Consider the following 249053-nt stretch of genomic DNA (forward strand, 5'->3'; position numbering starts at 1 on the left):
AGTGCTGACCGTGTTCAGGGTCCGGGCCTAAATGCTTTTATGCCTGTTTATTTAACACATGTTGTGTCTTCCTGTCCCATTGCAGGACTGGAGTTGCTTAAGTGGGATTGCCGAATCCATGGGGTACGTTTGTCTTGCCAATCGGGGTCACCTCACAGGGTGACATGGTCCCCACGTCACACTTGGACATCTGTGGTATTTTCACCTTGAAGGCCCATGACAGGCTAGACCTTGTGGACTCTGGGTGCTCCCTCGTGTCTGCCAGGCCCCCTGCAGACAGGGGGACCACTGAGACCATGCTGGGGCCACCTCTGAGGCAGTCCACAGGTAAGACAAAAGCAAAAGTGTCCCCAAATGGGACATTTCTTAGAAATGCAGAGAAAGCTCTCATTTTCATCATTGTGATTTACATACAACTCAGATGCTCCAAATTTCCTAGGTGGCTAATCGAGCTGTTCTTCCCATTTGTTACTAATTTCTCAGAAATGCGAGATGCCATTATTCCAGCCAAACCCAATTTGAAGAAGCAAGCAGTAGTTTCTCTGGACCGAGTTGTCCGTCTTCTGTGGGAAGATCTAGTTGCTTTTCTTATTTTAAAATGTCTCCTTCATGCTGGGTGCGGTGGTGTGCGCCTGTAATCCCAGCGGCTTGGGAGACTGAGGCGGGAGGATCGTGAGTTCAAAGCCAGCCTCAGCAAATTAGCAAGGCACCGAGCAACTCAGTGAAACTTTGTCTCTAAATAAAATACAGAATGGGGCTGGGGATGTGGCTTAGTAGTTGAGTGCCCCTGAATTCAATCCCCAGTACAAAAAAAAAATTCCTTTATTACTTTTGATTAAATGAAAAATTCAAAACTTAGAGTAAGGTGGAAAAGGAAATAAAGTGAATATCCACAGATCCTCCACCTGGGCTTAATGAGTCTACTCATTGGGTCTATGATCCACATCTGCCACTGTCTCTACAGAGACCTTCTACTGGGCAGAGCAGTGCATACATCTGTAATCCCCAGCCACTCGGGAGGTTGAGGCAGGAGGATGGAAAGTTTGGAGGCCAGCCTCAGCAATTTAAATAAACATTAAAAAGGACTGAGGAGCAACTGTGTTTCATGTTCAGTTTTCATGTTGCTTAGTGGTAGAGTGCCCTCCATTCAATCCCCACATATGTACACACACACACAAAAGAAAATGAACATTTCCTTACATAGATTATCATTATCACACCCAAGACCGTCCACCATAATTCAATAACATCACCTGATATCTAGCCCAATATATAAATGTCTCCAATTGTCCTGAGTTTTCCTGCCTGCTTAGTTTTGAATCAGGATCCAACTGAGGGTCATGCATTACATTTTCTATTGTCTTTTTTTTTTAATCATTATTTTTAGTTGTAAAGGGATGTGGTATCTTTTTAGCTATTTATTTTTAGGTGGTGCTGAGGAATGAACCCAGGGCCTCACAGGTGTGAGGCAAGTGGTTGACCACTGAGCCCCAGCCCTCTCTTGTCTTCAAGGCACATGGAGTGGTTTTCTATTCTCTTCTGTTTTCCTTTAGACGCAAAAGCAAGCCGCCAACTGACCGTGGATCGAGACCTCTGAAACTGTGGGCCAAAACGAACCTTTCATTCTTTTAAAGTTGCTTCTCTTGGGTGCAGCGGTGTAATCCCGTAATCCCCAGAGGCTCGGAAGGCTGAGGGGTTGGAAAGGTGGTGACATGATTTGACCCTGACCTGACGAGGAACTGGGCCGTGGTCTTACAAAAAAGGTCCACGTCTGGTCTTTCTCTCTTCTCCTGGTGGTGCTGAGTTTGTTCCTCTGTCTTCTGAGCAATACCGGGGTGCACGGGGTCACCTTTCCCCATCCCGGGGATGCTTCATTGGATCATTGGTTAAGGTGGCAGTACCAGGAGCGTTTTGTAATTAGGGACACCAATTCTTGGGCACCTGGTCCACAACCTGGTAGCCCATTGAAAGGGTTGACAACTTTAGCACTGTTCATGGTCCTTGACTGAAACAAACGTCACACTGGCAAGCTGGTGACTTTTTAAACCTGTCATCCCTTCTACATTCTTGTTGTAGGGACAGACGAGGCAAGGCACCGAAGATAGCAGGGAACAGTTTTATTTGGCTGCAGCCAGGTGCAGAGGGCACAGCTTTTGCTGTAATCAATCAATCCCCTGAACCCCGAGTTCAGGGAGTTTCAGAGTTTTACACCCAGCATGTCAGGGGAGGGGTCAGAAGTTCACAGTCTGCAGAAGTTCACATAAAAGCAGCTTTTTCTTTCACTGTTCTGGGCATTTAACCCTTCAAGGACAACACCTGAGAAGGGGAGAGCTTCTTCTCCCCTTTCTTTCTCTACCCCTGAGCTACCCTGCCAGCCCTTATGCTATGCTTGTTTTAGATAAGTGTCCCCAAAGGTCCCCGTGTCAAAGGCTTGGTCCTCAGCCCATGGTGCCATGGGAGATGGTGGAACCTTTACGATGTGGGGTGTCCTTGAAGGGGATGGTTGGACTCTGGCCCCTTCCTTTCCCTTTCTGCTTTTGGGTACCAGGATGTGAGCACTCTGTTTGCCACTGAGCCCCAGAGCAAAGGGACCAGGTAGCCATGTACTGGAACCTCTGCTACCCTGAGTCATGTTTACTAAACCTTTCCTCTTTTTAAGTTGATGAGCTCAAGCAGGTTATTATAGTAATCCACAGCTAGTACATTTTTGTCTCTCCCCTTTGAAAACAAATGTGCAGAAAATGACTATGAGTAATATCCCAAACACCCAAACTTTCACCCCCCGAAATATGTGTTAAAATGTTGGCATATTCACCTTGGAAAATTTTTTAAGAAAGAGGACCGTGAATGCTCTGACATCACCCCCTCCCCTGCCCTTTCCCACCTCGTGCCCTCTGCTGAAGTAACTGGTGTCATAAATGTGGCACCTACTTCTAAGCCCATTTTAATATTTTTTATAAAAATGTCTTTTTCTATGAATAATACTAGAGATAGCATTATTTTGCTTGAGTTTTTTTGCCACTTTATTTATTTTTGCATTACAATTCATTTTTTTGATTTTTTAGTTTTGGGTGGACACAATATCTTTTATTTGCATGTGGTGCCGAGAATCAAACCCAGGGCCTCACACATGCCAGGCGAGCGCACTACCACTTGAGCCACATCCCCGGCCCCTGCATTACATTTTTTTTTTAAGGTGTAGATGGACACAACACAATGCCTTTATTTTTATTTTTTTATGTGGTGCTGAGGATCGAACCCGGGTCCCACCAGTGCTAGGCAAGAGCCCTACCACTGAGCCACAATCCCAGCCCCTACAATTCTAAATACACCATTATACCATAATTTGTCATACCTCTGATTAGATATAAGGTCTGTTCACACCAAATTCACACCTTCATACACGTATTTTGTACAGTGAGGGTCTCCTTCCACCATCCGTGCTACTCCCCTTCTCCTCCCTTTCCCTCCCACCTCTCTTCCCTATCTAGAGGTGGGTTTCTGGCCTCACATTCCCTGTGAGGCGGAGAAGGGCGAATCTCCTGTGGTTAGCAAACCAAAGCAACAGATGCATTTGAAATAAGGCAGATCGGGCTGGGGATGTGGCTCAAGCGGTAGCGCGCTCGCCTGGCATGCGTGCGGCCCGGGTTCCATCCTCAGCACCACATACCAACAAAGATGTTGTGTCCGCCGAGAACTGAAAATAAATATTAAAAATTCTTTCTCTCTCTCTCCTCTCTCACTCTCTCTTTAAAAAAAAAAAAAGAAAGAAAGAAAGAAGGTAGACCGGCAGCTCTCAGGTTGCAGAAGTTTTGGCTAAAAGAGAAATACCCACTTGTATGTTGCAGGATTTGAGCTTAATCACCTGCTACTATTGAAGGCTGATCTCCACTTTCCAGATAAATGGGAGATTGGCTCTATTACAGAAGGCTAAACCAGCTCTGGGGGCCCCTGAACTCCACAAATGGGCTGATCTGGTTGTCTGAGCTCTGGATCCAAAGTGGTAAAGGATGCTTTGTCCCAGGATAGAAACAGTGAAATCCTGTTCCAGGTGCCCACCAGGAACCAGCAACTTCACATTTTTTTTTTACTTGAATGTTGTATCACTCAGCTTACTGTTACTGTAACAAAATGCCTGAGGTGATCCGATTTTTTTAAAAAATGGTTTATTTGGGTTCACAGTTCTGGAGCATTCAGTGTTTGATAGGTTGAGCCTGTTGCTTTGGGCACAGTATATCATGGCCCGCATGCATGTTGGATGAAATCTGTTTACATCATGGTGGCTGGGAAACAGAGACAGAGGAAGGGGTTGGGGTCCCAATATCCCCTAAAAGGACACACCCCCACCAGTGACCTAACTTTCTTCTATTAGATGCCCCCAACCTTCTAAAGGTCTTGCCACCTCACAGTCAACTGCAGCTCGAATATATTAGATGGAAAATTCCAGAGGCCAACAATTCCTAAGTTTTATTTCTTTAAAAAAAACAAATTTGTTACTATTTATAACATAGCATCCAACTATTTATAACTATGATAACTATTTATCACATAGCTGGCCGACTCCTCTACCTACCACCCCTTTCCCATTGGGACTTTGAAACACACATTTAATGACAGATCCTTCCTGAGGTCCTTTCCTCTCTCTTCTTCCTATTAACTCAGTCTTTGAAGGAGGAACGGGGAAGAGAGACTAAAAACAAACCAATAGGCTCACAGAGAATTCAAAGTTACATTGTCTTGAGTTTTGAACCATCTTATAACTGAAAGATGTCTGGGAGATATTTAGAAAGACCTTTCTGGGCAGAGCCGAATTTAGATCATCTTCCAAATACCTTCTCAGGGTAATGACTTCATCTAAGGCACATGAAAATTACCCAGTTGCAATTCACCAAGCGACTATGAAATATCTACTCCACAGCCTGCAATAAGGAAGGAACCAATCCTTGTTTTTATAAAGGCATTAAGGGAATTAGTTGTTTGTAGCAATTAAGGCGCTTTTTTTGCACTTTGGGCTTTTATCTTTTTTTTTTTTTTTTTTAAAGAGAGAGAGAGAGAGAATTTATTAACATTTAGTTTTTAGTTCTCGGCGGACACAACATCTTTGTATGTGGTGCTGAGGATCGAACCCGGGCCGCAAGCATGCCAGGCAAGTGCGCTACCGCTTGAGCCACATCCCCAGCCCCTGGGCTTTTATCTTAAAAACACAATTCTAGCTGGGCGTTGTGGGGCACACCTGTAATCCCAGTCGCTGGGGAGGCTGAGGCAGGAGGATCGTGAATTCAGAGCCAGCCTCCACAAAAGCAAGTTTAACCCCTGAGCCACATCCCCAGCCTTTTTTTTTTTTTTTTTTTTTTTAATGTTTTATTCTGAGACAGGGCCTCACTAAGTTGCTGAGGCTGGCCTTGAACCTGAAATCCTTGTGCCTCAGCCTCCTGAGCCACTGGGATTATTACACAGACCTGGGCCACCGCGCCCGTCAGGCCTCTTGTTCAAATGTATCATTGGGTCCAAAGAACTAAGTAAGCTCCTTCATTTGAGGACGGTTCAATGTGAGAGTTGTTTTTCATTCTTCAATTTATCTTCTCCCTCTGAATCTCGAAGTTGAGGTTTTTCCGTGCAGTCCTCCAGGGAGTTCTGGAAGGGCATCCTGTAGACGTATTTGCATGGACCTCTATTTCCATTTTTTTGGTTCACCTTCTGGGAAATTTTCAATTTCTGTTTCTCGAACGGGCCCATCCTCTTTACCTTCCTGTAAGTTCAGTTCGACTTCTCTAGGGTGACTCAATATCACTTTCGTATAGGCCAGGAGGCACCAGCCCGAGCCACCCAGTCTTCTTTGATCAGAAAGCGATCACCTGCCGTTCATCTGGCGACCTCCAACCCATACGTTTTTCAATCAGGGGCCACATTCTGAGTAGTGCCCCGGGATCTCATGCCAGGCCACTTCATCCTGCCAGAGGCATGAATCACCGCTCTGCCCCTTACTCTGTAGCATCTCCCGTTGACAGCGGGACTTGCCAAGGTGTCACAGTGCCTGGGTTCAAGTCATTGTCACGCAGCAGCCTCAGGCGACCTCACAACCCCTGGTCCCTGACCTCACTTCGTCTCCTCATGTGGACCCTGGATCCTCTCACGAGCAGGGCGGACCGAGTCCAGGAAATTATTTTGAGAGAGAGGGGAACTGTATTCATATAACTTTTATGGCAGCATATGGTTACAATTATTCTATTTTTTTTTTTTTAGTTATTGTTAATTTCTTCCTGGGCTAATATATAAATGAAACTTTATCACAGGAAGGGTATGGTAGCTTTTCATGACGGTGGCCAAAGTATCTGATAAGAACAAATTAGAAGACAAAAGATGCGTGCACAGGGTCAGAGGACACCCCCAGTAGTTCAGTGGGCTATCAATGGACCGGGCATTCCACACACACTGGCCTTTGGGGAAACATTCAGATCCAAACCGTAACACTATGTACCTGTTAGAAAAAGAAACATAGTAAATGTGCGGGTCAGTAGTGTCTGTGGTTTGTGGCATTCCCTGGGGGGGGGTCTTGGAATGTGCCCCCTGGATGGGGGAGGGGCTCTCCTATAAATGACACCATCCTTTACTGAATGGCTGAAGCCAGAAATCTAGGGTTGACCCTCCATCCTTTCCTTTCCTTGCTCCCACATCTTACTCATCACCAATTGGCCTGTTCTGCCTTCCAAAACTCAGAACATACTCCACGTGGCTACATCTCTCGAATCCCCACTGTCGCATAGCTCCCTTTATCTCTGCTGAGTCACTAACTGGTCTGCAATCCCCCCTCACGCTCCCCCAGCAGCCCCAGGAGATCTCCAATGTAAACCTCGGTGTTGGCCCTCACAGGAAGCTCTCCGATGGCTTCTTAGGGTTCCTGCCTACTATATAAAACAATTTATATAATATATGTATATATATATATTTTTTTTTTTTCTCTTTATCTTCCAGTCCTTTGCATCTCCCTTCAGCTGTATCTAATCACTTATGAAACATATGTTGGCAGTTCTTAATTTCAATTACTGAATTGTTCAGGTCGACAATTTCCAATCAATGTCTCCACCTTTTGTGGGTCATTTATTTTCTTCCAGTATTTTACCTTCTTTTTTTTTTCTTTTTCAATAACAGACTTTGTTTTTTTTAGAGTACATTTGGCTTTGCAGCCCTCCTCCTTCACCCCTCCCTCCCTTCTAACCCCTGGTCATCTTAACTAATCTCTCTTGTGGCGTACCAGGGATTCAACCCAAGCGTGCTTCACCACTGAGCCACATCCCCAGCCCCCCTTTTATTGTTTTACTTTGAGACAGGGGAATCACTAAGTTGGCCTAGGGCCTCACTAAGTTGCTGAGGCTGGCTTTGAACTTGCGATCTTCCTGCCTCAGCCTCCCGAGCCACTGGGTTACAGGTGTGCACCACTGTGCCCTGCAATCACCGATCTTTTTATTGTCTCCATAGTTTTGCCTTTTCTAGAATATCAGGCGGTTGAAATTGTACAACGTATAGCCTTTTCATATTGGCTTCTTTCACTTAGCAAAAGGCATTTAAGGGGCTGGGATTGTGGCTCAGTGGTAAAGCGTTTGCCTAGCACGTATCAGGCACTGGCTTCCTTTCTGAGCACCATACATAAATAAATGAATAAAATAAAGGTCCATCAACATCTAAAAAAATTTTTTTTACAAAGGCATTTAAGTTTCCTCCATGTCTTTTTAATTTTGTCCAGCAATTCTATTGTTCTCAGCAGGAGGCATGGTCTCAAATAATCCAGCTTTCTTGTGCGGTTAGACAGCGTTCTGTTACTATAACAGAATGCCTGGAACAGTCGGCTTTACGGAGAAAAGGTGTATTTTGGCCCACAGTTTGGGTCCATGGTCAATTGGCCCCATACTGTTGGGCCTGTGGTGGTAGCAATCCTGGCAGAAGGAGGTGGTGGGACAGGCCGTGCACTTCAGGACTGGGCTGCAAAGAAGAGAAAGAAAAAGAGACCGAGGGTCCCATAATCTCTTTCAAGGGCACAGTCCGCCCCCCCCACCACCACTCCGCAAAATCTAAACCATCCCATTAGGCTCTACCTCTTAAAATTTCTCCCATGTCCTATTAGCACCATTCTGGGGGAAAAGCTTTTAACACATGGGCTTTTGCGGGGGGACATTCCAAATCCAACCTACAGCACTGCTGTGGCTGGAAACCTCCCATTGTCTTCAGAAGACAGGAAAACTTCCTGTCCTGCCAAATATTGCGGGATGGGTGATTTGGATAGTGCCTAGCCCTCCAGGTTCACACCACACTCCCCTTGGATCTCGGCGCTGCAGTAGGATGCTGGGCTTTTCCATGTACCTCGAATATGCCAAGCTCCTTCCTGCCCCAGGGACTTTGCATGTGCTCTCCCCCCACCCCACCCCCGCCTCCATCTGGAATGCTCTTTCTTTACCTCATCCTCTGGGTCTCAGTTTAGATGTTACTTCCTCCGAGTGACCTTTCCTGACTGGTCCAGTTTGAAGTGACCTCCAAAGGCTCATGCAACAATAAAGGACCATTAGAGAATCTTCTTGGTGGGCAGACGTGGTCTGATTTACATCTGAGATCCCTGCAGGTCTTGGGGGAAGGTGGGTGATGGTCATAGACACATTCATGATCCTGCAGAGATAATGGGTGCTAGAGGGACAGGGACAAGAGAGGGGACGGGAGAGAAAGAGCCACACTGAGTATGTTCAGGGTTATGACAATATACTGTAGTAAATGTTATATGAATACGGTCCCTCTCACAATGTCTTCCTGTCCTGTACTCACCCTTCTTGTGATAATGTGAAGGGACACAGAGTCCACATGAGGAGATGAAGTGACCAGGCATTGTGATGTAGTGTTAGGCCGTCACATAACAACGACTTGAACCCAAGCACCTCGGCAGTCAAGCTGGTAACCAGATGCTACAAAGTGACGAACGGGAGGGTAGCATACGCAGTGTGGAAACTCTGGACAGAGGGATGATTCATGCCCCAGGGCAGAATGAAGTGGGATGGCATGAAATTTTGTGGCACCCCTCGGAAGGACACACAAATTAAGACTCATAAACTGTTGACGTCTGGGATTTTCCATTCAATATATTTTTTTTTTAAGCTGCAATTGACAGTGGGTAACCAAAACCATAGAAGGAGAAGCCTCAGGTAAGGAGGAGCTAGCATGCTGAAATGAGAATGGGCTGGAAGGGGAATCAGCCTGGGATCTCTGTTATACTTTGTAGGTGATTCTTCTGAGTCACATTTTCCTCCTCTCTAGAGTGGGGTCCATACTTGTACCCAACCCATAGCTTTTGGGGGATAATTATATGTTAATGATTATAATTATAGCCATCAGCTATGGTTTGGATCTTGAATGTCCCTCAAAGACCTTAAATGCTAAAGACTTGGTTGCCAGTCTGTGGCACTCTTGGGAAGGGGTGGAATCCTTAGGAGTGAGGCCTACTGGGAGGAAGTTAGTCATTGGGGGTGTGTCTCAGTCCCTTCCTCTGTCCTTGATTCCCAGTCACCATGGGGTAAACAAGCATCCTCACCCACATGCATCCTCACCCACGCCTACCAAGATGCGCTGAGTTGCCACAGGGCCAAATAACCATGGACTACAGTCTCCGAAACTGTAAGCGAAAGTAAATCTTTCCTCTTTTAATTTCATTATCTCAGGCGTTTTGTTACAGTAACGGGAAGCTGACTCACACACTGACCTTGCCTTCTAAAGGAGGCACAGCCCTCACTGATGCCTTTGAGACCTGTGCTTTTCTCTACATCATATGCAATATGATGCACAAGAAGGTTTGGATTTGGGGAGCATCTCCGATTTCAGATTTGCACATTAGGATGTTTAACTGGTAAAGTCTATGCAAATATCAGGAAAAAACAAAACAACAAAACAACAACTCTTGACCATAATATTACCCTCACAGCTCATTTGGAAGAAATATTTAGAAAAAAAAAACATAATCTCTGCCCCCAAATGGTCCACAATCTGGTTAAAAAGACAAGACATCACTCTGCATGGAGCTGGATTAAAAAAGACTTCATCTGTCTGGGTAGGGTGCTGCCCACTTGTAACGGGCAGTCTCCAGAGTCTCAGGAGACCGGCAGGAGGATCGCAAGTTCAAGTCCAGCCTCAGCAACTTAGCGGAGACTGTCTGAAAAGTTTAAAAATTTAAAAAGTGGACTCTGGGGTAAAGCATCCCCTGGGTTCAATCCCCAGCGCCGAAACAAAAGCAAAAATCCAATAACAAAACCATATCTAGGGCTGGGGTCGTGGCTCGGGGATAGAGCGCTCTCCTAGCATGCATGAGGCACTGGGTTCGATCCTCAGCACCACATAAATGTAAAATAAAGATATTGTGTCCTCCTAAAAATTAAACACACACACACACACACACACATCTACGGAAACCAATTCAAGACAAAAACACTCAAACTGAGCCGTTGGTTGAGCTCAGCCTTGAGACATCAGGCGATGGGGTGGCCGTGGGATCCAAGTGTCACTCTGCAGCCCCATGGACTGGAAACTCACCCTTCAACACGTGGACCTGGGGGGACCCTTGTCCAGACCACACAGTGACAGTTCCTTGACTTTCTAAGTACCTCCGTTCCCCTCTTGGGCCCTGGTGCTCAGGATCTCAACGGACGTCTGCCTTATCCCCTCGCCCACTGATGGGACATGGATGGGGTTCCCCCAGGTGGGGCTACCGTGAACTGGGCTGCTGTGAGCACGGGTGTGCGTGAGTCACTGTCGCAGGCCGACTTGAATTCCTCAGGCTGAATACTGGAGAGGGGTGTAGCTGGGCCCTATGGTGGTGGGCCCCTGTGCACTCTCCCCCCCTCTCCGCCCCCTCCCCCCCGGGTCCTGCAGTTCTGGGGATGGAACCCAGGGCCCTGAGCCTCGTTCTGTCACCTTCTTCCTGGGCCGCCATGGGCCTCCTCTGAGATGACACGGAGCAGGGTGGCCAGCACACGACAGCCCTCAGATGGTCAGGGTCAGGTCTCCCTGGATGTGGCGGACAGTCCTGGCCTCTCCCTCCAGCCTGCAAGTTCAAAGCGGAGTGGGAAGAGACCCGCCCTGTGATAGGCTTTCTGGAAAGTTCCATCAGCTAATCTCTTGGGTCCTCTCTGGCAGCTTCACCTCCAGCCCTGTGGCCCCCGTGGTGTCCCCCCTCCCCGCCCCAGGTGAGCCCCGTGAGGGACAGGGGGTCCGTGGGGAGAGCAGAGAGGGTCTTCAAAGACAGAGCCGCGGAGCCTGGGCTTCATTTCCCTATGACCCGCGTGGAACTCCGCATCCGCAGAGCACAGAGGACTGGTCTGTTTTTCTCTCTCAGGAAGACAGCTTCCAGGACTTTCCCACGTGACTAGACCCACGCAATCTCAGCGCCCACGAGGAACACGGATCTCGGGCCCCATAGCAGGGTTCTGTTCCTTGCCCTTCCCACCAAGTCACCTCTGTCCCTGGAGATGACCTCTTGCCTGACCGTGAACTCCTTGAACCGTGCCACATCTGTTTGTTCGGGTCTGGATTCTTTCTCTCGACATCAAGCCTGTGAGATTCATCTGTGCTGTGTGCAGCAGTGCGCTTCATTTTCTTGGCTGTGTAGTATTCCATTCTGTGAGTACCCGCCGCCGTTCTTTCATCCACCCTCCTGTTAATGGATATTTGGGATGGTTACATTTGGGCGGGAAGTATGTGTTTGGCTTTAGGGAACGTTGCCACGTCGCTTAATGACTTTCCAACTTTCCGCAGTGTTTGTACCACTCCACCCTCCCACCAGCTGAGCCCAGGAGTCCTAACAAGGCCTTGGATCATTTCAAGACCTGGATTCAAGTCCTGTTCTGCCACTTAGCAGCTGGGACATTTGGGGCAAAACATATGATTTCTTGGAGCCTGGGTGTCCCCACCTGTAAGTGGGATGATGGTTCTTACCTTGCAGGGCTGTCTCGAGGACTGAGTGAGGGGAAAGCTCGGACCATGAGCTCTTCTTCCTTCCGCAGAATCAACAGGCAGATGCCTCCACGGCCCAATTCGATGTGAGACCCCAGGTCTCCCCTGTCCCTGGGGGAAAAGCCCTGTGCTATGCTGTGAAGTGTCCCCCAGGTTCATGTGTTAGAAACTTAATCCTCAGATTCACATGTTGGTGGCCTCTGGGACCTCATGAGGAAGCCAGGGGACCCCACCATTGTGTTAGTGCCTTTGTAGGAAGAGTTAGCCCCCACGCTCTGGCTCACCCTGTGCCCCGTAACCATGCACCAGTGGGACGCTCAGCAGATGCCAAGTAGCCAGCCCCGTGGACTTCCCAGCCACCAGGCCTGGGAGGTTAATAAATTTCTATTCCTTATAAATTACCCCGTGTGACATTTGCAGCTTATTTATGGCAGAGCCGTGGACTGGGAGGCCGAGAGATCAAGGAAGAGACCCAGAGAAGGAATATGGTGCCCATATAGTTCCTTGAGAAGTGTTTATGGGGGAGATCCAGTGGCAGCAGGCTGGACCCGAGTGCCTCTGCCCCTCAAAAGGGCTGCCTGGACCCGCACCTTCCTCCCCGAGGTTACTGAGCCATCCCAGTTACTACAGGGAGGGGGTTTATGGGTTTGCTTACAGAAGCCACGAATCATTGATTTGTTTAGTCTGTTTTCTTTCTCGTGTGACCGGCGTCCAGCTATCTGGGCATGTGGGCGAGAGAGCAGCTCACTACAGAGAGCAATGCATTGCTCTAATTCCCAGCATACTTTAGAGAAATCCAGGGTCCTTCTGGATAGTACGTGTCCAGGCAGGCCACCCTGGCCTGGCTCTCACAGTCCCCTGGGGCTTGTTAAATCCTTGTGAAAGCAACATATCAGGGACCTGGTACTACTGTCCCCTCTCTCTCTCTCTCTCTCTCTCTCTCTCTCTCTCTAAGAACACTATGCCTGATCTCAAGCATTTTGTTATAGCCACAGAAAACATGCATACATCCTGGATCTTTGCTTCCAGGAACAACCTCCTCTGAGATCAGGGTGGCTCTCAACTCTCAGAAGCTTGGGCTCCCATCCCCAACGGTGGCTGATCCTGCAGTGGGGGTAGGCTGTGCTATGCCAGCCTGACTCTGGGTAGCCACCTGCTCAACTCCCTCAGAGCCCAGCTAGGTCCCCAAGCACGGCAGTGAACACAGTCGGCCACTTCTTCAGACTCAGCGGTTCGCCTGTGCTGGCGTTCCCTAGAGAGCAGTGCAGCACCGCGGCTTCCTCAGCCCACCCATCTCTCCCCCACGTCTGGAAGGGAGTAGAGGTTCAGAGAGGAAGTCTTGGGTCTGGAGAGAGCGGTAGAGCTGGGGTGGGGGTAAAATGCATGCACTTGACCGAGGAGATTTGGAGATGGTGAGAGAACCAACTGCCTGAGGCCGTGGTGAGTGGCAGCTACTGTCACTGTCCTGGCCACAGCTTGTGTTTCCTGGGTAATCGCTGAGTGCCAGGCGCTGAGCTTGACTCTTCCCCCCGCTCCACCTCTACCCGCTCTGAACCTCAAGCGTGTGGCTCATGCTCCTACCTCAGGACCTTTGCACATGCCGTTAACCTCTTTCTGGAATGCTCTTTGTCCGGACATTTGCTTGGGCGACTCACCATCTTCTACAAATCTCACCTTGCCCATGAAGACCACTCTGACCGTCCTTCCATCAGTGTGTGTGGCTCAACAAGTACTATTGGGAAGGAAGAAGGGACAGAGGAGAGAGGCCATCTGTATTCTAGTAAAATCAGGTGACGTTGAGCACCCCAGAGGGATCCCGATGGCACAGAAAGAAAGATCAGAAAAGTCCCCGGAGGGAGGCAGGGCAGCTCTGCTCCTTTGCCCCATGCAGATTTTGAGGCTCCAGATGTGAGTGAGTCTCACGTCTGGGCAGCCCCCCTCCCAGTCCCTCCTTCTACCCGCAAACCACCCGGGGGTGACACGAGGAGTCCCCCCTCCCCCAGCCACGGCCCGGGAACAGTCGGGGTGAGGAAAGATGCTCAGTGACCCTCAGAAATGACTCCTGTCACTCCTGCTCCCAACGGGGGACCCTGTCACCCGAAGGAGACGAGGGGCGTTGGAATGACAGGGCCACCCTGGCCTCCTGGAGTGTCTTCTCCCACTGGATGGCCACCGCACCTGGGCAGATGGGGCCCCAGACCCAGGACCGTGTCACCTGCTGCAGCCCCCCTCACCACTGCCACCACTCTTTCCTCCCGGGAGGGACAGGTTTCACACGGCAGCCGAGGCCCATAAATAGCAGCTGGCCACTCGCAGGCCGACCCTCCCAGGCCCCAAAAAGGAAGTGAGAGAAAAGGCGGGCACTTCTGTCCTTCCTGCAGAAAGTACTGTTTCTGCAAGTGACCCCACAGGCCCTCCCCAGGGCTCCCCACCCTCTGGGCGGACCCCAAACCGGCTCAGGGCCTCTGGGGGGCAGGGTGAGCCTCAGGTGGGGCTCAGCTGCTGTGACAGGTAGGACCCAGAGACACGGCCCACCAGGGAGGGAGTGGAGCCTCACCAGGAATCTGTGCCCCGTATTGTCCTGTGAATGGCACCTGGTTCCATAAGGAGCCCCTGCTGACCCATGGAGGGGACCCAGGGCAGGGGGAGGTCCCTGGTGATGGGCTGGCTGGGCTCGGGGACCTCCCTTGGGAGGTGCACTCACTTGAAGATCAAAAGTCACCCCCCCCCCGGCTTCTTAGGCAAAACTAGATCTGGAGTAGCAGTATCTGGGGATGTCCCCAGCTGCTGCCCCACAGGTGGTCACCAAACGTGAGCGAAGACTTGAATCTCAGGTGAGCAAAGCTGGGGAGACACAGAATGCTGCTGTCCTTTGTCCGGTGGGCACCTCTCCAGAGGCCTTTCCTTCAGTTCTTCCCTGTGCACAGGCTCCATCTCTTCCTGCCCACACTTGGCCTGGCACAGCTGCGAGGATGAACCCTGATGCACCCTCAGGACAGGACACGGAATGGGCCGACCCACAGGCCTCTCGCAAACAGGCTGGGGGAGAAGGAGGGCCGGGGACCGTGTGTGGCTCCATGCATGTCAACTAGAACTCAGACCCAAGACAGCCCCAGTACCACCGTCAGCCCCCATGGAGGTAGGTGAAATTAAAAAAAATAAATAAAAATGAGCTGGAATCACAAACTCACCAGATTGCCAATACTGGTGACTTCAGGGGGCGGGGGCCGGGGGGCGGGGTGATGCAGCCGGTGAACTTGAACCGCATCTGCAATGCTTCAGGCTTTAAAAAGAAGAGAAAAAGAATAAACTCCACCCGCCTTTTAAAAAATATTTAATTTTTAGTTTTAGGTGGATACAATATCTTTATTTTATTTATTTTTTTAAGAGAGAGTGTGAGACAGAGAGAGGGAAAGAGAGAGATTTTTTTTTTTAATATTTATTTTTTAGTTCTCGGCGGACACAACATCTTTGTTGGTATGTGGTGCTGAGGATGGAACCTGGCCGCACGCATGCCAGGCGAGCGCGCTACCGCTTGAGCCACATCCCCAGCCCTTTATTTTATTTTTATGTGGTGCTCAGGATCCAACCCAGTGCCTCATGCATGCCAGGCAAGCGCTCCACCTCTGAGCCACAACCCCAGCCCTGGAACTCCACCAGTTTTAAACAAGGCCCTTTGTTAAATTATTATTATTATTATTATTAGTGCTGGGGATGGAACCCAGGGCCTTGTGCATGCAAGGCAAGCCCGCTACCCACTGAGCTACATCCCCAGCCCTAAATCATTTCTTGCACCATTCCAAGTGTGATTTTCTGCATTCAAATATTCGATTTCAACACATGCGTTTTCCCAGCTTCGTTATCTTTACCAGAAGGTGGGCTCTCTACAGCACAGGAGAAAACAGACCAAATACCCCTGTCCTGAAGGTGATGCGGAGACAGATGATAAACACGTGAATAAGGGTCCATGTGTGTGGGGTTGACCAGGTCAGCGCAGGAGGAAAAGGCAGGAAGGTGAGCTGGGTGTGACACATGCTTTATTTATTTATCTATTTTTTAAAAAAATTGTTCTTTCTAGGTCAACGTGACAGTAGAGGGTACTTTGACATATTCTACGTACATGGAGTGTCACCTACCCTCATCAGGATCCCATTCTCGAGGGTTGCATGACATGGAGTTCCACTGGCCGGGAGCACAGGAGAGCTCTGTCTGAGGCGTCCTCCTGTCTTTCCCACCCCCTGCCCCTCCCTTCCCTGGGGATGCCCTGTATTGCTAATGTTTTTGCAGTGCCAGGGGTGAAACCCAGGGCCTGATGCAGTCAAGGCAGGTGCTCTGCCACTAGCTACACCCCCAGCCCTATCCCTTTATTTGAGCCAGGATTTCTCTAGGTTGCCCAGGCTGGCCTCAAATTCCCAGGCGGAAGCAATCCTCCTGCCTCAGGTGGCTGAGACTACAGGTGCATGCCTCCCTAGCGCCTCGTTCCTCGTTATGGCTGAGTACCACCTTCTGGTAACACCCCATTTGGGTGGAGGATGGCAGTTGCTCGTTGATTGACATCTCAGCTGTTTCCGATGATCACAAATCCAGCTCTCATAACCACTGATGCACGTGCTGGTGTGAACATGTCCCTTCATTCTTTCCTAACGGTGGAATCGCTATCTCATCTTGGAGGGATGTTTAAAATTTAAGAACCTGCCAGATTATTTTCAAAAGGGATTTACTGTCTACATTCTGACCAGCCAAGAATGAGAGTCCAGTCGTTCCACCTTCTTGTCAACCCTGGGTACCGTCGGTCTTTTTCATTGTAGCCCAGGTGTGCAGTGGTACCTCGTTAAGGTTTTTATATTCCTCCGTAACGACACTGAGCATCTTTCTTGTGCTCATTTGCCATCCACAATAGGTTATTTGATGAAGAACCTGTTCAGAACTTTTGCCCATTTTTGAAAAAGTGGATTGTTTATATTCTTCTTATTGGATTTTGAGAGCTCTTTATATATTCTGGATGAAATCTATTTCAAACAATTAGAGCTTTATAGGTTTACCTATAAAGGGGTATATTTTGACATACCTGCATGGAACTTGATTTTAATCCCCATCCCCCTTCGACTTCCCTTCCCCTCCCTCTTCTCCTTCCTCTACTGATTATAAATGATTTTCAAATATGTCCTTCTGCTCTGGGGCTTGACTCTTCATCCTCTTAACAGCATCTATTGAAAAGCAAAAGTTTTTAATTTGAATGAAGTTAATTTATCTTTTTTAAAACTTTCTGGTTTATGCTTTCAGTGTTGTATCTAAGAAGTGTTTGCCTAACCAAGATTTTTTTTTTTTTATCAAATGTTTCCTTCTTAGAAATTTTGGCTTTGGGTTTTACATTTAGGTCTATGATCCTTTTGGGGGGTATATGGCATAGGATATGGACCCAAATTATCATTACAATTTTTTTTTTTTTGCACACAGATTTCAAATTGTTCCAGAGCCATTAGGTAATCTTTAGCTGGGCATGGGGGCACATGCCTTGTAATTCTAGCTACTCAGAAGGCTGAGAAGGAGGATCACAAGTTCAAGGCCAGCCTGGGCAATTTAGCAAACCCTGTCTCAAAAATGAAATTGAGCCGGGTGTGGTGGCCCACACCTGTAATCCCAGAGGCTCTGGAGGATGAGGCAGAGGAGGATCACGAGTTCAAAGCCAGCCTCAGCAACTTATCGAGACTTTGTCTCAAAATAAAAAACAATAGGGCTGAGGATGTGGCTCAGTGGTTAAGCACCCCTGAGTTCAATCCTCAGTACCAAAAAAAGGGAGGGAGGGAGGGAGGAAGGAAGGGAGGGAGGGAGGGAGGGAGGGAGGGAGGGGAAATTGAAAAAAGAAAAGAAAAAAATGATTCTTTATCAATTGCCTTTGCACCTTGTTGAAAATGACTTGTCCAGACTTTAGGTTCCATTTCTAGAGTCTTTATTCTGCCCCATACTAAAACCACACCCTTTTTTACATAATTATTTTTTTAGTTGTAGACGGACATAATACCTTTATTTTACTTATTTTTATGTGATGCTGAGAATCGAACCCAGGGCCTCACACGTGCTAGCGTTCTACCACTGAGCCACAGCCCCGGCCCAAACACACCCTCTTTTCTTTTTTTTTTTTTTTTTTTTTAAAGAGAGAGTGAGAGAGGAGAGAGAGTGAGAGAGAGAATTTTTTTTTTTTTAATATTTATTTTTTAGTTCTCGGCGGACACAACATCTTTGTTGGTATGTGGTGCTGAGGATCGAACCCGGGCCGCACGCATGCCAGACGAGCGCGCTACCGCTTGAGCCACATCCCCAGCCCATACACACCCTCTTTTCTAGTCTGGTTTTAAGGCTAGTTCTAAAGCAGGCAATGTGAGCCTCCAACAGCTCTTTGGCAACTTGATATTGAGATTTCTGATCTATAAGCATAGTCTATCTCTCCTTTTACTTAAGATTTTTATTTTTATTTATTTTTTTAATATTTATTTTTTAGGTATAGATGGACACACACAATGCCTTTATTCTTCTGTGGTGCTGAGGATCGAACCCGGGTCCCGCCCGTGCTAGGCGAGCGCTCTACCGCTGGGCCACAATCCCAGCCCAACTTAAGATTTCTTTAACTTATCTTAGCAATGCTTTTTTTTTTAAATTTTCATTATATAAGTCTTTCAAACCTTTTGTCAGATTTATTCCCTTTTCATATTTTTGAGAGCCCTGCAAATTATGAGAATTTCAATTTGTGGTTTGTTACTAATATTTAGAAAAATGCAATCAATATATGATATACAAAATCCACCCATGGTGTATATTGATCCCGTGTCCTGGGATCTTATTAAAGTCTCCTGTTAGTTCCAATAGCTTATATGTAAATCCCATGGAATTTTCTATATATAGGATTTTCCGTATAGCAATTATGTTTGTCTAAGAATAAAGATATATTTTTTTTCCTTTCAAACCTGAATGATTTCTATATCTCCTTCACTCCTTATTGCACTCTGGCAAAATGTGTTTATATATAATTGTGTATGTAGTTATATACGTTTGTTTATATTACTATGTACACACATGCGTATATGAATATATGTACATGTGCTCATTAGTAGAAAATGTGCATGTGTGTGTATTATGTACGGGGGGGTGCCTTCTCTCAGTATTTATGGGGGATCGGTTCCAGGAGTGAGCTGAGAGAGACTTCCTATACAACCAGGTTTCAGTTCTTGAGACTAAAAGGCTCAGGGGTCACTCTAGTTGAACTGGGCTGACTGGGCTGCGCAAAATAACCACACAAGAGACACAAATACCTTTTTCTTTGGGGTTGTGTGACGGCTCCTCTGACCTTAAGGGTCCACAGGAAGAGACAGAGTGAGAGCATGCGCTGACCCCTTTTATTGAGGAGAAGCTATTCAAATGAGTCAAGGGGTCAGGTTTCAGGGGGCTGAGTCTGTCTTCATGATGTCCACTGTCAGCAGGTTGACTGACACCTGGGTAGGCCACACCCCAGGGCACAGTAAGAAGAGGGGACACACACAAGGCACTTCCATGGAAGATTCTATCCTAAACAGGGCAAGGGGTTAGATTACAAAGGAACAGGTGAGCGTAGCTTCACCCATGGGGCTGTAGCAAGACACACCCATGCAGGAGACACCGACCCTCGCACCCAAGAAGGGTGGGGAGAGCTCTGCCACATTTCTGAGACTGAGCACCTCAGCACCCAGCCGGGGAGTGTGACTCAGTCACATGCAAGGTTGGTCTCCCACACCATACTAGTTTTCTGGGGATAAAAAAACAAAATACCACAAGCTTAAATGACAGAGGCTAGAAGTCTGACATCAGGATCTATTAGAAGTGTTGGTTTCAGCTTGTTCCTTGTGTGGGGGGGGGGATCTTACATGGTTGTCACTCTATTTCCCTCTCCTCATGAGGACACCAGACATCCTGGATGCAGGCCCCTTCTCAATACCTCCCTTAAATTTAATGTCCTCTTTCTAAGACTCCGTGCCCAAATACCATCACATTCTGAAGTATGGGGATTCGGACATCAACCTATCCACTGGGGGCAACACTGCTGAGTCCACATTATCCAGCCCACCAGTCTTTTCTTAAACCCATGTGCTTCTCACCTGTAAGATGCATCAAATTCTGGGTGGAGATCTCGGGAAATACAGTGAAGCACCAGAAATCTGTCTCCCCACCTAGACAAATATGAGCACAGAAAAATCTGGCTGTGCTAGTATTCTGGGATTCCAGAATCCCTTGAGAACTTTCAACTTCCAGGAGAAGGGTTGAATGCATGCTAGATTGCAGTCAGTGTTGATCAATTTGAGCTTTTAGCTCCATAGCAGTTGTCCATTTCCTACCCCCAGCCATGGGCAGGTGTTCCTGGAACAGTTTGTGCAAGAATATGCAGAAATCAGGAAGAGCAGTCTGCCATTATAGTTCAGTGGGAGAGCGCTTGCCTGGAATGGGTGAGGCACAGAGTTGGATCCCTGGCACCACATAAAAATAAAAACAAATAAAATAAAGGTATTGTGTCCATCTACAACTAAAAAAAAAAAAATTTTTTAAAGAAGAAACCACACTATCCTTCAAATATCAGGGATCTGTGTTTGGCTTCTTCTCTTTCTGTATCCAGCTGACATGAGCACAGCAGCTCTCCTCTGTTTGCTTTTCCACCGTAAGGTTCTGCCTGACTTCAGGCCCAGAACAATGGTCTCAGCCAACCATGAAACAGTGAATCCCTGAAACCGTGGTCCCAAATTAACTTTTCCTCCTCTAAAGTGGTTCTGCTCAGATTTTTTTGGTCACAATGATGAAGAGTTGACTAATAGACCTAATATCAGGAAAAAAAAATAGATTTAAATCAAAAAGGTTACAAGAGGCAAAAAAAAAAGGACATTATCTATTAATGAAAGATAATGAAAGTTTGAATCCAAGAAGAAAATATGACAACTATAAATATGTGTATACCCAAGGACAGACCATAGGAATATCTTAAGCAAAAAACAGACAGAATCGAAGGGAGGAACAGAGAGTTCTACAATAATGGTTAGAAGCTTCCGTACCCTACTCTCAGTAATGGATGGAACAACCAGACAGAAGATAAATAAATAGAGGACCTTAAGAATACGATAATAAACCAACTAGATATTACAGGTACCTACAGAAACGCTATGCCCAACAAATACAGCACACATTTCTATCAAGCCCAAAGGCAACACTTACAGAATAAACTACATGTTAGGCTACAAGTTAAGTCTCAATAGATTAAAGAAATAGATATCGTACCAAGTATCCTTTCCATCCAAAACGGCATCAAGTTAGACATCAATAACAAAAGTAAAACCGGAAAATTCACGAATATGTGGGGGAATTAGACATCATACTCTTACACAATCGATAGATCAAAGAAGAAATCAAAGAGTAAATTAGAAAATACTGTGAATGAAAGTGAAAATACAACAGACCAAAATATATGGGATGCAGGACTGAGAGGGAAAATTCACAGGCATCAATGCTTACATTAAAAGTACAAGAATGCGGGCTGGGGCTGGGGCTCAGTGGTAGCACATTTGCCTGGCATGTGTGAGGCCCTCTGGGTTCAATCCTCAGCACCGCATATAAATAAATAAATAAATAAATAAATAAATAAATAAATAAATAAATAAATAAAGTTCCATTGCCAGCTAAATAAATAAATGAATGAAATAAATGCTAACCACCTTAAGGAACTAGAAAAAAGAAGAAGAAACTAAACTCAAAGGTAGAAGAAGAAAGCCAGATGTGGTGGCCCACACCCGCCTCTCCGGGAGGTTGAGATGAGAGGTTCGAAAGTTCAAAGCCAGCCTCAGCAAAGGCGAGGCCCTAAGCAACTCAGTGAGACCCTGTCTCAAAATAAATAAAATATAAAAAAGGATGTGGCTCAGTAGTCGAGTGTACTTGAGTTTAATCCCTGGTACACGCCCCCACCTCCGGCCAAAAATAAAATATTTAAAAGAAAAATATAGAAGAAGGAAATCAGAAAGGTTAGAGCAGAAATCAACAAAATCAAGAATAGAAAATAAAAAGATGAAACCAAAAACTGGTTCTTTAAAAAGAGCAACAAAATTGAATAATCTTTAGCTAGTTAAACTAAGAAAAAGAGAGAAAACTCGAATTACTAAAAACAGATGTGGAATTGAGAACATTATTATGATAAAGGTATGGAAAGAATTAATTTTTAAAAAGCACAATGAACAATTGTCGGCCAGCAACTTGGATCACCTATATAAGAAGCAAAATTCTTAGAAAAAGGAAATCTACAAAGACTAAATTATGAAGAAATACAAAAATCTGAATAAACCTATCCCCAGTAAGGAGACTGAATCATTCATCAGAAACCTATCCACAAAGAAAAGTCCTGGACCTAATGTCATCAATGGTAGATCCTACCTAACACTTAACTAACACCATCCTTCTCAAACGTTTCCTGAAACCTACACAGGAGAGAAAGTGTCCTAACTCATTCGGTGAAGCCATCTTGACCCTAATTCCAAATCCAGATAAAGACACTAAAGAAAACTACAGACCCATATCCCTATGAATACTGGGTTCATGTAACTATACACCATGACCAAGTGGGATTTATCCCAGGAATGCAATGACGATTCAACACGCAAAACTCAATCAATGTCATACACAATTTTAACAGAGAGTAGGAAAAAAAAAATACATGATCATCCCAATTGATGCAGAAAAAGCCTTTGACATAATTCAGTATCCTCTCATGATAAACATACTCAACAAGCCAGAAGTAGAAGAAAAGTACCTCAAAGTAATAAAAGCCATATATATATATATTAAAAAAACCCTACAACATAATGCATGGTGAAAGCCCTTCTTTAAGATCAGAAATAAAGTTAGTATGTCCACTTTCACCACTTCCTATTGAACATAATATTGGAAGTTCTAGCCAGAGCAATTAGACAAGAAAAAGAAATAAAAAGAATCCAAATTGGAAAAGAAGTAAAATTATCTCTGTTTGCTGATCATCATCTTGTATGTAAAAATCATGATTCCATAAGATAAACTGTTAGAACTTATAAATGAATTCCTCAAGGTAGCAAGATACAAAAATCAACATGTGAGGGCTGGGGATGTGGCTCAAGCGGTAGCACGCTTGCCTGGCATGCGTGCGGCCCGGGTTCAATCCTCAGCACCACATACCAACAAAAATCAACATGTGAAAATCAGCTACATATTCATACACCAACAATAAACCATTTAAAAAGAAAATTACAAGTGGCATCAAACAGAATAAAATACTCAATTAACCAAGGAGGTTAAATGAAAGATTTGTATAATAAAACTACAAAACATGGCAGAAATAAATTAAATGAATGATGTTAAGGAAAACACGTCTCATATTCATGGATTGGAAGAGTTAATATCCATATGGAATTGTGGATTACCAAAAACCCTTGTAAGATTCCTGTTTAGACTAATATTCTGTTCATGATGATACACGTCTATTTCTAAGATGATTGCTATCATCTAAATATTTTTATCCACCCCCAAAATACATGTTGAAACCTAATCCCTGGTATGATAGTATTAAGATGTGAGACTTTGGGGATAATTAGGTCACGAGGCATGCCCTCTCATGAATAAGATCAGAAGTGGCCTTAGGAAGCATGTTCTTTCTCTCTACAATGTGAAAACTAATCAAGAAGGTACCATTTAGAAAACATAAAGTGAGGCCTGGCCAGATGCTCCATCCGCTGACACCTTGATCATTTCTTGACAAATTCATTCATTCATTAATAACCTAGGTCTTTTCTAACATGCAACTCAAAACTTTTCCAGCCTCTACCTATTACACGTTTCCAAAGCCACTGCCACGTTTTTGGGGGTATTTGTTATAACGGCATCCCACTTTGCAGTGCCCAAATCTGAGTTGGTTTGCTCCGGCGGTATCTCATTCTATTTTGTGCTACCATAACAGAATACTGCAGACCCAGCAATTGATAATGGACAGACATTTATTGGCTCATAGCTCTAGAGCCCAGAATTCTAAAATAGGAGGGTTGTATCTGATGAGATGAGAGAGAGAGAGAGAGAGAGAGAGAGAGAGAGAGAGAGAGAGAGAGAATTTTTTAATATTTATTTTTCAGTTTTCGGTGGACACAACATCTTTATTTTATTTTTATGTGGTGCTGAGGATCGAACCCAGCGCCCCCGCGCATGCCAGGCGAGCATGCTACCGCTTGAGCCACATCCCCAGCCCCCCATCTTTTTATAAGGAACATACTCTTGGGAGAAGGAACCTACTCCCATGATAACACCATTAATCCAGGTGTGAGGACAGAACCCTGGTGACCTAGTCACGTCTTGAAGTTCCCACCTCTTAACCCAGTTAAAAATGGCAACTAATTTTGATGTAAATTTGGGAGGGGACAGACGTTCAAAGGATATCAGGCTGCCATAACAAAAAGATTGGATGGCTGAAACAAGAGAAATTTATTCTCTCACAGTCCTGGAACTTAGAAGTTGAGCATAAAGGTGTTCGTAGAGTTGATTTCTTCCAAGGCTTTGTTCTTTGGCCTTGTCAGTGGCTACAAGGCCAAGTGGCTGTCCCTGCGTGCGCATCTGTGCCCCAATTCCCTCTTCTTAAAAGGACACAAGCCAGACAAGATTAGGGCCCACCTCCAACGACCCGATTGAACCCTAATTACCCCCTTAAAGACCTTATCTCCAGATATAACTACACACTGACGTCCTGCAGGTTAGAACTCCAGCGTAGGGATTTGGTAGGGCTACGGCTCAGCTCCTGACCCTCCATTCCTAAGCTCCGGATGGCTGAGGCTGGAGAGCTGAGGCTGGTAGCTCACTATTGGCCCTGAAAAGCTTCTGCTCCAAAATAATATGCTTGATTTCTGCTCTACTTCACCAGCCAAAGCCAGTCCCATGGCTATGCCTTCTCTTCAGAGGGATGGGGAAATGCTATTCTCATATGGTCCTTCGAGGAAGAGAAGTAGGACTTTATATAAAGCCCTAATGATCACCAGGGTCTAGCATGGAGCCCCGGTACCTCCCTTTGTAGGTGGTCTGCCAAGATGGCCACTGGTCATTCTCATCCTCTCTGGCACATTCCTTATCAAGAAATAGAGTCTATTCTCTTCCCTTGGAATTTGGATTGTCTTATAGCTTGCTTTATTCAACAGACTCTGCAGGAGTTAATGTTCTAGATCTTTCCACCCTCAGACTCCTGAGGTCTGATAACTTCTGCTTTTGCAGAAGGAAACCCATGTATGATGAAGACATCCTAGACGCACGAGGCAGCTCTCCGACACCAGGAAAAGACTGAACCCCAGCCAGCCCTGACAGCTCTTTGAGCCACCCAACGGAGGCACCCGACATGGGACCGCGGCCACCTTTATTCCTCCAGCCCTATGGAGTCAACCTCGCTCACACCAGGCAGAGCAGAGACTCACGTTGAAATTTACCTCATCCCCACGGTGAGGGATTAAGAGGTGAGACCCAGTGGATGCATGAAGAGGAAATTAGGTCATTTAATGGATTCATGCATGCATGGATTCATGGATGATTGCAGAAGTGGCTTTGTTATAAGAGTGAGTTTCCCCTGACACGGTTGCTGTGTCTTGCCATGTGATGTCCTTCGCAATGCCTTGACCCTGCAGGAAGGACCTCACCAGACACTGAGTAGATGCTAGCACACGCTCTTTTGACTTCCAGGACGGTGAGCTAACCTAACCCTTTTTTCTTTATAAATTACCCAGTCCTGTGGTCTTCAGTTTTAGCAACAAAATACTTGCCAAATCCTGCCTGAACTCCCGATGAACAATATCGGGAGCAATAAGACTTTAGTAGTGGTTTGTAATGCAACAAGAGATAACCAAGCCATTTTCCTGAACTCTTGCCCACACTGAAGGCTGTTCCCTTCCTCTCCTGAGACGTGGCAGAGGTCATCCTGATGGGAGAGGAGGTGGGACGAGGGAAGGCTAGAGGTGCTTTAGAGAAAGGACTCAGCTATTCCACCAGGAAAGAACCCCAGAGTGGAGCCGAAGGAGCTGGGCTCAAACTCTGGCTCATCTGTCCACTCGCTGCACAACTTCAAGAATCATGGCATGCTCCTCCAAAAAACAGGCTAATGATGTGGACCTTGTACAGAGTAAAGGTGCCAGTCCTGTGCCAAGGCTAGATCTTCCCGCTCTCCTTCCCTTCTCAAACTGTACAGTGTCTCCCAGTGCCTGGCATACAGCAGGTGCTCAATACATATTTATGGACCGAATTAATAGACTTATCTGTTGCCCATCACCAAAGCCCGGGTACCTGACCCTCAGAACAATAAATATATAAGAAACAATAAGCGAAGAATGTGGACGTGAGCCCTTCACCGAATTTACTCAAGTTCACTCTCTGCAAACCCAGAGGCAATGTCGTCTGCAGTCGTTGACGTGAGGGGCCTTAGACATCCCCTGTCCTTCTCATCCAAGTTCTCCACCAAGAACTGCCTCTTGGGGCTGAGGCTGGGGCTCAGCGGTAGCCTGGCATGTGGGAGGCACTGGGTTCGATTCTCAGCACCGCGCATAAATAAATAAAGGTCTAGCAACAACTAAAAAAAATTTAAAAAAAAAATATGAACATGGTCGGGGGACATGTGGCCATGTCAGGAGACAGTTTAGGATATCTCAATGCCCCAGGGGGTGGGGTGTGGTTGCTGGCATCAAGTGGATGGAGGCCTGGGAGGCTGGCAAACATCTCAGGAGGCACAAGACAGCTCCGTCTTCCTTCCCAACTGGACAGCCCCCACCTGGGGTCATTCTAAGGCTCTGCAAAAATCACCAGCCAAATGCATTTGTTTTAACAAGAATCACCCCATGATTCTTGTTAAAACAAATGGTCAGCCAATTTGCATTGCAGAAGTGTGATTTTTTTGAAAACGGAAATTACAGAATAAATACCCACGTGACCAACAACAGGCAGACAAAGACCCAGATTCCTGTGCCAACGGAAAAATAACGTTCTAGCACAAGTTCAAAGGCTCCACAGTGCCCCTGTGGCTAGGGGATGCACTCCCCAATATCTATACCTCCACCCATCTACACTCACACGACCCCACCTACATACAACTCCCCATGCAAATACACACGCTCCACGTACCCATGCTCCTGGCTAAGCCCCCGGTGATTTTTCTAAGCATTTTCCTGATGACTAATGATGCTGACCATCTTTTTTTTTTTTTTTTACATGCCTGTTGTATATCTTCTTAGGGAAAAAAAAAATTGTCCATTCAAGTCCTTGGCCCATCTTGAAGCCGGGTTGTTTAGTTTTGTTGCTGTGGAGTTACAGGAGTTCTTTATGTATGCTGGATACTAGGCCTTTTATGGGCGGTGATTCGTGGACAATTTCTCCCATTTGTGGGTTGTCATCTTACGCTCTTGACAGCATCTTTTGCTTCACCCAAGTTTTCAATCATCCCGGAAGGAGAGAGAGAAGGTGTGTGTGTGGGGGGGTAAGGCACCAGGGAGAAAATCCCCAAAACCATGCCCCCCAAAACCTACTTCCTCTAACCACACCCTTCTTGCTTACAATTACCACCCAGTCAATCCATCCGGATTATTAATCCACTGGATGGATTAATCCTGTGATCAGGTTGCAGCTCTCCAAATCTAATTATTTCACCTCTGAACATCCCTTATGTTTTTATGGTCCTATGTATGAAATATTGCTAAATCCAAGGCACTGAATATTTACCATTGTGTTTTCTTCTAGGACTATTACAACTTAAAGTTCTAATATTTACAACTTTGAACCATTTGGAGTAACTTCTCATATATGGGGTGAGGTAAAGGTTCAGCTTGTCTGTTGGGTGGATATCTAATCATACTAGACCTTTTGTCCCCCTCAGGACTGGGAATGGATCCCAGGGGCCACTCTACCACTGAGTTATACCCTCAGACCTTTTTATTTTTTATTTATTTATTTATTTATTTATTTATTTATTTATTTTAGTTGTCGATAGACCTTTATTTTATTCATTTATTTATATGTGGTGCTGAGAATCGAACCCAGTGCCTCACACATGTCAGGCAAGGGCTCTCCCACTGAGCTACAACCCCAGCCCCCCTTTTTTTAATCTTGAGATTGGGTCTCCCTAAATTGCCCAAGCTGGCCTCGAACTTTTGATTCTCCTGCCTCAGCCTCCCAAGGGATTATTATGTAATTCCTGAGATTAGAGGTAGGCACCAATGTGCCCAGTTTAGCACTATTTAAAAAAAAAAAAAAAAAGACTGGTCTTTCCTCTTCAAATGATCTTGATACTCCTGTTGAAAATAAATTAGCCATATGCATAAGAGACTCTTTCTGAACTGAGAGTCGACTCCAGTGATGTGAGTTTCTCACAAATGTCCTCTATCCTGCGCAGAAAGTTTCCTCTATTCCAAATTAGTTGAGCGTTTTTAATCACAAAATGTGGTGGGTTTTGTTCAATGCTTTTTTTCTGCATTGGCTGAAATCATACAGTTACTCTCGTGCCTGCTGGTGTTGAGTGTATCACATGGATTGGGCAGTTCTGATTTCCTAAGGTAGGCTGGAAATCTGAATTCCAGTGAGGAATCTTCTGACTTTTCTTTATTATTATTATTATTATTATTATTATTATTATTATTATCATCATTTCTTTTTGTGGTGCTGGAGATCAAACCCAGGGCCTGGTGCATGCTGAGTAGGATCTCCATCACTGAGCTACACCTCCAGCCCTCCTTTTTACTTTTAAATGTTGGTGTGCATTTATAAATTTGCTAAGGCCAAGGCCAGATCGACCCTGGGACCCCCCCAAGCTTGAAATTGCTGATTAAGAAATTTAAGCTGCGTGTGGTAAGCACACACCTGTAATCCCAGGGACTGGAGAGGCTGAGGCAGGAAGATCTCAAATTCAAGGCCAGTTTCAGCATTTATCGAGGCCCTAAGCAACTTAGCCAGACCCTGTCTCAAAATAAGAAATAAAAAAGGCCAGGGATGTGGCTCAGTGGTAAAGCACCCCCCGGGGTTCAATCCCCAGTACAGAAAGAAAGAAAAAAGAAAGAAAGAAAGAAAGAAAGAAAGAGAGAAAGAAAGAAAGAAAGAAAGAAAGAAATCCTTTTAGAAAGAAAAAAAGAAATTAAATGTCCTTTCTTCTTTGACTCAGGAATTCCATTTCTAGGAATTCACCCAGAAGAAGATAAAATCTTTAATGTAGGTACAATTTATTTATTTTAATAATAAGAAAACATTCATTATTGTTATTAACATTTTAGTATGGGGGATTGAACCCAGGAGTGCTCTACCACTGAGCTACATCTTTACTACTTTTTATGTTTTATTTTGAGACAGGATCTCACTCTCAGTGCCTGGCCTTTAACTTGCAATCCTCCTGCCTTAGCCTCCCAAGTCACTGGGATTACGGGCTTGGGTCATAGTGCCTGGCCATGGGTACAATTTTTTAAGTATCCCCAAGTATTACTTTTAAAAGCTCAAAACTGGCAAGTCTCTGCATACCCAGCAAATAGGGATCCCTCCCGGGTGTCATCTTGGGTCACAGCAGGGTGAGTATTTTGCAGTCACATAGGATGGTTCTCATGAAGACTGCGGAACGCCATCAACCGATGATATAATAGTAACAATCGTCGTTGAACATAACTGGAGTTGTGATATGCAGAATGTATATACCTTCCCTGATGACAACCAGAAGAGGGACTTCCCAAGCCCTTTCTATTAGTTTGGTTCGACAATAAGACATTTCTTACTGCTCCTTCCTCCTTTCCTCTTTTTTTTCCCCAAATTTAGCATAAGAAGCCGATACAACTTTTTATTTTGAGAAGGGGTCTGGCTAAGTTGCTTAGGGATCTTGCTAAATTGCCGAGGCTGGCCTCGAACTTGCCGTCCTCCTGCCTCAGCCTCCTGAGTCCCTGGAAATACAGGCATGTGCCACCGTGCCCAGCCCAGCCCTATATATTTTTATAAGCAACTTGAATCAAAACCACCGTGGGCATAGCTTCTGGTGTTGCTGGCTGCAAGGGAGCCATGTCTCTTCTTGAGTTGGACACCATGCACGGCAGTATTCACCGTGATGCTGTTGCCACATCTCATGTCAGGCAGGAGACCATCACTAAGAAGGAGGCCGTGCAGGGGCCATGGGGCACAGACAAAGGGTACCAAGCCCAGGCACAGCTTTTCAGAGCAGGTGGGTGCTGAGGAGTGGCTTTAGGAGAGAAGATGCTGCTCACCCAACGAGCCTGGCGCAGGGTGGAGGGGACCCTCTCCAGGGCTCCACATGCCCCGTTGGGGCTCAGAGGCCAGAAGACGGTCCAGGCAAGAGGTGAGATGACAGGGAAGAGAAAAAGGCAGCGTTGGAGCTGAGCCCCCAAACGGACTTCTGCGTCCCCCCCCCCAGAACCTGTGGTGAGACCCATCGGGGCTTCTCCGACTTCACCAGCAGGTGGCGCCCCCCGCTCACACGCGGGACCTCGCTCCTGGCCCGGGCGCTGGGTCAGGCTGCGGGGAGCCGGGAGGTGGCACCAGCCCTAGGCTTGTCACCTCTGGGGACAGGGTGCCAAGGGACCCCAGTTGGGGGGGACCGGCTTCAGTACCTTCCTGAGGAGGCCTCGCTCTTCTGCTTTGCCTCTGGAGGAGATGAGATGCATTTTATTCTCTCTGCACGGGACGAGTCCTTGTCATGAGAGGTAGGGAGGTGTCACAAGACCCAGGGCTCTGAGCCCTGCAGGGACAGGGCTCATCGCGCCCCTTCCCCGTCCAGGTCACCGTGGGAGGGGTGGGAATGGGCCCTCACTCTGGCCTGTCATGACCCCCTCGTTGACACCTGGAAAAGCCTCCCTTTGGGGACGGGCTGGGTGGCTTTTTTTTTTTTAACGTCAGTCTAGCAGGGGACAGGAATCACGGACCCGCCTGGCAGAGGGCAGGGCGCCATCTGCTGACCTGACCAGCCTGGGTCAAGGGCACCCGCAGCCTGAGAGCCTGGCTCCTCCTGCCCGAGGCGGGGACCTGGCTGGTGTCCCCAGGCTGCTGGACAGGCGCCAGGAGCCGACACCCTCTCCTCAGGACTCGTGGCTGGGTTTGTTCCCCGCCCAGACGCTTCCAGGACTCTGAAGGACAGTCCGCAGAGGGGGTTGATGGGCGGTGGAAGGGGGCAGTAGGGAGGTGCCCGTCATGTGAGTTGACCGTTTTAACCATTTCCAGAATTCTCTCCTCCCCAGACCAAAATCCCTTACTAAACACCAACGCCCCGCGTCCCTCCCCCAGCCCCTGGCAACCACCATCTACTTTCTGTCTCTATGACTCTGACGACCTTAGGTGCCTCTTTTTTTGGGGGGGGGTGACCTAGCAGGGATTGAACTCAGGGGCACTCGGCCACGGAGCCCCATCCCCAGCCCTATTTTGCATTTTATTTAGAGACAGGGTCTCACTGAGTTGCTCAGCGCCTGGCTTTTGCTGAGGCTGGCTTTGAACTCAAGATCCTCCTGCCTCAGCCTCCTGAGCCGCTGGGATCACAGGCCTGCACCACCGTGCCTGGCTCCCTAGGTACCTCTTAAGCGTGAAATCACACCGTATTTGTTCTCTTGTGACGGGCTTGTTTCACTCAACCGAATGTCAGAATTGCATTCCTTTTTATTGATGAATAGTGGCCCATCGTATGGATAAGCCACATTTTGTTTACCCGCTCACCTGTGGATGGACACCTTTGGTTACTGTGAATAGCACCTCTATGAACACAAGTATCTCCTTCAGAACCGGCTTTCAATTCTTTGGGGGCATATACCCCCAAAGCAGGATTCTGGATCCCATGGCAAATCTTTTCTAAAATTTCTGCAAACCCTCCATACTGTTTTCCATAGCCCATTCCCACCAACAGTACACCGGGGGGTCCCATTTCTCCACATCTATGCCAAGACTTGCTATTTTCTGTTTTGGGGGATTTTGGTTTTTTGTTTTGATAGGAGCCATTCTCACGTGAGATGGTGTCTCCAGGGGTTTGAGGCACCCAGGATTTCACACTGGTGTTGGGTACTTAGAAAATCATTGCAGGGCAAGAGGAGGGACACACCCAGGGCTGGACTTCTGCATGCCTCTGCCAAGCTGACCTGCCAAGGGAGCTGCCTCTCCACCTCACCAGCAGGTGGCAGTAGAGACACCACACGTCCACAGGGCTCAGGGGCGTGGCCTCTGCCCCAGCTGGGTACTGAGACCAGGGCTTTAGGAAATCCCAAATCCTGAGACCCAGTGGGAGGATGCAGCCCAGTCCCAAGCCGCAGGTGGTCCCATCCTCTCTCTGTCCCCAGGTGCTCACTGGTGGATGCTAACCCACATCCCGGATCGAGCTGCAAGGGATCCTGGTAGATGCAGCCTTTGCAGGTCAGGAAGGTTCGGAAGAAAGAGCCCAAATGAAGGGCCACACACCGGCATCCGATCAGCAAGTACCAAGGACACGGCGTGGTTTTAATATCTCCTAAATATAAAATGTCCCTTTCTTGCCAGATGCCGTGCGCTCCTGCCCAAATTCCACCAACTGGGGAGACCGAGGTGGGAGGTTTGCAAGTTTCAGCCCAACCTGGGCAAACTTAGCAAGACCCTGTCTCAAAATAAAAATTAAAAGAGCTGGGGAATGTAACTCTTAGTGGTAGAGCCTCCCCCCACACACACACCTGGTCTCCATTCCCAATACAAAGCTTTATTCATCGTCAGGACGACCCAAATATCTGTCAACAGAGCGCATCCACAGATGACGCAGTGTTTTCACGCCATGGAATATTATGCGGCAGAGAAAAACAAGCTGACTACCCCATGCACCAACATGCACAAATCTCCCAGATAAAACTGTTTGTCCAAAGAAGCCAGATACAAAGGAGCACATGGAGAGCTCAGAAAGAAGCAGAGTCCACGGATAGTTAAAAAGGGCGGGTGGGGAAATCTTGGCGGGCAGAGGGGACCCAGGAGCCTTGTGGAGGCTGAACAGGCTCCATAGTTTGGCCAGGAGGCGGGGGGTGGGTGTGCATGTGTGGAAAAGGGGATCAAGCTGTATATATTCCACTTTTTTTTTTATCTCTGGCCATGGGTTCTCAAGTATCTGCAGGAAGCGTGGGCGACCACCACCCCCCGGTGGAACAAACCCACTTCTAGAAAGTTCCACATGAGCCCGGGGCTTGCCATGTGAGTTCTAAAAGCAGAGCCAGGCGGAGAGTCATCAGATGCACACCCCCTGCCTCCTCTGGCCGCCCAGCTGAGCCGAGCAGCCCTTGTTGGAAGAGGCTTCTGCCACGGAGCCACCTACACCTGTCACTCTTCTTTCCCAAAATTCTACCCTGGGGTATTTTGTTTCTCCCCCCCCCCCAAAAAAAAAAGACAAAGATTTCTTTCACCTTGAAGCCTCAGCATTTTTAAAATCCTTAAAACCAGGCCCACGTCCCCTTTATGTAACTGTGTTTCATGTGACACATTGAAACGTTCCAAGGCTGCCTGGTGCGTGCCTTCGGGGGGCAGGGGGACATCTGTGCTTGGAGGTGGGGAGGAGAAAGAAGATCCTCAGGGGATATAGCTGGTGGGATACCCAGCATGACTTCCACGGCCACAGAGTAGCTGTGTGACCTCAGGCAAGTGCTAAGCCTCTCTGGGCCTCCTGGGTGAGAAAGCCTCCCTGTGAAGGAAGAGGGCCCAGGCTGGGCCTGTCCTGTGCTGAGCCTGCGTGCGGGAAGCCTGGGCGTCCACGGGGAAGTCCTGACACATCCCGCTTCCCAGCGGAGGAGGCTGAGACGAGTGTTCCACGCCACACAGAACCAGGGGCCAGAGGTGGGGACTCGGGGCCTCGGGGGCCCACGTTCGAAGTGTCCCCGGCTTTGGAAGGTGAGAAGAAAACAGGCTCACCAAGGGACAGGCGCCAGTCAGCCAGGCCCTGGGGCAAAACACCCAGTCATCCCAGCAACCGTGGAGGCCGAAGTCAGGAGGATCGCAAGTTCGAGGCCAGCCTCGGCAAGTTGGTGAAATCGTGTCTCGAAATAAAAACAAACTGGGAAGGTAGCTCGGTCGCTGACGGGCTCCTGAGGTCAGCTGCCGGCACCCAGCAGATAAACAAGGAGCCGGGGGCAGGTGCACACCTGCAATCCCAGCGACTCGGGAGGCCGAGGCAGGAGGATCCAAAGTCAGCCTCAGCAACTTTGCAAGATCCTGTCTCAAAATAAAAAAATAAATAGGGCTGAGGAATACGGCTCAGTGGTTAAGTGGCACGAGTGTTCCCGGATCCCCTACCAGACCCCTGCAGGGGCCTTCCCCAGCCCCCACCCCACTGCCTGCCCCCCACAGGGCACACAGGGCAGAGAGGACCAGAGAGCCACACCACACGATTCCCAGGCCCTGAGGCGGCTCCAGACATCGGGCCCGAGACACCAACTTGAAGGGGACACCAGTCCCCGTGACCATGGCCTTGGTGAGAAAGCAGTTCCTGAGCATGGTTTGGAGCCGAGGGCCAGCCTTGCCGTGAGCGCCCTCTACCCCGGCAGCTGGCCTCCGTTCTCTTACGTGGCAGGTGGCATCATGGTGGCACCCACCTCGTCGGGTGGGGTGGGGCTGAATGAGATGTCCCCCTCTCGTTTTAAAGACGAGCAGACCAAGGCCCAGAGAGGTTCGTTAACTTGCCCAAAGTTGCACAGCCGAGACAGGGTGAGATCCCAGAAACCTGGCATCTGGAAGGGCTCCAAGTCCTGTGTGCCCCGAAAAGCCTCCACTCGTTCCCCAAGTCCCCTCCCAGGGGCACCTTCTTAAACTCTAGGCTGTGCCAGTCCATGAGTCACCCTCCCTCCTGAGCCCTGGCTGGATGGACACCAGGGTCCAACCGCAGATGTCCCCAGCCCATCCCCTCCTCCCTCCCTCCCTCCCTCCCCAGGATCCTAAGAGGCCCCTGAGCTGACCCGACCAGCTATTTGGGTGACATGCACAGGGACAAAGGACCAGATGGCCCGAGCTGCCCCACCAGACGCCGACCCACAAGGGCATGACCTTGTGTCCGTCAGCCGGTTGGTTGACTCACAGGAGGGGACGGGAGTTGGCCATCCTTGGTTCTCGGGTGAGGATTCCCACTCTGCCACCGGAGCCCATGGCTTTCTTCCTTGGAGCCGTGCCCCGCCCTGCACCCCGACCTCTCAGAGGAGCCGTGGGTACCAATGAGGTACACCTCTGCTCCTCGACTTTCTTGGTGTTCCAGCCAATAAACCCCTCAGGAGTTCAAGATGAAGAAACCAAGGCCCACAGAGAGGTTGGTTAATTTGCCCAAAGTTGCACAGCCGAGAAAGGATCAAACAGGCATTCAATGAACCCACTGGGTGCCGGGCATGGTGGAGCATGCCTTTGATCCTAGAGGTGTCTGTGTGGGGGGCGGCTCTCCGGACCCTGAGGCGGGACACGGCAAGTTTGAGGCCAGCCTGGGCAATTCAGCAAGACCCCATCTTGGAAGTAAAATAAAAAGGTCTTGGGATGTGGCTCCGTGGTAGAGCAGCTCTGGGTTCAATTCCCAGTACCCACCCCTCCAAAAAAAAGAGGTAAATATCCAGCACAGCTGCCTGGCTCTGTTTCTCAGCCCACCTTGGACAAACTCGAGCCACAGAAAGCCTCTTTCGTCATGGAGTGGGGACTGTCTCAGGGAACGTGGTTCTGAACATCGTCTCTTGTGTGGGTGCAGCTTCTACACCATCATAAAGTGAAAAAAAAACCCCAAAAAACCCTAACTTGAGCCGCCCTGAGTTCAGGACTCTCTGTACATGACTCAGTGAAGGCTGGTGACGCTGCAGGGGACCTGGGACTCCCTGGGAGTCCGTCTCCTCCCTGGGCCCAGTGGACTTCCCAGCCTATTTTAACTGGTGATTCACACAGAAAGGGCTCTTGTGCCCCTTTCAAGGGGACATGGCACCTCTGTGGGGTGCAATGGGAGGTGACACCCTGATAAACCCACTGCGAACTGAAGAGAGGGTCAGTCGGAAGCACTCTACGGTGCTTTGCCTGGCTGTATAGTATTCTATCTATGAAGAACCAGGAACCAGGGAGCCAAGCCCTGAGGGAGGGTTTTTTTTTCTCTTTGAAAACCAGGTTTTGTTTGCTTTCAGCAATTGCTAACATCTGAGAATTCCTGGTCCCTAAATATCCCAAATCAGGTAAAAGAGGACCGGGAGTCGATGTTGAACAAGAGCTTGCTCCTGATTTGCCCGAGATCCATTATCTCCTTTCTTAGGAGCAGAACTGTGACTGCGTTCAAAGTGACCAGAAGATCCATTTCCCAGATTTCCCCAGCAACAAAGGTTCCCTGACCCACAAGCAGAAGCCTTTGGACAGGACTTTCAAGAAGGCTCCTCAAATGTTCTGGAATCTTCCTCCTGTCTGCAACGTTCCCACGAGGACAGGCCAGCCAGCGGCCACTCGGGGACCCTAGGGCGATGGCTCAGCCATCACTGTGGCAGGACAGAAAGACAGGTGGATGGTGGTTTCCTGGTGACGCCCCAGAAGGACCCCACCTTGCCAAGGGAGTCCCCGACCTGTGAGAATCACCTCCTCTTTTACGTGAGCCGTCATTTCCCAGGTCTCTGTGGGTGGCAGCTGGACACGACTCCTGACCGACAGGCATCATGGTCCCCGGCCCCTCTCCCCACCAGGCCACCTGGTCCCACTCAGACTCACCTGCCAGGCACCCATGGCCCCCCCTACATGGCTGAGAAAGCCATGCTGCTCTGGGGTTCAGGATTTCTCACCATATTTGGAGAATTTCCACCTTCTGGCAGGGGGGCCGTGGGGGACCGATGACCCCTGGTCCCCAGGACTGCATAGAATAGGGAGAACAGTGAAGCCTCTCGTCCAATCTCTCCCTCCCTGGTTCTAAAAAATCTCCAGCTAATAATGATTTCTTGAAAAGAATCAAAGCAATACTATTCCTAAGGGCAAAGCCACGGAAGCAATAAAACATCCAGGAATCGGGTGTCAATATATCGTGCTCTTGGGCTGTGTTCACTGGATGGAATACTATACAGCCATGCAAAGGTGTCACCGCCACACACAGCAACGCAGGCGGCTCTCATGGGTGGAGCCTCGGACAAAAGAAGTCAGATTCAAAAGGAAATCGATCCATACAGTCTACTTGCAAACACCAGGCAAAATCACCCTGTGGGTGGGATATGAGGATACCCAGGAGCTCAGGGTGCCGGGAACATTCTACCTGTGCTCTGGGGTCACCCAGGTGCGCTCACACTGTGAGACTGACTGAGCTGTGTCAGGAAGGTGTGTGCCCGTTTCTGCACGTCGGAAACTTCAATGAAATTGGCACTCAGGGACTCAATGGTGGGACCGATCAAGGGGACACGGCGTCAGAGGAGCCTGGTAGATTCTCCTCTACTTACGATGGGGGTGACACCCTGATAAACCCGCTGCACACTGAAAACTTGGTCAGTCGGAAGCACTCCACAGTGCTTTGCATGGCTGTATAGTATTCCATATAAGAATCCACCTCCCCTGCCCAACAGCAAAGCGTAGCAACATGGCACATGGCAGAGTGACAGTTGCTTTCCATCATGATCACGGACCGAGTGGAAAGACACACCACAAAACCCTAGCCCAGGGAAAAAACCCAAATCCTGAATTTGGGGGACAGTCATGCCTAATACAGCAGTTACACCTGGTAAAGTCAAAAAGGTTACAAGTGGACCAACCGTTCAGTAGGGGACCCTCAGGCTGTGCACCAGGCTCAAAGGGTAGGGTCAGGATGGATTCTGCAGGAGTAGGGGCTCCCCCGAGAAAACTCAGAAGTCGCTCATGCCAAGCAGACACAAATGCCCCACCCTGCCCCGCGTGACTGCGCCACATCCCCATGTGACAGATGAGGAGACCAAGGGTGTGTGTGTGCACACACGCTTTTAAAAGTGCTTCATAAATATTTTTCCTTTTTTGCAGTACTGGGGGATCAAACCAGAGCCTCCCACAAGCTAGGCACACACTCTACTACTGAATATTTTTCTTGCAAAAAATACTCAAAAATTACTGAAAAATCCCTCTCACATCCCTAACTTCCAACTCCTTGTCCCCTCCCCAGGACAGATAGTTGCTCCTGTAGTGCCTTTGGGAGAATCAGGAAAATCCCCCAACTCTGTGGATTCAGTCCCGTAGGCACCTGACTTGGAGAAATTAGCAAGGGTCAAAGAGATCCCACCCCCACCCCCGCCATGGCTGGACAGTTTTGGGCAGTTCACACTCTGACCAACTGTACCTGGAGGATTTGCCTCTCCTCCCCTGAATGACAGTAACAAACCTTGCCATTCTGATGGGTACTTTCACATCTTTTCCTTAATATTTATTTATTTTTTTAAAAATTCTTTTATTAGTTATTGATGGACCTTTATTCATTTATTTGTTTATATGTGGTGCTGAGGATCGAACCCAGTGCCTCACACATGCTAGGCAAGCGCTCTACCACTGAGCCACAACCCCAGCCCCTTTTCCTTAATATTTAGTTACTGCTCTATGAATCCATAGAAAATATATATAGAGAATTGTAATTAAAACAAATAAAGATAAAGTATATAGAATTGACTCCATAGAGAGTATATAGAATTGCAATTAAAACAAATAAAAATAAAGTACATAGAGTTGTTTTCAATTTTTTAAATACATAAAAAAATCATGCTTGTCTTAGGTGGTTTTGCGTTGCTATGGGAATATCTGAGACGGGAGAGTTTATGAACAACAGAAAATTTACTTCTTATAGGTTCTGGAGGTCAGGAAGTCCAAGACCCAGCAAGGGCCCACATTGCAGAAGGTGGAGGGTGCTGGAGAGAGACACAGAGAAGACCAAACTTGCTTTTTTTCATCAAACTTACTCTGTGAGAATAACACTAACCCATCAACCAGGGCAGAGCCCTCATGACCTGATCACCTCTTGTGGAGCACAGAGGTGCACACCTGTCATCCTAGAGACTTGGGAGGCCGAGGCAGGAGGATCGAAAGTTCGAGGCCAGCCTGGGGAACTTAGTGAAATCCTGTTTCCAAATAAAAAGGACTGGGTGTAGATCCGTCGTAGAGCATCCTGGGTTTAATCCCTAGTACCCAGAGAGGAGGAAGTGTCACCTGTCAACCTGCTGCTGTGGGGGTCCCCTTTAGGGGACACCTCCAAACCAGAACAAGGCTCCATTTATTCTTCTACCTCTTGACTTTTCTTTTCTTTTCTTTTAAATATGTATTTTTTAGTTGTAGTTGGTCACAATCACCTTTATTTTATTTATTCATTTTTATGTGGTGCTGAGGATCGAACCCAGGGCCTCACAGGTGCTAAGCAAGTATTCTACCACTGAGCCACAGCCCCAGCCCTGGCTCTTGCCTTTTTATCCTTCAAAACCCTTTTCCGTGAAGTTCGCCACACACTTGCCAGACGTAGCCACTGTGCGGGGTTTTTTTTTTTTTTTTCTTTTTCTTTTTCCATATCGTGAACATGCTGCCGTGAATCTCTTTTCGACAGGAAATTTGAATTCTTACCATTTTTTTTCACAATCACACACGAGGCTGAGATGAAAAAAAAAAAAAAAAAAAAACCCTGCTCACTTTTCTGCACTCCCTCTAGTAGGTCCATATTCCTGGGCACGGGCAGCTGTTCTGTCAGTTGGTAGATGGGGTCCCCTGGACGCTCTCGCCCACAGGACCCTTCCCCACACCCCTGGCAATTCTGGTGCCCACCTGGTGGGTACAGAGCAGTGTGCCTGGACATTTTGTATCCTGCTCCTTTCCTCCAAGACTTGGTGGATCCCATCTTTGATGATTAAGCAAGAAGCCCCCCCCCCCCCGCCCCCGGCAAGATGCAGGCCCCTCCACCCTAGATTTCCCAACCTCCGGGCCTAGAAGAAATCAATCTTTTTTTTTCTTTATAAAGTATCCAGCCTCAGGTGTTCTGTTATAGCCCATGAATCTGTCTAAGCACTGGTCCTTCTTAGGAGCCACCAGCTCACCTGCCTTTCAGCACTCTTGGCACAGCCTGGCCGGATCCCAGGGTCCGGGTACCGTCCAGTTAGTTATCCAGATAATTCTAGAGAGATCCAGAATCATCTGTGGCTTTCCTCCAGTTCTGTTCCTGTTGATATCTCCTTCCTGCCCTCTCAGACCAAACTCCCCCATGTCCGTCCGTCCCCCTGTGACCCCAGCCCACGGCAGCGTCCCAGTGGTCCATTCACTGCTCACTTCTGAGCCCTGGCAGCAGGACGTCCACCTGCAGGCCAGACTCAACACAAGCCACCAGGGCCCAGGGAGTCCAGAGAAGCATAGACTCAGCCGCAGGGGACCGTGTGGTTCTTTATAAACCTCAGGCTATTAGGAGAAAGCTCTCCTGGCCTCTGGGCTGGCCGCAGGGGACGCAGAGGGAGCGAATGGCCTCAAAAATTTTCCCCTCTACCCTCCAGTTGGCTCAAGTCTCCACGCCACCTGGGTGAATGCCCATGGGGGGGGGGGGAGGGAGTCTGCGGGAAGCATCTACTAGGTGTGGGGCACACTCATAGGTGGTGGGGAACGCAGCTCGGGCCAAAGGGACAGTTTGGAGACAGACGAGCTGGAGTTTAGAGAGATGCAAGGAATGAGCTGGGCGAAGTGTAATCCCGGCGACTCGGGGAGGCTGGGGTAGGAGGACCGCCGGTTCGAGGCCAGCCTCCGCGATTTATCAAGACCCTTTCTCAAAATAGTAAAAAGGACTGGGGGGGTGCAGCTCAGAGGTAGAGCACCCCTGGTGCAATCTGCAGTCCCACCAAAAATAAATAATAATGAGGATGATAATAAAAATAAGAAAGAAAAGGTAGGGGGCTGTCAAAGACTAAGAGGAGGTTGGAAAGTGGAACTGCTGGATCTTATGGTCATTCTACACAGTTCCTTCCTTCCTTCCCTCCCTCCCTCCCTCCCTCCCTCCCTCCCTCCCTCCTTTCTTTCTTTCTTTCTTTCTTTCTTTCTTTCTTTCTTTCTTTCTTTCTTTCTTTCTTTCTTTCTTTCTTTCTTTCTTATATACTCTTAGTTGCAGATGGACCCAAGACCTTTATTTCATCGAGTTAGTACTATGTATGAGCTGCAGATTGAACACAGCGTCTCACGCACACTAGGCAAGTGCTCTACCAGTGAGCCACCGTCCCAGCCCCTCTACACAGTAGCTCTTCAACTCATGGTCACCGTACCTTGACCCGATCCCTGAGAGAGCAGATTGAAAAGCCACTCGGGGAAGTCTGGGGAGCGCCAGGCCATTAGACCTTTATGGAGAAAGTATTTACTAGAGTCGGGATCTAAAATGTACCCCCCCACACCAAAGGGCCATGTGTTCAAGGTTCATTTCTCAGAGCAGCCTCCTGGGGAGGTGCCTGGAAGGGACAAGTGCCGCACAGGGTCAGTGTGTGTGTGTGGCTGACCCCGATGAGCTGCCCCAGGGCGGGACCAAAGCCAGGAGACCAACCCATCTTGGATCCGAGATGGACTGTTCCACCCTTGGCAGGTTGGATCGCAGGGACATTTGTAGGCAGCAGCTGAGGATCGAACCCAGGGCCTCAGGCAGGCCAGGCTAAGTCTCCACCTCTGAGCGACGACCCCTAACCCTGGCCACTGGTCACTTACCAGGTGCCTTCAGATCTGTTGATCCACGGAGGCACCTCCTCTGAGAATCTGCCGGGATTCTCCCCCCACCCGCCGCCCCCAGCTTGGAGGGATCCCACACCCCTTTGCGGTCGAGCCCGACCCAGTCTCCCTTCTGTCCTGACACAAGGTCCCTGGACCTGCAAGCCCCCACGAGGCCCTGTGGGTATGTGGAGAATGTGCATTCCAAGGCCCTGACCCAGGCCTCCTGACTCACCCGGACAGCGGTGTGGGCTTTACTGGTACAAACAGTCCTAGGTCCATGGAGGCACCCGGAGGCACCCGAGGGCTGGATGACATGCTGCTCATTCGCCTCCAGGAAAAGCCCCAGGACCAAGAGCCGTGTGGCCCAGTCTGGCCTTGACCTCCTGGGCTCCAGGGATCCTCTTTGCCTCCACTTACCAAGTACCCGGGGCTACAGGCACCTGCTACAGAATCTGGCTTCTTTCCTTTTATTTTTTTTTTAAATGGAGATAAAATTTACAACAAAGTACAATGAGGAAGCTGTAGAGCTCAATGTCTTTTTTTCCTAAATGAGCACCTCTCTGTAGCCACACCCCAGGGGAAGACAGAGAACATTTTCAGCACCGTGGAAAGCTCCCAGGGGGCTTCCTCCCACTCATCAGTCCTGCCTTGCTCCTCCACCTGGAGGCCACCATGACCCCGACTTCCACCTCCACAGATTAGTTTTGCCTGTATTTTAACTCCATGTAAATGGGAGTCCTGGAGTATTGTGCCATTCTGTGTCTGAATTATTTTACCCAACGTTGTCTTGGAGATCCACGGAAGAGATGGCGTGAAGGGATTGTCGCCTCTTTTTCCTGGCTGTATAGTATTCTGTGATGCGAATATACCTCAAATGTCGAGTTCTACCGTGGAAGAATATTTGTGTCTCCAGTTGGTAGAGAATGGTATAAGCCAGGCCTTTGTTGCTCTTGAATGTCTGACCCTTTTCCATGCTCTCTGCCCCCAACTTCTAAGTCTCTAAGTGGTGCAAGGCAGATCCCCGGCTGCACCCGCCCCCCCTCCCCAGCATGGTTTTTAAACATGGAAAGGGCTTCTACTAAGGAGGCGCGGCGGGTTGACGTTTGAAGCAGGGAAGCTGAGCTTGGTGAGAGGCAGTGGGTGGGGTTGTCTCGATGCCAAGAGCAGGCAGGCGGGTGACGCAGGGAACAGCAGAGGCAGACTCTGCTCTGGTCCCAAATTTGGGGGGGTGACTCACCCCAACTTAGACATCTACTGCTGGCTCCATTTGCTCCTGGCTCCTCCTCCTCACAGACCAGAGGGAGCAAAGCCCGGAGTCCAGAATTCAGGCCTGCAGGTGGCGGGGGGCAGGCAGAGAAGACGGGGTGAGGGGCACCCGGCCCTCCCCTGTTGAGTCACCGGAAAGGAATGGAAACAGGGTGTGGGCTGGGGCGGAGGGAGCCCAGCCTCACCCTCTCGGGGCCTCACCTGGGCTCTGGGGTGAGAGTCCCTCCTGCAAACCCTCAGAGGGCTCTCCTGGGGGGTGCAGTCCCTGCCTAGGTGTGAGGAGGGTGGAACGAAGCTGGGTCCGCAGGAAGGGAAGCGGTCAGCTCTCCAGAAGGACTTTCTGATCAGGTGTGGTGGCTCTCACCTGTGTGATCCCAGCTACTCGGGGAACTGAGGCAGGAGGAGAGGAGGTTAGGCAAGTGAGACCCTGAATCAAAATCAAGATCAAAAGGGCTGAGGATGTGGCGCAGCGGTGGAAAGATGGCCTCGCGGGTTCTTACCCCCAGCCCCACACACACTCACACACACAGTCCTTCCCGACTGGAAACTGGGCCACCCGGGAAGGCATTTCTCAAAGCAAGTTGCAAAATCCTCCTTGGGAAGAACTTGGAGTTTGGTCTGGAGCCAACCAGGCCTATCTTTGTGGCTCAGAGGATGTCCCGAGTGGTAGACACGTTCCTTTCCTGACATGGCTCAGGGAGTACACGCCGTGCTCTGGGCGCTGGTGTCTTGACCAGGGGCCTGGCTCTCCCCCCAGTCGGCCTTGCTGGAGGTGACGGTCACTTACCTTCTCACCTCCACCGGCTCCACCTCCGGCTAATGTCCGAATAACAGTAGTATCTACTGAGTACTTAGTCCTAAGTACTGTTCTAGGTACCTGTGTTAAGTCCTGTCGCCATCCCATGAGACAGGTCCCAGGGGATGCAAAGGGGGTACAGCCAGCACAGAGAAGAACTGGAATCCGAGGACCCAAGGGCTATGTGGCGCTGCAGGGGTGCAGGGCGCCCCTTCTGCCGGGTGCTGTAAACATAAACCCACATTCATCGTCACAACCCCATTAGGGCAAGTGACCCTGGGTCCTGTTGGTCACCGAGCTTCCTTTCTGAGTCTGAAATGGGTAAATCCAAGTGAAGGACAGACACGTGGGAGAATTTTTCATTCTTGCAGAAGAGAACATTTAAAAAAAAACCAACCCCTGCACATACCAGAGAGATCTCAGCAGCTCCAAGGGCATTCCCTAATGTCCGAATGACAGTGGTATCTGCTGAGTACTTAGTCCTAAGCACTGTTCTTAGTCCCTAAGTACTGTTCTAGGTACCTGTGTTAAGTCCTGTCACCATCCCATGGGACCTGTCTCATTTCTTTTTCTCCCCCACTCTTGGTGATCATCCATGCAATAATAATATATTACGTGCCATACATTATGTACGATTATGTCATAATTACACATAATCATATGACAGATCTACATGCATATAAAATCATTTCTTTCTGAGCCACTGGAGAGTAAATTGCAGACCTTTCCCCTCAATTAACTTCCGTGTGACCTTCTGGTTCAAGGGCATTCTCCTAATCACGGTATGATTTCAGAACAGCAAAAATGGGTCTAGAATACAGTCCAGTTGTGAACTCTGCTAGATGTCCCAATAATGTCCCTGTATAACAATTTTGTCTTCTGGTCCCTGATCCAAGCCGGGTCCCTGCGTGGCCTCTGGCCCCCACCTGTCTGGTCTTGCTCTACTCCGTGCTCTCTGCATAACGTCTCTTCTCTCTGGAACCATCCCTCGCCGTTCCTTTGTCCGTCATGATCTTGGTTTTTTCCCAGTGTAGATAGCCGTCCTGTGGAACGCCTCTCCCTTTGGGTTTGTCTGACATTTCTTCACCATCAGATTCATGCTCTGCATTTTTTGGATCGTCGCAGAAGTGAGGTTGAATCCTTTGTGCCTGTTATCAAGAGTCCCACACACTCAGTTTGTCCCCTCCTAGGGGACGTGGACTTTGGCCACTTGGCCGAGGTGCCCACTGTGTAGGTAAAGGTGTTCCCTTGTAAGGAATGATCTCTAAGTGGCCTCTCCCGGTCTTTTCCCCATCAAGTTCTTAAACTCAGTTTCGCATTCATTAAATGCCCCCAACCAATGATTACTTATGAGGGTTGCAGTGATGCATTGATCACTTTCAAGATTTAAACTTTTAAAATGGAAACTTCCTTTTAGAAAGGAAGTGGGTTTTTTCATTAAGAGAAATGATGGATGGATTGAGGTTGTGGCTCAGTGGTCGAGCCCTTGCCTCCCACATGTGAGAGGCTGGGTTTGATCCTCAGCACCACATATAAATAAACAAATAAAATAAAGATACTGTGTCCATCGATGACTAAAAAATATTTTTTTAAAAAAAAAGATAAAGCCAGGTACAGTGGCTCACACCTGTCATCCCAGTGGCTGGGGAGGCTGAGGCAGGAGGATCTCAGTTTAAAGCCAGCCTCAGCAAAAAACGAGGCACTAAGCAACTCAGTGAGACCCTGTCTCTAAATAAATTACAAAATAGGGCTGGGGTTGTGGCTCAGTGGCAGAGCGCTTGCCTCGCACCTGTGAGGCCCTGGGTTCGATCCTCAGCACCACATAAAAATAAATAAATAAAGGTATCGTGTCCAACTAAAGAATAAATATTAAAAAATAAAATAAAATAAAATGGTGGGGAGGGGCTGGGGTTGTGGCTCAGAGGCAGAGAGCGTGCCCAGCATGCATGAGGCCCTGGGTTCGATCCTCAGCACCCCATAAAGCAAAATAAAGACGTTGTGTCCACCTAGGACTAAAAATTCAATAAAAATTTAAAAAATGGTGGGGAGAAAGGGTCTCGGTGATGAGTCTTTCTCATCTTTCTGTGACCTTCTTCTGTGGTCTTAAAGCATCTATAAAGAGCACAAGTCACTTTATTGTCTATTTCCAATTGAGGCTTGGACACTTCAGGGGCCCTCTAAGGTGGCGGCCTTGGTGACCTGCAGGGGGATGGACAGGTGGCCTCTTGGTGGCTCTGAGGACAGCCCTGGGTCTGGGGAAGGCCGTTGCCCTCTGGGGTGTTGGGAACCGGCCTCCAGAGACATCAACACAGAAGATTCTTCAAGAACTGAGGACGGGCATCCCTTTGAAGACAAATGACTCCTTCCTCTCTCTCTCTGTCCCTTCCCCGAATGCCACGTCACTTTCCGGGCAGACAGACACACTCAGCTTGCAGGGAGCTGGGAGCCACGTTTGGGGGCACTCCCTCCTCCCTCCTGCTTCCTGTCTTTACAAAACAAATCCTGAGTCTGACCGTCCTGCGGGGTCACCACGCAGCCTCTCATTTCCTTGGGACCCTGGACAAGCGCAGTCTCCTTTCTGAGCCTTCGCTGCAGTTGAGAAAAGTGCTCCCCAGAGGTCCACCTGGCGAAGGCTCCGTCCCTGGCCCCCGGTGCTCTTGGGGGGTGAGGACGAGATGGAGGTCTTCTGGTCATTGTGGGTGTGTCCTTGAAGGAGCCGGTGGGACCTCAGCTGCTTCCTCTTCCTCTCTTTCATTTCCCTGCCAGAGGTGAGCAGTTTGGCTACCCCGGCACCCTCCCTACCATGATGCACTCCCTCACACCCCAGGCCCAAAGCACCAAAGGCCAAATGGCTCAAAACCGTGAGCCAGAATAAACCTTTTTCCTTTATAAGCTGATTGTTCTCAAGTGGTTTGTCATAGTGACAGCTGACCGACGCGTTCAGTTGAGCTCATTGGAAAACGAAACCAGATAATCCACACCAAAGATGATGCTTCCACGCAGGTCTCCACAAACAGTCCCTCTCCTCCATCCCTTGAGGTGACGACACTCTGGGAGGCCTGTCACATGCCAGGTGCTCATCCAGGTCGGGGAGGCGGAAGGGAATCAGACACAGTCCTTGCCCTTCTGCAGCTTGCGGTATTTATTATTGATAAAGTAGTCAACAACCTTGACTTCTCCCTTGGCCCTTGATGTAGCCGGTCCTAGTTTCTTGGGCTACGGAACCTTCTAGAATGCTGTTCCAATGAACGAAGGCTTCTTGGATTGATCCATCACCATGATCAGGTAGAAAGGGAAGACCAAGAAGCAAGAAAAAAAAAAAAACTGGGGTTGTATCGAAGACATGGTGGCCCCTTCCCCGGCAGGGGCTTCAATCCTCCCCCAGGTATCCTGCTCAGAGGCTGATTTCCCATGAAGCTGTTGGCACTGAAGCCTCAGGACCCCTTGGTTATTATCCAGGCCCCTTTAAAAATCCTGGAGCTGCCAAGACCTCGACCTCGTTCACCTGGTCATACACCTGGGTAAAACTGTACACCAGGCATCCACTTAGCCACCTGAGTGGAGGCCACGGACACTGGTCTGAAGGCCCCTCCATCGCCTTCCTCCTGGGTGGTGGGGGGTTCCCGTGGCCAGACACATTTGAAAGTCATAGGCTATGATGTGAGCGCGGGGCTCACGTTCAGGTGGCCCGAGTGGGCCCTCCTCAGATGATCCACAGGCGTATTTCCTTGTATAGTATGGTTGTTTCTAGCCACCCTCGTAGGGGATTGGATTCCAAGAATCCTCCTTCCTCCCTTGAGCCAACTCCCTGGCCCAAGGTATCAGGACACATCCTCAGAGGTCCAGGGGTGGACCTCCCGTGGGGAATGGAGGAGAACAGGACTGCACTGCACCGTCTGGTCTCTCTAGTGCAGTTTGCAGATGAGCCCGCCATCCACCCAATCCCGCTAGGTCTCTGGACGATCTGGATCCTGCAAGACCAAACGTCCCAGCAGTGGGCTTGGGATGCAGAGCTGGACAGGCGTTTCCCATAGCAGGGAAGAACCCAAACCAACAGCAGCCACTTCCCTTTTACCTCTGCAAAGATAACTGGTCTCAGGAGCTCTGTTTACCTGGGAGGTCCCACGTCTAGACCTAGGATTTGCACCTGAGAGTGGGAAGTGCGGTTTTATGAAGCGAAGACCCCCAAGGAGAGAATCTTGAGGGGAAAAAAATAATTTCCTACCTAAAATGCAGCTTTTCCTGGTTCTTTGAGTTTTCCCACTCCACCCACGCTGTTCTCCATAGAACAGTGGAAATAGGCTTGACTCGGGAGCCAGATTATCTGGCTTCGAAACCACTTGCCACTTGCTTACTAGAACCGAGCGAGGGAAAGTTATTTGTCTCTAGGAGACTCGGTGTAAAATGGGAATAAGCACAGTCGCTAGGTCATATCACACACCTGCCTACACTACCTTATGAGAAAGCATCTTGGGCCCATTTCCCAGAAGCTGACCCTGATTTATAGGGCAGCAGCTACCCAGGACATGTACCTAGAGGAAAGTGATAATAAGGGATCACTGTCCCTTGGTCACGCAAAGCTGTGACCCCAGGCAAAGTCTTACAGAGGTAGTGGTTTCAGGGGACCCTATGGTAACAGTCACATCTTGGTTTCCCAGCCTGAGCTAAGAACACTGGATTTTCATGCTCTCTCACCTGTTCGTCATCAATGAAGGGCCCCCCTGGGAAGGTACAGCACTCTCACCTCCACAGAAAGGGGCAACTGGGCTCCAGGAGGCTGGGCGATCCTCCTTGGAAAGAGTCACCTCTGTGGACAGTTGGAAGTTGAAGCACCTTCAGGCCAGTTAGCAGACAACAGAAGTCAATGGTGAGTCGTCTGAATTAAGAGACAAGAAACTTAAGGCTTTAACATGTATGCACGCATATTTAACCTTCTGTCCTTCAACCTTGCTCTTTTTGCTTAACAGTTGATTTAGATCACTCCTGGCTGAAGAATATAAACCTGCCTCATTTTTTTTCCCCCAACAGCTATGGAGTTTGTTCATTGAATATATTATTATGAAGCTCACAGCAGCCGCTTCCCTTTTACCTCTGCAAAGATAACTGGTCTCAGGAGCTCTGTTTACCTGGGAGGTCCTCTATGGTTGGCTATTTACATTTTTTTCCATTCTGTTGCTATTATAAGAAGATCATACTGGGATAAATATCCTTGCACTGATGGGCCATTGGCACACATGCAATGTTCACTTAGGATGAATTCTTAGGAGTAAGTTTTTAGGTGAAAAGGCATGTGCATTTAAAAAAAAAATTCCTGATAGCAGCTGTACCAGTTTACACTCCCACCAGTTTTGTTTGAGCGTGCTTGTCTCCCACGCCCACACCAAAACAGTGTTATCACAGTTTTGGATCATCGCCCATCTGATAGGTGAAAAATGGTCTTGGATGGTAGTTTCGATTTGCACTACTTCTGATCATAAATAAGACTAAACATCTTTTCATAAACGTAAGAGCCATTTTTTTTAATTTACTGTTCTCTCTGTATTCATCCTCATTTTTTTTGTTGTTGTTGACATTTATTTCTTATTGACTTGTAGGAACTCTTTACATATTAAGGAAATGGGAATCTGACGTGGAGTGACTTAAAAATGGAAACAGGAAATTCATCTCTCCCGAGGGCTAAATGTACCAGTTTGGTTACCTAAATCTCATGTCCTTTTCAACATCTGATTCTTCCTTTGCTTATTATTCTTTTGATCCTGTGTGCGAATCTATATCTTCCTCGCTTGTTTCATCTTGGCTGAACTCAAAGTTGACTTCAGAGGTCTCAAGAATCTCAGTGTCTCTGCCCTCCCTCACCAAGTCAAGGTTCTAAGGAGAAGGTTCTGAGTTGGGGTCTTCTTCTTCCACACACTTTCTTCTAGCCTCCCCTATTTCCTTATCCAGGGAGCCCATCATCTGACGAAGACCAGGTAAAAATGCAAACAACTGGACAAGGAGTATTCTAGGTAGGGGGAATGGCCTCCGAAAGGCCTTGCTGGTGCCCCCAGCTTTGGCCTGCTCCCTGATGCAGCCTGTCTCCCCTTCCCCATCTCACCTCCCCAACTCACTCAGAACTGTTTTCTGAATCTCTCTCCAAAAACCACCTGCACACAGATCCTCTAGGGGAACCGAAACTACAGCAGAACCCTCCCAGGATACCTAGGTATGTCTTCCACTCCCTTGCTCCAGCCTCTCAAGGTCAACTCCTAGTCTTGTAGGTGACCTTCACAAAAGGCTGGAAGCCGGTTCTTCCCACTTACTAGGGGACCCTCAGCCCAGGCAGAGCCTCTCCACCTGGTAAATAGATACCTGGTGTGAGTTGTTGGATAAATGGGGGACATTCGGGTGTGGTTTGTTTTTTTGCAGACAGAGCTAGGGAGAGGCTCAGCTAGACCTCAGAAGCCCAGAGCAGGCCTTGCACCAGGTAACCAGGCCACAGGTGTCAGGACAGGCCCATTCTGCAGCAGGGCTGAGCACTGTCCATAGCAATCCTGCCAAACTGGCTTTTGTGGAACCTGTCCAGCCAGTATAGAGCCACGGGGACCACAATCCTCGCTCAGGGGCAGATGGTGTCAGACAAGGGCCCTAGGGTGGTTTTTCCAACCCAGGGCCCCTTCCCTGGACAGGGCTCCTTCCAGATCTGCTCCAGGTCCCACTCTGGGGGGGGGCTCAGAGTCCCTGGGCTCTTGTAAGAATCCAAGCTGGATTCCAGAATTCATCTGGAGTCGCTGAATATGTGAGCACGCCCGATGCCAGGCTTGGGGTGCAGACCCGGGGTGGACAGTGGTCCCTGAGGAGGCTTCTGGCCTCGTGGTGGTGGGCGAAGGTGAGGAGCACATGAACAAGGGGGAGAAGGGCGGTCCAGGGCCCGAAGCACCGAGAAGAGAAAGACCAGACAACTCTGCAGGCCGGGGACGGAGCAGCAGGTGGGCAGAGAAGGTGGATCAGAGAGGAGGCCTGAGAAAACAAACTTGGATGGGGGTGTGGACAGGCCCACGGTAGGAAAGGAGGAGCATCTTGAACCCCCAAAAGAGACCAGCAGTAAAGAAAGATACGGCGGAGGTGGGCGGGGGGCGCGGGTGCTGGCCAGAGACCAAGCAGCTGTAAGGGACCACCTGAGTGTGGTTTGGGGTGTACCAAGGAGCCATGATGGGGAGCAAGATTAAGCTAGGAAGTGACCAGACAGCAGGTACCGTCAGGTCTCCCTTATCATCAGCAGGTTCTCTCCGTCCTTGGTTTCAATCAAGGTCAGAATGAAAATATTCCAAGAAAAAAAAATTTTTTGCATCTGTGCTGAACATGTATGAACTCTTTTTTTGCCATTATTTCCTAAACAATACAGTATCCCCACGATTTGCATAGCATTTCCATGGCAGTAGGTTTTAAAAGTGATCTAAAAGCTGGACATGGTGGTTGCAGGCCTGTGATCCCAGGGGACCCGGGAGGCTGAAGCCGGAGGATCACAACGTTGAGGCCAGCCTGGGCAATTTAGTGAGACTCTGTTTCAAAATACAAATGGGGACGTGCTTGGTGTGGAGAATGCCCTTGGGCTCAATCCCCAGGACCCAGGAACTAACACACACACACACACACACACACACACACACACCGAGTAAAGATGGCGTAAAGTCAAAGGGAGGACAGACATGGGTTTATAGGAAAATACCATGCCATTTTATATAATGGAACAGGTCCCCCATAGATACTGAGGGACCACTGTGTGCAGTCGTCTTACCTCGGAGTGTCTCTGACTCTAAGCATGAACCAATGACAGGGATTCACAAGCTCATGGAGGTGTGAGATCCACCCACTGAGCCTTCCTCTGCTGACCATCTCCTGTTGGCACCCACTCAGCCCGCCGTGATCTGACCTCTCCTCCTCCTCCTCCCCCCGACTTCCTTGATGGCTACCTGGACAACTTGTTTAATTGCTCCGGGTTCCTGAACAGGAATGAGAGGATCCGGGGTGTTCTTTCTGGCAAGCCTGGGCGAGCAGAGGCTTAATCCTGGGTCGGTGACTCCTTGCCCACCTCAAGCCGATGCCACAGGGACCAGGGTTTCCCAGGCTCAGGGTAGGGTGTGTGTGTGTCCTTTCCTAGGGACAGGGTTGAAGGCCAGTGTCCCAACCTGATGGTCCTCAGCCTGCACCTGGCCGACCGATATGCTTCTCTTGGCTGATACAATTTAATATATATTGCTAAGGTTTTCATTCATCACCCACATTTGAAAATCCGCGGTTTCCCCACAGGAAGGTGAATTTTGGCCTTCTCTGGAAAGTCAGAAGATCTTGCACGCTGCAGGGCCCCAGTGGCCAGGGCTGAGGAGCTCTGACTCTGGACAGATCGCTGCCTCCCCAATCCACCCTGTGTGCCCCATGCCCCACGCCTGGGCATCTGAGTGATGATCTAGAACTTTCTTCCCATTGTCCCGGGAGTCTGTGACGACAACAGAAATGGTAAGAGGTCCCCAGTAAGGGTCCAATTCACACTAACAAAAGAGTCACGACTTCAGGCAAGTCAGTCTCTCCCCCCCTGCGGCCCTCAGTGTCCCCTTTCAGCAAATTGGTGGAAGAGGATTCCGTCCGACAGATGGTGATCTGGGGGGGCAAAGATGCATTCCCAGAACCCCCTGGAGTCCCAAGAACGCCCACACCCTTTGTCCCAGCCACCCTGAGAAAGGCCAGGCTGATAAGGTCGTGGGTGGCCAGATGACAACATTCTTGGGTCTCAGATGGAAGTGGGAGGGGCCCACTCAGCGGCAGCACATAGCTCAGGGCCCTAGGGGTGCAGCCGGGTGGTGGGGGGGGGGGGCAGCTGCTCTGAGGTCACAGGTGGCAGGAGTGCCAGCCAACCCTTCCTGGAATCTCAACAATGCCACCGCACCGACCACAGCAGGGAAGCCACACCGCCTTCCTTGTTTCGAGGAAAGAATGCCGTCTTGTAGGAAGGGAGACTGGGTCTGCCCTGCTCTCCACCCCCCACATCTTGGTTCCTTCCTAATTTCCATCTTGAGAAGCACCATTGTGCCCTCTCTCTGGAGGAGTCCCCTTCCACCCCACCCGCTCCATGCCATGCAGATGGATGACAAGTTGCTTGGCTCAGCAGGGCCTTGTGGGGGGAGGTGGAGGACGAGGACGGAGCAAGCCCACTCCCCTTCCACCTCCTCACCTCCTCAATTTGCATTCAGCCACAGCTCCCCAAAACTCCATTACAATGCTATTTCTTGTGAGTTATGTCATCCTCTTAAGTAGTGACAAATGTAGATTTCCCTGCTTCGATTGCAAGTAAGACGACGTCCATAGGGCCTTAGGGAAACATAGACACCTTTGTGTTGATGCCTGGCCACACACACACACACACACACACACACACACACACACGAGCTTCTATAAACAAGAGGACCAATGGGCCCAGCTGGCTGGGGAGACCCACAGCTGCATTACCCCAGATGTACCCTTCGGTTTGCCTTCACGGATCAGGGAAGTGGGGCTCCACAGTCAGAGGAACTTGGACGCGTCCCTGTCCAAGACAAGCCACCTGGTCCCAGGCCTTGGGTCGACAGCTGGGTGATGTGAGTTAATGAGGAGGGTCTGAACACCTGTCAAATGAGCTCAGGTCCTGGCTGGGGGACCTCTGGACAGCACTTTGCTTCTCTGAGCCCCGCCTTCCCACAGGGGTGATTATAGTCCTCCTCTTGATACTGTGGGAGGAGGAAGCACAAGGTGAAGCTCAGAGCCGGTGCCAGGCCCAGGTCCGTGAGGAATCGGCAGCGCGGCTGGGTCAGACCACACCACAGTCCCTTCACCTGGGGTCATGCCACCCACGTGGGAGGTGATCCAGGCCACGGATGCCTGTGGGCAGCTGAGGGATGACGGTGTCAGGAGGGAGTGAACTCTTCAGGGATGCACGTAGCAGGTCTCCAGAGTCAGATTGGGGTGGTCCTGCAGGTGACCACGGAGCAGGTAGGGCCCGGGGAGCCTGGAGAGTCCCTTCCTACTCTTTGAAAAAAAAAATGTCCCGACACCTTCCCTGAGCACAGACCCTGGCAGGAAGGTAGCCAAAAAATGCAAAGACACAGACGGCAGCCTCATAGACTGAGACTCAAGTGGCACCCCTGTCCCCGCACGCTAGTCCCTAGGGGAACAGGAAGTTGGAAAAGGAGATTCCAAAGTCCTTTTTCTTTCTTTAATACTAGACCATCTTTTCCTTTGGTATGTCAGCAACTTATTATCTTCCTTTCATGGCTGGAGACTCATTCTCTATCTCCTTCAATAGATATTTTAAAAATATACTTATTAACATTGGGGCTGGGGTGGTGGCTCAAGCGGTAGAGCACTCGCCTAGCACGTGTGAGGCACTGGGTTCGATCCTCAGCACCACATAAAAATAAACAAAATAAAGGTCCATTTACAACGAAAAAAAATATTTTTTAAAGAAACATTAAACATTGTAGAAACTTCTACATGCATGGTGGCTTATGCCTGTGACCCCAGTGACTTGGGAGGCTGAGGCAGGAGTTTTGCAAGTTTGAGACCAGCCTCAGCAATTTCCTGAGGCCCTCAGCAATTTAGTGAAAGCCTGTCTCCAAAAAAAAAAAAAAAAAAAATCATATAAAAAGGACTGGTGGTGTAGCTCAGTGGCAAAGCATAAACCTCAGTAATACAAAAAAAAAAAAAGTGAAATATTTCAAGCACACAGAAAAGTGTAAAGAAATATCCACTTAACAAATATCCGTGTTCTCAGCGCTTAGATTCAACACATGTGGCTATTTGTCATGCTTCGAGTCCTCATTTTAAAATAAAATTACATGATGCAGCAACTGATGAATGGATCAAAAATGTGCTGTATCAATACAAGGGACCGTGACGCAGCCGTAAAAGGAATGGTGTCCTGACCTGCTACCTCGTGAATCAGCCTTGGAAACATGAACTGAAAGAACCAGACACAAAGGGCCACATGCTGTCTGACTCCATTGGTAGGAAATGTCCAGAAGAAGGGCCGGTCCACGCAGTCACAGAGCCCAGGAGTGTCAGCAGGAACCAGGGGTACAGGGGGGCGGGGCATGGCTCACTAATGACCCAGGATTTCCTTTTGGGGTGAAGAAACTGTAGATCCTGGTGATGGTGACACAATTAAATGATGAAAATCACGGGCTTGCAGATGATTTCACCGGAGAACCTTTTGGGACACGAATTGTTTCTCAAATACTTGTCCGTGAGGGCCACCACGGACAAAGTGGCACAGACTGGCCGGCTTCCACAACAGAAACTTATTGTCTCTCTTGCAGGCGGGAGGCTGGAAGTCCGACAGGGAGGTGTGGGCAGGGCTGGCACTTTCTGAGCCTGCGTGGGAAGGATCCGATCGGGCCTCTCCTTGCCTTGTAGGTGGCCGTCTCCCGGTCTCTTCACCTTGTCTTCCCTCTCTGTGTGACTCTGTGTCCCAACGACCCCTTCCATCCTGTTGAATTAGAACCCACCGTGGAGACCTCACCTGAACTGGATCTCTGTAAAAACGCCATCTCCAAATCAGGAGGCAGGGTCACTGTTTGTGTGGATGCAGGCCATCGAGGCACTTTGGAGGGTCGTGGGGAAGAAGAAGGGATTCGAGAGCATCCGTGGTCATTTTTTAATCCAGGCTGTTAACCTCTCCCTCTTTTCTCGGGGTGGGGGCTCTGAAACCCACCTCCCGGATGCCTGATTAGACTCAGCACTGTGCCCTCTGATTCCCCAGTGCCAACCCTCCAGAAAAAAAACATTTGAACCTTCAGTGGCCCTAAGAACAGAGCACCAGCCTCAATGCCCAATGTTGGAGACCTCAGAGAGAGCCACTCGGCTCAGGGCTTCAGCCTGCTGTCCAGAGGCAGGTTAGGAGGGGCTAGAGACCCGTGAGGGCACAGCTGCAAACCTGGGGTGCCCGTGGCACATAGGCAGCCGAGACGGCTGTGGCATTATCTTACCTTGGGGTCTCCTGACTCCATGCCCCCTGCACCATGAGCAGGTCTCATCCCCCTGACTAGCCCTCCTCCCCAAGGTGTAGCTCCCTGAGGGACTCAGGATTGGCAAGGGCAGCCTGGGGCATCCTGGAGAACCAGGGTACAGCTGAGACCACAGCAAGACCCCCCTGCTCAATTGCAGCACTGTCCTGAGACAGAGCAGGATTACAGGATTTCTGTCCAGCTATTCCCCAAGCTAGATCAAGAGCTGAGGTGCCCCCCTCAAAGCAGACTATACAACCGGCTATGGGGGCAAAGTGAGGTTTCAAAGGGGGGGGGCAGGTGGAATCATCCCAGGAAGCACCAGTGGGCTGTGAGGAATTCGACAGGGGAGGGAGGGAAACGAAACAATGTGCATTAGTGAGAGCCGGGGCGGATCCTAAAGGCATGGTAGAACACGCCTCTGTTGTCCCAGAGAGGCCCGGAACTCACATTCCTCCCTGATATTAACTCCCAGGACCTCCACTCTGCCCCTCTGGAGGTGACAGGCACAGGGAGCTACTGGTTAGGCAGGGAACTGTCCATAGGGACATTTGGCATGCCCCCAGGGGACAGACCAAGGGAAGGAAGAGCATCCACTCCATCCAAGGAGGAGCTTGGCTTGGGTCCCACCCGGGGCACTTATCAGCTGCGTAGCTGTGGACAAGTCACGTCTGTTGACTGAGCTAAAGTGTCAATTCCCCCTGGCAAAGGAGCCAGGTCTGCTTTATCTCCAGAGCCCATCCCAGTGTCTGGCATATGGAGTGCTTGGTAAATATTGGTGGAATAAGTGTTTCTCATGGCTTGAGATGTAAACCCTGCATTATTGATAAGAGCTACCAAGTGTCGGATACTTCCTGTGTGTGTCCGGCACTGCACTAGGTGCTAGATGCTCCGTTGGTCCTCTTGACAATCCCACTGTCATCCTAGTAGTGCTGTGATTTCCAAGTTCATGCCTGTCTGCACAGAGAAGCAGGATAACCAAGGTCTTCAGGATCAGAAGTAGCAGAATCGAGATTTCAATCGGATTCCAGAACCCATATTTGGTCTTCCTGGATTTATTTGTTTTTAACAATGATGCAACAATTCCATTGTGTAAAGAGCATCAATCTGCAGGGTGCAACTCAGTGAACTTGAAAACACACACACACACACACACACACCCCTACCACCCAGATGGAAATAAAACACGTCTGATATCCCAGTAGTCTCCTCCCCACACGGAATCCCCTTCCCAGAGAGGGTCACGATCCTGACCTTTAGCCCCAGATATTCTTTTTGTCTCTTTTTGGAAATATTCTTTTAAGTTTGTTTTTGTGGTATCAGGGATTGAACCCAGGGGTGCTCTACCACTAAGCTATATCCCCAGCTTTTTACTTTTTTTTTTTAATGTAGGAACAGGGGTCTCACTAAATTGCTCAGCCTGGCCTCAGATTTGCTCTCCTCCTGCCTCAGCCTCTCAAACACCTGGGATTCCAGGTGAGTAATCTCTCTTCTTGAAATTCTCATCCATAGACTGATACCATGTGTTCTCTTTCATGTCGGATTCCCTGCACTCCACACTAGGTCTCTAAGCTTCACCCCTGTTGAAGCAGTTAATTGGCCATTGTTTTTTCAATGCCGAGGTGAGTGTGTGTGAATGTATCACGTATAGTTTGTTCACCCACCCCTCTATTTCTGTTCTTATTACACATAAAGCGGCTGCAGTTTTGAAGGACTGTTTTTCTTTTAATATTTATTTTTTAGTTATAAGTGGACACAATATCTTTATTTTATATTTATGTGGTGCTGAGGATGGAACCCAGTGCCTCACGCATGCTAGGCGAGAGCTCTACCTCTGAGCCACATCCCCAGCCCCTGAATGACTGTTTTGGTGGCTACAGGCATTTGTCTCTGCTAGGGAAATGTTCAGGAGTGGAATGGCTATCACTGGATGTACCTCAATTTAGCTCCAGTAGACTCTGCCAAACAGTTTTCCAAGGTGTAAGGTATCTGTGCTTTTTGGCTACTACAGTGTGCTGTGTCATTTGGTTAATAAATGTATCCATATCTATCTATGCACATACACACACACATACATTTTTGTGTTTGTGGTGCTAGGGATTGAACCTGGGGCCTCATGCATGCTAGACAAGCACTCTAGCTCTGTACCACACCCCCAGCCCACTACAGATTTGGGGGAGCCAATTCTGATTAAGACCTGTGGAGAGGCAGGTAATTTTTATATGGCCTCTCATGTGCGAGGAAAGACTGGATCAGACACCATGTGAAACAGATCCTCAGTGTTAATGGTGCCCTACATGTACGCACAGCACTTTGAAGTTTATATCCAGGACTTCATCTTACTCTCTCTTTGATAAAAGCCCACTGCGGCTCTGGTGGGTATTATTACTCCTCCTTTTTACAGATGAGGAAACTGTGACTCACCCAAGGTCACAAGCAAGGGTAGAACAGAGCTGAAGCTTGACCTCCAAGCCCCGTGTTTGCTCGTCCCTACCCTATGGGTCCAGAGCATTGACAGTGTCCACCACCAATCTGAATGTGACTTGGTGTGTTGCTTAAGAGGGCACTGGGGTCCGTCCGTGCTGGGCGTGGATCCCCACCGGTTGGCTTTGTGTACGTGGGCAAGTGCACGGGCCTCAGTTTCCTCCTCTGCAATGTGGTTGGTGACACTGCTTCCCTGGCGGTGGTGAGTCACTGTGAGGATTCAACGAGTGAGTGCTTAGAATAACCTTGGATTGGGCAAGCGAGAGAGAAGTTATTTTTATAGTACATTTGTTTTTTCTCATTATAAAAATCACATGCATGAATGGCAGCGAGATTAGATGGTGACGAATACCTGGGTCCTTATTCCTGGAGCTGGTTAGACCATCCTAGGGCAGTGAGGGTCAGCTTGTCCCCAGCACCTCACCCAGTCTTGCTCTCAGCCTGGTCTGATGGCGCCTCTGGGTGGGGCCAGTTGGAAAGGAATCCCGGCCTTTTGCTAACAATGAGCTGTATTCTTCCTCTCCTCCGGAGGCGGCCCTAGTCCACCCAGCTGATGTAAGTCCAGGGAGCACCCAAGAGGGCAGGTCTGCCTGCCCAGTGGTGGGCGGAGCCACCAGCGTGCCCAGGGCTGGGCCCGCCCAGTTGAGGCCACCTGGCGATGACTTCCAGCTGTCCATCATTCTTTCAGGGTGTAGCTCTGGGCTGGAGGGCTGGTTACTGGGTGCCATGCCCTTGAGCAGTGACCTTGAGCAGTGATGGTACCTGAAGCCGGTGAGGAGGCTCCAGGTGGGGGCACCAGGGGAGCAGAGGCCTGTGCGTGAATGGAGAGCTGTCATGCAGAAAGGCAGTATGTCCACTGGCCCTTGCCTGACCTCTGTTTCTCCTGAGTCCCCTGCAGGCCTCTCCAAGCCAGGCTGCCACATCCTGCCTATGCAACCTCAGGCAAGTGACCTCACCTGTCCCAGCCTCAGGGTCCTTATCTCAGTGCCCCTCCTTCCAGAGCTGTTGGAGGGTACGAGGGAGAGCACGTGCGTAAGGCTGTGCCCAGCAGGCTCGGTACCAGGGGCAGCCACCTGTCCATCCCCACCTCGGTCATCCACTCCTTCCTCAAACCTCATGGGAGCCTCTAGCATGTGCCAGACACCGTCTCAGACGCAGGGGACAGAAGGACACGAGATAAACAACAGCCCTGTCCTTGTGGAGCGGACATTCTGTCACGGGACACAAGATGATTTCAGAGTGAGAAGGCCTGCTGGTACCTTCCCTGACCCCTCTGAGGAGGGCATTTTGGGGATCCCTGCTGCTGGTAATGTGTGGCTTAAGACATCAGATTTTTTTTTTTTAAACTAGGAAGTCCATTCTCCAATCAAACCCAGGTCCTTCCTTGGGGCTGGGGTTGGAGCTCAGTGGTTGGGTGCTCGCCTGGCATGCCTGAGGCACTGGGTTCGATCCTCAGCACCACATTAAAAAAAATAAAGATATTGTGTCCATGCACTGTCACGGGAACGGCTCCTTCTCAGCAGATCCCCTCAGATGATGTCACTGGCCTGAGCCTTCCTACCCCAGTCCTCTACTCGCTGTCTGGAATAATACCCTCCAGGAGGACTGTCTGCATGAACGTGCCCCCCCCCCCGTGCTTTCCCAGGTTGGCCTGTGTCCATCTCCTTTAAACAAGTGGCCCCTCTGCAAGTCTTTGTGGGCCATGATGAAGTGGTGGTGGGCTGCGGGGGCTGAGTCCTGGATCAACATTCCCTCCAGTGGGCCAAGGGCAAAGGGCCTCCAGAAGCCAGGTCAGGGTAGGCTGGTGGCTGCTGTGTTTGTGCACCAGGAGGTGTTCTGGGGGCCCTCGACACACCCTGCCCCTTCTCAGGCCCTTGAATGGGAATTGGGAGATAGCAGGGGGGTGGGGTGGGGTCAGGAGTGGGGGAGATGCTTGGACACTGCGTGCTTCTTTCTGGGGATTTGCTGGAACCAGGCACAAGGCATGGAGAAAGTGGGGCCCCAGCCTCACACTCACACATACACCCAGCCAGACACAATGCGGAGCCACGGACACAGACATCTGTGCATACAACAGTCACACACACACACACACACACACACACACACACACACACACGTGGGATGCACACACAGTGCATTGAGGCCAGATAGTGCAACTCTCACAAACACACTTTATACCACGGATACCCACGGACGGATGCATCCATGCCACCTATGCACACACTCACATATTCACAGATGTAGGCACAGACCCACGGAGAAGCACACCAATATGCAGGTGAGATGTAGAACACGGCGGTCATCCAGACACCCTCAGAGACAGCCAGACACCACCTGGACATGTAGGCATGAAAGCATAAGGAGATGCTTCATCACTAGTTCCTAAGTGTGTATGCACGCACACACAAAAATGCACACAGCTCCCACAGTTGACCAGGTGCACCAGAAGTATCGGATCCCAAGCATGTGGATGTGGAACAAACCTCCACCCTCCAGTCTGGCCATGCGCAGGGTCCCTGGCAGGAAAAGCACCGCTGTGCTGCTCTGACCCACTGACCGACCTCCATACAAAATATGGCATGAGACCCCTTAAAATATTATGAATACATTTCTATGCTAATAAATATCTGCATCCTGATTTTTTTAAATATATATACTTTTTGGTTTTGTTTTTATGAGTGCGTGGGATCAAGCCCAGAGCCTTGCACATCGTAGACAAGTGTTCTACTGCTAAGCTACATTCCCCAGCCCTAAAACAATTTTTTTATTTTTTGAATGATTTTAGATTTAGAGCAAAGTCGTCAAAGAGAACACAGCGTTCTGGTACCCTCCTTCCCCGAATGCTAACATCTTGTGTGACCATGGTAATGTGTCCAAACTGAAAAATTCGCATTAAACAGTATAAATTAAGCCACAGACTTTAGGAGGATTCCACCAGCTCTTCCATGAATGCCATTTTTTTCTAGCCCCGGATCCCATGAGGGATCCCCTATGGCATTTAGTCTGAGGCTCCTCTAGCCCCTGGCAATTTTCCGAAGATTTCCTTGTTTTTCATGGCTTTGACAGTTTGGAAGACAGCTCAGGTATCTTTTAGAAACATGGAACATGCTCAGATATTTTGTAGAATGCCCCTCGTCTGGGTTTGTCTGATGTTTCTCTCATGATGAGACCCACATTATGGGTTTGGGGGCACTAGACCAGAGGGTGTCCTCGACATTGTGCTATTATCAGGGGCACCTGAAACCACACGACTCGCCACTGGGAATGGGTAAGGAGTGTCAGCCAGGATTCCTCTTTCCACACTCCATGTTTTTGGGTGAGAAATCTAAATCTACCTACACTCAAGAGGAGACAGGATTAAGGTCCAATGCTCATGTGTGCAGGGATGGTATCTACCTGCGCTGTTAGAATATGATTTTAAAATTCCATTTAATGGATTTTCCATCTTTCACTGAGTTGGTACCCTAAGGTCAGACACTTTTGTTATTCTTGGTGTTTCCTTTTACAAACAAAGCTGCAAACGACGGTGCGGTAACTAAACTTCAACCAATGTTTTTCAAGCAACTTCTCTGTTACAGGCACTGCATCCTCTAGAGAAAAATATTTATGTTCCTCTTAGCTTTTTTTTTTTTCCCTTAGTATAAATTCATGGGTTGGGATTGCGGGGGCAAAGATAAGCACATTTTCAAAGGCTTTAGATAAGTATCACTCAACAATGCTCAGAGAAGTTGTACCTTTGACTTTTTTTCTTTTTTTCAAACTTTTTTTTCCTAGACAAAAATAATTCATGTTTTTATGAGATAACTGGAAATTACTTACTGAACATTTGATGATATTAAAGAATTATTTTTTTAGGTGTGATAATGGTATTGTGGCTTTTTGAAAAGAGTCCTTATCTTTTACAGACATTCACTGGACTATTTATGGAAGAAATTGTATGACTTGGGGATTTGCTTTAATAAAATATAGGAGGGGAGGTGCGACTGGGGTTATGTCTGAAGCAAGACCTGTCATGAGCCAGTGGTATTGAAGAGAAGCAATGGGACCCCACCTTCATTATATAATGAATCATTATATGATTCTCTCTAGATTAGCAAACAAAACAAGAAGCTTGTTGAAATATTTAAACATAATATAAACCTATAGCATAGGAAAGAGTACCAAGTACCAATCTTTTGCCTCCTGATTAATTACAATGAACTGTTTGGGGTAGGTGGGTATATGCACCCCCTGACATTCTCTATATAAATATTAACTATATACATTGCAAACACACACACACACACACACACACACACACACACACAAAACCCACATACCTATTTTTGGTATTGGGGATTGAATCCAGGGGTGCTTAACCATGGAGCCACATCCCAGCCCTTTTTCATATTTTATTTAGAGACAAGGTCTTGCTGGGTTGCTTAGGTCTCACTAAGTTGCTGAGGCTGGCTTTGAACTTGCAATCCTCCTGCCTCAGCCTCCTGAGCTGCTGGATTACAGGCATGTGCCACTGTGGCTGAAACAAACACATATATTCTTAAAAAATATGAATGAAAACCCATGAGACAGACCATTTTTTTGAAGCTGGATCCTGGGCTTAAGGGATCCTCCTGCCTTAGCCTTCTAAATACCTAAATAGCTGGAATTAAAGGCACATACCAAAAGACCTAGCTTGCCCAGGTTTTTTTTTTTTTTTTTTTTTTTTTTTGGAGTACTGGGGTTTGAACTCAGGGGCACTCTACCCGTGAGCCACATCCCCTGCCCTTCTTATTTTTTTTTTGTTTTGAGACAGGGTCTCTCCAAATTGCAGAGGCTGGGCCTCAAATTTGCAAGCTTCCTGCCTCAGCCTCCCGAGTTATTGGGATTCTAGGTGTGTACCTCCACACCCAGCTCTACTCGTTTTTTTTTTTAACTGCACAATATTTTGTAGACTGTTAGCCATTGAAACACCATCTTCTGTTTTCAACAAGCCTCATGGTCATCCCCTGTGTCAAAGAACCATCGTTTACTTATCTGATTTTTCTAATGGTGGTAATTAATTGGAGTGTCCCCAATTTTCTGCTATTAAGAACAAGGAAGCAGAGAACATCCTGGTCCATAATTTATTTTCGGGTACCTGCGAGAGAGCAATTTTATAACCCATCTTTCTAGAAGTGAGATCACTCAATCAAAAGGATGCATATTTAAAATATGTAATAGAATGGCTAACTTGCCCTTCTGATGGACTTTGTATGTCTAGCATTCGACATTCTCTCCTGATGCATGCCTGAAGACAGTTGTCACTTGGTGCTTGCTGTGGAAAAGCATCCCTGAGTCCTCACTGGAAGGAGCTTCTGAGATCTTTTGGTCTCACTTCCAGGGAAGCAACCTGAGACTTAGGGAAGGAGGTCCCCTGCCCCTCATCAGTACCTGTAATTCCAGTGGCTGAGGGTCATGCAGGGCAGAGCTTATAAACACACTGCCCACCTTGGAATCCAAACCTTACCTTTTACTGGTTGCATAACCTTGAATACGTTACTTGACCTCTCTGTGCCTCAGTTTATTTATTCATTTATCTATAAATGCTTCTATGTGACAATGGCTGAGCTGTGTAGCTGCAATAGAGGCCATATGGATTTAAAAAGTTTAAAATATTGTCTATCTGCCCTTTATGCAAAACTAAATGTTCAGTTCCTGGCATAGAGGTTAGAGGACAAAAATAAATGCTGATATTACTGAGAACTTACTGTGTTTGGGGACTGTTCTAAACTCGTCACATCAATCTGTTTAGTCCTCACGATCTTATGAAGTGGTTACTATTTCTGGCCCCAGCGACCCACATCTCTGGGGATTCACGCCTGTCAGCCCTTCCACCTTGAGCCCGGGGTGGCCTTGTGCCTTGTACTGACTGATGGAATGTGGTGGAGTCTCAGACCTTGCCTTTAAAAGGACTGGTAGCTTCTGCTTCCTGGAACCCTTTTGGGGACCCCTTGAGATGCGTAGAGCAGAAGGGGAGTCCACAGGGAAGGAGAGGCTCTTTGAGATTGTGCGGAAAGGGCAGGACCCAGTCAGCTACCGCCTCAAGATGATCCAGCCCCAGCTATCTTCCCACGGAACTTGCCTGAGGGACCCCCAGGTAAGAACAGCAGAACTTCCATGTGTTTGTGCTCGAGTAAGTGTGTGTGCAAGAATAAACGTGTGTTTTAAAATTTCCTGAGGGCCTATTAACGTACTAGTAGTGGTGAACACCTTGGAGTAGGAATTTTTAACGCCTGTCCCCAGGACTTGAGAACCATAGCTCCGTCGTCCACTGTATCCAAAACTTGACCTAAACATAAGAAATAGCCTGGCGCAGTGGCACACATCTGTAATCTCAGTGGTTCAGGAGGCTGAGGCAGGAGGCCCAAGAGTTCAAAGCCAGCCTCAGCAACTTAGTGAGGTCTTAAGCAACTTAGCAAGAAACTGTCTCAAAATAATAAATAAATAAAAAGGAATGGGGATGTGGCTTAGTGGTACCCCCTGGGTTCAATCCCTGGTACAAAAAAAATCCCATTATGCTTATTTTAAAAAAGAAATTCTTACATTCCAACATACAGACTACTTCCATGGGAAGGCCCTGGTAATCTGAAGTATTAATATGTTCTTCCCAGGGAATCTTATGATCATTTACTAGCAGAGAAGATATGAGAAGACAGCCCATCTCTCAGGTGTGAAGAATGGTATTGCAGGGGTGACCCCAACCTGGAAACATCCCCAGGGACCATTCCCAAGAGCACAGATACACTGTAGCACATCCACACAATGGGATCAAGGGCAGGATGATCTGCCAATACCTGCAGAGTCAGCGTGGACGGATGAATTTCACAGATGCGCTGTTGAGTGAGAAAAGCCAGACACAGGGTAGATTCAAGGACAGACAAGATTAATCTATGCTGATGACACCAAAATAGTGGTTCCTTCCGTGTGTGTGTGTGTGTGTGTGTGTGTGTGTGTGTGTGTGTGTAAGTTCTGTTCCCTCATGGGATGCCCGAAAGGCTTCAGGGTGGCCTTCAGGACCACAGAGCGATACTTACCTGAGACACTTCTTCTTTTTCGCTTGTCTGCTTTTTGGAGAAACATATTCTATATCGAGATGTACATAATACTAATGAATATTCACATTGGATATCAAAGCTGGTGCAGAGTACTATTCCAGGTGCCTAGAAAGGGAGCCCAAGGCTACAGGATCCAGACCTTGTCCATGAGATTTTGTAATCCGATCAGGGAGATACTTCAATCCAAAGTGGAAATGTAGATTTTTCTTTAATCCATTTGCTTACCATGGGGTGTTGATTGTGTACCAGGCATTGAACGAGGCCCAGGAATTGGAGTAGTAACCGAGAGCCAGCCCCATCCTCTTGGTGCCTTGGAGATTAGTCTAGTTTTTGTTTGTTTATTTGTTTTTGAGATAGGGTCTAGCTCTGTGGCTCAGCTGGCCCTGGTAGTCTCCACTCCCCAGGCAGCTCTAGTGACAAACGGTGTGGAGATGAACTGTGTGGAGCCCTCCCTGAAGCTACCTATGGTGCTGGGTACCCCCTAGGTCTTGGCCCCCCACAACTCTCTACATGGAGTGCCATCTGTTTGCCTCTTATTTTCAAATGTCTACATTACTTGAAAGTGAGCTCCTTCCAGGCAGGCAGTCTCTGGATTCCTGAATCAAACTTTTTTTTTTTTTTTTAAATATCCCTAGCTGCAGACCCCCAGCCCCTAGCCCTTGGGCACTGGATGTGTGTCCACTGACCTGAACACGCCAAGCATTTTTCTCAGTAGGGTGGCTTTTGTGTTGGCCCTGAGGCAAGGATCGGACTTTAAAATTTTATTTTAAAAGAAGTTGTACTTGCACATAACACCAAATCCGAAAGGGAACAAAAGGGCTTACAATGAAAATTAAAAGTAGGTCACCTCCCAACCACCCAGCTCCCCTCCCCAGAGGCCACACTTGGTATCACTTTCTTAGTATTCTGGGAAGGCAAGAATTGTAGGTCTTCTTTACCCATTTTCCTCGTCTCTTTTATTTTGAAAAAAAAAAAAAATTGAAACCAACAGAAGTTGCAAGAATAGGAAAATAAACACCACCCTTTGCCTAGATTCAATTAATGTTTTTTTCCACATTATGTGAAATATTTTACAAGCATTATATACTTCATGCTTGCATCATCATACAATCATGTCAATTTTGTACATGTGGTCACCGAGGCACAAGGCAGGGTAAAGGACTTGCCCAATGCTGCCTTGGAGCTGAGGGGTGGAGCCGGGCTATTCCCCCCTTAGGCTGCTGGAGGACTTTGATCTGCCTTTCTCTGATCCCCTTTGTAGAAAAGCATTTCTTACTCAAAGTGAAAATCCACCTCCCTGGGATAGTCACCAGAGGATCAGTGGAAAAGTACACAGCTCTGGAAGTACTTGCTACTTCTTCTCCTACAGCCTTCCCATCTTCTCAGCAACAGCTGCTGTCGCTGCTGCTGCCACATGCTCCAATGTCACCTCCCCTGTGAAGACCGAGTTAGCTCACCCAGTTTAAAAACTCAGGATGACTCCCTTCCGCCAGCAGGCTGACATTTACATGCCAGAGCCTGGAATCCGAAGCCCTGGGTGATCCGCCTTCCTCAAATCCTTTAGACTTCTTTTTTTTTTGCTCCTTCTTTCCCTGTCTCCACCACCGGCCCCAGGGAGCCTCAATCCACCCTGATGCTCCTGGAAGCCAATCTAATTCTCCTACAGGGTACCTTTCCCCCTTCCCTCTGAATCCTACACACCCTTCTGCCTGTGCCTTTCACAAGCGTCTCCAGGTTCTCTTGGCCAAGAGACTGGACAGTGGAGGGCCTGGAGTGACAGATCGGCCCCCCTTCCCTAGCAGAATGGCCCTGCACAAAATTACCCTTCATTTCCTCCAACCCATCACCAAGAAAAGAATGCCTAGCTCAGGACCTGGCAGAGAGTCAGCGTTCTCCCACAATAGAACTAACAGCTCCGGGAGGCTGGCTGACATCTTCTCTTAGTCATCCCTGGAAACATTACCTCCCTATGACTTAACTGCTCCCCGCGTCTCAGTTTTTCTCATCTGCAAAATGGGAGCGATCGAGGAGAGGTGGTGAAACTTGAAGGAGCCAAAGCCTTGGGAGTACTTGGAAACCAGTATCCGCTCCTGATGAATAATGCAAACTAGGACCCCACGACGTTTCCTAGGTGCTCCACGAATCCGCTCGCTCTGTCCCGTGGCGCACGCCGAGAGAAGGGCTGGACTGCAACTGAGGGGGGTTTGCGGAGAGAGCCAGCCAGAGGTCGGCCCCGCCTTCGGCTCCCCCCCATCCCCACCCCGCCTCTGCAGCTGTCAGGCCCGCTGGCCTCGGCGCCAGTCCACCAAACCTGAACGTCCCAGGCCGGCGCCCCCACCTTCCTCCTCGGCTGCACAAGTTACCTTGCGCTCGGGCGCTCTGGGCCCTGCCCCCCGACTGCTATTGGCCCAGGGGTTTCTTTGTTAGCGGGAGCGCACGGCCGCTATTGGCTAGCGGGGTTGCCGATCACTTCGGTGCGGGCCCCGCCCCGCGCGCCCGGCGCCCGCCCGCGCCGCCCGTCCGCCCGCCCGCCCGCCCGCCCCGCCCGGAGTGCGCGAGGCGCTCCGCTCCCGTTTGCAGCGGCCGCGGGCGCCCAAAGCAGCGGCAGCGGGGGTGACCAGCGGGGGCCGGTGGTGACCGGCGCCTGAGAGGCGGCCGCGGCGGCGGGAGGCAGAGGCCGGGGGCTGCGTCCATGGGCCCGAGGCGGCCGGGCGGCGGCAGTGCGGGCGGGCGCGGGGCGGCGCGCGCTCTGTGAGGCCCGGCGGCGGCGGCGGCGGCGGCGCGGCAGCCTCGGCGTGCGGCGAGCCGGGCCGCGGGAGAGGCAGGGCCGGGCCTGCGGCGGGGGCCGGCCGGGGATGCGGCGGCGGCTGCGCTGAGCCCCGACCCGCCGGGAGCGCGCGGGCCGGGCCTGCGGTGCCGCCGCCGCCGCCGCCGCCGCCGCCGCTGCCGCTGCCGCTGCGACGACCATGTCGGCGGCCAAGGAGAATCCGTGCAGGAAATTCCAGGCCAACATCTTCAACAAGAGCAAGTGTCAGAATTGCTTCAAGCCCCGAGAGTCGCATCTGCTCAACGACGAAGACCTGACGCAGGTGAGCGGCGCGGGGGGGTGGGGGGCGGGCGACCCTGGGGTCCTGGACCCCGGAGACCCGCGTCGCGCGCCCCTGAGGCGGGCCAGGGCCGGGGCGCCTGTGAAGGCCGTGGGGGAAAATAAAAATGGAGCAGAAAAAAAAAGAAAAATGTGTGCGTGAGTGCTGGGGGCTGGGGCTGCGGCTGGGGGGTGGGAGGAGGACGGATAGAGTCAGGACAAAGGGAAAATCCTCAAGTATGCCGAAAAATAACATCCTTTCCCGTTCCCACAACCCTGCCGTGTGATTCATGCTTTTTTTTTGGGTGACTCAAAAATGCCTGTTTTCTCCTCCTAGGAACAAAGCGCCTTGGGAATTGCTTGATGTTTGGCAGGGACCCCCCAACCCCCAACCCCTTTTCCACCCTGCACCCACAGACTCTTGTATTGGGAACTCAAGACTGTCCAGGGATTGGCTTGTCTGGGTGGACCCTGCCTGCATGGCCTTCTGCCTTGTGGGACCCATCCTAACCTAAGTCCTTGTCACCCTCAGGGACAGAAGAGAGGTGGAGGGTCTCCAACTCTGGGGAGGAGGCTCTTGCTTTTGAACTTCCATTGAAAGGGCATTTTGTTGTTGTTGTTGTTGTTGAAGGGAGAGCAAGGGCCTGCTCTCCCTGCCCCCCCCCCCCAATAGCCTTTCCAGTTCTTGGTCAAGGACTGGGAATGAGAAGACCTAGGGGTTCCAGCTAAGATGTGGTTCACTCCTCCAGGCTTATCTGTCAGTTGAAGGCTTTAGTAGCTCCCAAACTTGCTTCAGAGTCAAGACACCAAAAACACAGCGTTGGTTTAGGGACTGCAGTCCCTTGGGAACCCTTGGGAACCCCGGCACCGGTGGATTTCAGGCCTTGTTTGCCCCTCCTTGGTTTGGATCTGTGCACCCTTGCTCACCCTCTCACCCCCAGTCTCCATCCTCTTCAGAGCTTTCTCTCAACTCCCTGAATGAGGCCAGGGGAGCTCCCTTCACATTCCAGTCCGGTGTGACCTAGTTGTGGCCACTCCTTTTGCAAAAGAACCCCCTTTGACAGAAAACATGGCTTTGAAGTGCTCTGGCCTGTTTTTGATGCCACTTAAGTGCAAGCATGGTTTGACTTGTTTACAGGGCAGACCTCCCGGAGCAGGGTGGTAGGGGCAGGGGTTATGGCCCTGGATGCGGTGGCTTTCTCTGAGGTCAGGTTTCCACCAGCCAAAAGGCCAAGAAGCTTTACCCAAACTCAGGGCCTTAGCGGCAGGTCATCCTGGGAAGTGCAGTGCTCCAAAGGTGTTCTGGAGGGTAGGGGGGTGGCCTTTTAAGAGAGGAAAAACTTGATTTCCTCTTTTCATCCTGATGCTTTTTTTTTTCTTTCTGGGAAGCAGTTCCTATGGTGAAGAGGAGTGGGGAGACTTTGTTTCCAGTCTTGGCTGTCACTCTCAGTGGTGTGACCTTGAACAAGTTCTTTTAGCTCTGTATTATTTTAATTTCCTTATCTGTAAGTTGGTCAGTGGCTTACTTCCCTCATGGAACTGTTGTGAAAAGCAAGGAATGATATTTAATTCAACTTTTTTCCCCTCTAACAATTTAACAAACAAACAAAAAACTGGTCATAGAAGAGCCAACTTTAAGAAGTTTTGGGCTGTTTTGAGAGAGGCTTGAAAGTTGCCTGGTTATTCTAAGCACCTGCCCGAATTGATAAATTAGGTGTTTATACCATAGGTGGCTGTTTTTTTTTTTTTTTTTTTTTTTTTTTTGATTCTTAAGCTTGGATACACTAGAGTGGAATTTGCATGCTTGAGTAGAAGTTGTTAAATTTTTTTTTTTAAAAATCTGTTGATTATTAATTGGATTCAAGGGTAGAGGAAATTTGAAGTACTGTACTCTTTCAGTGTATTCAAAGTTGAATTGTGGATTTTGAAACAGGCCTGAGACCTCCAGGGCACAACTGGAATGATAGTTCCTGAAATAATGAGTGGGGTTATTTGTGCTGGGAGAGATTAGCCCAGCCTTCTACCTCCTGGGATCTTTCAGGAAGAACTGCTCTTGAAAAGAGAGGAGGGAAACTCGGGGCTGTTGCCAACAGCTTCACTGCTGCTCTGTGCATCCGGCCCTCCCCCAGCCTCTTGCTCTCTCTCATCCTTAAGGCTCCATTAGAAAACCTTAGCCAGTCAGTTCCCATTGGTCTCTCCCAAGCCCCTGCTTCCTTTTGCCCCTCCCTGCCCCGGGCTTATTTTAGACAGTCCAAGCTGGAAGATACATCAGCAACCACGGAGGCCACCCCCTCTTTAATAGGCCTGGACACTGAGCCCAGGGAGGAGGGACGGCTTTTGCTCTTGGGATGTCATCTTCCCATGGCAGACATTCCTCAGAACATCCTGATTTGAGCTGTATTTCCTCAGCTGTGGGTTTTGTTTGTTGGTTAGTTGGTTTTCCCCTAGAGAGGTACAAGAGCTCTTCCAGGGCCTGTATTCTGGCATCACACCTGGAAGGGACCTGGAGATCAGCTAATCTTACCACTTTCTCTTGCCGGTGAGAAGACTGAAACCTGGAGAAGAGAAACAACTTGCCTAGTGTAGGGAGAGAGCCAGGATCCTTAAGTCGTCGTTCTTTGTCCCACCGCTGTTCAGGGTCTACAGTGGCCATCCCATGAGCACATCCTGAGGGCACTAATGTCAAGGATGATTATGTTACAGAAGGTGCCTTGCCAGTGTAGATTTGGGACAGAGGAGTTCCTTGCCTTCTTCTCATCACTGGAATTCAGAGTGGTCTGGGTTAGGTACTCAGCCACAGTTAGTTGTTATTTGTCATCCTGTCCTGCAGTCCCCCTGCCCTCCTGTGCATTTCTCTGTGTACATATGAACACAGATATGCTTTTAAACCTGAATTGTGTTCATGTATTTCCAATTTCTTTTCCTGTTTAGGAATATCTCAGAGCTCTTTTCATGGTGTTACATATAAATATATCAATATTGTTTTGCCTGTTAGACCATTAAGGATGTGCTGTGATTTAACCCATTCCCTGATTGATGGACATCAAGGTTACTGATGAGTTTTGCTGTTATAATAGTGAATGTTTCAGCATACAGTGTTATAAATGTTTTTGGGCATGTGTGCGTGCGTGCGCAAATGCAAGTATTTCTCTGGGGGCAGATGCCTAAAAATAGAACGGCTGGGTTGACATCTAGTGTGTTAAATTTTTTTTTTTTTATTTTTTTACAGATACCACCAAATTGCTTTCCAAAAAAGGCTATGTCATAACATTTCCAGGGTTGGATATTATCAAATGATTTAATTCCTTAATAATTTCCCAAATTACGTGAGGTTAAGTCTCCTTATAATATTTGAGTGTTTTTGTTTCTCTTGTGGATTACTTGCTTGTTTGTCCATTTTTTCATTGATTTCGTTTTCCTCCTGTCCCCCATTGATTTGTGTATGCTTTAGGTCACTGGGGTCTGTGGATTTTTTTTTGTAAAAGGCCAGATACTAATATATTTTAACCTTTATGATCTCTGTGGCAACTTTGTGGTCATGGTACAAAATGAGCTGTAGACAATATATAAACTAATGTGTATGACTATGTTTCAATAAAACTTTATTTACAAAAAAAAAAAAAAACAGGCAGCTGGCAGGATTATGCCTGTGAGCCATGGTTGCCCACCCTCCTCTAGATAGAAATTTGTTGTTATATATGGCAAATATTTTTTCCGAGTGTCATTTGTCTCTTTATACATGGTTGTTTTTCTTATGAAACTGGGAATGTAGCTCAGTGATAAGGGTATGTGCTTGGGCATGTGCAAGGCCTTGGGTTCAGTCCTCAGCTTCAAAGTATAAAGTAAGATACAATGAACACAGTTAAATCTCTGTTATACTTTATAGCTTGCAGTTTTAATCTCATGTAGGAAGGCCTTCTTGCCAAGGTTTATTAAATAGTCACTAATATTTTCTTAGTTATTTTATAGTTATTTTTACACTTTTAAAATTTGTCAGATTTAGTCTTCAGGAAAGTCACTGTGGCTAGAGGCAGAAGTAGTGGAGCTCTGAAAGTAGTCCAGGCGGATTGCTATATATTCTCCAGACCATTGCTGGGAGGTGGTGACCTTGGGGATAAGGTCTTGATTCTCCAGACCAGTGATGGGAAAGGGTGACGTTGGGGATAAGGTGTTGTGGTGGAGTACAGGTGGGATTAAGGAAAGGGGTATGCAGAAACGCCTTCAACACAATATTGAGGATAACAGATTCAGAGTGGATGTGGGGGATGGGGGAAGGGCCTCAACTACTGTGGTATATTTGACCTTGTGGTAGTGAATGCCTATTATAGTACTTAGTGGAGTGACCCACTCAAAAAGTAGGAGATGATGGTTAGGGCTTTGGTGAGGGTGGGGGATAGGGTTGGCTATGTGAAGGTGGTTGCTGAAGTCCTAGGAGTGAGTGTGACCACTGGGGGGGGGGCAAGCTATGGGAATCCCCATGCGATGGGCCCACAGAAGAGAGGGAGGGCAGGGTAAGCTGGGAGGTGGATCAGAGATTGTTGGTGGTTAGTGGCAGAAGCAGGTTTGGAGTACAGAGTCCTCAGCCTCCAGCCTGGGTGTGGATCTTCTGGGTCCACAGTGGGTATGGGCCTGATGGGGCGTCTCATTCTCTTACTGTGGGAGGAGCCGTTGCATTTGGATTGCATTCCTGACCCATGCCTTTCCTTGTTTCATCATGGGGCGTGGCTGGATCTTTTCCTTCTTGAGGCCTCAGTTTCCCCATCTGGTAATGAAAGTGGGCTTGATCTTTCCCACGACTCTCAGTCTTCCTGGTTTGATACTGCCATGGCTGCCGGGATCCTTGACATAGATGGGTGGGCTAGGACCAAGTCTCAGTGGGGCATTTCTTCAGGGGTACCTTTACTCCTGTGATATTCTTAGAAGTTCCAGGGCACAGAACTTTTTTTATCTGACCTGGCATTTATTTCAATATATCATGCCCACACTTTCTAGAAGAAGTATAATTTATGGGTGGGTTGGCGCATTGTTTGGCAGGGATATGTCAAAATCTCAGACACACAAAATCCCAGGCACACAAAATCCCATTACAAATGGCCAACAAGCACATGAGAAGATGCTCACTGTCATCAAGAAAGTGCAAATCAAGACCACAATGAGATACCATTAAGATAGCTAGAATTCTAAAAACAGAATTTACCAAGTGTTGGTGATCATGGGAAGAAATTGGAACCCTTGTGAATTGCTGGTAGGAGTAAGATGGTGCAGCCGTTGTTTTGCTGCTCCTCAAGAAGTGAAACGGAATCATCATGAAGCTAGCAGTTCCACTCTGAGATACATGCTCAGAAGAATTAAAACCATGTATGTTCATATCAATACTTACATAGGAATGTTTCTGAGAGCACTGTTCAAAGTAGCCAAAAGGTGGCAACAATCTAAATGTCCATCAACAAATGGATGAGTGGGCAATTTGAGTATTTGTATAATGAAATGTCACTTGTTCTAAAAAGTCACAAAGTGCTAAGACATGCCACCACACGGATGAACCTAGAGAACATGATGCCAAGTAAAAGGACCACACATAAAAGGGCATATAGTGTATGATTCCGTTTAAATGAAATGTCCAGAATAGGTAAGTCCATAGAAACTGAAAGCAGATTAGTGGTTGCCAGAGGCTGAGGGAAGGGCCGCGAGGAGTGACTGCTAATGGGATTGGGGTTCTGTTTTGAGGGTGATGAAATGATTTGGAACTAGATGGAAGCACTGGTTGCACAACATTATGAAATATACTAAATGCCACTGAAAAGTTCATTTAAAATTGTTGATTTTATGTTCTGTGAATTTTATTTCAATTAAAAAAAAATGTGCAAGAATCACTCCACACCCACTACCGCTCCCCCAGTCTGTCCTCTGTTCCTTGTTTTACCTGAAGAGAATATCTGATTGTTTCTGGAATCTAGACTAGGGATTAGAATTTTTTCCTTAAAGGGCCAGGTAGTAAATACTTAAGGTTTTGCAGGCTAGCAGGCAAAGTTGAGGCATTTATGTAGGTACTTACACAACCATTTAAAAATATAAAAGCTATTCTTGGTTTTGAGCCTTAAAAAGCAGATGGCAGGCTAGATTTGGCATATGTGTGTAGCTTGCCAACCCCTAGCTTACACCAGTCCTGTCCAATAGAACTAAAGTGGAAGTCACAAATATAATTTAAAACTTTCTAGTTGCCTTGTTAAAAAATAAAAAGAAACAGGTGAAATAGATTTTTAGTTATATTTTATTTGACCTCGTATATCCAAAATAGTGTCATTTCAACACATAAAAAAGCTGTGTTTTGCCTTAGGGCACAGTTCAGGTGAGACCAGCCACCTTCCCAGTTGCCAGCAGCCATATGTGGCCTAGGCCTGCAGTCCTGACCCATTGCTGGGAAGGCTGTGCCAGACGCTCCTTCCTTTCTCCAGCTTCCTCTGTGGTGGTGTCCTGCAGATGGCCTAGGGTTGGAGGGTTACTGAGGTGCTGGTTCTCTTGGACCTGTCACTTCCGTTTGTTACCTGTCCCCATTTTGCCAACTTTTGAGTTTTTTTCCCTGTGAATATGGAATCTTCTTTGGTGACTCCTTTTGATGTGTTTGGAAATTCTCTTTGGGCTATGAGCCCTACCCCTGTTGAGGACCATGGTTTGAGGGCAAAACAGGAGCTTTCTAACCAGAAACCAGCAGGACTGTCCCCAGGACCACCCTGTGGGGGTGAGTTTGGGGGACAGGCTGCTAGTGTAGTAGTCTTCTATGGCTCCCTCTCAAACCCTGCATTCCTGGCCATGTGACTGCTGTCTTCCATGGCTCTTAGCTCTTCTGTGTCCCTCCAGTGTTTGATGGTTGCCTCCTAGTGTTACTAGCCTTTTACTTGACCTTTTCCTCATTTTCCTTGACTCACAGTAGACGGCAGTCCCAAGACCTGGATTCTCAGAGTACAGTGCAGGGTGACCCAGGAACGTGACTTAGGTGCCCACTTTCTGATCATAGGCAGAACATGGTGTGCCCACGGAACCCTGGAGTTCCTGAGCATCTCTGCTCTTGGCAATTTATACTGAGAGTGTGCTAGTATCTTCTGTGGGGAGGAGCCTTAGTTTGGGCCATCTTGTGACTCTTAGGACCTTCAACCTGTGTAGCTGAAATCAAAAAGTTTGATCTCAGTGTTTGTCTTTGAACTGTTCCCCAGTCTGCCATTTAGTCTTGAAGAGGGAGAGAGCCCTGCAGCCAGGCAGAGGGGAGCACATCCTGCTGCCCGTACCCCTTGCTCTGTGCCGGTGGAGCAGGGCCAGGTGCTGGAGCATTGATGCTAACTTGGAAGCTTTCGACCTAAGAAAACAGACCTTTCTTTTATCCTGGGAAACTTGTTCTCCAGGCTCTCCTTTCCCCTCTGAATGACACAGTTGGACCAGTTCAATGGCTTTCATTAACTTTGGAGCCTTTTACTGGTTCAGAAATCCTATGTATCTCACCGGAAAAGCAACAGGACTCTGGGTGATGGGTGAAGCCTGGAACTCTGCCTCGCCCCAGGGCACTTGGGTTGTGTGTATGTGTGTGTGTTGGGGGGGCTGTCAGTGGGGCATGTTTGAAAACTCTGCCCCAGGTTTTGTGCTTGTTCCAGTTTCAGCAGTTTCCGCAGCTGCCTTGGGATGGAGCTACCACTGTTTTTCTCCACCACTCCCATAGTATAATCCCTTTCTTTGGGGGTGAGGGAGCCTGGTGGGTTGATTTGCTGGCATTTTGTCTCTGGAGACTGGAACTGGAATCTTCCAAACCATTCATTGGTTTTCTCAGTCAAGGTCATCCTAGTTCACATGAAACCACAGCCTGGTGTTTTTTTTGTTTTGTTTTGTTTTGTTTTTAGCTGAAGTATTATTTTTTTATACCTTTATTTTATTTATTTTTAGGTGGTGCTGAGGATCGAACCCAGGGCCTCACAGGTGCTGGGCCGGCACTCTAACGCTGAGCCACAACCCCAGCCCCTGTAGCCTGGTTTTTGCCTGGAACCTGTAACCCTTCCAGCTCCTTCCTCTCCTGGGGCTCAGCTTGGGGGTTGCATGTTGCAGTGGACAGTGACCTTCTCTGATGTCAGGGCTGTTGCAATGGCAGTCTGCACAGGAATGGGCCTGTGGTATCCCTCTGAGCTTCCACATACTGAATCAAATGTTGGATCCCATGATCTCACACAGGCCTTAGGAGCCAACAGGGCTGGTGACAGCATGGTCCCTGGCAGAGAAGGGGTCACTGAATTTTGGAGAGTTTGTGTGACCCACTCAGAATCACCAAAGCTGCTCCATAATGGGGCTGTGATACAGAGCTTGCTTCCACAAGTCTCTTAGACCAGTCTTCACAACATATCTGAGCTTGCTTCCCTGCCATTGGGAGGGCCACTTTGACTTACAGACTTAGTACTGTTTTTGTGTGGCTGGGGCAGGTTGGTAGTAGAGCTGGTGTATTACGGAATAAATCGCAGCTGTTAGTTCCTAGCCCTGGGAGAAAGGGTCTGCTGTGTCCCCACCCATTCCCTCCATTAAGCAAGTGAGGGATTGTCTCTACTTAGCAGAGGGAGCAGCTGAGACTGGAGAGGTTCAGTGACCTGTCTAGGTCATAGGAAGGCCAACACGGGTTTTTCCAAAGTCCTGTTTGGCCTCTGTGTACCTGATAAGGCTAACCTTTGCTATCAGGAACAGGGCCTGGCCCTAACTTGGATTCCTGAGTTCTGGGGTGTGGGTCTGTGTGGGGTTGGTACAGGGCTGTGCACAGTTTATTACTCAGGCCTCACCTCTTCTCAGCCAAAGAGAGTCCCATGTCCCCCAGACAGGCTGTTGGCCTGTGGCAGTGACCACACCTTTGGTGTAGCCCTGAACAGGAAGCACTATTTTTTTTCCCTGAGAGAGGAATTCAGAATCCGGAAATAGCCACAGCCTCGATCTCCCACAAATCCTGAAACACGTTTTTTTGGGGGGTTACTGAGGTTTGTACTCGGGGGTACTCAACCACTGAGCCACATTCCCAAATCTGTCTTGGATTATATTTAGAGACAGGGACTTACTGAGTTGTTTAGCCCTTCATTTTTGCTGAGGCTGGCTTTGAACTCGTGATCCTCTTGCCTCAGCCTCCTAAACCACTGGGATTACAGGTGTGCGCCACCATGCCTGGCCTGAAGCACAGGTTAACAGACCTAGGAGGCTCTGGTGCACTTTCCACATGCAGTTTCTCACCTCTTTCTGGTCCTGCCCATAGCTGAAGTGGGAGCAGCTGAGCCAGAGAAAGGGACCTCATCTTCAGGGATCCTTGGCCCACACCCAGAGTCTCATTGTCAGTACTGGGTGAGCCGCTAGAGGTGCGGCTGCTTCAGAGCCCCATAGGGTCTAGGTGCGTGCATGGCTTATGCTTGGGATGTGCTCTGACCTACAACTCTGATAGCCCTACATTTCTTTCAGTGTGCCAGGTAAGAGAAGTGAAGTAGTGGGGAGCAGGGGCTTCCAACTCACTGCTGGGTCACGTCCAGCATTTTCCACGCTGATTGAACATTAGATAACCAGTGCCCTCATCTGAGAACCAGGAGTCATGATAACACCCCTCTTTGGATGCCAGTGAGGATTATGGAGGATGTGGGCAAGATTCTTGTGAACTTTAGGATGCATAGGAAGAGCTGAGTTCCTAAATACTAGGTCATAGAGTGGGTGCCCAGTAAATGGGGTACATTTTGTAAGCACTGACCATACAGCAAGATCCTCTCTGGGAATATGGGCCCTGCCCTTGGGTCACACTCAGTGTGTTGGTCTAACATTTGCTCTTGAAAGTCCACTCTGGCTAGGTCCTGGGCCAGCTGGGGCACATGCCATGCAGGGAGTGGCAGGTGTCCCTAGAGCTAAACAGAGGGACTTTGGGGGATCTTGAGTTCCCAACTGAAGCTACAATTGAGAAAATGGGCCCAGTTAGAGGACCTGCTACCATGATTTTGTGGCAGGGTTGGCTCTCAAACCTCTATTTCTGTCTACCCCCAGCCCACCAAACATAAGCCCCAAAGCCCAGCCGTCTCTGACCTATCTTCCCATAGCCTTTACCAATCACTGTTCTTGGAGGGAATGGAGCCTCTGCCAAGGAAACTTAAAGACAGTCCAAACAAGTAGAAGCCTCCCTTTTATAGAGCCTGGGAAGGTTTTCTCACAGACAGATAGATGTCACCTGGGCAGACAGAGCCTACTGCTTCCCAGCTGCACATCTGCCTTCCTGCCTGGAAGCCCGTGAGGACTTGGACTTCCTGGAGGGCTTGGCCGGCTCCCGTGGCCCTGCAGCCTCCTGTGGTGGAGGTTTTCCTGGACTGAACTCTAGGAGCTGTTGGCATGTTCTGGGATTATTTATTGTACTGGTGGTGTTACTCATAGCTAACAGAAATCACTCTGTGCCAGTTCACTGTTAACTCATTTACCTTCACAGCAGCCTGGTAGGTAGAGAGATAAGCAGACTGGGTGGGGAGAGGCAGTACACTTCAGTGGGAGAGCTGGGTGAGGCCTCTTTACTCTGTCCCACAGACTGAGAGGGCTCCGTAGGCCTTCTGGCCTAGTCTGACCTGCTGGGAGGGGTGGGGCTGCAGGCTGTGATTTGGACTGTCCTTGTTTAGACTTCCTGTCTCTCTTTCCTTCCTCATCCCACTCTCCTGCCCTACCTGTTTCTTAGTGGGAAGGGCAGCTTTTTGTGGAACAGGGCATGACTCTTCCCTGCAAAGCTGTTGCCCCATGAGTTTGTCCCCACGCATTCTCCAGCATTCCTCCTTTTGCCACGAATGGCGTCATGTTCCAAAAATCCCGCGGTCATGGGCGTGCTGTCAAGACCAAACAGGGAAGAGGCTTTTTAAAATGTCCCCCTGCCCCCCACTCCAGCTGCTGGAGTCCAGGGAGGAGCCCAGGCAGGGGTAGGGCTTGCAAGGCCTTGTGTGGGCAGAGGCGTGGAGGAGAGGATGAGCACGGCCAGCAGCCTCCAGCCTGCCCTCTGGGTACTCAGGGTGCTGAGGACTGCTGCGGGTTTTATTCTTGTTTGTGTTCTTTGGGGTGAAATTCATATGACATAAAATTAGCCATTTTAAAGTGTACAATTTGGTTGCATTTTAGTACATTTGCAGTGTTGTGAAACAGCCCCCCCACTCTAGCTGAAAACATTTTCTGTGCCCCAGAAGGACACTCATGATCACGAAGTCATTCCCTTCTCCTTCTCCTCAGGCCTCAGCTGCTATGACTCTGTTTTCTATCTCTGGATTTACCTATTCTGGAAATTTCCTTAAAATGGAATCATACAATGTGTGACCTTTGGTCTGGCTTCTTATACTCAACATGTTTTGGGGGTTCATTCTCCTAGTGGTACAGGTCAGAATTTTATGGCTGAATATTTTCCGTTGTGTGGATGTACCACATTTTGTTTATCATTTCTCAGTTGTTGGATATCTGGGTTGTTACTACCTTTTGGCAGATGGGAAGAAGCTGCTGTGTGCATTCATGTACAGGTGTTGTTTTTTTTTTTTTTTTTCCTTTGGTGCTAGGGATCAAACCCAGGGACTTATGGGTGCAAGATAAGCACTGTACCAACTGAGCTGCATCCCCAGCCCTCATGTACAGGTTTTTGTTTGTACATCTCTCAGCTGTTTTGGGTAGAGACCTGATCTTTTCCTAATGGTAGAGACTGGTCTGCAGCATTTCTGCCATTGAGCTTTGGTTGAATCAGCACAGCAGTTGGCCTGCAGCCCTTTGAGTGGGAGGATGGAGCTGGTGGTGGACCCTGCAGGAAGCTGTATAAAGCCCGATGCTCCTCACTTGGTGCATCTGGGATGGGAAACTGGGTCTGAGGGCACCCCTTTGGTTGTAAGCACTGGTATAGCTCGAAGATGCTGGTGCAGGAGGCTGTGTTGTGTGAAGGGTTGGCTCAACCACGTGGAGGTCTCTTCTTTCTTTTTGACTAGCCTGAAAACCCACTGAGCTGCAGAGATAAGTTGAGCCTTAAGAATTGTTGGGAGAAGGGCTGAAGGGGGTAGGCCTTAAAGGCAGGATAACTTAGGGAGATTTGGGTCCACTTCAGTGCAAGGGGCCCGAGAGTTGCTGGTGAGGGGCCCACAGAAGATCCTGGGGTTGGCTGGAGGGAGAGACCTTCAGTGTCCTGTTGGTTTTGGTGTGAACCACTTTTCTGACTTTCTTTGACAGCAGCACACCTCATCTCTTGAAACAAAGCATGAAACTCTCATGTATGACATATGGAAGCTTTGGTGTTGAAGACCGGGAGGAGGAATGACTCCGCCTGAGGCACCCCATCCTTGTCTCCCACCCCACAGCCTGCAGTGGCCCCTGAAGCATAGTCTCGGGGGGGGGGGGGGCTTCACAATCTCATAACCATTGATTGACTTCAGTGCCTTCAATAATAGTTTTAGTAGAATGAAATATGTACATAAAAAAAGGTAGATAGCATGTGTACCATCAGAGCATCCTTTGATGGTGTCTGGGATGCCATCTTTTCCCTCAGAGGTCCCCCTGAACTGTTACTGGAGGTGGCAGGTGAGGCTCAGGCCAGTGAGCCCCACATTATCCTTCTAGTGACAGTTGAGCAGTTCCAGGGAAGTGGGACAGGTACACGTTCCACAGGGTCCCCTGCATTTCTGTCTTGTAACCCTCCCATGGGACAGTGATCTCTGTGGCACAGTTGAGGTGCTTTGAACATGCAGTGTGTCAGTCCCCTGTAGGAGGTGGGACCCAGGGGGTGCTCCCTGACTGTGGGAGCAGGTTCTGCCTCCATTGGGCCTTCTCCCCGAGGCAGAGGCAGAAGCAGAGGCTGAGGCTGGCATCCTGGGGAGGAAGGTGGTTCTGTCTGCCTGTTGTGTGGGAGCCTGTTTGATTTCCACTTCGACTGTAGGTAACACAGCTACTGGAAGCAAGTCTGGGTTAAGATGTCGCCTTTTAAGGCAGTGCTGTCATGTGGAAAGGACTTTGAGTAGAAACCAGGAGGTGGTCATAAAAGCAAGTTTGTGTTTGGGCTGGCAGGAACCAGACAAGCGCAGTCAGAGAGGCAACTCTGGGTAACTAGCGGGTGGGTGATTGGGTAGGTCAGTGCTTCTCAGACTTTGGCTTCTGGACCCCTTTACACTCTTGATTATTGAGGCCATCAAAGTTGATGTGAATATGTTTTGTTTATGTGAATATGTCTCTTGGCACTTACTATATTAGAAATTAAAATGGAGACATTTTAAGATAACCTATGGCTCATTTAAAAATAACAAATCTGTTTACATGTTTATATAAGTAACGTGATTTTCTGAAAAATAACTTTTCTAAACTAAAAGCAGTCGGCTGAGAAGAGTCACATTATTCTACCTTTTTGGAAATTGCTTTCGCATCCATCTGATGAAAGGCAGCTGGATTCTCCTACCCTCTGCAGTCATCCTTTTGCAGTATCAGGTTGTGTGGTTTTGGGGCAGGCTCTGCTGTATGCTCGTGAACCAATAAGAGTGAAAAAGGCAGTGGTGCCTTAGCATTTTCATAAAAATAGTTTTGGCTCACGAATCCCCAAAAGGACATCAGAGACTCCTACACTTTGAGAACTGCTGGTCTGGCTCAGGCTGGACTGTATTCCTGAAGACCCCACACACCTGGCACACAGCCTCGCCCCTGCCAGCATGGATCTGATGAGGGTGCAGTGTGAATCGAGACCTGATTGAGGCATCAGGCCAGTGGGCATAGGGCTGGCAGAGGGGTGCAGGATACGGAGCACAGTGACTGTGGATGGGTGTCTCTTCTGGTGGCTGGCATGCTCTGGACTGGCCCATTCTTTCTTCCTGCCTTTAGGGGCTCCTGGGGAATTAGTGAAGTGCAGGTGAGGTACTGGCTCTCAGGAAGGGCTGAAGACAGAAGTCGCAGAAGTTCATGTGTCATATGACTCCACTTACATGCACTGTCCAGAATAGGCAAATCTGTAGAGAGAGCAGGACCGGAGTGGGAGAGATGGCAGGTTTAGGAAGTGATTACTAAAAAGCACATATTTCCTTTTTGTGGTGATAGAAATACTTCTAAAATTGCCTGTGGTGATGCTTGCACTATAAACTGTTAAATTGCAGATGGGTGAATTGTATGTGAAATGTATTTCCAAAAAAGTTATATATAAAAATACCCCAAGTAGTTACCACCCCATTTTTGGTTTGGGCTCATATTTATGTTTTGCCAAATCATCATAGGAGGACCCTAGTTTAGGGACAACCAGATCTATGATTTTTCAACTTTACATTCTTTGTAGGTGTTGGTGGTATGTTCAGCATTCCGTTTTTCACATTCAGTGCAGTATTCATTACATTCATGAGCTATTCAGTGCTTTATGATAAAGTAGCCTGTGATTTTGCCCAAATCTGTGGGCTAATGAAAGTGTTCTGAGCATGTTTACGGCAGACGAGGCCTAGCCCTGGTGTTTGGTGGGTCAGGTGTATTCAGTGAATTTTCAGCTTAGGGTATTTTCAGTTTATGATGGATTTATCAGGGTGTCACTTCATCATAAGTTCAGGAACATCTATATTTGACATGCCTTTATTTCGTGTCCTCCTGTCATTTTCTGTTTGACATTTGCAACTAATATATAGCTAAAGCTACTGATCCTATTTCCGTCACTTCGGGTTCCCAGGAATGTGGTGTATGGTCATGATGTTGGTCTGTCCCCCCATATGTGAGTTCATGTGACACACACACACACACACACACACACACACAGATTGAGTTCAGCTGTGTTGAGTGGTCAGCGTGGAGAAAACTCTGTGCTGAGCTGTAGTCATTGTCTTACTGACTGGCTAGGTAGGTGTCTTTACCTCCACTCTTGCTGCTCCTGACCTGGTGGAAGGGTTGGGGCTCTGTGGTAGCTCTGGGGGAGTGAGCCTCTTGGGATGTTCCCTTTCTTCCTCCACCCCCACCCCAGTGTTGCCTGAAGGAGTGAGCCCATCACCCTCTGCATACTGGCGTGGCTCCTTGTCGGTTTTCTGCAGGCTCATGTCCCTTAGCTTCATTTCTGAGGTGGTCCTTTGCTCACTCCCACAGAAGTCTCCTAAATGCCCCCTTTGCTTCTGGTGCCCAGTTCATGTCCCTGTACTCTACCTTATGCCTTTGTTTTGGCTCAGTGGCCTTAAGATCTTTGTATCTAGGAGCTTTGTCTTGGACTCCAGTGGCACATGTTGGCAAACTGTATTTTGGGGAGGTGAGCAACCTGCGTGCAGCCTGCAGGGACAGGGATGGGAACAGCCACTCTCCTGAGTTCTGGCACCAGAGATCCTAGGCCCTTTTCGTTCCCTGGAGCATCCCAGTTTGTGTGGTGTGTGACCTCAGTATGCTGTATATGAAGCTCTGAGGTAGACAGCTCATTGGTCTAATTCTCTCTGGAGCAGGGTGCAGGTGGTAGCAGGCGCTTAGGCTTCATGTCTTCATATAGATGGGGAAAGTTCCTTCCAAAGAAGAGCTCATGTTTCCTGTCAGCTTCCTGGACTACCAGGCTTGCTGGGTGGAGGCTGCCACCTTGGGAGGAGGTCTGGTTGGCTCATCCACAGGGCTGACTGCAGGGTTCCTTCTGTGTACTCTCCCTGGTGATGCACTTTGGGCCCATGAAAGCCCTGAACCCTGGCCTAAAGCTCCAGGGTTTGACCCCAGTTGCAAGGGAAGACCTATGCTGGTCAGGACAAGACCCCCTCCCCCGACCCCACGCCCAAGGATGTCTCACTTGGGTACAGGTCCCTGCAGGTACCAGTCTTTATCTTCCAGCCTTCACCTTGGGAGAGGCATGCAGAGGTCAGAGGTAGTCTGGTGGGTGAGGGACAGGCTGTGGTGCCCGGTGGCCTCTGTTCCCATTCTGCTTCTGCCACTTCTAGCTCTGTAGCCTTTGACAGGCCTCGTATTTCCCTTTTGTCCTTGATTTCCTTGGATGATGAGTGGAGGCAGTGATGGTACATACCTCATAGATTTATTATGAAGATTAAAAATACATGAATATAAAGTGGCTGGTACAGTGGCAGGACAACAGGGGGTAAGGAAGGAGGAGCAGCCCAGAGGCGACCAAGGAAGGAAACCACGGGCCTTTTAGCAGTGTCCCCCCTGTCCACTGAAGTGGAGGTGTGTCCTGCCTGCTGGTGTGCAGTGGTCTTTCTCACTTGGAAGTCAGGGCTTCCTCCTGGTCACAGGCCCAGTGTTCTGACGACGTTGAACCACTTGTAGAGACTGAAGTATGCTTCTGAACATCTCCACAGTGGCCCATCCTTCCCTACTGCCTTCATAGGCAGTTTGTAGGTTCTGGAAACTTGTGCTGGCAGGAGCTGATGGTGCTGTTTGGGTCCAGAATTACATGGCTATGAAGCCACACGGCATATTCTTTGGGGCTTAAGACCTTGTGAATGATGCTCAGATAGAAGTTCCAGTACATGGGTTGGTCCATGTAGCATTATGGGAACAAGCCTGTGGTCTCTCAAGGGGTCTGCAGTACTGGCCAGTGCTGGCCTGGCAGATTAGTGCTACAGGAGAAGCCCCTCTGGGCACTGTCTCTGAGTGTATGCTCACCCCACTGAGAGAGGCATTTGGGCCTACAGCTTTGCCGAGAATCATCCTTCCATGGGTTCATGAGTTTAGAGCCATCTGGTCCTCCCATTGTCCATCTGGGTGGCCACAGGACATAGTGAGGCCTTGGCAGGGTAGGACCTGAGCCCAGACCTTGCGGTTGCTCACATCTCTCATTGTCTTACTGACTTACATCTAAATGTCTTAGGAAGACAGGTGACCTTGAAATCCCCATGATTTACGAGCTGGCCAGACGGTTGCCACCCAGGCATCATTTCTCTTTTTGGAATTGAAGTGTAGAAAATATTAAACAGCTTGTTAGCTACTACAAGTATGGCAGTGTCCTCATAGAAACTTTTTCGGGGGGCGGGGAGGAGACAAAGAACTAAACTCAAGACCACGGAAGATATGTCAGCTGTAGTTCACAGATCCCCTACTTGCTCATCCATCTTTTGGTGACTATCTACCCCACCCTGCCCTAACTCTGAGCATTTTTTTGCCCCTGTTCTCTCAGAACTGAGATATTGGCCCCATCTGTATGGGGTAGGCTTTCCCTTGAAGAACTTTCATAGGGACCAGCACTCTGCTTGGAATCTGAGTGGAGTCTGTGGTGCAGGAGCCTGTGTGGGGTTTGTGTGCCCTGTCCCATTCTCAGAGTCAGGAGCCCTCGGGTCCTTTGGGCCTGACCAGCATACTGCTCAGAGGCTCTCCCTGGCTACCTGCACTGTAGGGCTCCCTTCCCAGAGCACTAATTTGGTTTCAGTGCCACCTGTGTGCTAGATGCTACCTATGCCCTAGGGTAGATGCTTCTGGCCTTGAGGCATTCTTGATTGTGTACTGACTTAAAATGTGTCTGAGGTGGGACTGTGTTTGATGTGATTTTGTATTAAAATGGTCTGGAAAGGATATATGTGTTTTTCTCTTATTGTAGATGATAAGACCAAGATTTACAGAAATACTATATTTAAATTTTTTTTTTAAGTTGTAGATGGACACAATACATTTACTTATTTATTTTTGGTACCTGGGATTGAACTCAGGGACACTCAACCACTGAACCACATCCCCAGCCCTATATTGTATTTTATTTAGAGACAGAGTCTCAATGAGTTGCTTAGCACCTTGCTTTTGCTGAGGCTGGCTTTGAACTCGAGATCTTCCTGCCTTAGCTTCCCCAGCCTCTGGGATGACAGGTGTGCATGGTGCAGAGGATCAAACCCAGTACCTCACATGTGCCAGGCAAATGCTCTACCACTGAGCTACAGCCCCAGCCTCCAGAAATACTGTCTTGCTGTGGGCCGTACAGTGGGTACCAGGACTTGAACTTGGGCCTCCTTAGTCCCAGGCCAGGATCTTTATACTAAGTATCCAGAGCTGTTTGATCATGTTGGCAGAGACGGAACTATAGAGGTTCCCTGCCTCTTGTTCTGCTAAGAATGCCCAGCATCTCCTCTTCCTGTTTGAAGCCATTCTGCCTGGTTATATCAGAAGCTGTGCATGTGCGGTCAGGCAGACATCTTCTCCTCTCCTTAAACAGCAGCTGGATAGTAACATTGCAAAGATGATAAAAAAACAAATCTGCTGGGTGTGGTGGCGCACATCTGTAATCCTGGTGGCTCGGGAGGCTGAGGCAGGAGGATCACGAGTTCAGTGTTCAGCAAAATCCAGGTGCTAAGCAACTCAGTGAGGCCCTGTCTCTAAATAAAATAAAAACAGGGCTGGGGATATGGCCCAGTGGTTGAGTGCCCCTGAGTTCTATCCCTGGTAAACAAACAAACGAACAAACCAACTAAAACACCTCTAACATTTGCCCATGTCCCCAACAGTCAATAGTTAGCTGTTTTCTCTTTGACTTCTGTGTTATCTTTTTTCTTCTTTAATTTTTTTTTTTAAGCTGTAGATGGACACAATGCCTTTCATTTTATTTATTTATTTTATGTGGTGCTGAGGATTGAACCTGGGCCCTGTACACACTATGTTTGTGCTTCACCACTGAGCCACAATCCAAGCCCCTGTGTTATCTTTTCATCACTATAACAAAGTACCGGAAATAGTTAATTTATAAAGAGAAAAGCTTATTTTGGCTTACAAGTTTGGAGGTTTCAGTCTGTGATGAGGTGGACCCATTGCTTTTGGGCCTGTGGCAAGATAGCACATCATGGCAGGAATGCATGGCAGAGCAAAACCACTTACCTTGTGGGAGGCAGAAAAGAGTGAAGAGGGGGCTGGCTTCCCACAATCCCCTTTACGAATGCCCTTCCCCAGGGACCCGAAGACCTCCCGCTAGGCACTACCTCTTAAAGGTTCTACCTGTTACAGTCCACCAAGACTTTAATGCATGGGCCCTTGGGGGAACATTCACATCTTAACTATCGCTGCTCCTGATCATAAGCCACCCTTACGTATTTTACAAACACCTTGACATCCTACCCACATGTCTGGTCTCCTTCTGGGTGCCCCTCAAGGGAGGATCTCTGTGTGCCTCATGTTTATACCTTCAACTTCAGAATGGCTGCTAGGGAGATCCTACTGAATACCTCCAGGGTTACTGCTCACCCAGGACCCAGAGCAGATGAAGCCATGAGGGTCTGTTCAGGAAGTGATGATTGGATGGGATTGTCTGGGTCATTGTAACAGGTGGCTTTGTGCTCCTGGAGGGAGTTATGTAGCAGCTTTCAAATGGCCTGCTTCTGTTGGACATTGGGCTCTTCCCACATCATGACTGGAACTTCTTGCTGTGCTCTGTCATTGCTTTAGGCTGAGTCTCTGGCTGCAGACTTACTGTACCAGGAGCACAGCATGTTGTGGTTCTTAATGCATGTGGCCATGTGCTGCCAAGAGTGCAGGATACCCACAGTGGCCTGGCCAGGGACTTGACATGTAGAGGAGGAAGGATTACAAGTTGAGGCTCAGCCCAGCTATACTGGCAGTCTACTTGCTCTTCAGGGCGCTGATTGTCCCCTCCGTGTTGGGCACTGGCCCATCCTGGTGATTGGCATCTTGTCAGGGAAGTCAGAGGTGCAGCCAGGCTCTCCAGGTCCTGGGTAGTACTCCCAATAAGACTGCAGAGCAGTTAGGTCCTGTGTGATGACCAGTAAGTGGAGTCAGCTACCTATTTATTTGATTATTTGTTCTCCAGAACCCAGCTTTATACTGGGAACTTAGCTAAACGAAGGCTGCATTCTTGTTTCCTGTTGGGATTGTGTTGTTATAAGAGAGGAGGCAGGAGGCAGGACCTTGGAGGAGAGCAGGAGCTTCTGCAGAGTGGGCTGAGGAACTGACCATGTAGAAATGCTGTGCAAAGCCCAGAGGCCTGAAGTGCATGCAAGAGGAGCCGAGCAGAAGGGTCTGTGGAGTGCCTGGGCTGAGCTGAGGGAATGGCAGAACAGCCCTAGCACATACCGCATAAGTGGCTGGCTTTGGGTCAGTTACTGATGCCTGAGGGCATGGAGTCTTGAACAGGCTGTGCGTGGCACTGTGAATCACCTTATCCTGTGAGAGATGTTGGTGTGGGAGGTAAGATTTAGGAGGTGAGGGGCACTGCACCGTGGAGGGCTTTCAGGGGGCAGGATATTATGGGGGCAGAAAGGGTGAGACCCACACTTCTTCACTGGTTGTTCTGGTGGTGCTGTGCCTGACTGCTTCTCTGCATGCCTGCTTCTCCTCCGAGGTTCCTGAGCCCAAGGGAACAGGAAATCTGGGTTAAACCATGGGTTAGAGATCCCGTCACTGATGGCTCTCTCCCTGTTCTTTGAGCCACAGACAGGCCACGTGGAGCCAAGATGAGAATGACCAGTTGAGTGCCTGGGGCTGCTTGTGATGGGTGACTGGGTCCAGAGGCCTGCTCGTGTCTGGGAAACATCCAGGTGGCAGCTTGACGGCACTGTGAAGCAGGCCAGGATGTTGGCTTCTGCCTCTGCCCCACCCGCTTGGCCTGAATTGAGACAGTTGACCTCTCCCTGACACAACCCAGATCTCCCTCAGGAGGGTGGTGAGGAACCTCATTGTGGTCAAGTAGGGGGCCTGAGGGAGGGAATGTCTGTGTGTGCATGTGTGCGTGCAAGTGCACATGTGCATGCGGTCTCCAGGAGAAGCCACTGACACAGCCAGTGGAATACAAGCCACACATCTCAGGGACTCTGCAGACGGACTTTGCTTGGGGAGGGTGCTGACAGACCTTCAAGGACTACCTGCAGGGGCTTTCGCAGCCCCAGTGCCTTGGGGCTTTGGCTGGTCCCCTTTCCAGGATTCTACACCTGTGTGTGGTTGGACTGGAGGGAAAATTTGGGAAGTAGCAGGTTTTTTTTTTTTTTAACATTTATTTTTTTTTAGTAGTATTTGAACACAGTATCTCCATTTTATTTATTTATATGGTGCTGAGGATCGAACCCAGGGCCTCTCACGTGCGAGGCGAGCACTCTACTGCTGAGCCACAACTCCAGCCCCATGTGTTTTTGTTTTTTTAAATAAATTTTTATAGCTGGTCACAGTGGTACATGCCTGTAATCTCAGCGACTCTGGAGGCTGTGGCAGGAAGATTACAAATTCAAGGCCAGCCTCAGCAATTTAGCAAGCCCCTAGCAAGTTACTGAGACCCTGTCTCAAATAAAAAGGGCTAGGTATGTGGTTTAGTGATTAAGCACCCCTGGATCCAATCCTGGTACACCCCCCCAAAAAAAAACAGAAAGCAAAAACAAAAACCTTATATTCAGATAATGGTAGATTCCCTTAAAGTGGTAAGATAACACAGAGTAATCCTTGTACTCTTCGACCAATTTCCCCAATGGTGACACCCTGCAGTGCAGGAGGTGCAAGTCACAGCCAGGGTGCTGACACTGCTGCAGTCAGGATTCATAGCATCTGTCCCCACAGGGTCCTCCCAGCCACTTCTCCTGTCCCACCAACTCTGCCTCGTCCCAGCAACTGAGAATCTGTTCTTTCCTGTACATTTCACATCTCAGGAATGAATGTTTTACAAGTGGAATCCTACAGCATGTAACTTTTTTGTTGGAGTTCCTTTTTCCACTCATCTGGGACATCCAAGTGGTCGTGTGTCAGTAGTTCATTCCTCTTAGTTGCTGACTAGTATTGCGTGGGATGGTGAGCCACAGTTTGTTCACCTGCTGAAGGATGTATGGGTTGTTTCCAGTTTTTGACTGTTGTGAATAAAGCTGATATCACCATTTGTATGTCGTTTTGTGTGAATGTATGTTTTCATTTCTCTGGAATAAATATCCAGTTCCTCGTCATACAATAATCCTATGGTTAGTTTTTAAGAAACTTCCAAATTGATTTTCATCAGCAGTGTATGGGTGATATACTTTCTTTATATCCTTGTCAGCCTTTGGTGGTGTTACCTTTTAAAAAGAATTTTAGCCATTGTGATAGAATATAGTATTATCTCCTGTGATTTTAATTTTAATTTCCCCAATAATGATGAATGTCTTCTCATGAGCATCTGTAAATTCTCTGTGAAATGTCTTTTGCTTGTGTCCTAATTGGGTCATTTATTTTATTTTTTACTATCGAGTTTTGAGAGAACTTTATATATTCTAGATACTAGTTTGTAGTCAAAAAGGTCATTTGCAAACATATTGTCCTATCCTGTCCTTTTTCTTCCACCATCTTGCTAGCAGGGCCTTTTACAGAACAGTCGACTTTTCATTTTAATGAAATCTGATTTCTCAATGTATGTTTGTGTTCCATTTGAGTTAAATTTTATATAAAGTTGATTTTTATATTAGTGTGAGCATTTTGTTTTGCTTTTCCTGTGCATGAACACTTGTTCCAGCATCATTTGTTGAAAGGCGGTCCTTCCTTAATTGCAATGCATCTGCACCTTTTTTAAAAAAATATTTAAATATTTTTTAAAAATATTTTTTAGCTGTTGATGGTCATTTATTTTATTCATTTATTTATATGTGGTGCTGAGAATCGAACCCAGTGCCTCACATACGTGAGGCAAGCGCTCTACCACTGAGCCACAACCCCAGCCCTGCACCTTTTTTTAGAAGTTAATTTGGCACATTCATGTGGGTTGATTACTGGGGTTGTCTGTTCTATTTCATTGATCAATGTTTCTGACCTTGCTCTGCTACCACAGACTCCTGATTACTGTGGATATGTAATAAGTCTTGTGATTGGATAGGTAGATGACTCCTTCTTTACTCTTTTATAATAAAAAACAACTATTCTAGTTTGTTTGCCTTTCATATGAATTTTAGAATAATCTTATTTGTATCTACAAGAATGGGATTTGAATAAGAATTACATTCACCTTTATATCAGTTTGGGGAGAATCAACATCTTAAGAATCTTATAGTCTGTAAACACAGTGTTATCTCTCCATTTATTTAGATCGTCTTTGATTTCTTTCTCCATTGTAGAATGTTCAGCATGTAAGTCTTGTACATGTTTTGTTGGATTTACACCTAAGTGTTTCATTTTTGTGAGATCAGTGGTGAATGGTATTTGCTGTATTTTTGATTTTGATATCCACATGTTCATGTTAGTATTAGAACTGATACTGATTTTCGCACCCTGATACGGTAACCTGCAATCTTAACTGAACCCACTAGTTCTGGGAGGTTTCTGGAGATTATGTGTGGTTTTCCACATAGACAGCTGTGTCATCTCTAAATGTTTTGTTTCTTATCAATCTGTGCCTTTTATTATCTTCTTGCACAGGCTAGAAATTCTCACAGTGTGTTGAATGAGAGTGAGAATAGACAGCATTGACTTGGTCCTGATCTTAGAAAGAAAATGTTCAGTCTTCCACCATTAATCGAAGGTTTTCATAAATGCTCTGTATCAAGATGAGGAAGCTTCCCTCGTCCTGCACTTCTGACAGGTTAATAAAATTGTGAGTGGATGTTGGATTTCGTTACATTTTCCCATATCAGTTGACACGACTTTGTGTTTTTTCTTCTTTAGCCTGCTAATGTGGTAGATTACATCAGCTGGTATTTGCTGTAATTAAACTAACATCCCTGAAATAAGCCCCACTTGGTTTTATTATATAATTCTATTTGCTCATAGTTTGTGGATTTTTGAGTCTGTGTTCGTAAGGGGTATTATGGTTTTGTATTCTGACTGGTTTTTGTATTGTGTTTTCCTGGTTCTGTCAGGGTACGACTAGTTTCCTAAAATGCATTGAAAGTGTCTCTTCTTCTGTTTTCTCAAAAAGATTATGTAGAGTTGGTGTTGATTCCTTAAACATTTGGTAGACTTTTCTGGTAAAACCATGTAGGCCTGAGACCTGTTTTGGGGGAGTTTTAAAATACATTATATATTTAGTTTCTTTAACAGTCATTCAGTCATTAAGATTGTGTTTTTTTCATGAAATTGGTCCATTTTATCTAAGTGGTTTAATGTTTGTGGACTTGTTCATGGTATAATACATTATGCTTCTGATTTCTCAAGAATCTATAGTGATAGCTCCTATTTCTTTTCTGATACTTTAATTTTTACATTCTTTGTTGACAGAAGCTTATCAGTTTTATCTGTTTTTTCAAAGAACTGATTTGTTTTTCAGTGTATTGATTCTGACCTTATTATTTCCTTCTTTTTTTCTTGCCTTGGGTATATCTTATACTTCTTTTTCTAGGTTATTGAGGTGGAATTTAGATTGAAACCTTTCCTCTTTTCTAAGGTAAGCATTTTAATGCTGTAATGTTCTCTCAGCATTCTTTAGCTATGTCCCACAAACTTTGATACATTTTATTTTACTTTTTTAAAGTAATTTTTTTTTTTGAGAAAAGAATTTCCCTTGATTTAATCTTTGACCCATAAAATTGTTTAAAAGTATATCATTTAGTTTCTGGGTGTTTGAAGATTTTCTTGTTGTCTTTCTCTTCTGGATGTCTGGTTCATTGGATTTCAATCATTTTAATCTGCTGAGTTTTGTTTCATGGCCCAGGATAGGCTCTGTTTGGGTATGTGTTCTATGGACCCTGAAAAAGAGTGTGTATTCTGCTGTTTGATGTACTGTTCTAGTGATGCCAGGTTCTGTTGGTTGATGGTTGTTCTTAATTTTTGTGTGTGTGTGTGCTGTTATAGCAGAAGACCTAAAACTGAGTAATTATAACTTTATTTTCTTGCCTGGGAAGACCAAGATCAAGACTCCGGCATCTGACTAGGGTCTGGCTAAATCGTCACAGGACAGAAGGTGTAGGTAGAAGGGCCTACAGACAGACGGGGCCAAAGTTGCCCTTTTATGTCGGCAGTAACACTGTCCATGAGGGGACCTGTTCACCTCTCAGAGGTCTCAACTCTGATCGCAATCAATTAAATTTCAACCTGATTTTGAAAGGAATAAACATTCAAACCATGATAATGGTGTTGCTTTCTTCTGTATCCTTGCTGATTTAAATATCTACTTATTCATCAGTTGTTACAGGATTGGAAGATTCTGAGGGGTGTTGAAGTCTTCAGTTACAATTGTGGATTTGCGTATCTTTCCTTTCGGTTCTATTAGTATTAACTTCATGTTATTTTGCAGCTGTTTGCTGCATGCACATTTAGGCTTGCTAGGTCTTGGTGAGTTCACCCTTTTATATAACATTCTTCTCAGTTTGGTGATTTTATTTGTGCTGAATATGCTTTATTTATTAACATAGCAATTCTGCTCTCCATTGATGAATAGTTACAAGATGTATCTTTACCACCCTTCCTGTAATCATTGTATTTGCAATAAATTACTTGTATATACTTGGGCCATTTAAAAAATTCAGTCTTCCAGTCTCTTGTGTTTTAATTAATACATTCAGCCTATTCATGTTTAATACCATTATTAGGCTATAATTTTTTCTGTTTCGTTTGGTCCCTCTGGTTTTTGTTTTCTTTTTCCTTCTTCCTGTGGGCTACTTGAACTTTTTTTTTTTAAGAGTTTTATTTTGATTGACCTATATTCAGTGTATCTTTTGGTATGAATATTTCAATGATTTCTTTAGACACTCTGTCATATACATATAATTTGTCATAATCTACTGGTTATATCGTTTAACTAGTTTAAGAGAATAGAGTACCTGGGTTACGTCTCTATCTTTCCCTGTGTAATTATCTTAAGCTTTTCCTTGTATATGTTTAAAACCACAAACAGTGTTAAAATTTTGGCTTTAGTTATCAGACATAATTCAGAAAACCCAAGTAAGGAAAGCCTAATTCTTTACCATGTTTGTTTGTTTGTTTGTTTGCTGTGTTCTTGGTTTCTTTTGGATGTTCCAAGATTCCATCTCAGATTCTGACTTCCCTTTTTGTTTGGAGAACTTTGGCCATTTGTTTTAGGGGTCAGGCCGTTAGCAGATTCCCTTAGTTGTCCTTCAGGAATATCTTGATTTCCTTTTTGTTCCTGAGGCCATCTCCACTAGGGCAGGATTCTGTTTCCTCTCAGTGCCTGAGGAGCCTTGTCCCTTCCTTCTGGCTGCCACAGTTCCTAATGCGAGGTCTTCTAGTCCTGTTCACAAGGTGTCATTGTTCTTTGGTTGCTTCCAGGATTTTTTTTTTGCCTTTAGTTTTCTTTGGTTTAATTACGATGTGTCTTGGGTGTGTCTTTTTTTGCTCTGTCGTTCAGAGCTCACTCAGCTTCCTGAATTTGTAAGTTGCCACTCTTGTTCAATCTGACAGTTTTTCCAGCCATTCTTTGAAGACTCTTACTGTCTTACCCTCCTCCTATCCTTGAGGGATTCTGATGACTTGATTGTCGTGTGTGTGTGTGTGTGTGTGTGTGTGTGTGTGTGTGTGCTGGGATTGAACCCAGGGCCTTGTGTATGCAAGGCAAGCACTCTACCACTGAGCTATGTCCCCAGCCCCATGATTGTCATCTTACAAGATGACAAGCGTCCGCTTTCCTGACACTGTTCAGGAGGGGACTGGGGGTCACATGTGCTCCACTTGTTGGATGGTTCATTACTGCCAAGTGGGGTGAGTTCATTACTCCTGGCAGTGGGCCTCCGTGGGGAGAGGTAGGGGCCCCCTTTTGGGGGGTTGGGGTGGGGAAATGAACACCTTGGCTCCCTACTTGGCGTTTTCTGACACAGCCTGGACAGGGTGTTGAGGTGTCTTGTGACAGCCGGCAGGGACTTGCTTGAGGGTGGGGTTGTAGTCTCTCTGAAAGGCTGGTCCTTTCTGGCTCTTTAGCTCAGGGAGCTCCTTCCTTCCTTCCTTCCTTCCTTCCTTCCTTCCTTCCTCAGTGCTAAAGACTGAACTCAGGGGCACTCTGTCTCCAGCCCTTTTTATTTTATTTTATTTTAATTTTTAGTTGTCAATGGACCTTTATTTTATTTATTTATATGTGGTGCTGAGGATCGAACCCAGTGCCTCACACATGCTAGGCAGACGCTTTACCACTGAGCCACCACTCCAGCCCCCTTTTTATTTTATTTTGAGACAGGGTCTATCTAAGTTTCTGAGGCTGGTCTTCAACTTGGGATCCTCCTGCCTCAGCCTCCCAAGTTGCTGGGATTATAGGTGTGCATCATGATGCCTGGCTGGGCTTTTTTTCTTCTTCTTCTATCTGTGTCCATTGGTATTTCCAGGTTGCCAGCCTCTCCAGTACCCAGTCCGGGATAATGAGACAAAAGGCAAGCCTAAGGAAATCAGCACTGTATTTTTTCTTGGTTGCTGAGGTCCCAAGCCTCTCTATCTTCTGCTACCCTCCTTTCAGGGTCTTATGTTTGTCTTACTCATGATGCCCAGGATTTCAGTTGTGTTTAGCAGGAGGAATAGGGAGAATTGTATCTTCCCCATCATCCAGGAGGCAGAAGTTTCAAGTCACCATTTTTAAAAGGGTTTAAAAGGACTTCCCCGCAGTCCTCCCAGAGAGCAGCCTGACGTGTAGCCTCTGGTTTGTGCAGGTGGTGTGGGAGGACAAGTAGCTCAGGTTTGGTGACTTCTCTGGGGATCTGGAGCTCTGTGCCTTCTCTGGAGGGCCTGTGCAGAAGGCCTGCTGTGCGGGGCTATGTGAAATGGATCTCAGGCCTCTCCCGTGGGTCCTGGCAGCCCATCTCCAGTTTCCAGTGTCAGCTGCAGACACTTGCTTCCCTGTGTCCTCCAAAGCCAGAGAAGAGCAAAACTGAGTGCACCGCTCAGTTCCACAGTGCACTCAGCTGACAGGCCAGCTTCCTTTTGGGCTCTCTCTTGCCTCTGTTTGTGGGCCTTCTGTCAGAGTTACTTCTGAACTTACAGACGTGGTGACTCCATGGTGATGGTGGGAGCATGTGGCATTTTTAGATACTGGCAGAATAGTCCTCTTCCTAGCAGTCCTTTCCATGCCTGGGGGACAAGGTCAGGGTGACTGAGTCAGGACCGTAGGTTCTCCAAGAAACAGGAAGCTTAGCGGGAGAGAGGGCAGTGAGTACCCAGCAGAACTGACCTGCAGGCACAGTTGACTGGCCCCTTGCCTGCCTTCCCTTCTTGTCCCTCTTAGGCCTGCCTTCAGATGGGGGACCTAGCTGGAGCGGGGCCTACCCCACCCAGTGTCCTGGAGTGAAGGTTCTAAGGTGAGGGGCAGACATGTTTGGGCAGTATGATTACGTGGAGAGATGACAGGCACACATTAATTCTGCAACGGGTCATTGTGGTAATGATGGAGGTGAGTCACTGGACGCTGACCTAGGAGGTCAGGACGGCCCCTGGAGGATGTAGAGCCCTGAGGGGTGATGGGGTTGCCAGGCAAGGGGCAGGGTGAGAGAGCTGGGGTGACACAGCAGACACTTGGGCCAGGCTGTGGGGAGAGGAGAGCGGCAGTGCGAGTGGGGGTCCTGTGGGGTGCTCTCTGGGATCGTAGCTGGTTGTAGTCTGGATGCTCTCAGTGGCAGGGTCTGAGGTTAAAGATGGCTGCTCACTGAGCCCAGACCACGGTGTGTGTGCGTGGGGTGAGGGTGCTGGGGGTGACCCACCCCGCTCTGTCCCTGGCCTTGGCTCACATGGCTGTGCAGGGAGGCTGTGGCCCTGAGCTGCGTGGTTCTAGTTGGCATTCAGCCGCACGGCCCTCTGGGAGCTCTCCCCTCCCACACCCTGCAGGCCTGCTCAGTGTACTCTGGGCCTCCTGTTCCCCTCTGCCTGGCTGGCCCTCGCCAGCTCCTTTCTACCAACTGGTGGTCTGCTTGTTGACTTGTGGCCTTTGTCCCTGTCTCTTTGAATGAAGCTTCTGAAATCTGACTGGGGCAGGCACCTGAAAACTTGATCCCTCCTTGGAAACTTGAGTCCTCCAGGTTGGGGAGAAGGGGAGGTAGCTGCCTGTAGTCTGGAGCTGATGAAGGAGGAGCCTTTGCTCCCCCACTGCTGGCAGTCCTTGGTAAATGTTTCTAAAACAGTTACAGTGAAGCCAGGCACAGGGTGCACCCCTGTGATCGCCACAGCTCAGGAGGCTGAGGCAGGAGGATGGTGAGTTCAAAGCCAGCCTCAGCGACTTAGTGAGGCCCTAGCAATTTAGCGAGACCCTGTCTCTAAATAAAATCAGAAAGGAGTGGGGATTTGGCTCAATCTCCAGTACAGAAAAAAAGCTTTATCGAGACAAAATTCATACCATACAAATGACCCATTAAAAATGTGTAATTCAATTATTTTTAGTGTATTCCCAGAGAGGTGCAGTCACCAACACAGTTAAGTTTTTGAAGATTTCATTGTCCCCAAAAGAAACCTGGCTCTCAACCCTCCTATCCCTACATCCCCAGGCAGCCACTAAGCTGCTTCTGTCTCTCTGGATTTGCCTTGGTGGATGCTTTCAGTGGGGCCATCTGCTTCCTGGCAGGTGCCTTCTTCTGGAACCTTTGTTTCTTGCTCTGGACACTCCGTTTGCCAGGCTTGCCTTCACTGTGATCTGGGTCATGATCTGTGATCTCTGGCTACACCTAGCTGGTGGGTGCCAGCAGAGTCCCTAGTGTGCAGCACACAGGGCCATGCATGTAGTAGGGCTGGCCAGATGGTCATTGAATGAATAATGATGCAAATAAGGATTTGGGTTGAGACCATGGTTAGCCTGGGTTCTGAGGGAACTTGTGCCAGTCCTGTAGATCCCCATTGTCCTCCCCCCCACCACCGCTTGGTACCAGGGATTGAACCCAGGGATGCTTAACCACCGAGTTACATCCCCAGCACCCCCCGCCCCCGCTTTTTTTTTTTTTTTTTTTTTTTTAATTTTGAGACAGGGTCTCACTAAGTTGCTTAGGGCCTCTCTAAGTTGCTAAGGCTGACTTTGAACTCATGATCCTCCTGTCTCAGCCTTCCAAGCCACTGGGATTACAGCTATATGCCACTGCGCCTGGCCTGACTGTCCTTTTTTGGGAAGTCCTGCTAGGTGTAGCTTACTGACGTGCTGCCACCCCAAAGCCCTGTAGCCAGAGGCCAGCAACCTGGCATATATTAAACCAGGTTGAGGTAGAGCAACAGCTTCGTGGTCTAGCCTGCTGACCTCCTAGGTGGGGGACCTGTGGGCCGGAGTCACTGGGTATTGGTACACACAGGGAGCTGTCTGACCTTCGACTGAGGCCTTGACTTTCCCATGCCTTAGGTGGGTTTGATGGGGTCCACTTGGAGTGCTCACCTAGAGCCACGTGGAGAGAGGCCTGGTGTGCGCACTCACCTGGGGACTGCAGGATGCTCCTGGTATTTTCAGAGAAAACAGACCTCTGTTTCCTTTGCTCATTTCATTTCATGGCCCTCTTGGCCTGGGAGGGTGGTGTCTGTAAGCCCAGCCCTCTGCCAGCATCCGCTCTGGTGTTTCTTCAGAATGAGTACCTCTTCTCCCTGCAGCCTGCCCCACCTCAGGCCTACAGCCCCTTTACGCACTCTGCTGGTGGGGTAAGTCAGTGTTCCCAGGGGGTCTCAGGTCTGCAGAAAGAAGCCGAGGAAAGAGAGGACTCCTGTCTCAGCCTGGGGGCTATGTGACCTGCCCTTTCTGAGTCACACATTAGATTCCACAGTGAAGGGAGGGGGTGTGAACCTCTCAGCATGGAAACGGTTTATAAGAGGGCTCCCAAGGCTTGTCCAGAGATTGTTGTGTGACCAAAAGTCGGGGGTCCGTTTTCCTTGGAGTTACTGCCCTCCGCAGGGTCATGGTTACGGGGCTGGGCTGTGCCTTTTCCCACCCCTCTTGCCAGCTGGGTGAAGAGGGAGAGGGATGGAGCCACAGTGTCTGTCTCTGTTCTCGTCACCTGAGTCGAGCTCCCACTGCCAGGGTCTTGGGGGTGGGGTACTCTTTGGACAGTGAAAATAATAGACGGTGCCTAACGTCTACTGAGAATTTACAGGCCAGACACCATGCTTAGTGTGGTTTTTCTTATGTTTTTATTGAGATCTAATTCACATACCACAAAATTCACCCTTTTAAAACGTACAATTCATCTGGTTTTAGCATATTCACAATGTTGTGCAACTAGCTCCACTATCTCATTCCCAAATATTTTTATTACCTCCATATTTTATTACCTTTTATTACCTATCAGCAGAAACTCCATCCCCTCTCCCCCTAATATTTCTGATCTATTGATTTGCCTGCAGTATGATGGGCCTTTGTGTCTGGCTTTTTTTTTTTTTTTTTTTTTTTTTTAAGTTTCTTACATGTTATAGCATGCATCAGTACTACTCTCTTTTTTTATGGCTAAGTAATGTTCCATGTATGGCTAGACCATATCTGTTCATTCATTTATCTGTGGACGGACATTTAAGTAGTTACCACCTTTTGGTGATTGTGGATGATGTTGTGAGGAACATTTGTGTACAGGTTTTTATTTCAGCACCTGTTTTCAGTTTTCGTGGGTGCATGTACATAGGAGTGGGTTTGCTGGGGCTTATGGTAACTCTTCAATGATCGTTTTGAGGAACTACCAGGCTGTGTTCCAAAGTGGCTGCACCATTTTACATCCTGATGCTGGATTCTACTTGCAGTATCTTATCAATCCCCCCATAAACTTGTGAGATATAGATACAAGTGTCAAAATTCTCCACCTCTAAAATGGGAGGCTTGAAGCTCAGAAGGTTCTTGTCTTCTGGCTACAGCCAGTGGGCGGTGACTCCTTGGATGGTATAGACTTGATCCTTGATCACTAGCAGAGTGTTTTTCCCCGGCCCTGCTTTTCATCTTCAGGATGAGGACTGGGGGCTGTATTGTTGACATATTTCTGATGCTACTACATGCCGGCACTCGCATTCTTATTGAATAAAATGCCACCCCCCCACCCCCCGATCTTAGTGTGTTGCTCAGGAACTTGAGGTAGCCTATGGTCTTTCAGTGTTTTCCAACTCCTGCCAGAATCTGCTTTCTCCACTCTGCCCTGGATGTTGTAGAATCCCCCTAACTTATTACTCTAGTGCATCTGCCTTGGAGAGTCTGTAGCTTGGGAGGGAAGGCATGTTCAGCTGAGCTGGGATGACTTTGTGTTTGTCAACTTGACCTGGTGTTTCTTGCTATGGTTCTAATGATCTTTCCTCCTTTTTCTCTTCTAGGCAAAACCCATTTATGGTGGCTGGCTGCTCCTGGCTCCAGATGGGACAGATTTTGACAACCCAGTGCATCGGTCTCGGGTAAGAGCACCAGAGTGAATTCTCAGGGTGGCGGGGACCAGAGAGAGCAGGGAGGCCCTCTGAGGGCACATTGGCAGAATGGAGGAGGAAGACAAGAATGGATGTCCTGGGATGGCAGGCCAACTGAGACCCTCATTTGGTGAACTCACAGGGCTCACAGAAAGTCTCAATTAGGCATATTTTTTTCAAAGTCTTCCCTTCAAAACAAGATGCTTTCGTGTGGGTGCCATCTGTTTTGTGGATCAGCGTGGCTCTTGATTCTGCCCAGTTAATTGGAAGCCAGAAGAGCAGCTGAGCACCTGTGCATTATACTGATATGGTTCTCGGTTCCAAGAGTGCCTCCTGCAGCTCCCTGGGAGCCGAGGCCCAGAACCAGGAGCATTGTTGGCAGGGGCAGGGCCAGAGTGCACCTTAAACACCACATTGCCCTCTCTCCTGGCCCCCAGCCAGGTCAGGTGCCTGCTGGAGTCCAGGTGGTCGACCAGCATCATCCTGCCTGATGGCTTGTTCTCGGCCAGGAAGCCCTTTTAGGTTGTCTTTAGGCAAAACACTGCCCTTTCATTTTTGTGCGCTCTCTTCTGGGTACCAACTGCTCCAGCTCTGCTGCTTCGCCTCCCTTGCGTTCTGGAACTCCCCTTCCCCTTCTTTGGGGTCTCTGCTGCTCATCCTTTCTCCGCCTGGGCCAGGGCCCCGGGAGTGCATATTTTTGTCCCACTGACCTTGCATTGTGTCTTTGGGCTTCCTTCTGCATTGGTTTTGATCTTAAAGACAACTTATAACCTTGAAAATGTTTCCTGGAAACATGTCCGGGCAGTCTCCCCTTGGACACCCAACCTGGATCACCCCCTGTAGATCCTCTTGCAAGGCCCTTCACATCCCTATTCCTGCTACCCAGGTGGGAGGGCTCAGTAGCAACAGGTCTAGACTACAGTTCCCAGGTCCCTTTCCTGGTTTCTATTAAGGTTGTACAGAGTTGCCATTTCCAGTTTCTAAAAGGAAAATCATTATTATTATAAATTGATAATTCTAGTCCACAGCAAAGAGACATAATATTGTAGTTAGTTCTGTGGCCTCATTGCTAGTAAAGATCTGGATATGGTTGAGTTTTTTGAAAGGTTAAGTGCAGGTCTTGGACCCTCCTGATGATCTTGAGGTTTGGGAGCTATGCCAATCAATCATGATTTATACCAAGAGCCTCAGTAGCAGACAAAACCCTTCTCCACACAGAAAGAAGGTGCCTCTGTAGTCCTTTCCATTCCAGGTCTTAGTGGCATTCTACCACTGTTGGTACCCCTGGTGACCTGACCTTTGGTTAGAAAGTGAGAGGGGGGTCCCTTTGCAGTTGACCACCACCCTGGATGAGGGTTGTTCACACTGTCTTGCTCCTCTTCCCTTTTGATTTTTGTTAGTTCTTTCCATCACTGCCTGGAGCCTAGCTGTCTTTATTTTTGGTCTCCCAGTAGATCATGTGCTTTTCTAGCAGTTTCCTGGATTTTTTTCAGAAGTGGTAAATCAGTGCCTTCTCATCCTTTGGTTATTCCAGATTGTGTCTGATCATTCATGCAAAAAATATTGACACACATCAGGTGATAGATCTGTGCCAGCTGCTGTAAGGAATTAGAAGTGTGACTACACATGACTTGCTCCCATGAGCTCCCAGATTTTAAAAAGCTTCTTGTTAAATCCCAATATTACTTGTGTGGAGCCCCAAGTCATGCATATGATTTGGGACTCCTCTCTGGGCCCCAGCCTGGCTAATGAATCACTGTGGTTATGCATTGGGTCTCTTTTCCTGCTGTCTGTCCCAGAAATTGAAGCCATGGAACCAGTATTTCTTAGATTTGGGTTTGACAGACACAGGGGCTCAGTTAGCTGAGACCTGGGGCCGGGACTTCCCTGATGACAGACTCTGTGCTCCATTGCAGAAATGGCAGCGGCGGTTCTTCATCCTCTATGAGCATGGCCTCCTGCGCTACGCCCTGGATGAGATGGTGAGTGTCCTCCTGCTGGCCCACTCGCTAGCTTCTGTTGGGGATTCTTTCTGGCACTGGGGATTGAAGCCAGGGGTACGTAACCACCAAGCCACATCCCCAGCCCTTTTCATATTTTATTTTGAGACAGGGTCTCACTAAGTTGCTTTGGGCCTTGCTAAGTTGCTGAGGTTGACTTTGAACTCGTGATCCTTCTGCCTCAGCCTCTCTGAGCCCTTGGGATCACAGGCATAAGCCACCATGCTCAGATGTTTGGGCTATTTTGAAGGACTTGTGGCATCCATTGGAGATGGCTGTGAAAACCTAGAACCCTGGGTTTGAGATGTCTTCTTCAGTGGTTGAGGGTGGGAGGAAGTAGTAAGACGGGAAGTCACTCCTGTTCAAGGCTAATAGGAGTTTGGACTTGGCATTGAGGAAATTGAGGGCAAAGTCCTGAGTCTCAGCAAGGACTTTCACAAGTTGTGGACCTGTAGGAGTGGGCAGGGGACAGATGGGTTCATGTGCTGTCATCCTAGGGCTGCCTCTAAGTTTCTGACTTTTAGTTTTGCTTATCCCATTCGATCTTGGGTCGATGTTTTCAGCTAATGTTAGAAGCCTCGTGGTCCTGAGTGACTGTCCTACGCTGGACGAACGTTTGCTGTTCTTGCTCCAGAGACCAAACACCCAGCCCAACCAAGTGGAATGTTCTGGCTTTTGTTTTTCCACTCATGTCAGCCCCTGCCTTTTTCTCTAAAGGAGATTTCTCTTCCATGTTTAAAGTATGACTACACCTATAAAGGGTTAAAGAGGGACGTTTTGACCACCTTTCCCAGTTGCTTTTGAATGGGTGAGTATGATGAGTGTGTGCGTGTCTACACTTGCATTTGGGCAATCTCTGAAAATTGGGATCATGCTAGAAAATCTAGTCATGCTGTGTCAAATAGGTTGGCCCACCTGTCCCATGCAGAGGTCATTTCTTTGCTGCAGTGATGAATAGAGGTGACTGTGTTTTAAGGACCTTCCAGAGCACTGGGACACTGGGATTTTGGGGTGGTCATTAGAGCTAACATGTGCAAATGCCAGAAGTGGGTTGGTGGTACTTTCTCACCTTTTATTCCTGAGACCGTGAATAGGCATGTCATCCATACCTGTTATCCCATTTCGTATCTGTGTTGACTGTACCTCACTGGTGGCTTCGTTGGTTCTGGGAAGCAGAAAGTTTTGCCCAGACCATTTGTAGTCCAGAGTAGTTTGAAGTGAGCAGATTAGAGGTGAATACTTCTAGACGGAGGCAAGGTAGGTGCTGCAAGGGGCAGGAACAAGAAGGTGATGCTCTTGGTCACTGCTGTCCTTGAGGCAGGAGGCAGGCCTGCAGGACAGACTCTGCCCTTAGCGTCCTCCTGGCCTGATCTTTATGTGGGCAAGCAGATATTAGGTGGAGGCTGGGCTCCCACAAGCGTTGAGATTTGCCTTGTCCTTCCTGTTCCTGGCTGGCCCATTCAGAAGTCCTGCAGCTGTCTACCATTCTAGAGCGAACCTCAAGAGCTCACTGGATTGCGTTTAAGCTGGGCTTGAGCCATAAACCAGCCTGAAACAGAACTCCCTGGACCTTCCTTGGTGACTGATTATTGTGATAGGAAATCTTTCTTTGGGTCCAACTAAAGTCCAGCACAATCCACTGTTCCCTTTGGCTCTGTTGCACAAGTACAAAGAAAGTGGCTACAGGCTGCCTCTGAATCGACACTAACGCCAAGCACATGCTGTATCCCAGAGCTTCTCAATAATTGAGACCATCGAGCCAGGAGTGCTGACACCTCATGGCCCACACTGGTCTCCCAGCAACCTGGATGCAGGCTGGGTAGTATTTCATTTGGTGTTGGGGCCAAGGTGGCCCAGTGCCAGGGGTGTAAGGAAACAAAGAAGCCCCAGGAGACTTGGAAGAGAGGGCATTGGGGGATGACCAGAGCTGAAAGGTTTTTGTATATGGGCAGATGATCTTGGAGCAAATGATTGACAGGTAGCTAGTTAAAGTTGTTCTATACACATACACAGTGCCTCTTGGGATAAAGTGGCATTATTTCTACGAGTGAAAAAGAACTTTGGCAGTTATGTCAAAATGCCTTTAAGATTTTAAGATTTTTTCCCTGTTACATCAGGAAGTTGCAAGGAGGCCATGGGGTAGAGGCCAAGTAGGAGGAGACAGGGTGGAGTTGAGGAGAGGTGGGTAGAGGCCAGGCAGGAGGAGACAGTTGGGGTAGAAGCCAGGTGGAAGCTAGCTAGGAAGAGGCAATTGGGGTGGAAGCCAGACAGGAAGAAGCAGTCCTGGTGGAGGTCAGGCAGAAAGAAACATGGGGGCTCCTCTTGTAGGAGCTCGAGAGGCCTCTTGCATGCCTGGTGGCTACATCAGGTTTGTCCTTCATGGTCACTCCCTGGAACAAGCAGTCCAGAGTCCAGGAGTCTTCCCTTGGCAGAGAGTTCCACCTCAGCCTGGCCAGCAGAGTTCTGAGGGAGAAGAAGCGTGTCTTTGCAGGCAGGCCCATGTGGGCAGAACTCCAGGTGAGCTGGAAAGTTCTCTGTGAGTGCCTAGAAGAGCAGTGGTCCTCAGAACTGCATGGCAACATCCAGAGTCATCTTTGATTGTCACAATTGGAGCAGGAATGCTGCTGGCGTCTATGGGATGGAGGCCTTGGATGCTACTACATCCTTGTGATGCACAGAACAGACCAAAGAAGGATTGGCCCAAAATGTCAACAGCACCCAAGCTGAGAAACTCTCTGAGTGATTTAGTCAGTGGTTTACTTAAATTTGAGCTTATTTTTAAAAATTAAAATGCAAATATAATTTGCTGTCAGCTCCATTCTTTAATAGCACAAGACTTACCTGTCAGATTTTTCTCAAGTGAGAAGTATGAGAAGTAATGGGATGGGATTGGCTTGCTGCTCACCGTTGGGAAGTGGCAGTCTCAGAGTAGGGGTGGGCCTGCTCCTGGTCTGGAGGGTTTATGTTGGGCTCCCTCCACACCAGCCACCGATGGCTAGCAGGACTGCCTGTGTGTATTTCTTAGCCAGGAAGTCACGTACATGGTGCTTCCTGTAACGTGCCAGATCACCCCATGTCTATAAAGTGGCCCCACCTGTTTGTCTCCAAAAACAGCAGCTCTGAGCAGCATGTGGCCATGTTGGGTCCTGCTGGTCCTACTAGGCTCAGCTCTAGCTCTTGCTGGTGGCCACCCACTAAGTGATCTATTGCACTATATATAATGGATCTATAGCATTTTACAGCTGCTTTGTTCCCTTAACACTTAGTCACAATCTGTTATAAATTAGTATTTGATTTTTATATAATATTACTGTTTGTTTTAACTTTTTCTTAAAATTTTTTAATCTTTTTTTTTTTTTTTTTTTTTTTTTAGTCATAGTTGGACTCAATACCTTTATTTTATTTATTTTTATGTGGTGCGGAGGATCAAATCCAGGGCCTTGCAGGTGCTAGGCAAGCGGTCTAACCCTGAGCCACAACTCTAGTCCCCTACTCTTTTGTTTTAATTTGTTTAAATGTTATCTTACTAACTGGACTGTGACATTTTACCCCTTGTTGGGTCCCTGATAATTTTTGGTATCTCCTGCATTGTCTGGCATGGGGCTTGGGTAGACCAGACCTAGTAAATATTTGTGGAGTTGAGCTCACCAACTTTGTGATGCATTGCTACAGAATTTCAGCTCCTGACTTAGAAAGCAGGTAGGGGCCGTCGGGAAAAGGGAGAAAGTGGGACAAAGGGTGGTTCTTGGAGCAAGATAGGGATGTGGTGACTCTTACAGGTCACTTCTTATGAAGGAGGAACATCTTCCAGAGAGCTCTGAGGAGTGGTGAGGAGGAAGGTTGTACCAGCCTTGCAGGGTGGGGTCCGGGAGAGGCAGGTTGTGGTGTGCAGGAGAGGGCCGCAGTCCCACTCTGGTTCTGCTTTGGGAATCCTTTTCTGCTTGGAGACCTCTGCTGAGGTGGGGGGGCCTGTGGGCATGTCTAGCTCCAGGGGCTGACCACTGCCTTTCTGGGCAGCTCCAAAGACGGGACTCCCTTTTGGAAATCTCTTCCTTTTTTGGGAAATCACTTTTTTGATAACACCCACGTGCCCTGTAGCTGATGGGTGTGGAGGAAAGGCAGATTTCCCAAAAAAGGAAAGGAAACTTCCCAAATGCAGCCGAGGTAAGGTGGGCTCAGGGCAGCCTCACAGACAAGTAGCAGCCTGAGAAATCTGGCTGGGCCTCCAGCTTTTCAGGAGTAGATGAGGTGAAGGTTCTAGCAACTGGAACTGCTTCTCTCCTCCACTTGTTTTCTTCTTGAGAAGTCTGTGCATAACTCTACCAGGTTCTGCCACTGTTCCTGGGTATCTTGGGGACTGGTGTAAAGCTAAGGAGCTGGTGTGATCAGCCCAGAGGCTTCAGGACTCCATGGTAGGCCTGTTCCCTTCCTGGAATTGAGGCAAAAAGATGATCTAATGTTTTGTCCTTAAAAAAATCATGATAAATTACAACATAAAATTTAACTATCTTACTCATGTTTAAGTGTGTAATTGGGTGGCATTCAGTACACTCACACTGTTGTGTAGCCGTCCCCACCATCTCACTCAAGAGCTCTTTCATCTTCTTAAACTGAAATTGTCGCCATTAAACACTGACGACTCATCCCACCCTTGCCATGGCAACCCCCCCCCCCATCTTTCTTTCACTGGGAATGAACCCAGGGGTGCTGTACCACTGAGCCCCAGCCCCCAACCCTTTTTGAGACAGGATCTCATTAAGTTGCTGGAACCGACCTCAACCTTAATGTCCCTCCTACCTCAGCCTCCCAAGCAGTAGCAGTTGTGCTTCGCTGTGCCTGGCGTGCACTGCTGTGCCTGGCTTACTGTTGTACTTTCTGTCTCTGAATTTGATTCTTCTAGGAGCATTATACAGATTGAGTATCCCTTATCAGAAATGCTCCAGACAAGAATTGTTTTGGATTTCAGTTTTTTCCAGATACTCGAATATTTGCCTGTACATATTGAGTTATCTTAGAATAGGTAGAAGTCTACTTAGGTAGAAGTCTAAATGTGGAATTCATATATGTTTCACATACACCTTAAACACAGACTGAAGATCTTTTTTTTAAATTTATTTTTTAGTTGTAAGTTGGACACGATACCTTTATTTTCTTTACATGTGGTGCTGAGGATCAAATCCAGGGCCCTGCACGTGCTAAGCAAACGCTCTACCGCCATAACCCAGCCCCTGAAGATAATTTTATACAATATTTCTAGCATGCTTGCATTTGCATTTTGATTGTGTCTTGCTTGCCACATAAGGTCAGATGTGGAATTTCCACTTTTTTTTTGGTGCCAGGGATTGAACTCAGGGACACACAACCACTGAGCTATATTCCCCAGTCCTATTTTTTATTTTATTTAGAGACTGAGTTGGTTAGCACCTTGCTTTTGCTGAGGCTGGCTTTGAACTCACGATCTTCCTGCCTTAGGATCCCCAAATGCTGGGATTACAGGTGTGCACCACTGCGCCTGGAAGAACTTTCCACTTTTGATACTATTTCAGGGCTTAGAAAGCTTCAGAGTTTGGAGCATTTTGATTTCAGATTTTCAGATTAGGGATGCTCACCCTGTGTGACTCATAAATATTTCACTTAGCGCAGTGTCCCCAAAGCCCATCTGTGCTGTAGCCTATCAAGATTTCCTTTATTTTTTATCCGTAGTAGGTCTACTACCTTTGAATCTCATCTGCCTCTGCCCCTTGGCCTCTCCACGTGGAGGCCATGGGGTGTGGGAGTAGGAGGCACAGCTCTGACAGGCTGTGGTGCTGAGGTGGAAGCTTCTCTCCTTAGCCTTGAGAAGCCCTGATAGAGTCAGGCTGGACAAGAGCTGCAGGACATTGCTGGGACCGTGCCGAGGGCATCAGCTCAGCCCACTTTCCTAGACATTGTAGGAAAACACTTTCCTTTCTGAGGAATGTGTTTTCTCAGGGATAGCCTTGGGTTTGTCAATCCTATTGGATGCAAAGGTGCAGCCAGAGAAGTTAAATTGGAGACACCTGTGTACCTGTGTTCCTGAGGCTGGCTTGAACTTGCGATCCTCCTGCCTGCACTGATGGGGCTGGCCCTCAAGAGCCTCAGTGGATCTGTGCTGACAGGCAAGACTCTGGCTGCTTTAAAGTTTGCTACTTGTAAGAGAGTCCAGGGAATTCCTCTGATCTTAGGGCCTTTTCCTGCCTTGTTCTGGATGCATTTTTGCTACTGCTGTTGTATAAAAGCCTGAGCAGTGCACAGGGACCCAGGCTGCCTAGGAGAGGGTGTCACCACTTGGCCCTGCTGTCTTCAGGAACTGGCATTTGAGTTTGTCACTCCATGCTTTGCAGTTGATCTCTATAGCCTGATTCCTCCCAAAGCCATCTTTGCCCTCCATTAGGATGTCTTCAGTACAGCCCTGAGCCTGTGTTTGACTCAGTGTAGGCTTCAGGGAACATTCTTATTTGGGAGCACGGCTTTGAGCTCTGACTTCGTTGCCTCCAGCTTAGAGCTTTTCTAGGTAGACTGCCTGAGCAGGCAGATAGGCTGCCCTTCCCCTGACATTGGGGCGCATCTGCTGTGTCTGGTTCCTTGGGATCTACAACAAAGACCAGTGGGGGAAGGACACAGCTGTGAGAAGGTCCCTCTCCTGAACTCGGGCCTGTAGGGACTCACAGAGACTGGTGAAGATTAAACCCTGTAGCAGAAGCATGGTGCAGATGGTGTGAAAGGCAGTAGGTGGTTGGCGGGGCAGAGAAGTCTTCCGGGAGGAAAGAGGTGGTGTTTGGTTGCCTTCCTGCTCATAGTTTTGTAAGGAGCAGTATGCCTGGCTTGGCCCCCGAGGGCATCCTTGTGCACATTCTCTAACGTGGTCCTCACTGGTCGATGGATATCATGTTCATTTCACTGAGACCAAGACCTTATACTAGTCTCTTCCATCCTCGAGGAGTGTTTTAAGACCCCAGTGGATGCCTGAAACCGCAAGTAGTACTGAACCCTGTACCTACCATGTGCTTTCACCCCTAGGATGATATTAACTTTATAGATCAGGGATAGGAAGAGATCAATAATAAGTGGAAAAAGCTGTAGTAAAATTTATATGAATGTTGCCCACATCATCTCAGCAGCCATCTTGGTGATCAGATCCCCTGTCACAGTGTTGCAGGGCTTGTGCTCAAGCGACCCTTATTCTACTTAATACTGGCCCCAAAGCTGAAGAGTAGTGATGTGGGCAACTCAGATTGCCAAAGAGAAGCCATAAAATGATGCTCATATATGAAAAGGTGAAAGTTCAAGACTTAAGGGAAAAGGTCAGATCTTGAAGTTGCTAAGATCTGTAGTGACAACAAATCTTGCTATCTGTAAAATCATGAAGAAATGTGGGCCAGTTTTACTCCCAGTTGACCACGAAAAGCCAACCTGCAAATAAGGGGGACAGATGAACCCATGTGGGATTGGAAACTCTTACTGTTATCTCAAGATGTGAGGTCAGAGGTGCAACTGAAGTCCATCTGCTGACAAGTGCCACATTTCCCCCCAAACTCTGTGATGTGTGCCATGTCACCTGTTAGAATGGAGCATATAGCTGCAGGAACATTCTCCACATGTCTCTGTGAGACATTGCTCAGTATGACATTGTCTTCTGGGAACTGGGGCCTGAGCTTTGAGCTGCTCCCCTTCCCTGCCTCTTAACTTGAGCCGGGAGCTTGGGGGAGAAACTTTGGGACACAGCTTGAGAGACTCTATGTGGGACAGTGACAGAGTTCTGTGCCCCAGTAGCTCTTTCTCCTCATTGACAGCTGTGCATACTGGCTCATGTGGCATTTCCCACATAGGGAGCAACTAGAGGGCAGATTCTGCATGGTCGATCGTGGGATGTGGACAGAGAACAGAGCAGACTCCTGGGGACAACAGCCAGGGGGCTTCTAGCTGTGCATGGCCTGACCCAGACCTTCTGTGCAGCGGTGGAGGGAAGTGTGACTGAGACTGTCCCTGAGGCTGACCCACAGGTATGGGGAGTAGCCAGGGCCCCAGGCAACAGCCTGTGAGCTGCCCTGCAGGGAGTGGAGCTGGGGAAGAGAAGCAGAGGGCTCTCCATACAGGAGCCTGTACAGGGGCATTTGGAATTGGGAGGTTGTGCGCTGCTGTGGTCGGGATGCATGTCCCCCAAAGGTTCACATGTAAGGACCTATTTCCCGAGTGGTGCTGTGGATCTCTAAGAGGTGGGGCCTGAGTGGGATGTCTGTAGGTCGTGGGGGATGAGCCCTCAAAAGGTATTGTGGGGGCCCAGTCTCTCTCAGTGTCTCTGTCTGCTTTCTGCTTGCAGATGTGACCACTTGCTATGGTGTGTGTTCCCACCACAGTGTACTGCCCTCACCAAAGGCCCAGAGTGATGGGGCTTCCCAGTCTTACTCTTGAACCTCCAGAAACATGAGCCAAAACAAACCTCTCTTGACTTCATAAATGGCCCACGTAAGGCGTTTTGTTACAGTGGCACAGAACTAATACATGTGCCTCCACTGTGGGACTTCTGTGTGCACAGCCCCAGCCTCACAGAGGGAGGAGGTTAGAGAGAGTGCAGCAGTGTTTCAGAGGGGCAGAGAGGGGCAGGTGAAAAGGCACAAGCCAGCTGTGTAGACAGAGGAAGGTTCTGTGGGTCACCCTGAATCATTGGGAGACCAAGAGAGACACAGATCATCTAGGTCAGACCAAGTCCCTTCTCCCTGTGTCCCTTGTCCCCAGGATACCTGTCAGAACACAGAGAGCACCTTGTTATTTATTTCCATGTGGAAATACAGGAGAATCAACACCTCGAGAGCAGAACTTGCATTGAAGGTGTTAGTGATAGCACACCAGTGTGTGGTAGGTGACTGGCATGGGTCTGCCTGCCATCCTCTTTAACGCTGATGCTGGAGCTTCTGTGTAAACATTTCAGTTAGCCTCCCCTAAAGATCTGCCTTCAAGTTTAAGACCCACTGAGGGGACTGGGGACCTTGGCACTCTGTGGATGCCTTTCTGTCTCAGGGTCTATCCAGTGTCCTTACCTTCCTTCCCAGTTCCATAAATGGTGAGTCAAGGGCAGCAAGCAGTACTTAGCTGCCCACCTACGACAGTACCATAATTAGGTCCCAGACACTCTCCCCTGCCTTCCTCAGTGTACCTGCCACTGTCCAGTAGGGAGAGTTCTGGGTCCTGGCAGCTGTGCATCTCATTGTCCACTGAGGTAGGTGCCTTCTGTCCTGCCCGTGCCACATGCACAGTTCTTAGTGATGGGGAGGAAGTCATGGGTGGTGGGGTGGTAGAAGGCTTTCTGCAGGGCAGTGAGGAGAAGATGGGCGTGATGAGCACCCTGGTCATCGTCACACAGCTTCAGTGGACTTGTCCAAGGCAGTTGCTGTGCCCTGTTGGCTGCAGGCTGTGATGATGTGCTGGGCATCTCTCTGCGGAGAGGAGTGTGAGGTAAGGGGATGGCTCCCAGTAATTGGGTAGGAAACCAATTAGCAGCAGGGAAAGAACTATCAAAAAAAGACATTTTATGGGCATTCACAACCGAAAAGAGTTGAAGGAGCAAAGCCAAGTGGCTAATGCCAGCATATCCATGAACGAGCTTGCCATACTTGCACACACAGGCCTGGGCAGTCAGGAGCCAGCTGCCGCACCCTCCAGGATGAACCCTGTACCCTCAGCTTTTTGGGACCCCTTGCATTGAGCCTTGCCGTGGATCCCAGTTGGCTTGCCCTTTGCCTGGGACTTTCCTGGGAAACAGGTAGTGCTGTCAGTCAGAAAACCAATGAGCCAGTCCATGGAAGGGATTAGATGTGGCAGCTTAATATGTGAGTGTCTCAATCCTCCTGCTCTCCCCACTACTCAGAACCCTGTCTCAGAAGAACCTTCTGATTGGCTAGGAAATGAGCATCCTTTGGATGGGGGAAAGCTCACTGAACGCCAGGCAGTGTGATGCTGCGTGGTCTCAGAGACAGATAATGAACTACTTGGGGGGATTGGAAGGAAGGGGTGTCCTCTCACTGTGCTGTGTACTCACCTGTGCTGAAGTGAACTGCAAGGTGGTTTCCTTCTTGGGAAGGTGCTGATCCTACACACAGCGTGGTAGGTGTTTTCATTTCCTGTGGTCGTTGTAACAAGTCGACATAAACTTAATGGCTTAAAACAACATTTACTTACTCTCTCACAATACTGGAGGTCCAGAGTTCAAGTCAAGCCATGGGTAGAGCTGGTTCCCACTGGAGGCTCTGCAGGAGAATGGCCTTTTCGCAGACTCCAGGGACCATTGTTTGTATTCCTCAGGTCCTCACCCCTTCCTCACTTCCCTGTGATCTCATGTTCCTGCCACAGGATTCCTCCTCTGCTTTGTCAAACCTCCCTCTGTTCTCTAATGAGGACCCTTAGGATTGCATTTTTTAAGGCCCCCTGGATAAACCAGAATAACCTCTCTGTTTGGAGATCCTTAATTTAATCATATCTGCAAAGTCACTTTTGTCAACTAGAGAATATTCATAAGTGCTGGAGATCAAGGCATGGATAGTTTGGGAACCGTTATTCAGCCAGCCACAGGTGGTATAACCAAAGGAACTGCTGCAGAAAAGAAGGACAGGTGAACTCTGCCTGAACAGCCTGCAGAGAGACGGTACTGGGCCAGGCTCAAAAGGCTGCAGTGGTGTTGTGTGGACCCAGCCAGGAGAGCAGCAGGGAAGGCCATTCTCTTCCCAGCAGACCTGCTACCTCTGTATGAGCAGAAGGTGTGACTTCTCACTTCTTTTCTTGGCTGGATTCTTATCTGGAGCCAGGGGACTCAGCAAGGTTCAGTAAGACTCCAGGATACCATTGCTAGGCATGAGCCCAGCACAGAAGGAAAGGGTGAAGAGGGGCCACAGAGATTGTCCTTGAAGGATGGTGCGTTCCTCACCTGGAGCCAGCATCTCTCTTCTGCTGGCGTGTCTGTGTTTGCAGAATGAGAAGAAATAAGGGAATGTCTGCATAGAAATGGTCCTGAAAGAGCCGGCCCTTCTGTAGTGGGGTGACAGAAAAGGCTTTGCCCAGCACTTAGCAAGTCAGCTTGTGAGGTGAGCCCCTGAGAGGGGAAGACGCCTCACTGCCGAGCATCCTGTTCATCAAGCTGGCCCTGGGGAGCGGCAAAGGAGGAAGAAAAGACCTCTTTTTCTTTAGGAGTCTTGTGGTGATCGGTCTTATGTTTACTTTTCAAATAGAAGGTACAGACCAAGCCTGGGGCACTAAGGTGAAGGAAGACTGAAAACCACAGGGCCTTAAAGGACTGTGATCTACCTTCAGCTGGCTTCACAAAGCAGGCTTGTCCTATCAAGCAGAAGGGTCTTAGAGGTACGATTTCCTGCCTCTGTCCCTCCTTGATAACCTTGCTCCTGGGCTTCCATCTGCACCTCTGCCTAGGTAGGTAGGGCATGGATAGGCTGCTTCTCAAAGTCAATTTGCAGCATGGATATGTTGCCTCTGGCCCCCTTAGCTATTTTGAGATGCAGTGGCAAGGGGGTCCTTGCAATTCCGGCATCTCAGCTGAAAAGAGGTAGTGCTGATGCTCACCAGTGGCATTGGCAGATGCTCTGGGCTGACCATTAGGTACTGCCCACACTGGACTAAATGCAGAAGTAAAAAGACATACCCTAGATTGGAGTTGTAGCTCAGTGTTAGAGGACATGCCTAGCACACCAGTGCAAAGCCCTGGATTTTATCCCTAGCACTGGGGGTGGGCCAAGGGTAAAAGTACAGAAAAGAAAGGAATCATGCACCAACCAGGGAGGCAGTTTCTGATACAGTCCCCTGGGGAGGGCAGGGCTTTACCCAAGGTCCAGCTATTTTCCAGGCAAAGCTGGTATTCTTGCCTGGAGCTATGGGTCTTGGAGCCATGGGCCTGGTAGGTGGAGCTACTCTGGCCCACACATTCCAGACCCTCATCTGGTTAAAGTTTGAAGAGTGCTGCTGTGTCAGAATAAGCCAGATCAGAAGCACTCACTATCACTATGGGGTGGTGGATATCTGTTGGGAGTACTAAGTGCCCATAACAAGCTGGATGACACAGAGAAGCCATGGGCAGCAAAGGGCCAGGCTGCCTCTTAACCTCATGCCTGGGTGTGGCAGATGCCTGGCCTTAATTCCCAGTGGCTTTTCACCTGGGCTGCTCTGGCTGTAGCTGGAAGGACCAAGAGAATGATAGATGCATGTGGTGCTGGGAAGGAGAGTTGTTGGAGCCATCCTCTAGAGGATGTCACCCTCACCTGTGACAGGTGAGGAAACAGACCTGGCAGGGAGAGGGGGTCTCTGTGCAGTCCCCTGCCAGTGGGTTCCATTGACTGATTCTACCACAGACAGTAGCTCTCCCGGCACAGTCCTTAAGGAACCGCTGGGGGCTGCTGAGGGACTCACCCAACCAGCAGGTCCTTGGGTGTTCAGTAGGCAGAGTGATCGCAGGCAGGTAGGACATGCTTTTAGGGACACACAGCTGGCTGTTCCAGATCATGGCTAGATAGTGGGTCCTTGTCCAGGGCTCTTTCCCTGTGTTGTACACTCCAGCCCCATCCAACTTCAGAAGTTGGGGCAGCTGAGGCTCTCATTCCAGGATCAGCCAAGGTGCAAGATGGGAGGAAGGGAGAAGCTGTGGTGGGAGGTATGGGCCTAGGGTAGGAGAGCGGCAGCACCGTGCCTTGTGAGAATGCCTGGAGTTTCTGAGCTTTGGAGCCTCCTTTCCAAGATGGAGCACAGAGCACAATTCATTCTCCCAACAGAGAAGGTTAGGAAAGCAGCTAGCCCAGGTGGGGCTCTGTGTAAATGCTGACAATTGTCGGAAATGGAGCTTTGCTGTGGTAGCCTTGATGGGTAGGGGCCACTGAGCTGAGCATCCTATCAGAACTCTTAGCAAGAAACAACCCACATGCTTTCCAGGCCCTGCTGGGCTCTGTTTCAACTGGCCATGTCCCTCCTCCCACAGAGGCAGGCAGTATGGCAGGTACTCAGCACAGTTTTCAGCCCAACTCATGTCATCCTTGTGGCAGTCCTCGACTTCTCCACCTCATAGTGAATGCCTTTCACAGTTGTGTGGAGAGTTAAATGATCAGCACCTCAGCTTCAGCCAGAGAAGCAGCTGAGTCCGTATTTGACATGCCCTGGTCACATTGGACTCATGCGGGGCACTGTGTTGTGTGCATCACTGGGGAGGTCACACCGCATCCTCAGAGGTCATGTTGGAAAGGCAGGCATCCTTGCCAGAATGGGAGTGGGCAGTGCAATGGCAAGAATAGGGTTGGTGGGAACTCTTGAAGGTTTCCACACTTGCTCACACCCATGTTCTGTGTCTCTCCTGGGGGTGTTGGGTCAGATGCTGTGCTAAGCAGGAAAATGGGAGTAAGTCTTTGCTCCTGAGGTCATGCAGCTATTTAATCTTGTTTCTTCAGAGGCTCCTAGGGAAAGACGGACACTCACCGCTGTTGCCAGTGGATATTCAGTCTGTCTGCTCGCTTGTTCCCTTGCCCTGCTACGGTCAGCCCCATGGGGTGAGAGGAGCAAGGCCTGCCAGGCCAGTGGTGGGTTGTCCCTCACCTGCAGAAGGAACAGACCTGGGCTTGTGCACATCTGTTGGCTTGAGGCATCCATCAGCCATCTAGGAGTCGCAGGTGTATGTGCTTAAAGTTTAACACCTGAGGTAGCCTGTGTAGGAGTTTGAAGGGATGGATAGAGGAGGTTGTGGTATAGAATATACACCTTTTGGGTGGAATTACACACTTGAGCATTGTATAAACAGGTGGCAGTTTGGGCCGTACTGGTTTCTTCCGTGTGTCTCATGGCCTTTTCCCATTTGGAAAAAAAGTATTTGCCTAGTTTTAGAACACATCCAGTTATTTGGTCTAAGTATTCTGTTTTTTTCTCTCAAAGTCAGGTGTCTGAATTATGTAATAGCCTTGAAGACTTGGAAGTGAGGGTTCCTGACTCCTTCAGGCAGCACCAGCTTTGCTGCAGTGAGTGCTCTAGGTGAGGGTTTGCTGAGAGGAACATCCCCAGTGAAGAGCATAGTACATGGCCACACTTGCAGAGAAGTGCCCACCATGGGATCTGAGGGGCCTGCGCAGCAGCCCCCAACCCTCAGGGAGTGATTTTAATTTCTCATTGGCTTGATGGTGGGGTAGCCATTTGGGTTTCTTTTTTTTTTTTTGGTGGGGGATAAACTGTTATATAACAAATACTTATTTTCCTCCCTATTGCATAGTACTTGGATCGTATGTTCTGGCAGAAAATGGGTCAGATGGTAATTTTAAAGGCATCATAGAACTTTGTTTAAAAAGTCTGATATGTAGCCACATATCTGTGACACAAAAAAATACCACCCTGTCCTGGGCCTTCCTACACCTGAGACTGGCTCCCAGAGAAAGCAAGGGTATTCTAGTTCATTTTTCTACATTGGTAAGTAACGTGTTTTTACTGCTACTTCTTGAGTTTCAAAAGATATCATCTATTGATTTTGTGCCCCATAAAATAGGTTTCAGTTCTGTACCCTTGCCTGGCTTTGCGCGTCGCTCCTATAGCAAGTGCGTATGTGTCCACACGTGTATGTATGGCACATGCATGGTCACCTCCTCTGTCACCTTCATCCTGCCAGGAAGGTTACATTAAGTTGAATGTTGGGGTTACATCAGCAGAGTCTACATTATTATGACAACGTAATAAGTGTACACATTCGAGCCATGTAGTAAACTAGGATTCTGTTTCCTTACCCAATATTTGGTTTTTCTTGCCTTAATAATCACCTTTCTGAACCTTCATTTGTTTGAATTTTCTATTTAGCTACTCCTAATTGAACCCTAAATTTTCCAGTGGAACTCTAGCACTCTTCTCAGTGTAGACAGCTGCCTGGGACGGCGGTTCCTTTTTGTCGGATAGCAGCTTTCAGGGAGCCTTCTCACCCCCTGTTCCACTGCCGTCTGGCTCTTCTCCTACCTCCTGCATAGTTGACCTGGGCCTTGCTTCTCCTTCCTCACCATCAGCCAGGGACTTCTCTTCCTTCTCCCCGATTTCTTAGGGCCATCTTTTCTTTGTTTGGTTTACTTCTTCATTTGGGCAGCCTCCCAAGAAAGGGAGGAGGGAGGGGAGGTCGTTGAGGCTCTGCCTGTCTGCGGATGCCTTTCCTACTACCCACGTTCTGGGTTGGTGGCTGTGCTGTCTCTAGGATATGATGTAGGAAATGATTTTCCCTTGGAATTCTGAAGGCATTGTTCTCTGTCTTTAACTTCTACTGGTATAGCTGAGAAGTTCTGGGCACAAAGATCTGATAGTTTGTAAATGAACTGAATTTTTGCTCTGAAAACTCTTTTACCCTCGACTTCTAAAATTACGTGAAGACATGCCTTGGTATGGATCTGGTTTTTGTCGTTGAGCTCAGAGCCTGTGTATCTTTCAGCAGGGAAAGCTCTGTCCTGGCCCAGAGTGTTTGCGTGTGTAGTTTCCTCTGGTAATTTCCTTTGCTTTGTTTCCGCTGGTTTTTCACCTCTGGAGCTCCTATGATTTGGCTGCCAGTTCCTCTGGGCAGAGTCTCTAATGTTACTGTCCTTTCACAATGCTTTGGTCCTGAATTGCATCAATCCTGCATTAGAGTCCTTTTGCTGAGTCCCTGTTTTTTGGTTTTCACAGTTTTAACTGCTGCTGCTGTGTTCTGGGCGTTTTATTTGGGGGGGGGGGGAGCAAGGTTTTCTTTTTTTTTTTTAAATGATGCTGGGGATCAAATCCAGGGCCTGTGCATACTAGGCATGTATTCTGTCACTTAGCTAAACCCCAGCCCCTGTTCTATCTTCTTTGAGCTCACCTTTTGTTCTTTATATGTACCCTTTCAGGACCTCTGATTTGTGCTTCCTAGTTGCAGCAGTGTCCTCTGATCACTTCAGTTATTCTGAACTGTTGTATCTCTGGTCTGACATGCATTTTCCTGGTTTCCTTTCTGTTGGTTTTAGTCTTGGGTTCTCTCAAACGATTGAGACTGTGCATGTGTCTGGAGTGTGTAGGGGTGAGTTCATTAATAACCTTAGAAGGACAGCCAGGCAGGGGACTGGCTCCACTGAGAGGATCCTTGAATATCCCCTCCTTATCTCCATTCTTTGGAGAATTTCAGCCTTAGGAAGCCTTTCTCTTGGGTTGGTCAGTTTCCTGAAATATGAATTTTCTCATCTCCAGCCTAGGGGACCCCCTAGGCAGCAGAACTTGGGGTGGGGCCTTCCCTGTCAGGATGCTGACTTTCTTGGAGTCTTCCTGCTGGTCGTCCACTCCTCCCAACCTCCAGCCCTTCATGCTGCCCCTGAATCAGAATTTTTTTTTTTTTTTTTTTTTTTTTTTTTTTAGGGAGAAACCTTTGGTTGCTGCTGGTTGGTTCAAAATAGTGAATCTCTGAAACTGGGCCTCTGGCATTTGGCTATCCTTTGTACAGATGCTGATCAGTCTCTTGTGTCTTGGGGACAGGCTTGTCCCCAAGCCTGCACTCTAGTGTTTGGGGCACTGTCTGCTTCCTCCAGGCTACTCTCTGGAAGCTTTCTCTGCCCCCATGTGATCACTGTTCATGTATTCAACCATTCCCTACTCTAAAATTTAATTGATGGCTTCTGTTCTTGATAGTTTACACCCTTCTTTTTCCTCTTATGGTCATTTTTGTTTCGGCAGGAAATTGAACACACTACTGTGTTCAGTCAACCATGTGTAAATCGAGGTCCCATGTGTGTCAGAATGGTCTGCACACTGAGATGTGTGCTGGTTGCCACCATGGGCAAGCCCTTCCTGCTGTGCTGTCCCTGTCCTTGTTTGATCCTGTGTGGGCCATACTGTTGATCTGGGCCTGGATAGCTCTTTGTGTGTACCTGGCAGGTTGTACGTGTGTGTGTGTGAATGCAGATGCACACATACCTCCCAGGAAACGTGTGTGTTCCTATCCTGAGTTAAATATCTGTCTGTTATTTTCTAAAATCCCTTTTATGAAGAAGAGATACTTTCATAATTGGTTGCATTCCCACCCCCACTCCCTCCAAAGAAAAAAGAAATCCCATATTCTCCTGGTCAAAAGCCTAAGGGTTACCGACTACGGTTCCAGAAGGCTGGAGGGAGACGATTTATCTAATCTGTTGAGAATAAGCCCTTCACTGATGGCCTGGTCACCTACCTGGGACCAACAATAAGACCCTTGTTGCCATGGCCTGGTCAGGTTTTGTAACCAGTATTCTGGCAGTCTTGAGAAATACCATCAGAGAGACCGGGGGTGTGGACTATCCTTATTCCAGGGCCACAGAGTGCTATTATATTTTCCTAAGCTCTATTACATGTTTCTTCCTCATGGCTCCACAGCCTCAGGAAACCACAGAATTCACTCATTCATTCATGGGTTGCTGATTTGATGTGCATCTTGGATGGGCTCAAAGTTGAGAAAATAAAGAGGAAAAACCAAGGTGTCAGCCATCATGGGGCACCTAAATAGTGAGAGAGACAGACACTGTCTCTCTGCCCACCTGCAGGAGCCAGCTGGCAAGCTCTGGGCCTCCAGGGAAGAAGTAGTTAGGAATTCTGTAGGGTATGAGGGGATAGGGGCTTCAAAAGGCAGGATCAGCCTGGTCAGTGAGACTGAGTAAGTAGTGATGCTTCCCCTCTGGGCCAGAAGTGAAATTAGGTCTGTAGTGAGATTTTGAGTAAGCGGAAAACAATATTGTCCAATTAAATCTTACCACCTGAGGGTAAAAATCGGTTCATATCATGTAACCTCCTGGGGTGTGTAATTATATGCTAATGTGAGGCCTAAAGTAAGGTTTTTAAATGTGTATAATCCCGCCCTCCTTGGTACTGGGGGATTAAATGCAGGGGAGCTTTACCACTGAGTTACATCCCCAGTCTTTTTTTTTTTAACTTGTAATTGGACACAATACCTTTATTTCTATTTATTTATATGTGGTGCTAAGGATCAAACCCAGAACCTCACATGTGTTAGGTGAGCGCTCTACCACTGAGCCAGAACCCCAGCCCCACCCCCAGTCCTTTTTATTTTTTATTTTGAGACAGGGTCTCACTAAGTTGCTGAGGGTCTCACTAGATTTCCCAGGGTGACCTCAAATTTATGATCCTCCTGCCTTTGTCTCCTGAGTCACTGGGATTACAGGCAAGTGCCACCATGCCTGGGTTTCAATCTGTTATTTTTAATAAAAATAGTCTATCTAGCAGTTCCTTATGTCATCCTTCAAAGCAGTCTTCATTAGCTAGTCACTGTTCTATCGTGGGCTCTTTTTGATTCCTTTATTCCAAGTTGTTTTCCAGTTCTTTTCCTTTCTTCCTTCTTCATACAGCACTTCAGGGAACATCCCTGGAATGGCTGAGTGCAGGGTTTGAGCTTTTGAGGCTGTCAGGAGCCACTGCCTTGGTGTTCCAGAAAACGCCATCCTCCCATCAGCGGCAGAGGCATGGGGTGGGTGGGGTCTCTCACTGTCTTCTGTATTTTTCTTTTTCCACATTCTACCCCCAGATTTGTGTGGTTGTTCCTCAGGCTGTAGAGAGATGGTTTTTGAGCATGGGACCCCACAGGTGAATAAGACGGCTCATGGTCTTCAAAAACTGAGATAGCCTTACTCATTGGGAGCCTGCAAATAATAGAAAGATCTTAACTTGGATTCCCATTTCACTCTTTCCCTGTCAAATCAGAACCAGCTGCAAAGGAACTGGGATGATTGGCTTTGCCCTTTTCTGCCTGCTGCCTCCCTGCGCCACTGAGGCTGAGAATAGGGGAGGCTAAGAGCTGGCACTTCTGGGTTAGTGCCCCAGTGCAGTTGTGCACCACAGCATAAAGGATCACAAGGCCTGTAGAGAGCTCTTGGCCTGGGTTTTCCTTCCCCAGGGTCTGATCCTGCCCTGCCCTACTCTGCCTCCAGTCCCTGACTTTCCACCACCCATTTGGCCTTTTGTAACTGGGATAGAAACAAAACCATTTCCGGCCCCAGAAGTTCCCTGCTTGCTTAATTCCCATGTCTCTAAAAATATCTGTGAGCCTGTGCTGGCCCTGTCTCCTCCCCACACACACACATTGCTGCTCTACCCCCCGCCCCCACTCAAGTCTTCCGAGAGAAATAAAATCTCCCTTTCATTGCTTTTTCCAGTCTCAGAAAAGAATAAATAAGAAATGCTGAGTTTTCAAAGGTGGAAAGGAAAAACTGCCTTCATTAGGCCTGGAGGTCTGCACAGCTTCTGGCTGAACTGATGCCGCCCTGCTGGGCACGTCCCTCTCCACCAGGTCCCTTTCTTCCTCTGCATGTTGGGGTGGCAGGGGAGTCAGGCCCCCTGCAGCAAGCCAGGCTGTGTAGGGGAACTGTGCGTGGGATGGAGTCGACTCCCAGCGCCTGTCCTCAGTGCCTGGCCAGTGCAGGCTGAAGGGCTGTGGGAAGCCTCCAACCTCCAGGCTGCCTGCAGTCCGTGGGAGCTTTCTCAGGCATTCCTGGGCTGGGATAGAGCCTCAAACCCCTCCCCACCCATCCCCCACACTGGCTGGCTGCCTAATTGAGGCTTTATTTATCTCCACATTTTCCCAGCTCTGTATAAAGAGACAAGCAAGTGGGTGAGGCCCCCAGATTGTCCAGAGCAGGGGAGAAAGATGGGGGCAGGGGAGGTAGAATGCACAAGGGTCTGCTTCCTTCCCTCAGAGGGGCCACAGAGGGAGGGGCTGGAGAGAGAATGGGGCAGGGCGCTGCTCAGCATGGGGGATGTGCAAAGCATTTCTTTTCTTTCTTTTTACCCCACTCAGAAACCCAAAAATAGCCATGTCAGAGGCACAGCACTGCACTTGGGGATTAGAGCAGAGCCAGCTGAGAGCCATTGGCTGCTCCTGCTCACAGGTCCTGCGCCTCCACAGGTCCAGCAGAGACTCCCAGAACGACCAAGTTGCTTCCTTCTGTGGAAACAGTTAAGGAAATGTGAAAAGTCATCCTTTCAAAACTTTGCTTTTCTTGCACTTTTTAATTTCCCTCCTTATATTTCTCAAAGTATAGCAAACCTGTCTCTAGTATGTAGACAGTAAAAAAGACATAAAGATTTGACTTGATCTGGAAGCCAAGAGGATCATTCAGATGCAGGAGAGCAAATGCCACAAAGGTTGTTTGCTGTTTATAACATTTTTCCCAGTTATAAAATTAACATGTTTATTGTACATATTTTTACAAAAATAGGAAGTTACAAAGATGAATTGATAAGCCAACTCTTCAGAAAGAGCCTGATGTGAAGTTGGGGGTTTAAATGATGACTTGCTTAAAGTGAGTTCCTGAGGAAAAACTCTCCAGGTGTCACAGCTATGCCAGTGTCGGGCTGTCACAGGGTAGCCAGTAGAAGGCAGAGTGGTGTCTCCTCCTGGGGTGGGGCCTTTGTCACCTCTGCACTGCAGCACCCTGGGCATAGAGATGGAGGGGTGGATGCAGGGATGAGGGTGTCTTGGAAGCCCCCAGTTTCCATCCCAAAGAGATTCACACTTGATATTCAGGTTATCCACAGTGTCTCACTGCTTCTCCTGGGTCTCCAAGTGATTCTGGCACTAGGTGGAGTGCACACACAGTCTCCCTGACCACTAGGCCAGTGAGTCTAGGAACCAGAGGCCAGGCCCATGGCTCATGCCAAGTGCCCTCCCCTACTCCCACCAATCAATCAAAACTAAGTTGAATTATTCTGTCCTCTGGCAGTTGTCAGAAAATAAGTGACATTCAAGTGGGAGTTGAATTCCAATTGTGCCATCTGTTAGCTGGCTCTCGTGGCCTTTGTAACCTCACTAACCCTGGACTTTCTCATCTGTATCACAGGGAGGTTTTTAGGCGTGGACATAAATCCAGAAAGCAGTGGAGCTCAGTTATCATCTGAAAGTTCAGGGAGGCCATCGCTGTCTCCTGCTTGCTGTGCTTGTGTGGTCTTCAGACTTAGGGAAAGGCCCCTTCTCCAGTCCCCTCCCTGTCTCAAGTCCAGGGACACTTGCCCACTGGTGAAGAAGCAGTTTAACATTTCAGTAATGTTGCATTTGATTTAAAATACACATAGAAGGGAGAAGAAGCCTTCAGAAGCATTTTGACAGTTGTGTAGACATGAGCAAGGATTCCAGTTGTGCATATATTTCCGTATTTTTTTGGAATTATTTCTTGAGCATAGAGTTGTAGAAACAGAACTTGAAAGGCAGAAGGCTGTGGATGCTCTTTTTGGCTGCTGGTGCCCGTTCCCAGACTGCTCCAGGAAAGAGCAGCTGGAGTCCCCTATGTCTGTGCCTTCAGCACTGGCTCCTCAGCTCACCCTCCCAGCTCCCAGCAGGTCGGGGTGTGGCCTAGAGGAGAGGTGGCTGACCCTGCACTTGAGGGTGAGCCCAAGGAGGCAAGGGAAGCAAAAGAGGAAACTTTTGAGAGGTGTTTCTGAGACACCCGCCTCCCTGCTCTTCTTACAGGCCATTCCTGTTGTCGGCTAGCCTCAGGCTGGAGGGTGACTTTGCCATCTGCTCTGCTAGGCTCCCAGAGCCCCTTCCTTCCTTCACAAGCCCTTGACTTGTGTTTGTGCATTATAGGAGACTCAAATCCTGGTGTTGTCCTGCCTGACCTCTGGGACACCTTGAGCCTCCAGGAAGACTGGTAGAAGAAGAGAGGGCCTATCTGACTCCGCCTTCTTCCCATGTCCTTGTGATGGCTGGGGTTGAGGCCCTGGGTCAGGCCCTAGGTCAGGAGGAAAAGCATAAGTGGGCGAGTGAGTCGGTCCCAAAGCCACCAGCTGAGAAACCTGGGTGAGCCTCTTCCTCACCTGTGTGATGGAGCAACCTCTTTCCCATGCTGACAGACGTCAAAGAGTTGACTGTGCCACATGCCCCTGTGTTTGGTGTACACACTGCTGAGAAAGGCTAAGCAGATGCAGGGGCTCCCTGATTACCCCTGGTGACCTCTGTGGGTGGCACCCTCCTTCATATCTGCACTTCCAGGTCAGCCATTGTGCCTTTGTTTCTAGAGGACTCTCTCTGGGCCTGCCAGGACACATCAGGGCAGATACCAGCCCTTTGCTATGGGCTACTCTGAACAAGCAGCTAGATAAGGATCTTCTTCTAGTCCCTCTGTGCATCAGCTGTGTTTATTCATCCCTTTTGTAAATGCTTTTGTCTCTCACCTGCCCGAGAATGGATGTTGCGTGTAGGCCTTGTGCACTCTAAGCAGTAAGTGTTCATACCTCAAGTGCAGGTGCCCACAAGTTGAAAGACTCAAGTGTGCACCACCAGGTAAAACCAATCTGTTTCCTGCACCCTCTCCCTCCAGGGAAGGTGGGCCGTGAGTCAGAGGGCCTGGTCCCTCCAGATAGCTATGAGCTAAGTCACTTCCAGTATGGGGCTTTAGAGTCTTTAAGATGAGAATGGAGTGAAAGTGTGGGCAAAGCGTGGTGCTAAGGAGGCCATGCTCACAGCCTCTGCTGTGCTCCTCCTCCAAATGGAGGAGCTTGTTTCCAGGCCCTGCCCTGTCCTCTGCCCTGGCTGGTGAGAGCCGCATGCTCCCTCCACACTGCTAGAAAAGATGCTCAGACCCCAGGCCCTAGCAGTGGCCTCCAGGATGTCTAGTGACCCTGGCTGTTGGAAGCGATGGCCTCTATTTTTAGTAAGCTGCCAAATTGAAGGCCTGGTAGAGCTTCCCCAGCTTACCCGTGCTTTGATCCTTCTATCTAGCCTTCTCTTTTTACTTGGAAAGAGTTGAAGCTCATGCCTTAAGCAAAGCTCCTGTTTTTGCAGGAGACAAAGGCTTTTACTGTCACAGCCCTCTGCTCTGCCCCCACCTGTCTCAAGTGATCTTCACTGGGCTGTCAGCACTGATGGTGGCTGCTTCTTCATAGTGTCCTTCTCCATGTGGTGACCCACCGTCTCCTTCTCTTGTCTGCTGCATCAGACATCACAGGGGTGAAAAGAGAATTGAAAAAGATGGAAGTCTAATCTTTGCAGAAAAACAGATTGATTTCCAATACGCTGTCTTACATCCTGCCCCAGACAATGGTTGTTTGCACGTGGTTCCCTAACTTCTGATGCCCTGGTTCTATTTTAAGCCGAAAGAATTAAATCTTTAAATAAAGTTTCCTTGTTCCCTTTAAACAAGAGGACATCTCCTAGGGCATGAGGCCAGGGCTGTTTTCTTGGGAATAATCATCATTTTAGCTTCTCCCCAGAGGAAAGGCCCTTTCTGTCTCTAGCAGCACACTGGGTGAGGAGTCTCCTCTTGTGACCCCCCAGTGCCATGGGTAGTTGTGGCCTAACATTTTGGAGACAGTTGAAGTCATCCCGCAAATTCTAACAGTTCATCTTAGGTAGAGACATCCTGGGACTGAAATTAATGGAAGGCATTTAATTAGCTTAGTAGAAGAGGTAGTGTGCATGGTTCTGGGGAGGAACAGTGGGCTTAGGGAGTGGGACCTTAGTGGCAACAGGATGGGAAGGAGTCATTCTGAATGCCTCTAGGGATATGGTCTGTCCCAATTGCTGGTTGAACAGAAGTTGTTATCTGGCAAAGACCAGGGCTTGCAGTCTAGTCAGACCTCCTTTTTTCCTGTAGCCAGAGCCACCATCTCTCTCCTCTGACACCAGGATCTTAGGCAGTCTGTTTTTTTTTTCTTTTCTTTTTTTTTTTTTTTGTGGATTAGGTTTGAAAAGCATTGGAAAGTGCTTGGCACAGCGATCGCAGACAAAACAGGTTAGTAACAGCCATTGCTGACTTACACACATGGGACAGCTCCCATGCTGGGCATGCTGGGCATGCTGAGGTGCACCCTTGTCATGGTGGCTAGCATGTGCCATATCTCATTCTGGGATGTCCTGGCAGTTTGGAGAAATGAAAAATGAATGTCCTTCAGTGCCTGTCAGCCAATAGACCCAGTATTGGACCTGTGCATCTTTGCTCCCAGCCCCTTGTTCCAAGATTTTTTCTGGTCAGTATGTTGGCCAGAGCCACTCCTACAAAGTTTCTCTTATAGGAGTGGCTCTCCTGGAGCCTCCAGGCTGGTAGTAAGGCTGCACTGATAGCTGAGTAAGGATGGGAGATTCAGTTGTAGCACAGACCCTCCTCTTTGGCAAGCATGACATTTTTAAGCTTCTGTTTGTCTTGGGCTGCTTGATACATGGAGACATCAGAGAAGTGAGGCCACTGAGCTCAGGCCCCCAGGAGAGACTGCTGAGAAAGGCAAAGAGAACCTGGCTGGCAGGTCAAGTTTCACCACTGGCCTGGGCTTAGCAACCTGCTTGTGACTGAGTGACAAGTATTTTGTTTGTTTTTAATATTTTTTCAGTTATATATGGACAAAATATCTTTATTTGTGTATTTTTATGTGGTGCTGAGGATCGATCCTACTTGCCTCACATGTGTGAGGCAACTGCTCTGCCACTGAGCCCCAGCCCATTGTTGTTTTTTGATAATGGGCTTATTGAATTCACATGCCATGCAACTCACCCATTTAAAGTGAATATTTCAGTGATTTTTATTATATTCATAGATGTCTGCGACCATCTCCATGGTCAATTTTATAACGTCATCCTCCCAAAGAGAAACTTGTGCGTGGTTTACTGACTAGTCACTCCGCTTTCCTCCAACAACCACCCAACCCCAGGCAACTTTCTGCTCTATGGATTTGCTTAGTCTGGACATTTCTTATGAGTGGAATTATACAGTATGTGCCCTTTTGTGACTAGCTTATTTCACTTGCCATCATGTCCGCAAGGTTCATTCACATTGTAGCATGTGTCAGAATTTCCCTTCCTTTCTAAGGCTGAAAAATAGTCCTTTGTATGGATAGACCCCATTTTGTTTTATCATTTATCTATGGAACATCTAGGTTGTTTCCACCTTTGGCTACTGTGAATTGTGCTGCTATGAATAATTATGTACAGCTTTTTGTGTGGACTTTGTTTTCAGTTCTCTTATGGTAACTCTGTTTAACTACCAAAATGTTTTTCAAAGTGGTCGCATCATTTTACAATCTGACCAGCAACATATTAAGATTCTCTGTATCCTTACTGACTGGTATCCATCTTTTTCATCTGAGTCATCCTTGTGAGTGCAAAGTGGTGTCTCAGTGGCTTTGATTTGCATTTTCTTGATGGCTAAGCAAAAGAAAAAAAAATTTTTTTTTCTGTATTGGGGGTTGAACCCAGGGTTTTGTGCATGCTAGGCAAGTGCATTACCACTTATCTGATTCCTTTAAATTTTTTTTTTTTAAAGCACCGCTAGCCCTTTAAATTTTAGAAACAGGGTCTCACTAACTTACTGAGGCTGGCCTGGAACTTGTCATCTTCCTATCTTGGCCTCCCCAGCAGCTGAGATAATAGGTGTATACTACTCTGCTTGGCTAGCTGAGCTAATATTTTAACTCTCTGATTGTTTGCTCCTGAGTAAAAACTAGGATGATATTGGAGACTCTATAACTTATTTATTTGTTAGATATTCATATAACACTTTCTGTGTGTCAGTTACTGTGCTTAAGTGGTCCATAAACTTTCACATTTAATCCATACAGTCTTTCTGAATTAGGCTTATTATGACCTCCATTTTATAGGGAGAAACCCTGAGGCCGAGAGAGTGTGGTGTCCAGTCACTGTTGTGTCACATCTCCGTAGTGAGCCAACACAGTGAAGCATGTTGTAGACATGAGCGGCTGTCTGGGTGCACATATCAGGCAGGCATGGTGTCGCATGAGCCATATGGTTTGGGGTGCTCAGCTTTTGGCCACACAGGCTGGTTGGTTGATGGTCAAATAATAGAATTTTTTTTTTTCCCTTTTCTGTGTCCATGGGTGGAGAATATGTACCTAAAGGGCAGTGGAATTGTCCCCTGGTGGCTTTGTCTCTCCTCCTTCTGTTAATAGTCCAAGCTACACTCAGGTCTGGGTGGGGAAGTCATGAAGACAGAGCCATCCCTCCTCTGTCCCCATCGTCTTTCTCACTGGCTGTTAGCAGAGTGCCTGTCCTGCGTCACCGAGAGACAGAGGCCTTATTGTGTTCTTTCAGCTGCACCTTCTCCCCGTGGCCTCCTTGGTTACTTCGTGACCTCAAAGCTGCACCTCTTACTTGCTGTGGGGAGTAGCCCTTTCAGGCTTTCCATCTTTCATTCACACAAGAACTTGAAACCTCTAGCACTGTGGGGTTTTTTTTCCTCCTCCTCTTCCTTCTTCTTCTTCTTCTTCTTTTTTTTTTTTAAAGGTACCAGGGATTGAACCCAGGGGCACTTAACCACTGAGCCACTTCCCCAGCCTTTTTATGTTTGGTTAGTTAGAGACTGGGTCTTGCTAAGTTGCTGAGGCTGGCTTTGAATTGTGATCCTTCTGACTCAGCCTCCTGAACCACTGGGATTCTGGTGTGTGCCTCCCCCACCCCACCAGCTCTCTTCTCAAATCCTGCTGTTATGTTACTTCCCTGAGCTCAGCCTGGGGCCCGTTGTGCCTGCTCTTTCCAGGTTTGCTCTTGCAGGGGCCTTGATGTGTTAGGGGACTGTAGAGTGATCCTTTACTTCCATTTAATTATTTAATTAATTAATTCCTTAGTCCATTTGTGTGTGTGTGTGTGTGTGTGTGTGTGTGTGTGTGTGTGTGTGTGTTTTCCTCACTTTGGGGTCAAAAGAGCCTCGCACAAAGCCTATAGTTAGACTTTTCTTGTTTATCCTCAGTTGACACTAATCTGATTCAATGTAATCTGAGATGGTCATCTGTTCCTCTGGTATAAGGGAGCTGCCTGCTGTCTCCAGGTGGGAGCAGCTAAAATGGGTAGGAGGACACTGTCCTATAACTTTACTGTGGGCCTCAGACCCAGTCCCCAGAGGGCCTCTGTTGACATTCTCTGGCCAGTGATCTCCCAAGAATCTAGGGTTGCTTATCAGTATTGTGTTGGAAGTGACCCATTCCCTACATCCACAGTCCTGGATGGGTAGGATTGATCTTGAAACGGAGTGGAGCCCCTCTTCCTGCTAGGGCAGGACTGCTCTGTCCTGAGAATGAGGTGGAGGGAAGAGGTCCTCACTCACTGTTTAGGCACCGCAGACAGGAAAGCCCTCCTGTCAGGGCCAGTTGTCGCCTTTGACTGGGTAAGATCTGCTAGGAAGAGGAGGGGTGGGTAGCTACTCGGCGGTGGCTCTGTTGAAGGATGGCATGAGAGATGCTGTTTTCCTGAAGTCCTATAAGGAGACGTGTGTTTGAGTAAGGGGCTGTTCCTCTGGAAACTGTGTCTCTCAGTAGGAAAGCCAAGGGGAAGGGGTCTTATTTGGGTCTTACTTCCAGCTTGGCTATCATTAGCCCTGTGACCTAGGCAGGGCCTTCCTACGCTTTAGTCTTTTAATATTTCCCATGCTGTATTGGATATCTTCCACCCAAGGGAGGCCTTTTGGAAACTTTTATTGAAATAAACCATAGAAAAGAGTACACATATCACAATGCACAGCTGAGTGACATGTCACAGGTTGAGCATAACTGAGCAGCCGAACCTGAACCAGGAAACATGGCAACTCTAGGTCGTTTGGGGAACTTGTCCTAATGGGGGTTGTCCTTGTGACATGTCTTTCTCACTGGTCCCAGGCACAGTACAAGTGCTCAAGACGTTATGCTCATGATCTTTGGCAGGGAGCCTGTGGCTGTTTCCGCCTGTTGGCTCTTTGTGGCCTACTTGTAGTTGTAACTCTGCCTAGAGGACCTGTTCGAGACTGGCAGTGATGGGGACATACTAAGCCAGTGGTGGCAAAGCTTGTGATCTCAAAAGAGCTAACTGTGGATGGTTCTGAGAAGGGTGCTGAGCGTGCCCCAGAGACCCCGTTCCACAAAAGGCCGGGAACACTACCCCCACGAGATCTGGGTGGGTTTCCTCACCCTTTTCTGGAGCTGACCCTCCTGACCTCAGTTGTTAATCAGGGGCTTGGCCAGGCCAGTGAGAGGTTCGGATGAGCACCAGTGCCTCCTGGGGAGGTCAGTCTCAGAGGCAGATTTGGAGTAGGGTGAGGAGCATGATAAGAGGAAGATTCCATACTTGCAGGGGAAAAAATATGTTTCCTATGCCTTCAGAACTGACCCCTCTGTAGGTTTCGCAGCCATGGAGTGCAGGTTGTAAGGATGCGTTTTAAAGCCTCACTGTGTCGAGGCTGAGCTATGGGAGAAGCTCTGCTCCCCTGAGGAATAAGGTGGAATCCCCAGGGGGAGGCGCTTCCCAGGTAAGACCTATTTCTCCAGTGTCTGCCTTCCCATAATGCTGGCACGGATCTTGTTTCTTAATAATCCCTTCATTGGGATGGGGAAGTCTTGGAAGCAGAAAATAAACTGAAGGGAAACTTGACATCAAATCCCCTTCTCAAGGGAGGTTTTGCTTTCAACACATTGGGTGAGTTCCCAGCTCCTGCCCCTGCCCTTTGGAAGCTGAGCCTGGAGGGTACTGGGGTTTAACGGGCTCTACCCCAATACCATGCCCCACCCCAAGGGGTGTGCTGTGGGTTGTGGTTTGAATGTGAGGTGTTCCCCAAAAGTTCATGTGTGAGACAATGTAAGAAGGTTCAGAGAAGAAACGATTGGATCACAAGAGCTGTAACCCAGCTGGTGAATTAATCACCTGATGGGATTAACTGAGTGGTGACTGAAGGGAGGTGGGCTGTGGCTAGAGGGCTTTGGGGGCATGTTTTGGGGTATATATATTTGTATCTGGCAAGTGGAGATTTCTCTCTCTGCTTCCTGATCATTATATGAGTTGCTTCCCTCCTCCACACTTCCACGATGATGTCTTGCTTCACTTTGAGCCCCAAGGAGTGGAGCCTGTTGTCTGTGGACTGAGACCTCTGAAACTCTGAGCCCTCAAAGAAACTTTCCTCCCTCTGTAATCGTGCTGGCTGGTTCTTTCAGTCGCAGCAGCGAAAAAGTCGACCAGTACACTGAGTTTTCTCTCTAAACTGAGGTCTGAGCACAGTAGTGTACTTCTCCAGGGTTCTGGACTTAGGTTTAGGACATCCAGACTCCAATGACAAAGCCCCTGTCTAAAGGAAGGAGCTGGGGTAGGTTGGTAACTTCATCGCTACTTGGAGATGCAGATAGGTGGGTAGAGAAGGAGTCACACAGCGGCTGGGCACTGTTCAGACTGTTCTGTACCTGACATTTGGGCACAAAGCCCATCCCCCAGGGGCTTGAGGTTCTCAGTTCCAGGTCCATTTCCTTCTCCAAAGGGTTGGGGGCTGGCTGGTGCATCCTGAGCCAGGTGCTCTTGTTGCAGGAGTGCCTGGGTGAGAACCAGCATATCTCCCTGGAGAATGGTGTCCCTGTGGTGAAAGGTGGGGCGCAGGGCCATGGCCTGGCCTGCACTGAGGGGGACTTGACGCACAGGGCCCAGCTGTCCCCAAGGAGCCCTTGCTGGAGGCGCTCATCGCCCTCCCATGCCATCTTTGTGTCTGGGACCTGGAAGGCACTGAAAGCACATTACTTCCTGATTCCTCGCAAGCTCAGTCTAGAGTTCCTCTCTCAGATGGTTGGAGTTGTGAAAAACGTATCCAGAGTTTCCTCCCAAGGGGTGATTGGAGTTTTTTAGACGTCCATCTTGTGTTGACTGGCCAGTCCTGCCCGTGGTGACCCCAGGCCTGCTGGTGTTGGGGCCAAGCTGTGGCCCATGGTTTGTAAATGATAGGCAGAAAGAAACGTGTGAGAGCCACGGGGTGCACCTGTGCTGGCGTGAGTCAGCAGGTGCTCTGCTCCAGCCAGGTGCTTGCTCTGAGCAGAAGCCTAAGGAGCCAGCCCCACAGGGCAGGGCCCACAGCCTTGCTCATTACAGCCGGGCCACCTGAGGTGCAGCCTTCCTGGGCTTTGTCCCCTCTCATCACACATATATGCAGCCCTGGCCACATCTCCTTACCTCACACATTTCTGAAAAGGTCACTGTCCTCTGGGTGGTGCAGCCTGGCACAGCCTCCACCTCTCCCTGTTTCCCGGGTTCTCAGTGCTGTGCCTTTGGGGAGGGCTGTCACCCTCTACCTCCACTCCCACCACGCCCCACTCCTCAGGCTTATTGAGGGTTTCATTTTCCTTTGTTACGTTGTCAGAGACTTGGGGGTGCTGGCTGCAGCCCCTTGTGAAATCCTCTTTCCATGACGTCTGTCCCCACTGCCCACCAGTTCTTCACAGCTGTGTTCTGTCTCCACTCTCCCTCCATCTTTGTGTTCATCGGGTCCTCTAGGGCCTAGCCAAAAAGTGTTGAGTGAATTAGTCCAGCTGGATGGCCAGCCTGGGACAGAAAGTCAGCCACTAGACAGCCGAGAGCAGGGCTGCTACAGAAGCAAAGAGAGGTTACAGTCTCCCTTTGAGGCAGGGCTTCCAACCTCAGCTGGGTGCTAAAAGCACCAGCCTCCACCCCATTCCAGGAAATTTAAGTCAGAGTCTCTGAGCATGGGAACTCTATTTTTGATTCTTCCAGGGTGATTATATTATTTAGAATAGTTGGGAGCCATTGCATTCAACTTTAAAACCTTCCAGTATAAGACGACTTGCCTTCTTCTCTAGCCTTGGGGTGTTCTGGTACTACTGCATGAGAGCCTAGTACTTAGGGTAGGCAGGAAGGGTGCTGAGGATGGCTCTGGGTGGCTCGGGCCCCTCACCACTGCATTGCTTCCTCGTCCTGCCGTAGCAAACAGCAGCTTGTTTTCTCCCTAGATCTACCTGACAGCCTTTGGGCAGAAAAGCAGTTAAACAGTGTGGAAGGGCAGCACTCTCTCCCTCCCAGGCTAAGGCAGATTTAGAGATCAGAGGCTGGAGGCCAGATGAACCAGGATACACAAGGCCAGGCTCAGCAGCAGCACACCACCCCTGGCCCACCCGCCTGCCAGTCTCCGCCTGCCCACAGGATGGCTCTCCTCCCACTTGCCCTAGTTTGCAAACAACTGAGACTGCTCAGGCCGGAAAGGCAACTGTAGCCAAGGGGTGTCTTTAATCTTCTCCGCTCCCTGCCCCTCCTATGTTCTCTTCTTTCATCCTCTAGTTTTCTCCATTCCTAATCCAGACATGCCTTGGAAAGGTTTTTTAAAAACCATGCCAGAGGTATAAAATATGCAGACAATAATATTATACCTACTGCTGAACTCTTGAGTACTAGGAATGGTGGCAGGTTCTTCTCCAGGAGTTCACCTGAAGAGATTCTAAGTAGTCATGTAAAAGGAAGTGTGTACCTTGGAAATAAGCTGTATGCAGTCTGAAGGCAAAGAGGCAGTATGTGAGCCCTGCACTGAAAGTGTACAGCCCTGTCCCCCAGGGATGCTGGCGAGCACTTCTGGAACCTCCATGCACTCAGACTGGAACTGAGCAGCTAAGCAATGGACAGCAGCTGTTGGAGAGGGAGGCACAGGTGAACAGGAAGAAGGCTAGAATGATCCATGTGGTAGAGGGTTAGAGCTGGACACCTCAGAATGTTTAGCTGGGTGCAGACTAGATGCAGAGTAGAGACACGTAACGATATGTACACAGAGGGAGCTATGGGTGCTGATGTATGTGCTCGGCTCACAATACCCCCATATTTCCTTGTTGAGCTGAGTAGGCCGGGAAGCTGGAACACATCCACCACCCAGACCTTGGTTTCTAATGCCACTCTCCAGTGAAGGAACCAGGGCTCCATTGGGGAATTGGCTGATGTAGGGCTGAGCCAGGAAATGTAAATGGAGCACATTGTCAGACTTCTGAGGGAGAGGTAGTACTTTGAGACTACACATGTGCACATGGAAAATAAATACCCACAGGTCGATGTAAGTAAAGGATTGAATCAGAAATCAGTGAAGGAGAAGAGGCAAAATGCCCTCTGCAGAGGGACCCCAAGTAATTCGTGCAGACACTTTCCCCTTAAGGAAGTGGCATGGCACTCCCTGCTCCTCACTGTGGGCTATTTGTAGTAACTTCCTTCCAGGGATCATGGGATGGGGGGGGGGGACACGGTGGAGACGCGGGCACCACCACCCCAGCCAGGTGCCAAAGTCGTCATCAACAGTAATGTCCTAGACCTGGTGGGATGGGATGGGCATCTTACCTCTGTGGTGTCCCACCCTGAAGCCCATAGCCACAGACCAGTTGTGAGGAAAACCTCACACAAACCCACCAAAACATCCTACCGAAGGCCCCACCAACTTCTTACAACTAGGAAGGTCATCAAAACCAGGGGCCTGAGAGACCACTTCAGCCAAAAGTGGCCTAAGGGGATAGGACAACTAAACGGGATGTGGTCTTGGAACAGGAAAAGGGCACCAGGACTGCTGAGCAGGTCCAGGCTTCCGTCAGTTCAGTGTTGGCTGGCCACTCGTGACCCATACCCCACAGCCGTGAAGGGTGTTAGTGACAAGGTCAACTGGGTGAAGGGTATGTAGGAGCTCGTCGTATTCTCTTCACAACTTTTCTATAAATCTAAATTCATTCTGAATTAAAAAGTTAAAAAAAAAGTACTGCAGAGTCTTGGGGAAAGAGGAAGCTGCTCACTGCTGGGAAGGACGGGGAGATGAGGCGCCAGTTGGGGTGCCCTTGTCAGGAGAGCTTGGGCAGGTGTCCAGGGCGAGGACACAACCAGGGGCGTTTCCTCCACTGCCCACTCATCCGGGAGCCATTTTCTGTCTCTGTGCCAGGAGGCCCGGTGGTGGGCGCCTTGGGAGAACGTGTACCGGAGTGCCAGCGGGGATTAGGCTGGGCTCCTTCTCAGGACCACGTGTTGTTAGCCACAAGATTATCTTAGACTCCGGCACAAGAAGACAGCAGGAAGAGACACAGGAGTCGGGGGCTGTGGGCTGTTTTGTCACTGCTTGTAGCACAGCCTGCCTTGTTTGTGTGCCTTGCTCGACTCCAGGCCAAAAGGTCAGACTCGGGGGTTGACGGGGGGCATACCAGGTCTTCTGTCATTTTGGTTCATTGCTGTATTCCCAGTGCTAGGACAGGGCCAGCACCCATCAGGTGCCTGAAGAATACACTGGCCCTGGCAGCCCAATTCGCTCATGACCTGCTGCTTTGCATTCTGAGTGGTTTCTCATTGTCTCTAGTGGAAATGATGCCTCCTCGCTGTTGTGGGGACAGAACACCCGTTTACTGTAAGCCCCTTGATAAACACACTTCATCCGTCTTTCCACTCTTCTGCTCTTGATGCTCAGCTCCTCCTGGGACTTCCCAGGACAAGTCCAGCCCTTACACTTTCAGCAACCTTAAAATACTCAGACTCTGTGCCTGGCCTCCTTCCCTTGCACCCAATGGGCTGTGTTCCCACCTGTACTTTAGTGCCATGAACACCCTCTCTTCTCCGTGGTACCACGAACAGCCTTCAGTGGATGCCATGTCTCACTCATTACTGTGGCTCCCAGGTTTAGCTTCCAGTAGATGCTTGTGGAGTTAGTGATCTGGGAACAGGAGCCATCAGCTACAGGCCCAGATGCCAGTTAGATAGGTGGTGACTTAGATCCTTCAGATCTTCAAGGCCAGCTCTTGAAGACCTTGTGATGGAGGGCCATTTTGCAGCCAGAGGAGGTTGAGTGATTCTGCTGATGAGGAGACTGGGCTTCTTTAGGAGCCAAGCTGAGGAAACAGACCTGCATGCCAACCTGTGCCAGTCCTGCTCAGCTCAGAGGACTTGGGTCTCTGTTGGGCAGGTGTTGGTGTGGGGTTTGCACCTGGGATCTTCCTAGGACAATGGCTTTTCTGCCAACTGCTACCCCAGCCTGGAGCTGAGGTTGCAAATGTGGAAGGATCGGAGGGTGGAGGCCATGCCCTTGTGTGTCTTCTGTTCTGTAGCCACTGTGGAAGACCACCGGCAGTGAGTGAGCCAGACTCCATTGTCTTCCCTGCCTCCGCTCTGTCTGTAGGATGACCATTTCCACACAAGAAGCACGTAGGCCTAAAGGAGGCATTTTGTCCCTGCTGTCTCCGCTCTCACTGTATTTGTTGTAGTTATTCCCAATTTGGGAATCAGAGTTGGTCTAGACACTTGGTTGTGTGTGTGTGTTTGTGTGTTCATGTTCAAATATACATCACAAAATTCACCATTTTAATAATTTCTAATTGCATAGTTTAGTGTCGTTCAGTACACTCACAGTACTCTGCAGCCACCACCATTGTCTGTCTCCAAAGCTTCATCTTCCCCAAAAGAAACTCTCCCCATTACACACTAATTCCCCTCTTGTCCCCCGAGTCCCTGGCCACCGTGATTCTTCTTTCTGTCTCTATGAATCTGACTACCTTAGGTACCTCATAAGAGTGGAATCATCTAGTGTTTGTCCTTTTGTGGCTGGCTTATTTCATTCAAGGTTCATTCATATTGTAGCACATGTCAAGAATTTTGTTCCCTTTTGTGGCTGAATACCATTCCGCATTTTGTTTATATTCGCATCAGAGGACATTTTGGTTGCTTCCACTTCTTGGCCATTGTGAATAATGCTACTGTGAAAATGGTATACAAATATCTTTTTTAAAATATTTATTTTTTAGAAGTAATTGGACACAATACCTTTATTTTATTTATTTATTTTTATGTGGTGCTGAGGATGGAACCCAAGTTTCACATGTGCTAGACGAGCGCTCTACCACTGAGCCACATCCCCAGCCCTACAGATATCTTTTTTTTTTAATTTTTTTATTTTTTTAAGAGAGAGTGAGAGAGGAGAGAGAGAGAGAGAGAGAGAATTTTTAATATTTATTTTCAGTTCTCGGCGGACACAACATCTTTGTTGGTATGTGGTGCTGAGGATCGAACCCGGGCCGCACGCATGCCAGGCGAGCGCGCTACCGCTTGAGCCACATCCCCAGCCCTACAGATATCTTTTTAAGTTCTAGCTTTCAGTTCTTCTAGGGATAAACCTACAAGTATATTACCCAATATAAAAACGTCATTCTGAATTGTGTTCAGATGCACTGATGATATGGTAAGTCCATGTTTAGTTTCTTGAGGAACCTCCATACTGTTTCCCACAGCAGCCGTACCATTATACATTCCCCTGAGTGATACATAGAGGTTCCAGTTTCTCCACATCCTTGGCAGCATTTGTTGTTTTCTGATTTATTTATTTACTTTTTAACTTACCACTGTCCTAGTGGATGTGCTGTGGTATTTCTCACTGTGGTTTTGATTGGCATTTTCCTGATGACTAAAGTTGTCAGGTGTCTTTGTAGGCTTGTTGGCTCTTTGTCTTTCTTCTTTGGAGAAATGTTTATTCAAGTCTCTGCCCATTTTTAATCGTAGTTGTTGTTGTTGCTGCTGATTTTAGGACTTCTCTGTATTCTGGATATTGTTAATGCTCTGTCAGATAGATGATTTGTTTGTTCTTGCCTTCATGTTTTCACTTTTGTGATAGTGTCTTTAGATGCTCTGAAGTTTTTATATTTGGTGAAGTCCAATTTAGTTTGTCTTTCTCTTTGCTCCAAATATATCTAAACAATCGCTGCCAGACCCAGTGTTAGGAAACCTTTGCCCTTGGTCCTCGACTCAGCACATCGTAGCTTTTCTCCTTATGCTGTGGCTTCAGGATCGCAGGTGCTGTAGTGAGAGCGTGGTTCTGGCAGGGCCCTTTAGGCAGCCATTGTGTCAAGTGGGCGAGGAGGATGGAAGCTCTCCCGCTTCTGGCTTACGGAGGAAGGTGGCCCTTGACTGGTGGGAGGATTGGCTGAGAGCCGGCTCTGGCCACTTGGTGGGGTCCTTGGGCGTCTTGCTCCCTAGCCAGTAGGCCAGGCTCACACAGCAGGTGTGAGAAGGAACTTCTTGGTCTTGGCAGCAAGTGAGAAAGATCCTTGTGTTGTGTTCTCCCTAGCAAAAATCAGTTTAGCCAGTCTAACAAATGCCCCCCGCTCCTACAGAAGCCCCGAGTGGGTCATCCCCTCAAGTACCCCACAAAGTCCCCAGACCACCTCAGTGTGCAGGGTGCAGGCTTCACCCGCCTCTGCAGGCCAGAGTACGGACTGCACTGCACCACAGGCTCTCTGTCCTGCCGGGATCAGCAGATGTGTCACATTTTAGAGACCCCTAATCTGTGGAAACTTCGGATACCTCTAAAGCCCCACACGGCCGTGGGTGAGACCAGAGCAGGTCTTAAAGGGGAGCCTCCCAGGAGTAGGAGCAGCGCTCCCATGAGTGGGGCAGTCATCTGGGGTCAGATCCCAGTAGCTTGTGAGTCAGGTCCTTGGTGTTTTAGTCATACTGCTGGGGTCCCTGCCTCTTCTTGTGGTAGAGGCCACATGCTGTCATGGGAACTGTGGAGCATGGGAGGAGCTGCACAGGCTTCTCCAGGAGTGAGCCTGCTGGCTGTCACACTCTGACGCTTTTCTGTTATCTGTACAGTAACTTGTTTTAAGTGTGCCAGTCCATTGTCTTAGAACTTTCACAGGGTCGTGCAACCATCGCTGCATCTTTAGTTTTCGTCACCTCCAAAAGAAACCCTACATCATTAGCTCTCCCTGCAGTCCTGCCCCACCCTAGCAAGCCACCCACCCATCTGCATTCTGTCTCTGTCAGTCGGCCTGTCTGGGGCATTTAATGTGTATGGAATAAGCAGCATCGCTGCACTCACCTCTTGCCTTTCAACTTGACCCTCTGCTGATTACAGTCGAGTTCTGGCCAACACCTGGATGGTGGCTGCAGACCCTGGCCTTGGTAGCCCAGTGCTGAGGTGGAAAGGCTGTGGGGCCTGTTTTGTCTGGTCTTTGCACATGTGTTATCCTGTCAACCCTTAGAACACGGGCTTTGGTAAAGATTTTTGTTCCTAATTTGTAAAGAAGACATTTATTTACATGTAAAATATTTATGATGTTTATAAGTAAAACACATGTTTCCGTGGTGCTGGGACAACTGGTTATCCATATGTAGGAGAATGAAAGTAGACCCTCATCTCTCACCTCAAAAAGGATCAAAGACCTTGGAATTAGACCAGAAACTATGCAACTCCTAGAAGAAGACACAGGGTCACACTCTAACTTTTAGGCACAGGTGATGAATTCCTCAATAGGACCCCTGAAGCTCAGGTAATGATGCCAAGAGCTAGTAAATAGGACAGCATGAAATTAAAAATCTTCTGTACAGCAAAGGAAACAATTAGGAATGTGCAGAGAAACCCACAGAATGGGAGAATATTTTTGCTAGCTACTCTTCTGACAGAGGATTAATATCTAGAATATATAAAGAGCTCAAAAGCTTTTCACCAAAAAATCGAATAACCCAATTAGTAAATGGGCAAACTAAACAGACACTTCTCAAAAGAAGAAATACAAGTGGCCAACAAAAACATGAAAAAATGTTCAACATTATTAGCAATTAGGAAAGTACCAATCAAAACTACTCTGAAATCTTATACCAGTTAGAATGGTAGCCATCAAGAGTACAAGTAATAATAAATGCGAGAGAGGATGTGGAGAAAAAGGATCACTTCTACACTGTTGGTGGGATTGTAAGTTAGTAAAACCACTATGGAAATCAGTATGGAGGCACCTTAAAACACTAGGCATGAACCTACCCTACGACCCAGGCGTACCGCTTCTTGGTATTTACCCTAAAGAGCTACAGGCATCTTACTACAGTGATACATGCATACCCTCGTTAATAGCACCACATTCATAATAGCCAAACTGTGGAACCAGCCTAGGGGTCCATCAACAGATGAATGGATAGAGAAACTGGTATATACAATGGAGCTTTGTTCAGTCGTAAATAAAAATGAAATCATAGTGTTTGCAGGAAATTGAATGCAACCAGACACCAACATGTTAAGCAAAGTAAGTCAGACTTGGAAGGTTAAGGGTTGTATGTTCTCTCTCATGTGGAAACTAGAGAGGAAAAAAGAAAACAAAGGTGGGGGCAAGTCTTCTAAAAATCAAAGGGAGATCAGAAGAGGAAAAGGACCAAGGGGTGAGAGGTGGGGTGGGGGCAGGCGGCAATGTGGGGAGTGATATTGGTCAAATAATACTGTAATATTGTTTGCAGGTACAAATAGATGACAAGTCCCATGAATACGTACAACTATAATGCATCAATTAAAAATGAGGGGAAAATGTTTGTATTGTAAATCTATCCCATAAATCCAGTGGAGTTTGGAAGTTTGTTTGTTCAAGTATCATCCAAAAATATTCACCAAAGTTCATTTTGGGAGGTGCCAAGCTAGATAGATAGTGGTGAATAAAATTAATTTTATCTAGTACTTTCCGGTCTCGTGTGGAGAACAGGTGGGTGACCCATAGCCAGGGGCTATGCACAAGCCTGCCCTTTAAAGAATACAGGGTAACCACACAGGAGGTTAGGGACTTCAGTGGGCATCTCTGACAGGGGCAGCATTGAGGAGGCTGGCCTGTTCAGCCAGTTTCTGTGGACCTCTCAGTGAGCTAGTCCAAGAGGCGAAGTAGGCTAGTGGCAGAGCTTCAGATACAGGGAGAGCAATGCTGGGAGGCTATTGAGAGAGGTGGCCTGGCCAGATCTCTACTCATGACAGAGAGCTCTGGGTTGGCCTGACCCTGGACTCATCCATGGAGCAGTACAGAGGTGCAGAGCCCAGGCCTCCTGCTGTGCACAGGAGCCCAAAGCTGCCTTGGCCTGCCAAGCTCCCACAGCCTCTCCCAGGACCCCAGCTTTAAGGCCTGCCTGCCACTTACCGTCCTGACCCCAGTTCAGATTGGTTGGCAGCAGAATGACTGCCTGGTGGGTGGTTGGAAGAAAGGTGCAGCACTCAGAGCCGGTCTGCACGTGCCCAGAGCTAGTGGGGAGGGCAGCTGGCGACGTGATGCTGGTGTACAGAGCCCTTTGCTGTCCACTTGGGGTTCCATAGAAGGGCTGGCCCTGCCTCCCCCTGATCCAGATGTAGCCTTGGAAACTAGGCTCCAGCCTTTCCCAAGGTCAGGTGGGATCTGCAGGACACGTGTAGAGAGTATGCGGGTTACTCCTAGATAAACCCCTGGTTTGGCCCTCATTTTCAAGATGCCTCTTTGCCACCTTTTCATAAGCAGCCAGTGGCCAAGGTCTGCACAGAGACTTTGGTTCCCCTCCCCTCTCAGGGGAACAGATCATCTAGTGCCTAGAGCACCATCAATATCGCAGGACCTGCCTCTCTGTCCTGAAGTGGGAGACCAAATCCCAAGACTCTTCTTCCTTCCTCCTGAGACAGGTTGTTCAGGGAAACCCCTGACGACATTCTTGCCCTGGTACGATGTGTGTGGGAATGCGCCAGGAGCCAGGAGGAGCAGCATGCAGGGCCAGCCAAGCCCCCTTTACTTGACAGTCCCTTGGGTTTCATGGCAACTGTACAGGTGTGGGTTGTGTGTACTATATGTGTTGGGGGGGTACACATAAGATAAAATTCACCATTTTAGCCAATGTGAAGTGGTGATTTTATATATTCATAATGTTTTTCAACATCACTCTAATTTTAAGACCTTTTCATCGCCCCACATGGAAACCCATACACAATAAGTCACTGTTCACCTCCTAGCCCCCCTTATCTCTTTTGCAGTTATTGATCTTCTTCCTGTCTTTCTTCATGTGTTTCCTCATTCTGAATGTTTCATCAAAATGCAGTTGTATTAAACTGCCTTGTCCCTTTGCAACTGACTCGTGTCCCTCAGTGTCATGTGTCCAAGATTCACTCATGTTCCAGTGTGTGTCAGTGTTCCATTCTTTTTATGGGTGAATAATATTCCATTGTATGGCTGTATCTCATTATTTTTTTTAATCCATAGTGGGCATTTGGGTAGTTTCCACCTTTTGACTATTATGAATCATGCTTCTGTGAGCATTTTTGTTAAATAACTGTCAGTTCTTTTGAGTGTATACCTAGGGTATACACTTAGGAGTGGATTGCCGTGTGTGTTAGCTTTCTGTTACAGTAATAAACTACCTGAGATAATCAGCTGTGAGCCTGTTTTCCTTCACCATATGAAAGGGGGGTATGGGGGACAGCATATGTGATTCCTGCTATGTCCCAAGTAGGAGAATCTTGTGGTTCTGTGACAGCAGATATCTGAACGCCACCCTGAGTGGCCCCTCCCTGTGGTTTCTCTCCCCTGCTTCTCTTTTTTTTTTTTTCTCTCTCTGGTTCGACTGGTACATCTCTTTTTCAGGAATAAGCAAAACTAGGTGAAGCTTGGCCTCTTAGGAGGCCTGGGTTGCTCACCTTTGGAGGTGCAGAACTAGGGCAGGGAGCTCAGTGGAGCTGGCTTCTTGCTGACAGCGTCAGAAACAGGCGTTCCCTCTGCCTGAAATTGGGTTACAGCCTAGATACTTGCCCTTGCTCTTGGAGCACAAGGTTTGGACCCAGCCTGAACATTTTCTTCTGTCTTCTAAGGGCTGAGAATACAGATGGGTGTGTCCTGCTCCTAGACAGAGGCAGCCGGGGGGGGGGGGGTGGGGGGGTGGGTAGGCACTGGCCAGAATCATGGGCTGTCTTGGAACACTTGGTTGAATCTGCTTCAGCTTTTTCTTTGTAGGAGAGTGACTGCGTGCAGAGTAGCAAAGGGGCTACTTTAGAGCCAGGAGCCTGAATTTGAATCCTGACGTGGCTACCTCTGAACACTGTGACCTTGGATGAGTTATTTAGCTACTTGGTGGCCTACTTACCCTCTGTAGTGTTCACCTGTTCTATCTCAAAGAATAAACTAAGAGACAAAGGCACAGGGAAAGCAAGACTTTAATGATGGTCTTGCAAGATCTAGTATTTAGGTAAGCATGCACACCCAGGGCAGTTACTGTCAGCATTTTATACCCTAATGCGCAAGCGCTCTCCCCTGATTCCTCACTGGCTGAGTACTGTGGGGGTGTAGTCATCCCAAACATTGCCTAGGTTCTTCTGCCTTCTGTTGGGTTATTTAAAGAAATATACCTTTGTTGTCCCACCTCCCTTTGTTCTCTTGTGGCAGGAAAGTCTTCTTGGATTGAGACGTCTTGCAGTTTCTCTCTCTGTTGGCTAGGCTGGCCCCTTCTCTTCCCTGGCCCAGCACCTTCCCTCTCGCCTCCTGTTGGTCAAAGGGCTGTGAATTTTTCACATTCAAATGTTACCTGCTTGTAACTTTCCACTCTGTTCTCCCCTTCTGCTGCTTTTCTTACATTCCAATTTTACATTTATAAGCTAAATACTGTATTCTGAAAATGGGCCACCCGATTTTGTTTGTCACGTGTAGGATTCAGATGACTGTGGTGCCTGCCCCATGGGGTCATGAGAGTGTCCAGTGGGAGGACGCAGGGACAGGGCTTGGACCAGGGCCACGTTCAGGTGAGTGGCCTTGTTGCCAGTAGTACTACTGTAACACTGGTACTTGTGAAGGCAGGCACAGGGGCACATATCTGTAATCCCAGCAGCTCAGGAGGGTGAGGCAGGGGGAATCATGAGTTTAAAGTCAGACTCAGCAACTTAGCAAGGCCCTAAGTAACTCAGGGAGACCCTGTCTCTAAACAAAATATTAAAAAGGGCTGGGGATGTGGCTCAGTGATTAAATGCCCCTGGGTTCAATCCACAGTTTCCACCAGCCACTCCCCCCACCCACACACTCCCCCCACCCTCACCCCACACACAAAGCGTTGGTGCTTGCTTCCTTAGGCAGTGCTGTTGAGACTTGGAAGGAACTATTTTCTTAGCAGGTTGACAGTTATACATACCCTGACCTGTTGTCCAAGAGCACTGGTTGGAAGCACAGCATAAATAAAGTCTTAAAAGTTAATGCCAGATCCTTAATGGTGCTGAAGGGAATGTCAAATGGTACAGCCACTTTGGGAAATGGTCTAGAAGTTTCACAAAGAGTTAAACAGTTCCCATATGACCCAGCAATTTCACTCCTAGGTTTCCACCCAAGAGTAATGAAAGCATATGTTCACATGAATACTCGTATGTAAACATGCATAACAGCATTGTTCACAACAGCCCCAAAGTGGAAACAAACCCAGGTGTCCATCAACAGGTGACCAGACAGAATGTGGTAAATCCACAGAATGGGCCGTTATTCAGCCCTAACAAGGAGTGAGGTACTGGCACATGCTGCATTGCAGATGGTCCTTCAAAGTATGCTCAAGGAAGAAGCAGACACAAAGGTTGCATTGTATGACTCCATCTACATGGAGTATCCAGAATAAGTAAGTCTCCAGAGACAGAAAGCAGATTAGTGGTGCAGGGGTTTAGAGGGAAGTGAGTTCTGTTGGCCAGGTTTTTTAGGGGGGTGATGAGAATGTTCCACATGTAATTAATTGTTAGCATGACATGAACATGCTAAAAACCATTGGATTTGTGCTCTGTAAATTGGTAAATTGTGTGATATGTGAATTATATCTCAGTAAAGCTGCTATTAAAAAGAAAAATTAGGGCTGGGGCTGGGGCTCAGTGGCATAGTGCTTGCCTAGCATGTGTGAGGTGCTGGGTTCTATTCTCAGCACCACGTATTAATAAATAAAATAAAGGTTCATTGACAAATAAAAAAATATTTAAAAAAAAAAAGAAAAGTTAATGCCAGGGTTAACTAAGAATGAGATCATCTAATTTTGGCAGCGAGTTTCTTTCTACCTCATTGGATGCTCCATGAGTGAATTGGGCTCTGAATCACAGCTGCCCCTATTCCTTGGCATCCCCTCTGTTTTCCCCGTTGCTGCGTATGTAATAGGATCAGCTGACTGCCTCACAGTAATATTGAAGGGGCCGTGAAGGGCATGGTAATTGTGGGGTCTGGCACATAGGTCACAAATGAGCATCAGTCTCCTTCAGTCCTGGCCTGTCTTTGCTTTCTTCTTCTCTCCTAAAACCCCTTTGGGAAGGAGATAGAGCCCCGTTTCACACATGAGGAAGCTGAGGCCCCAGTGAGGAGGAGGAGAAGCTGTGGGCATTACTTCTTGCTTGGTTGGTGAGGCTGAGACCCATGACTGTGTCCAGCTGCAAGGCAAGATCTATGGCTGGTGGCCCAGTACTCAGTGGAAACAGTTTCTGTGCCAGGGAGGAGAGCAGGCCTCTGATGACAATGAGTAGTTTGGTGACACTGAATCCTGGAGTAGTTGTCAGAAGTAGGCCCAGTGGGTGATCCCTTGAGAAGAAATCATCAGAATTTTTCTGATGTTTCATCATCTCTATTAATCTTTGCGTGATGCACGTTATGTCTTATTATCTATTGGTGCTGTGGCACACGTCTGTACCTTTCCAAGTGCACATTCTGTCAACATTTTAAGACCCCGGGCCAAGGGTTGGTTGGTAATCCAGGACCAGGAAGAAATGGTGGCCTGGAAAAGAGTCTGCAGTCCCCTCCCTCTGTGGTCACTCATGGCTCATGCACAGCTTTGCCGTTTGGTCTCTACTCAGTCCTTCTGTGTGGGGAAGTCCAACTCCAAGCAGCTTAGAGGAGCACCTCAGAGAAGGCCTAGGGATCAGCCTTCTGCAGAGTAGGATACGGGGCTGGGGCTAGAGAGGGGGTGGAAAAGGTCAAGAACCTCTCCTGGGCCTCTTCAGCCAGAAGGCTGTGGGGACTTGGAGACCACTGCCCTCGACTGCTGCTTTGTTGCAGGACAGCCCCACCTGGCTCCCATTGCTGGCCCCTCCTCAAGTGCCAGCCCACCGTGCCTGGAGATACCCTGCTGTGCTGCGAGAGTGCTGGGTGGCTGCTGCTGCTCAACCCCACCCTTGCAGTGCTGAGGCCCGGCACTGTGAGCCCAGCCTCTGCCCTGCCACCTGCCTTTCTGAGCTAGGCCAGTGGAGCTCATTTAAGCTCAGAGGCCCCACAAGGAAAGGCTTCTTGGAGTTGGGGGCTCACTCTGCAGCCTTGGGAAAGAGACCCAGTGGGGGTAGTATGTGGATCCTAGTGACCATCGGGTCTGCTCCTGCAGCATGCATCAGGGCTGGCTGCTGAGAGAGGTGGCAGTAGTGGCTTACAGGTCTGCCTAGTGGCAGTAACAGGAAGCTCACACACAGTCCAGTGGAAGAGGCTTGGGGGGATGGCAGCTAACCTGAGTTTGGCAGATGAAACCATTGGGTGTGGGGTGGAGTAGGGTGGGGTAGTTGGTCTGAGGTTAGCATGGGTACCACATCTTGCCCTCAGACCAGGACCCTCCCTCAGCTATGAGCAGGGAGCTGGCAGTAAGAACTGATTGGGCTGTCCCCTACTGCCACCATCTGCCTCTTTTTCAAATTGAAGATGCAAATGTTTCCTGCTTCTCCAGGAGTGAAACAGAGGCAAACCCCAGAGGGCTGCAGAGTCAGCCTGCCCTCCTGGGGCCCCAGGGCTCTAACCCACTGACTGCGATCCACTGACTGCGCTTCCGCAGCACCCTGCCCACCTTCCCAAAGCATCTACACATTTGGTGGGGGGAGTCTTAAGACCAAATAAGGGCTGACAGATCACCTCTAGAAAGGCCTGTTTCTCTAGCTGTTGCCTATGTGAATTTTCTTAAAGCTTTCCTTTCCTATGTTTGTTTTTCTGTCCCCAGTTTCAGCTTCTAACAGCTTTTCTGTTTGGGGGGGGAAAGGTGTTCTGGATCAGAGCTGGCTGGCAGCCTCTGCAGGCTCCAAGGACTGGGCAGGTGCTGGTGGGCTAGCCCTTTCAGGGTGCCCAACTCTGTTCCCTAGCCCCATGGCCAGAGCTTAAGGATATGGCTCCGCTCCAGTCCTCTCCTTGTATCTAAAAATAACCTGGCTATTTTGATCCACCTCCTCTGGAGCTTTCTCTCCTTATTCTCTTGGATCAGCAACCCCTCTGGGACTAAGATCTTGGCTGCCTCTGTACCCCCAGCCCTCCTCACTGAGCTGTCCCTTTCCTGTTCTCCCCCATCCCTGCCCCTTCCTCTGGTGCAGGCCAGGATATTGTTTTCAAGGAGGAAGTAAAGTGCAGCCGGGTGTCCTCTGAGAAAACCTGGCTTGGCCTGCTTCTTCCTGAGTGGGTAAGGGAGGAAGTGGAACTAGGAGGATGGAGGACCAGAATGACCAAGTACTCCAGGGTGAGATGCCACCTTGTGCTGCCTCTTTTCTGCTACCTCTTGGTGACTCTGCCTGTCTTTTCTTTCAGCCCACAACCCTCCCACAGGGCACTATCAACATGAACCAGTGCACAGATGTGGTGGATGGGGAGGGCCGTACTGGCCAGAAGTTCTCCCTGTGCATCCTGACACCTGAGAAGGAGCATTTCATCAGGGCAGAAACCAAGGAAATCATCAACGGGTGAGCACTCAGCAAACAGGAGGGGGCAGTGTGCTCTGCCCCCTGTCAGTGGGCCCTTGCACCAGGCTGGCGTTCAGTTCAGCATAAAATGGGCTGTGTGCAGTTTTGGCCATGTCAGCTCCCTGTCTCTCTCAGCACTTCAGCATACTGTGCCCACCAGGCCTATGTCCCAGGCCTCGCGTTTTCTATACACTCCACAAGGCTGCCCATGCGTCCTGCGGACCCTGGGATCTCCTCTCCTTGTGGGGCCACCATGTCTTCCTCTGGTCTCTTCACTGGCTTCCCCACCTCCATTCTCACCACACCCCAACCCTCCTATCACTCAGCCACAAGGCAGCACATTCCCCAAAGCACATCCGCCCCTGTCCTTTTCCTGCCCTAAACCTTGTCACCATAGAGGTCCAAGTTGCCTGGTGGACCCTATGAGGCCCTTTATGGCTCTCCAGCCCCGACGCACCACTGCCATGTGCCTCAGGTACTGGACTGCACGGTGTTGACCATGCCCTCCCCTAAGTCTGGAAATACTCCTCTTTTCTCTTTTCCTCTAGGCTGAGTGTCAGCCATTCAGAGGAGCACATCATGTGGAGACGCTGGGCTCCATCGCCTGGCTCGGGTAAAAGCTCCAGATGATCCATGTGGATCTGTCTTTTGCAGTGATGGTCCTTGAGGGTAGAGGCCTATCTTAGTCATGTCCCCAGTGCCTCACCTTAAGCCACTCTGTGCTCCCAGTCTAGGGACTGGCTTCTTTGGGTGGAAAGGACAGACGAGCACTTTGCTCATCCTATCCCTCTGTGCAGGGTTTAGAGGAGGGCCTGTGAGGTAAAGGATGCTGCGTTTTGAGATAGCTGATAGTCCCGGCAGATGTGCGCTCCAAGCCTCTGAGCTCAGAACCTCCTGATCCAGCAGTGGTCATTTGGTACCAGCACTGCATAGCCTGGGCCATGGTGTAAAACTGCCTGCTCTGTGTGGGTGGGAAGGCTCAGCATGCCTGGCTGGGAGCTTGGGGAGTGGGTCCCAGAAATTCCCACTCATCCTTTAAGGATTAATGGAGGGACATGTGTCAGAAGAGGCTTTGGAAGAAAGCAAACCTAGGGAATGGCTGATGGCTGCCCTGCAGGGTAGAAGGAATTGGACATATGAAGCCCTTTGGTGGACAATCAGAAGACTCCTTGGAGCACCACCTTGCTTTAGCATCTCAGCTGCATCTCTGACCCAGGCCTAGAGTAAGGAGGTGAGAGGCTGGGTGCCAAGGGGTGCCCTATGCGGGAGGCCATCTGTTTGCTGGGGATGAGCTGGAGGAGTACCTTTTTGTCTGTCCCTGAGCTTAATCTAGAACCACGGGGCTTGAGGGTATCCAGGGCTTTTGAAGAACCTAGACCTTGCAGTGAGGAGCCCGAGGGCCTAATGGCAGGGCTGCTGTCAGTACTCCTTCTGGGTGTGAGTGGCCATCTGCACTTCCTTTTCACACCAGCTGCTGTTGCTGACACTGGCCAGACACACCTGACCAAAATGGACCCCTTAGGGAAACACTCCCTCCTGGCTGTAACTAAGCAGCCTGGGTGACAGGCGAGGCAGAAAGGAGGTCCGAGGTCCCCAGGCAGGCAGGGGAGTATCTGGAGCTGCCTTGGTGATGGTTACGAAAGGTGATGAAGGTGATGCTTAGCTTTTTGGTGTTTTGGGGGGGTGGGGGTGCTACCGGGAATGGAACTCAGGGGCCCTCCACCACTGAGCCCCATCCCCAGCCCTATTTTGTATTTTATTTAGAGACAGGGTCTCACTCAGTTGCTTAGCCCCTTGCCATTGCTGGGGCTGGCTTTGAACCCAGGGTCCTCTTGCCTCAGCCTCCTGAACCGCTAGGATTACAGGCCTGGCCACCACACCCAGCAATGTGGCAGTTATCGTGGGGTCCTTGTATCCCAGACCCCTTTTTCATTTTGCCATCCTCTCCTCTTCCCCTTCTTCTCTTCCTCCCCTCCCCACCTACTGGGAATGAAGCTCAGGATCTTGCACATGCTAATAAGCAAGTGTTCTGGCACTGAACTACACCCCTGCCTTCTCATTTTATTTTGAGAGAGGGTCTTACTAAGTTGCTTATGCTGGCCTCAAACTTGCTATTCTCCTGCCTCAGCCTCCCAATTGGGATTATAGGTATGTACCACCATAAGCAGCCTCTGTTTTCTCTTCTGTTAGCATGTATGGGGCCTGCTATTCCCATATAGCATGGACAGACATTGTTATTTGCAGACCAAAGTATTGGGTGCATGTGGCCTCGGTATCCTGTACATGGTGCTCCATGGAGCCAAGGCTTGTGCTGTGGCTTGGTGCCATAGCCACAGCCAGAATAGGTCACCCCAGGCTCTTCCTCTCTCATTGTCTGGGTTGGGGTCCTGCTCATTTCTGTCTAGCAGGTAGGTTCTCATGGTGGCAAACTGTCCCTGGGCTCTGTAGTTATTGCTAGCAAAGGTCCCCGTAGTGGGTCACCTTAGGGGTGAGTGCCTGACTTCTCAGCCAGCCCCTTGCACAGGGAGGATCCTAGGCACCCTGGCTTTGGGGGAGGCCAGCAGAAGTGCCCAGGGACCATTACTAAGGATGTCACAGGGGAGCATAGAAGGAGTGGTAGCTATAAGCTGGGACCTCAGAGGTCTGCAACCTTCTGGCTCTGCCTTAGGCACTCCTATCCCCTTGAGGATTTCATTTCCTCATTTCTGAAACTAGAGGCTAGATCCGGTGATGGCTTGAACGCTGCACAGAATTTTACAAGGACAAAGGAATTGAACAGTGGCTGCCTCTAGCTCAGCCCATGGGCAGTGACACTCAGTTATGAGCTAAAAGTATAGACAAACACCTGTGCCATCAGAGACAGGTCAGCAGGTCTCTGCTTCACGGCCCAAGGCAGGAAAGGAGACTGCAACTATCTGCAGGACGAGGGCTTCCCCAGGGACCCAAGCCCTCTCACTTTTTGTGTCTTGCTCCTAGAACTTGGGGAGCTCACAGTGCTATGGCTGCCCTTTCAGCAGCCATGACAGCTGATATTTCTGCCAGGCACTCCAAGGGCCTGTGTCTGCAGAGGACAGATCCTACAACTTCACCAGACTCTGGTCAAGTGTATACACACACTCATGGCCCCAAGTGTGTGGGAGCATAGTGGAATTGCAGAGTCTTCCAAGAGCCCCAAGCTCTGCAGGTGCCAGCTCCTGGGAGGAAGGAATGAACTGGCCACCATGTCCTTGCACTGCACCACCAACTGAATGCAGTTTAAGGAGGCAGGGAAGGGCCTGGTGGCGCTCTGGGCATCTTACTCGCTGCTTGGCCCTGCAGTGGCTGGGGTCACAGATGCTGAAACAGGTGACGGGAGGCATCCTCACTTCTCAGATTTCTCACAGGAGCCCAGAGGGAAGTATCTAGTGTTAACTAGATGTTGAGGGTGTTAACAAAATAAACGAGTGAAGAAAGAAGAGGGGTGACTTTGGGTGGGTGCTTGGGCTGCCCAACTCTAGAAGGCAGAGCCGGGGGAATGAGAGAAGGAGAGCAGAGCAGGGGAAAGAAGGGGGGCCAGCCCCCAGCTCCGGTGGAGAGTGCAGGTGAGGCGTGCGTGCTGGCTTCCACCCAATGCCACCTCCTCCGGAAGAGCTGTGTGAAGGGTGGCCTTAGCAGCCTGAAAGTCTGGTATATGGAAACTGGAAAGAGAACCACTTACTCCCTCTCCCAGCCCTAGAGAGACCAGCAGCCTCAAGGCCACTCAGAAGACTGGGAGGGAGGTTGAATGGGCCAGTCCCAGTGGCCCGGCTCCCACTTGTACCTCCTTAGGGACCTGACTCTGTTGTACCCTGAGTGCTCAGACCCACGGAGGGGCCTAGTGCTGACACATGAGGAGCCGTGACAAGCAGAGGAGGCTGTAGCAGGCGCTAGAGAAGGGGCTGTCTACAAGTACAAGAGAAGACAGGAAAGACAGACAGGAGCACCTGACCCAGGATGCAGATATGGTTATGTGACTTGCCATTGAGGCCAAGTGTCCCATCCTGGGGAGGGGAAAAAGCAGTTGTCAGGGTCAGGAAGAAATCATCTGCCTCAGTAGCCCTAAATGGCCTCCAGCTGCTGCCCATCTGTGTACTCCACAAATCCACTCAGAGCAGGCAGTTTGAGAGCTGAGTCTAAGCCGTGGAGATAGGTCCGTGATATGATAGTGATATGCCCTTGTGCCTCAAGGCCTGTGGCCAGGGCCTCTGCCAGAGTGGAGCCTGCCTTGTGCCCTGAATCTGCTGTGGCCATGGCAGGGGCATCATCTGGACCTGGGCCTGACACAGCCTGTGCTTCTGCCTTGCTCAGTGCCTGGAAGCCTGGCCACTGGATGAGCATCTCCAGGGAGGAGGTCCAGTGCCTGCAACCTGGACCACTCCAGCAAGGGTCAGGGTCTTAATCTGGTGGTCTGTCTCCTCTCTTCTCCCCAGGTGGCTAGAGATGCTAATGGTTTATCCCAGGACCAACAAGCAGAACCAGAAGAAGAAAAGGAAAGTAGAGCCACCCACCCCGCAGGTAGGCCTTGGGTTTGCCAGGTGACATCCCCTTGGTGGGGCTGAGGCCTGGGAAGGAGGGTTCCTGGAGAAGGAAAGGAAGGGTTCGTGCTAGGGCTGAGGCAGTCACACTCTACATACGTTCTGATCCTCTCCATGTTCTGAGGACCACAGTCCACACCATCTTCTCCAAGCCACCAGGACACAATAGCCTGCTGGCGTGCTCTGGGGCTGCTGCCCAAGGGAGGGTTCCAGCCAGTCGGCAGGTGCCAGTCAACACTGTAGTGTGTGTCCCTCCCCTGATCATCCTGTTGGCCTCTGGGGAGGAAGAGCATGTGCAAGGGTGGCCTGCTGCATGCAATCCTGTACTGCCACAGCCCAGGAGAGGAGACAGCTGTGCAGTGGGGAGGGAGAGTCCTGGGGTGTCCCCACCCAGTGGGAGACTTTCAGGGTCCCCCACCCTGATTCCCATGTGGTAAGAGAGGATGGCTGGGCTAGTCTCTCCAGGCCCCTCTCCTCTCCCTCCCTCCCTCCCTCCCTGGCCAGGGCAGGAAGGGCTCTGCACCTCCAGCTCTGATATACTTTCTACATTCCTGGGGCCGGGGGGCATGAGGTGACCTTTCTGAGCCTTTACTAACTAATTTGCAAAACGGGTCTGTTGGTATCTGATTGCTAGAATGATGGTGGGTACTGAAGGAAACAAAGCCCACTGTGGGCACTCAGCAAATACTAATCCTTTCCCCTCTGTGTCAAACAGTTGGCCTCACCAAGGGCTTTTGCTCTTGATGGATCAAGCCTACAGCTGCCACCCTCCCACCTCCACCCCAAGAGTGAGCAGGATGAGGTGGGGTCCCTTGGGCATTACAAGGCCAGAGGCAGTGGAAATGAAGAGAGCCAGCCTGGGTGGAGCCTGCTGCCCTAAGGTCATGGAGTCCTCGCAGGCTGCCTCCCTGAGCTGCAGTCAGGGGTGGGCAGGAAAGGAGCGATGCACCTGGGCTTGAGGTCCCTCCCTCACACCCCTTGACTGCCCCTCAGCCAGTTTGTGCTGAGCTGTCGCACAGGCCCTCCTGACAGCGGGACACAGCCTGAACCCACCCTCCATTGACAGATGTCCAGTCACCATCGGGTGACTCCCCAGAGTCCCAGGTGGCACGCAGGCATCTCCTGAAAGGAAAATGCCCCGTTAGTCAGGAAAAAATGCAGTCAGAATGCTTCCTGGAGACCGAGAATGGAGCTTCCTTCTGGAGAATAGTAGTCGACACACAGATCCCCCACGCTGCCTGGTCTGAGAAAGTGTCATAGGCAGAATAGCAGAATTTAGGGTTACACCGGGTTCCCATGGTGATGCCTCAGAAGCTAGGCAGAGCTTCTGCCTCCAAATAAGGTAACTCCAGGGAATTGGTTGTGCTCCCTCCCCAAATGGTGCTGCCCTTAGCCAGGTTCTACCTGGTACCTGATCCCAGGGCAGGGAAATCACCCACTTCTGCCCTGAGAGTGTGCCTCTCAGACCTGGGGGTGCAGGGCTCTCAGCCTCTTCTGCTCAGCTCTCTCCTAAGCTGGCCTAGCAGGGTCGCTCTCATTTCTGTCCTAGATCATCCCTTTGAGTCCACTAGTTTCAAAAACTATGAACTTTCATCACACATCTTCCCCAGCTGATGTTGTGGTGACATGGGACCTCTACAGAGGAGAGACAGGCACTACACTGGGTCAAGGTCTGGTCACCTCCCTCTGCAGCCTGATGCTGAAGGTGTTCAAGTGGCCAGGGTAAAGTTGTGGGGTGAGCCTAAAGCTTTTGGGTTCCTGGAGAGTCAAGAGCCCCGTGTCGGACACTTTCTCCGTGGGCTTTTGTAGACCCAGGAGACTTTCTCATTAAACCATCCAGGGCTTGAAGCCTTGGCTCTCTGCTGCATCCAGTTGAACTTAGCCTCTGCCCTGGAGGTGCTCAGTTGGGAGGTAATGGCCCCAAGGTGGGCCCATGGATTAGGCTGAAGGGGAAGTAGCCAGGAGAGCCCAGGGCAGGGAGAGGAGACAGACCCAGCCCTGACCAGAGCCCCACAACTTGTGGCCTGTGAGGCACAGCCTCCAAGGAGTACTGAGAAGGAGCGGGAACAGGAGGAAGCCCTAATCCGCTGTTAGGTATGACCAGGGCCAGAGTCCCTAGCCAGATGTGCAGGCCCTGAAGGTCTCTGTTAGCCAGTGGAGCCCTGAGAAGTCAACTCCTCCCTTTTCCCAGTCCCCCAGGTTTGGGTCCCTTTTCGGAGACCTGTAAAACTGAGGCCATGCCCTGGCCTGTGCATATATTATCTGCTTCTCCTTCCGTAGGAGTCTCGTTTTCTCTTGAGGTGTCTGCTGTCCCCTACTTCAGGGCAGAGCCCTCCCTCCTCCTCCATTTTCATGCCAGGGAAGTAGAGAGGCCTTCTCTGACACTCCTTCAGAGCGAGGGGTCCCATTTTCTCTCTCCTGCTCTGAAAACCCTGTGAATGTTCCTAATGAGCAGCAGACTTCACTGCAGCATTAACAGCATGAGCAGCACAGCTGTCCTGGGCATCCAGGAGATGTGCCTCTTCCTCTGATTTAGGCTGGGTCTACGTAGCATGAGCCCCAGCAGCCCTCCCCCACATTATGGGGGAATCAAGGGATCCCCAAGACCTAGGCCTAGCTGTGTGGCCACACTTGGTCCAGCCAGATATCTCATCTACCTGCTCAGAGGAAGAAAAGCATCTTTGCATAGGATGGACTTCCTCATTGCCCATCCCCACCTGTGCCCTACAAGCCGGAGTGACTTTGTTACTGCTGTCCAAATGAGGACAGTATCAGTGTAGGGATAAAAGAAATCAGGTAATTGGAGGAGGGACCATCAGTCATGTCCTAGCGTTGTACCTCAGGAAGGGCATGCATGTGCCTGCGTACTTCCTCTCCCAGTGTGGGACTATAGGACCGTGGCCAGGGCTGTGCCCCTCACAGGCACAGAATCCTGCTCCTTCCTCTGTGACCCTCCCTGGTGGCCTCTGCCAGCCCTTGGTCCAGCTTCCCTCCCACTATGGAGACTGATTTATGAAGGACAGTTTTTATGTTGCCTCCCACCACTGCTGTGCAGGAATCCAGCTACCCTTGAGCCCACCAGAGCTGTGTCTCAGCCTCTGGCCACCTGGAATTGGAGTGGCAGACAATGGCAGAAGGACCTGGAGTGGCCCGGAGCTTGGGGGAATTGTTGCTGCTATGGGGAGTGAAGGTGGCACAGCTGTGATTTATGATGGATGGGCAGGCCAGGGCAGTGTGCTGACTGGAGGAGCAGGTGGCCCTGAGGCTGAGTCTCTGGGTCATTGGAGCCCTCGTGAAACTGGCAGGAGAAACCTATACCATTTACTTTGGAGAATCTTGACTTCTGAGAAGAGTCTCCAGCCTGAGAGTTAGTGAGCCATTGACTCTGAGCCAAATGGGTGGTCAGGTGTTTGCCTTTGGGCCTACAGGAAAAGCCGTCCTAACTGATCTTGTCCTGTGAGGCCTGTAGTCCTTACGAAGCTGACAGCAGATTTGAACTGGGGCCCCCATCCAAGGGAATGCTCTGCCCCTCCCACCCTTTGTCCTGCTCTGAGGGCATGTAACGGTGGAAATGTTTGGATCCCACACTGCCTCTTCCTGACCACACAAGAGGCCTGCCCTCCAAGGGGGTGAATTGGTGAGACTGAATGGTATGGTGCCTAGCCTGGCTGGTAACAGATAACCCGAAGGTTCTACTGTGTCTGCATGTGCACATAGAAGCGCATACAAATGATCTGGTCATCTTTAGCCCTCACCAAGGGCCCCGGGCCTGAGGTAAGCTGAGAGGTGATTCAGAAACTGAGGCAGGGCTGCCAGGAGGGGACTGGGAGGTGAGCATTTTTGTGTCACCCCCGTCTTTGGCAAGAGAACTGAAACTTGCCTTCCTTTTGAAAGGGATTGAAGCCGTCCTGTTGGCGGCAAGCACCCTTGGCAGGCAAATTGGACAAGGGATGAACTGATGCTGCAGGAAAGCAGGAGATCCCAGCCCCGCCCTTGTCAGGGTTCTATAGAAGGGATCACTTACCTGGGTGCCCAGAACTGGGTTTCTTGTGTCTGCCAAAGCCTGCCCCACAAACACTTCTCCCCTTGGGCAGCACCACTTCTAGGACCTGGGGGAAATGGGACTTGATGCCATTCTCGGTGGGGCTACCAACTTGGTAAAATACTGCAGACGAGGTGGCTTAAATAACAGACACTTATTTCCTTACAGTCTGGAGATTAAAAGTCTGATTAGGGTTACTTCCTGGTCCTCACCTGGGAAGGGGCAAGTCATGGGGCCTCTTTGTAAGGGTACAAGTCCCATTTGTGAGGGCTCCACTCATGACCTAATCACCTCCCAAAGGCCTCACCTCCTAGTGCCATTGCCTTTGATGTTAGGATTGCCGTGTATAAATGGGGTGGGGGACACAAACATCTTAGGCCGTAGCATTTGACTTCCATTGATGATTCTCTCCTTCACACAGTGTCTGAGTGTTCCATTTTAGCTTCTTAGGACCAAAAGTAGAGGTAGGTAAGGCTTGAGTGCATGGAAACCTGCTCTCTGCATCTACCCTAGGGCCCAGCAGATGGTCATGGACCCAACTTAGAGATGTGATTGCTTCCTTTGCCACATCCATCTCCCCTTGTTCGTGTCTAAAGTACCCAGGATGGGCTGGGGTTGTGGCTCAGTGGTAGAGTGCTCGCCTAGCATGCACGAGGCACTGGGTTAGATCCTCAGCACCACATAAATGTAAAATAAAGATATTGTGTCCACCTAAAATTAAAAAGTAAATATTTTAAAAAAATAAATAAATAAAGTACCCAGGAGCCTAGGAATGGCAAACTCTGAGCCAGCCCCAATGGTTTCACCCATGATTCTAGGGCTGCTGTTCTGATTTCTCTCTGGTTGTGTGGGTGGGAAGAACTTGCACATGTTTGGGACCTACCTTTGGAATTAAGCTGGGGCCTTTCCTCCACATATTGGCCAAGTGAGCCTCAGGCCACTTGGAATAGGCAACTGTGGGGCCACAGAGGTGAAAAGGCCATGGTGCTCTCTGGAAGGAGTGTCTCCACTGTTCCAAGCATTCCCTTCTGGAGCTTCTTGGCCCCTGGTGCTGCGTAGCTGACCCTGTGTCCCCTGTAGGTGGGCACTCAGGACCTATGAGCTGGCTTGTGCTGTGTGCACCTAGGCCCCAACTTACACCACTGTTTCTGCAGGAGCCTGGACCTGCCAAGGTGGCTGTCACCAGCAGCAGCAGCAGCAGCAGCATTCCCAGTGCAGAAAAAGTCCCCACCACCAAGTCCACACTCTGGCAGGAAGAAATGAGGGCCAAGGACCAGCCCGATGGGAGCAGCCTGAGCCCAACTCAGAGTCCTAGCCAGAGCCAGCCTCCTGCTGCCAGCTCTTTGCGGGAACCAGGGCTGGAAGGCAAAGAAGGTGAGCAGTGACCAGCTGGCCTGCGTGCTCACCTGTCCTGGTGCCCTGTCTCGCAGTGCTAGAATGGGCCTGCATCCCAGCAGATAGGAGCTGACACTGGGAATTGGTCATGGCCCCCAGACCTCACTCTCCCTTTGTGCATAGGTTCTGGGCAGCCAATGGCCTGGGCTTCTTGGGCTGGCCATTCTAATTTAAGTTCCATCTGTAAGGGAGGAGGGTGGCTCCTGCTCTCTCAGCCCCAGGATGGATATCAGGAGAATCAAAAGTGTTCTGTGGCAATGCCCATGTGTATGATGAGACCTCTGTCCCTGCACCGTGTGCTTGTGTTCATGCCGCTACCCACCATGAGCGGTGTTGATGAGGGCTCCCCAGCCCCTATTGCCTCTACCCTGTCCGGGCCCCTGGCTATAGTTAGGGTGCTGGAGAGGAAGTAGTTGGCATCATTGTGTCCTTTCCACTGAACACTTTGGGATTGCTTGAGCAGAATCAGAGTTTCTGTGTCTACCTCTCTCATCTCAGGACTTAGTGAGTTCCACAAGACACAGTCTGGCTTTGTCCCTTCCTATTTTGTCCATACAATTAAGGACAAGTGCATAGTTGGGGTGGCCCAGCTGATCCAGTCTGAAACAAAATTTTCACTCACTCTGGGCAAAGATTGTCTGAGTTCTTCTTTGGTAGCACGTGCCCATCCACCTCTAAGAGCCTTCTGCTCCATTCACATCTGTGCAGCCCTCTGCCCCTTCCAGCCCCCAGATCTAAGAGACCAAAAGGCTGGCAGACTGTTGGTTTCCTCCTCAGAGTTCAGTAAGAAACATCTGGTAGGGCGTCTTCCCTCCTGGGCTGGAGTCCTGCTCTCCCTGCCAGCCAGTCTGGGCAAGAGGAGCCAGTGGAGGGGAAGATGGCAGTGAGTCTTTCATTCCCACCTCGGGGTTCTTTCCCTCCCAGCTCTGCCCTTGAGTGATGGACACTGGAGCTGAAAGATGGAGAGATGGCCCCTGTTGGGTCCTGTGTGGGCTCTGGAAGCAGCAGGCTGAGTGTGCTACCTTCTCCCCCTCTCTTGCAGAGGAGAGCAGCATGAGTAGTGACCGCATGGACTGTGGCCGCAAAGTGCGGGTGGAGAGTGGCTACTTCTCCCTGGAGAAGACCAAGCAGGACCTGAAGGCCGAGGAGCAGCAGCTGCCCCCGCCACTCTCGCCCCCCAGCCCCAGCACCCCCAACAGGTACAGTTGCCCTGAACCGCCCTCCCAGGGACTCGGTCGTCCCCTTCACTCCCCAGGTCCTCGGGCCCCCAGCCGCATGATCTGCAGCCTCTCCCTCAACTCCCTGGACGAGGCCAGACAGCAGCCTGCTCATGTGGACGCCAGCAGCACTGGGGGACGGGAGACAGAGACGCTGGGGAGCGCCTTTGCCTTCAGAGCCAGCAGGCAGTATGCTGCCCTGGCCGACGTCCCCAAGGCCATCAGGATCAGCCACCGAGAAGCCTTCCAGGTGGAGAGGAGGCGACTGGAACGTAGAACTCGGGCCCGGAGTCCTGGCAGGGAAGAGGTGGCCCGTCTGTTTGGCAACGAGCGGAGGTAAGGCGGGGACGAGGGGCTTCCCGTGTGTGTGGACACTCACTCACTCACACTCTCACCCTCCTCGAGCTGCCCTGGGAAAACAGTGTTCTTTTAAAAGCAGGAGCACCTTTCCCTCTGGGCCCTGGCTTCCGGCCCCAGAGCCAGGCTCCCTGCAGCCACCAGGATTTCTGAGTGCCTTGGCTGCTGTGGACCAGTATCTCTTGGATCCCTGGTGGATTCTCAACTGCCTGAATCTCACTGGGCTGGATCTTATTCTTCTTGGCCCACTCTTTTCTATCAGGTGGCCCTGGCCGTAGGTGGGGACAGACCCTCTTCACTCTGGCAGGCCCATGTGGGCAGAGCACAATGAGAAGGTGCCGGGGCAAACAGCTGTGCCCAGGAAGGTGAGGGCAACACAGTGCCTCTCCCTTGGGGACATGCTCCCTGCAAGCTACAGGGAAGCCATGGTGGCCTGCAAACCCACTCAGTGCCTGATGGTATCACTGTTGCCCTTTGGCCTTGGCTGAACTGGGGAGGCCGACCAGAGTCCCAGCTTCCGGGGGAGAGATGGGCTGTGGGCAGCTGGGCTGACACTGTAGATGCAGAACTTAGTGCTGAAAAGAGGATGGCTTTTGCCCACTCTCCCCCTGTTCCACTGGCCTGAGTTTCCTGAGAACCAGAAGATGTCACTGGAGGCCTGGACAGAGTCCCCACATGTCCTTCAGAGGGTCTTCCACCTGCCTCTATAAATTGAGGCTTTGAGGAATAACAGGACGCCTCACCTGTGGGGATAGACTCTGGAGGTCGTTGGCCCTTACCTCAAAACAAATTTTTAAAAAATATTTTATTTTTTAGTTGTAGTTGGACACAATATCTTTGTTTTTTATTTATTTATTTTTATATGGTGTTAAGGATCAAACCCAGGGCCTTGCACATGCTAGGCGAGTGTCTACTGCTAAGCCACAACCCCAGCCCACCCCAAAACAATTTAGGAGTAGATTTGTACATTTGTCAGGGAAGAAAAACTATAGTTTTCATTTGGTTTTCGAAGAAATTTACTCTCTGAAAATAGATTTAATTCTAGAAGTGTCCACGGTGTCCCTCCGGCCCTGGGCACAGCCTAAGCTGATTTGGAGTTGCTGTTGGGGACACAGAACGTTGGTGTGGGATCCTTGAGGCTCCCTTGAGGGACAGCTCAGAAGAGGTGTTTTTTATCTCTCATCCCTTTCTTAACCCACAGTGAAGCCACGGTCCACCCATTCATCTACATGTCCCAGATAAAAGGGCCTGTGGTCAGTCTCCAGGATAAGGGGCTGTCTGACTCTGCCCAGAGTTACTGGTCTTGAAAACGGGAAAGTAGGTGCACCGTCTAGGGAGAGCAGTAAAGCCGAGGGAACCAGGTGCCTCCCAGGTCCCTTCCAGGCACCCTGTGTACTGGGCTGCTCTCATATTTCATTGACAGCTTGACAAGATGCCTGCTGTAACCATCCCCAGCCTATAGGTGCAAAAACTGAAAACCAGGGTTCAGTGATAGGGTGCCCTCCTATAGCAAATAGCTGAGGGGCCCATAGTGGGAAGTCCCTGCTCCCATGGTGTAACCCATTGTTAGAGCCCAGGGTGTCTTAAGCAGTTAAGTAAACATAGAAACGAAGGGTCTTGCTGGTGACCGAGGAGGCTGGCAGCGTGGGCAGGAAGGCTTTATGCTGGCTGGCAGGCAGACTGTGTGTCATGCTGGCTCTGGAGCAGGATCAGCCAGGGCCTGAGTCAGTGCCAGACCACAGAATTAACATTCTGCACACCTGCTTGGCTTGGCTGCTTCTCAGAGAGACTCATTTTGAACTCATTCTCATCCACTGGCCTTGGATAGATGTGGTTTGGGGGGCTTTGCTCTTGCATGCTCTTTGCCACCATGGAGAAGGGTTTCAGCTGGTGTTAGCATTCTGGGACTTCCTGCCTTTACATACTAACCCTGCAACTGTCCCTTTCTCACTGACCCTAATGACCTCTGACTGGCTGCTGCTGCTCTCTGAGGCCCACTCACTGGATCCCAAGTAGGCCACCCTCTGCTGAACTGGATCCTGTCCTCTGGTAGGTTACAGCAATGTCCAGAGTGGCAGGAAATCAGACACAGCTGCGCACAGTGGCAGCCAGGACAGGCCTGCCCTGCAGCCGTGGGGCAGTTTCTTGATAAGCCTCAGCTAAACCAATGAGCAAGCAATCTGTGTGAGCAGGATGGGCTTTGGGCTTCGACATGTTTGTTTTTCAGACTTCCAGAGCCTGTGCAGATATTTCTGGAACAGGGATTGCCTCTGACTGCTGAGTGTGGGGAAGCCACGGTCCTTATGGGGCTGCTGGTGACAGATAACCAAGCCAGTCCTGCTGCGCAGTCTGACTCCCAGGCCCTTGCCATGTAGGGGTCATGCCCCGGGAACCCTGGCACTCTGAGGGCAGGTGCCTGTTCTCTGTGCTACCTGTGTGAGGTGTTGCTGACACCTGCAGTGCTTCACGGGTGCCATGTTAGTAACTTCCCACCGACACGGTGAACCAGGGCAGAGGGTGCTGAGCCTGGCCTTGCAGTGCTTTCCCTCAGATGGAGTGGCTGTAGCAAGTGCCTTTCCTGTTTTCCACTCTGACTTCGAGCCCTGGAGCCCTGGAGCCCCGGAGCCCCACAGCATGTGACTTGCATGTGCTTCAGGCTCAACACAGCCCTACTGCTTTCCTGGGGAGCCTCCACGTCAGGTCCAATGGCAGCACCCAGGCCTGTTGGGGCCAGATCACCCCGCTGCAGTTCAGCCATGCTGGGTGCCTTGCCCTTACTACCCAAGCCTTCTCTTGTGCCCATGGCCCCAGCAGCCTCCTTAGCTTCCCTCCCTCACACTTACCTCCTTGCCTGCTCCCGGTCAGTGTCTGCCCCCTTTGCTGGTGTGGCAAGCTGGCCTGACATGAGCCCCCTTCCTGAAGAGGCACTGTGCAGAAGCAAGACCAGGGAAGTGGCACCCACGTGCCCTCTGAGCTTAGCCTGGGTGCTCTGCCTCCCTTGAGTAGGGACCTCCAAGACAGATTCACACTGAGCCTCCCTGGGAAAAGGAGGACCTACAAAGCCTCTCCTGTCGGCAGAGTCAGGTGGGGTCCAAGTGTAGTCCAAGTCCAAGGAGAAGCACCTTCTCCTCAGCTCTCATGCTTGCCTGGGACATAGCTGGGGGCCTGAGGTGTCACCGCGAGGGCAGACCTTGCAGAGGTCGAGGGAGGCGGGGCTGTTCTCCTGACAGGTCCAGTCCAACCGTAGGCCCAGGGGTCAGCCCCAGAGTGCAGGACTGAGCACAGCCCGCCACTTGCCAGCCTCTCTGCCTGACCCTGCCTGGACTCCTGACTGAGGGTCGACTGGGGTTCCTCCTCTGCAGTGACCATCTTGGGTTTTGCTTCTTTGACTCTGAGGGTGATTTCGGTTTGCCGTTATTTGATTTTGAAGACAGTTCTTTTCTGTTTATTCATTCTCCAGCCTTGTTTTCTTTCAGGTCTTGTCCTCTCCGCCCTCTGCTGTGTCGCTGTGGCGTTCGCGCCTCCTCCACCCGCTTCGCTCCCATCTCAGCTCCGTCTCCGGCACAGACCACCTGACGAGGCCGCCGGCCCTCTCACATGAAATCAACCTGCTTTGTTTTGCTTTAGTTTGGTTTTTGATTCCTTTTAACTGTTGGCAGAAACAATGTTAATTCATGAGCCTCTTTCTTGCTGAATTTTGGGCACCCTGGGGTGGGATCTGCGTCATGATTGTGGAGGGACGCCTTGAGCGTGGAGTCCCTCTGAGGTGGTGGTTGCCTTTTGATTGTGTTTGTGGCTCGGGAGAAGCTGTTGGGTGCCAAGCTGTGTGAAGGCCACGTGGGTCAACACAAGAGAGCCTGTAGGGCCTCCGGGGTCGGGCAGGTGCAGGACTGGCAGGGGAGTTCCCAGCCCTGATCTGCTCTTGCCCATGTAGAGGGGGCACCGAAAGAGCTTGGGTTGACCAAGCTTGTGCCTGGAAACTGGTTGGGTTGGTGCTGTGTGAAGCTTGTGCCGCCTGCCTGATAGGGGAGGCTTAGGGAAAGTGGGCACAGGCCTTGTGGAGTGAGCTGAGTGTGGGAGGTCCGCTCCAGGAGCTCCTCCTCGACCCAAGGCCAGCGCCGCCTCGGGAGTGTGGGAGATTCTCTTGCTTCAGCAGCCTCCTACCCTCTCTTACAGGAGATCCCAGGTAATTGAGAAATTTGAGGCCTTAGACATTGAGAAGGCAGAGCACATGGAGACCAATGCTTCGGCAGTGCTCTCTCCATCAAGTGACACTCGCCAGGGCCGCAGCGAGAAGAGGGCATGCCCCAGGAAGCGGGTGAGCTCCTAGGGCAGGGGTGCCGAGGCCCCCATGGGGCTGGCGGGGCAGCTCAGGGTTTGGGCACACATGATCCCACACATTCCACGTTCCCCTAGCGCTGGAGATGTGCTTCTGCTGGCCTCTACTCCCTGATCTCCCTCCATTAGTGAGCCTCTTGAGGGCCAGCCTGTCTTCTGCATCTGCGTTCCAGAACCTCATCTCCCCGAGATGGTGCTCAAACGAGTTTTATATCACAGGCAGCAACTAGACTGTTCTCTTCCTCCCTGAGGCAGCCCAGCAACAAGGCTGAACATGGTGCCTTTCTTCCTTCCTTCTCTTTCTGTCTTGAGTAGCAGCCACTCCCCTCTTTGCTCCATCACAAGGTGGATCATCCTCTGCGGTCCTCCTGTTCCCAGGCACACCTGCCTGCCCACCTCTTCTATAGCTTGCTGTGTCTGAGCTCTTCTTCCTCCCTGGCGACTCTTGTTTGTGAGGTGCCCACTGCCCAGCTGCTGTCCACTGCCACAGAACCTGGTCTTCCTTCTGTGCTCTGAGAAGCTGGAGGATGGGGTGGGGCTAGAACAGTGTCCCTCTCAAGGAAGGATGGATGACCCAGCTCACTGCCCCTGTGCCCACCCAAGCTGCCCTGGGCTGCACTGACTGGCGGCTACTCTCTGCCATAGGACTTCACCAGTGAAATCCCCACAGCGCCTCTATCGGACACCTCAGCTTCCCCCCTGTCTCCACACCGAAGAGCCAAGTCACTGGACAGGAGGTCCACGGAGTCCTCCATGACGGTGAGCCCGGACTGTGTGCCAAGTTCTCTGGAGACCTGCCGCTGCCGCTGCTGCTCCTGCTTCTGGCCACTCTGGGCCGCTGTCTGTTTGTGTCCTTGAGTTCATGCCAGATGTCCCTCTGTGCACAGCCCTCATGTCTGTGAGTGCCCCTGCCTGCCAACTCACGGCCCACTGGAAGCAAGTCCTGTTTCTTCCCCATCCTGGGCCCAGCAGAATCAGGGACTGTGTGGCATCCTGAGCTCTGCGTGGCGGTCTCTGCAGAGGAGGCCACCTTGGCCTTGGCAGGGAATCTTGGTTTAGGAAGTCAGGACTGCATCAGAGACCTTCTGCTCTTCTGCTTCTGGGTGTTCACTTTTGTGGTGCTGTGGAGGCAGGAGCCGTGACTTGTTGAGACTTGTCCTGTTCTTGAGTCTGTGCCATGGGGGAAAGCAGGCCTTGCCCGGGTCCTTCCGTGGAGCTTAGATCTACAGCAGTGGTGGCTCAACAGGAGTGGTCAAAGCTCGGGTCATGGGCTACGTCGGCAGCTGACCTGACCCTTCTGCACCCTCTCCAGGCTCCTGGGCAGGCTCACCGCCTCCAGAGGCCCAGACAGAAGAGATCAGCAGGGATCCACCAGCACCCTCCCTCCAGGGCAGGCGCAGCTGCAGTGACACCACCAAAGCAAAGTTTGGGAGTCTTTATAAGCTGGGCGTGGTGGCGCATGCCTGTCACCTCAGTTACTAGGGAGGCTGACTCAGGAGGATCACAAGTTCAAAGACCACCTCAGCAACATGACAAGACCCTGTCTCCAAAATAATAATAATAATAAGAGTCTTTATTACTTACAGATCCACAACAGGCAGGACAATCAGAGGGGAAGAGAGAAACCTTTCATCCCAGGTCTTGTGCAGAACAACCATGTGTACCCAGGAGGGTCTTCCCCTGCATAATGGCCATGTGGGATCAGTGCCCTGATTTCTCAATGTTATTATTTACTGGATACTTCAGACAACCCTAAAGGAAGGGAGTCTGGCTTAAAGCGGGAATTAGAGGGCTCCACCAAGGAATGTGCTTCCTGGTCAGAGTGGTCCAGGCAGCAGTCCACCGCTGTTTCTGTGTGATGCAGCAGGTCTCCTGGAACACACCTGGTTGTTACTCTGCTACTTCTCATCTTTTGCAACTCCCTCCCTGCCCTGGGAATACTGAGACATCAAAGCCAGTTCTGATCAGGACAGCAGGAAAAACAGAGAAGGGGTGGCTGGTGTCTGCGTGGGGACCTGCCTCACAGGAGCACAGAGTGGTGGGTGAGGGCCTTGGCCAGGCAAGATGCAGGTGTTCTGACGTGGCACTGTTAGGCTGCCTCTCAGATCCACACATGCCTGAACAGCATAGGTGAAAAGGGCTGCTGGGCCTTCTTGTCTGCTGTCCTGCATCTTATGGACAATGGAGACTGAACTTCCTCCTGATGGAGGAGTGACTTGAGGGCCTGGGAAGGGCTGCAACTGCCTCTTTCCTCAACACCAACTGTGGTCTGTGCCCCCAGGCTTCTGTGACTTTGCTTTTCCTGCAGCTTTGGCAAGAGCCCCTGAATTCTCCTTTCAACTGTCCTTACAGACCTTCTCCTTCATGAAATCCAACACTCTACTGGGTCTGCTCTCTGCTCCAGACAGGCCTTGTAACAGGACCCACGCAGGCCAGGGTAGGCATCTTGGGGCAGCTAGGCAGCCCATGCTGCTGCTTTCCAGGGCAAATGAGGCCATGCCCGCTCTCTACCTGGTATCTCCTTCCTCATGGACTCACGTGCCCTTGGGCAGCATCCAGGAAGGGCAGGGAAAGGCACACAGGCTCATCTGGCAGGTGGAGAAACCCCTTTTCCTGGTGCCACTTCGTCTGGACAAAATTATCAGTCCCATCAGCCACGCTTGTCCACAACTGCACACCATGAGGCTTTCCTCTGAGCTGTTTTTTTCTCTTCCTTTCCCAGCCTGACCTGCTGAATTTCAAGAAAGGCTGGCTGACCAAGCAGTACGAGGACAGCCAGGTGAGTTGGTAGAGCTCCTATGACCTTGAGGACTGAAGCAGGTGTGAATTCTTGCTGACCTTGTCCCTGGTGGGGTCTGTGGGCCCGAGCTCCATCTCCCTACCATGGGCACACTCAACTCATGGACCAGGACTCGCCAGGACCCCCACCTGCTCATAGTGCAGGTGCACAGATCCCGTGGTCATGGTGGCAGGGACCCTGGGGAGGCACCACTTGGCTCTGCTGGCTTCCTGCAGTGTCTCTTGGCCTTAGGCCTGAGGACATTCTATAGCGTTCACCCCCACCACCTAGGGGCCCAGGGACAGAGAAGGCCTCTGGCAGTGGGGCTGACATTTGTTATTGTACAAAGCAGCCAAAGATGGTCACCTAAGATGGCAAGACCCTGTGTGCAAGAAATCAGCTCCATTGCAATGGCACCATTAGGCCCTGGTGGGAGCAAATGTAGTCCATTCTTGCTGCCAAATCCAAGCAGGTAGAGCTGTTTGCAGCTGGGCCTGACAAGGGTCTGAGGCTAAAAGTCCTGGCCGCCTGAGGAGGCATGAAGAGGATTCTGCAGGGTCTACACCCAGGAGACCCTAACCCTGACCCATCCCGGCTTCCCCTCTGCCAAGACATCCTCTCTCCCCTCTATATCGGATCCCTTTGGCCTTGCCTGAAGACTCAAGGTCCCCTCCTTGCTGCTCACAGTGAAGACTTGGTACCACTTCTGCTGGTGCAGGTGGGACATGCCCATCTGGGGAGCCAGTCAGATGGCCATGGCTCTTGGTGCCATTTCACAGCCACCTTTCCATTGTGATGGTCTGCAGACTCTGGAGGGGGGAACGGAGGCCTACAAAGCACTTGGTCACCAGCTGTACCACTGTGGATCACAGAGAACCCCCAGCTAAGGCCACCCTACTGTCTGCTGCCTTTTCACAGAGGAGCCACAGCTTAGCAAGCCTCCCTGAGGTTGAGCGCATGGCTGCCTGCATCTGAGCAGTCTGTGTGCTACGTGCCATGTCGGGGGTTGAGGCTGCCCTTTGCTTACCCTGTGTTCTGGAAGGTACTCCTGGACGCTGGCTCTAGGGCACCCTGGAGTGGTAGTTGAATTTTGTTGTTTGTTTCTTTCTTTCCTGTTAGTGGAAGAAACACTGGTTTGTCCTGGCAGATCAGAGCCTGAGGTACTACAGGGATTCCGTAGCTGAGGAGGTAAGTGACTGGCTCTACTCCTCTGGGAGAAACCTGAGGGCGCAGGTGGCATCTTGGAGCTTGAGGCTCTCGCTGCTGTTGCTTTCTCGTGGGCTGATATCCCTGTCTATCTGGGAAAGAGTGTTCCTGCTGCCATCTTGGGTGTCCTGGTCTTCGTCTGGTGGGAGCAGCCAGACCAGCTTTAACAGCTCATGGCTCTTCCTGCCTGTGACAGCAGGCTTTCCTGAGACCCTGTTCAGGTACCTCGGCACAGTGGGCTTTGGTCACTCCCGTGTTTCTGTCCTTTGAAGAACACTGAAATTTGAATACTCAGGATGAGCAATCTGATTGTTTCTACAGAGAGATTTGTGGTGAATTGAGTTGTTGGAGGAACTGAACTAAATCTTGTCCTGTCTTTTGGATAAGGATGGCATATGGTGGGAGAATTCAGTTGGGACCTTAACAGTCCTAACACCATGACTGAAGACCAACTGGGACAGACTCTTTTCTTCACCTATCCCCAAAAAACACCCCCTTTTGAATAATCTAGAAAGTCTGTGTGCTTAATTTTCGCTGCTAATTCTACTCAGAATCCTTCAGTTGCACCCATACATCTAGAAAAAGATCTCAGTCTCAAGTTAGCCATTCTCAGACCTTTGTAGTAAAAAGTGGGAAAGAACCTGAATATCCATCATTAAACAGTGCTCTTCATATTTAAATATTCTGAATTGGTCTGCGTGGACTTGAAGGGGGAAGATGTTGCCAGTAGGATGTAGGTGCAAAGTGTTGTGGGCAGCAGGCTCTGCTGTGTCCAAAATCAGCGTTCTGTGATTTCAAGAGTGGTCTGCAGACCCCTGGAGACCCTGAGTTCCTTTCAGGAGAGCTGTGAGGGTCAAATGTTTATAATAAAAACTTTTTTTGTGGTGTTGATGTCTGCACTGAGGTACGGGAGCAGTGGTAGGTGAGACCCCAGCACCTTGGCACAGGCTGCAGCGTCACTGTGTTCACACTGCCAACAGCCGCGGTGTTTAAAAACAGCCCGAGTCTTGCTCAGTGGCAGAGCGCTTGCCTGGCATGTCTGAGTCACTGGGTTCAATTCTCAGCACCACATATAAATAAATAAAGGACTATCAACAACTAAAAAAAAAAATATTTTAAAAAAAAAGCCGAGTCTTAATTGGGCAGTAAAGGTTAGTAATTTTATTAAGCCTCAACCTTTGAATGCCTGTCCTTTTTGTATTCTGTGATTTAAGTGGGAATTCAACATCAACCACAGCCACAGGCTGTCTTATGGAACACACTTGGGCTGTTGAGTTGTGAGCTGAACTAGCCATGTCTTTGCGCAACACCATTATTATTTGAAGAAAGAGCTGACAAACTGGTCGTTCAGTTTGTGAGTTAGGTAGACTTTTTTAAAATCAAGAACCTATTCCTACCAGGTGTGACAGTGCATACCTGTAATCCCCAGCTACTCAGGAAGCTGAGGCAGAAGCATCACAAGTTACAGGCAAGCCTGTATATCTTAATGATATCCTGTCTCAAAAAACAAAAGGGGCTGGGGATGTAGTTCAATGGTAGAGAACCCCTGGGTTTAATCCCCAGTACCAATACTAATAATAGTACTAGTAAATAATAATAAAAGAACCTGTTCTTTCAAGGAAAGCAACTGACAGTTCATTGCCAGTAGTACAATTTGAGCTTTTAAGAAAAAATTAATATAAAGAGAACAAATAATTTTTTTAAAAAAAGGAATATTAGGCTGGGCATAATGGTATAGTTTGTAGGTCTACTGGGGAGGCTGAGGCAGGAGGAACACTTAAACCAGGAAGTCAGAGGCCAGTCTGGGCAATGTAGACTCCATCTCAAAAAAGTAAAGAAAAAAATGATAAAAGAAAAAGGTAAAAGTTAGAACTTCCAAAAATTCCTATTATATCATGAACTTGACAGCTTCCCTTTTACTTGAGGACTTCTCAGATGAAATTGGTGATGATTTAACAAATGTGACATTTTGATCCCACATAATGAACTATGTGGACATTTGAAAGCTATGTACAACCTAATGTTTTCCAAGTGACACCTGTTACAGCATCATGCCTGTCAAAAGATATATCTAAAGGGCAGGATAAACTGTACACTTAATATAACAACACAGAAAACTCACTGATGGGATTGCAGATTTCACAGTTTACTTTTGAGAAACTACTGCTTGTCAAAGAGTCTATAGTTGCTGGAAAGACTGTTAAAATCCATCCTTTTCCAACTCTGAGACCACTTTGTCTTAATGAACTTCAACCAAAACAATACACTGAACAGACTGAATGTAGAAAGAACCCACCCATCCTCTCTGAAGCCAGACACAGAAGAGATTGCAGAAATTCAAAACAGTGCCACTTTTATCATTGACTTCTAATCATATTTTTAATTTTAAAATGAAATGAGTTTGTTTTTATTTTTTAAAAAACAGTTTAAAATGTTCAGCTTTAATTTTTAATGTAAATATCATAAGTAGATAATCTGCACATACACAAAAACTCTTTGTTTTTAAAAGAGTCCTAACCAACACATTTAGGCCTTCCGGCAGGCATGGAATGTCTTTAGCCAGATACCCAAGAGCATGGTAGTATGGATGCTCCTGGGGGGGGGACCTGGGTCCTACAGTGGTGGGGATATGTAGTCAAGGTCTATTCCCATTAAAGACTTAGTACAAGGGAAGGTGCTCATCTAGACATTGGCTCCTCCAAAATCTCTTTAAGACCCCCTCATTTCTCTCTGCAGGCAGCTGACTTGGATGGGGAAATTGACTTGTCCACATGTTATGACGTCACAGAATATCCAGTCCAGAGGAACTATGGCTTCCAGATACACGTGAGCCCAGGGGAAAGGGGGCACATGGGCTTGACCAGCAGGGATGTATCTTGGAGAACCTGGTGTCTCAGCGGGGCCCCCCATGGGAGGGCTAAGTCTTTTCCATTAGCGTGGACTCCTGTCCCTGTGGCCCTTGGCCTCCAACCCTAGAGCGTAATGTGAACACAAAGGTGGACATCTTTTCTCTCAAGGCTGTTTAAAGACTTTTGTTACTGAAGCGTGGTGTTTTGTTGTACTGAGGATTAAACAGGAGCATTCTGCCTCTGATCTGCATCCCTACCCCTTTTAGTTCTATTTATTTTTTATTTTGACACTGAGTCTCGATAAGTTGCTGAGGCTGTCTTCCTGGAACTCACAATCCTCCTGCCTCTGCCTCCCAAGTGGCTGGGGTTTCAGGAGTGTGCCACCATGCCCCGCTCTTTTTTAATTTTGATGCTGGAGTTTGGGGCCTTTAGAAGGATTAGGATATGGAGACTAAGAATAAAAGTGTTTGTTAATTATTTAAAAGAGAAAGGTTTTTATTCACTTATTCATTCATTCATATATTCACTTGCAAGTCTATTTTTTTCCAAGATCTTGTGAACAGTGCTTCACTTTTCTCTCAAAACAGTAACTTGTTGGACAAATGAAATAGTCACCACTGGCCATTGCTATAGAATTACGCTTGGAATCAGCCCTACCCAGGATTAAGAGCACAGGACTGCCATATCCACTCTCACCTCTCACACCAGTTGCAAGTTTGGGGGTTTCCAAAGTAACCTTGAACTTCAAGAATTCTCTAGAATGACTCAGAGCACTAAGGAAAGCACTAACTTTAAAATTAGTTTTATTACAGCAGAAGGGTACAAATTAGAATCAAGTCAATGGAAGGGACACAAGGGGTAGAACCTGGGACCTGGAGGGTCCCAGAGTATCTGTGTCCTTTGGGGACACTGTACCCTCTTGGCCTTGTCACGAAACAATACACAGAGCATTTCCAGATCGCTAGCCTGGACCTCAGTGTCCAGTTTTCATCAAGCTTTCATAACGTTGTAACCAGTTGAGTTTTCATCTTGGCACCTGGTCTCCATCTTTAGCCCCCAGCCCACCAAAGTCACTTTACACGGCCCAGTCTTAACCCTCTGAGTTCATGGTTGGATTTTGGTTTTTCTGACACAGCCAGCCCCTCCCCGGGTAATCTTGACAGTATCAGCTGTCAGGTGGGGACTCAGGAATTTGTCATAGGTAATGCTCCAATCACTCAGGCAGGATTTGCAGGTTACCTCCCAGGGGCTTAGGACAGAGGCCAGGCCTCTCTTTGGGTGAAGCCTCTTTGTTTTCTCTCGTAAGAGCCTTCAGATTGGTGGCAGTAGCAGAGTTGTCTCCCACAGGGCAGGCTCTGGGACTTGGTTTCTCATAGGATGCTGGACGCTGGTGGACTCACTGTAGCAGGTTTCACCTTCCTATCTGGGGGCCCGGAAACTCAATTGCGCTTACTTCCTGTGTGTCGCTATGCTCAGAGTTGACCAGGTACTTTGGGACAGACTTGGACCCACCAAATTCAGAGGACATGGAAAGCTAGCTCCGGCGGCAGATGTGTTAAAAGCCCACTGCCACCCCTGGGCAACCGTCACGGCTCTCCTCCACATGCGGTCTGTGAGTACCACGCCATGTGGAGGTGGCACTGAAGGCCTGCTTCCAGGGCTGGTGTTGTCTGGTTGCTCTCAGCAGCTCACAGGGCCCTGCTGCAGTGTTTTTCTGCCCCTCAATCCCTGTGGGAGGAGCAGAGCACTCCATGAGCCCCTCACCAAGATCCCTCTCAGTGCCAGACCTGGTGTGGGCTGTGGCTTTCGGGGCCCCTGCTAGCCCCAGCGCCCCAGTCTTGGTCAGCAGGCATTGGGGCAGGGCGTCCTGCAGTTGAGCTCACCCACTCTTTTCTGGTGATGGCAAGGACACTAGACCTAGTAGGGCTAGGTGTGGATAGGTGTGGCCACTTTGCCTCTGTGGCCATAGACCCTCCTCATTGCTCTGACTGGGGGCTTACTTTTGAGTTTTCATCTTGGCACTTGGTCTCCATCTTTAGCCCCCAACCCATCGTGCCTGCCATGAGCCCCAGGGGCTGCAAGCCTGGATCAGGACAGGCTGTTTTCATCCTGCTCTACTTGGAGAAGGTTCTGCTCTAAGTCGGTAGAAAGCACCCGCGTGATATAACCGGTGACTGTACGCTAGGGAATTGTGTCTGCAGCACTTGGTAGGTTCTGTGGTGATGAGCAAAGAAGGGAGGAGGGGAGCTGAGCAGCAGGAAGAGACATGAGAGGAGGGGGACAGTGGGAGCCCGTGAGGCCCACCGAGAAGCTGCCCAAAGAGCTGACTCGGGAAGTAGGTGCTCTGGAACCTGGTTGGTGGTGCGTTTGAGGCTGTGATGGGCTCTCTCGAGAACACGTATCAGGCAAGTGCCGTCCTGAAGCTGGAAAGAGAGGTCAGCTAGAGATGAGGCCCATCACAGTGGGGCTCTGTATCTATAGACTCCAGAAGTGCCCTACTGAGGGGTGGAGAGGGAGACCCCCCGAGGTGTGAGTGTACATCCCGGGCTGCAGCCTAGAGAAGAGTGGGGTGTGGCCTAGGGCTTGGTCCCTAGTGAGGAAGAGACCAAGTTGATCTGTGCTTGGCAGCTGGCATCTGGGCCAACATGTGATCTTTGGTGTGACTCCTGTGCCAAAGCCATCTTGGTGATGGCATCTTCCTGCCAACCGCTGTGTTTATGGTGGGGTCTGAGCAGCCTGGGTAGCCAGTAGGATGGTGCTGTAGCATTCCCTTCGCTAGGTGCAGGAAGATGACTCGGGGAGCCGCTGGCCGCATGTCATGCACCTGTCCTTTCTGAAGGTGCTTGAGTAGAGCTGCATGGGGATGCAGGGATCATGTCCCTAAGGCCATGTCCCTGGGCTCTGCCTGGGAGTCCCTGATGGAGTGCCTGTCATCCTCCGTCAGCTCACAGGTAGCTGGTGTAGAGCAAGAGTTCAGTACATGTGTGCTAGCCCTGTAGGGGCAAAGGCTCCATCTGCCACTTCTCTGAGAGTCTGCCCCATGCAGCTCTTGACTGCTAGCCTCTGCCTTCCTCCCTGTAGAACCTGGTCTCTGCCTAGTACAAGGATCTCCCCTGGAGGTGGGAGGTGGCAATCATCTCCAGGGACCAGTCACTGGGTGACACCTGTGTCTTTTGTGTAGACAAAGGAGGGCGAGTTCACACTGTCTGCCATGACTTCTGGAATCCGGAGGAACTGGATACAGACCATCATGAAGCACGTTCACCCAACCACTGCCCCAGATGTGACCAGGTGAGATAGTCGGGGATGCCTGAGGGAGCCCCTCATGCCTCTTATGGGAACCCTCTGGCTCCTGCTAAGGGAGCTACAGTTTTGGATCTGTCATTCCCCTGGACCTGAGCCTGGCTACATCCCAGCACAGCTTCCTTCCCTCCCTCTTCTGTCCCACAGTTGGCTGGCCCTGCTTGGTCTCCTTGTGGCTCTCTGGTTTTTCTGTCCCAGGCTAGCTTATCCTCTTTTACTGGCCAGATCAGCCATGCAGGTCACCTTTGTGCCCACTGGTAGAACTGTGCTTGACAGAGAGTCTTCTTAGTCTCTCTCTCGGCCCAGGCCTGGGCTTAGGCTGTGCCGTGGGCCCTGTCTAACTACTGTCCTCTGGCTGGCTAGGGCAGTCCCAATGCTGCAAGGCACAGGCCACCATAGCTTTGCTCTTCCTTGGTTTCTTTTCGCCTCACTCCTACATCTGTTTGATTTCTGTGCAACCAGGAAAAGCTTCTCTCTGAGACTCTCACTGCTGAAGCCCAAGCTGGAAAAGTGTGTTCTCTCCTGTGTTAGCATTCTGTGGTTCGTATCCCTTGGGACCCACTGCATGCCTTCCTCCTCCTGCCCTGGAAGTTAGAAACCTGCCACCAGTTTGCATTTTCAGAGAAAGTGGAAACAGCTCCACTGTGCAGGGTCTGGCTCTGTGTTGGCCAAACACTGCTGTGCCCACCTGAGGCCACAGAGCCACCATGTGTTCTGAGCATCTCCCATGCCTTGCTCTGCTGGGGAGGCTCAGGGTGTTTCTGGCTCCAGAGGTCAAGCTGTGGCAGGCAGCACAGTGACGGCAGTGGCTGTTGTGGTCTGCAGCAGCCTCTCCCACATCTGTGCTTGGTCAGAACCTTCACCTCCCTCCAGAGGCTGACTCCATCCCCTCTGAACAAGAAGGAAACTTGACCACCCCTTTACTTCAGGCCCCTTTTCTCTCATACATTCATTCCTTCATTCATTTGCCAGCAGTATCTAGTTGTTCCTATATCATAAGGTCAGGAGGTTGTGGCCAAGCTCAGCAGCCCTCCTGCTGTCTCTTGGGAGCTTGGCAGAGGGCTGCTGCTTGCTGGTTTTCATCAAAGAGCCCTCTAAGTCAGGAGCAGAGCCCACAGTGCAAGGTGCCCGGCGCTCTTCCCAACTCCCATAAAAGGCCTCACAACAGAGCGAGAAAGGCACCTGTGTTGCCTGCCCAGGCTGCGCAACAGATGGTGCGGCTGTGTGCTCAGGCGGGCAGTGGATGCGAGAGGGCAGGCGGCCTGCTGTCCTCTTCTGCCAGGCCTGGGCTGCATGCTCAGGTTGAGGGTCCTGGCTAGAAAAAGTCAGTGTTGGGATATTTGGGGGCAGGTGTCAAGAGGACACTTGTGCATACCATGTGCTTGCATGCGGCCTGGAAGGGGTGGTCTCCTACATGGACGTTCCTATTCCCCTCCATGCAGTGACTATGGTCTCTGGGGAACAAGATGGAGGCCAGTGTTGTGCTTTCATACCAAAGTGGGCCTGACTTTGTCTTCCTGACTAGAGTGGACCTCACAGTTTAGTGTATCTTAAAGTTGGTAGAGCGCCCCCCCTCCCGTTTGTTTTTGCTTGTGTTCTTCTATGTCAGCTCTCATGAGCTGAGGAAAACTTGAATTGTTTTACCACTAGAAGGCCAAACTCCAAGAAGGTATTAGATGCAAAGGTGACAGTGTCAGAGCTGCTGGCCTCATTCTGTTTCTTGCTGCTGTCTTGCAGTCTGGTGGGGAAGTCACAGGGCACTGGCCTTGGAGCCTTAAGGAGAGGCAGCTTCTGGAAGCATGTCTGTCACACCCACCTGCACTCACATGTCATCTCCCCCCAGTGTTGAGCCTAAGCCAGCTCGCTCTCGACTCCATGATACGAAAGACCCGCTCTGGGTCATTTTTCTTTGCATGTGTGTGTGGTCTTAGGTTGGACCCTTGCCAGTCATGCTGCGCTGAAGCACTTTGATCCTTACTGTTTGTCAGGACAGGTGGTCCCAGGGTCATGGGAAGTGCTTCCTTTTCCCTGGGGTCCCTTTCACATCCTCCTTTCTGTTTGGTTTTAGGATAAACACGGGTGCTCCTGGGTGCTCCCCCTGGGCCTTCAATGTTCCCAGGTTTCTTCCAGTTCTTTTCTGAGGCTTGGACAAGACCAGGGAGCGCTCTGCTCAGCCTCAGTTTGGCTGGCAGTCTCTGGGACTCTTTCCTTGTAGCCCAGAAGCTTCTGCCCTTGGAGATGTCCCCCACCTTCCCCTGCTCAAGTAGAGGCCTCCCCAGAAATCTTCCCTTTGGAGCAAATCCGGGAAAGGCAAGAGTTCTTCAGGCCAACCAGCTTCATCCCAGCCTACCACCCTGGTCACCTCTCCTTGTGTTACCTTTCCCTGCTCCCCACTCCCCACCCAGCCCTTGGGTCACTGTATGGTGTGAGCTTGTTACGGCCTGGGCTACCTGTTCGCTTGCCCCACAGGTAGTCTTGGTCTTTGACACACTTGTCGTGCCAGTGGCAGAGTAGGCTTTTAAAACAGAGCTGATCATGTCACCTGCTTTTTGAAACCTCTGAACCCTTCTTGGGAAGTGGTTGGTTCTTGTATATTCCATCACCAGAACGGGGTTGCCCCAGAGTCAGCGTCACTGTTTGGTCAGTGGCTGGGCTCCTCTTACCTCTGTGGCTCACTGGAGTTCCCTGGGCTACTCTTCCTCATCGTTTTGGTAATGGAGGCACCATGACACTCGTCTCATAGCATCTTCTCAGTTAAGGGGTGCATGCTGGAAACCTTGGAAACATCTGAGGCTCTTTCTCCTACTCCCCATCAGAACTAGGTTTAGGTTCTCCAAGGGAGGGAAGCTGAGTACAGGTGGGTCATTCCTTTCTGCTGTACTTAGGAAGTTGCACTTGGGATAGAGGACAGATGTGAAGCAGGTGTGGGCTGGGCCATAGCTCACCTTTGCCGGTTCTGTAGTGGGGCTGGGGTGTCTCAGGCCCCCCTGACAGATGCTGTTACCCCCTTACCCCATAGCTCATTGCCTGAGGAAAAGAACAAGAGCAGCACATCTTTTGAGACCTGCTCAAGGCCAAGTGAGAAGCTTGAGACAGAACCAGGGGAGCCAGATCCTGAACAGAAGAGGAGCCGTGCACGTGAACGAAGGCGGGAGGGCCGCTCTAAGACCTTTGACTGGGCTGAGTTCCGCCCCATCCAGCAGGCCTTGGCTCAGGAAAGGTCCAGCACTGTGGGGCCTGCTGATGCCCATGAACCGGGGCACCTTGAGGTAGAGCCAGGGGAGCTGGAGCGGGAACGTGCACGGCGGCGGGAAGAACGCCGCAAGCGATTTGGGATGCTGGACACTGCAGATGGACCAGGTGCTGAGGACATGACCCTGCGAATGGAGGTTGATAGGAGCCCAGGGTTGCCAGTGGCCACTGACCTCAAGACACAGAATGTCCATGTGGAGATTGAGCAGCGGTGGCATCAGGTGGAGACCACTCCTCTCCGGGAGGAAAAGCAGGTGCCCATTGCCCCCCTGCACCTGTCCTCCGAGGATGGAAGCGACCGACTCTCCACTCATGAGCTGACATCCCTGCTGGAGAAGGAGGTAATAGTGGGCCAGCTCCCCCAGTGCAGCAGCCTGTCCTGAGCAGTCTGTGCCCAGCTGTGGCCTGTGGGTTCAGCCATGTAGTCTCCCCCTCAGGATCCACAGACCTCTAGAGGACATGGGTGCATAGACAGGTCTTTAGAGTGGAGGTGGGGGACTGAGCACAGCAGGTTGCCTGTTTGGGATGGGGAAGGTGTGGCAGGCCTTTCCTGAAAGATGGAAGAATTCATGGTGCGTGTGGACCTAAGTAGCCAGATGCAAGGCTGATTGACTTGCAGGGTCCAACTGGTGGTCCTTTTTTCCCCATTATAAGGCATAAGCTGGAGGTTGTAAGTGGCAGGGCATGTGATTTCGATCTGCCCGGGCATTGCTAAGAGGTGTGGGTTGAAGCTGGAAGTAGAGAGACGGCCTGGGTGCTTTGTCAGTGACCTGAAGGGCTAGCGAGCAGACCCCAGGAGATATAGTTAGGACCAGATACTTAGGATGTAGAGGTGGGGTGTAGTGAGGTAAAGCTGGGCAGGCAGATCTAGGACCCCAACATAGAGCTGCATGAGCCAACTGTATTCCCATCATCTGATGCTCTCTCAGAAATGTATATCAGGATAAATCTGCAAAACCTCTTTCCACAAGGGATTTATATGCCTTGCTAGCAAGTTTCTTGGCCAAGGAAATTGCAGGGTAAGCATCCCTAGTCCAAAAATCCAAAAAACTTAAAAGTCCATAACTTTTTAAGGTCCGACATGTCACCACAAGCAGAAAATTCTATACAATGAAGCTTTGTTTCATGCACAAAATAATTAAAAATAGCGTATAGGGAGTTGGGTATGTCACTCATTGGTAGAGCACTTGCCTGTCATCTGTGGAGCGCTGGGTGCAATTTGCAGCACTGCCAACACACACACACACACACACACACACACGGACACCCAAATGCAGTATAAAATTACCTTCAGGCTGCATATACTAAGGTGTAGATGAAACCTAAGTGGATTTTGTGTTTAGACTGAGCTCATTACGTATAAGCAAATATTCCAAAATCATGAAAACTTGAAATCTAAAACACTTCTAGTCTGAAGCATTTTGGATAAAGGAAGTCTTTGTTCCACCTGCCCCTTAGGGATGCCCTTCAACAGCAGGCTTCTCCTACATTCACCGCTTCAGCATGCCTCACATGTCTCTTCTGGTTTTGTATTTTATTTATGAGTTAATAGTTATCACTAACATCAACACTTTGACTTTTCCATTTTATACACTTGCTAATAAAATAATACAGACAAGATGAGATAAAATAATTCAAACTCACATGACTCTAAGCTACCAAAAAAAACATGCTAGCCTTTAGGCCACACACTGAATCACCTGTCTATGGCTTCACGATCTGGGGTTGGTCTTTAATGCTTCACAACTGAGGATTTCCTGCTTCTTGCAGCCCAGCCAGGCAGCACACTGACTCCCTGCTGCTCAGTTGGCTCCTGACCACCAACCCCAGGAGGGCAGAGCACACATAGGAGCTAGAAGGTTTGGGGGAAAATGGGAGATGGATACATGAGTGAACTACAGCTTTTCAAAGTGAGAGGAGTATAAAATAGCTTATAGGTTTCCACATCTTGGTCAGATTTGGGGGGATGAGGGGGTACTGGGGATTGAACTCAGGGTCCCTCAACTTAGTAGCCACATCCCCAGCCCTCCGGTTTCCACATCTTGTTTGAGGAAACTACAGGAACCTTTTTGCAAACAGAACTTCATGTGACATACATCACGTACAGCTGATCAAACAGTCATTTCAGGTTGGAGCCACTCAGGCCTATGGTTGCCCCCGTGGAGGACAACATGACCATTCCAAGGACCCCCAGAGACCCTACCCTGTTGGATGGTCTCTTTCTAGTGAAGATGGAAAGCCCTTAGTTCTCAGTGGGGCACACAGCCTGCTTCTCAGAAAGGAATTTCCTGCATAGGCCTTGGGACCTGTGGAAGGGCCTACATGGTGAAACCATTAGTACATGTGGAGGTTTTGTGGGTACCAGGGTTACCTAGGGTAGGAAGGACAAGCCTGTCCCTTGGCCCTCAGAGGGTAGTGGCTGCCAGTGTCATTTGTGGCCTGGAGCTGGAAGATTCAATTCTGGTACTGCAGGTACAGGCCAGATACGCACATCCCTTGGGAATAGGAGACCCCAGAATCCTGAACAAATGAAGGAGGCACCTGTAGCAGGCCTGCTGCCTTCAGGAGGCCTCTGGGGGCCTGTGCTGTGTGGCTGCTTTTGTTTATTATTGTCACATTGCTTAAGAAAATATCTTTATGCCAACAGCTGGAGCAGAGCCAGAAGGAGGCCTCGGACCTTCTGGAGCAGAACCGGCTCCTACAGGATCAGCTGAGAGTGGCCCTAGGCCGTGAGCAGAGCGCCCGGGAGGGCTATGTGCTCCAGGTAGGGGGGCAGAGCAGTTGCTGAGGCCCAGAGTACAAACAGGGGCTTCAATGTGAAGGGCAGATGCTGGGGCCGGGCAGGCTAGGAATGTGCAAATCCCAGGGGAGCTCACACTTCAGCTTTTCTGCCAGAAAGACCAGGACTCTGAAAATGCAGGGGGCTCTGGTTTGTTTTTCCCTCCTACTGTGACATTTTGAGAAATGGGCCTGAAACCTCTACATTGAAGGGTTTTATTATAATGAAATCATTTTGGTGATCTCTCCTTTTGGCTCTCAAAGTAGCCAGTGTTTCTTATGAATACCATACATCTGCATGCCATTACCCATTGTTCTCACAAAAGTAGGATCAAGCCCATTTTACAGATTGGAGAAATTGAGTCACTCGACAAGTTGGTGCCTGCTTATGACCATTAGCAAGTTAGTCGCAGATCTAGAACTGGACCCCATCCCTGCCCATGTCGCCAGGAACGTGCAGACCTGGGCTGTCACTACTGGCCTAGTGGCTGTGCTTCTTACTTTCTGCCTAGGCTGAAATTTCAGGAGTCCATGACCCCAGCCCAGAAGGGTGGCAGCCTGGGTCCTAAGCTGACAACCCACACCTGGTAGCCTTTCCCCAGAGGTGTATGCCACAGAGTCCCAACCCTCGACCAGACCCACAGTGTGGCCACTCTGATGGGCATGCGAGGCGGGAGGTGGCAGGTGTGAGGGCAAATAGCCTGGGTCACTGTCCAGCCTCATTCTAGGCCCCGGGCTAGCTCTGAGGCACAAAAAAGACATGCCCCTGCCCCCACGGTACTGTTGATGAATTAGTTCTGGAAGGGAGTGGGGTGGGGTGACAGAACCAGGATTGAAGCTCTCAGTGAAAGCTGAGAGTATGGCAGTGGAGTCAGGATCCTGAGTTCAAGAACTGACCCGAGAAGCAAGTGTTCCTCCCCCTGTATCATCAGCTCCCTGCTGGTGTAGACCTAGTGATCCCGAGGGCCCTTTGACTCTGTTGCCCAGAGTCTCTGGTGAGTTGGTTGTCAGCATTTCTAGACTGTCATGCACTAACCTCTGTGTGAGGTGTCCCAGGTCTGCCTTCCTGCCTTTCCTCCCACCGTCTCTGCTCCTGCACGTGTCTTTGGCCTTCTTTCTCCCCCACATGCCTGCACCTTCCTCCCCTGCCCCTTTTAGTACATGCAGTGCCATGCCCAGTTCAGACTCTAAACCCATGCAGCTGTCCTCCTCCTACATGTCCCACTCTGAGAACCTTGAGGTCATTTGTGCAGGCCCTCCCTGTTGGAGAGTATCTTTCTAAGCCTTGGTCGGGCCCCATCCTCCAAGAACCAACTTCGGTCAAGTGGAAAATGCACTACAGTGGGCTTTGCACATTGCTAACCTGGGAACGTTGCTGTGTGTCTGATGTGGACCATCACATCAGCCTTGTTAGCCACGGGTGGGCTGCTCTTCCTAACTTCCTGCTGCATCTAACAATGGGGGACTCTGCACCACCCCTGAGCTTTGGAAAGGCAGGAGCCTTGGGCCTGAGCATCAAGAGGTGTGATGCTGGGAGGGTGCTGCACTAACTGGTGGGAGGAGCTTGCATGGTTTGACGTTGAGTGTGAGTTTAACTGGAACTTAACATAACTGAGTGTCACATCTGTGGCTTCCCCACCAGTAGACCAGGAGGGAACCTGAGCAGGCCAGATTGTAGGCGGGACTCTCCTCACTCTTTTTCATGTTTATTTTTTCTCTTGCATTATATTAGTTCTGTCCATTCTGCATGCCTTTTACCTGGGGGAGTTTTCTTTCTTTCGTGTTTTGTTTTTTTGCATGCTTCACTCTCTTATTTTGAACTCCACAAAGGTTTGTTTTTGTTGATTATACATTTTACTCCATGGTTTGCGTTCCCCCTCGTTTTGTCTTCTTACAGGTAGAGATTAGTTCTTCCTGTTACTGTGGAGGCCTGGCTACGCTTTCCAAAGGACAGTGTTCCAGATGTCACCTCACTGACATCTCCCGAGTGGTTACCTTCCTTCCTTCTCTCCCTGTCTTGGAAGGAAGTGACATCACTTACCTGCACCTTGCGTCCTGCGCTTGTTTAGGATCTGTGGTCTAGAACTGTGTATCTTTTGTTTTGCAAAACAGATGCAGGCACTGTGCTCCCCTGTCCCGCTTCCCGCCGTCCTCTCGTCCTTCAGTCTGTTTTGCTTCTCAGTGTGTTCCATTACTCAGTTTTGTTTGGTTTATTTCTCCTAGAAGCTGTTCGGTTAGAGCTGTATTTTGATGTTATTGTCCATGTTTTCTGTTACCTGGAAACAACTTACCAAAAAATAATCATAGATAATTCGTTGGAGTTTTTTAAATGGGAAAAAAAAAAAATTTGTACAAAGGATAAAAGGCAAACCCACCAAGGAACTTTTCTGTGGTTGATCTTGGCCAGAGGTGTGACACTCAGAACGGGGAGGCCCGAGTGTTACTAACCAGTATTTAATCGATTTTTTTAAGACTGAAGTGGCCACCTCCCCATCGGGTGCCTGGCAGAGGCTCCATAGAGTCAACCAAGACCTCCAAAGTGAGCTGGAAGCCCAGTGCCAGCGGCAGGAGCTGATCACGCAGCAGATACAGACCCTGAAACGTAGCTATGGGGAGGCCAAGGATGCGATCCGGCACCACGAGGCCGAGATCAGGAGCCTGCAGGCAAGGCTCAGCAACGCCGCCGCTGAGCTGGCCATCAAAGAGCAGGCACTGGCCAAGCTCAAAGGCGAGCTGAAGCTGGAGCAGGGCAGGGTCCGTGAGCAGCTGGAGGAGCGGCAGCACAGTGAGGCCGCGCTGAGCGGCCAGCTGAGGGCCAGCGAGCAAAAGCTCAAGAGCGCAGAGGCCCTGCTGCTAGAGAAGACTCAGGAGCTGCGGGACCTGGAGATGCAGCAGGCCCTACAGCGGGACCGGCAGAAGGAGGTACAGAGGCTACAGGAGCGCATTGCTGACCTCAGCCAGCAACTGGGTGCCAGCGAGCAGGCCCAGCGGCTGATGGAGGAGAAGTTGCAGAGGAACTATGCGCTGCTGCTGGAGAGCTGCGAGGAGGAGAAGCAGGCACTGCTGCAGAACCTGAAGGAGGTGGAGGACAAGGCCAGCGCCTATGAGGAACAGCTGCAGGGCCATGCGCAGCAGGTGGAGGCTCTCCAGAAAGAGAAGCTTAGTGCCAAGTGTGAGGGCAGTGAGCAAGTGCACCAGCTGGAGGAGCAGCTGGAGGCCCGGGAGGCCAGCATCCGCCAGCTTGCTGAGCATGTGCAGAGCCTCCGTGATGAGCGGGACCTCATCAGGCAGCGGTTCCAAGAGCTGATGGAGCGTGTGGCCACATCCGATGGGGATGTGGCTGAGCTTCGGGAGAAACTGAGAGGAAGAGAAGCTGACTACCAAAACCTGGAGCACTCACACCGTAGGGTCTCTGGCCAGCTGCAGAGCATGCGCACTCTGCTGAGAGAGAAGGAGGAAGAACTGAAGCACATCAAGGAAGCACATGAGAAAGTTCTGGAAAAGAAAGAGCAGGACCTCAATGAGGCTTTGGTTAAAATGGTGGCCTTGGGGAGCAGTTTAGAGGAAACAGAAATTAAGCTGCAGGCAAAGGAAGAGATTTTAAGGAAATTTGCAGATGAGTCTCCAAAGGAATTGGAAGAGCCACAGAGCACCCCGGAAGAAACAGAGGACCGGGGTTTACTCTCGGGCCAACAGCTCCCAACAGCTGGGGCACCTCCAGGCTTACCCCACATGCGGTTGGAAGATGAAGACTCAGGAGCGGGGCTGGGGGAAGAATGTGGGGATGGCAGCCCCAGCAGGGAAGGGAGTGCAGTGCCCCTGAAGTCCTTGGACGCTCCTGACAGGGAGGGGCATCCACAGAGCACAGCCAAACCCGACCAGGGAGCACCTGGTGTTAAAAGGCAAAGAATTCGCTTCTCCACAATCCAGTGCCAAAGATACATCCACCCTGAGGGGTCTGAGAAGACCTGGACCAGCAGCACGTCATCAGACACCAGCCAGGACCGGTCACCCTCAGAGGAGAGCATGTCCTCAGAGGTCACCCCTAACACGCTGCCTGTGGCCGGAGACTCCGAGACATATCTCTCCATAATCCACTCCCTGGAGACCAAGCTGTACGTCACAGAGGAGAAGCTGAAGGAAGTGACCGTGAGGCTAGAAAGCCAGCAGGGCCAGAGCCAGGAGGCGCTCCTCGCACTGCACCACCAGTGGGCCGGCACCGAGGCGCAGCTCCGCGAGCAGCTTCGCACCAGCCTGCTGCAGGTCGGCGCCCTGGCCTCCCAGCTGGAGCAGGAGAGACAAGAGAGGGCCACGAGTATTGAGAGCCATGTTGGGGAGCTAGGGGACTTCCAGGCAAAAAATAGTCAGGCCCTGACATGCTTGGAAAACTGCCGCCAACAACTGAGGTCCCTGCCACACGCTGCCCAGGAGGATGAGCGGGAGGCACATGCGGCCTCCCTGGCCAGTGTGGAGAGCACACTTATGAGTGCCATCCAGGCCCTGCAGTCCTGGCCAGCCTCCACAGGTGGTGGGGCCCAGGCTGGGCAGGAGGAGGGGTGCTCCGTGGAGAGCGGGGTGGCAGCGCCTCTGCGCCAGCACGTGCTGAGTGAGCAGGAGCAGGCAAAGCTGCTTTCTGACCAGATGGCCCTGGAGGCAGCCCTGATCAGCCAAATAGCAGACTCACTGAAGAGCACGACCTCAGACGTGTCTCGCCTTCTCCGTGAGGTTGCGTGGTCAGAAGAGCGCTTGCTGGAGGGAGAAAGTTGTGCCATCTCTGCTGACGCCCCAGCAGAGGCCTGGGCCAGGAAGGTGCTGGTGGATGGCGAGTTCTGGAGCCAGGTCGAGTCCCTGAGTAAACGCCTGGGGATACTGGGAGGAGAGGCAACCGGCTCATCAGGAGATGGGCAGCAGCATGTCCCCCAAGGCCTGGCCGATGCCACATGGGTCCGGGCAGAGCTCAGCTTTGCCACACAATTGGTGAGGGAGTCATTCCACCGTAGGCTGCAGAGTGTCCAAGAGACCCTGCGGGGGACGCAGACTGCCCTGCAGCAGCACAAATGTGTGTTGGGGGAAATCCTGGGAGCTTATGGAACCCCAGATTTTGAGAGAGTGATGCAGCAGGTTTCAGAAGCCCTCAGGCGTCCAGAGGGCAGTGTGGACAGTGTGCAGACATCCTGTGACCTGAGACTGTTAGGAGAAGTTCTGAGTCCAGACACAGACAGCTCCCAGGAACCCTTGCATGTGTCCCATCAGAGCCCTGGGGCCCTTGTTGCTATTCAGGAAGAGCTTGCCCAGCAGCTGAGAGAGAAAGCCAGCATCCTAAAGGAGATCGCTGCTGCTTTGCCAGCCCTACCCGCTGCTGAGTCATTAAAGGATTGTCGGAAGCTTCTGCAGACATCTCAGACTCTCTCCTACAGTGCTTGTTTGGGAGGCCTTGGTCAGTATTCATCCTTACTGGTTCAGGACGCAATCATTCAGGCTCAGGTGTGCTATGCGGCCTGCAAACTCCGGTTAGAGTATGAAAAGGAACTTCGATTTTACAAGGAGTCCTGGCGAACCAGGGAGACCTCCTGCCAGGAACAGGCACAAGTGGTTGGGGCCCTGCGGGAGGAGTACGAGGAGCTCCTCCGCAAGCAAAAAAGCGAGTATCTGGAGGTGATTGCCCTCATAGAAAGGGAAAATGCCGAGCTCAAGGCCAAGGTGAGCCAGCTGGACCATCAGCAGAGGTGTTTGGAAGAAGCAGAGAGCAAGCACAGTGAGAGCATGTTTGCCCTGCAGGGCAGGTATGAGGAGGAGATCAGGTGTGTGGTAGAGCAGCTGAACCGCACTGAGAACACACTGCAGGCCGAGCGCAGCCGGGTCCTAAGCCAGCTGGACGCCTCCGTCAGAGACAAACAGGACATGGAGCGGCAGCATGTGCAGCAGATGCAGACACTGGAGGACAGATTCCAGCTGAAGATCAAGGAGCTGCAGGCCATCCACGAGGAAGAGCTAAGGGCCTTGCAGGAGCATTACTCACGGAGCCTGCTGCGCCTGCAGGAGACCCTCAGCCTCTGCCAGCAGCAGCGCCCTGAAGCCCTGCCAGTCCCCTCCCCCCGATGGCGGCCAGAGTCTGGGGCTGCCCCACAGGCAGCCCAAGGAGAAGCTGACTCCATGACAGGGCTGCGGGAGCGCATCCAGGAACTGGAGGCCCAGATGGATGTAATGCGCGAAGAGCTGGGCCACAAGGAGCTGGAGGGCGATGCAGCCACACTGCGGGAGAAATACCAGCGGGACTTTGAGAATCTCAAGGTCTTCAGCACTTAATTTGCTAAATTGATTCTACTTGCAGATGCAGGGAGGGGGGCTTCAGGGGCTGCCAGAGCTCTCAGGGCTCTCAGAGCTGGGTGGTATTTCTCCATTCTTGGCTGCCGTCTGGCCAGAATCAGATGCTGTTCTACTATCCCTCTATTCATTGGTCAGGGTAGGGTCTGAGCATCACCCACCCAGGAGGACCAGTGGAAAGAAGGCAGGGTCCCTGTGGAGAAGAGAGTGCAGTCCATGCTCCCAGGGCAGCCCCACCACCTCGTTCCACCCTCACAGAATCCAAGGCTAAGGCATCTGCCCAAGGACTGCCTTGTACTCTTCAGGTGCAGTCACGTTTTTCCCGACTGTCCTAGGAGTTGGATTTTCCCATATAGGACTGTTTTCAAGTGTCAAGGGTCTCTTTTCTTTTTTTGTTCGTTTTGTTTTTTGGTGCTGGGGATCGAACCCCAGGGCCTTGTGCATACAAGGCAAGCACCCTATCAACTGAGCTATATCCCCAGCCCCAAGGGTCCCTTTTCTGTCCCAGCTACCTGTAAGTACCAGCACTGGGTAGGCACTTGTCTAAGAAAGGCTTTTCTCTGGACCACAGTTTCAGGCAGCTCCTGTTCCCTTCCCCAGTAGCTGCAAAAGAGACTGACCTCTACATCCACCTGTTTGGCACTGCCTTGTAGGCCCTGGCCCACAGAGGTGGTGTCTCAGGCCCGGCCAGTGGAGCAGTCCAAATGCTCTGGCCACCCCCACTTTGTGACCTCACTGCAATATGCACATAGCTGCCTGGGCATCATCCTAGAGGTTCTTGACATCCTTCAGACTCAACTTTGCCCCAGTAACTGTACCCTCATTTCCCTCTTCCTCTGACAGGTATGTATGACACATGCCTAGGCCCTTCAGGCATAGCCAACACTGATCCCCCTGTCCTTTCACAGGCAGTTGCTCCTGCCAGCCAACAACTACTTCTTGGCAGAACATGGTGGCTGCTTCCCAATACCTTACTCTAGTGCTGAAAGTGACCGAAAACTGTCCTTATTCTTTGCCTCTGTGTGATGACCTAGCCCCTACCAAAGACAAGAAGGGGAGTCAGGAGCAAGCACTTCTCAGGCAGCCACGATGCTGCGCTCAGTCCAGGTTCCCTGCTCGGTCCAAGCCTTCAACCACCATCATGAACTGTGAGAACATTTTAGTGGCCGTTTTCCCCAGTTGCGTATGCAGTGACCCTCTGGTTACTTCACTGAGCGCAGCATCAGCTAGGTCTGGGTGTGCCTTTAAAAGTAAGTGGCACTGCCAGGCACGGTGGTACATGCCTATAATTCCAACTACTGGGAAGGCTGAGTCTGTAGGATTCTAAGTTCAAGGCCAGCCTGGGCTACTTAGCAAGACCCTATTTCAAAAAGAATCAGGGGTGTAGCTCAGCGGTAGAGCGTTTGCCTGGCATGTGCAGGACCCTGGTTCAATCTCTGAGACCACAAAGCAAAAACTAAAAAGGAAAAGAAAGAGAAGAAAATGGCACAGACCTTGGTTTTGACCCCAGTTCACTTCTGGTGAGGGGTACTGGAGATCGAACTCAGGGGCACTCAACCACTGAGCCACATCCCCAGCCCCGTCCTGTGCCCAAGCGCTTCCAGCCCATGTGTGGTGTTCTCCTTGACCCCTAGACACATGCAGAGTTTATAACCAGCAACCTCTTGAGTTACTTTATACAGATTTCTCCCTGGATCTGACAGACGAGGGGTGCTGGCCCCAGGGTCAGTGTCCCTACCACCTGTGCAGCTGTGTATCATAGTCACTGAGGAGTTGTTCTTGATCCCAGGGAAGACTGACTTAAAATTAAAATTGTTTACAGATCTTTCCCCCTGCACCCCCCCCCCCACACACACACATTCAGGATTAAACCCAGGGCCCGTGCATGCTAGGCAAGTGTTTACCACTGAACTACATCCTCAGCCGTGGATTAATTTTTTTTTTTAACATATGGGTTTAATAAAGAAGCAGCTGGGTCTTTAAAGATACCTCAGTATTTCTGTTAGAAATGTTTTGACCCTTAACTTCATATGTTCCAAATCACTCAAAATCAGACATAAGAAAGTGACAGAATTTGCCTGGCATGTGCAGGACCCTGGGAGCAGGGAACCTGGACTGAGCGCAGCATCGTGGCTACCTGAGAAGTTCTTGCTCCCGGCTCCCCTTCTTGTCTTTGGTAGGAGCTAGGTCATCACACAGAGGCAAAGAATAAGGACAGTTTTCGGTCACTTACTGCAGGGTAAATATCCTCCATCTGGAAATTTGAAGCTTTTTGAACACCAGCATGACTAGTAGAAAATGTCACACCTGACCTCATGTAATAGGTCACAGTCAAAACAAGTACTCTAAAAATATTGTGCAAAATTACCTTTGGGCCCTGTGAAACTTAAGCGAATTTCATGTTTAGACTTGGGCCCCATCTCCAAGATATCTTATATATGCAAATATTCCAAAATCTAAATAAAATCCAGAATTGGGAATGCTTCTAGTCCAAGTGATAGAGATACTATACCTGAGAAGTTGTGACTAAACCAAGCACATGGCGCGGAGCAAGGAGCCTGACCCTGGGAGGCTCCCGTCAGACCCAGCTGGGCCCCAGGGTTTCCACAGCTGTCCTTTGGTGTTCAGGCACCCGGAGGAGAGGAGGCCCAGGAGACAGATGACTTCCAGGGTTGAGCTGCTGGGGGAGGGGATGCCCCCTTAATGGAGAGCAGTGGTTCAGACCTTGGCCAGCACAGATCTGTGGCCGTGAAGTGCAGGCTCTGACCAGGAACTTAAAGTCCTGAATGAGAAGGGCTCGTTGATTGGAGGTCTTAGGGAAAGGTACTGAAGCATGAGGGTTTGGCTCTTGATATCCTTTCTTGAATCTACAGGCAGAAAGAGTAGATACTGGATTAAAGCCTCAAGTGGGGAAGGCCTCCCCTCTTAGTTGTACTTGGAAAGCAGTGTGGCCACATTTCTCCAGCATTCAAAAGACAGCAGGGCTGGGCTGGGGCTCAGCAGTAGAGCACTCGCCTAGCATGGGTGAGGCACCGGGTTTGATCCTCAGCACCACATAAAGATAAAGGTATCATGTCTGTCTACAAAAACAAAACAATATTTTTAAGAAATAGCAAAAGACCTGATCCCTACCCTGAAGTGGATCTTGTAAGGAGTTTAGACACAACGTACCCTTACGCGCTCAAAGTAGCTGCACGCTCTAGCCACTCACAGTCGTGGGGCTCACGTGAGCACAGCTCTGATAGGTCAGGTATGGGCTTCCTCTGGCTGAGTGGGATAGTTTGGTCTCTTCCTGTGGCACACCCCTGTCCTGCCAGGTTATAATGAGGCTGTCCCTGTTCCGTGTCTTGTTGAAGTTGAGAGCTCGTATTTTCCTTCAAAAGAGAAAGAAAAGAGGAAGGCACAGGCTAGCAGGAAGGGGATCCTGTGGTCCATTCTGACTCCCTCAGTGGACATCTGAGAAGTTAAACAACAGTTTGAGGTCACAATCTGGCTAGTGTCAGGGACAGCCCTCCCCCCAAGCTCCCCAGAAATGGGCTCTGTGTACCACCAACCAGCAGGGAATAGAGCCCCCCCAAGCCAGGCCCCAACCCAGGATAGCCTTGGCTCCCCCAAGCTGTCACCTGCCTGTGAGAGCACGAAGTGTGTGCCTGTCACCCCACACCAGCTGCAGCCAGCAAGTGTGTTCTGGCCTCCCTCCTGTCAATTCTTCCTCACAGTGGTGTGCACAGGCCCCGTTTAAACCCTCTTCACACCCTCCTCTCACCCAAAATACCAAAGTCCCACCAAGAAACGGGATTCAGAGCAGTTCCAGAAAATAGATGGCGAGTGTAGGCTGTAAACACCCTCAGCTGCCTGGTGGCCTGAGGAAGACCATGGAGATCCCCACACCACCCCAGGAGCCTGCCCCCCTCAGAGCCCCTTGGGATGTGCACTGGCTGCGGGTTATCACTGGGCCCGGACGGGGCAGGGTTGCTGTCCATTGGTCATACAGGACAATAGTGCAGGCAAATAGAGAAATCGATAAGCCCCTTTTGCATTCTACAGGCCACATGTGAGCGGGGCTTTGCTGCAATGGAGGAAACACACCAGAAGAAGATTGAAGATCTGCAGAGGCAGCACCAGAGGGAGCTGGAGAAGCTGAGGGAAGAGAAAGACCGCCTCCTGGCTGAGGAGACCGCCGCCACCATCTCAGGTGGGGCTGGGGCACCAAGAGCAGCGTCTGACCCACCTCCTGGGCTGGGCCTGCAACTCGGTCACCACCAGCCTTGCTGAGCATTCTGTCTGGGATTGAAGCTTCATTTTGAGAAGAGGTGTTCTTTATCTGAGGCAGGGGCTGGTTTGAGGAGTCATTGAGAGCCAGTGCTCCAGCACAGCGGGCTCCCCAGGGGAACTGGGCCTTCCTGTCTAGCCCCTGCGACAGATACCACCAGCATGAGGACCCTCTGGCCACAGCAGCCTAGACACCAGAGGGGAGAGGTGTGCAGCTTCTCTCTGGGGACACTGTCACCACCTGAGCAAGCCCATCCCGTCTGTGCGGTGTTGCCTTCCCTCCTCATAATCAGTAAGATTACAGTAACTCGTCATGTCGTGGCAAGGAAGGAAGTTCTGGAAAAGCTGTGTGTTTTATAAACTCGTACTCCAATTTAACATCCGTGTTTAGTCAGTTTGGCGTTGTGCTGTTGGCGGTCCTGGGAATTGAGCCCCCAGAGGGCACTACCACTGGACCATGTCCCCAGCCCTTTTTATTTTGAGACAGGGCCTTGCTAAATTGCTGAGGCTGGCCTTGAATCTGGAATCCTCCCGTCAGCCTCCACATCCCCTATGGCAGGAGTTGGCAGGGAGTTCCCCCTCAGAGAACTGCTGGTGGGAGGCAGCCTGTCGGAGCGTGTGTTCCTGAGGGATGCCGTGTCCGTGGCGTTCACATGTCACACTGTCCTGACCTGCCGAGCCCCCGGGAAGGAAGGGTACAGTGGGGAGTGGCACTGCTGCATGTGCAGCCCCAGCCTCTGGGTGCTGAGGGCCATGTCCTCGCCCACAGCCATTGAAGCCATGAAGAATGCCCACCGGGAGGAGATGGAACGCGAGCTAGAAAAGAGCCAGCGGTCTCAGATCAGCAGCATCAACTCGGACATCGAAGCCCTGAGGCGACAGTACCTGTGAGTCACCCAGCCCCAGGCAGGGCCCCCGGGGGAGGCCCACAGGTGGAGACCCCTGCCTTCCTGGGTCTCTGTGAGAGCTTGAGAGTTGGTCCTAGGAAAAGCCATGGTGTCGGGCCCCCCAGACCACCTTCCTCTCCAGGGGTGGGACACAGCCCACCTGAGGCTTCCTGTACTAAAACAAAAACTGATCACTAAAATCCAAAGAAAGAGGTGCAACTGATGAAATTCTGAAACAGCTTGTCCAGACTGGTGTAGAGGCCACCCCACAATTTAGTCTCCATCAATGGCTCCATCACCTCCTAAGAAACGGGGAGCCTGGCTGATGCCTGGTGCCCGGTACTCCATGGCTGTACGTAGCTGAAGTCACCACAGTCTCTGTGGTCACCTTGTGTGTGCTGATTCCCTTTCCATAAGTGGGGGAGTGGGGAGAAGACTCCAGAGCGGTCCCTGTTGATTTTCTTTCCCCCTCTGTAGAATTGACGCAGCTGGGACCCTGGGGTTGGCCTTGGGGGTCTGTTTATTGCTTAGACTGTGCCAAGGTCGCCAGGACCCTGCCTCAGGAACAGTCAGTGCAGCAGAGCCAAGGCCACAGCAGTTTAGGTGACATCCCATAGAGTAGCCATGCTCACCTGGCTGGGCTGAGCTAACAGGTGCCAAGGCCTGGGTGACCCCTCCTTGGTTCCACCAGTAGGAAGTTGGCCCTTGTGGATCCAGGGGGCCGAGAACTACCAAAGGGCTGGTTCTCTGCATCTCGCACACCCACTGGGTCTTCCGGGGATGGCAGAAGTAGGCTCACTGAAAACAGCTCCTTGTCAGGAGAGCTGCCTGCCCGAGTTATCTTAGAAACCCGACATCCACGTTGCTGTTGGTGACTGAATTCTGTCCCTAGAAGTGTCATTTTGTAACTCCTGGGCTGTGGGGGAGGACCAGGAAGGACATGGAGTGGGTTATGCCTGCCCTTTGCTGTACTGCTGTGGTGTCTAGTTGACCCTTGGGTCCTGGATCAAGGGTGGAGTGCTGAGCGCCCCTCTCCCCAGGGAGGAGCTGCAGTCAGTGCAGCGGGAGCTAGAGGTCCTCTCGGAGCAGTACTCGCAGAAGTGCCTGGAGAATGCCCACCTGGCCCAGGCCCTGGAGGCCGAGCGGCAGGCCCTGCGGCAGTGCCAGCGTGAGAACCAGGAGCTCAACGCCCACAACCAGGTGAGCCTGAAGTCAGGTGAGGCTGAGCTGGGACCAGACCTCACCCCGAAGGTGGTCCTGAGGGTCTCTGAGCCATGGCGTGGCCATCCACACAGCAGGCCACCCAGTGACGGCCACTTGGTAGTTCTCATCATGTTGCCAGAAACTCACTGCATATGGCCAGAGCAAGCTTGTCTGCTCAGACCAGTTGTTGGAGTTCAGAATCTCTCTTCCTGAGACCAAGAGCCGAGTGGTTTCTCTGAACCTCTCATTCATTGCCAGGCAGGGCCCAGGACTCATCCCTGAGAGTCAGATGCCCTGTTCCACTGCCCTCTGCCAGCCCGCCCTGCATGACCTCCCTGCCCGCATCACACAGCCTAATGCTCAGGCCACACAGGACTGGACATTTAGTTGCTCATGTAAACATTGCAGTGGCAAGGAGGCAGAATAGCCACATCCTGCAGGAGCTCACGTGGGATAAACCACGAAACAAGCAGATACTTTATTAATAAGGAGAGGTGTTAAGGTTTATGGAATCCTCACACAACTCTCCAGATACAAATAGCCCTCCATATCTTAATTTGCATCCATGGATGCAACCAATATGGTGGGAAATATTTGGGTCAAGAGTTGGATCCACACTGAACGTGTACACGTTTTTTTCCTTATCACATTTTTTTCCTTATCATTATCCCCTAAACAACACAATACAGCTGTGTGCATTGCATTTACTTTGTATTGCGTATCATAAGTGATCTAGTTTGAAGTATATAGGAGGGGCTGTGGCTGTGGCTCAGCAGTAAAACGCTCGCCTAGCATGAACAAGGCACTGGGTTTGACCCTCAGCACCACATAAATGTAAAATAAAGATATTTTGTCTACCTAAAACTTAAGAATAAGTATTTTTAAAAAATAAATAAAGTGTGCAGGAGAAGGTGCATAGGTCGTATGCAAATGCTGCTACTTTGTGTAAAAGGCTTCAGCAGCCATGCACCTGGGTATCTGTGAGAGTCTTGAACCAGTCCCCTACCAATACCAACATTCTACATTCAACCCCCACACACAGCTTTTAGACGACTGAACTTCACAGGTGTGGAGCCTCAAATGCTGAACCCCAAACACAATGATGCACATGCACATTACTCGTGACCCCGATACTTGGGTCTCTCATATTGTTGGTGAGAAATGACTTTTCCAGGTCATGATGTGCAATTTGGCCCCCAGGCAGCTCTGTGGAATGTGTTGTGTTGTTGTCCCCCAGGAACTGAATAACCGCCTGGCTGCAGAAATCACACGGTTACGGACACTACTGACCGGGGACGGTGGTGGAGAGGCCTCAGGGTCGCCCCTCACGCAGGGCAAGGATGCCTATGAGCTAGAGGTACTGTCAAGAACCAGGTCCTGCCCTGTTCAGCCTTGCTGCAGAGGAGCCCCAGAGGAAGCAAGGTGTGGCCCTTCGACGTTGGAGGGATAGACTGGGAAAGAGGGATGAAGATATGACTCAGTGGGAGAGCGCTTGTGTGAGGCTGTGGCTTCCATCCCCAGCCATGCCCCCAAGAAATTTAAAGAAAAAAACAAAAAAACTTAAAGGACATAGGAAGATCCAAAGTCACTGCAAGATGGCAAGGGAGCAGTTAGCTGCCAGGCAGCCTGGGGTTCACAGGCGGGAACCAGGGCCACCTTGAGAGGCTGGGGGTATGTTCAACCCCACCTTCCCTCCACCTGCCTCCAGCCCCACCCTCTCTATCTCACCACAAACACTGGCCACATAAAGTGACCCATTTTATAGCTACATGAGTGCTGTGGCCTGAGGTTCTGTTACACTCCACTTCTTAGGAGCCAGGAGTGCTTGTTAAATCACAGTAACTGATTCTGGTGTATTACGGTGTCCTCTTAGGAAGATATATAGGTTTTTCTCTATTAGATGATAATTGTATCTTAAAAATGCTTCCCATAATGAGCACTGAATGAGTCTGGTAGAGATCTCTACAGGAATGGCAAGCCTGAGTGCCGGTCTCAGGAGATGAGTAAGTTGGCAGCGATAGTTCCTGGTCTTCCCAGGCTGAGCTGAGGTTCTTGGGACGTGGAAGGGAATGCAGTGGTTTTTCCCCTCTTCTGTTTCTTCATGTCATGTGGAAGTTTTGAGTGATATGAAATTCTCTGAGGTGGGCATGGTTATCCTGCTCCCTGGTGTGTGGAGGGCTATCTTCTCACCTCTCAGCTTGTGCGTGTGACACTCTGGAGGTTCCCTGGCTCCTGAATGCCAGTCCCTGATTTCTCTCATTGTAGGTCTTATTGCGGGTAAAGGAATCAGAAATACAGTACCTGAAACAGGAGATCAGCTCTCTCAAGGATGAGCTCCAGACAGCACTGCGGGTAAGAGCCACGCTGACACTGGTGGGACTGGGCCAGGCTGCATCCCTGTGGCTCAGCACCAGCCACTCTAGGCTAGATTTCGCTTTTGTGAGGTCACAGTTTCTCAGTCAAGTTCTTTTAAAATACCAGCCTGCAAACAGGTGCTGGAGAAGTCAGCGGCCAGCCTGGCCCGGCCCTGGAGCTATGGTCGCTTGTGTTTCCTTGTGGTTCATCAGAATGGTGACACCTAGGGAAATGATCTTGGGGTGAGGCAAGGCCCCACCTGCCATTCATAGCTGGATCAGGCCCACCCCCCCTCTACTCCTGTGATAGAATCCTTGGTGGCAGTTCCAGTCACTTAGAAAATCCAAGACGGGGGCTTTCCTGACTTAAGCCCCTGAGGTAAGGTGCTGGGCAGTCAAGGCCACACTCTGCACTCACGGGACCTGGCGGTTCTCATCATGTGCAGGTGCAGAGTGCCAGACCTGGGTTCACAGGCCCTGTTTCTTTCCTTTTGTGTTCAGTTCCTGCCTCTGGCAGACAGATCCACATGTTCTGTCCTATGGAGGAGCAAGGACCAGGCCTCAGGCCCACAGCCCGCTCTCCCACAGGGTTTCAGCCCTGATGGGGACAGACCCGGGTTCCACGGGAGCCTCCTCCCCTGGTCGTAACTACCCTCAGCTCCGTCTGCTCTCTCCTTAGGACAAGAAGTATGCCAGTGACAAATACAAAGATATCTACACAGAGCTCAGCATCGCAAAGGCCAAGGCAGACTGCGACATCAGCAAGCTGAAAGAGCAGCTGAAAGCAGCTACCGAAGCCCTGGGAGAAAAGTCCCCCGAGAGCCCTGCTGTGGCAGGATACGGTGAGTCCTGTGGGACTGTTCATGGGGCTTTCCTGGGCTTGGTGTAGACCTGCGTCTCCTTGGGACTGCAGCACAGGCGCAGGGGCTGCGTGTCCGCCCTCCTGCCCCGGCAGTGACAACTCCACAGTAATGAGAGTCTGGTTTCTCCGTCTCCTGCACAACTCGGCCGCTGGCTAGAAGCTCTTGCTAGATGCTTGGACTGAGGGTTATATCATAAAGTCTGTAATGGCCCCAGGTGGGGCAGAAGAGGAAACCCCTTTTTGCTTCTTAGGTGACTGGCTCCTTTCATTGTTGACTGAAGACATGCTGGTGGCTCTGTGAGGCAGATTACAGAGAGGCTGAAGAACTACATCTTGTCGAGCAAGATCAGATAATCCATGACTTCACTTGACCTTCATGTTGACCTTTTAAAAACCTACCAAAAAACTAATAATAATTTCTTCTATCAGCCAGCCACAGAATGCTACAATGGCAGTATTGACATATACTTGGAAGAAATGTCATGTGCGTTGCCAGTGAGGGGACAAATGGCCATTCTTTCTAGAAGGTCATCATGCAGTATATGGCAGAACCTAAAATCAAACCATAGACCAACTCTGGAGGGCAATGAAATGATAACAGTGATTGCTTCTGAGGAGGCAGCTAAGGTGTCCAGGGAACAGGGAGAGGGGGAGTCCTAGAATGAGGTGAATGCAGGCATACCTTTGACCTATCAAGATAACTTTGAAAAAACAAGCAGGTTACTGGGCTGAAAATAGCAGTTGCCATAAGGCACAGATGGAGGGCTGTTCGTGCTAGACACAGCCACTTTGCAGGACTGGATTGAACCCAGTAGTTCAGAGCTGTTCTGCCTCTGAACTACGTCCTCCAGGAGTTGATTTTGAGACAGTGTCTTGCTAAGTTGCTGGGGCTGGCCTGGAGCCTACCTCAGCCTCTCAAATAGCAGAGACTACAGGGATTACCACCACAACTGGCTAGACCTGCAGATCTTAAAAGAGGTCAGGTAGATATTTTTGTTATGACATTGAAAGAGTTATGACATAAATGTATTTAGTAAAAATTAAAAACCTCCATGTGCAGAAGGTGCGTAGGTATATGACCAGCGTGTCCATTTTGCATGTGTAGGAGTAGACTTTGTCTCAGTGGGGGCAGGTCCTGAGAAAAACCTGGCCTTACCTTGTTCTGTGATGGTCCTGTGTCATCAGGAGGAGGCTGGGAATGAACAAATCTTGGGACCAGCTGATCTGCCAGGAGCTGGAGACCCAGTCTCCTGCTGAGAGTGCACAGCCCTCAGCACTTGCACAGCTAAAGCCCTTGCAGGAACCAGCTTACTCTTGTTCTCGTGCCTTATGGTATTCAAAAAAAGCCTACTGTGTGTTATGGTTGTGGACTTTGTGTTCTTGCGGAGAGCTGTTCAAGGAAGTGTCAAGGTGTTCTCTGCGAGAGTGAACTTGGAAGCTTTTAAACATTCAGTCTGGTTCCAGAAGGTTCAGAAAACAAAAGATAATGAATGGGTCTCTTTGTTTCTTCAGACATAATGAAATCTAAAAGCAATCCTGACTTCCTGAAGAAAGACAGATCCTGTGTCACCCGGCAGCTCAGAAGCATCAGGTCCAAGGTGAGTTGTGTCTAGCCCTCGTTGGGTGGGACTGAAGGGTGCTGGGGAGAGAAGCAAGGACCAAGGCCAAGCCTACCATGGTGCCAGCACAGAATCCCTAGGTCCTGCAGCCAGCCCACCTACACAGCCACCTGCTGGGCTGGTTAAGCTTCATGTCTCTTTCATGAACTACCATCAGGCAGCAACGCCAAGAGGCCAGGGCTGCAAGAAGCAGGGGGTAGAGCGTTTTAGTGTCTTAGCTCGAGGCTGGGCTTCACCCCAGCGCATCCTTGTGTCAGTGCTGTCTGTGTTATTCCTTATATGTCCCCGTTGTAATACTGATGCCACCTGCCTCTGAGAGACAAAGCCACCCACCCTGCTTCAGCACAGCAGCCAGCCTTCAGTGTGCTCCCCAGAGTCTGGTGTTCGTCTGTCTCTGGGGAAAGGTGGGTGGAAGGGGTCTGGCCAGCATATTGCATTTAGGATTTATTGTGTGTGTGTGTCTCATTTTTGCTTTTTCCCCTGACAGTCCGTAATTGAGCAGGTCTCATGGGATAACTGACTCGCGCCCGCTTCCAGGTCCCCTGTCGTGTAGGTAAACCACCTCTCACCACTGCCCACCTGCCCATGCAGGGGTGGCTCTCTGCATGCACTGCTCACACCTCCATAGCACACGCCTGTGTCGTTGTTCCTTAATTTTAATTCATCCTGCTCCAGCAAGCACATACAGAATCCACAGGACGTTTCTGCACCCTGTTTGGGGGCGCTGACTCGCACTCTAACCCCTTCAGAGCTGACCCTGCCCGACGTGCCCCCGAGCCTGGCAGGCAGGTATCAATGCATGCTGGACGGTTCATGCACGGTGCTGAGCTCACACCCCCCCACCCCACCCCAAACAAACCCTTCCTGCCCCCTGTCAAGAGAGAGAGCTGACAGATGCCCACTGCCCCTGGCAAGCAGTGTCTGCCCTCACTGGAGACCTCACCTTCCTACTGAGAGCATGGCCCAACTCCCTGTCATCCGGTGCCCCCTGCTGCCCCGTTCTCACAGCCCTTCTCAGCCTCCCTGTCCTTTAGGGCTGTGGCAGCACCTGGGGAAGTGGTTCACAGGAACCTCACAGCTGCACGCAAGATTCATGACTACTGCCAGCACTTTAAACCAAAGCCCCTCCCCGGCACCACACAGGGAAGTGCTGTCCCCACAGGAGGAGGCGGGGCGGCCCTGACAAGAAGTGCTGCCTGTTAGCATGAGCAGGGGACACAGGGAGCATGTGTGGTCACCAGCTCCTGCTGCGTACGAGCCCCCCAACCTTCTGGAGCATTCTGGTGGCCAAAGGACATCAGCCCTGAAGCTTGAGTGAATTGTGTCTGCCTTAAGAAGAGTATTAAGAGACTCAAGGGTTTTTTCCTAGTTGGATTGATCATGTTTTTCTACCCAAATATGGTTTAGGCTTGATTGAAAATTTGTGGCTTTTCTCCTTAAACATGAAGTTTAGTTTAGTAAAAAGGAAGCTTATTATTTTTTGGCTCATGATGTTTGTGTTCCTCTCTGAGGCTGGACTCAAGCTGCCACTTGTCAGCTTTTCCTGAGTGAGCTTGGAGCTCCCTGATGGAGTTGGGCCTAGAAATGACATCTGGGGACATTTAGGGGCAGGGGAGTACAAGGAAACTGTGCTACAGGGTGTCCCTGCACAGGCATGACTCCCTGCAGTGACATTAAGACAGACAGGGCTATACCGAGTGGGTCTTTATAGTGCTGTGTGCTCGGTCAGGCCGAGCATTGGGAAGTCTCTAAAGCAAAGGTGGAACATGAAGACCTTTATGGAGACCCACGGAAGACTATCCGGGCCGCCAGGGCCAGCTCAGACTCTGAGAGGGACTAGGAAAGGGTAGAGTAGACACAGAGTAAGTCTTACCAAGTGTTTTTTCAGTTCCTGTTTGGCATGGCCAGGCTCCAATGTAAGAGGCCCGTGGTGCACAGGGCAGTCCCATGGGCCCCAGCAGAAAATCGGAGACTTGTAGACATCCTTTGGGACACTGGGTGTTGCAGTAGGGCTGGCCTCTGAGGCACTTCGACCTTGTTTTCCTTGAGTGCGTGTGGAGACTCCCTCCAAGCCCCCAAGAAAACAGGAGTGACGGGGGCCAGAGACAGGGCCTTGGTGCCCTCTGGTGCAGTCTTGGCACCTTCCATGCATGTTGTCTTTACTTCCTACTTCACTCAGAAAGAGAGCGAGTCTCATGCCTGTGAATTACAGCAAACCAACTCAACAGCGGCACCGTTCTTTCTCAGATCAAGGGCAGAGAGAATTCTGTCCATGGTGTTCTCACCGGGGCCCACATCTGTGGTAACCTCAGTGGATTGAAGAGACTAATCAGGAAGGGGGATGAGCCCCAAAGAGAGCTAGTGATCCCCTGAGACCTGGCAGGCACTAGTTCACTTAGGGCCCTGTCTTCAGGCTGAGCAGCACCTAGGAGAAGAATCCAGAAGCCTTGGAGGGAAGGCCATCTCCAGGGTGTAAGGGGCAGTCCAGGACTTTCTCTGGCCCCAAACTGCCCTGCCCCAAGGTGTACAAGGGGAGACCTTGGGTACTGTGCAGAGCCTGCTCCAGCCCGCTGTGTCCCTTGAGGGCGTCCGCCATGCACACAGGGGCAGTTCCAGAAGCCAAACACTCCTGTCCTTGTGAATCTCGGACTCGCAAGTTCATTTAAACCCTGAAGAAAGTTCTCAGCCAGAAAGGAGCAGGCCTGGCCATGCCACACGGCCCTCGCATCCTGCAGAGGTCTGCCTCGGGCGTTCACGCCAGGCCACCTGCCTGGGTCGCGGCCACACCTCTGCCCAGCATCTCTAGGAGCCTGACTGCTACACACTCAAATGCCTGGAGTGTCTGGGGCTACTCTTGGGCTCAGAAGTGGCCCCAGACACTCTCAGCATGTGTGGGTGTTTATTCCCTATACACAAGTCCCGAGTGTAGAACAGACGCTCAGAGCTGTTCTGAGTGAAGCTGGGCTCCAGACCTCAGGAAGTGTCAGGCTGTCCGATGAGCCTCCCTATTGCTGGAGCTGCCAGGGGCTAGAGTCCTGGAAGGCAGTGTCACACCACCCAGCATTTGGACTAAAACTGGTATAATCATGCTCTTGGTTTCCTATTCCTGGTGGGACAGCCTTGCCCCTCCAGCTCTGAGCCCTGCAGAATCAGGCAGCGCTGAGCCTGCCCCCGACACCAGGGGGGAGATGTAAAGGGGAGATGTGGCAAGTGCGGAGCCAAGGCCCAGCCATCCAACAGGACATCTTTGAGAAAAGTCTGAAGTGGGAAACAGCCTGTCCCCCAATTAGCCAAATATCCATACTCCGGACACACCAAGAACCCACGTGAACAGAGTATAGCTTCTGCATTCTCGAAACTCCCGGTGGTTATGTTGGCGTGTTCTTAAACCCCACAACATCTGGTGATCCCCTCAGGCTTCTGCCTGGGGAATGCCCAGGGTGCATCTGCAGCCCCAGGAGAGCAGGGCACATGTCCCAAGGTTACCTGGCTCATACGCATAGAGGAACCAACGTGCACAGGTGCACATGCAGGAAGGGCCACGGCTGGGCAGTCACCTGGCTCACAGTGCATTTCCCCCTGGTGGGTCGGTCTGGTTGCTCTTGTCTAAAGAGCCCTAAGCCCAGAATTAAGCTACCGAAACACGTGGCCTTGTTTCTCTTGTTTTGTTTTTGTTTTGTTTTGTTGTGCTCCCCCTTTTTCAGTTGTGTAAATTTCTGCAGGGGAAAGCGTACCCTACCAGTAACACCCTCCCCAGGGGCCGTTTCTTGTCCTAGCATGCCCACTAATCTCAGGAGCCACCCCTCACCCTCTGCCTCCGCACCTGCACCCTCTGACCAAAGCCCATGCCTCAGTGTCCGCCTGGTGCCCGCCACCCTCTAACACAGTGTCTCCTCCTCTCGCACCCTACCCAGAGTCTGAAGGAAGGCCTGACGGTGCAGGAGCGGCTGAAGCTCTTTGAATCCAGGGACTTGAAGAAAGACTAGCTGCGTCCCACGCAACTTGACACACCCTTCCCAGCTGGCGGCAGCACGACCCAAGCAGCTTCTTGTCCGTACTTTTGTTTGTTGTCATTGTCATCATTAACTGTGGGTATGGATGCGTGAGAGACTGGTGTCTGGGTTGTCCGCACACTCCCTGCCGTGCTGACTCTGGCTTCTTGTCCCCGTCACAGCTTTTTTCCCATGGTATCTGAAATTAGTGAAGCTCCAGCAGTGGGGCAGGGAGGGCCGGCCCACGGCGTCGGAGCAGAACGCCCTCCACGGCCCCACCGCACTCACTGTCAGTATTAAGGCTCAGCGGCCTGTTGATAAGCTAGCCCTGTCTCAGAGTGCAGGATGGGGACCTGGCTGCTATCCCAGCTCTGCTGCCCACTGGCCGGGCACCACCAGGCGGGCAGGTCCTGTTGGGCAGAGAGGAGCCACCTGGATGGTCGGGTTTGGCCTGGACCTCAGCAGAGGTGCCTCCCCTGCCTGGTTGCTGGAGGAAGAGGCCCCGCGGGCTGTGCAGCCTGCATGCGCTGCCTTTTGGCCTGGGAGGAGGACAGCATTTGGTATTTGTTCCACTAATGCAGCTTAGAACCACGCCCCAGATGACCCTGGCAAACCTTTCACAACCTGGAAAATGTTGGAAGCAACCATTCCTATTTTTGTTTGTTTTTTATTAAATCTTGCACAAAATCCCCGGCCCCTCTCATTCCTTCCTCCACCTGGTCCTTCCTTGCTCTGAGTCACCCTGATCTTTTCCTAACTGCTGGGATTGGTGGCCTCTTCCTGGGGCTTCAGACTAAAGTGATGGATTCCCTCAGGGAGTCATCCAAAGGGAAGAAAGTGGCTCACTTCTCAGTTTCCTGAAAAGAAACCATCCCGTAGCTTTTGCAGAGGCTGAGGAAGAGCCCCGTGTTAGTCAAGCCGGGGGTGCGGAGGATGTCGAGGGTGTTGAGAACAGCCAGCAGGGCGTCTCAGGACTGTAGTGAACCTGAGCTCTGGGGGTCCCCTCGCCACGCCAGCCTCTCAGAGAGCGTGCTTGCAGTGAAGCTGGGGTAACAAGTCTGCTTTTCTGAGTCTGATGGGACCTTTTTAACTGCCCAAAACATTCTGCAGCACTTGGTGAAAGTCTCTTACATTGGGGTTTCCATTCTGTTCCTGTGACGACCATTAATTCCATTAAGTCATAGCAGATCAGGAGCCCCCAGCACACGGGAGTGATGCAGGAGAATCGAGAGGTCTTGTATCTGCAAGACCCCCACCATCTACTCCCCTGCCATGCCCCTGTCCACTGGCCCCATTGCCGGAGCTTTCCGTTCATGCCAGTACTTGAGGTGGATGGATGGTGCTAGGTAGATGGAGGCTTTGGGAGTGAAGTGCAGACATCCCCTTGCTCAATTAATGGACAAGCTCCTCCAGGCCTTCTGGCCCACCCTGGTGGGTGGCAACAGGACGGAGGCCCAGGGTGAGGTGGTTTGCAACACACCTAGCTTGCACAGGCCCCGAGCCTCCCCTTCCGCAGCCTTAGTGAGTCCTCACCCACACCTGTAACTCCTTTGCTCCTGGTCCATGTTTTCAACAGCAAAAGCACATTCGAACTGCTTAAAATCAACTTGTCAGAAATCCCCAGTTTGGCAGCACTTGAGAAATGGCCATGACCTGTCTGCATCCTGCTCAGACTGGGAATGTGCAGAAGGAGCTCTACAGTGTCCAGTGGACCCCGAGGGCACATGCTGTGCCTGGTCTCGGGGCGCCATGATTGCACATCATTCTCTGAGGGCTGCTGTCCTTCTGCTCCACTGTGGTTCCTTTGTGACCACCCCTGCAGCCCCTGGGCACCCGCTGACCCTGCCTGCAGCTAGTCTCCCCCAACGGTGCTGCCTAGAAATGGGCTCTGCCTGCTTTCAGACAGCACAGGGCTTTGTGTAAGAGCAGGTTGGCCATGGTTTTTAGAATTATTTATATCCCTTGAGGCTGGACCTCAGGACATGACCTTGAGTGTACACTGGGGGTCAGAGGTAAGGGCAGGAAGAGGCAGCTGGCGCCTGGACTCCTGTCCCTGTGACCCCATGGCAAAGACCCACACTCACCCCAAGACAGCACTCCCCGCCCCAGGTCTGGTTTGGTACTTGGGTATCACCAAGAAACTGGGCCAGCAGAGAAGGGGGACACTGGCTCCTGTCTAACACCTCTGACGGTGGCCCTGCACCTGACTGCTGCCACACTGCTGCCCGGGTTGGTTAAGTCTTGAGTGTCCAGGAGTGGGCTGTCCTCCAGCTGAAGTGAACTGAACAAGGAAGAGGATGAAGACTTCTTCCTGTGCCTCCCGTGTTCCCAGGCTCAGGTGCCCCCTGGGGCTCTGGGGCTGGCATTCGCCTGTGTCTGCCCTGGGAGCCCCTCTGCTGGTCTTGGCTCTGCCTGTGGGCATTGCATTCTGGAGGAGGGGCAGGATGTGGAGATGGAGTGGGCGTGGGTGGTTTCTCAGGGCTGCTGCAGGTGGCAGGGGCTGTGTTGTGACTGGGGGTCTCAGTCCCCTCCCAGCACCAGCCAGCAACAGTAAGCTCTGCCCACTTCACTGTGAGGATTATTCTACAAATAGTCACTTGGGACCTGCTCACACCTGCGAGCAAGCCACGTCCTGTTCCTCATGTTCCGCGGGGAGTCCTCTGACTCCTGAGCGACTTTCAGGAACGTCTGCGTGAACTGCACCGTGTGCGCCCGCCCACACAGGAGAGTCGTTTCCTGCTGGTCAGGTTGTCCACTGTGGTGCCCGGCACCTGAGCAAGGGGACAGTGATGCTGCAGCCTCCCTGGGGCAGGGATCCCTGCCAGTGAGGCCACCGCTCAAGCCTCGGCTGCAGAGACTCAAGAGGGAGCCCGGGGTTGGATGGAACGAGAACATCCTGGGATGTGGGGAGGAGGTTGGAACCGTGGGTTTCTTCAGCCAGAGCTGACATCAGAGTGGATCCTCCCCAGAGGCAGCGAGATAAAGGCAGAAGAGCTCAGAGCACAGGCCACACACCAGGCAGAGAGCCACAGGTGTGGCGAAAGTCTGCTCCCACGCTGGCCTCAGATCCAGCTGCGTGCTGACAGACGGCTCCTGTGGGCTAAACTCAGGAGAGATGGTCACAGTTTGTAAAAGAATAAAATTGAGCCTGAGAACATGCCTGGAAGGAATCCTGGGAGATGGGCCAAGAAGCAAAATCGATGGCTTAAAAGACATTTAGGTGGAAACGTGAGAAGGACCTGCTTCCCTACAGAGGCAGGCAGGGCACCGAGTTGCCCACCTGGCAGTGTGCCTAGAATGAGCACGGCCCCGTTCATCCCAAATGCCTGGGCACACACAGCTGGTAGCTAAGTAGCTCCTGACCTGCTGTGGCTGCAGGGTCCTGGGCCGGGGCCACCCAGCAGGTTAAGTGGGGTCCACGCAGGGGGGCACACCCCCTACCAATAGAGTCGGTGTCCTCTGCTCCCACTGCCCCTTCTGGTTCCTGAAGACCAGGGAGCAGCCCTGGGCCCCGTGCAGCCCAATGTCTGGGACGGGCACAGAGAACACTCTGGGGTCCCTGTTGCTGTGTCTCTGCATGAGTATCCAGTGAGGGCCACATGCAGAAGGGGCAACTCCCAGCAAGTTTTACTTTCCACGCACACAGTTCAGCTGGAGGGGGACTTGGTAAAACTGGCGGGGCCAGGCTCGGCAGGAAGAGGACATAATCCAGCGTGGGGAGTGCAGCCCTGCACCCTTAGCTCCTGTGAGAACAAAAGTCTCGGGTGCTTGTCTACAAGAGCGTGATGGGCAGTGGAGCTAGTGGACTGCCCAGAGATGGGACGAGCCCACCTGAGCACACGGAGGGGCGAAGGCCTTAGGCACTGGAGGGGAGCAACGCACTGCTGTCTGGAGCTGCCCTCTGCCCAGGGTGGTCTGCTGGCAGCCTTTATTTTTTTTTTTTCAGAATTTCCTGTACATTGTCCAGAGCAAGCAGTGTAAATATTACTGAGCAGTGACTGCAGGGACTTTTGTGACAAAGTTTGTATGGCGTTTTAAAAATCTTATGCAGATATCCCTTTTCAAGACGGGGAGGAGGACAGCTTTGGCACAGCGATGAGCCCTATCCAGCCTCCTAAGAAGAAGATTTAGTGGTTACTGTATCTTGTCAAAAGCCCAGGTCATTTAATAGATGGTCTTAGAGAACATGGACAGTATCTTAAAGACAAACCACACCTTACCTGTTGCTGAAAGCGTTCTGGACACCTGTTCTTGGCAGAACCATTCAGAGTCCTGAAGGACAAAGGAAAATGGTGGCCGTCTTGACCAGTCTGTTTAGTAATCCCAGACTGTCCCTGGTGGGAGGTGAGGCTGAGGGCTTGGGGGCTGTCAGGTCTCCATGCCTGGTTCTGACAGTGTCCAGGGCTGTGCACAGAGCAGCTGAGCCATCTGGGTCCCCAGCCACCTGGTTATTGAACTCTGGAGGTCATGAGCCTTGGAATGCATCGCCTCTTACAGTATGTATTTCTGTGACGTTGGTAAGAAAACCATCGCGGTTGGGAACCCGAGGCTGCTACGGTGTCGTGATTCACAGCCGTGAGCACAGGTGGCGGCTTCCGAGAGGGTGGGGCCTTCCCCAGTTCCAACTCACCATAAGGAGATGAAGTTACAGCTGTCATCAGATACACGCAGCCCCTGCAGCTTGCTATGGTCAGCATGCTCTTGGCACTTTTCCTCCTTAGAAGTTAGTTACATCACTTGTTTAGTTTTATTTCAGCTAGGACTAGACTGTAAAGATCATGAAATCCACTCTTGTGTTATGTTTCTATCACAAAACTTCAATTAAAATGGATTTTAAAGGGTTTAGTTGCCTTTACTACTAATGATTTATCTACTGATAATGTTAGGATTCGGAATCATTTAATTCAGTATGATCATTAATTCGTGTGGTTTTCCTAAGGTAACTCTGTGAAACCCTGTAACATGTCCAGGTGGCTCCTCAGCAGCTAAGAGAGTTGATGAGCCATCTCACAAACGTCCCTTCTACCAGGGTGCCCTGCCCAACTGCTGAGGAGCTGGGACACCAAACACGGGCAATTTCTGTCTGTGGGACAAGTCTGGAAAGAAGCCACCAAGCCACTTCTGCCACAGTTCATCACTGCAGCAATCACATGAGGCACGTTCACAGAACAGCCCTTTTACCTGCTGTTCAACTTCTGACGATCCTGCTCACCAGACTACAGATATGTGCAGAAGAAAACCCAGGGCCTATGAGCCAGGTCCATCAGGGCCAGCTTGGCCTCCCGGGGCCGGGCACCCAGGTGGCTGCTCCCCACCAGAGCCGGTCCTGCCCGGAGCTGAGTCTGCCTCTCTTCCCCACACGATTCAAGACCTGGTGGTTAGCATCAGACTTACTTTTCTTAACAAAGTTTGTGATCAAATGTTTAATTAATTGGAAGTGTTACTTTGTCTAAATATTTATTCCCTTATGTGACATGCTAGATTCCCATGGATGTAGCTGAACATTTTTATTTTGTAAATACTACCTAACTTTACATAAACTATATCATAATAAACTATTTTTGCATCACCCTTTGCATGCTGTGTGATGCGGTGTTGATTCAGGCAAAGGCAAATGCAAACCGTGTGTGTGGGTCTTGAGCCAAAACTCCGTCATCTGCTTCCCAACCTCCTGAAGAGGCTGGGGTCTTTGTTTGTTTGTTGTTGTTGTTGTTGTTTAATAAATACCGGCTTTTTAACATTTATTTTTTATGAGGTGCTAAGGATCGAACCCAGTGCCTCACATGTGGTAGGCAAGCTCTCTACCACTGAGTCACTTCCCCAGCCCCGGTTTGAAGTTTTATAACCTGCTTTTTTAAAATACTTTTTTTCAAAAGTTTTAGACTAGTTTTCAGCATTTTAAAATTAGGAGATTTCACATAAAAATCCATTTGACAAGTCATAAGAAAAAATATTTGACATCTATGATCTAATTAAGGTACATTGCCTCACAGAAGCCTTCAGGGTGTAAAAAAATAAGAAATATTTATTATGACGCCTTTCGTAATCAAGGTCCCATGATTCCCCCATGCTGTACCATTTTTAACTTTTTATTTACCTACTTATTTGGTACTGGGGATTGAACTCAGGACATCTTACCACCAAGCTAAGCCCCCGCTTCTCCTCACTCCTCCAGGGGACAGTCTTGCTGAGTTGCTGAGGCGGGTCTGGAACTTGCAGTCCTCTTGCCTCAGCCTCCGGAGTCACTGGGGTCACCAGCGTGGGACCCTGCATCCTGCCCATACTGTCTCATCATTTCCAGTGTGAACAGACCTTTGGTTTTTTTTTTTTTAATGCATTCTACATTATGATCCAAAACACACAGACCCCTATACTCTGATTTTTCTCTTCTATTTCATGTTTTTAAAGTTCTGGTTGAATGGCAAATTTAAAATAAACCAATTTTTTTTTGGAATCTTATTTCAGGCTTTAGAATAAAAAGTATGAAAGTCACTGTATGGGAATCCAAGACTTTTGTTCAGAATATTATAGGAAAAAATCAAAGACTATCAATTAGAACTCAATTTAAGGAATGTATAAAACTTAGCAAAAGGAAAGTTAAATACATGAACCGTTATTTCTAGAGTGTTATCCCAGTTGTTTAGGACTTTTCAATAACTTTTTGCCTATTAAAAAAAAATTTACATTCAAATATACACAACAAAGTGTTTGGACCCTGGCCTGATACAGTGTTCTGTACTTTTAACACATTTGGCAGGGGATGGTAACTGAGGATTGCACTGCGGCACTCTACCACTGAACCACATCCCCAGCCCTTTTTTATTTTGAGACAGGGTCTCACTAAGTTGCTGAGCTCAGCCTTGTTCCATCTTCCCACCTCAGCCTCCTCACTGGGATTCTGGGAATAGGCCACTCTGCCCAGCATCACAGGCTTTTTTTTTTTTTTAACTATATAAGTACGATTTAAAATCCATTTACGTCTGCAAATCATCACCCTCTTGTGATTTGGGTGTGTGGGGGAGGGGGATCTGTCAACAGAGAATAAATGAGAACTTCCTTAATATGATAAAGTCCTTGTGTGAAGCTATCCCCCAAGATGACGATCAAGACAAGGATATTTATTCTCAAAACCTCTCTCTTCAACATTGTGCAGAGGATCCCACAAAACTGTCCCTGCTGCAGACTAGGATGCACACTTCTGCCCACAGGACGGCTCATCTGGGGATTCCCATGAACAACTGGGAGGGGAAAAAAAGGCGTCCGACTTGGAAGAAGAAAAATTATTTCTCTGCAAATAGGATGATCTTGTATGTGGGAAATCCTAAAGAATCCATTAAAAATTGTTCAAATTAATAAGTTCACTAAGCTTGTAGGATATAAGATTGTATATTGTATTTCTACACACTAGTTATGAACAATCTAAACCTGAAATTAAGCAATTCTGTTTACAATAACATCAAAAACTAAACTTTAGAAGTGTAAGGACTTGTACACTGCAAACCACAAGTATCAAAGGAAATTTTAAGAGATTTAAATGGGAAAACAGGGCTGGGGTTGTGACTCAGTGGTAGAGCACTCACTTAGCATGTGCAAGGCCCTGGGTTCGATCCTCAGCACCACATGAAAAGAAATAAGTAAAACAAAGATATTTTTAAAATAAATAAATAAATGGGAAAACATCCCGTGTTCATAGATTGGAAGACAAGATAGCAACATTTCCCAACGTGATCTACAGATTCAATGCAATTACTACCAAAATCCTAACTTGTGGGGCTGGCATTGTGGCTCAGCGGTACAGTGCTCGCATAGTACGTGTGAGGCACTGGGTTCTATCCTCAGCACCGCATAAATAAAAATGAAGATATCATGTCGATCTACAACTAAAAAAATTTTTTTAAATCCTGACTTATTTTTGCAGCAGTTGATCTTAAAATTCATATGGAAATTAAAGGAACCCAGAATACCCAATGATGAGAAAGAGCAAAGTTAAAGGGCTTGTACTAGCAGGTTTCAAAACTTCAATCATCGAGACAAGTGAGGAACTGGCATTAGAATAAGCATACACATCAATGGAACAGAACTGAGAGTTCTCAAACAGGCCCTTACACTTACGGCCAATTAACTTCCAACTAGGGGTCGACAACATCATTTCAAGAAATGCTTCCAGGAGAAGTAGATATCCCTAGCAGAGACTGAAGTTGGACCCTACCTCACACCACACACAGACATCACCCCCTGTGGCTCACTCATCTGCCCACTGAGCAGGCGAGGGGCTGGGGAAAGGGCACTTCCCCTTCCTGGACTCTCATGATCAGTCTACTCAGGGAGTTCATTAACTCTCTCTAGAAAGGAGGCACAGGGAGGCTGCTGTGACACCGTCCTGCACACTCCCCACCCAGCCTCTTGTACACGGGTGCTGAGTCTACCATCCGCTGCTCTAGTGTGCCGAGACACAAGCCAGACCAGCTGCAGGTGTCCCCTCAGCCTGGCTGCCTGTTCCTGGACTGGCCCTTTGAACAACGCTGCTGCCTGCAGGACCTCAGTCAGCTGAGAGAGTGCTTTCCTAGGTGGCCTTCATGGCCCTGAGGGTCTCAGGGATGGACTCCCACCTGCTGGCCTGGCCAGCCTGTCATGGTCATCCCCGGGGATCTGGGCCTGCACCGGTGGCCTTCATGCTCCTGGGGCTTGTGGGCATCTGTACCAAAGCTGAGGAAATACCCCTTGGTAAAGGAAACAGCCTCCCCCAACATTTTTTTAGGGGGTGGTCCTCGGGATTGAACTCAGGGTCCTCAACCACTGAGCCCCATCCCCAGCCCTATTTTGTATTTTATTTAGAGACAGGGTCTCACTGAGTTGCTTAGCACCTCGCAGTTGCTGGCTCTGAACTTGTGATCCTCCTATCTCAGCTTCCCGAGCCGCTGGGATTATAGGCCATATGCCCCGCCAGCCTCCACTTTTGAGGGAAAATTTAGTGTCATATTTCTTCAGTGGATATGTAACTTTACAAAAGCTTTTTTCAGAGAATTTAGCTAGTTAGGGGCTGGGGATATAGCTCAGTTGGTAGAGTACTTGCCTCATATAAACAAAGCCCTGGGTTCAATTTAAAAAAAAAAGAAAGGAAATTTAAATAGTATCTGAACATTCTGTGAGGTTCCTTTTGCTTAGATTATGAAAAAGTATGATTACTGCATTAAGTGAAAATGAATATGTGAAAAAAAATTATTTTGCAAATCTTCAGACATTCCTGCAGATATCTCAGCTGGTCCTTTTGTGCATCCAATTCCTGATAGCCACATGCAGCCATCTGAACAGCAGTCTACCCTCTGAAGAAAAGGTGCAGTCGCGGTGGAGCCCAGGGCTCCCCGAAGGCCCACCGCCGTCACAGATCAGGCTGGCGGGAAAGCCTACGTGGCTGAGAATCCCAGGCCTTGTGGGTGAAACAATCTAAAGAAGCTGGGACGTTAGAAAACACTCGTCCCCAGGACGGACCTCAGTCTCACTGCAGTCTTGGAGGGGCTCCCGTCTTGACCACTGGTGTCTAAAGAGCTGTCTATTCCCTGCAAGAAAAGTCCTGGTGAAGAACAGCTGCTGTTGAACACAACAGAATAAGGCCAGGCCACACAGCATTCTCGTTCCAGAATCAGCAATATTTACTCAAAAGTGCCAGAAGCCCGGCATCCCACAGCAGTGCCACTCAGAAGGCTCCGTGTGACAAGTGTTCTCCTCCCAGGACACACCATGGGCATTAACAGACTTGGGAAAGAACACACTTAAGGTAACCACTTTGGGGTATATTACATTTTACAGCTTCCATTACATTTTTTAGAAATGAACTTTGCCTTGACTTGCCTAGCACAAAATCAAAGGTAACTTTAGGAGGGGAGAAACACACAGCGCTGAGTGGTCTCCAGGGGTTGACGGAAGCATGAGCTACTACAGATGGGAGACCCCACCCGCTCCGTCCTGGTGACAGTCACCCAGCTAATCTTACAAAAACACCAACAGCAGCAAAATCATAGCCTCAGATGTTATACGATCTACAATGTAAGATACACATTGCCAAAATAAGTGATGACGGTCGGAAACAGTTCACAAATGCAGAGAAATCTGTTTCCTGACTGCCTGTCATCGAAGCCTCCACTGAACACATGCAGGTCGAGGTCCCGCGGTGGGGGCTGGCTCCCGGCCTGGAGTTTCCCCGAGGCCAGGTCCCCACAGTTCATCACACTGAGCTGGAATGAACTCGTTGGGCCCATGGGCTACAGGTGCGACTGCTCCTGACCACACAAGGTCACCTTGGACATGAGGATGTTGAAAGTGGGAGCACAATGTACAAACAGACGTGGCTTCTGGCCACCGCGGCGCACATCAGCAGAGCACGGCGCTGCCACAGGAAGATGAAGGCTAGCTGCGGAGGGTCACAGTGTCACTCAGCCCGTTGACTCTGCCAGGAAGGTGCCCCAGAGGATGGCCTGCCTTTTCTGGCAGCTCCTGCTCTAAGGCGGCCCTGGAAAATGGCCCCCGCCGACAGCACCTGCCACGCGGCTCCCCTCTTGACCTCTCTAACCAGAGCTGGCACAGGTGCCAAGAGCCAGCTGCACTGTGGGGCGAGGAAAGGCCCGGATGGGAAAGAAGGTCCCCAGGGACAGGCCCCGAGGCTGAGCTGGACCAAGCCTGCCAGAGAGACCTTTCTAGAAGCGGAAGGCGGGGTGGGATGCTCACCCTGAAAGAGGCCCCGGGCCTGACTGTGCAGCCTGAGGAGCTGGGTTCTCAAGCAGGATGTGGCAAAGGTCCCAAAAGCAGGCGCAGGGAGCCAGGGCTGAGTGACTGCGGAAGGCAAAGGGCGGAGTCCCAGCCCCTGACCGGGACCTCCCCTCACCCCTGCCTTCCTCGACACAGGGCAGTCAGTCAGCAGAGTGTCACCTGGGGGCTTTCTGGGTGGAGGTCTCAGCACGGGAGCTGCCCCTCCGCAGGCTGGGTGGGCTTCCAGGGCAGGACGAGCCCCCGAATCTCTGGGGGGAACGGCACGGCTTCAGCGGCTGCGCTTTTTTTGTGGGAAAAAGCTGTACTTGGTGGGGTTGAACTCTTCCCAGATGCGCTCGAATTCCTCCAGGAACAACTTCACGTACGTGGCGTCCTCCATGATCAGGACGTTCTCCCTGTTGTTCTGGATGGCCTGCGTGGTCCAGTTGAGGGAGCCAGTGATGAGCACCTTCTTGTCCACGATGGCAAACTTGTGGTGCATGTAGCCCAGGTCCTGGTCATGCCGCACCTGGATTCCTGTGCAGGAAAGGCGTCTTACTCCCCTGCCCTGCACGGCCTCCCAAGTACCTTCCCAAGGTCGCCATCTGCTGCCCAGGGCAGTGTGGAGACCCCAGGGAGAGGGCCAGCGTGTCACCCAGAGGGCACGCAGCAGGGCAGGGCCAGCCTCCAAGGAGCAAGTGGTGGGAGTGGGACAGCACTATGACTGGACCACACCCACCTGCACAGCCCTTTGCCAGGTCTGGGGTCTAAACCCACTGCCCACCACGTTCCTTCATGGTCAAGCTCTGGGTAAGGGTACAGAGCAGGGCACCTGAGGCTGTCCGCACCTCTCCTTTCCACTCCCACTTTCCCACGGCCGGGCCAGCTGGACAGAGGAAGAGACAGGCTGAGAAGGACAGGGCTGAGGCAGGAGGGAGGCCCCGTCCACCTGGTCAAGGTCCGCCCACACTGCCCAGGACACCAGGGACAGGAGGGAAGGCCCCTGGGCCTGGCCGGCCCTGAGACCCGGCCCCTCCCCCCCTCATGGTCCCAGTTCTCCCAGTCCCCACAGCGAGGGGCTGCCTCTGTCTGACTCCTCAGGGCACCAACCACCATCTGCTCTCAGAGTGGGACTGTTGGCAACATGCCAACAGGGGGCTGTGCAACATCGGGGCCAGATTTACCAAACAGAAACACCTGCGGTCCAAATTGGGTGTCTGAGGTGAACAGTAAGTTTTGGAAGTCCCTATGTCCCCTACAGCACTTGGGACATACACCAAAAGTTTCTCATTGTGTATGTGAAAGTCAAACTCGGCTGTGCACCCTGTCCTCCCTCCTCAGGAGGGACCCTGCCTGGTGCTCGCACCCTGGAACCAACCCAGCAGACCCCGTCCCTCCACCCTCAGAACAGACCTAAACTCCAACCCTCTGGATACCCACCCTACCACGCCCACCTGCTCCTCAGGTGTCTGCACAACCTGAGGCCACACATGCCATTTCCCGCCACACAACAGTGTCCTGGTACAACACCAGCCCCTGGCATCTGTCACCACTTCTCCACTTCAGCCACAGGGACCTCACTCTTCCTCAGCAGCTCAGGACTGAACGTCTGAACAGCTCATCTGCTGTTCCTTCCAAACAATACCCTGTCCCTCAGGGCACTCTCTCAGTCTGGCAGCTGTCCTGCCGTCCCTCTTCCTCCCATACTGAAGTCTTCCAGACCCTTCTTAAGTTCCTCAAATCAGCTGGGGGAGTGGCACACACCTGTAACCCCAGTGGCTTGGGAGGCTGAGGCAGGAGGATCACGGTTCAAAGCCAGCCTCAGCAATGGCGAGGTGCTAAGCAACTCAGTGAGACCCTGTCTCTAAATAAAATGCCAAATAGGGCTGGGGATGGGGCTCAGTGGTGGAGGACCCTGAGTTCAATCCCTGGTACCAAAAAAAAAAAAATTGTTCCTCAAATCAAATATTCATGATTTAGTTGCCTTCTCCATGGGGACCTCATCAGCTGTGTCCCAGCACCTGGACCCAAACCTAGCAGACACTGACCCACAATGCATCTGCTGAGTGGATGCCAGCTGATGGACAACCGAGAGCCAGGTCAGCCCAGATGTGGCTGGGAGCCATCAGCAGAAGCCCAGTCCTTCAAGGAGAATCTGGTTCTTTCCAAACCTGAGATTCTGCAATTGTCTAAACGCCAGCTAATTTAAATTGTGCCTGAAGGAATCCACACTTCCCACACTGAAATGACCTACAGGCAGAGGCCAACTCTTGTGACTGCCAGTTAAGGGTGATGGGAAGGTCCTCAATATTTAGATCACCCTCCACTCTGGTCCCAGGGGATGGGCTGTGCTGGGTAGGGGGTCTGACACCCTCCCACCCGGAGCAAAGGAACCCAGACGGACGCCCAGAAGGAGTCTTCTGATTCCCAGATCAGCAGGCGGCCCGCGGCTGGGCAGAAATAACTGGGCAGTGAGACCACGGCAAGCCTGACATGTCCCACGTCAGTCACAGTGGCCACGAGATGACTGAGATGGACGCACACACAAGACATGGCTCTCGGGGCTGGGGATGTGGCTCAAGCGGTAGCGCGCTCGCCTGGCATGCGTGCGGCCCGGGTTCGATCCTCAGCACCACGTACCAACAAAGATGTTGTGTCCGCCGAGAACTAAAATAAATAAATAAATAAATTCTCTCTCTCTCTCTCTCTCCCCCTCTCTCACTCTCTCTTTAAAAAAAAAAAAAAAGACATGGCTCTCTAGGTGCCTGAGGATCCGGAGACACCCACGGCTCACCCTGTGCACTGGCACAGGAAGCAAGAGCACCCGACCGCCACACTGAGTAGGCAAAGAACAGACTCATCGTCCCCAGGCAGACGAGGGTCTGGATCCTTCCCTTCATCCTCACGCTGGGCAAAGAAGCAGGCCAGAGAGCCACAGCTGTCTTCTCCTCTTTTGCAGCTGAGAAACAACCGCTCATCAACATTTTTGGCTCCATTTTCAGTAGATAAGTTTTATGCGTTTCTGGAGCCCAGTGTGGGATTCCTTAGTGCCACAGGCAGGTGCCTGCTTCCCTGGGAGCAGAAGCCAAACTCTGACATCACACACAAAGTGGCTCAGGGTCTCTGCAGGCTGCCAGTGGTTAAGCATAGAAAGTTGGGCTTTGTTGGGTTTTGCCATGCTGGGGATGAAAATCAGAGGCCTCTACACTAATTTACACCTCAGCCCTTTTTAGTTTTTACTTTGGGACAAAGGTATAAGTGGCTGAGACTGGCCTTGAACTTGAGATCCTCCTGCCTCAGCCTCCCCAGGCAGTGGGATTACTGGTGTGGCCAGAGCTTTGCTCTTCATTCTGAGTCCTGCCAACCTCTTGTAGGACGACAACAGTCACCAAGACTACTGGTCAGGGCAACCCTTCCCACCTGTGCCCAGGCACCTCCTATCCCCAGCATACCCCAGGGCCTGGGAATAAGCGGGATCCTGGAGGCTCCACTTTTTACGTGGTGTCCTGGGACAAGACATCTCCCCTTAGGAAGTCCCACCGTTATTCCTCCCCTCCTCTCTGGGGACACACTCAAGACACGGGACCTCAGACTGCTCTGCAAAGAATCCTGGCGTGGCTCACGTGCCAGGTGGCTTGACTTTGGTCGCGGCAGGTGCAAAACCACCCAGTCCTTACCGGGGGACTCAGGGAGGTCTCTGCCTACCCTCAGATCCCTCCCACCAAGCGCCGCCTTCCAGGGCCTTCCCTGCTCTGCGCCCGCCCGCCCCAGGGCCCGGCTCCAGCTCACCCGCCTTGCGCAGCAGGCCGATCTGCGAGCCGTTGAGCGCCATGTAGTCGCAGTCGGTGATGACTCGCACTCGCACCCCGCGCTGGTGCAGCAGCTGGACGGCGCGCCCCAGCTGCGGGCTGGAGAAGGCGAAGAGGCAGAGCTCGAGGCTGGCACGGGCGGCCAGCAGCGCGCGCAGCAGGCGGCTCAGCGAGCTCTCGCAGTGGGGCAGGCTGCACGGGCAGCCGGAGGGCGGCCGGGCGGGCGCGGCGCCCGGGGCCTGCAGCAGGGCCTCCGTGCAGGTCACCTGGGACGGGAAGAAGAGGACTTCGCGCCGTGGCCGCCCAGCCCGTAGCCTGCGCAGCAGCCAGGGCAGCGCCTCCAGGGCCAGCGCGAAGCCTGCGGCCGCCACAGCCACCATCTGCCAGCGCAACCGCTCCATGACGCCCGCTGCTGAGGCCCCAGGCTGGAGGGCACCGCGCCTGCGCGCCAGACACGTGCCTGATCACGCGTCGCCACGTGCTGGCCACGCGCTGGCCACGCCCTCACCACGCCCTCAACGGCTGAGCGCCGCCTGGCTGGAATGTTGGGCCCGCCGACCCTGGGCTGGGCTCCACCCTCGCGGAGCCAGCCCCAGACAGCTCTTTCCTGTCCCCCAGGCGCTCCTCTCCATGCCTAGGGGACCCCCCCCCCGACCTCCCCCAACGAGGGTCTGGCTGCACCTGTGCACCTGGCCACTCGGTGCTCTGCACACCCTCCTCCTGCCCGAAGCCTGCTGCACCTGGCTCCCCTGGCTCTGGGTCTCTCAGGTCACACCTCCACTGTGGTCGCTGGGCAGCAGCTGGGTAGGGCTGGAGAAGGGTCTAGAAACACACAAAATGTCCGGGAATTGGTGCTGAGCGGGAGCATGGGAACCCCCGTGTTCTTCCCACGCCCACACGTTCTCCTCTATCTAAAGGCGCAGGTTCCACTTTAAGCGCAGGAAGGAGATGCCACACCGGTGGCCCACCGGGCAGACGCGGGCCTGCTTACCAGAGAGAGGGAAAGGCAAGAGTGGGGCAAGGGTTTCTGCTGTCTTTGTTGCTGAATCCTAGTCAGGAATTAGCCTGGCTAAACAGAACTCTTTTGTCTTGAAGTGGAAACGACTCCTCTGCAAACTCCTTCTTGGGACCAACTAAGGGTCACCATGATGTCGTCTGTGAAAAATAGAACCTGGAGGCGGGAAGGAAGGCGGCAACCTAGGAAACTGGGAGGCTCATGAGCACAGGAAATGCAGGGACACTGGCCCTTCTGAGGCTGCAAAGTGTGCCCGGGGTGCACGGGTAAGGAAAGGCCTTCAGCTGGCCGGGGCCAGGCGCCAGGACAGGGAAGCTGCGGGGGACAAGGGATCCCTGTGGAACTGGACGAAGGGGGCAGACTGAGGAGGACTCGTGTTCAGCTTCATATAGAAACACATACACATGTGTAGTCTTAAGGTACACCTCTGTCCCTTTCCAGAAACAAATGTCACATCATTAGCAGCGAGGACACCTCTGACCACAGTCCTGGTTTCTAAACACCAGGCTCTAAGAGGAGGAACCCGTGCTCCTGAAGATTGACCGGCTGGGCCGGGAACAGGAGAGTGCCCCTGAGCATGATGGGGTGTGCAAAAGGAAGTGCCCAAACCCAAGGATGGCAGCACGTCCCAGGACCCAGCAGCCCAACGAAAAGAACCCAGAGGGAGTGTGAGGAACAAAATCAGGTACTGCTGGCCAGAAACCCCCCGCTGATGTGAACGTGTGTGTGTGTGTGTGTGTGTGTGTGTCTGCTACACAAGTGATTGACAGTAAAGCAAGGAGAGGGAGACGGTGCGTCTTCCCTGCAGAAGGCTTGGAATGGTACAGATCACCAGTCCCCAGGAGCTAGAGCCGGCCCTCCCTGCCCACCTTAGGAGTGGGCTGAACTCTGACTGGAGCACAGCAGAGAGGCCCAGCAGACGCGACTCCCACCAGGTGACGGTCAGGGACGCCGGGGGAGCCGTGTAGAGAACGCTCTGCTCTACCTTGGAGGCTTTTCTGTGAACCCAAGATTATTCCAAATTAAGTATAATAAAATGCCAAACATACACCTTCCAAATAATCCTGATATCCTTCCCTTCTCGGTGTGACCCGGGAGAAATGAAAGAATACGTCCACACAAACACGGACACAGAACTTCACAGCAGGTTCATCTGTAAAAATCCTGAACCTGGAAACAACCCAAATGTCCACCATCATAAGTGGACAGGTGCTGAGGCCCACACCTTGAATCCCAGTGACTCAGAAGGCTGAGGCAGGGGACTGGGCTGTGGCTCAGCGGTAGAGCACCTGCCTAGTGTGTGAGAGGCGCTGGGTTGGATCCTCAGCACCCCATAAAAGTAAATAAATAAAATCAAGGTCTTGCGTCCACCTACAACTAAAAAAAATAAATAAAAATGATAAAAAATAAAAGAAGGCTGAGGCAGAAGGATGGCAAGTTCAAGCCCAGCCTGGGAAACTTAGCAAGACCCTGTCTCAAAGTTAAAAACAAAATAAGGGGACTGGGGATGTGTCTCAAGCGGTAGCGCGCTCGCCTGGCATGCGTGCAGCCTGGGTTCGAACCTCAGCACCACATACCAACAAAGATGTTGTGTCCGCCGAAAACTAAAAAAGAAATATTAAAAAATTCTCTCTCTCTTTAAAAAAAAAATAAGACTGGGTTAGAGTGCCCCAAGTTCGATCTTCTGTATTGAAAAAGAAAAAAAGGAAATAAACTTTGGTATATATGGTGTATTACTATCAATAAAAAGGAATGAAGTACTGACAGGTGCTCAGCATGATATATTTCAATTACGCTGAGTAGAAAAATCCGTTTATATAAAAACCACAGTGACCTGAAGTCACCCAAGTTGGAGTGAGCAGCCAGCCACAAGTGCAGGGGGAGCCCTGGGAACGAGGGAATCAGAGAGGATGGCTGGGCTTTGGTTTGATATAGTCTGAGTGTGTCCCCCCAAATTCACAAGGCGACATTTAATCCCACTGGACAGTATTAAGAGGAAACTTAATCAAACTGTGGCGTGTAGAGGTGGGGCCTTTGTTAAGTAATTAGGACTAGATAAAGTCATTAGGGAGAAGCTTCTGTGGCTGAATCCTGGTGGCTTTATCAGAAGAGAGAACACAGAACACACGTGGACTCTCCCTGCTTCTTGATATGTGACGCCCTGAGCCAGCCACCAGGCCATCACCAAATATAGCCTCTCCATTGCACCTCCAAACCCATGAGCCAAAATAAATCTCTCTATAAAGTTACCCAGCTTTAGGTATTTACTTACAGTAATGAAAAAGGCCCAAGATGGGCTGAGGCGCTCTGTAGACTCCTGGCTAATGAGGATCTGTGCAGGTCGGGGGGAGCCCCAAGAGAGCCCAGGGAAAAGGAAAAGCCAAGGTGGTTTAAAAGGGTTCCCCAAACCACAAACAGGTGGAATAACACAGGCGGGGAGCACTTGAATACAAGTGCTGTGGATCACTGGCTGATTAGTCATCAAGGGAGGAAGCCACAGGTGGATTCCCAGGGATGAGCATCGAAACAACTGAGAGACACACTGGGCCATACATGGTAGGAGGAGAAAGTCTGATGTTTAAATCCAGGTAAGCGGGGCTGGGAATGTGGCTCAAGCGGTAGCGCGCTCGCCTGGCATGCGTGCGGCCCGGGTTGGAGCCTCAGCACCACATAACAACAAAGATGTTGTGTCCACCGAGAACTAAAAAATATTAAAAATTCTCTCTCTTTAAAAAAAAAAATAAATCCAGGTAAGCCGTCAATCAACCTCCGAAAAATCACACAGAACTCAGAGTTGCTGCCACATATGTAAAATTTCTAGTTTTCAACCAAGACTTACTGGACACGGAGAGAAACAGGAAAACGTGACCCATACACAGGGAAAACAAGAGCAAACGGACACTGACTTTGGACCCACGTATTGGAGTTAACAAAGACTTCAAAGCAAGTTCAAGTTAAAGGAAAATAGAGTAACAATGAATCAACAAATATAGAATCCCAATAGTGAAACAAAAAAAATTTTTTTTTTTTGTTTTTCTGGTACTGGAAATTGAACTCAGAGGTGCTTTACCACTGAGCTACGTCCCCAGGCCTTCTTATTTTTTATGTTGAGACAGGGTCTCACTAAGTGGCTGAGGCTGGCCTTGATCTTGAGATCCTTCTGTCTCAGTCTCCCAAGTCACTGGGATGACAGGCACCACCACCCCCAGCTAAAAGAAAATTGTTTTTAAAGTCAACCCAGCAACCCCTCTTCAGGGTACACAAACACTCCTTGATTTATCGTGGGGTGGGTGACATCCTGATAAGATCATAATAAGTCGAAAATAGCCCAAGGTGAAATGTATCAACCTCACCTACCTTAAACACGCCAAAACAGTTTCGTTAGCTGCACTTTGACAAGAGACTCCAACAGGCCTGCTTTGTCATGAAGCACTGAGTACCTCATGGAGTTACTGAATCCTCTACTGATGTGGAAAATGGAATGGAGGTATGAATAGCTCTCACAGCCTCAAAGAGTCAGGGACCATCTGTACCAAAAGTAAATGAAATCACCCCTCACGGTCATCCCCTGCACCTCACATTTACCACAGCACTTTTACCATCACCAAAATACGAAGACAGTCTAGGCGCCACCAGTGGACATCAGCTAAGCACCAGCATCAAGCCTTGATCAATTCAATAGAAATTAACCAACCTGAAGAACAGAAAATGTCTGCAGGACAGGACCTGTAGGAACAGGGGTGTAAGGACCCATCATGCACGTAAGAGGGGTCACTGGAGAGGAAAGGGCAGACCGAGTATTTGCAGAAATAATGGCTGAAAACTTCCCAATTTGAGAAAAAACGTTAACCTATAAATTGAACCAAACTCCAAGTAGGATGAACACAACGGGAAGAACACCTAGATCCACCAGCTCAGATGCTGGTCCAGGGGCAGAAGGCCTTGAATGTGCGGGAGACAGCAGCTCATGCCCGAGGAGTCTGACAGCCACAGCGCACATTGGACTAGTTACCCGAAACACAGAGGCCCGTGTCAGGGGAATGGCACTAAGTGCCGAAAGGAAAACAAGACCAACCAAGAATCCCAAATCCAGCAAACTGGGCTTCAGAAATGAAGAGGAAATAAAGATACTCCCAGATCAAAAAGGATGTGTTGGTGGCAGACAAGAAACACCAATCAAACTCCTTCCGGCTGAGGACGGAGTCTGATCAGTGTTTATCAAGGAGGAAAGGCGAGATTTTACAGTGTGTGTGTTATCTCTTCTTCTCTTCATTTCCTTAGAACATGTAACTGGCTTAACAATGCAACTATGTTGTTGGGTCAACGTATGTAGACATAATATACGCATGTATGAACACATTACACATGTCATATATATATATGAATCACAGAAAGCAGGGAAGAGGAACTGGGGACATATTGAAGCAAAACTGCTGTATTTTCCAGAATTAAGTCAGTGTTCTAGTCTGTTCTCTGTGACTGTGATGGTAGGTGAGAAGAAGTCTATTTAGCTCACGATTTGGGGGTCCACAGTATGGTGCTGGCTCTGGTAAGGCCCCCTGGCTGACGGTGAACGGCATCATGGTGGGAGCAGGTGCCAGAAGGAGAGATCACAGGGAAAACCAGAGACAGAAAGGGCCAGTAGTGACCACTCACTAGGCCCCACCTCTTAAAGGGCCCATCACCTCCCGACCTGTCCACACTGAGGACCAAGCTCCGACCATCCCGCACTCCAACCGTCTCCGGACCACCACAGTCAGCATCAGCCTGAACTAGATGGTGGTAAACTGAAGACACAGGCTGTGACCTCCGGAGCAACCACTAAAACATACTTTTTAAAAATGGCTTAAAATTCAGAGATTAATGGGCTGGGATTGTGGCTCAGCAGTAGAGCGCTCCCCTAGCACGGGTGGAACCCGGGTTCAATCCTCAGCACCACATAAAAATGAAGGCATTGTGTTGTGTCCATCTACCCTAAAGAATAAATGTTAAAAAAATTCATAAATTAAAACCACACACTTATAGAATATTTGCTCAACAAAGAGGTGGACAGAGAAAGGAACAGAAAGACATGAGACACATTATCAATGTAATGCCACTAAATTGTTCATTAAAATGGTTAAGATATCAAATCTTATGTTTCCCCAATTAAAAAAAACTTTTTTTTTAATTAAATGCAGACACACTGAGAGCTCCAAATCAAAATAGAGAGATTGTCAGGATCTTTCATCCTGGCAGGGCCTGATTCACACGTGCTGTCCCCCTCGAGTCAAAGACACCAGTAGCAGGAGGGACAATGCCACGCCATGCAGAGAGCAACCACGAGTGCCCAGCCGGCTGGGTGGCATCAGGTAGACAGACCAGGACCAGGAATGTCACCAGAGGCAAAAAAAGCAGCTCACAATGATGAAGGTGAAAGCTGATGTGCCAGGAGGACAAGGAGATGTGACAGGGAACAGGAAAAGAACCCTGGGAGGAGCCTGGGGAAACTGAGCCGAATTCCTGGTTTGATGACTGCACCGTGGTTTTGCACCGTGCTGACATCAGGGGAAGCCACCTGGAGAGCACACAGCACTCTCTCCCAGTGTTTAAGTCTATGGTCCAAATAGAGAGCCAGAGTTGGGCAGGGACTCAGGAGATGTGAAGCCAGATGCCGTGGCACCCGTCTGTGATCCCAGTGACTCAGGAGGAGGGGGCTCAAGGGTCCCAGCAACTTAGGGAGACCCTAAGCAACTGTCTGAAAATAACAAGGTCTGGGGATGCGGACCAGTGGTAGAGCACCCCTAGCTTCAATCCCTGGTACCAAAAAAAAGAGAGATGTTAGATGTCACTAATATGTCATTGAGACTTACTCCTTGGCATAGAATCTGAAGAATCACGAATGGATATATCCAGGAAAGATGCTTGAGTGATTTTCGTAGACCATGTTCTGTAGCTATAGGAGAATACTGAGACTGAGACTGATTTATGGAAAAAGAGTTTTTATTTTATTTACTTATTTGCTTATTTAGAGCTCACCATTCCAGAGGCTGGGAAGTCCAGGAACATGGCTGAAGTCCAGGCTTTCATACTGCCTCATGACATGATGGAGATGTGGAGGAAGAAGCAAGAGGCTGAGGAAGCCAAACCTGCTTTTGTAATGATCTGCTTCCTAAGAACTCTCACTGCTTCCAGAAAGGCATCCCTGTCAGCCACCCAATGACCTCATCCATTTCTGTTGGTCAGCTTTCTGTTACTATAATAAAATGCCTGAGATAATCAACAGGTAGAAAAGGTTTATTATGATTCACAGTTTGGGAGGTTCCAGTTCATGATCGGTTGCCCTGCTTTGAACTGTGGCAAGGCAGCACATCACGTGTGTGGTGGAACAAAACTGCTCATCCTGCCCAGGGAGCCAAAGGAGCGAGGAGGAGGCTGGGCCCCATGATCCCCTTCAAGGACATGCCCCCCCACCCATGACCTAATGACCTCCCGAGACCCCACCTCTTAAAGGTTTCAGCATCTCCCAACATCACACCATCGGGACCAAGACTTGAACACATGGACCTTGGGGGGACATTCATGACCCAAACTGCAGCAAACCCTGCCTGCTCACATCACCACAATGACAACCCAATTTCAACATGGGTTTCAGATGGGTCAGACCATACAGACAAACAGCAGCACTGATTGCCCGGGACTGTGAATCAGTGCCCCAGATCGCCTGTTCCTGGGACCTCCAAGGTGACTAGGGAATAGAGGGTTGGTATCTCACACATCATAACGGGAACCCAAGGGAAGGCTCAAGGCCTGGACTGTTGGGGTTTTTTTTCTGTACTTGGGCTTGAACCCAGGGGTGCTCTTATCACTGCTACACCCTCAGCCCCTTTTATTTTGTATTTTGGTGCAGGGTCTTGCTGTGTTGTCCAGCCTGGCTCAAACCTGCGACACCCTTGCCTTGGCCTCCTGGGTTGCTGGGATTACAGGCGTGTGGCACGGGCCTCCTCTGTACCCACTCCTGCAGTAAGTTTTATCATATTGGAAATTTACACCCCTCCTTCCCTCCTGTGAGACTGATGTAGAGCTCATTTATGTCCAGTTCCTACTGAGCCAGATGGACTCAGCCACGAGACTGGCAGAAAACTGGCACAGACGTCATTTGAAAAAAGGCTGCTATTCCCAAGGACACTGGAAAAATACAGAAATTCACACCCAGAGATGCAAGAAGAGCGGGCAGTCACCTCTCCCTGCATCACCTTGAGCCTCCCATTCCCAAGGTGCTCCAAGTGGACCTCAGTGTGCAGGGCTGCCGCCGTCAGGCGGGTCTGTTCCATCCCGTGCCTCCTCTCAAATGGAGACACCTGCCAACATCCTCGGGGCTGAGCCGTTTCCCAAAGTTGGAGAAAATGCTAGGTGCACAAGGCATCGACACTCCATGACCTTCCTCCTCATCAGCTCCACGACTCACCTGAGAAGACTGTCCAAGATCACTGAAGCTTAGACCTTCACAGGCCCAAGAACTGACCACTCATGGGTGTCACCTGAACCGTGACATGGTCACATGCCATGCAGCAACACTTCAGTCAATGCTGGTCAACAGATACAATGGTGGTCCCCCAGGATCACCCCACGTCGTGACACTGTAGCCACCTGAGTCTCCGTGAGAACAGTGTTATGATCACAGCACAGAGCTGCCTAACCACCCGCGTCCTAGCTCTTGTCTCATCCGGGACACACTACACTACTGCCTGTGCTGAGCACAAGTGAACATCAGCTGTTATTTTACCAATAAAACCATGTAGGCAACAGTTTACAAAAATACATTATTTATTGTGTTTCAATGTTGTGGCCTCATGCAGAGACCTAGTCCAATAAACTTAAGTCTTCAAGTTAAATATAAATTAAATGAACACAAAACATTATAAACAGATCAGGAAAACTGCTGTAAAGTCCTTCCAACCTACGGATCCCCTGAAAGTGCTACGGTGGGACATGAAGCTGCCGTAGACTCCGGAAACAGTCACCTGCAGCCACATTCACTAGCTGAAAGCAACGACAAGGGAAAGTGACGCAGAATAAAGCCGAGGCGGGTCTCACCGTCCCAGTGGGCTGGGCCAGTCGACTGCGATGAGACACTTCACAGAGCCTCACGTCTGGACAGTCATCCCCACAGGTGGCCGCAGGGGAACGTGCCCGTAGAGGAGCAGGGACAACCCCAGAACACGAACCCCAGCGGATCAGAGACGAGGAAGGTGTCCTCCACTCCTAAAGCGCGTCCAGGGCCCCGGCTCAAACCTGACCCAGACTGGCACCAGTACTGACTGTTCCCAAATGGAGCAGAAGGCAGCTCACTCACAGGTCCCAGGGACGGCTGCCACGTCAAGATGGAAAGGTGCGCTGCTGACCCCAGGGAGGACACCGATGGCAGCTGACCGCCAGAGCTGGCTGGCCCACCATGTTCCTCCTGCCAGCCCGAGACCTCCTCATCCAGAGGCACAGGCGCGAGTCCTCCTGACAGCGTCCCTTGCGGGCGCACAGTGCCAAAGGCCGGTGGTCCCCGCGTCTCCACTGCCTTCTTCAGGGGAGACGACGGCTGTGGGAGGGGCCCACACAGAGGGCAGGGCCCCGCAGCCCCCACGCCCTGCCAGGACGCGGCTCCACCTCAGCGTCTAGAAACTCAGCGCAGTCCCTCCTCTCGGGAGCTGGAGGTCGGTCCACGCACAGGCACCATCTTCCAGAAGGAGCACATGGAGACCCACTCCCACGAGGTCAGTTACGGGACTCTGAGGCCGTGGGGCTGCGGACCGTGGACATGAGGTGTGACTTGTACGTCTTGCTCAAGCCTGTCATCCAGAACTTCAGCAGCTTGACGTTGTCCTCCTCGGAGGCACCGAGGACGCTCAGGAGCTTCTGTGTGTCCTCCTTGGGGCGACTGTCCACCTTGGTGAATTTAAAGAGGACCTTAACTTTGCTGCAGAAAACAAAAAGCAGACACTCAGACTCACAGCTCAAGAATCGGCGCTCTGTTCGTGGGGCCTGAACAGCTGCAGGACCAACAAGAGCCCTACGGCCCAGCTGGGCTCCCACGCTTGGAGGAGCCAACTCAGCAGGCAGCAGAGGCACCTGCACCCTGGGGTCCCAGACCCAGGGAGCAGCGAGGAAGCCAGGCAGTGGTGTGCTCCTGAGCCACTCGGGAGACCAAGGCAGGAGGACCGCCAGAGCTGGGATCTCGAGGCCAGCCTCAGCAGCGTGGCAATCACCAGCCTCGCCGGTGATCCCAGGGGCTTGGGAGGCTGGGGCAAGAGGACTGAGCAAGACCCTGTCTCTCAACAAAATACAATACAGCCCCTGAGTTCAATCTCTGGTAACCCCCCGAAAAGTCAAGGCAAGAGGAAACACAGTAACTTACTTTCTTTCTTTTTTTAACAAGGGGAACAGGCTAGGTAGGGTAGATGTAGCTTAGTGGCAGAGCACCTGCCTAGCATGTAGGAGGCCCCAAATTTCATCCCCAGCACTGCAAACACACACACACACACACACACACACACACACCCACCCCTGACCGTCAGATTTTAAGAATTAAGTAGCAGCAGAAGAGAACTTCAGTTATGAGTCTCTTCTGCATACTCGGCATCCCTCCTTAACCCTCAACAGCTCTTGGGAGAGAGGAGCCACCCCACAGAGAAGTGGGCCCGGGGCAGGGCTCGAGAGGGGCAGGGCTGGGTCTGGACGCTGCACTGCCCTCGACTCTGGGCGGCTCCTCAGCGGCCACAGCCTGGCCTCCTTTGGGAAACAGCACCTACTTTTCCTCAGCAGAGGTCACCCGCCCCCCCCCCCCCCCCCCCGTGGTCAGGAGCCTTGAGGGCGATGGCGGCCACGGCCAGCGCTTACTTCATCCATTCCTCCTTGAGGCAGACGAGGCACTGGTCCACCACATCCACAGACAGGTTCTGGTTGGTCAGCGCTGCTTCAATCTTGTTCAGGATGGTGGGGCCGACTGCAGGCGGGGCACAGAGGGCGTCAGCACTGCCACCAGAGGCAGGCCGCAGCCACCCCCGACGGAAGCAGCCCAGCAGCAGCACCCACCTCGGTCGGCAGCCACGGGGCTCCCACTGGTCACCACGAACTCGTACTTGCTGAGGGACTGGTCGTCCTCACACCCTACTGGGTGGAGCATGGAGCGCGTGGCTGTGTGCACCTCCACGATGACCGCGAACTCTGTGGCAATGCAAAACACACTTCCTGGGAGGCGCTGCAGTCTCTCCCTGGCAGGCCCACCCCTCCTGCCACTCCACAGCAGCTCCACCCCAATGCAGGGCCAGGAGGAGAGGGCAGGCCAATAAAACCTCTTGTGAACAGAGTTAAGGTCGACTTTTGCCTTGTTTAAACGGATTATCTTTTTACATTACATAATCATAAATCGCACTCATTGATTCACTTCATCCTGAGGAGTCCTGAGGTGGCTCAGTATTACTCCACTGCAAGGGAAACTGAAACAGAGGTTCAGAAACAGGCCCAAGGTCACAGTTAATGGTTGTGGAGAATTTCAAGCTCATATCTGAAGGTGACTCCTGTGCTGCCCCCTGGGACCTCAGGACTCGGGTTGGCTTGGGGCTATGGAGCAAATGCCAGGCATCCTCCATTCAGCCTGGGAGTACAGCAACTGCCTGTCAGACATGCTGAGAAGTCCCTGACTTGTCCACAAGGCCAAGATCTGCCCCAAGCTGACTCCTGCACACCCCCCAGCCAAGGACAAACAGTTTCCTGGCTCTCTGCTCGTCAGTGAGGGTGGGGAAACCAGGGAGCCCAGGTGTACTACGAAGGGCACGGAGGACTTCATCGGGGGGACAGCACTGGAGAGGACAAGGAAGCATGGCAGCACGGTGACAGAGAGGCAGGATTGAGCCCCCGGAAGGTCCCCGGATCCCGTGGGCACCAACTCTTCAGGATGACCACCCTGGATTCCTGGCTCTGCCGTCCTGGGTAGACACCACCCTCCACCCCAGGTCTGGGACCTGCTTCCAATGAGAACCATAACCTAGGAGAGCCGCTCCCACCACTGGTCATCAGGCCCACTTTCAATCACTTTAAAGACAGAAAACAGAAGTTCAAGGTCACTGGGAAAGCTGGTCCTACATATGGGTCCTCCTGCCTCTGAAGAAAGCAGGGGACATCCTCAAACACGTGACTGAGATTCAGTTGTATCTCTAGTCCAAGGTGTGGGAGCAGCAGGGGGAAGGGCACACCCCCAGGTGGCCCCTGTACCTGAAGCCAGCACATGGGCAGGGATCTGGACATGCGGGCTGAGCCCCAGGAAGTTGCACCGGTAAGCTTCCTCGTACTGGCTGCTGTACGGGATGATGCGGACACAGCCCACGGGCAGCATGGTCTGCGGAGACAGCGAGACTCACAACCCACAAGCCCAGGGTCCCCTTCGCCCTCCTGTCTCCACTACCCAAACCCACAGGCCCTCTGCAGCCAAAGCTCACTACCCAGGTGTCCCCGAGGCCCTCAGGCCACAGGGTATCTCCCAAAGGCTCCTAACCCCTATCCTGGCCATTGCCACACACTGACTTATGCAGCTCCTTGCTCTGTGGTGTGAATGCCTAGGACAGTCTACCTTCTGGGGTGTGTGTCTCTCCCCACTCCTTTTGGAGACAGGTCATATTCACTTCTGCACCCACAGCTCAGGTGGTCAGTAGGCATGCACACTGTCCAAGGATGCACCTGTGTGCACGCCCAACCCGCTCGGCTCGTGAACACCTGTGCAGAGGTGGCATGGTGGCAGCACGGTGCTAACCCCCATTGCTTCTCAGAGGGGCCACAGGGGTTGGGAGAGGTAGAGGAGATAACTACCACTCTGTCAGGACAGCCCAGACTCCTTCCACTGGACATAAAAATGTCAATGCCTGCCATCTTTCACAGTGAACAGAGAGCACTGGTGTTGGATTGAGGTATGAACGACTCCCAAGGCTTTACGCTGAGCAACATTCACGGTGATGGGGACACCTGAAGTCACACCCAAGGCCAATACACCCATCATGTAAAAGGAAAAAAGATGTTCTTACCCGAAGTACTTCGAACGCTGACTGGACCAAGTCCACGTCTCTGCTTTTCCAGATCACCTGGTTCCCCATGAGGACGTGCCAGGCCAACATGCGGAAATAGGGGGCACCCAGGACCTGAAACACATCATGCAGTGCTCTCCCCACACGAACAGAAGGAGCTTCTCTCTCCTTCTGAGGAGAGTTACTTTTTTCAGTTGTTGACAAACTTTCTCTGTATAGCAAAGGAGGGTGTGGGGGAGGGGAGAGACAGCCACTTTCCTGCTCGAGGAGGCTGGGTGGCCTAAGGGATGAGGGATGGGGAAGTCCCACATTTGCACCTAAAAGCAAGATTCCAAAGCTCTTGCACCTTAAGATATTTCTCCCAATTTTATTTTTAAACATTTGAAGCAAAAAGGTGTGAACTTTTTACGACAGTTTCTTTCCCTCTATAAGCACACTGTGCCGAGCCACTTGGAAATGAGTCACAAGCACCACAACACATCGGCACCCAGGAAGACCCAGGGCTTCACCTCCACAAGCCAGATCACACTACAACCAGGAGCACCCAATGGTCAGCCACCACATGAGATCAGCCTCCTAACCATATTCTTTTCTTTTAATGTTGATTTAGTTGTGGATGAACACACAGTATCTTTATTTATTTTTATGAGGTGCCGAGGATAGAACCCAGTGCCTCACATCGGCGAGGCAAGCACTTTACCCTGAGCTACAGCCTCTGCCCCGACCATATTCTTTGCAGCTGCGATTCTTTTCATCTAGACGCCAACAGAGGATCAAGACTGCTTTTGGTTGTCCTGTCTTTACTCTTTAATCCCCAAAAATCCCTCTCCCGCCCCACTTTTATCAACTCCCATAACACGGACATTTTACAGGAGCTCAACTGTCTTATGGCTTCTGAGAAGACAAACTAGACTTTGAAACAAAACAAAACAAAACAGTCTCTACGACACCACACTTTACCAACCCTGTAGCCTCAGTACTCCCACCTGCAGTGGGATCCAAGATCCCTTCCCTTATCCAAGTAAACAACCAACTCCTGCCAAACACAGGGTGGGGTGGGGGAAGAGACAGATGGGCATTTTTAAACAGAAGCCCCAGGGGGCATCAGCCATTAAACACTCTTTTCATTCCATTTTCCAAAACAGAAAGATTTCTCTTCTGATAAGATCAATGATCATTATAAAAACACAGAAAAACGTAAAAAGGTGACAACCTACCCTCTTCACTGAACAATATTCTGCTCCCATCTGACCCAATTTGAGAGTTGATCTAGTGTGTTACTGTTTTGTCTTAAGTGTGACACACAAGGTGCCTTCTGGACTTCACAACATGCTGTTGTCTGGACACACCAATAAGTATCATAGCTGTATATTTATGTTAGTTCCAATTTTTTTCTAAGAATGATCATCATTTTCAAGCTACAAAGAGTCTAGGCTTCATGTAAACCAATAATCGTGCTAGTCATCTCTTTACGAGATTCTACAATGACAAGATCAGAGAGCCACAGGGAGCCAACCACCCGGAAAGGTGAGCACTGGTCCTGTGGCTAGTACATCCCAATGCCCACTGGGCCCTCAGTCACCCACAGAGAAGGCTCCTAGTCACCCCTGCTGAGCAGGAAAGCCAGGCCCAGAGGACAGAGTGTGCGGGACAGACAAGGCTGGGCTCTTCTCCTGAGTTTCCGACTGGAGCTGGAACATCTGCTGCTTACCTGTCTCATGTGCCGGAGAGACTTGAACACTGACAGCTTTCGGGACTGCCAGTTCCCGCAGTCTGAGAGTGAGGAGGCACCGGTGGGGCACTTGGCCAGCTCCCGGCCCTCGGTGCCCTCTGGCAGCACAGGGCCTTTCTCCTCCTCCTCGGCCCCAGAGTTGTCCCAGCCTTCCGACTCCTCTTCTAAGTCTGCACAACAGACGGCAAGGACAGTCATGAGACACACTGCCTCACTCGGCGACCACCGCAGTCCAGGCATCTCCTGGCCACTCCACCAGCCGTCGTGTGGCTACTGGCTGGGAGGGCAGGAAGGACTCGGCCACAGCCCACCTGGCCCAGGGTCACACCGAGTTTCAGAAGCACTTACTGAAAGGCCCTGAGCTGCTCCCTGCTGGTAGGAAAAATGCAACCAATGATGGAAGCGCTGAGGGCTGGTCCCTGAGCAGACCCTCCGCCAGCTCCGCACATTATGCTCAGTCTTCCCAGCCACTCCCATCCCTGCCTCACAGATATGACACAAATGGCCCTTCAGCCAATCCGCACAATCACATCTATGGGTCGATCACGTGAGACTCAAAGGCAAGAGTGCACAGGAGGAGCAGAACCAGGATTTGAAGCCAGGGCTGACTCCTAAGTGTGCCCAGTTCCTGTGTGACCCAAACCATGACACAGAGCCCTGCATGCCTGTCAGGCTCTCCTAAGAGATTCAGCAGACCTGTTTTCTCTGTGCCAGCAACAAGCCTTCTGGTATGCACCAGCCTGCGAGTCTTTGATCCACAGCAGTAACAAACAGTTCTAGGACCAGGTGATCTACAGGCCTGTTAAGGCCACACTGTGAGGTTCCATCTTTTCTGAGCCTCTTCTGCTCTCGTGGAGACCTCACTCCTGAATCTCTCCACTTGGGAGAGTTATTGTACAGGTCAAGTGCGTGACTACTGGGGAAACCTCCCAAGAGCTCCAGCAATTCAGAAAGCTTATCGTGTGTAACCTGAAGCACAGGAAGCATCAACAGTAACAAACCACGTGTGACACACATCACAGTCCACTCTCCCACCCATGGCTGTGAGAATGGTGGACCCAGACCACCAGAAATCAAACCAGCTCTGGCAGGAAACTCAGCCAGGATGCATACCTGTGATCCCAAGCTGGGGCACACGCAGGTCCCAGGAAGTCAGATACCCAGGACCCTGAGCCCCACACGTGAAGGGTCCAATCATGAACCTGGGGAAGACCAGACACCTGGGAGGCTGGGGAAACATGGGTCCCACTGAAACAACAGTGGTCTGAGCAGGGAATAAAACACTATCTACAAGGCCAAGGACCTGGCTGTCATAAACAGCGGGAGGAGAGCAGCCAGTCAGTAGCTGTCTACAGGCAGCCCTCCCTGGGAAACAGATTCTTTCAAGACACCATCAAGGAAAAGGCGACAGAAAATCACAACCAAAACACCAAGATCAACCTCTGGCCTCCTCAGAGCCGGGCCTCCTTTCACCAGCTCCTCCCACCAGATGGCCAGGAGCCAGCGGCTCCCACAGCCACCATCAGCAACGGGCCCACGCAGCAGCACCCAGCCTCACCAGCAAGCTTCTCCATCTGAACCAAGGTGTCCTCTGTTGGTGCACCCTCCAGGAGCTTCTCCGTCAGCCGGCTGCCACATGCTTTCAGGAGCCTGGAGAACACAGCGCCAGCTATGATGTACTCTTGCTGAAGGAAACACTGGGACCAAAGTTCATTGAGCCCCTTGATCCAACTACCTGTTCACAGAAAATATGGGTCTAAAGGAAAGGCTAGCCTGGTGTGGTGGTGCACACTGCAGGCCCAGACTCTAGACTCGGTGGAGGGTCACTTGAGCCCAGGACTGGAGACTGGCCTGGGCAACAAAGGGAGACCCCTGGGTCCAAAAAAATGAGAAAAATCCTGCTGGACGCTACTGCAAGGACATGCCAGGCCCTGTCTAGGATGCAGGCTATGCTCCTGGACACGACCGGCTGAGGTCCATCAAAGGGCATGGGAGCCAGGTGTCATGGGCGCCTAGGATCCCAGCAGCCTGGGAGGCTGAGGCAGGAGGATCGCAAGCCCAAAGCTAGCTTCAGCAACTTAGTGAGGACTAAGCAACTGAGACCTATCTCTAGATAAAATATTAAAAAAAAAAAAAAAAAAAAAAAAAGGTGGCGGCTGGAGATGTGGCTCAGTGGTCATGCATCCCTGGGTTCAATCCAGGCCAACCTCAGCACCTTACCGAGACCCTGTCTCAAAATAAAGAGCCGGATAGAGCTCAGTGGTAGAGTGAGATTCAATCCCCACTACCTCAAATATAATTAATCAATTAAGGGCACGAGGAAAATGGGGGTGGGTGCTGGTCAGAGGAACCCTTTGTTCAGATCCTGCCTCAAAAGTCACCTCTGAGACACAAGGGAACACTGAACCTGGATGATACCCTGGATGACACCAAGAAACGAGTCAGTGTTGTTAGACAGGGTATTGGTATTGTGGTTATATTCATAGTTGAAATGACATCACTTTTGTTGGTTTAAAAGATAATATGAGGGCTGGGGACATATCTCAGAGGGTAAAGTGCTTGCCTTGCATGCACAAGGGCCTGGGTTCAATCCCCAGCACTCTCCCACCAAAAAAAAAAAAAAAAAAAAGATAATATGAAAAATGAGAGGAGAGAAGGAAATGTCAAAGTCAATAGCCGAGGGGGCAGGTTCACTGCATTATTTCTTTTACTTTGCATCTGTATAAAATCTCTTGAATAAAAACTGATTTTTTAAAATATAAGAGGAAGCTAAAAGAATAGAGTCTAAGTGTTCGCATCACAAACAAAAAGGAAATGCATGTCTCAAGTGTGACTTAGCCATCATACGACAGAGACCCATCACTTAACAGGGCAGTGTGCATCACTCGGTGACCTCATCCTTATATGAACACCATAAAGTGTGCCTGTGCAAACGGAGACAGCTATGATGTCATCAGGTGACAATCTACAGGAGCACGATTTTATGTCCACTACTGACTGAAATGTCTTTATGTGACACATGACCCTGTATCAGAACACAATGCAGGCCATAAATATATGAATTTTCACTTGCCAATTTTTTTCTTAAACACAGGAAGGACTGTATGTCAGGTGGGTGGACCAATACTTTTCCCCTTTAGTTTACAGGACCTTGGAAGCTGCACCCCAGAAGCCTCATCCACACCAGCACAAATTTACACAAGGATCCTTGACTCAGAGCTTCAAACTGACTCTGAACAGAAATAAGTACCGATGGGGGGTCTTTACAAGGAGTGAGTATATTCTGCAGTGGAAGGAACAGATACCACCTGTGGCCAGGGAACAGTCTGGTTCCACAAAACTATTATGTCCACAAAACTCACTGACACGCCTCCATTCAAGACGTTAATCCCTCACCTTGCCAGGTCTGGGTTTAATGACAGGGCACACTTCTAACAGTGCCAGAAGGGGCAGTGTGTACCCGCCAAGCCCAGGCATACCCCACCATCCCCGACCAGTCACTCTGGGGATGCCAGCGGCATATCCACATGGAGAGGATCCGAGGCCCCCTTCCCAGAGCCAGCACGTACTCACTGCCCCTTCAGGGACACTTTGGAAGTGGCCCCTCCAGGGCCTCCAGTGGCCCCTCAGCAGACTGCAGCTCCAGCCAAGAAGACCGGGGCCAGAAGCACCCAGCTAAGTTACTTCTAACTACTACTTTTTTTTTAAATAAATATTTTAAATTGTAGATGGACACAATACCTTTGTTTATTTAGTTTTATGTAGTGCTGGGATGGACCCAGGGCCTCACATGCTAGGCAAGCGCTCTACCACTGAGCCACAACCCCAGCAACTCCTAACTTCTTAATCCACAGGAGCTATGTAAGATAAAAGTTGCTTTAGGTTTTTGTTTTTACTCTTTGGTACTGAGGATTGAATCCAGGGGCTTTTCCTACTGAACTACACCCCCAGTCTTTTATTTTGAGACAGGGTCTGCCTAAATTGCTTAGGGCCTTGCTAAGTTGCCGAGGCTGGTCTAGAACCTGTGTCCTCCTGCCTCAGCCTCCTGAGTTGCTGGGATTGCAGACATGCACTTTTTTTTAAAGGGAGGGGATCACTAACTTTTTTATAGAAATATTTCTTTGTATGATTGGAAAGTGAGGTCCACCTAAATGTGTTTTCCACACACCAGTGGGGAGATGCCCAGAGAACAAGGATTCCACAGTCCTACGCACACAGGACCCAACTCTACCTGAAGGCTGCTGTGCAACCCAGCCAGGATCACTCTCCCCAACCACAGATCACCTAAACATGGTAACTTCTCCTATTCTAAGAGCTGCCAGAAACCCTCGACTCTACATTACCAGGCAAAGGACGTGTGAAGACAGGCCCACAGGTTGTCATCGCTGGTCAAGGAAGTCAGCGAGCGGGCAGCATTGCCGTTCCGCTGGTGCAGGAAAGGTGTGAATGCTGTGTTCATCCTCTGGGCTCGCTGCGGGCATCCAAACTGCTCCGCCTCAAACACCTGGAATGTGAAGGGACAGGGCAGCCTCTTTCATAACCAGTCAACAGCCAGAACCTGCTCATTCGCAACAGCCACCACAGGTGTTCCCCCAGACGTCCCACTCTGCTCTCCGGACACGGAGCCTAGGATACGTCAGCAGCCTGACATTCTGACACAGAATGGCTGCACCTCCAGAGGACAGGGGCTGGCACAGAATTCCTCCATCCTTTCTCCTATCCAGCCACTGGCTCCTGGGGGTTCGGGATAGGACGAAGGCATAGTCTCTGACATGTTGGGCAGAGGAGGCAGAGACAACAGGGAGGAAGCCAGAACCAAGGAGACCCAGGACAGCAGAGTAGGAGGGGCCAGAAAAGCAGGTGGGAGGGCCAGGAGGCACACACATGCCCGAATCAGAAGCCAAGAGACCACACTTGGGTATGCAGTGGAGCAGGCCAAGGGGACACCTGCCTGGGCTCTCAGCGACCACAGCAGTGCCATCCCCGCCCCTTCCCTCTCAGACACACCTTGAGGGCCTTGCCCTGGAGCTCATCTATGACCCCACGGATCTTCCCCAGCAGGAAGGGCCAGGAGTTGATGAGGTAAATCCGGTCCATCATGATGGCAATGATGCTGTACCAGCGCTGGAAGCCCCTGGCCAGGCTGTCCTTGATGAAGAAGGTGTGGCTGAACACAAAACCATGCTGCTCGTCCCCAAAGAAAATGGGCCCTTCCCGGCCAGGGCACACCTGGAAGAAACCACAGCAACTGGAGGGATGTCCCCTCCTTGCTCTAGGAACACCAGGTCAAAGCCACCTCCTCAGATCTCTACAGGTCAAACCCAGGCTGCCCACGAGCTAGACAAGTGCATTAAGCTACGCCCCCAGCCCCTCCTTAGACCTTTCTTTTGGCATAAGTCAGCCAGTAACAGCAAAGCAGGAGCAGACAGAGAATGGAAAGCCCAGCAGTCATCTACTCTTGTGTGCAAACTTACTTTTCCTTTTCTGGTGTGGGGGGACTAAGCACATGCTCTATCACTGAGCCACACCCCAGGTCCCACAAACTTTCTGGAGGTAACACTGGTGACCATGGAGTGCCAAGGTGCCTAGGTTTGCTACTGTTTTCCCCTTGAAATATGTAACTCCTGTACCAATATTCCTTCTACCCCTGCCACTGCTCATCAGGAGTAGACTGAAGAGTTGGCAGGTCAAAACTGCAGTCCGTCCAGTTAAATCTGCACCCTCAATTCTCAGAGTCCTCCAGTCCCTTCTGCATGACACACTTATTCTTACTTTACATATAATTCAAGCACACGGCCTGTCTGCCTACTGACCGATGTGCAGCATGGAATTAAAAGAGGGGAACAGCTGCAGGCAGGTATACAAGAACAGTGAGAATCAACAGGGCTCAGAGGGTCTGACGGGGTGGACACAGCACCAGGAAAGGTTAGTATCTGGATCATGAGTTCTTTGTGACAGATAAAAACATAGAAGCTAAGACTCAAGCTAGACAGCAGGAGCCATACTTAGGACCCAAGAGGAGGTTCTAAGTAGCACTGGATGATCCCTGAAATGTAGAGTGATAACTGAGATGGTAAAAAAAGGTGACATTTGATACAGTGAAGTATAGGTCCTAGAAATCATTTGTATCTTAGGAGTATGTCCCAATCTGTATGTTAGGATTTTAGACCTTAAAGTAAAAAGCCAGCACCCATTTAGAAACTGGAGTCCAAGAGGCTCGATGTAGCTCAGTGTTAAAGCACAGGCATGCATGAGGGCCTGGGTTCCAACCCCAGAATGGGGGGTGGGGCTGGAGAGTCCACCAGGACATATTCTGGGTGTTCCAGGCAACCAACGTAGCCATACTTTCTGTCAGCGCAGAAAAGCAAAGAAGAACACCTTCCATCTCCCGATCCCAAACTGGCACTGATCCCATGCAGGGGTGAGTTTCCCCACAACCCCACGTCTGCCTGGAGCTTACCTCGCAGCTCAGGCTCCGCACACAGGCCTGGCGGACAATGCTGAAGAGCTGGGGGTGGTTTGGGTGTTGGTGACTAACGTACTTAATGGAGGTCTCTTTATCATGGCTGATATAGCCTGGGTGCCCAGCAGCAAGTGACCGGCAACCCTATCCAAAAAAAGAAAAAGAAAACCTGTTAGAAGTGGGCCACAAACTGTCTTATTCATACGTAGATCTGGATTTAGAAAGTGTGATCTATTTTTGTAGAAAGATAACTGGCTCCTGCCAGGCCTGGTGGAACACACCTGTAATCACAGCTACTCAGGAGGCTAAGGCAGGAGGATGGTGAGTTCAAGACCAGCCTCAGCCCTGTCTCAAAATTAAAAAAAAAATTTAAAAAAGGGGGAGGGGGAGGTGTGGTAGAATGCCCCTGGGTTCAATCCCCAGTAAAATACATACATGCATAAAATAACCAGTTCCTAGATCTATTCTTATCTGAACATTTAAATGTATTCTAAGGAGGAAGGCCTGGATTCAGGGCTCCCACAAGTTGCCAGAGGCTAGTAATAATGTATTTACTGATTATTCATGGAGCAGTTATTATGAAAAGAGCTTTGCATGCTTTATCTCATCCACAGAGGAACCCCGTGAGGTGATTATAGTAAGAAGCCCCATTTTAAAGAAGAAAAAACTGAGGCTGAGATGCAAAGTAGCTGCTCCAAAGGTCCAGAGCCAGGGGTTTGAGCACTTGCATAGCATGTGTGATGCCCAGCACCATGAGGAAAAAAAAGAAACAAAGATACCAAGGGTCTAGAGCTATACCACTTTCTCAGGTGTTGCCACTAGTCCCTCTACCAGGCTTTTGTCCTTGGTCCTGAACAAATACTTGGCAGGGGCCTTGGCCACAGGCAAGGGGCCCCACAGTGATGGGGCAGAAGCAGGACTTCAGAGTTAATGCAGCAGCTTGAAAAAGTACCGTACTGCAGGGAGTGGTTCTGAGGCTATGCACCCCAGCCCTGGGCACATGAGGACTCTGAGGCAAGCCCTTCTCAGAGGTTCAGGGCTCCAAGGCCACAGAAACCAATGCTCAAGGTCTCTCCAATGACCTGGCAACCATCCGACACTCCTCTCAGAAGGTTCTCCCTAGTTCTGCTCCCTTTTGGATCCCTCACAGGTGTTTCCAGAAATTACAGACCATCTGCTTCTCAGGAGAATCAAACAGGCTGTTCCCACTGTAGTGCAGGTCCAACCCCCACCTGATTTCAGGCCTGGCCCAGCTCCTCCCATGTGGCCCACTGAGAGAACTTCAACTTCACTCCAGAGCTCATACAGTGACCCAGTAAGGCGTGCCAGGATCCTGAGAGCGGGAAACCCCCGAGGCTGCTGGGCTGAGGAGATCCGAACCTAGCACAGCTGCAGTGTGTGAACACAAAGGCAAAGGCTAAGCTGGGGACAACTGCCTGCTGACAGAGTGGGTTAAAAAGCCAAAGCTGGTGTGAAGGGAAAGAGCCAGGGCTACAGAGAGCTCATGCAGCAGAGAGGTAATGAAGCTGGGCTGTCCCTGAGGCCTCTCCTGTGCTTTCCAGATTCAGAGTCTCCTTTCCTTCCCGTACCTCCCTCCCACCTCCAGCAGAAGGCAAAACATCCCCTCAAAGACACTTGCCTCACACATGTCTGACTTTTTGGGCCCTGGGCTGCTGGACTCCGCACTGGCCCCCTCAGCTGGGCTGTGGGCACGGACCCGGCTGCTCATCTGGATGCCGCCCTCTTCCTCCTCGGCTTGTTCCCCTTGGCCTGGGCTGTCCCCATTCGCGGCCCCCTGGGGTAGAGGGGCGTGTAGAACTTCCGTGCAAAAGAGAGTGCGGGGGCCATGGAGCTCGCAGAAGTGACAGAGGGCAACGATGGCATTCATGGTGCCTTAGAGATCGGCAGAAGCCTGTGGGGATGGAGACAGTGTCAGGTGGTTTCACCTGTTCAGATCACAACCTCCCCAGGGCCTCAGGACCACCAGGACCACAAGGACAGAAGCAAGTCACCACCCAGCTGGCACAGGCTGAGCACCCGCTCTGTGCCACACTGCTTCAGGAACAGGAGACAAGAGCAGGACAGACAGGGTCCCATCCTGGGGAGCTATGTCAGAGGAGGAAACCATGAGTAAACACTTGCACAGAGAGGCAGCAGAGCACACAGGGAAAATATATACCCCGGAGTGACATCCAGTGCAGCAACACGTGTAATGTCACACCACGAGAGCGACACAAAGAAAGCAACCCAGGAACCCGGGGAGAAGCTCTTGATCCAGCAGGCCAGGCAAGAGATGGGGGCTGTGAGACTGCCCCTGGGAAGCACACCTCCAAGGGGGACACAGGGAACACTACTCATTCCCACACACACAAGGCTACAGAGGACACAGTGGAACCCCTAAAGGTAGCAGGGTGCAGGGAGGGGCTGGCGCCACAAGGCGCCAGGGAGAGATGGGGGCAGTGCCTGCGGATTGAGCGGCTCTGAAGAGGAGCAAGAGCTGAGGGCCAAGGCTACAGGAAGCAGACTTCAGGCTTCTAGGCCTCGAGGCCCTAGAAATAGGCCCCAGAATGTATTTTCAGACTGGAAGAGATCTGGTAGGCTCTGATGAGAGGCATGGGAAGATCTGAACTACAGCTGGAAAAGCTCCCTCAGGCTGGTGTGCAGAGAAGAGAATCTAGGAGCAGGGAGGAAGGGAGGGAGCCAGTTGAGGGGCCCCACTGCCCTGAGGAAGAATCAATGGGGCCTTGGCCAAAGGCTGCGCAGGGAGGAGGGCAGCAGACAGTAAACATTTCCAAGGCAGGGCCAGCAGACTGCTAGTGGGGAGACATGGGACTTGAAGAAAGTAACATGGAAGACTAGAAGAGGAAGAGCGGCAGATGGAGGGAAGAGGCCCTCCCCAAGTCCTCATTCCCTGGCCGACAGGGCGTGGTTATGAACCAAGGCTTGGCAAGTCACATTAGCTTACCTGGGTTGCTGAGGGTGTGAGGGGGGGCAAAGTTGGGAGATTCAGACTGTAGGTAACTGGGTAGGAACAGTCCTCTAGGGGAAGGGAGGGGAGGTAGCTGGTGACAGCATCCTCTATCTGGGAGTCAACAGGACACTTGGCTAAAAAGCCTGAGAGTTCTACAGAGATTCCAACTGCACTATCACAGAGGGTAGACCCCAACACCCCAGGATCTCTGCCTGGGTCACTCCTCACCATGGGGCCTCCACCTGCCTGTCCTCGCCCAGGGCCCTCCCTACCCAACCCATGCAGCCACCCACCTTCATTCCGTCATTCCTCTTCCCCTGCGTTAAGTCCTAGCACTTTTCATACCAGGAACCCCAGTGTTTGAATATGCTCCCCCATAAAATGAAAGGTCCCTAAAAGTGGAGACTTGGTCTCGCTAACTGCTATATCCCCAGCATCTACACACAGGAAGCACCAAATTAGCATGTGCTAGATAAATTATTTATTTAGGAGTTGTCCTGGAGAGATGACAACTGTGGGCAGAGAAAGTGGAGATATCCATAAACAGGAGAGCCTCCAGGGCACACTAGGGGAAGGCCACAGTCTACTGGCACAGGAACCGAGTGGTCTGAATTGAAACAAGGATTCACAACAATAGGGCCAAGGACAACAGTAGCTTAAGAATTCACTGTGGGGCCAGGTGTGGTGGCACACACCTGTAATCCCAGCAGCTCAGGAGGCTGAAGCAGGAGGATAGCAAATTCAAGTCCAGCCCCAGCAATTTAAGAGGCCCTAAGCAACTTAGTGAGACACTGTCTCAAAATAAAAAAGGGCTGGTGATGTAGCTCAGTGGTCCCCAGCATCACCAAAAAAAAAAAAAAAAAAAAGAAGAAGAATTCACTGTGGGACTAGGGGTGTGGCTCAGTGGTAGTGTGTGCCTAACATGCAATACGGCCCTGGATTCCATTCCCAACACTGCAAAAAATAAAAAAATAAAAATCTACTGTGGAAGAGACAAAGTGACCACTGTTACAATACGTGTGGCTAGGAAGGAAAAGGGGAATCAGCACCCAAAGTTAAAGCGGGGATATAACCCGAGAAAAGGAGCCCACATCTTCCTTTGAGGTATAAAGGGACAAGAAATAAGGTTTCTTCCAGCATCAATACTAACCTTATACTTAGCAGAAACACAGAGAATGCAAAGTCTGTACACATGAGTCAGCCATGGCAATGTCTGTCATACCCCAAGACCTGATATATTCTAGAAAAGGGGGAAAAAAAACCAGCATGAAAAAAACATTCAAGAAGCTTAGAGTCAACCTCAAATTAGGACATTGCAAAAGAGAATTTGGAGATTCATCTGTTGTTATGGTTTAGATCTTAACATCTCCCATAGGCCATGTGTTCTGTGAGGAGGGGTGGAACCCTTGGGTGGGATCTACTAGAAAGTTAGGTCATTGAGGACCCCCATCCCTCCCCCTCTCTTTGCTTCCCAGCTGCCATGAAGTGAGAGCTCTGCACTATCACGTACACCCACCATGATGTGCTGCTTTGCCACAGGCTCAAATCAAAAGGACCAAGTGATCATGGGCTAAAAACCTCTGAAGCTATAAGCCAACATAAATTCTTCCTTGTAAGTTGATTTTTCTCAGGTATTTTGTCACAGTAACAGAAAGCTAATATGCCTGTGGTTCTGAATGGTTTAGCAGCCCTCTCATTTTGGGGGGATTTTTAAATTTTGTTTTTTTGTTTTGATACTGGGGATTGAAATCAGGGGAGATTTATTTATTTATTTACTTATTTATTTACTTATAATTGACAGGGTCTCCATAAGTTGCTGAGGGTCTAAGTTGCTGAAACTGGCCTTGAATTTGTAATCCTCTTGCCTCAGCCTCCTAAATCACTCAGATGACAGGAATGTGCCACTGTACTCAGTTTGCCCTCTCATATTTTGAGCAGTGGCTGATAGCAACTGACACTGAAGCTAAAGTTTTACACCTCTAATGCAATATTTGAAAAAGGATCTCCTTAACTGGGCACAGTGGAACACACCTATTAATCCCAGCAACTCGGAAGATTAAAGCAGAAGAATCATAAATTCAAGGCCAGCCTGGATAATTTATTGAGACCCTGTCTCAAAATAAAGATTAAAAAGGGCTGGGAAGTATAGATCAGAAGTATAGCACCCCTAAATTCAATCTTCATTTCTACTAAAAATAATATGAAGGGCTGGGGCTGGGGCTCAGTGGTAGAGCACTCACCTAGCACGTGAGAGGCCCTGGATTCGATCCTCAGCACCACATAAAAATAAATAAAATTGGGGCTGGGGATGTGGCTCAAGCGGTAGCGCGCTCGCCTGGCATGCGTGCGGCCCGGGTTCGATCCTCAGCACCACAAACAAACAAAGATGTTGTGTCCACCGAAAACTAAAAAATAAATATTAAAATTCTCTCTCGCTCTTTTAAAAAAAATAAATAAATAAAGGTATTATGTCCAACTACAGTTAAACAATAAATATTTAAAAAATAATAATAATATGAAGTGAAATCAAAGAAAAGGGATCTCTTTAAACATATTTATGATTTTAATTTCTTTTTGTAGTTATAGATGGACAGAATGCCTTTATTTTATTTATTTTTATGTGATGCTGAGGATCGAACCCAGTGCCTGATGCATGCTAGGCAAGCGCTCTGCCACTGAGCTACAGCACCAGACCTATTATGATCTTTTTAAAATAGAAAATATCTTTAAAATATAAAGCCACTGGTTTTAAGGTCACTTTGGCAACATACACATCATGCCAATTGAGCCCTTCAGACCACAGACCTAGACATTACTCTCGTCCCCTTCCCAAATGGGAAAAGGAAACCAGAGGCAATACTGCTAACCTAATACTGCCCAGCATTCAGGATCAACACAGACTACTCTTATTGACGAAAAAGCATTCCTTCCACAAGAGCTCTGAACATACTGATCGTGTATGCCACAGTCCCAGACAGCCACTGTAAGGCAGTAAGGAACACTACATGACACTTTGCTCTGGAGTCACAAAGATCTACTACTTGGGACTTTAACCCATAGCAGTCAGATCACATCAAATGTTACTTCTCTGAGCACCTCTACAGAGCTCCCTGACACAAGACACTACAGAAGAGCAAAGGCAGTGTCAGGTACCACTATTGCTCAATTACTTAATGACAATGGTGACAATCTAACACCTCCAGCACCAGTCTGACTGTGGCCTTTCCATGCTGTAACAGAAAGTTCTTCCTGCCAGCCTAGAGGAATTTCTCACCCTAGAGCTGAGAAACAGGGGCCTCTCGGGGTTGACATCATATGTGGCATCTGAATTCTGGGCAGCATGACCTGGGTTCTTTAGTCATTCTCCAATTCTATATCTACCAGATGTTTGCTGAACAAGTCTTCCTTTCCAACAAGCTTTCTAGAACTCAAGGCACTGGCAGAAATCCTCTGCCACCTGACAAGTCTCTTCAATCATCATACTTACAGCAAGTATTCCAATTCCTCAAAGAGGAATGTGCCTGCCCACATGCCCACCCACAATGGCTGAGCCACCAGCCTGGGCCTGAACAATGATGCCCACACCATCTTTTCATTACACGGTGTGCCCTGGCCCTGGTCTACTGCATCCTTACTTCTTGAGATCTTCTCCTAGGACTGTGGAGGGTTAAAGAGAACTAAGTAGATAAATAAGGTATTATGATTGATCTTAATCAGTAGCAAACATACAACTAACTCCTAGAACTAGTTGGCCATAGGGGAGTCTCATTAGGTCTGAACTGGGATCCCAAAAGTATACAGTGAAAAGATCCACAGGGCATTCCTTCCAGCTCAGACTTACTCCCAGCCCTACTACTTCTATTGGTTTCACCTGGATTTCCCTCTACAGAGCTCCCTGACATATGACACCACAGAAGAGCAAAGGCAGTGTCAGGTATCACTATTGCTCAATTACTTAATGACAATGGTGACAATCTAACACCTCCAGCACCAGTCTGACTGTGGCCTTTCCATGCTGTAACAGAAAGTTCCTCCTGCCAGCCTGGGCACGGATGATTGTGCCAGGTATCCAAGGGCTGGAGGATCAGCACCTTCTGCCCTCTGCCTCCCAAGGCTGCCAGTGAGCACCCTGAACCTCCATCCACAAGCCAATCCCTGAGCTGAGAATGAGTCTGTCGCTACCCACCAAACTGGGGATAACAGAAGCCTTCAATCCTTAATGCAAGATGCTGAGCTGATCCAGAAGACTCTGCTCTGTAGGAATGCCAGCCCGGGAGAAAGGGCCCAAGCCAGAGGGAAACCCAACCTGAGTGGGGGGCAGTCAGAGCGCAGTCTCACGGTAACACTCAACGAGAATAAATGGAGGGTCCTGACTTGGTGGTGGCGGGGGGTTAACCCAGGTCACCTTCCTGGGGAACATGCCCATCATCCCCCCATACCTCAGGGTCTCGGCGATGCCTTCCACTCAGTCCTAAACCCCCAATCATTCGCCCACCTCGGACCAACACAGAGTCAGCCAAATCCCTGCGGCAGCCCAGGGCCCGGAGCTGACCCTCGCCCAGCACCTCAACGCGTCTGCCCCGCCCCCGACTAACAGGCTCAGGTCGCGGTCGCTGAGGGGCCGCGTCCCACTAGAGCGCCGCAAGGGCCACTTCCGACCCGACCCCACAGGAGGTCTGTCAGCCCCAGCCCCGCCCTCGAGGGAGCTGGCCGAGTCCAGCGCCACCAAACTCACCCGCAGACCCCGCCGCTCCGGCAGCCCCGGCGCCGAACCCCGGGGCGCGTGACTCGGCCGGGCCATACCAACCACCGGCCCTGCAGTGGGGGAGCTGGAACCGCCCAAGCGCTCCCTGCGCCCCAGGATCTGAGGAGCCCTGCACAACTAGCCACATCCAGCAATACAGCCAGGGTTCTGCAACTCCGAAGTCCGGCGGGGAACGACGCGCATCTGCCAGACACCCCTTCTTGGCCACCTCTAGTCGCTTCCCCCCGCCCGGAGGTAAAGAATGGTTCAAACCACCCCGCGGGTGGAGGAAACCATCCCAAACGCGGGGGGATGCTTAAGTTTAAAAAACATTTTAAGAGAGTTTAGGGAAAATATAGCCAGCCTAAGACTCTTCTACTACACAGAAAAAATAAAGAAGAATTTCCTAAAAGCGGTATAACTTCACTTAAGCCAGCTGTTTTTTTAAAAATTCGCCGCTGGAACCCGTCTGCACTCTAAGGAGAGTGGAAAGTGCGGGCAGGTACTTGGGAGGAAGCGGTCACGTGACACAGGGAAGTCCGCCACGCGAGTGAGACCGGTTGCGTAATTCCAGACGGGCGAGGCGGGTGTGCGCATGTGCGTGCTTCACTCCTGTCCTCCACTCCCCCCAAGTTTTCAAAAAACATCCAACAATTGTGGAGTAAAATGTTTTGAAGCCTGTGGGTCTGTTAAAAGTCGTTACCGCTGGAGGTAACGTGGTCCTTCCTGGCGAAGAGGCGGAGAGGTGAGGATCAGGCCCAGCGCAGCCGGCTGTGGCCGGGTCCTGGGATCGCGCTGTCACCTGGTGCGCGGTGCGAGCCCAGACGTCCGTCCTCGGCTGTGCGAGCTTCCAGGCCGGACTCTGGTGTGATTCCAGCAGGATGTCCAGAGTGTGGTCATCAGGAAGGCTCTGGGGAAGCCTCAGCCCGTCTGAGTGGAATTGGATGGCTGAAGTCATTTTTTCTCTCCCTTTGAAATTCCATGTTATGTTGAAATAGACTGGGGACCTGAGAAATTGCTACTTGTGTTTTCAATTTTACTAGCCTGGTAAAGATTAAGGAGAACAGGGTGGGGTTACAAAGTTAAACACGGGCTTTGTGTGTTTAATTACTCTTACTAATCCAATGGTTCCTGATATTGAACAGCACATAATTTCCGAAGCAAAAATTACACAAAGGTATACTACTTTGGATTTCTACTTTAACCTTTGTGGCCAATAGAGATACTTGAATTTTACTGAGTTTACAAAATGCTTTGAGAGCTTTAGAGAAAAGATGCAAGAAATGTGTGCAGTCACCTTACATCTTTCTCTTTTCCATTCTCTAAAAGAAAACATCAGCCAGGCGCATCGGCCCACTTCTAATCCCAGAACTCGGGAGGCCAAGGCAGGAGGATGGCAAGTTCAAGTCCTGCCTGAGTAACTTTGTTAGGCCCTGTCTCAAAGTAAATTTGAAAAAGGGCTGGGGTTGTAGCTTTGTGACGCAGTAACACACACACACACACAAATAGTAAAAAGTAAAACAACATTTTAGCATTCGTCAAAATGAACTGGATTCATGCTGAAATGGCCACATTAACTGATTTCCGCACTAATATGCAGACATCTTACAAAATGGCCCACAAACTTCAAATTAGTGGTCATGTCTGGTTTTAACAAAGAGATTAATATACAACATTAATATGTATATAATATATAATACTAATATATATATATATATATATATATATATATATATATGTTTGGGAGTGTGTATATATGTTTACACATATACATATATATTTTTTTTCAGGATGGGTACTGGGGATTGAAGCCAGGGGCACTTAACCACTGAGCCACATCCCCAGCCCTTTATGGTTTTTGACATAGGGTTTCTCCTTAGGGCCCTGCAAAATTTCTGAGGCTGGCTTCGAACTTACCATTTAAAGGAAATTTGTCTTAACTATACACTTTTGTTGTTTGAGAGGCCAGCCACAGGCTGGCCTTGAACTCCTGAACTCAGGGATCCTTCCTGCTTCAGCCTCCCTAGTGTTAGGATTACAGGCCTGCACCACTGTACCCGGCATGATTTTTTTTTTTTTAATTGAAATTGGGCCAGGCATGGTGGTGCATTCTTGTAATCCCAGCTACTTGGGAGCAATTTAGCAAGACCCTGTCTCAAAATGAAAAAAAAAAAAAAAAAAGGAGGGGGGTGGATGTAGCTCTGTGATAGAACACCCTAGGTTTAATCCCCAGTATCACACACACAAATACATACAACTGGGCTAGGGATATAGCTCAGTTGGTAGAGTGCTTGCCTCACACAAGGCCCTGAGTTCAATCCCCAGCACACCACCACCCCCTCCACACACACACACACAAAAACATACAACATAAATTGAACAAGTGGTTTATCTGGATCTGAAATTCCCCTTAAAGTATGTTCAGGAACTCCCTAGTGGCTGCCATTGGTGACTGTCTCTTGGGGACTTCTAATGATGTAGTTGATTTCATAAAAATATCACATGGAAATTTTTAACTCTAAAGGATTGTGATATTTAAGGCCTTGCAAACCAGTTACTGCCCCACTGTCGCGAAGCCAATGTTGTAGGGGCAGTGCTAGTTATCTTTGTCTCAGCTTTAACCCCCATAATATGATTGAGACCAGTCCTGTAACGCAGCTGGAAAGAGACAGGTACCTCTCTGCTTCTGTTGAGCAGTACCACCCAGCGAGGATGATTCCATTTGCAGCAGTTCCAGTTCAAGATATTCCCCCTTGCTTCTAGAATTAGCCTCAACACTTCCCTGAGGAATATGGGCCCTAGGAGGCAGGCTCCTTATTTCCCTGCGCAGAAGTTGGCTCAGTCCCACTAGAACCCTCTTTCAGATTTTCAAATTATATTAATCCCAATCTCTTTGTTTCCCAAGCCCTAAGGAGTAGTTCCTGCTTCCCACAGTTACTACATTGGTGCAATTCCTCCTCCAATACCTGGTTGATGGCTCTGGTAAACTTTTTACTTTCCCCCCCCCCTTTTTTTGGTTGTAAGTAGATACAATGCCTTTATTTATTTACTTTTATGTGGTGCTGAGGATCGAACCCAGTGCCTCACCCACACTTGCTGAGTGCTCTACCACAACCCTAGCCCCAAAACTTTTTCTGTTGAACAAACTGGTAAGTGGTTTCTCTCCTGATGGGAATTACTTTTGAAAAATCTTATGAGTCAAGGAGATACATGCCTCTTTGGTATCTAAGAAGAGACTGTTTAGGGCTTTACACTTGCTTTTTCTGAAATATATGTTGCCTAGGCTCTCTGCCTGTGTCTTGGACTTGCACGCCTATAATTCCAGCAATTCCCTTTTGCCGCCCTAATTGGAAAATTAGCTAATCCCGTAGATGGTCACTCGGAACTCCTCCCATCAGAGTGAAGGGCAGCGCTGCTGTTAGGTTCTAGATAAAAGCAGGTGGACTGCCCACCCAAGCACACGTGCTAACCAGGTTCTGTAGCTGCCCCCCTGCCAGAAGTAAAGATCTGCTTTGCCCACCTACTTTCAAGCACGGGTTTGATTTCTTTGTTTTTTCCAACACGAGATATTCTGATGATGCTGAAAAATGGTGAGTTTGCACTTAGGTCTGTTTCTGAGGCCCAAGGGTGTAATTTGGATTCTTTTGGATCTGTCAGGTCTTAAGTGTTTTTCAAATTTGCCTTTTCAAAATGATCTCAGATGCGAATACTCTTGATTCTTGAAAATAATTCATTGCTGTCAGAACCCAGTACTTGCATTACATTTAGATTTCTATTTGGATTGGTGCCAAGTAAACCAATCCACTTTAAACTGATTAAAAGTTATAAAGTGACAGTGTTTGACTTTTAATACATTCACACAAAAATTGTGGTGCAGCGAACCTGAAGGTGCTTCAAGAAGAAAAATAAGTCTGCCATCCTCAGGATGACTACTGAAGGGAACGCACATCAGAGGTCGGAAAGTCCTTCCACAGCACTGCAAATACATGATTCATGTTATCACTAAAATGCCTGTGAAATCCACCTTATATTTTATTTATTATTTGGGGAGGGGTACTGGGGATTGAACCCAGGGGCACTATACCACTGAGATACATCCCCGTCCCTTTTTATTTTTTGAGGAAGTGCATCACAAAATTGCTTGCGGCCTCACTAAGTTGCTGAGGCTGGTCTCATGATTACAGGCATGCCTAATTCTAACTTTAAAATTTAGAAAATCTTATAGATTCTCCCAGCATTGGGTGGGGGAGGGGGCAGGGATGCTGACAAAAACTTTTAGATTCAAATCTTCTCCAAATTCCTAAAACCCAACTATTTCTATGCACTATATATGTGTTTGTTACAACCTT

General features: G+C 50.0%; 3 protein-coding genes and 1 long non-coding RNA gene across 19 annotated transcripts; 1 reads left to right on the forward strand and 3 right to left on the reverse strand.

The window, feature by feature from the left end:
- Nucleotides 1-10964: 10964 nt before the first annotated feature.
- On the reverse strand, nt 10965-12090 carry LOC308636471. Its single transcript, XR_014019420.1, has 3 exons — nt 11962-12090; nt 11482-11680; nt 10965-11071 (listed from the first exon to the last, which is right to left on the reverse strand). It is a non-coding gene; the product is annotated as an uncharacterized lncRNA (long non-coding RNA).
- Nucleotides 12091-67795: 55705 nt separating this feature from the next.
- MPRIP (myosin phosphatase Rho interacting protein) lies at nt 67796-207396 on the forward strand. Of its 13 annotated transcripts, none has more exons than XM_081270802.1 (25): nt 67796-68356; nt 100375-100452; nt 102378-102443; nt 147447-147598; nt 152047-152131; nt 157348-157567; nt 158631-159141; nt 163339-163480; nt 164146-164259; nt 166223-166279; nt 167399-167467; nt 170222-170311; nt 173516-173625; nt 176657-177230; nt 179537-179653; nt 182140-185958; nt 190039-190186; nt 191033-191150; nt 192191-192350; nt 193591-193710; nt 194619-194705; nt 195387-195549; nt 197082-197167; nt 197676-197741; nt 201103-201411. In XM_081270802.1, exons 1-24 carry the CDS (start codon nt 68234-68236, stop codon nt 197706-197708), a joined length of 7242 nt encoding a protein of 2413 aa, XP_081126928.1. In that variant the 5' UTR covers nt 67796-68233; the 3' UTR covers nt 197709-197741; nt 201103-201411. The 13 variants fall into 13 exon arrangements, with proteins under 13 accessions (XP_081126928.1, XP_081126930.1, XP_081126931.1 ...); XM_081270804.1 differs by having other exon boundaries at nt 197676-197737; XM_081270805.1 differs by lacking the exon at nt 201103-201411 and adding an exon at nt 198223-198933.
- Nucleotides 207397-207555: 159 nt separating this feature from the next.
- PLD6 (phospholipase D family member 6) lies at nt 207556-216976 on the reverse strand. The gene is made up of 2 exons (XM_081271512.1): nt 215713-216976; nt 207556-212460 (listed from the first exon to the last, which is right to left on the reverse strand). Exons 1-2 carry the CDS (start codon nt 216131-216133, stop codon nt 212213-212215), a joined length of 669 nt encoding a protein of 222 aa, XP_081127638.1. The 5' UTR covers nt 216134-216976; the 3' UTR covers nt 207556-212212.
- A 7573-nt stretch (nt 216977-224549) lies between these two features.
- FLCN (folliculin) lies at nt 224550-244812 on the reverse strand. 4 transcript variants are annotated; one of them, XM_081269966.1, is made up of 14 exons: nt 244687-244757; nt 242201-242262; nt 241111-241200; nt 238629-238901; nt 236987-237133; nt 235534-235755; nt 234870-235030; nt 232085-232176; nt 230506-230696; nt 228795-228908; nt 227992-228115; nt 226813-226944; nt 226618-226723; nt 224550-225697 (listed from the first exon to the last, which is right to left on the reverse strand). In XM_081269966.1, the coding sequence occupies exons 4-14, from the start codon at nt 238875-238877 to the stop codon at nt 225496-225498; spliced, it is 1740 nt and encodes a 579-aa protein (XP_081126092.1). In that variant the 5' UTR covers nt 238878-238901; nt 241111-241200; nt 242201-242262; nt 244687-244757; the 3' UTR covers nt 224550-225495. The 4 variants fall into 4 exon arrangements, with proteins under 4 accessions (XP_081126092.1, XP_081126091.1, XP_081126094.1 ...); XM_081269965.1 differs by lacking the exon at nt 242201-242262 and having other exon boundaries at nt 244696-244812; XM_081269968.1 differs by lacking the exons at nt 242201-242262; nt 244687-244757 and adding an exon at nt 244400-244655.
- Between the last annotated feature and the right edge of the window lie 4241 nt (nt 244813-249053).

Source organism: Spermophilus citellus, assembly GCF_964194105.1.
Source record: "Spermophilus citellus genome assembly, chromosome: 17".
In the NCBI taxonomy this organism is placed as follows: Eukaryota; Metazoa; Chordata; class Mammalia; order Rodentia; family Sciuridae; genus Spermophilus; species Spermophilus citellus.

Bases quoted from the DNA above. Each gene is read 5' to 3' on its own strand.
- FLCN (XM_081269965.1), bottom strand. From the start codon at position 238,877: ATGAATGCCATCGTTGCCCTCTGTCACTTCTGCGAGCTCCATGGCCCC. The intron at 235,031-235,533 runs GTGTGTCTGAGA...TTCACATTCCAG, and splicing joins TCCAGGGCAAGGCCCTCAAG to GTGTTTGAGGCGGAGCAGTT. The intron at 226,724-226,812 runs GTGGGTGCTGCT...CCCCGCCTGCAG, and splicing joins CCCCGTGGCTGCCGACCGAG to TCGGCCCCACCATCCTGAAC.
- PLD6 (XM_081271512.1), bottom strand. From the start codon at position 216,133: ATGGAGCGGTTGCGCTGGCAGATGGTGGCTGTGGCGGCCGCAGGCTTC. The intron at 212,461-215,712 runs GTGAGCTGGAGC...TTTCCTGCACAG, and splicing joins CGGCCTGCTGCGCAAGGCGG to GAATCCAGGTGCGGCATGAC.
- MPRIP (XM_081270797.1), top strand. From the start codon at position 68,234: ATGTCGGCGGCCAAGGAGAATCCGTGCAGGAAATTCCAGGCCAACATC. The intron at 191,151-192,190 runs GTGAGTCACCCA...CCCTCTCCCCAG, and splicing joins GCCCTGAGGCGACAGTACCT to GGAGGAGCTGCAGTCAGTGC. The intron at 197,168-201,102 runs GTGAGTTGTGTC...CACCCTACCCAG, and splicing joins TCAGAAGCATCAGGTCCAAG to AGTCTGAAGGAAGGCCTGAC.